Raw genomic sequence first — 205,246 nt, 5'->3', positions numbered from 1 at the left:
TGTAATTTGACATTAAAGTCCAACTGGGTGTGGTATTGAACAGCTTGAAGCCTCTTTTTTTGGAAAAATTGTTCAACATTGGACAACATTCGGTCCACTCTACTTAATTTTCTGGATTAAATTTTTTATATGATAACATATATTAAAATAAATTACAGAACAGATCACCTCACATGTAAAGCAACAGTTTGAAACATACACGCTTGCAGAGAAATGACTTGAAAATATGGATCAATGATGCATGATTTTTACAAAGTTATGAAGAAACCATGCACCTTAAAAGTACAGCTTTTTTATAGTAGTAATAGAATAAGATATTTCCTTATACGCGCCTTTCTAAGCTCTCAACAACACTTGATGATCACAAAACATGCACTCTACCACTGACCTACATCCCCATTTTTGAAGTATACTTGGTTCATTCACAATAATAGTTAGGGAAATTTAGAGACAATTATTCAACTATTCTAGAAAATGCACCAGAATAACCTCTGGATCCAACTTTGGTGTTTATGAGGAGAGATCTTGCTTTAGAAAAGAAATACATTGTGTACCGCTTGAAACTTTGAACTCTATTACCTCGGCCCAGTTATCTTTTAAAATGCATCCAGTTTGTAAATTATTGTGACATGAGAGTATGTTACACAAAAGGTTCGTGAATGATTGGTTAAAAATTGTCTGGGCACTGAAAACATTGACATAATTTGTACTTTGACCCCAGTGACATTCTCATTTCTGCATCAGAAACCCATTGTATAGATTTCAATGGTTCAAGTGTTGGCCTAACCACGTTTTAATTTTCCACTTCCTTTTAAATGTGTGTGTATGTGTCTATATGGAACAAAAACTTTTTTTAAATGAGACAGCAGTTTTAACTATGTTGCTAGTTATATTTTTTGATCGCACGATACGTTGAAAACGATGGTGAAGATACATAACATCTCTGGCAAGTCCAATTGCCCACTGGCAAGTACCTTTTATTTATTTGTTTGTTAACATATCATATGACAATTTTTTAGACATCCAAAAATGTGGGCTTTTGTGAAAAAAGATCAAATGAATCATGATGATTGTGTGGGGTAAACATTCAATTTGTTTGATTACGGAGGGGACGGTGGAGGGGACAATTAGACACAATTATTTTATTCCACATGACCGTACAAACACAACTAATATGTTGCCAAAGACCAAAATAGGGCCTTGGTGTTCACACATGTCAAGTTCTCAGTAACATCTTGTTTGCAATTTTTTTTTGATTGTCCACTTGCAGTACAAGTCAGCAGATGGCTGCATCAGTTCCTGCTGCTTAAAGAATTGCATATTTCTTTCAAGGATTGAGGTAGCACTGGTTCAGTCCAACGTGAGGTCCGTAATGATACATTCGTCGCCTGTACAAAAATACATCACAGCGCAGTTATGGGTCCATTGGACATTCCTGAGTTCAGAAAGTGCCCCCCCCCAAAAAAAAAAAAAAAACAGTTGATCAAATGAGGTAAGTATGGCATTTCTTCTACATAAATGAGTACCAGCAGATATGTTTGAGGCAGAACTAAAATAATTAAATACAGAAAATTAAATACAAATTAAAAACCCCAAACAGCAAATGTTTCTTAAAAATCCTTCTAAATACAAAAGGTCTTGCGGTACCTGAAAGTGTACACATTTCCCTGAAATTGTCATGAGAACTCTACTTGCAATAACCAGCCACCTTTTGGCTTAAATCATATGCACTGGTCACAAAACAGAACTACGACACAGAGCAAAGGCTTTTTTGGTCTTCATTCACTTTGGCAACACCGCTGTTCTATAGGCAGCAGAACAGGATGACAAACTAGTTAAAGAGGTCGCAAAAACAGCTTTGATTCTCTCTCTCAGCACTAAAGACACTTAAACATGTGAACATCACTACGATTCCAAAAAAACCTTACATCAGGAACTAAGATTAGCAAGTTACATTTCGAAGCTTTCCGAGGCCACACGCTTGACAATATGAACGCAATCTAAAAAAAAAACGTATCATAAAAAAAACATCCAAGTGTATCAACACCAATAATAGACTGAAAGCACAAGACATTAATTAGACCTAGTGGCAGACCATTCCTGCCCGACTTTAGAGCTCCTATAATTTATACTGCTCAATAACAAGGGTGAGAATGGAGGGAGAGAAAAAAAAACAATAACTGATCTTTAATTTGGTCCTTTTGAGGAGGTGGACGATGAAGATGAGGGGCTGTGAGAGGAGAAGGCACTAAAACCGCTTGTCCCTGCTGGAGTGACAGCCTGGGAGATCACTGGTGGGCCGGACTTCTGAGCAAACAGGGTTCCTGGTGACAAAGACAAACACAAATGACTCCAGCGTATTGCGGCAACCATCCCGTTTGGAGCCGACGTAGTCCTCCGAGTGGCTTTGAGTAACAGGGCGAATGAATGCAATGGAATGACACCATGTCTACGTCATTGTTTTCGTGACTATTAGCAGTGTTTGAAATAACGTCTGCCCGGAGGGTCGGGGCGGACAACTTTTACGTCGGGCGTACAACTTTCAAAACGTCTCAGCTCGGGTGGTCGACAACATCTTCAAGGAAAAAAAAAGTGTTTTTTTTTTTTTTGTTTTTTTTTTTTCAAATCAAACGTTTGCTTTATTCAATAGAGCAAACACTACAAGCAAACCGCTACAAGCCACGTGAACTCCTCTTTCTAAGCGACTTTCAACACTCTCAAGTACACTTGACAGTCACGGTAAGTCCGAAGCACGAAGCAGGCTTCTGGTTGGCTGCCGTGCCGAGTATGCAAATTGCCAAACGCCTGCTTCGTGCTTCGGACTTTTCCGAGCGTTATAAGATTGTGCATTTGAATGTCATTTTCCAAAGTAGATAGACAGAACCTCAGGCTCAGAAGAAAGCTTCAAAATAAGCTAACAAAATTTATGACGCTACAAAACGTAAACGTACATTGTACCATGGCAGTAAATAGTGTCTGAAACTCATGACAAAAAGTTAGTGGACACGCGGGTAGGCAACTCTGAAAAGTTGCCTGCCCCATTTTTCACAACTTGAAACACAATAAGACGACTAATCGAAAGAAAAAAAACAATGTTGCAAAGTATAAAGGATTTTTTTTAATTAACAAAGTACTTACCACAAATGTTCCCTTGCTTAATTTATGGTAAACATCCCTGGCTGAAGATTTTGCTCCAGTTGTCATCATGGTGCACAATGCAATGTTTGCGTTTCGTTGTCTGCTCAAAGCTACGTGGACTCCTCTTTCTAAGCAGCTTTCAAAACTCAAGTACACTTTTCAGTCAGGGTTTTGTCCGAAGCAGGCTTCTGATTGGCTGCCGGTGCCGAGTATGCAAATTGCAAACGAATGTTCGTTTGGTAATTTCAACAAACGTTTGTTTGGTAATTTGCATACTCTGCACCGGTAGCCAATCAGAAGCCTGTTTTGGACTCCACCCAGACTGAAAAGTGTACTTGAGAGTTTTGAAAGCCGTTAGAAAGTGGAGTCCACATGGCTTGTAGCGGTTTGCTTGTAGCTTTTGCTTTATTGAATTAAACAAATGTATAATTTGAAAATAAAAAAATAAAATCGCTTTTATTTTCTTGAAGCCCGACGTAAAAAGCCCCGGGCCACCGGGCAGACACTATTTCAAACACTGCTGTAAAGTGTACTTGAGAGTTTTGAAAGCCGCTTAGAAAGAGGAGTCCACGTGGGTTTTAGCAGACAATGCAACGCAAACATTGCATTGTGCACCATGACGACAACTGGAGCAAAATCTTCTGCAAGGGATATTTACCATAAATTAAGCAAGGGAGCATTTGTGGTGGGTACTTCCTTAATTTAAAAAATCCTTCATACTTCACAACATTTTTTGCGATTAGTCGTTTTATTGTGCTTCAAGGTGTGAAAAATGGGGCAGGCAACTTTTCAGCGTTGTCTGCCCTGGTGTCCACTAACTTTTTGTCAAGCGTTTCAGACACTGCTATTAGCATGATTAGCTCTTTCGGATCAACCCCAAATCCCACATCTTTGAAACTGACCAGAGTATGAACTATTAGAAGAAATTTGAGAATAGTGTTGTCAATGTTAACTGGAAAATGTAATTTCTTCATTTACAGGATAAGCGCCTTTCAAAACTCTCAACGTCACTTTACATCACAGTTTAACTTTTTCTGTGGATGCCACATGCGCCAGCATTTATTCAACCCGGAAGTAACTCAAATAGATAGAAAGCTAGCTAGCCAGCTCATAGATAGCCAACAGATAGCTAGCTGGATAGCAAGCCAGCTAGATAGCTAATACATAGCTAGCCGGATAGCTAACAGATAGCCAACAGATAGCTAGCTGGGTAGCTAGCCACCTAGATAGCCAGCCACCGAAATAGCTAGATTAGTTAATTATATATAAAAAAGAAAGACTAAATTAGATTATAAATTACAAGTGATGCGCTTTTTTTATTCCAAATGAATTTTTTACATTGTTTTAAAATGAATGTTTTACAAACCGGCTGTTGTTGTTCACAGCACAAATGCAGCAAGGAATGTTCGGTCATGTTAAGAAAATGAACATGAAAGGTTTGATGGTTCGACGCTGATGTGGCATTCGATGTAATACAGAGCATAAGCAACTACATCAACACTGTACACACATTTATAAGTGAGTCCAAATGTGTGCTTTGAGCAATGTGTGCTGCAGAGCCAGTGGAGTGCTGTTTGGGCCATACACACTGGTCTATTTATTTGTAAAATGATTGACAGAGTTGATTTCTTTGTAAAAAGATTGACAGAGTTGATTGTGAATATGTCAAAATTGATATTTTGTGATATTATTGGTCAGTCTCCCCAATGGTCAGGTTTTTTTTTCTTCACAAATTATTGAGCAATTTTGGCTAGCTCTTTTCAACAAGCATGTTGTTTTTTGGCTTTCCTAAAAAAAGTAGTTGCTAAAATTTGCCCAAAGCAGTAATATATTCTTTATCCTTCGCAAAAAATAAAGGCAAATCCAATCAAAAAAAACTCATATTATTGAAGCTTACTGAGTGTGACTTAGTTGTGAAAGTCTTTGTCTCTATTGGATGTCTGCAGTGTTCAGCCCCTTTATGGCCGAGGTGCACAAACCAGAAGTAGCAAAGTGTCAAAGGCGTGTCCATGAACTCATTCGCTGCCATTCCCGAATTTATTCGGGAATTGAAAAGTGTGACGTGGAGCGTCATTTCCGAATTTATTCAGGTTTTGGATTTTCTAGGGAGGTGGAGGGGGTGCAGATAAAGAGCGGGTAAGACCTCTGGCAATGTTTTTACCTTCCACAAGGGGAAAGCATTTGCCTTTTGTTCATGTTAGCGCTTTGTTACAGCTTGAGCTGTTGTTAAAGCGCAATATAACTCAATATGTACGTATTGCATTGTCTTTTGTACAGTCGCCCCCATTTCAAGCTCAGAAAACTCCAGACCCATATAGTTTAGGAATTAACTCTTTTTTTCTGATGAAAGAAGAAAGTCTAAGATTTCTTACACTGCATACTGGATGTTTATGTAGCCCTAAAACTCAATATTCTGTGGGTCCTGCAATTTGAATGAAAATGACAAAAACCCTGGCACTGGAGTGGACACACATTTGCACATTGTCTGGCAGTGAATGAGTTAATTTCACAATGTGTAGGAAACAAAGATTTGCAATGTGTCTGGAGTGGTTCGGGAACAAGCACAAAATGGTTAACTTGAACAACTTACCGGAATACAGCGTGCCATTGACTTCCACAGAAACACTAATACTGGCCGCGCCATTGGTGGAGATGCTGAGGGACAAATCCTGTTTACTCTCTGTGAGAAACAAAGGCAAACATTTCCCTTAAATGGCCGCCTCCCATGAGGTCCATGAATGCTAACGTTGGGGACCACTCACCATGACCATTGTTGAGCTTGAAGTTCATGGGATTGAAGTGGGAGGCCATCGCCAAGAGGTTTTGCTGGAGCGCCTGTTGCATGAGGCGCTGCTGCTCCTCTGCCAAACGCATCATTTTCTTTTCTGTGCCGTCAGCAAGAACGCTGCCGACACCCCTTTCCAGCCTCTCACGTAGATGCTCCAGCGTGGCTGCTTGGGTCAACTGCTGCTGTTGCTGATGATGATGATGTTGTTGTTGTTGCTGCGGCTGCCCGAGTGCCAGTGCCGAGGGCAGTCGGCTGGTTATCACTGGAGTTGAAGCCTCATCTGTGTCGATGTGCAGAGTGTCCATTTAAAAGATGAGTAAAAACGAACCGAGGTAAAAAACAAAAATGTGCTTATCATACCTGGATTTTTCTTCACATTCGGGCTGATTGATTGACTGGAAATGTTATGTCCAGAGGTGGAAGTCTGCATCGTGGGTGATGAGAGGAGATTGTGCGGAGCCGAGTTTGGAGAGGGGGAATAGCGATACAGGCTGTTAGTGTAGCTGGGACGCCGACCTTCTCGACGGTTACTGTCGATGGCAGTCTGGAGCTCCCCTGGAGAACTCAGACCCTTCTTTTCGCACTCAAACGGGTACAGGTACTTCATATACCTAAAAAAAAATCATATTCAATTTAACAATTTTTTTTCATTGATTTGGATTTCTTGACTTAAGGATCCCCCGTAGTTATAAAATATAATTATTATTTTTGTAAAGGCACAGGCCTGCCTCACAATTCTGAGATGATTGCGTTTATGAGCTCCAGAATACCTGTGTGGAGTTTAAACCTAGGATAGGCTTTAGCTAGCTCATGGCCTGATATGAGGACAAGCGCGATAGCCAATGAATGAACGTATCACATCTATCCGTCCATTATATACAAATCTATAGAAGTAAAAAGCATCAACACATCTGGCCCAGTGTACATGAATACTCATTACTGGATTAACAATGCACTGAAGAAAACTACTAAATGTAACTTCCACAGTTTTAGTGACAACACATATCACTTCAGATATGACTTAACGAACAAAAATAACAACAACGGATAATAAGTAATGTCTTGAACTAATTTAAAACTGCCCATTTTTTTCATCATTCCTAAGTTTGCTGTGTTTGTCCTTTGCACTTATAGCGTTCTGACTGTGCTGTTATAACATATAAATGTCCCCCATCATTAGAGAAACTTAGACTGCCAAGGCATAGAAGGGACACCGTGTGCCTTCTCATGAGCAAGTGTACCACCCGGATGGTTTCGAGACCGTTAGGGTAATAATATACTTTAACATTATCCACTGTAATGGTTTCAGACACGTACTGCGTGCGCAGAGTGAAAGCCGCACTGGTAATGGACGTGGGGAGGTTGAGACCTCTGGTGATCTCTCGCCAAATCTTCTTGTTGATGACCTCTACCAAGCCTCCCTTCTCTGTCACAAGCTTATAAAGTTTGTACAGGTCCAACACTTGTTTGGCCATAATGGGGATGCGGTTGACAGGCGTCCCTGAAGGAAGCAAAGCAGCAATTACAACGACATCATTTTTTCCCAGTAGCAGCCATGAGTGATTAAAAAAGGGAGATTAGCTCTTAAAAGACAAGGTCGACATGGACATAGTCTACTTTGCTCACCATCAGGGCAGAGATTAATAGCAACAAAAAAAGGCTGAGCACATGCAATCTCGGTGCATACACTCTTCTAATGAGGTTTATTTCAGATGCATGGAGAGTTGTGGGGGCTGCGGGGTAATTCCACAGCAACTGCTTTGTTTGAGAATTGATTTGAGCAAGCGTGGGGGGTGGCTATGGGAGAGCAGCAGTGGCTGCCAATCACGGGGTTGACACCTAACTCAGCAGAGCCTGAGCCGCCATCGCAAAGCCAGTTAATGAAGAAGGCTAAATACAAGTTGGTGGAATAAGATTAGTTTAGGCTAAGCGTGAACACATGCACAGTCGGCCTGCGGGTGACCTCTTTGGTGGGGCTGATTATTTGTGCTTTATTGGCTAGAACTGTGTATAAAATAGATTGTATAAATATATTGTATGTCCAAGCACGTATTGGTGTGGATACTTTTATCGATAAAACCCTCAAGTAAGATAACTTCAATAATACAATTGAATGAAGGAATTTGGACAATTATATCGCTTGAGAAAATGTGATTTATGTCACAAAAAATATAACGCTTAGAAACATCTTCAACTGTCGTTCCGGATTGACTGGGTGTTAATATTTTAGTTCTCATCTCTTATTCATCAACATTAAGCTTCACCTTTTGCCCTTATCGTTCTTTACAAGTGTTGCTAAGAATTTAGCTAGAAATGAAGTCAAAGTCAACTTATAATAGCCCACAACATTGCTAACTATTAAAACATAACACGGGTTTGGAACAGTTTTTGGAATTCTAAGCAACTTTTTAAAAATGACGTTAGAAAAAGAATGGGAAATGAGAATCTGACCTCGTTTTTGCATGAAGACAAATAGATCATCAAGAAACTCCTTGCGCTGGGGGTCATTGTCCAGTTCGTAAAGCTATATTGTAGATGCAATAGCTCATTAGCATTAGCAATTTCTCGTCAAAACCAGAAAAGGGACCTCAAATGAATTGACTGACCTTTGCAAAGTCCCTGGATGGTTCTGCTCTTCCTCTTCCTCCTTCGTTCTCCTCAGCCCAGATGGGAGCTCTCTATGTACATGAAGAGAGAAAGGAGAAGTTTGGACACGGGCCCGAAAGACACGAGACCTTTTCAAACTTACAATAATGTGCCAGAATTGTGCCGATTTACGGACGATGTAAGACTTTTCAGTAAGTTTGGTAAAAGGGCAAATGAGATGCATGACTGACTAAACTATTCTGTGCGGATTACAACCATCTGCATACTCTCAAATGGCTATTAAGAGGCAGAAAATGTGTGCTGGTTCAATTTAGATACATGTTCACCATGCATTAATACTAATACACCAAGATAGTCTTTTTTAAGGATAGTGTTTAAAAAAAAATAAAGATTACCGAATAATTTGATCATTAAATTTAAAAATCAGAACACATAATACAGCGGGACCTCTACTTATGAAATTAATTGGTTTTGGAAGAAATGTTTAACTGCAAATGTTTGCAAGTTGAGCCGTTTTCCATGTAAATGCCCTAATCTCTTTCAAGCCCCCTGGTCCCTCCAAAAAAATCTGACAAATGTTTTTAAGGCATAAAAACGCATCACAATATGTAATACACAATGTAAAATGCATTTAACCAGCCGGATGATGTGCAAAAAAAATTCCACTCCGGTGCCAGGGTTTTTGTCATTTTCACTCAAATTCCAGGACCCACAGAATATTGAGTTTTAGGACTACATAAACATTCAATGTAGCGTAAGAAACCTTAGACTCTCTTCTTTCATCAGAAAATAAACAGTTAATTCCTAAGTTCAATGGGTCTAGAATTATCTGAGCTTGAAATGGGGGAGGCTATACAAAAGGCAAATGCTGCATATCCAGAGGTCTGACCAGCACTTTATCGGAAGCCCACACCCTGCAAGAAAAACCAAAACCTGAACAAAATCGGCACCGGCGCTCCACGTCATGCTTTTCAATTCCTGAATAAATTCGGGAATAGCAGTGAATGAGTTAAAATGATGATCATTTAAATTTCAACTGCATCATCTTTTTTTGCACCCTTTAATTTGTGTTCTCACTCAGAAGTGGTTTCTGCTTCAATATAATTACTTGTATTTTCATTTTGCCATTTGTTCGTAAGGTACATATTTTGCATTGGACACATAATCAAACAAACTTAAAATTAGTATAGAAATTACAATGAAACACATATCCAATGGAGGGAAAAAGCATTAAATTAATTAGGAGGGCATGAATCATTTGTCATATGTGTGTTTGTATTAACAGTTCCTTGCACACCACCCAAAACAGTGGACTTTACTCCCCCTTGCCACCCCCACCCTCCCCTTCGTCCCCCAACAGAATGGGTGCCTGTATTGCTCGAGTGTGTATACATAATACATCATGTAAAGGGGAGAGTTTGCTCAGCGATGTGGCCGGTGAGAAGGGAGATGAGGGAGAAGGTTCCATTGTCATGAGGTAGTTTAATGTGACATGTTATTGCGCCATGAGCTCCTACTTAATGTGACAGTTAAAGGTTAAAATGTGAGTAAGTGTGCAACCGTGCAGAAAAGCCTGCTGTGATGTTATTGTGCCGCAGACATGCGTGCACAGCAGTGAGATGATAGCACTCTGAAAATGCTCAACAAAGGGGAATTTGTGCCGTGTGCATCCAAAAGTCACCGTTTGACGTCACTAATGTCACCACAACTGTTACCGGTCGGCTTGTCGGCATACGCGGCTCACGATTCAGTTGAATTTGATGTTTTGTCCTAAAACAAGGGTATGTTTTAGACAACACAACATGCGCTTGTACTCGATGTGATCGTCTTGTTCATTGATCACACTTGAGCTGCATCAAAATAATGGAATGTTATGCTCATTGCTCTGATTGTGATTGTAACATCTCTGTTGTTTTTGCTTCATAACCCAAACCATGGTTCAAGGAACAGTCCCATAACAACATTTCACACTCTCAGCTATAAAACACATGGGAACCAAAACAACAAAAAATACCATCAACTACAGCTTCCCTTCTATTTACAGTAAAAACAGCACACACATTTGCCTCTTTTGACTCAATGTGAAATTATTATGTTGATTTTTCAACCTTTTCTTCGATTAAGGTCGCGTTTACATGATAACAGTCTTGACAAAAAAAGTAATGAATCACGTGATAACTCAAACAAATCTGTAGCTTTTCCTCTTCAGCTATTCATTTTTCATGGTAAAAAATGGTATGCAACACGTGGACTGGACTTGTTAAAGTGCAAATCAAGTCAAAAGATTGCCAAGCAAGATGTTCTTTGCCACCCACGAATCTAAATATCACTTTCTGATTCATATTTTGCATTTGTGGAATATGAATGAAAAATTAAAATTCACCCATCTTTATTATTTTGGGGGGCAATTATTTAATAATAATAATAATAATAATAATAATAATAATAATAATAATAATAATAATAATAATAACAATACATTTCATTTACAAACTCTCAAGGACATTTTATAGTCACAGGATAAGTTTTTTCTGCGGGTCAACAGCTGCAGCCAAAAGCTCAATTTTGCCAGTTCCTGTCAATAGAAAATGACATCACAGTTGCTCAGGCCTCACAGGTAACGCCCAATGACAACTCAGTCTTTACATGTCACATGACCAAACTTAGAAAACAGGTTTAGTGTCGTTACCTGAGCCCTGAGCAAGTGTGATGTCATCTTTAGTCGGCAGCAGCAAAGGACAAAATGGCCGTAATATGAATCAGAATATCATGTTTAGACTAGTGGGGCTGCACAGAACAAGAAAATATTTTTACTTTCCTTTTTACACAAAGAAAATTATTTTTACAAAAATTTGTGAGAAAAAAAAAAACGTTTTTTAGACAATATTAAACAATTGAAAGAGGTTAAAATATTGTGGAACAAATACCTCGGTGCTCTTGAACCCAACTCATGTCAGAGAAATGTAAATGTTCTCGTTCTGTGAAAGCTGTGTGACAAAATAATCGGCTTACACTATTGACATTTAACTTGGCTTGTTTTGTAAAGCTAATTCGTTGTACTACTTGGTTGGAAAAGCTATCGAGCTAAGTCTCCACTGCATCTTAAAGGACAACCGCTGTCTCCGGACAAGTTTATAAAATGGCTTCAAATGACTTCCACTGAGTGTATTTTACAAAGATTCCACCGCATATAGCTATATTTTACGTTTTAAGATTCGTGCTGAATATTCCGGAAGTCTTGTTTTTGAGTTGGTGACGAGTCCTCACCCTACGTCACTGAAGGAATGCCCCTGACCGAAAAAAAGGACACATTGTAGCAGTCCTTCCATCACGTCAATGCATTTGGCTGTACTTGGCTAGTCTTAAAACTTCGTGTAGCACCAAAAAAAGAGGCAGAAGAGGGCGACAAAGCTCCATGTAAGGAATTAATCAGCCTGTGGAAACGGGCTGATTAATTCCTTACAGGAGCTTTTTTTGTGCTACAATTCCCGCCCCCAGATACCTCAAAATGGCATGGAATACATTCTTTAATCGATTGCAAACATGTCTATGCTTTCCTCGTGGATTGGATTTGGATTGTTTTGGATTTGCCTTTATTAGTCTCGCAGTGGAGAAATTTACATTTCACAGCAGCAAAGTTATGAAAGAAATGAAAGTAGAAAAGCAAAACACAGGAGCTGCTGGAAAGGCAGCTCTTGAGAACTATTTGAATCCTATTCATAATTGGACAAGTAACAAGAAAGCATATTCTCCGAATCTGAAGCCATTGTTTTGATTCTCCAGCAAGGCAAGACGTATTGGGGTGATGTCACGAACAAGGGGGCGAGACCTTCTGAAACTGGCCACTTCCGGGTTCATTTTTTGTGTGCAGATTTGGACACTTTTAAGTCATTTTTATTGGTGTTTTGCATTTGACTAAAAATATCATACTGCGTGTTTTGGGTATTTTTCTGATGTCAGTCAGGAAACAAACAAGTGATGTCGGTTGTCCTTTAATATATGGGTAGTACACAGGGTTAGTCACCTTATTGTTTTGTTGTTGTGGGTTTTTAAACCTTTTTTATTTAATTTAATTTTACTTTTTTACATTTTCAAGTTATAGACTGTGATTTGAAAACTGGACTCTATTTCATTATTACGTTGATTTGAATTTTATTAATTGTTCAGCCCAATTTAGAGTAACCTACTGAGTCAAATAGATGACAAGAACATGGTTTCATCTGGTTTGACTCAGCGCCCATGCTCACAACAAGCTATCTCTACGAGGTATTCTTTATTAAATGTATTGCTATGTAGCTTCAACAAAATTATTGTTTGTAGCCTCCTCTCACACAAACCTCACCCTGGGGTTGCTTTTGACATATGTAATAGCTGGGCTTAGAATTTCTAATAAAAGGTCCTCCGACTCCCCCGGCGTAGAAACTCTATTGACGTGACGGTAGATAAACATCCCAGTCCTTTCACCATCAAATGGAAATAAAACCCTTCCCCCCTTATTGATGAGCAAGTGAGACCTACTGTGGCTCTATTAACAAAAGAGCTGGCAGTTAATTGCTCACAGAGCTTTCACACAACTAACCCTGGGAATGCTGATAGTATTCAGTATGTAGGTCACCAAAAGGTTTCTTTTGTTAAAAAAAAAACTCTTTACTTTTTACGAGCAATAAGACATCCCTTTTACTATCCACCAGTTGTACTTGTACATCTATATATTGTTCTATGGTATTATTTGAAGCTTCATTTTCCTCCTCCCGCCCTTTGTTTTTAATTGATTCTTTAAGACCTCATTATGAAATCATTCAACAGATCAAAAGTGAAAATACAGCACTTCAATGGCACAGCAGGCGGGTAGTAAAATTTTAATCCAAATCAAATTATTCTGCCTTTAATCCCCCATACAAGTCATGATCATTTATCCGACCCCTTGCTGAGCAAATGGGGGCTCTTACCCCCTCTCAAAGTGCCAATGAAGGCATTTACTGTAGAGAAGCTGCACACAATGGGCGAACAATGAGCGTCCAGCGTGGGGAATCTTTTATTGTGTTGCCAAGACGCTTCTTTTAAAACAATGGCTGAGGGGGCTAAGAAGACAAAAATGAAAGGAAAGCCTGCAGCCATTATTATCAAATCTTTTTTCCCATGAGACTCCTAAGACCAATGGACACAATCATATCTGCATTTAAATCTGGTCGATGACGAGATGGAAAAGTGAATCTAGATCTGAGGATTTTCACTAGCAGGTGACAGCCCGCACCTCACATATAAAGAGGCTGTGAAAAATCACAGTTTGACATGACCCCGAATGGTTCGTGATGCTTCAAGCAACGGGGAAAATTAAACTGGCCCAAAAACATTGAACAATCCCGCGATGCATTTTTAACAGCGCACAGTGTTTAATGCGTGAACTTAAACAGAGAGTGGTGTTTTTAATACAGTGTGAGTGGTGTGCTGAAGAAAACACATCCGTTGTCATTGCCATTATGTATTGATTAGTTGCATGTGAATTACAGTGCCATATAGTGTTGCTCGGAGACAACTAAATTATGCAGGGCTATGTTAGCAACCAGTTGTTTCGAGGGTGTAGACCAGGGATGGGCAAACTACGGCCCGCGGGCCACATACGGCCCGTTAGGCTTTTCAATCCGGCCCGCCGAACTTGCCCAAATTATAGTACAAACAGTGTCTAAAACTCATGACAAAAAGCTAGCGAACAGGGCAGATAACTGAAAAGTTGCCTGGCCCATTTTTCCCAACTTGAAGCAAAATGAGACCAATCCCATTAAGAAACATTGTCACAAAGTATAAAGTTTTTTTTTTAAATCAAGAATGCACCAACTACAAATGCTACCTTGCTTTGAATCTTTCTTCTAGTTTGAGGTTCTGTGCATCTATTTTGGAAAATGACATGCAATTGCACGACTTTGTAACGCTTGCGAAAGTCCGGAAGAAAGAAGCAGGCTTCTGATTGGCTGCCGAGCCGAGTATGCAAATTTCAACTGCAGGTAGTCTATGTTTGTGTGCTCGGCGACGGTACACGTGTTTTGTTAGCGCGCGAAGGCGAGAGCGTCAGTGAGGAGTTTGTTGAGCGCGCGGTCAGGACAAACCATCTATGATTTGGCGGAATTAGTGATGTCGGTTGTCCTTTAATATATGGGTAGTACACAGGGTTAGTCACCTTATTGTTTTGTTGTTGTGGGTTTTTAAACCTTTTTTATTTAATTTAATTTTACTTTTTTACATTTTCAAGTTATAGACTGTGATTTGAAAACTGGACTCTATTTCATTATTACGTTGATTTGAATTTTATTAATTGTTCAGCCCAATTTAGAGTAACCTACTGAGTCAAATAGATGACAAGAACATGGTTTCATCTGGTTTGACTCAGCGCCCATGCTCACAACAAGCTATCTCTACGAGGTATTCTTTATTAAATGTATTGCTATGTAGCTTCAACAAAATTATTGTTTGTAGCCTCCTCTCACACAAACCTCACCCTGGGGTTGCTTTTGACATATGTAATAGCTGGGCTTAGAATTTCTAATAAAAGGTCCTCCGACTCCCCCGGCGTAGAAACTCTATTGACGTGACGGTAGATAAACATCCCAGTCCTTTCACCATCAAATGGAAATAAAACCCTTCCCCCCTTATTGATGAGCAAGTGAGACCTACTGTGGCTCTATTAACAAAAGAGCTGGCAGTTAATTGCTCACAGAGCTTTCACACAACTAACCCTGGGAATGCTGATAGTATTCAGTATGTAGGTCACCAAAAGGTTTCTTTTGTTAAAAAAAAAACTCTTTACTTTTTACGAGCAATAAGACATCCCTTTTACTATCCACCAGTTGTACTTGTACATCTATATATTGTTCTATGGTATTATTTGAAGCTTCATTTTCCTCCTCCCGCCCTTTGTTTTTAATTGATTCTTTAAGACCTCATTATGAAATCATTCAACAGATCAAAAGTGAAAATACAGCACTTCAATGGCACAGCAGGCGGGTAGTAAAATTTTAATCCAAATCAAATTATTCTGCCTTTAATCCCCCATACAAGTCATGATCATTTATCCGACCCCTTGCTGAGCAAATGGGGGCTCTTACCCCCTCTCAAAGTGCCAATGAAGGCATTTACTGTAGAGAAGCTGCACACAATGGGCGAACAATGAGCGTCCAGCGTGGGGAATCTTTTATTGTGTTGCCAAGACGCTTCTTTTAAAACAATGGCTGAGGGGGCTAAGAAGACAAAAATGAAAGGAAAGCCTGCAGCCATTATTATCAAATCTTTTTTCCCATGAGACTCCTAAGACCAATGGACACAATCATATCTGCATTTAAATCTGGTCGATGACGAGATGGAAAAGTGAATCTAGATCTGAGGATTTTCACTAGCAGGTGACAGCCCGCACCTCACATATAAAGAGGCTGTGAAAAATCACAGTTTGACATGACCCCGAATGGTTCGTGATGCTTCAAGCAACGGGGAAAATTAAACTGGCCCAAAAACATTGAACAATCCCGCGATGCATTTTTAACAGCGCACAGTGTTTAATGCGTGAACTTAAACAGAGAGTGGTGTTTTTAATACAGTGTGAGTGGTGTGCTGAAGAAAACACATCCGTTGTCATTCGCCGAACTTGCCCAAATTATAGTACAAACAGTGTCTAAAACTCATGACAAAAAGCTAGCGAACAGGGCAGATAACTGAAAAGTTGCCTGGCCCATTTTTCCCAACTTGAAGCAAAATGAGACCAATCCCATTAAGAAACATTGTCACAAAGTATAAAGTTTTTTTTTTAAATCAAGAATGCACCAACTACAAATGCTACCTTGCTTAATTTACGGCAAATGCGCATGGCTGTAAATTTTGCTACAGTAGTCGATTGTCATTGTGGTGCACAATGCAATGTTTGCATTGATTCCTACGAGCCACTAAGCCCCTTTCATAAGTCTCACGTACACTTTACAGTCACGGTTTAATGTAAATTTACGTTTTGTAGCGTCACATATGTTGTTAGCTTCTTTTGAATCTTTCTTCTAGTTTGAGGTTCTGTGCATCTATTTTGGAAAATGACATGCAATTGCACGACTTTGTAACGCTTGCGAAAGTCCGGAAGAAAGAAGCAGGCTTCTGATTGGCTGCCGAGCCGAGTATGCAAATTTCAACTGCAGGTAGTCTATGTTTGTGTGCTCGGCGACGGTACACGTGTTTTGTTAGCGCGCGAAGGCGAGAGCGTCAGTGAGGAGTTTGTTGAGCGCGCGGTCAGGACAAACCATCTATGATTTGGCGGAATTTAACACAAGTAGGTATTATTGAGCTTGAATATTTCGTTGTGTAATAATATGTTTTGAATGTTGAAAGTGATTCCATTTTTCAATAAATGTTGATTTCTTTGCCCCTTCGATGGAAACTTAAAAACAGACGCAATCTTGATAAATCACAGTGCATATGTTAGGGTGTAGACGGTCATGGATAAAGATATATTTTTAACTCAACAATTAACACAATGGGCTGGTGAATTGGATAGATGAATAACATTAAATAGAAGTTTTTAGAGAGGAGCGTGGCAAAGCACTTGAGCAACACTTCTGCTTCACTGAAGCTGTGCTTCTAGTAAGTAAACTTTACAGTTGCATGCTGTGAGGCATCAGCCTGGTGGCCCCTCTGCTACTGGCTTCATTAGACAGAATGAATTGTATTGACGTGGGGGCCCACGCAAGGGGAAATTAGGCCTTGTTAAATTGGCTTCTGTTAACCACAAAACAATACACACCGGAGGACATTTTTTGCTAATTCATTTTGCAAGAAAGTAATCATCATTTTTTTTAATCTAAATATGAAAAGGGAGGATTGTAGCAGGTTGACTAAGTAAATGTTCTTCCACGAGATAGCAGAAGTGGGGAAGGGGTATTTTGGGGGGGGTTAAGGTCACCAGGTCTTCAAACCACCATTGAGCCCTTGTCAGTGAAAGCACACATATAGCTATGGAGTTACAGTACTGTGGCTTGGATCGGAGCCCAGAGGAATTAGCTGGTGGCATTACATCAAAAGCGCACGAGAGAAGTGAAGTAGACGTTCTCCGCTGTGAAAGGTAATTGAGAACTATTAAACTTTGGGAACTTTGCCAAAACAGCCACATTTCTTCTCTCAGCAGCCAAGAAAGGGGAGCGAGTGGGAGGGGGGCACGGTTTGCAGATGTTCAACTTAAGATAGTGGATGCTTACTTGTTTCAGAGGCTCGTCGTAGGCCCAGTCCGTGAAGCCGTTGGCCGATGTGAAGGCAGGTGCACCAACAGGAGACAACAATTCCTTCTCTTCCTGCTCCTGTTTTATGGCAACAGGAGGCGGAGGAGGAGAAGAAGACTTGCCAGCTGCTGGTTGAAGCCCGGGGCAAGAGTTGAAAGGGGAGCCCATAACCTGCTGTAGTCTGAATTTCTTGGCTTCCTTATGAGGCTCAATGTCCTCTGCATCTGCCCCCATTTCATCCTCATCAGAGTCACCATCATCGTCATCCTCACCATCATCGTCATCATGCTCTTCCCCTGTATTAACTCTGCTTAGATGGCTGTTCATAGCTTGCTGAGTGAGTCCATCTGCTTTGCTGAATAGGTCCGGTCTGGAGCCCGGTTGCGCTCTCACAGCTGCAGCGGCAGCATGTTGGGCAAAAAGCAGCTGAGCTTGAAGGAGGTGTTTCTCTTGAAGGTTCATATCCTGTTTGGCTACTTGTTGTCTCTGGAGGTGCTCCATTAACGCCTCCAGCTTCAGGCCGGCAGGACTGGACTGGGGGCACCTTGTGGAGCTGCCCTCCTCAGATAAACTGGACTGAGACATACACAATATTACGACTTTAATTTGATTTAATTGTACATTAATACAGTTTGGTCACTAAGGGTCAAGTACCAAAATAACTCTTGTCTGGGAGATAGATAAAGAGATGATAGCTATTGAAATAGTAGCATATTCCTGGTGCTATCGGGTCCTTTATCATTTTAAATATCTCAGGTACCTAATTTCTTCTTGTTTTAACCAATTAAATCATGATTTATGTAAAATGTGATCATCGTAGCCAACAAAATCTTAAAAAAAACGAGAGTGAAGCGCGTTTAATTGGAGTCTACGGCTAGCTTTGTACTGTTGTATGAAATTAGCTAGTCAATCATGAAGAAAGGAAACCATTTCGGTATAAAACATTGAAATATATTTTTTAACGTGGAACTGACATCGGGTGGTCTAAAGCACAAGTTACAGAAGCACATTTATGTGTTTGTTCATCTAAATGTCTCCAATATTTTATGGGGGAACTGCAGAGGATAGAAATTGGACTATCGCAAACCTTCGTGTAGGGTGGTCTGAAAAACATCGAAAGCATACACGAAAAGCACACTGAGGAATAAAAAATAAAGACGAAATAAATCCAAATGGACCTTCTTTCTTTTGGTGTGATCATTTTAAACTTAACAGTTCCCACATTGAGGTATCAAATTATAGAATACCACAGGCCTATGCGTTTCTTTAAAAAGCAATTAGTCTACAATATAAAATATAAATGCAGACACAAACGAGACAGGAAACTTTCTAAACGTAAATATGTATATCCTGTCTTGAAAATGGGAAGCGATCTACCGTAGCCAATTCTCGAATTAATCAAACCAGCTAATTAAAGGGAGCATATAAACGATAATGGTTAAAAGAAGTGTGTCGCGGTGGGTTACCGGGTTAAAAACAACCAAGGGTGAGGTAAGCGAGCAGATATGTGGCCTGCAGCGCTTTGTCGGGGATAAGCAAACACGAGTGGTGGGTGAGCCTCGAACTGAGCGGTCGTCGACACTCACCATTTGGCCCTTGGAGTAATCCATCATCTCCGATCGACTTGTTCCTTCTTGGGCCCGGCGCGAACGAATCTCATCGCACGAACTTTTCGGACGGAAAGGTGGCTCGGAACCAGAATGACCAGGTTGCTTGGGGCACTTCTTGTTTTAGGAGAACAAGCAGTGTGAAGCTGAGGAGGAAGAGGAGGAGGAGGAGCGGAGGGGAGGAGGATGAAGAGCAGGAGGTGGGGTCACGAACAGCTGCGTGGTCACAGCGCTTGGAAACTACAAACATCTTGGGTTGACTTTTTTACACCCCCAACTTGTGTAAATAAATGAATGAACGAATGAATGAATGGGGCCCGCCCACCGCAATAAATGCGGATTTCCTTGCATGTTCCACAAGCAATCTAAAGGTGCGGTAATGCTTTAAAGGACAGTTGCCAATGAGGTCTATTGTATTTACACTAACTCTTGCTATGGTCGTTGCCACCAATCCATCGCTGCACTGACCTACATTTACAACCTAAATACTTGTTCAGTGCAAATGTATTAATTTAATCCAAACTGTCCACTCACTTCATTTTGTTGAGTTTCCATTTGGGTGTGAGTGTTTTATTTTCCAATAAATGCTCATAGACTTGTAAATTTGAAGTTGTTTCTGCAATGTCGGCCTGAGGGTGATGAAATGGGGGGGTTCTATTCCGGCTCTCGACCCCCTGTACCGTAGTTCCAAGCTCTCGTTCTGTGTGTGTTTTTTCTCCGTTGTTGTTTGTCGTACGATCGGTTGACAACCAGTTCAACCGCGACCCTTGTGAGGATACACAGATAGGCAGGAAATGGAAAAAAAGTGTTCCTTTAACTAATCAGATTTCAATGTTAACCTTACAGGTTCGAGTTACTCTCAACGATGTTCGCATTTTTCCGTCCTCTGATTGGTTGATGAAAGCAAAACTTGCAGTTACATCCGATTAGCAAAACACACTTCAATACATTTAATAATAAATATCTCTGCCAGGTGGAATATATTTTATGTCAGTATTTTTTTGCTCACGAAATTATATAAATAATTTCAATGATCATGCTTTGGGTCAGGGTTATACATGTACTTACTGTACAGCCGTTTTAGATTTCCATCGTAGTTTAAAATCAGTTCTTCTTTTCCTTTCGGCTTTTCCCTTCAGGGGTCGCCACAGTCAATCAATGTCCTCCATCTATCCCGGTTTTGTGCATCCTCTTCTCTCACACCAGCTACCTTCATGTCCTCTTTGACCACATCCATAAACCTCCTCTTCGGTCTCCTGCCTGGCAGTTCAAGGATCCAGCATCCTTCTGCCAATATAGTCACTGTCTCTCCTCTGGACATGTCCAAACCATCTCAGTCTGGCCTCTCTGACTTTCTCTCCAAAGCCTCTAATATGAGTTGTCCCTCTAATATACTCATTCCTGATCCTATCCAACCTGGTCACTCCCAAAGAAAACCTCAACATCTTCAGCTCTGCTACCTCCAGCTCTGCTTCCTGTCTTTTATTCAGTGGCACTGTCTCCAGTCCAAACATCATGGCTGGTCTCATCAGTTTTATACACTAAAATCAGTTAATAGTTTAAAATCAGTTGACTTTTTAAAATAAGGTTTGTTTTAGTTGTGTCATTTTTATTTTTCTAAAAAATGTTTGGTTTTAGTTGATTTTTAAATTAGTTCTAGCCTTTGTTGGAATATTTTTAAAAACTGAGTAGTGGATTTGTAAAGTGAAAGATTAAAAAAAGGTAACGACGTGTTGCTTATAAAGCAAACCTACCAACCTTCTAGGCTGTACAGCAACACCAAAATAATTTAAGCATTTCAAATGAAGTCTAAAAGCATGTTTTTTTTTACAAAGATGAAAATGTATGTGGTTGCGGTAAAGGTTATAGTTTTAAGAACGTAAAATCTACCTTGTTTTTAAAGCCTTTTCGCTTTTATTTCATGGTCGAGTTTTTTTTTTGTCTTGTTAGTTTAAGTTTTAACAACTTTGTTCCAGATATGGTACTGTTGGGTGTTATGTTGTGTATATATTGAATATTGATATTTTTCTGGCTGCAACTTAATGTGTACTGCCTGCACAACAGCTGTTGGGTGTAGGCAAGCTCAGATTCTGCTTGATGTACTTTTTTTATATTGACAGCGAAGAAGTTAGTACGTACATTTACCGTCAATGATATTTGAAGTTGCAAGCACTGTGTGAGTAACTAGTTTGTAACTCAGCAGTGTACGCAGTCATGAGGAACAAAACAACGCAATTTACTGCATGCTGTGGACCGTGGATTGTGCTGAGAGATGTAACTAATAAACGTCAGGAAAATCCATAAGTACATTTTAGGCTCATTTGGGGTAGATCAAAGTCACTTGAAAAGTTGGGAGGTGTGTGCTCATTCACCCTCCTTTAACATGAGTTCATATTATACTGGATAATTCTGAAAAGTCACATGGCAATTACAAGAGGGTGTGCAACACTTTTGCAGCATCATTTTTTTTAAACTTCGACTCTCCCAAAAATCAACCGAGTCTTAACATTATGGCGGAAAAGGTTTTGATGTGATTAATCTTGGTCTTTTTGTTTAAATCTCACACCATAAAGAAATCATTTGAGTACAGATGTAGTTTTTAAAATTATATCTTCTGTATTTTGTTTAATCAAATTGACTTATATCTTATCATGGAGCAAGTATCGTGTACACAACAATAAAGCAATAAATCTGTCATAAAGATGGTAGAAAGTATCTCAACACAAAGTAGGGCAAAAAAAACCAGGTTGCTGACATGAGTTACATGCCAACTTTGCTTGATCAATAACTCCCATCAATCTATCATATCAGCAGATGACATATTCATGATTTATTTAAGTCGGGTGTTGAATTAACTACGCGGTAAAACCAACGTGGCAATTTGAACATGTTTATTTGTAATGTGCATTGAACATTGTCCCTGAAATGAAAACACCCACGGAAGCATATGAATGGCTCTTTAATCAAGTGAAAATGCTGGCCTCTGGTGGCAACAAGTCAACTTCACATCAGCACTCAAGCACTTTAACCAAATAAGTGCAGACTCCCAAAGCAACCCATAACGAATCTATTGCTTCTCTAAGTACTCAACGTTTTCTGTGACGCACGTTACAGATAAATTGTCCTTTATTAGGTTCATCAATATTTTACAAGCAAAAGAACTCAATAAAGGCAAAATTAAATATCAGACGGATGAGACAAACGTAGAAAGACAAAATTCTGCGTTCTTAGGACTTCCAACTCCACTTGATCTGAAATGCAAACAAACAACTTTGCAGGAGACTGACTGAGTGATAAGAGTCAAGATAATATTGGCTCAGATAACTTACTCAGATTTTGTCAATACCGAGCTCTTCAGGTGTAGAGATACCGAGCTCGTCTAATGTTGGCCTAAGTTCTTGAAGAAGGTATGGGTAGATCTCTTTGTGTGGGCCAGCTTTATCCTTAAGGAGAAAAAAGACAAGAGCTGCTTAATAATCAATCAACTAAAATGAAGATGGTCACTGGCAACATTTTCTTTCACCTTAACCGCTTCGAGAATTCGGATTGCACTGGCCAAGTCGTTTAACCTCCGACAAGCTCGCAGTGCTGCCTCGAGAATCTTTGGCTCAGGTACCAGATCGTAACCAATTAATGTGTTCATCCCTGAAAGGCACATTCAGGATATAAAAATGATTATTGAAATGCAAAGCACATTTTTAGTAATATGACACAAAATGATGAATATATCTAAATTGAACAGGTGAAAGGACAAGCACCATAGAAAATGGATGGCTGATAATCCCTTAAAAGTTTCCTGTAATGTGTCCTTCAAATGCAGCTAATATTGAAGCAGGCTAAATTTGCCACTGGCATGAAAGTGTTTTTTCACAGTGCATAGGTGGGATAGGGGTGGCAAATGGCAACAAATGTTACCTTCGTAAGCTCATGTGCCCTTTCATTCTCTTTTCCCAATATCCATGTTTAGAACAATAATCTCCTTTTTGTCATGCAAAAAATAAGTGTCTCCTTACATCTATCGATGTCCGTCAAAATGAGCTGTTGCTTTGAGGGAAAGTTCAGAAAAATTCCCCAATGCAACTAAGCAATTATTTCAAATAGCCTTCAATTGAGCAATAAATTCATCCATGTCGCCCATTGCGTCTATCTTCAAATATGCATATTAAAAATTATTTTCCTTTCGGCTTTTCCCTTCAGGAGTTGCCACAGTGAATCAGTTTTTTTCATCTCACCCTGTTTTATGCATTCTCTTCTCTCACACCAGCTACCTTCATGTCCTCCTTCACAACATCCATAATCCTTCACTTTGGTCATCCTATTGGCCTCCTGCCTGGCAGTTCAGGACTCAGCATCCTTTTCTCAATATATTCACTCTCTCCTCTGGACATGTCAAAACCATCTCAGTCTAGCCGCACTGATTTTCTCACCAAATACCTCTAATATGAGTTGTCCCTCTGACATATTCAGTCGCAATCCGACCCAACCTGGTTACTCCCAAAGAGAACCTCGACATTACATACCACATTTCTGAACAGGTATCTGAATTGGAGTAGAGGTCCATTTTAAAAGTAACCACCCTAATAAGCCTGGCGACTAGGTTACCTTTTCGCAGCTCCCAGGCATCGATGTCTTTCTTGTTGAAGTAGGTTACCCAGCGTGCATCAAACTCCTCATCTGTCTCCTGTTTCCCGTGTGAGTAGCACCTTGAGGTCAACAAACCTGCCAAAAGACAGAGATAAGAATAATCTCACCTTAATGCAGTGTAAGCAAAACTGAAAGGCACTCTGTACACCTTAAACGAGAGTACTAATAAAACGGAAATAATATAGTGTTGCGTAGTTTTAAAAATACAACCGTTTCGACTTTGGAATAAAGAATGGAATAAACAATCTGCTATTTTTTTATTTATCATTTTACTTATGGTTTTATTGTTGTGTGCTTTGTTTTTATTGTAAAGTGTCCTTGGGTGTTTTGAAAGGCGCTTGAAATTAAATGTATTATTATTATTAATGTCTGACAATGGAAGTCGACGCATTAAAATAACATCTTTATAAAAGTTAAACACTAGTCAAATACGCGTGAAAATAGCACCCGAAGTCGCCATATAAACATTTTTGACAACCAAGTGGCAAAAAGGACTAGAACTGCGTTCGCTCAACGTCTTAGCATTAGCGGCACTACCACTAGGCCCCACGCATGACACTTTCAACTGGGTCACAGCAAGGACACACACCGAACCAAGCTATCCAAACGGGTGTTAACAGGCAAGGTATCCCACAAGTCAAATCGCTGTTGATAGTTTGAGCCCATACACTATCGCACCAAGCATTGACAGGCGTAATTACAATTTTTTAAAAGATCGTTACACGTGTTAGCGTTAGCTAGCATGGGAGCCGCAAGCATACACTGAAGTGTCCGCCACCAGTCACGAAGAAATGCCTCAGCTCTAAACGTAACGACAGCGAGCAAATATTTGTAACAAGTACCTTGGCAACCTGGTTTTGTACGTGTCAAACTCCGAACACCGGAGAAAGACAGGCGGACCGCTGCTCTCAACATGATGCAGGACAGCCAAGCTGCGACCGATCGGTCAGTTTTTACTAGAAGGAAGCTCAGTCAATGCCGCACAGCGAGACTCTGACGTCATGTTCTTAATACGCATGCGCAATATTCAACCTCAAATTTATAGCGCTGATGCCTTTTTATTAGTGATGGGAATTCCGGCTCTTTTCAGAGAGCCGGTTCTTCTGGCTCAACTCACTACAAAGTTCCGGCTGTTATGGCTCCCAAATGCCTCATCAGTTTGTTTGTTTTTGTTGCTTAAATTAACTAACTACCAAAAATCAGGTAAAATAATGTGAAAAATGAATTACTCATGTAAAAAATACACTACATCAAATATTTGTATTTATATGGCTTGATTTATATGTGCACAGAGAGCATCCACTAACTTTCACTTTCCCTGTGGTTACTCTGGTCTGATGATCAGCTGTCACTAATTTGCTTTTCATATTAACAATGCTATCATACCAACTAGTAAAAAATATAATAATTGAATAATAATAACAGCATAATGTGATAATTTGTCCACCTGTCTACCGTAACGCCCCCCCACCTTCTCCTCACTGCTGCGTGTGTCTGTAATTCTCCCCTCCCTCCTCTACCACGGATATCGACCAATCAGGTGCGGCTTTAAACGAAGACTGGGGCCGGGGAATAGAGGACAAAAAAAGTTGGCTCCCATTTCCGGCTCTTTGTTAGGAACCGGCTCTCTTCATTCACTTCATAGATCCAGCTCTCCGAACATCACATCACTACTTATACCTGGTGCGCTGCAGTACAGATATTCCACACCTGTCAACCGGTTGTATTTTGCTTTATTCTGCACGATTTCTGCACATTTTTAGATGAGTACGGCATACAAGAAAGTTTGTACGGGAAACGCAAATATGTGTTAATATCTAATCCTTGATTTATAGCAAAATAATGCGATAACATGCTTCATATCCATATTGAGAAAGTAAGCAGCTTTGCTCACATTAATTTTCAATGTTAGTTAATGTTTCTGGGTTTTAATCTGGTGGCAGACTATTCCAGTGAAATCCCTCCAATTCAAAAAAAGATTATGAGGGACGACATAACTGATTGTAGATAAATCAGATTTTGAAGCTATTGTGCCTGTGTGTGTGTGATATACAAACCGAATACATAAAATGCGGTAGTGAAATTTACATTTTACAGCGGAAAAGTTATGAAAGGAAGAGGAAAGAAAGAAGTAGAAAAATGAAATACAGGAACTGTTGTAAAGGCAGCCACTCTCGCGGCTCCATCTTGAAGTCAAAATAACAAAAAAAAACCCTAAATAACATAATGTGACAACACAAATAGGTCATTCAATCTTAAACACTTTCTGCACCCTCTTTGTTGTATGAAGCAGTTCTAGATGAAAGAAGAGAGGATCAAAGCGTCTTTTTCACCAGTGGATCAGGGACGTCATGGTGAAATGTGCACGTCTGCTACAAGCTGAATGTTGAAAGCAAACACGAAGCTGTAGCATCCATTGACGAAAAGAGATTGTCATGTCTCCTTTCCCACGTAAATCCGCTTCAATTCCACATATAAATGGTGCGCCTCTCATCGCGGGCTCCTTAAGCCATGCATCGATCCAGCCGCAGACTGTCCAACAGCACCGACCTCTCCGCTGAACAAAGCGAACGGTGAAAATGCTGTCCATGACAGGCGCAAAAAAAAAAAAAAAAATCACAATGGCCCCAGAGCTGTCTAGCAATGACAGTCAAATGGCACTGACATTCATCCCAATCAAAAACAGTGCTTGCATATTCGTGCTGCCGAAAAGATCCGCATCCATTCCACACGACGCACAACAACATAAAGTGACAGAAGAACAAACACAAAAACAACAGCAACAAAAAAGCAAGGCTCGTGAGAGCACTTGCTGACAGCTGCCTACTCGGGCGCCATCTTGGACTTCTTGTGACTGCGTGAAATGCTCATTCCTGTTGTTCTAAATTAGAGTAAAAACTTGAAGATAAATCACTTGTTTGGTAATAATCCACACAAAAAAATAAGGACTTAATCTTGTTCTGGTTGTTTTGTTTTTTTTATTACATATTTTGACAAATTAAGTTGCAATATGCTGAACGCATCAATCTATTTGGAGGGAGATGATGGAACACATTTGCTGGGGTCCTCCAGGCAGAATCTCTTGGCTACCAAGGTGCAATGAGGTGGCCAGAGCGTTGCTCCGCATATCCCTGACTCCTCTGTGGGAGTGCTAACTGAATGGGGAGGCTGGTATCCGGGCTCGTGGGGATCAAGAGGGTCTTTGGAGAGCAAAATACAGATGGCAGGGATCGTCCTCTGCATGGTTACATCTGGCACTCCACGTTGTGACGCTTCCCAGACTTCATCCACTGTTTTGTTGTAGAGCTTAGACACCTGGTGGAGTCCTTCTACTTTCCGTTTGAGGATCTCCACGCAGGTGATGGTCTTGGTCACCGCTCTTTCTGAGCCAGTGAAGACAACCTGTCTCGTTAACCGCCCGTGGCTCTCTTTTCCCTCGCCTCGCATGTGAGCTGTCGCAAAGCGCAGCAAATTTCGGATTTTGCTACCTTCTCTCACTCGCATGTGGAGAAAGTCTGTGGCGAGTCCAGGAATGGGATAGGGGCAGCTGTCCTCTGTGCGCCTGAGTCTCCTGAAGTTGCTCAAACCGAGTGTAGGAGGTAAAGATTGAATGGCCGGTTTGAGTGAAGTACCTGAACACCCAATCCGACCCATGGCTTCTGCCATTGTTTAAAAAAAAGGTTAAAAAAAGGCAAATACGTCTTTAAATAACCAGTGCACTTCCTAAAAAAAATTCCTCAGAATCAGTCGTAATCCAAACTCTCATTGTCTGCCAATTCGAGTTTCCTTCATTCTCAGATAACGGCAAAAGAGTCGTAAAAAGGACTTTCTTGGTCGAATCCCTCTGACGTGAAAGAAAAGAGGTCTTTGCTTCATTCAGCAATGAGGGCAGCTGATGCCCACAACCGCACATGAGGCTCCGACAGTGCAGTGGCACAAAAAGCTCTTAAAGGCACATGTAACATTTTGCCTCATTGGATTTTTTCAATGTCATTTATAGGACTGACAAGCAACTTTGGTGAAAGCCCGAAGCTTCAATACGGTTGCTTGAATGAAGAGGATGAATACAAACGATTTTATGAGATGCACTTACGCACTCAAATGATAATTTGATCTTCCTGTTTTATTCAATAAGAGTGAGGGACTGTACATCCTCGATGGCTTTACTTGTCCCTTGCGCCCTTTACAAGTAGCCGCATGGTTTTGAAGACATTTCTTCCTTTGATGACAAATGTCTGTAACTTAATACAGACATTTATCCTCCTTTTTAGTCAGTCTAGTCTCCTGCTGCGGTGACCCAGAAAGCGTAAGACAATTTGGGCCTCTTGTAAATTTTTTTCTCTTTTACTGATCTGTAAAACAAACAAACCCCCACCAACAAACAAACCCCCTACCTACCACAAAAAATAGCTTTGTCCTCAGATGTTAACAATGCTGGCAGGAGAACATTGAGGAGGCAGCTGTGGGGCTCATATGGAAGCACAATAGTGTTATAATGTTGCCATTCTGCCTCACGGGATGGAATGGATCTCCTGTAATTTGATGATATGAACAATGAGCACAGTTTTAGGATTATTTTTGTTGTATTTTATAATAAATAAAAGCAAGCATTATCATTAATATTTGAGCATTTTCAAAGGTGATTATGCAGCCCTCTTATTACAGTAAAGTCTCGTTATATCGATATCGGATATATCGATAGTCCCGGTTATATCGATACTATTTCTATGCACGCACGGAGAAAATTACATGCAAACAGGGTCGGATATATCGATAGTCCCGGTTATATCGATATTTTTTCGGACTCCCTTGAATATCGATATAACGAGACTTTACTGTATTTAGTTTTAGGATTATTTTTGTTGTATTTTATAATAAATTTCCCTCTTGTTCTTGGTTATTTTCATTCCTTTTACGTTCTGATTGCCTTTTTAACTCATTCACTGCCATTCCCAAATATGTTTGGGTTTTGGTTTTTCTTGCAAGGGTGCCGATAAAGCATTGGTCAGACCCCTGGCACTGTTTTTTTCCCATGCACGAGGGGGCAGCGTTTGCCTTTTGTTCATGGTAGCGCTTTGTCACAGCTTCAGCGATTGTTAAAGCTCTATATAAATCAATATTGGATTGGATTGGATTTGCCTTTATTAGTCTCACAGTGGAGAAATTTACATGTCATGGAGAAATATGTATGCATTGAATGGAATTTTGTACAGCCGCCCCAATTTCAAGCTCATATAACTCCAGAACCATAGAACTTAGCAATTAACTCCTTTTTTCTTATGAAATAAAGTCTAAAGTTTCTTACACTGCATTGAATGTTTATGTCGTCCTAAAAACATATCCTGTAAAGTGTCCTAGAGAGTTTTGAAAGGCGCTTATAAATACAATGTATTATTATTATTATTATTATTATTAAAACTCACTATTCTGTGGGTCCTGCAATTTGAATGAAAATGAAACCCTGGCACTGGAGTGGATACATTTTTGCTCATCGTCTGGGGGTGAATGAGTTAAACACAAATACAGAAAGAAAACATTGAAATATCTGTCCTTGGAAAAAGACACATTTGTAACTGAATGGAAATGTAGATTTATTTTTCAAAAACACAAGCGCGCACGCACACACTCACGCACACACGCACGCACCCCCCCCACACACACATCCTCTCTAATTCTAGTTTGAACATTTTTCTCTCTCTCAAAAAAAGACCTCTGTGGAAAAATGTTACAGTACTTTAGAATGTGTCATGACCAAGGTTTATTTCTGTGTTTATGTTTTCGTTTTTTGATTTGTTTGTTTATATATTTATTTATTTTCAGCTAGGCCTGGTTGCAATGACCTCAAAAATTTGACTCTGGATCGCTTCTTCCTGAGTGTTGATGTGGACATCTCCCACACAACCGTTTTCATACCTGAGGCACACAAATACAGTGCAGTGTTGAACAGTTGTCCGTCAATCTGGACACAAGAGTTTGGATTTGATTATTCTTACACAAAGAGGAAACGTGTGCACACGTGGTCGGATATGGGACACACCCAGATGTTCCCATGCTTTTTAAGGTGCGTTGACGTGATGACTGTGAAAAGAAAACCAGGGAAGCAAATTTGTTTTATGAGAAAGTTATGGAAAAGATTTCCAGGTACTGTACTTTCTCATACGTACCTTCACAAAGTGCAACACAGTTCAGGTTCCTGCTTTGAAGAAACCTGCAGGGGAAATCCTACAACAATGAGATAATATGATGTGAAATATCAGGGTGGACATCTTTGAAAATTAAAAATGAATAACGAGGGATTTACTTGTTGGATTCTATTGATCCAATTACATTTCTTTAGGACTTCTTCTTTCGTGGGTATCTGATATTGTCCCTTACCCATATCTGAACAGAAAAGAGGACACCGTAAAGGCATCTAAAGAATGATTACATTTTTTTAATGAACATAAATGAAATCATACCAGAATAGCCAAACGATATGCTTGAGATTGGGCTTAAATAGATCCCTTTGCCATATGCAGCTCCATGCATCTTTTAAAAAGGAATAAGTGTACATGTAACTACCATCAACCCCGAAACATCGTCAGACTTATGAAGCTTATAGAACTCAGAGCTACTTCTTGAGTATTGATTAATGTGAAGTATACAGTACATACATCTGAATTCACCCGATGTTAAGACACTGACCATATTACTGATATATATGTATTAATAAATAATTTAGCATGGCGGGAAACAAATTATTTCTATGCACGTGTTTACATTTGCATATAATACAACAAGATCAACACCATGATGATGACCCTGAGTTTCTGAGGTAAAGTTTAAGAATCGTCATCCACCTTACCTGGAATTTAGTATTAGAAGCATTAACAAGTCCATTTCTTAAAATAGAATGCCAGTTTTCAATGTGGGAACCACTGGGGAAAGCATAACAATAAATTGTGATGAGTAGATGGATCAGAGGCCTATTACAGTATGTTCTATCGATGTGAAAGAATGACCACCGATGTTCTCACTGGAAGGCAAAGGTGCTGCCGTAGAGTTTGCGTGCAGTTTGAAAACGAGCCTCTTTGGTCGGGGGGCTGCTGATGAGCAGGAACTGGTGAGGCGTGTGCATAAATGACAGTTGCTATTGTGCAACGAGGAAAGAAAAGAGAGACACGGTGGAAGCATAACACACTTGAACCATATTGCCACATGTGCATATGTAAGTGAAAGACAGCACTGTCCTACCCTGGCGGCGGGAAGCTTGACAATGTGAGATCTGTTGCTCGATAAAATCCTGATGTCAAAAATATGAACAAAGAGACAAGATTCACTCTGATGGGCCATGTTTGATCCTTGAAGCCATCACAATATTAAGTATACTGACCTTGCACCACGCGGTTGGATTTACAAAGGAAACCTTGCTTGGTTTTAATTGAAACATACGGGATATGAAATCTATAAATACTAATATGAAACTACCATAGATTGTTTTGTGGTGTTGCTTTGCATAATATTTTACTTTCACTCATAGTTATAAAAATGAAATAGAATGTAAATGTAGCAGTCTCACACAAACATCTATCACTAGGTACCTATCTATCTATTAGCTATCTATAAGCTAGATAGCTTTCTATCTATTTCAGTTATTCCGGGTTCAGTGAATGCTGGTGCGTGTGGCTGTCACTGCTCACCCACAGAAAAACTTATCCTGTGACTGTAAAGTGACCTTGAGCGTTTTGAAAGGCGGTTATAAATTAAATGTATTATTATTATTATTAAAAATGACTTTTTGTGGATAATGATTAATATATTTTGGCTATTTCCAAAGTGGCCGCTAGAGGACAGTATAGACGAGTAAGTGGACAATACTTTCACAAAGAAGTGACTCAGTGTCTCTATTATCAATCGTTCTTGGCTGACAATAAAAAAAATGTATGCCAGTGAGCATTATCTGTCTTGAATCAGTGACGTGCGGTGAGGTTCATGGCTGGTGAGGCACTGACGTCATAAATGACGTCACCGCTCGTCTCTACTTAGTATTTGAACGGTAAATTCAGCGATTTTGAAAAAAATCCTAAAACGGTGAAGTTAAATGGACAAGAACTTTAAAGTACAAATCACTAAATACATCTAACTGTTTATTTTTTTTTTTCATTTGATATTTCCATGACAACTTTCCATGATGACAGGTGAGGCACTGCCTCACCTGCCTCCACTGACTGCACGTCACTGTCTTGAATATATATTAAAATAAATCACTATATTGCTGGAACGTTGACAAGAAATCTTCAAGATGACTTTATTTGCAAATTATGTGTAGTTTGTCAGATATATCTATACAATATAATACATCACAATACATATTGATTTATATAGCGCTTTAACAACAGATAATAACTATCTACGGGAGATTGAATGATGTCAATGTTTCTCTAGGCATCCCGTATTTACACATTTCTCACCATTTTATGCCAATTGTATCAAGTATGAATTACACGCATTGTTAAATTGACAAAAGTGAAGTTCATTAAGCTTTGCGTCTTACCATTGCAGTAACGGAAGGGCGAGTGGGTCTATAATGTCCATCTGCTTTTTGATTTCAGAATATGAACCCTGCATGACAATGGTCACAAAGTGAAAACAGAGCGAAACGTGAAATTAATGACAGGAATGTAGGATTGACCTGTGTCATGGTCCTAACCAGCAGGACACTGTCCAGAGCCTTTTCTAGCCTTTCATAGCTCCTTTTCTGTGTTGAAAAAAAAACAAAACATGAGACAAAATTCACTGAATCTTCATATCAAACCGACAATATCATCCAGGTTCTGGTGCTACCTTTGGACTAAAGGCCAGCATTTTGGGGTTCTTTGGATCAACGACAGATGGGTATGGTTCAAATATGATGCATTTCCGTGACGACTGCAGAGCTGACCGACACATCGCCACCAGCAGGTCGACCACCTGTTGAGCAAAAATTCTTTTGAAAACGGATCATCCAGAAATTGACGTGAAAATAACGAAGAGGTGCGTTATTGACCTCTGCACCAGTGGCCACCTCCTCTGTGGCGCCTGACATTGCTCCCATGATGTGAAAGGAAAAGACACACAGTTCCCTGGTGCAAACGGCAGGCTTGCAATTTACAAAATGGAAATTTGATTAGTTTGTTTCAGTGGAGCGCAAAGTTTGCAAAGGCTTACCTTCAACATGGGACCATTCTGTAAAACATGCTTCTCGTCACAAATCACGCAGTAATCGTTCAATGTGGGGATTCTTTGCTCTGCGTACCTCATAACCTGTGTGCACATCAAAGTGGAATCCGATTTGATTTGTATGTGCTACCGTGTGAATTTAACAAGCCCAAGATGTTTACAATTTAATGCGACTGACAATTCAACCAATTAGATTGCAAATTCATTCATTCCAAACATGACCTTCTCACACAATATGACAGAAGCAATTGCAGAGCTCTGTCTCCATATGCTATAAGCCATTCTCCGCCATTCCCAAATTTATTTGGAAATTAAACATATGACATAGAGCGGCATTCACGAATTTGTTCAGGTTGTGGTTTTTCTTGTGGGGGTGTCGATAAAGCGCTGGTCAGACCTCTAAAAATGTTTTCCCCTTGCACAAGGGGGAAGCATTTTCTTTTTTGTCCATGTTAGCACTTTGTTCCAGCTTCAGCTGTTGTTAAAGCGCTATATAAATCAATATGTATGCATTGTATTGTATTTTGTACGGCCGCCTCCATTTCAAACTCAGATAACTCCAGAACTATATAACTTGGGAATTAAATTTTTTTGGATGAAAGAAGAGAGTCTAAGGTTTCTTACGCTACATTGAATGTTTATGTAGTTCTAAAACTCAATGTTAAAGGACAACCGACGTCTCCGGACAAGTTGTGTCCATAATTTGTAAAATGGCTTCAAATGACTTATACTGAGCGTATTTTACAAACATTCCACCGCATATAGCTATATTTTACGTTTTAAGACTCGCGCTGAATGTTCAGGAAGTCTTGTTTTTGAGTTGGTGACGAGTCCGTACTTGACGTCACTGAAGGACCCCCCCCATGACCAACAAAAAGACACATTGTAGCAGTCCTTCATCACGTCAATGTATTTTGGTGTACTGTTTGTCTGAAAACCTTGATGTTGCACCCAAAAGTCGCCAGAAGAGAGCATCCAAGCTCCATGGAAGGAATTTATCAGCCTGTGGAAACGGGCTGATTCATTCCTCACGGGAGCTGGTCGCCATTTTTGGGTGCGACATTCCCCCCGCCCGTTTGCCTCAAAATGACACGGAATAAATTTTTTAATCGATTGCAAACTTGTATGCTTTCCTCTTCAGAACTATTTGAATCATATTCATAACTGGATGTGGAACAAGAAAGCATATTCTCCAAATCTGAAGCCATTGTTTTGATTTTTCAGTAATGCAAGACGTCTTGGCGTGACGTCACGAACTGGGGGCGGGACTTTCTGAAAATGCCCAATTCGCAGCTCAATTTTTTGCAGATTTTGGATACTTTAAGTCATTTTTATTGGTGTTTTGCATTTGAATAAAAATATCATACTGCGTGTTTTGGATATTTTAGATGCTATCAAACGTTTTTCTGATGTCAGTTAGGAAACAAAAAAGTGACGTTGGTTGTCCTTTAAGTGTATACTGGATTTGAAGTGACAATGCAAAAACCCTGGCACTGGAGTGGACACATTTTTGCACATCGTCTGGCAGTGAAGGAGATAATTTGCTTTACCTGCACCAAGAAGCCATGATGCAGAGTCGGGGTGGTCTTACAGTGCCCGATGGCCTGAGAGAAGAACAGCAGCTCTAGCAGCTGTTTGGTGCTGAGATGAGCTGACGACTTCACACCCGACACAGCAACCTTCTGTGGAAGAAGATACCCCCCAAAAATCCAGGTTCAAGTTACAGGAGCATTCACTATTATCTAGCAATTTTACATTTAACAATAAACATACCTGTCAACATTGGCTAATAGCTGCCCTTATAAATGATTACAATTCCCGTATAAAAGTTGTGGTTTGCTAACACAAGCAGAAATGCAGACAGTTTACTGTGCATGTGCGCGTTTTGCTTTTATCAATCTGACCTTATGCAGCAAAAATATAAAGTAAAAATATATACGTATATATGATTGAGGATTGGTTTGCCGCGACAATAGTAGTGATTGGCGGCAGCATTGTCGTTGGCTACCAGCAGTGGAGACGAACTGGATTTGAGCCAAAATGGTTTTTGTAAGATTGGTTCACAATTAAAAAAAGTATTTTTTTCCCATATGAAAGTTTTAGTATAAGACACATTTAAAATGATAAAAAATGTATAAAATACGGGGAAGATACATAAGTTGACAGATATGACAACATAAGAGTGACGTTTGGAAATACAGTAATCCCTCACTACATCGCGGTTCACTTATTGCGGTTTCAGTGTATCTGACATTTTTTTAGGGAAAAAAAAGCATTCAGAATAAAACAAATGCTGAATGACTCAGAGGTTTTGTACATGGCTGTAGTTTGATTGGTTCCTAGCGCTGACGTCACCCAATTACACAGATTTTCATCTATCGCGGGTGGTCATAGACCCCATTAACCGCGAAAAAGGAAGAATTACTATAAATTATTACTATTTCGGGTAAGTCAAAAATGTGGGGCAGTGTTTCTGATTGTGTTTCGGGCCTGCAAGCACATCCTTGAAGGCCTTGACTGCACACCACTGCACTTCAGCCAACATGCTTCTTTAATGTATACACAGGCACACATCACGCAAATGACGTCAACAGTTGGGCCTAACACATTTTTATTGTTTTTTTTTCAACATCTTTGATGACTTCAAGAGGCTGACCTTTCCGCTGGGTGTGTAAGTGAAGAGTTCTCCTGATGGATTCTTGATGTTATAGGACGTTGTGTGATTGGCGAAATGGTTCAGTTTCATGGGGGGCAAAATAATCCTTCCCCTAGGGCTGCGGTCTTGGAGAGTGTTAGATCTAAAGGAGAGAAGTGATCAAAAAATATGGAACATGCAGCAACATCAGATACTGGATACTCTATACCTGGAGAGTGGCAGCCAGATGCTAAGTCTCGCACGGAATTTCTTCATTGTTCCACCAGGTCTAAACCAGCTGTGCCTTTTCCTCTGTCTCACTATCAGGTTCTCACTCGTCAAATGGTTCCACTCCCGGGAGATGAAGACTGCTAAAACGCTGGTCACCAATACTAAAAACTTAGTCTTTTTGACAGAATATGGGAAGATAAAATGATCTTCCCACCTTTGCAGTTGCTTTCCAAAATTGAAATGGTGTCTGTTAGTTGGCTGAAATACTTCAACCGACGGTTCTACGGAGAGAAATGGTGAGCGGTCGTTATCACAGAGAATGCTGATGTCAGATAGATTGTAATAGACGCAGTGCAGAATCTCACCGGGCCCATCGAGATATTGAGACAAAGAGAAGTGCAGGCGGACAATGATGGGTTCTGATGGATTAACTCCCCAGGCCTTAGCCACTTCCTCCTAGGTCCACCACACAAGATGAAGACTACATTTGGTTTTGCGTTAGAAAGAAAATGTGATTATAACTTACATTCAAAATGTTGGCGCTAATGTTGAGATCAACATCCACTTTGTCTATTGATTGATATTCCCTGAAAAGCGTAAATGTAAGACAAAGATTAAAAGGCAAAAATGTTTTGTGGTCTTCCACATGACTGCATTTTTGTTTCAATGTTTACCCGACAGTGACTGAATTGTGTGAATAGAGGCTTCTGACTATCTCAATGTCACTCTCCAGTCGGGGATGGAAGCTCGGTTTGTTGACACAGCAGTCCTGCTGGGGAAAGTAGAAGCGGTCATTTCTATTATTCAAAAGGAGACAGCATTTAGTTATTTCTATGTTAAATCGCTTAAAGGACAACCGACGCCTCCGGACAAGTTGTGTGCATAATTTGTAAAACTTCACTTCAAATGACTTTTACTGAGCGTATTTTACAAAGATTCCACCGCATCTAGCTATATTTTATGTTTTAAGACTCACGCTGTCTTTGAGTTGCTGACGATTCCTGATGTGACGTCACGTCAGGAACGCCCCTGACCGAGAAAGGACACACTGTAGCAGTCCTTTCATCAGCTCAATGCATTTTGCGGTACTTTGTTTGGTCTGAAAACTTCGTGTTGATCCGTGTTGATGGCGAAATTCGAAGAAAAACACATAAATAACGCGATGGTGAATCATTGTGTGTTGCACCGACCAACTATTTGATATTCGCTGACAAAAATTCCCAGGAGGCAAATAAGCCCATTTCCACGGAGCTTTGTCAGCATCTTCTGCCTTTTCTGGGTGCTACATTCCTCTCCAGATGCCTCAAAATGACACGGAATAAATTCTTTAATCGATTGCAAACATGTATGCTTTCCTCTTCAGAACTATTGTAATCATATTTATAACTGGATGAGTAACAAGAAAGCATCTTCTCCGAATCTGAAGCCATTGTTTTGATTCTCGAGCAAGGCAAGACGTCTTGGCGTGGCACCATGAACAAGGGGGCGGGACCTTCTGAAACTGGCCACTTCCGGTTTCAATTTGAAGTAGTTTTTGGACACTCTAAGTCATTGTTATTGGTGTTTTTCCTTTGACTAAAAATATCATCCTGCGTGTTTTGGGTATTTTAGATGTTATAAAACGTGTTTTTGATGTCAGTCAGGAAACAAAAAAAGTGGTGTCGGTTGTCCCATAAGGATAGTCAAAGTGACGTTTACATATGTTGTCTCTTCTTCCTCTGAGGTGATGTCTTCCTCACTTTCACTCCACTGTTGCCACTCAGCCTCCTGAAGAATTGAATAGGAAATTAATTCGGCCATTCGTTCACTTTCTATATTGCTTATACTCTCTGGGTAGGTGACGACCAGTCATATTCACACTTATGGGCAATTGGAAGTCTCTGATTGACTTAAAATGTATCTTTTCGGACTAGAACATTGAAACTGTGAGCTCCTTTTTTGGTTATTGATTCAAAATGACACATTTGGCACATCAAATTATCAGGGGGTAAATCATTCGAACAGCAATCCCCCCCTCCCCCCCCCCCCAAAAAAAAAAAAAAAAACACCAACATTTGCAAACCTATAATTTTTTAATTTATATATAGTAAGTTCTAGTAACTTAGTTAGAAATATTATATATAGTATACTGTATACACTAAATTAGTTATAAAGTTGGTAAATTGGTTCGCAATACAATATCAATCAATAGGGAGCATCATTATAGCTTCAAAAAGGCAGAATCTTGGCTGGAGTTCTTGTATTGGAGCCAAGTAGCTTGTGTCGCGTAGCATAGTAAAATTGAAAATGTGTCCATTACACACCGCTTCTTTTGCATTTGAAATACCTTCGAATAATAATAAAACTCACCATATGCAGCAATTTTGCACGTGTCAATCAACAGCGGACAATCTTTACTGTCCTGCGACTAAGGAAAAGAAAGAAACACTTAAATAGAGACTTTTTTTTAGCATTGTTTGTTGTTCAGAATGGCCTATTTATAATGGCAACGCTTACCTCCTGTCACAGAGAAACAAGGAGTATTCATATTTTTTATATGATGAAATTTTGATTATATCCAGAGATCCAGTTGGGTGGAAAAGGTAGGGGGGCACTGTCCCTGTTTGATGGCAGGAGTGCGACTCTCGATGTCCTCTTGGCGATCTGAACAGCAGGAAGTTACACATGACGTGGACCCGAGAAGCACGATAAGATGCAGGTCATTGATGCCCTCGTGAGATCTCCATTGGGAGAGGCTGACACCTGCAGCATGCTATTTTCTATCCTGTCAAACACAACAAGACTCGTCATATTGTCCAAACTCCACATTTCGGACAAAACCTGTCAATTTTTTAAGTTTTTTTTGTTCCTCGTCTGAATATGTACATATCTAGTCTGACCTTAATCAGCAGTTAACCTTTGTGAGCAGCCACCTGCTGCTCCACAGTCTGGTCAGATTACACACTTGCGAGGCTTTCATACAAACAGAATGTGCACTCTCATTAAGTGCTTTTCACAGTGAACCGTAATCCACTTATGGGTGTTTGGTAGTGGTGTGCTTTTTTTCTACTCATTACTGTGAAAAGTTTATTGATAGAATTGAAATGGATAGAATATGTTATTGAATAAATATGCGAGCCAAATACATTTTTATAATTGCTTCATTTCAAGTAATTGAATAATCTCAAATGTGGGCATTTTGAAATAATATACATGACTATTCAAAAGTTCAATATCACTGAGAATTATTGTCACTTTTTTAATCAAAAATGTTTACCGATGAGAAATGACAATTTCCAGCAATCATTATCGATAATCATGTTAAAACTCAAATAATAGATGACTCGAATCCCTCTTTGCAATTGCACTGTGTTTCGTGTGTAAAAATCGAAACACGTACAGTTTTAGGGGGTTCAAGTTTGGGGCGTTGCAATTTATAATAAATTGTTAAATTAATGTTTTGTTCCCTGCGATTGGCTGGAAACCAGTTCAGAGAGGGTGTACGCTGCCTACTGGCCAAAGTCATGAATATATGGATGGATGGATGGATGGATGGATGGATGGATGGATGGATGGATGGATGGATGGATGGATGGATGGATGGAGTACGGTGAGACGGATGATGCCTGATACTTTACAAAAACTGTTGAACTGTTTGCATGTTTTGATTCTGGGACATGTATCCACCTTCATTGATCCGCCACTAGAGGACACTGTTGTTACAAGAAGGACTTGGATTTTGATTCACTTATTGATAAAGAAAAAGGGGTAAAAATCAATTATTTTAAATCATCTCAAAACGATTGAAGTAATCAAAATGCATCACATTTAGAGTTCTGTAAAAATAAAATTCGATATTTTGTTCTTAATGTAAATAAATGAAACGAATAATCTATTAATAATCTATCTATTTTGGGGAATTTTGCATCAGAATGAAATAGAAATAATAATAATAATAATAATAATAATAATAATAATAATACATTTATTCCGCTGTGCGAGTTTGTTAATACAGTACATCAAATTGGCAACCGTTTGTGTGTGTGCGTGTACATGGTACAGTACATGTACACGCACACACACAAACCATTGCCACTCGGAGCAGCGGAGTGATTCTGACCAAGCAGACCATCAACACCTTAATTCATTCTCTTGGTATCAGGAAAGTAGTTCCGGCCGAGGAACGAGCATAAAAGCAGCCACCGCTGTCAGTTGAGTGGCTGTTTGGTTCCCTGCAAAGTTCATCTCGAAGGTGAGTGCACATACAAATTGTGTGTGTGGATAGGACAAAACGTTCTGCTCACAGTCTCTCCAAAACCCTCTTCTAATTTATCGACACTATAGACCATATTTTTCCTCCTTCATGATACATTTCGATACTCATACAATACATATTGATTTATATAGGGCTTTTACCACAGCTGAAGCAAGTCACCTCTAATTTCATAAACATTTCTGTTTATTATACTGAGATTTGACACCTATATAAATCAATACGTATGCATGTACCGGTAGGTACCACTTCGTTTAAAAGACTATTCCTTTGTTTTTACCTTTGTAAAAAAGAAAGGAAGTTTTCAATTCGTTTCAATATTTTTTTTCTCCAAATGGAGACAATTGAGAAACAAGGTTGCCGTTTCGTTAATCTGAGATACATTTCACTGCATGTATGGGCATTGAAATAAACTACATCGTAGCAATGTGTACATTAATTCAGTAATTCAAATCTGAAAAGTAAAAATGATATTGATTGATCAAACATAATCACTGACGAGTGCCTGTCTAATTTATCTATGAAAAAGTTTGTTTTCAAAACTGCAATTTCTTAATGGTGAATTGTTTTTTTTTTTTTTTGGTAGCTGTAAATTTAAATATAATAAATTGTTAAAACAATGCATTTCGCCTTGCTGAATGCCTTGTTGCAATTAGGAATGAATTATCCAAACTATTCAAATATAATCAGACGCACCTGTGTAACTCTAAGTACATAGTTAAGTGCACACTAAACACCATTCCATCCATTAATATTTACTTGTGATTTGATGTTATATGATCAATAAATCTACCGTAATTGCCTTTCGCACAGTGTACACATACATAAATTACATAAATTCAAAGTAAAGACATCAAAAAACAGTCATAATCTACTGCCCAAAAATACTCCCAAATGGTTATTTTTTGGCCTATCCTGGGAGTGAGAAAGGGGTCCGAGCACGCTTGATGTTTCTAAGCGTACTCGGACTCTATTTAGGTATAAGTAATAGAACAAAAAATAGAGAGCCGTGGACCGATGTCCAGTGGTTCGTGATATTTCAAAATTATGCCAAGAGTTGTGAAGTCTTGCTTCTCAACGGTACAAGGCAGAGTGCTCTTTGTGAGCGTGCTTCAACCTTGTGTCAAGTGACCTGCTCCTCCTCTTCTTCAGCTCTACATGAACTCTCAGTGGAATGTAGAGCGTGCAGCCAGGCAGGCACTTTGCTGTCCTTGTTGCTTTATGCACATGAGTTGTTAAATCAGCTCGCACGAAAATGTCTGTCTCACCGGGCTTTCACCCACGTCGGCCATCTAAATGTTTTGTCTTTTTATTACCATTTTCACATTAGAGTGTAAATATAGACATTGCTGAGATTTTCTACCACATTATTGGCTAGTATCTCTTTGTCAGGAACTGTATTTGGTGACATGTATTCAAAATGAAATCACTCAAATGCACCAGATTTGTCGGCTATGATTTATCGGAGCCAATCAGCCAACAAAAATAAAATAAAATCCTAAAGCACGTGATGCAATCAATGCATACCATTGTTGTCATGGTGATCCCTCGCATCTCTGAAATTATTGCTTGTCAGGGATTATTTTTTTTCTTTGGTTACCACAAACACATTGTTAAAGTGAAAAGTAGTATGGAACAAGAATTTGCTTCCACAGAGATCAATTTTGGATTCTGCAGCCAAAAAACGTGTCAGACCTACTTCAACAAAAGAATTGTCTTCCGGTGAAATTTATAAAAATAACGAATCACACGAGGAGAAAATAGAAAATTGCTCAAATTTATACATACAATACAGGCAGAGGTTTCCACCCAACACCGACAATATCAGATCAAATGGTTTTCGGAGGGTTACCATAGTAAGCAAGTATTTTCATAGGCACTATCAAAGAAGGATTCATTTCAAAATATGTTTGATTGTGGTTGGAGGAAACTTCATCATGCTGTGAATGATGTCCAAGAAAGAAATCCAAGATGGCGCCCGAGTAGGCAGCTGTCAGCAAGTGTTCTCACCAGCCTTGCTTTTTTTTGTTGTTGTTTTTGTCCAGTTTTTGTGTTTTCTTTTGTCACTTTGAGTTGTTGCGCGTCATGTGTAACTGATACGGATTGTTTTTCAGCATTTTGGGCCGCAACATTCATTGAGGAGACTCTGCTGAGAGGTTGCGCCTATTTGGCAGCACGAATATGCCAGCACTGTTTTTGATTTGGGAGGAATGTCGGTGCCATTTGACTGTCATTGCTGGGACGATCATTGCCTTTTTGCGCCTGTAATAGGCAGTATTTTCACAGCCCCGCTTTATTCAGCGGAAAGGTCGGTGCTGTTCGACAGCGTGCAGCTCAATGGATGCATGGCTTGAGGAGTCCGCCATGTGAAGAAAGGAGCGTCTGCGCAGAGCACTGATGCGTATGTGGAACTGTCGCGGCTTGGAATTAAAGCGGATTTACGTGGGCCAGGAGATGTGAGACAATCTCTTTTTGTCAATGGATGCTACAGCTTCATGTTTGTTTTCAACATTTAGCTTGTAGCAGACGTACACATATCACCATGATGTCCCTGATCCACTGGTGAAAAGGATGATTTGATTCTCTCCTCTTTTTTTCCCAAACTGCTTCATATAACAAACAGTACAGAAAGTGCTTTTGTGTTGTCACATTTGTTATTTAGTAATTTTATGTTGTTTTGACTTCAAGATCGCGTCAAGAGAGTGGCTGCTTTTAGAGCGGGTCCTGTATTTTGTTTTTCTACTTTCCTTTCCTCACACTTTCATCACTTTGCTGCAGTAAAATGTAAACTTCTCCACTGTGAGACTAATAAAGGCTAATCCAGTATTAGCAAAATTAGCACTGATCATCTCTATATTTGATTTTACTCTATTATGCGTCATGGAGGTCCCTGTTGTACTTTTGTTACGTGGCCAATTAGATTTGAATGAATGAATGCATGTGATTGTTACCAATGAGAAACCAATCGCTTCCTCTGACCTCTTTCTGCAGCCGTAATCCCGAAGGCACCGATCATGTCCAAGTCTAAGGAGTCCTCCATCATCCACACCCAGCAGCTTCACGCCGCCATGGCCGACACCTTCATCGAGCACATGTGCCTGCTGGACATCGACTCGGAGCCTGCTGTGTCCCGTAACACCGGCATCATCTGCACAATCGGTCAGAAAAACTAGCACATAAGTGAAAGGCCATAAAAGTCAGTTTGAGTGACACCACTTGATGTCTTTGAGATTGATATCGCTTGTAAAATATTCTCGTGCAGGGCCTGCCTCTCGGTCTGTGGCCATGGCCAAGGAGATGATCATGGCCGGGATGAACATTGCAAGGATGAATTTCTCGCATGGCACACATGAAGTGAGTGCATCGGGGTTTTTCCTCGTGGGGGTCTCTGGGTTGGTGACATAATCTGAATGTGTACTTAAATGGGCAGGTGTACTACTAACTTACATTGCACGGTAATAAAGTTATTACACTAAATAGTTGCATTAAAACACTACCAGTCTGTAATTATAAAAGACTAAAATGTAAAACACTAAGTATGTAAGTCATTGAGCCACACTTGTCCCCCATGAGGCAAAATCATTGTTGTACTTATCGTTAGGCAAGCAAAGGTAATTAATTGCCTGGTGATCAAAGATTCTTATATTCAAACAAACTAAATGTTTTCTTCGATGAAAAGAAATGCAATGGATTATGGTCCCATCTTGTTACTGAGCGATGTGCAGACTTGAGTCAGGAAGATGGTAAACTTGTTGGGACGTTGTGTGGATGTTGAAACAACGATCCCGGTGGACAGAAGTTCAAGCTAAGAAGAAAAAAAACATTATTATTATTTTATTATATTTTTTTTAAATCAAAGCTACTGCAAGTTTCCACCTTTGTCACAATGACATCGATTGTGCATAACTCAAAACAGCAAGAGCTGGACGCTTTTGCAGCAGTGTCACATAAGGAAGAAAATGACCCAAGTGATGCTTTTTCACGACAATGTCAGTATTGAACATCATGAAAAGATTGATCAGCCATTTGAATGATAAAATAAAGAAATATTGAAATATTTGGCTGCCGCTGCTCATCCACACAAAAACTTATCCTGTCATGGTAAAGTGACCTTGAGAGTTTTGAAAGGCCCTTATAAATGAAATGTATTATTATTATAAAGACAAAAAAGTCTCGGTCTTTATACTTGTGTGGCAAATAGCAACTTGGCACAAATAATTGTTGCTAGGCAGAATTTGTAGGCCGGGGAACAAAATGTCAGCCTCGTCCGCTAGACTCACTGAACGCTTCAAAAACATGTCGTTGCAATAGAAGCATATTTAAAGAAATACGCTCCATATTTTGGCTCGGGCAGTAGTTGTACTCACCCTATGGGAGTGATTGTCACTTTACCCTTTACAGTCGGTAGAAGTCATGATTGTCATGTGGTCTGTCACTCCCTGTAATGGGATCTGGTTGCTTGTACTCCATCTGTCTGGCAGCCACTGATTTGTCATTGATATTGAGTAGAGGCTAGTGAGTTGGCAAAAGTACCCAGTTGACCCGTCACCTTTTACAAAGGTCATAGTCTTTTGCATTCACGATCGCGCAGTAGGAACTTTCATATGGTATAACTCATTCACTGTCAGACATGTGCAAGAATGTGTCCACTCCAGTGGCACGGTTTTTGTCATTGTCACTTGAATTCCAGGACACACAGAATATTGAGTTTTAATAATAATAATAATAATAATAATACATTGTATTTGTAAGCGCCTTTTAAATACAGGATAGGTTTTTAGGACTACATAAACATTCAATGCAGCGTAAGAAACCTTAGACTTCTTTCATCAGAAAAAAAAGTTCATACGTTATATGGGTCGGGAGTGCTATGAGGTAGAAAAGGCAAATGCTGCCACCTTGTGGAATAGAAAAAAACATTGCCAGAGGTCTGACCTGTGTTTGATCGGCACCCCCCTCCTGGAAAAAAAACCCGAACCAATTCGGGAATGGTGCTCCACGTCATATATTCCATTCCCGAATAAATTCGGGAATGGCAGTGAATGAGTTAAGTTAAACAAAAGGTCATGTGAAAAAATAGTTTGTCCAAGGAATCAATATTTATCATATCGTAGATGAGAGAAGGAACAGGCATGTGGAGAATGACAGCCTAATTAATAAAAACGTTCATGCTTACAACCAGAATGGCTTTGGATAAAATGTATCAATACCCCATACACACGTAACATTGTCTAGCGTCAAAGTGATGATTTAAAGGGCAACCGATGTCACTTTTTTGTTTCTTAACTGCCATCAGAAAAAAACGTTTTATAGCATCTAAAATACCCAAAACACGCAGTATATTTTTATTCAAATGCAAAACACCAATAAAAATGACTTAAAGTGTCCAAAATCTGCAAAAAAATGAGCTGCGAATTGGCCAAGACGTCTTGCATTGCTGGAGAATAAAAACAATGGCTTCAGATTCGGATAATATGCTTTCTTGTTACACATCCAGTTATGAATATGATTCAAATAGTTCTGAAGAGGAAAGCAGACATGTTTGCAATCGATTAAAGAATTTATTCCTTGTCATTTTGTGGCAAACGGGCGGGGGGGGAATGTCTCACCCAAAAAGAGACAAGAAAATGGACACGGAGCTGTGAGGAATGAATCAGCCCGTTTCCACAGGCTGATAACTTCGTTCCATGGAGCTTGGACTCCCTCTGCTGGCAGCTTTTGGATGTCTCATCTCATCTCATTTTCCGTACCGCTTATTCCTCATTAGGGTCGCGGGAGTTGCTGGAGCCTATCTCAGCTGTCTTCGGGCACGAGGCGGGGGACACCCTGAATTGGTTGCCAGCCAATCGCAGGGCACACAAAGACATACAACAGTCACTCTCACACTCACACCTAGGGACAATTTGGAGTGGTCAATCTACCTGCCATGCATGTTTTTGGAGTGTGGGAGGAAACCGGAGGACCCGGAGAAAACCCACGCGGGTCCGGGGAGAACATGCAAACTTCACACAGGGAGGCCGGACCGGGACGCGACCGGCGACCTCTGCACTGTGAAGCCGGTGTGCTAACCACTCGACTACCGGGCCGGGTTTTTGGATGTAACACACCGTTTTAAAAAAAACAGTACAGCACAATACATTGACGTGATGGAAAGACGCTACAATGAGTCTTTTTTACGGTCAGGAGGCGGTCCTTTTCTGACGTCACGTGAGGACTCGTCACCAACTTAAAAACAAGACTTCCTGAATGTTCAGCGCGAGTCTTAAAACGTAAAATATAGCTATATGCGGTGGAATCTTATTAGAATACGCCCAGTAGAAGTCATTTGAAGCCATTTTACAAATTACGGACACAACTTGTCCGGAGATGTCGGTTGCCCTTTAAGATCAGAAATATTTGCAATTGACAGACTATAAAATATATTCTATGAATGCAAATGCATTTGTCTTCCACCAAATGTTGTGGCTTGTTCAAGTACAGTGTAGTAGGAGAAATCTGAAAGCAGAGTGGATGCACAAATTGTCTTGGGAAGGTCAAAATGAAATTGACCTCGCCCTGGTCACTTGTCACCGCAGCTATTAATAGTTTGAGACCCAGAGAGTTTATATGGAGGAATGTGGGGTGTGTGGCCCCACTGAAAGTAACCTTGATGTTCTGTCTTCCCCTTCTCAATATTTTCGATATACCGCACCACCAAGAACACATCGTGCCTTTACACTCCTCAGAGGATAAGTAGTTAACATTAGAATAGCTTCTTTAAACAAGTTGTGCAACTTAACGTTGATGTCCGCTCAGCATCCAATTGTGTGCACACACACGCGCGCGCACACACACACACGCACACACGTTGTAGGAAATATTCTTCTCACGCCTCAAGCAGCTGTTTTGGGACAGTGAACCTGAAGCGCGTCACGAGCTAAAATTGGTGTTGCAGTTGTCGTTCTGGATTTACACCTCTTCGTAGCTTGTAATAAGAAAGCGAAACACTGTCCATGGTTATTGAGATTCTGTTTGTCAAAGTACAGATTTTGACACTAATGTATTCTCATTCTATAGTAAATACAACTTAACAAGTTAATATTTCAAAAACCTCTGAGCAATGGCCTTTTGCTTATTATTAAAATGTTAATGTTCCGCTATTGTGTGGTTTAATTGTATTTTACTGATCATCCTTGACGCAAGTTTCGTTTGATCATTCTAAGGTCGTCATCCTATTTTATTTGCCATCCTTTCAGTGGTGGAATCTGGAATTGGTATGTTAGGCAACGTATACGCTGAAGGGGAGCACCATTTTTATCTGTGCTATGCTTCCTAACAAAATGTATAGCCAAAACATTTCTTACAATCTGGACAAAATACGTGTGCAAAATACATATCTGTATATTTCATTTCAACACGCACGCACACACACATTATTTTTTCATTGCAATTGACACTTGCTTAAAATAAATCATAAAATAAAACATTCAAGAAGGACACAAACCGACTGAACAAGTTCAGCAACATAAAATCCAGGTTGTCATTTTGTCCATGTTTTCACAAAAATCAATAAGGTCAAATTTTTATTATCATATATGTACTGTTTATCATTCCACATCCACCCAAAAATATCAGACCTGCTCACATAGTTTTGGGAAGTGTAAGCCACAGTGTGGGGTCATCTAAAGCGTGTCTGATCTCTAGTGGTAGTTGGTAACATTACAATTTTTAAAACTATAGTTAACTCATTAAAAAAATTATTCTCACAGCATTCTTTCAATAATTTTGGGGGGTTGTAAAGAATAAAAAGGGTTGGGGAACGATTCGGAGTATGGTCCACGAGCCACCAGTCGCCCATTCCTGTGGCATAACCTGCAGAGACAATGGAAAAACTCACCACAACTCAGTTTTATTCACGGAGGACTTTGAAAAGAAAAGGAGCCAAAATAAAGTGATGTACATGGATATAAAACTTGACACAAAACACAGCACAACACAAACTTCCAGCCAAGATGTAACGAAGTTATTGATTTGATTTTGCCAAGTGTAAGAAAACAAATCACCTTTTCCACCTGCCTAAGATGAAAAAAATTGACCTAGCGCACCAACTTGCAGATCCAATTTCAAATCACTATATAATTCCGAGCTCCCAAAAAGAAAGAGTTGATAAGCATTTTTAAAGAGCAGTTTGTGGTATGAAAATGAATTTAGTTTAATTGGTTTTCTTTGTTCCCAACTTGTATCCTAGTACCACGCTGAAACCATCAAGAATGTCCGTGAAGCAACTGAAAGCTTTGGAGCAGGCTCACTCGGCTATAGGCCAGTGGCCATCGCTTTGGACACCAAGGGACCAGAAATCAGGACAGGGCTCATCGAGGGTGTAAGTTCTTGTTCAAGAATCCAAACAGCCTTCATTGACTGTCATTGGATTTGCACAAATGAGACGAGGATGAAGGTCATCAATGTGCGCTTGTTCTTGTTGCACAGAGCGGCACCGCTGAGGTCGAGCTGAAGAAAGGCGACACCATCAAGCTGACTCTTGATGACAGTTACAAGGAGAAATGTGATGAGAAGATACTGTGGCTCGACTACAAAAACATCACCAAGGTCGTTCAGAACGGAAGCAACATCTACGTCGATGATGGGCTGATTTCCCTCAAGGTCAAAGAAATCGGTAAGAGGAGGCTTAGAATAGGTTAAGATTTGCTCATTTTCAATTCACTTTTCAAAGTTGGTTATGTAGTTTTTTTAATGGTTTCTTAGTTTATCTTTGGACAAAATTATTTACTTTTAGATTTTTTATTTACTTTTATATATTTTTTTAGTTTCAGCAGATGTTTTTTTGTATGATTTATTGAGTACGAAATAAAAAAAAAACTAAAATTCCCAAATAACTATTTGGCCTTCCTTCTTCTCTACAGCCATATGTCACGCTTTTCCAGGAGGGAGGAGCAGGGTGTATTTGACAAATTGTATTAAAGTCAGCAGAAACAAAATTTCAAACAGTCATCAGAACAAAAAAAGTCCAAATTAGCAAACAAAACCACGTGTAAAACATGACAAGACAAAACATAGCTGACAGGGTGAAACAGACCCGACCCTGAGTGGCCGTGCCGGCAGTCCTTTTAACTGCCACTGACTAAAACGACCAACATCTGTGCAGCTGCATGTGAGGCCCAACAGTGCCACCTGTTACTCGCAAACCGAAACGTGATCAGAATCATAATCATCTTTATTGCCAAGTATGTAGAACACACAAGGAATTTGTTTCCGGTAGAACACGCTGCACTAGTATCATCGTCAAAAAAACTGCAAAGTGGCACTATACAGTTCCATTTTGGCTACTGTTGAAAGAGTTCAAAGAGTTAATGGCTTGGGGGAAAAGCTGTTTAAATGTCTGCTGGATTTGGTGCGCATGCCATATAAGAATACGGAAATAAAATGTAGAAATTGAATGACGAAAATGAAGTTGATTATAATTATCGTGCGGTACTTCTATAATCATCCATCCATTTTCTAATCTTATATCGAGCAAAAATTGGTTTATGGGACTGACTTTATCTGTACCGGCAGAGGTGAGAAGCAATTAATCTGTAACCTTGTTTCAACTCCTTAATTTGTCAAAATATGTTTTTATCCTTCAAGGAAGACAATATAACATGACACAACAAAAGATGTAAAGCGTGTGAGGTAAATTTACCGAGTGAAATATTTGCATGGAAGGTCACGACTACCTGATGTGCGAGATTGAAAACGGTGGAACGTTGGGCAGCAAGAAAGGCGTCAACCTGCCCGGCGCTGCCGTCGACCTCCCAGCCCTGTCCGGGAAAGACCTTGACGACCTGAAGTTCGGTGTGGAGCAGGGCGTCGACATGGTGTTTGCCTCGTTCATCCGTAAGGCCGCCGACGTTCATGCTGTCAGGAAAGCTCTGGGCGAAAAAGGCAAGGACATCAAGATAATCAGCAAGCTGGAGAACCACGAGGGAGTGCGTAGGTAAGGTGATACAGTAAAGTCTCGTTATATCGATATTCTCGGGATTCGGAAAAAATATCGATATAACCAGACTATCTATATATCCGATCCTGCGGCATGTAAATTTTCTCTTTGCGTTCATAGAAATAGTATCGTAATAAGCAGTACTATCGATATAACGAGACTTTACTGTACTTTGCTTCTATGACACCCGGTACTCAACTGTATGAAACTATTTGTTTCAATGGGTATTTTATCATTGGTCGAAACATTTCGCTGAAATGTAAAAATTAAAAGACAACCGACGCGTCCGAACAAGTTGTGTCCATAATTTGAAAAATCATTTCAAATGACTTCTACTCGGCGTATTTTACAAAGATTCCAGGGCATATAGCTATATTTTACGTTTTAAGACTTGCGCTGAATATTCAGCAAATGTTGTTTTCGAGTTGATGACGATACGTGACGTCACGTCTGGACCGCCCCTGACCGAGAAAGCGACACACAATGCATTTTGGGTACTTTGTTTGGTCTGAAAACTTTGTGTTGATCCGTGTTGATGGCGAAATTAGGAAAACACATAAATAACGCAATGGTGAATCGTTGTTTTGCACCAAGACTGCTATTTGATACTAGTTGACACAAATTCCCAGCAGACAAATTAGGCCATTTCCAACGGAGCTTGGGCGCCATCTTGTGCATTTTCTGGGTCATTGGAGTCCTGACTGCTCGAATTCATCAGGAAGGACTTCTTAAATCAATTGCAAACATTTATGCTTTCATCTTCAGAACTATTTTAATCATATTCATAACTGGATGAGTAACAAGAAAGCACCTTCTCCGAATCTGAAGCCATTGTTTTGATTCTAGAGCAAGACAGGATGTCCTGACGTGACATCACGAACAAGGGGGCGGGACCTTCTGAAACTCGCCATTTCCGGGGTCATTTTGAAGTAGTTTTTGAGACACTAAGTCATTTTTATTAATGTTTTGCATTTGACTAAAAATATCAGACTGTGTGTTTTGGGTATTTTAGATGCTATAAAACGTCTTTCTGATGTCAGTTACGAAAAAAATGGTGTTGGTTGGCTGATGGAGAATAATAATTTATCATGTTTAAAAGTGCCGTGCTTTGCTGACCAACTAAACAATGGGCCTACAGTCAAAGCGCAGATGGCCACAGTAAATCTGAGTGAAACAGACATGGCAAGGTGAACTGTCGTCTCCATCTAGATTCTAGAAGGTCCGGCCTTGCACAGAATTTAGGGCTTTAGATACTCCTTTTTCACCAAAGTTATTTACGGCTTAAACATCCTGCACAAGCGCCAGATTACAAACTTATCAGTTCTTGGAAAAGACAACCAATTAAAATGTCTTATGTTTTACTGCTTGCAGCTGTTGGTGCTCAGAACGCCCAGAGGCGTGGCATTATAATCAAGAAAACTATGTTTACTAATATATCACTGTAATTTACATATACTCTCAAATAGCTTGGCAGAGGGGCGCAGAATTCAGACGTATGTCATCTGATGACTGCGTTTCCTGCCGGCAGTGGGGACAATCTTTCTGGTTCTGAGTCTCTGTCCACGGTGTCTGACTGTCATATCTCTGACATTGGCCTTTATGTTTTGTGCTGACTGTAGTAGCATATTGCTTTCATCAATATAACACTTAGTCATGTAAAAAACAGAACATGTAGTTTTATCCTGACTTTCGATATCAAAACCATTATTGTGGCTCCGAATCTTTTTTTGTCTGGAATAGACCAGTGGTGTCCAAACTTTTTGTCAAGGGGGCATGATTTGCTATGGTAATAATGTAGGTGGAGGGTGGTCAACCTTGGTGGACGTTCTTTACATATAACGGCAATTAATTTAAATAAATCACTTCCCATTGAACTCTCAGTCATTCACTGCCAAACAATGTGAAAAAATCTGTTCATCCCGTGCCAGGGTTTTGGTCATTTTTACTCACATTGCACGACCCACATAATATTGAGTTTTCGGACCACGTAAACATTGAATGCAGCGTAAGAAAACTTGGACTCTCTTCTTTCACCAGAAAAAAAGAGGTACTTCCTAAATTATATGGGTCTGGAGTAGTATGATCTTGAAATTATGGTAGCTGTACAAAAGGCAAATGCCCCCTCATGGAAGGGAAAAAAACATTGCCGGAGGCCGCTTTATTGGCACCCCCCCGCAAGAAAAAACCAAACTTGAACAAATTTGTGAATTGCGCTTTACATCATGCTTTACAGTTCCCAAATGCATTTGGAAATGGCAGTGAATGAGTTAAAAGCAGTCACTGTCTCTTTACCTATGAGGCAGACACAGTCCTTGAATTGTCGGCACTCGCAGTCAACTTTCCTCCTTTTGTTGATTGTCGCCATTTTAGAAAAATGGGGGTGTTCATTCAGTCAATTACTCATACCTGTACATATATGAATTTGCTGTTCCTAATTGAGCCTTCAGATGGAAGCACTTGGCCTAATAAATTTTATAATGCAGCCTGCGGGCTGGATAACAATTGACCACAGGTCACATTTGGCGCCCGGGCCGGACTTTGGACATTTGGGTTAGACATTTGGAATGGCTCTTCCTTGTTCTTATCCATCTGCCTTTCATCCTAGTTTGTAAATCACCCGAAATAATCCGCAGCTTCGCACCAAGACTTTTCAATGTCCTTTCAAATACAGATTTGATGAGATTTTGGAGGCCAGCGACGGCATCATGGTCGCCCGCGGAGATCTAGGTATTGAAATCCCAACAGAAAAGGTGTTCATCGCCCAGAAGATGATGACCGGCAGGTGCAACAGGCTGGGCAAGCCCATTGTCTGCGCCACACAGGTTTGTCAGTGCTGCAGTGAGAGATGTTTCTCTCTTTTTCTTGGGCTCGTGATATGAGACATTGGTGTTGGCCTTCAGATGCTGGAGAGCATGACGAAGAAGCCTCGTCCTACCCGAGCCGAGGCCAGCGATGTCGCCAATGCCGTGCTGGACGGCAACGACTGTATCATGCTGAGCGGGGAAACGGCCAAGGGGGACTACCCCCTCGAGGCTGTACATACTCAGCATCAGGTGAGGGGTCATTGAGGCATCTCAGGGTCGGTACGATGATCCCCAAACAGCGTGAGGCATAGCTCAATATTAGCTTTGATAACCATGAGCAAAAATATCACGATAGTTTAGATGTTTCAAATTGATTGGTTGTAAAAGAAAATGTGTTAAATTTTTGCAACCTTCACCCTCTATGATCAGATCGCCCGTGAAGCCGAGGCCGCCATGTTCCACAGGCAGATTTTTGAAGAGCTGCGTCGTACCTCCCACCTGACCCGCGACCCCACGGAAACCGTCGCCATTGGTACAGTGGAGGCGTCCTTCAAGTGCTGCGCCAGCGCCATTATCGTGCTCACCAAAACCGGCAGGTCAGAATCGTACCACCACCCCCATCCGTGCCTTCCACGGCAAAGCCCCCACCACCACCCCTCAACTCGAGTGGAGTGAGCCATTTCTGACCTTTTGGAAACCGAGGCCTGACATTTTACACGATAATTTTAACTCCCTGGTCATTCCTCGCACGAAGGAGTTCATCCTCGAAAAAGCATGTGATACAGGCAGCTGTTTTTTTCATGTTTGATATAACATCACATATCAGCATTTCTTACTACCATTTACAGTTTCTGGAGAACAAGTTGGGCAGGTACGTCATCTCTAAAATGTTTTGGATATACCTATGCGACCTGACACACGCTTTGTAGTTGACTTTAGCATTAAAACAATACATACAACCATTATTCCGCAAAATAAAGAAGGCGGTCAATTAACTCACACTGCCAGACGATGTGCAAATGTGTCCACTCCAGTGCCAGGGTTTTTGTCATTTTCAGTCAAATTCCAGGACCCACGATATATTGAGTTTTTGGGCTACTACGTGAGAAACCTTTAGACTCTCTTCTTTCATCAGAAAAAAATTCCCAAGTTGTATGGGTCTGGAGTTATCTGAACTTGAAATGGGGGCAGGTGTACAAAAGGCAAATGCTGCCCCCTGTCTAAATAGCGCTGTATCGGCTAATCGAATAATTTCAGGAATGAGTTAACACAAAAATAAATTAAAATTGCTCATTTGTTGAAAGTCTTTTCGACATTTTTTTTCCACCCTCCTCTGCTTCCCCCAACGTCGCCAATATATCCATATGCATTTCAATGTCCCTCATCAACGTGCGCCACTACACATGCAAGATCAGGTTGTGAAGAGTCTCTCGCATTTCCGCAGAGCTTTTTCACTTTTTTATCCTTCATTGTTTTCACTTTGCAAGTTTTCAATTTGATTCAGCCACCCTGCTGTCAGCGTGCCTCGAAAAGCTCCAAATGCCTCCTGTCCACTTTCTGGCCAGTGTTGAAATGCTGACCGACAAATAGCACCTCACTTTTTAGGAGCGTGTAGCGGCGCCAGAGAAAATATTTTGATTACCGGTCAACATGTAAACGCCAGTTAAACCCAGTAAGGGATGTTGAACTACACATTCAGGACAAATGTGAATGAGAAAGTTGGCCAGTTGAAAAAAAAGTCAGACAAATGCAGAACAATGAGTCTGAGTTTTCCTTTTTATCTACCAGCTCAATCAATGTTTACCTTATCCAACTTTAATATACATATACTTTATATGTACAGTAAAGTCTCGTTATATCGATATTCAAGGGAGTCCGAAAAAATATCGATATAACCGGGACTATCGATATATCCGACCCTGTTTGCATGTAATTTTCTCCGTGCGTGCATAGAAATAGTATCGATATAACCGGGACTATCGATATATCCGATATCGATATAACGAGACTTTACTGTATATATACATATACTTTTTTTGTAGCATAGTATAGCATAGCCGAAGTGTTCAAACACAAGCAAAAGCTTTCTTTTTTTGATTTAACTCATTCACTGCCATTCCCAAATTTATTCGGGAATTGAAAATATAAGGTGGAGTGCCATTCTTGTTTGGGTGCCGATAAAGCGATGGCCATGGCCTCCGGCAATGTTTTTCCATTCCACAAGGGGCAGCATTTCCCTTTTTCCATGTTAGCGTTTTGTTCCCGCTCCAGCTGTTGTGAAAGCGCTATATAAACGAATAAGTATCACATTGTATTTTGGACAGCCGCCCTCATTTCACGCTCATATAACTCCAGACCCATATAATTTAGGAATGAAGACGAAAGAAGAGAGTCTAAGGTTTCTTACGCTGTATTGAATGTTTATGTAGTCCTAAAACTCAATATCCTCGGATTCAAATGACAATGGTAAAAACCCTGGCACTGGAGTGGACGCGCTTTTGCACGTCTGGCAGTGAATGAGTTAACATCTTTTTGTAGGCCACTCAAACATTGTTCATTATTTGAACATAAACTCTGTGTGGAAATACAGGAAAATAAAAATCTATTTGAATGACGTTTCAGGTTAAATAGATTTTCATATTAGGGTTCAATAAAAATATGATTGAAGATTGAAAGCAAATGTATGGGATTAGAATAGTAGTTAAATAGTATTCAACTGAATTTAAAGGACAACCGACACCATTTTTGTTTCCTAACTGACATCAGAAAAACGTTCTATAACATCTAAAATACCCAAAACACGTAGGCTGATATTTTTAGTCAAATGCAAAAGAGTTAAAGTGTCCCAAAACTACTTCAAAATGACCTCGGAGATGCAGTTTCTGAAGGTCCCGCCCCCTTGCTTGTGACGTCACGCCAGGACGTCTTGCCTTGCTCGAGAATCAAAACAATGGCTTCAGATTCTGAGAAGATGCTTTCTTGTTACTCATCCAGTTATGAATATGATTCAAATAGTTCTGAAGAGGAAAGCATAAATGTTTGCAATCGATTAAAGAAGTTCTTCCTGATGAATTCGAGCAGTCAGGACTCCAATGTAGTCTCCCAGAAAATGCACAAGATGGCGCCCAAGCTCCGTTGGAAATGGCCTAATTTGTCTGCTGGGAATTTGTGTCAACTAGTACCAAATAGCAGTCTTGGTGCAACACACAACGATTCACCATCACTTTATTTATGTGTTTTCCTTCTAATTTTGACCAAACAAAGAACCCAAAATGCATTGTGTGTCGCTTTCTCGGTCGGGCGTTCCAGACGTGACGTCACGTCAGGCATCGTCACCAACTCGAAAACAAGACTTCCTGAATATTCAGTGCGAGTCTTGAAACGTAAAATATAGCTATATGTGGTGGAATATTTGTAAAATACGCTCAGTAGAAGTCATTTGAAGTGATTTTACAAATTATGGACACAACTTGTCCGGAGGTGTCGGTTGTCCTTTAAGGGGATTATTTTTCCTCCCTTCAAAATGGGCAACAGAGAAAATGTTGCTATATTAATTGCAACATTTGGATCTAGACATGAAAAACAAAACAACCGTGGGCCACAATATTGATTTTTATCCACCTTATGCACTGGAAAATACTGTAATAAAAATATTATTATTTTCATGTGTGTTGCTTCAGTTTTTCCTGTTTTAATAAAAACAATGTAAAAACTCTCTCTGCACATGATTTTCCTAAAATGACGATATGATCTATTCTAGACGATTCAAATTACATTTGAAGATGATGTGATCTTTTTTTTTTTAGTTTTTTTTTTAGTTTTCCTCCCACTGCCACATTTGAAATATTTCTACTGCAGTGAAGCAAAATGGCTCACTTTAAAGTGGTTGCATGAAATAAAATTATCTGGATCTGGTTCCATTTATTTCCCCCTAAAAATCATATCTCGATCTAGATGATTTTCATTTTGTGCAACCACTTGACAAAAAAAAGAAATCAAACAATCCTTTAAAACAAATAGTGGACTGGATTGGGGAAAAAAGTTGTGATATCAAGCACAATTTGAACATTTAATTCTTCGTGGTGATGTACTGTCAAACTTATCACTGCTTCTGCTGAGAAAATGTTAATTGAATTGAGTTATTTAAAGGGTTGGATCTATCCATTTCTTTTAATGAAATAATGTTTACTTCTGACTGCCATAATATTCTTCCAGTCACTCAACACCCGTTTATTGCCACGTCTATGAATAATAATTGCCATAGAGAGGTATATTTCCATATAGAATACTTTCAATGAACTGTTCCTTTTGTAACTACATTTCTCAAAGTGTTCAAATGTTTTTGACAACTCTGTTTGTGCCCTGTGCAGGTCTGCTCACATGTTATCCAGGTACAGGCCCCGCGCACCCATCATTGCCGTGACCCGTTGCGACAAGGCGGCCCGCCAGGCTCACCTTTACCGCGGTATCTACCCCGTGCTCTATACCAAACCCGCCAACGACGTCTGGGCCGAGGACGTCGACATGCGCGTCAACTTTGCCCTGGAAGTTGGTGAGTAGCGAAGGAGCATGGTCGGAACCGAAACATTTGAATGAAATAGAGTCGAGCTTTTTTTGCCCCGTCGACCGGTTTAACATCAGAAAATATTTTCAGGGACAGGCTTTTAATGTGTGATGGATAACAAAATGATATGACCTGCATGAAAAGTGCGCATTACGCAGAGTGGACTTGATGCGTGGGAATCTCCTGTTGAAAAAGTCCACAAAAATCAATAACGTAAGGGTGTCAAACTAATTTTTTTACCACGGGCCACATTGTAGTTATGGTTTCCTCTCGACGGCCGTTATGAATTTAAGGAAGCAATTACAATGTTTCATCCCCTCCACATGTTACATATAGAGCGCATAACAAATTGATGAATGACTAGTTTTCATATCAGAAGTAAAAAATAATGACTTATAGTGGTTTATATATGACAATTTGAAATTTTGGTTCCAACTTTAGCAAGCATCATGGCACCTAACATGCTTGATTTGCTTTAGTGGCCCGAATAAAATTATGTGGTGGACCAGATCTGGCCTGCAGGCCGTAACTTTGACACCTGTGGCTTAGAACCTTTATCTGGCCAAGGAAACACTTTGATAAAACAAATTTAAGTGGGTAAAATAATTTGTGAAGAGTGGGGCGGGAAAAGCAGCTGTAAAACATCCCAAAATCCAGATCTCAGAGAATGACACTGCATTTTAGGTGTCATTTAGAATCTCAGCTCAAGATTTAAACATTTCTCTAGAGCAAGTGTCGGGAATCTATGGCTCGCGAGCTATATATGGCTCTTCTGATAATTGCATCTGGCTCGCCGATAAAACTAAATACATATCCTCGCTTTTTTGTTGTTCATTTCCTGTTTGGGCGGCAGTTCGCATAAAGCGCAATTTTGATTGGATGAGCCGTTGATGTCGAAAAAGGTAAACGTCCCCTTTTAAATAAGCCTGACTAGTAAAGAATTGACGTTAAATGGACGGAAGGATTCGCCTTTGTGGAGAGAAAAGGTTCTGCCGTGATTCTAATTTGAAATGATACAATTGAATATCAGTGGCACTTTGACAAGTTTCATGCTAACGTTAGCATCAATATACTTCTGTGAGAGATGGCAGAAAGCAAGTGTGCAAGCTAATGAGCAGTGTGCAGGCTAGCCAGCAGTAGCTTCGCCTATGGACATGGCAAGTTGACTTTCATTCCGATCGTTTGGCTGGATTTTTTTTTTTTACCAATCATGAGGAACGGAAACCTATTCATATTAATGGTGAGTTTTATCACAAAGTTATTTTAAATAATATATTGTGACATTTTGTTGAAAGTGCATGTGTGCGTGGCTCTCACTGAAAAACATTTCTAAATATTTTACTTTTATGGCTCTCTTAGTCAAAAAGGTTCCTGACCCCTGCTCTAGAGGGAGCCTTTTTAACATCCACGTTTAGACCACTGCAGAGTTCTGATGCTCAAAAACTGTTTTAGACAGTGCTGACTTTCGGAGTCACCAATCTGGATGTTGTCATTTCCTGTGCAGGCAAACACCAGAAGTTCTTCAAGAGTGGTGACGTAGCCCTCGTTGTGACCGGCTGGCGTCCAGGTTCCGGTTACACTAACACCATGAGGGTGGTTCTCGTGCCTTGAGCTCCATCTAAAAACAATGTTGATCTGCTCCCTCATGCCGTGTAACTCCTCACATGCAAACATCTTTTCACTGAGTGCAGTGAAAAGATGCATCCAATGATTTTTTTGGGCCATGTACAAAATTGTCTAAATTGTGCTGTTGACATTCTTCTGTCATGTGTGATGTCTGAAATAAATCGATCGCCCTGAACACAGCATACTTATTAGTACTGGTTTATGGTAATTTATAGTCCTCTTAATGTCCAACTGTTGCAATAAATCTTAGAGGAGTACGATCGAGTCCTTTTTATTTGCCGAAAAAAAAAATCATCGATGGCATAGTGACTGAGAATTATGGCAAGAGCTAATAAAAAACTATTCTTCGATGATTACGGCAGTGTAATTACATGAGCAATTTCATCGCGCCGTGTTAAAATAGATGCTGAGTTGTGCCTTCAGAAACAGCTTTCATCCTATGTGATACAAACATAAAGTCGTTTTTTTCCCTGGAATTCAGAGTTTAATATGGAATATCAAGTCTTGCATACCTGATGTTGCAATAATGTACTTTAAAAGAAACCTCACGGTATCATATTCTGCTTCTGTAAATAAGGCAACAGTAAGGACAAGCATCGTTGAGCAGCTAATCATTTATTGCATTGGATTCCATACCGAAAATAATAAAATAGAGCTTACATCCTAGATGCGCAAAAGAGACGGAATCCTCTGATTTCAAAGGCATTAAAAAAAAACAACAATGTATATTGAATATAGAAATGGATGACTGTCCTTCTGAAGAAAATGCACACCTAGAACTCACAGTAAGCTTCTCGTCAAGCTGCACTCGTGCCTCTGGTGTTGTAGGCTTGGAGGAGAATAGTAATGAGGGATTGATCGAGTCCACCGGCAGAGGCTGCTTAGTGACCCAAAGCGTCACACAGTCGGTCGCAATAAGACTCATCCTCAAGATCCACAAACCAGGCAGCTAATCGACGCTGAGGATACCTGGCTATGACTGACCCTAAGCAACATGGAGTTATGAACACAAAAGAGCATTCGCTCAGTGATGTGATTTGACGAGATAAAATGAAAAGAGGTAAATGTATAGCAATGGTACCCATCGGTGTTTGTTGTTTATCACATTTTTCAAGTAATTCCTTTCAGCCCTTTGACTGGTGCAATCATTCGCATTTGCTGCATCGCTCCGGAAACGCAACCTAACAAGTCCCCTCTGAAAAAGGTTGCAAATAGGACAGCGAAGTGACAACCATGCTGCCTTTTTCACTCCGGATAATCTTCCTGATGATCGACATGGTCTGCACAGGTAGACAAACATTACCTTTGTTCATTTGACAAATATGATCAGATTTATGTGCCTTTTTCTGCTGTGCAGTATTTCAGACACAATTTGGAAGATATACATAAAAATGAGAACAGACATTTATTTCAGTTTCCTTGCAGGGGTAGTAGTCTAAGCAGAGGAGTCCAGACATGTCACGGGTCATCACATTCCCGACCTCCCTTAAAAGGGTCAAAATGGGATTCTTTGCTCACTGTGACTGACGGTCCCGCTAGGACATCGGAGTTCTCTTGTAGGGTCTCCTGCTGGTTGGTCTTGGTGACCACTGGGAGGCATTTCAAGACTCATTTACACAATTGACTTAGTTTTCGCATGAAGGTTGAGCTCAGACACCATCCACATAGATTCTTCCAATTACCTGAGGTCAGGTTGTGGCGGAAAATCCTAAGCAGAGAAGATCATTTGTACCACCTCTTCCAGGACAATCCAGAGATATTCCAATGCCAATCAACAGACAGTCTCTAAAACGGTTTCTGATGGCCGCGGGTCCGGGACCTGCTATCGGCGAGGACTCAGAAGACCTCACCCGCAAGTCGGCAAGGAGGCACAGATAGCAAAGTCTTCTCACCTGGCTCCTCTTGACCCCCTACTCGAAGGCTCTATCTCCAAGAGCGAGCCAAGACACCAATGCGGAGGCCGCTTATGACCATGATCTCCTCTTTTGGTCATAAACCAACGATTGCGAGCTTCACGTCAGCTTCAGTGACAGATGAAAATTCTGACTTGACAGAGCCAACAGAATCACCTCGTCTGCGAAAAGAATTCTGTCCCTAAAGGACAACCGACGTCACTTTTTTGTTTATTAACTGACATCAGAAAAATGTTTTATAGCATCTAAAATACCCAAAACACGCAGTATATTTTTAGTCAAATGCAAAACACCAATAAAAATGACTTAGTGTCCAAAATCTGCAAAAAATTGAGCTGCGAATTGGGCATTTTCAGAAAGTCCCGCTCCTAGTTCATTACGTCACGCCAAGACGTCTTGCATTGCTAGTGAATCAAAACAATGGCTTCAGATTCGGAGAATATGCTTTCTTGTTACACCTCCAGTTATGAATATGATTCAAATAGTTCTGAAGAGGAAAGCATACATGTTTGCAATCGATTAAAGAATTATATGTGCCATTTTGAGGCAACATTGGGGTAAAATCTCTCACCCAAAAAAGAGGCAAAAAATGGCAACCTCCAGTGGCCACCTCCGCTTCCGCAGGCTGATAAATTCCTTATATGGAGCTTGGATGCCCTCTTCTGGCGGCTTTTGGGTGCAACATGGTTCTCAGACCAAACATGTACAGCAAAATACATTGACGTGATGGAAGGATTGCTACAATGTGTCTTTTGTCAGTCAGGGGGCGGTCCTTTCATGACGTCACGTACGGACTCGTCACCAACTCAAAAACAACAATTCCTGAATAGTCAGAGCGAGTCTTAAAACGTAAAATATAGCTATATGCGGCAGGATCTTATTAAAATATGCCCAGTAGAAGTCATTTGAAGCCATTTTACAAATTATGGACACAACTTGTCCGTAGACGTCGGTTGTCCTTTAAATGTCATGAATCAAATCAATGACAAAGGACAGCGTTTCCAATACTGACTGTAAATCCAGTTTACTGCCAGCAATGCTGACCAAACTCTGATATTGGTCCTACAGGAACCAAAGAGTCCATATTATGGGTTTCTGGACCCCATACTCCCACAGCATACTGCTCTACAGAAGATGGGTGAAACCTTACAGATGTCCACAAGTAGACTACTTGGAATAAGTGCCACAACCCTGCATTTGTAACTGCACTTTTTTCCCCCTTTCAGTCGCGACTTAAATCTTATCAGCAGCGGTGAAAGGGGAAATGTAATTTACGAGTTTCACCCTTGGACTTATATCTCTAATGAGCAGCGGATTTTAGGATTTATTTGCCATCTTTCATTACAGGACTTTGAGGTCCTCCATCCGAGGTAAGACTTCTCACCTTACCCGCACTGGGTAATCCAATCTTTTCGACGAACCAAGACTTCTCGTTTGGGTGTACATTTTCCTCATTGGTTACAAATTTCCCTCCAAAGCTCCAAATGTCAAATATAATCCACAAACAGAAATCAGAGATAAGATTATCTGGTCACCTACCTGAAAAGTGTATACCCCACATATGTGCTAAGAATTCCATACAGCATGAGCATTTCCTTGTCAAAGTCCAGCATCCACCATGAGCAAATTTGACTGGCAATGCAAATGCCACACAGTGTCTGAAAATGGTCAAAGACCACCAGTGCCCCTTGAGTTGTCTTTGGACTCACTTTGCATGCATGGGTCAGAAGAAAGGACTTTTTTTAAGGACAATATTTTTTTTTTGGGGGGGGGGTCATCAAACTAGACAAAGCTGTAAATAAGTGAAGATAAAAGGGATACAAAATTGGAAGAGCCACATTTTGTGTATACACTTGATAAAGTGATAAATTGCTATTTTCATAAGGTGCTATTGCCCCACAAAATGGGGTATATGACTCGAAGGAGAAATATGCTATAGAAACAGTTCATTCTTACCCGTCAGTAATCCATACATTCTGTGGTAGAAAGCTACAATCAGATAAGAATCACACACCCTCCTATAAAAGAGTAAAGTGGGGACTAAAAAAGGATCCTGGAGCAGAGAGTCTTGAGTTATGTTGATGAAAGGAGGGCGTATACTAGTCTCACAAGCTTGAGGGAAGTTTCGACTGGTTGTGGCTCTCTAACATTTTGGAATTTACAGCTGGAAACTGATTCTGAGGTTCAAGTCCTGAATATGTCCAGGTGACAGTGGTGGTGTGACCCGTGATCGTGACCTGGGGTTTAGTGGAAGCATCAGGGGAGGAGAAAGGGCTTGTTGCCCCACCTGAGGTGATTGCCAAAAGTCTGTCTTGTGGGTGGTGTAAGGAACTGTAAGAGCCGGAGATGGTGCTGATTTCCTGCATAGAGAGCTTGGCTGGTGAGTCACTGCTCTCCCTGATGGGAAATGCCATCTTGGCTGGGGACGAGGTCTGAACGGTAGGGTTGTGAGAGTTCTTAGGCCTTGGTGGCTTGCTTTGGTAAACTGTTCTTTCCTTGACAGGGCTCTGTAAAATGGGACTGTGGAGAGGTGTGTAGCAAGGCGAAGCTTCTGCTGAGCCGTACTGCGTCAGCGAAGCTAGGGCAGATTGCTCGGGAAGAACCTGCGGCAGGAAGACCGAGTGGAGTCCCGCCAGGCTGTGCTGTGCCAGAGACGCTGCGGTCCCGCCGCCGCACGCAGATGTCCCAACGACGGACTCTGTGGTGGTGATGATGGGAAAATGTGGGAAGTGCAGACCGCTGGCGATCCTCCCTGCACTGCCATGACATGACCCCATCTGTTGTGTGATGGCATGAGAGCTCTGCTGCAGCTGGCTTAGAATTGGGCTGACAGAGCTGGAGATCAGAGGACTTGTGGAGCAAGAGGAGGGCGCCGGAAATTTCCCCGCAAGACCTACCATCTCCTCCTGCTGGAGCAAACCGATTGGATGGGGTCGGGTGGTCATGGCTCCGCGGAAGGGCTGCGGGTGAAGCTGAGCAGTGCAAGTGTAGGAGACGGCGGCTTGGCTGATGGGGAAGACCGAGGCCAAGCCCGAGTGGGGAAGATGGTGGGTCGCCTGAGCCGGTTGGGGCAGGGGCTGTAGACTGCTGGTGAATATAGGCCGGGAGGACAAAGTAGGCGAGGGACCTGTGGAGAGATGCGGTGCTGCGATGGGGACCAGAGTGGGAGTCTCAACCTCTGTGCAGAATTTAGTCGAACCCACAGGAGAATTGGACACTGAGCCACAGACGCTAGATGGCAGTGCACCAGGGTGGGCTCTTTTTGGATGACTGATAGGGTCATTTAGGGGGCCAGGGATGAGAGGATGATGAAAGAGGATGTGAGGTAGCTGGGAATGGTGAGCAAAAGCCAGTGCCAATGGCGTAGTGGCGGCAGCGGCCTGGAGCGGACCCTGAACCAGAGGGGCCCAGATGACCGGGGTGGGGGACGAGGGTGTGGGTGGGATGTTTAAGATCTGTGCGTTACTGGTCTGGTTCAGTCGCATGCACTGTGCCATGTCGCGGTCGTGCTGGACTATTCTTTGGATGATTTCGCTCTCTTGGAGGTTTAACGTTCCCGAACTTTGGTGATGTTGGACTTTGTGCTGAAGAACGGAGTTTCTCTTCCCTGTTGTTAAAAGAGGAAGAACAATGAGAAATGCATGGCTAGAGATGGCCGTGATTCCTTTCAAACGGGCTTCCTCTAATTTCTTTTATTATGGTTTTTATATTGATATGTAACACCTCAGTGTGATTTTTTTTTTTTTTTTTTTTAACGTATGCAACACACTGTGGTGTTGTGGGGACAGGAGGGAACATTGAAGTCATTGCTCCCTTTCTTCCTCACACTTTGCTAAACTGGCGGCGTGTCTGAAGCTTATTCGTACCACCCATTTTTGGGCTTGCAACACAAATCCAAAAAATATATATACAGTAAAGTCTCGTTATATCGATATTCAGGGAGTCCGAAAAAATATCGATATAACCGGGACTATCGATATATCCGACCCTGTTTGCATGTAATTTTCTCAGTGCGTGCATAGAAGTAGTATCGATATAACCGGGACTATCGATATATCCAATATCGATATAACGAGACTTTACTGTATTATAAAACTTGTATCTCTCATTATAGGGAGAGAGAGACGGAGAGACGGAGAGACAGCGAGACTCATGAAATAGAAAAAATACACTGAAAATGATACAGTGAGATGAAATATTGCTCATGATCACTATAAAGACTATGCGGCAGCCTCTAAATTACTCATCAGGCTCAATTGCAATTGCTGCAAATTTCCCCATTGTGGGACGAATAAAGGTATTCTGATTCTGAATTGTTAGCCCCAAAGTTCTCACCGATGCGGTCCAGCCGGTCGAGGGCCACCATCTCGAAGGCTCTCCTCATCATCGGATACTCTTCCAGTGCCTCGTTGAAGTTGTCCACCGACAGAGAGTACAGGCGACAGTAGTTCTCTGCTCGCACACTAGCGGTCCTTCTGCCTCGGGTCAACAGGCAAATCTCTGCAATATATTATTGATCTAACTTAAAATATACAATATGTTATATGATGCGCTTGCCATCTTGTGTAGTTGTATTTTGCATTCAAGTTTGAGCTCCATGGTTGTTAGCCTTGGTTTCTGGCAAATACATTGTCCCCCGAGCGAGGGTTCACGAGGGTTCACTGTAGTCCTAAAACTCAATATTCTTTGAGTTCTGGAATTCAAGTGACAATGACAAAAACCCCGGCACTGGAGTGGACACATTTTAGCTAGCTATTAGCGGTCTAGCTGGCTGCTGACTAGCTAGATAGCTATTAGCAGTCTAGCTGGCTGGCTAGCTATTTAGCTCGGTATATACTGTGATAGCTATCTATCTGCTTCATGTCACATAGAGGGTACAGAAAGTGCTAAAGAATAAATGACTCTGTGTCGTTGTGTTGTCTTATTATTTGTTATTATTCTTATTATTATTTTACTTTATGTTACTTCCGGGTTGAGTGAACGCTGGCGCGTGTGGCTGCCGCTGCTCACCCACAGAAAAAATATCCTGTGACTGTAAAGTGTCCTTGAAGGTTTTGAAAGGTGCTTAAAAATGAAATGTATTATTATTATTTTTATTTTTTTATTTTTGTACATGGCTGGCAGTGAATGAGTTAGAAAATGATAGAAATACAAAAAGAGAAAATATTTTATGCTCATTCCAGAAACAAAATCAAATAAATTTGGCAAAAGGGTTTCAGTAAAAGGCCACTGATGAAACGAAGAGCGCCACCTCTGAACTCCACAGATGGAGCACTTAATGCAATTTCTGCAGCTTACAGTTTGCCCTGACCTAATCTGTCATGCCAGATCAGAAAAATTAAATAAAGCGCCATTTGGAAAAGAAAAAAAAATGACATTTTTAAGGGTAGACAGACATATTGGGAATATAGACACAAACGCACAGTCTCTTATGCTCTCAATTTGATGTCATGTTTGATATAGTATATTGTAGGAACATATGTGATTGATCGTCCGCGTATTTATCTCAATATTTTTTCACTTGCAATTTGACCACCAGTGACATGGATTCACTTTGAAAGGCTGAATTTAGACTTATTAGGTTATGTTAAATTGTACCTGACTGATAAAATAGCAAACCTGTCATTTATACAGTATGTCCCTCAAAAATATATGTAAACATATAGAATTTAGCAAATAAATAGTGTATTTTTTTAAATGGGGAAACCCCACAGATGGAAGCAGAGATCAAAACAATATCTGCCGTTCTTAGTCTTTTAAGGAGATGATGTGGACATTTTTTTCCTAGCCGCAAATAGTGCTGGAAGTTAATCTGCTGAGAGCCTGAGCAAAATAAATCAGAACAAGGCAGACTATTACCACTTCTTCACATCAGCGAACCGCTGCCAGCCAGGGGGTTGTATTAGTATGCATTAAACGGCCCGTTGTGTGGGGGATATTACCTCCGAAATAAGAGCCATCTGACAGCTTGGTGTCTTGGCTGTTTTTGGTCAGGACGCTGACAACCCCATGCTGGATGAAATACATTTTCTTGCCGATGGTTCCCTCTCTGATGATGTAGTCGGCTGGCTGGAAGACCTCAAAGCGCAGTTTGGTCAGCATGGAGGTGACAAAGTTGGGATCGGCGTTGGCAAACAGGGGCATGGAGGCCACCAGTTTACGGCAGTTAAAGTTGATGATCTCCTGCAGTAGTGGTGGAAAGTAAAGCGCAACAAATTTTAACTACGAGTAAGAATACAGTCGATTTCCATCATCATCATCATCATCATCATAATAATAATCATAAGAATCCATTTAATTTCTAAGCACCTTTCAAAACTTTCAAGGACACTTAACAGTCAAAGGATGAAGTTTTTCTATGGGTGAGCAGCGGCAGCCACACGCGCCAGCGTTCACTCAACCCGGAAGTAACATAAAGTAAAAAAGTCATCTGTTGAGAAAACACTGCTCATAAAATGCTATAGACAGTACAGGCCGTATAATTCTGATTCATCGTAATTTTACTGTAAAAAGTAACTCAAATAAATAAAAAGCTAGCTAATATATAGCTAATACTGTAGCTAGCCAGCTAGATCGCCAGCCAGATAAATAGCTAATCGCTATCTAGATAACTAATAGCTAGCTAGATAGCTAATAGCTAGGTAGCTAGTTAAATACCAAATAGTAAATAATTCGGTAATTGAAAATGTGACGTAGAACGCCATTCTTGAATTTGTTCGGGTTTTGTTTTTTTCTTGTTTTAGTGCCGATGAGGCGCTGGCCATGGCCTCTGGCATTGTTTTTTCCCTTCCACAAGGGGGCTGCATTTCCCTTTTTTCCATGTTAGCGCTTTGTTCCAGCTTCAGCTGTTGTTAAAGCGCTATATAAACCAATATGTATGCATTGCATTGTATTTTGGACAGCTGCTCTCATTTCAAACTCAGATAACTACAGATCCATATAATTTAGAAATTAATTATTTTTTTCCGAAAGAAGAGAGTCTAAGGTTTCTTATGCTGCATTGAATGTTTATATAGTCCTAAAAGTCAGTATTCTGTGTGTGAGTGGACACATTTTTGCATGTTTGTCAGTGAATGAGTTAATTTATCGAAAAGCCACAGGTGTCAAAGTCAAGGCCCAGGGGCCATATCTGGCCCGCCACATCATTTTATTCGGCCCGCAAAAGCAAATCAAACTTGTGAAATTCAATGATGCTTGCTAAAGTCCGAACCAAAATTCCAAATTGTCCCATGTAACCACTATATCAGTGATTATTTTTTACTTCAATATGGAAAACTCATTGGAAAATTCATTATTTTTGTTGTGCGCTCTTTTTGTGATATGTGGAGGGAATTAAACATTCGTATGGGTTCCCCAAATTCATAACGAGAGGAAATCGTAATTACAATGTGGCCTGCGGCAAAAAATAACTTTGACACCCTTGGTCTATACTTTTAGATTTTACATGGACACTTGCATTATTCAAATTAATATACTATCACACCAAATCATGTTAAAATGTAGCCCAGTCGGCATCCATTGGAGCTTAATAGTCCTAGAATGCCTGTCATGGTGAAAGCTGCGTGATTAGTAGCATTCACTTCATTAGGGCACTTGTGCAGTCTCTTGGATCTACTAATGAGATGACATGACTGTGAACATTATGGTGAAAAGATTAGAGCGAGATTATGTGCAGGTCATTTAGATCCACCGGGCTTTATCTGTTCAGGTGCATGAAGTCAAAATAATTAAATCATAAATCCATCCATCCATTTTCCGATCCCCGTATCCTCTCAAATGTCATGGGGATTGTGCAGCCTATCCCAGCCATCTTTGGGCAGTAGACTGGTCACACCCTATACCGGTTGCCAGCCAATTGCACGACACATATAGACAAACAACCATCCGTGCTCACAGTCACACCGAGGGACAATTTAGAGCACAGGAGTCAAAGTCAAGGCCCGGGGTACAAATCAGGCCAGCCACATGATTTTATTCGGCCCGCAAAAGAAAATCAAGCATATCAAGTGTCAGGATGCTTTCTAAAGTCCAAACTAAAATTTCAAATTGTCCCATGTAAATCACAATAACTCATTATTCTTGACTTCAAATGTGAAAATTAGTTATTCATTAATTTGTATGTAATATGTGGAGGGGATTAAACATTTTAAGGACTCCAAATTCATAACAGCTGCTGAGAGGAAACCGTAACTACAATGTGGCCTGCAGCAAAAAATGAACTTGACTTCGATGATTTAGAGCACAGGTGTCAAAGTCAAGGCCCGCGGGCCAAATCCGGCCCGGCACATCATTTTTTTCGGCCCGCGAAAGCAAATCAAACTTGACTTCAGATTTGAAAACGAGTTATTCATTAATTTGCTGTGTGCTCTATATGTAATATTTGAAGGGATTTAAACATTCTAATGGGTTCCCCAAATTCATAACAGCCCTCGAGAGGAAACCATAACTACAATGTGGCCCGCGGCAAAAAATAACTTTGACACCCCTGATTTAGAGTGTTCAATCAGTCTGTCATGCGTTTTTTTTTTTTTTTTTTTTTTTTTTTTTTTGGGAATGTGGGAGGAAGAAAATACCCGGAGAAACCCCACGCAGCACAGGGGAGAACATGCAAACTCCACACAGGGAGGCCGGAGGTGCAAATGAACACTATGAGGTTGACGTGCGAACCACTGGACCACCAGGCCGCTAAGTCATGAAAATGATCTTTTTATCTTGTTTATTGGAATATTTTTATATATTGTATGTTAAACGACAACCGACACCTCTGGACAAGTTGTGTCCATAATTTGTATAATCACTTCAAATGACTTGTACTGAGCGTATTTTACAAAGATTCCACGTCATATAGCTAGATTTTACGTTTTAAGACTCGCGCTGAATATTCGGGAAGTCTTGTTCTCGAGTTGATGACGATGCCTGACGTGACGTCACGTCTGGAACGCCCCTGACTGAGAAAGCAACACACAAAGCATTTTGGATACTTTGTTTGGTCTGAAAACTTCGTGTTGATAAGTGTTGATGGCGAAATTAGAAGGAAAACACATAAATAACGCAATGGGGAATCGTTGTGTGTCGCACCAAGACTACTATTTGATACTAGTTGACACAAATTGCCAGCACACAAATCAGCCCATTTCCAACGGAGCTTGGGCGCCATCACGTGCATTTTCTGGGATGCTACATTGGAGTCCTGATGGCTCGAATTGATACGGGAGGACTTCTTTAATCGATTGCAAACATTTATGCTTTTCTCTTCAGAAGTATTTGAAATATATTCATAACTGGATGAGTAGCAAGAACGCATCTTCTCCGAATCTGAAGCCATTGTTTTGATTCTAGAGCAAGGCAAGACATCCTGGCGTGACGTCACGAACAAGGGGGCGGAACCTTCTGAAACTGCATCTCCGAGGTCATTTTGAAGTAGTTTTGGGACACTTTAACTCTTTTGCATTTGACTAAAAATATCAGCCTGTGTGTTTTGGGTATTTTAGATGCAATAAAACGTTTTTCTGATGTAAGTTAGGAAACAAAAAAATGGTGTCGGTTGTCCTTTGAAGGACATATTAACACAGCCCATATGGTGATACCGGCAGTGAAAGTGAACATTAACCTTCAACCCTCAGCTTTCCATTTGATTTGATGACATTTCCAATGCAATCAACATACTGTGTTTAGGACCCAGTAGCAGTTATACAGGAGGTGAAAATCCCCAAAGCAGATTACTTCTGACCTCTCGCAGCGGTTCATTCAGCTCCTCCAAAATGCTCTCTTCGTCAAACATCTTGCCCTGGTAGCGATGCTCGTAGTAGTCATGGATTCTCTGACGCATGTCTGCGGGGAGTTTATGGAAGGACATGTACTGCTCCACCTGTTTGTACTGCAACCACAATGGAAATACCATGGCATAAATATGAAGACAGGAAGCAATTATAATCCAAAAGCGAAACGCAAAGTCATGACAAATTAATCTGTTTGATGCGTTGGCAGGAACGCTCAAGCCATCTGTGAAACCTTGTCCAGGGTGTACGTTTGGGCCTCTGCCCCATCTGACAAATACAAGTGCTCTGCAGGCTGTGGCTAATGTTATTAACTACTGTGTCCTTCAGCCATGTACTCTTGCTGCAAAACACGACCTACGTTTGTTTTTGTTCCGCTGTAGATCTACCTTTCACAATATGCGTTGAAATATGAGTGACCACTTTTTCTTTTTTTCAATATGTAACTTTTCAATTACGATCTGGCAGATAGTGGAAAAAAATAGGCTCTAAGATGGTTATTGCCACTCCCAGAGGAAGATTACTGGCAGACAACAGCAAAAGGGTAAGAGAAGCATGTGGTGTATCAAAAACAACCAAGTTTGTATTTAAATCTGTTGATGCTAACGTAGTGGGAAGTATTATAGCCAATAAATAGTAAACAATAACACATTTCATTTATAAGCGCCTTTCAAAACTCTCAAGGTCACTTTACAGTCACAGGATAAGCTTCTCTGTAGGTGAGCAGCGGCATCCACACGCGGCAGCGTTCACTCCACCCGAAATAACTCAAATAGATAGAAAGCTAGCTAGCTAGATAATACATAGCTAATAGCTAGCTAGCTAGACAGCTAATAGTTAGCTAGCTTGATAGCTAGCTAGCCAGCTAGATAGGTAATAGATAGCAAATATATAGCATAGCTAGCTAGATAGCTAATAGATAGCAAATAGATAGCTAGCTAGCATACATGTTAAGTTTCAGAAATCATTGGCAGATTTTCATACTCGCGACTGCGGTGCGTGTTAAATAATGTGAGCGTTACAAAAGTGTAAATTAGAAGTGAATAAAACACAAAAATGCTTTCATTGTTTATACATTCAATTAGTATAAAACTGTATTTTATTTTTTACATTTTCTTTTGTTTCACCTGACAAATGAACTGTCTGTATTGTGTCAATAGTTTTATAAAGTGAGTATTGTGAGTTTTATCGTCAAAATCGGGAGTCTCCCGACCAAATCCAGAGACTTAACTTGTATAAACTAGGTAGCCAGCTAGCTAGCTAGCTAAATAGATATATCAAAGGCATACAGTACATTATTTATCCTCTGCAAAGAATGACTCAACTCAACTGTATTTATAGTCCATCCACATACCCACCACCACGGTATCGCATCCCATCCTTAATATTTCCTCCTATTGACCCAAAAAGTCATTGCAGTGCATTGATGACTATTGGCCTCCTACCTTTTCTTGGTACTGCCTCCTGGAGGAGTCCAGTGACTGAATGAGGGCAGTGGCGTGCCCCACAAACATGGCAAAGCAGGTCGCGCCCACAATCATGCTGAGGATGGTGAGCCACACGTCGCCCATTCCTATGGGCGGGTACAGCCCGTAACCGATGCACAGCATGTGGCTCATGGCTTTGAAGAGGGCGTAAGAATATTGCTGACCCCATGTGTCATTCTGGAAGGAGGATGGGGGAGAGGGGTGTTCATAGATGTCTAGCTCGATTGAAGTCGCAGGCAGTGGTGGACAACAAGGCCAAATTTGCCATCAGAAAAATGGACTTTCATTCACAATCGTAAGTTAAAGGGCAACCGACACCATTTTTTTGTTTCCTAAGTGACATCAGAACAACGTTTTATAGCATCTAAAATACCAAAAACACGCAGGCTGATATTTTTAGTCAAATGAAAAACACCAATAAAAATGACTTAAAGTGTCCCAAAACTACTTCAAAATGACCTTGCTTCAGAAGGTCCCGCCCCCTTGTTCGTGATGTCACGCCAAGACGTCTTGCATTGCTGCAGAATCAAAACAATGGCTTCGGATTCGGAGAAAATGCTTTCTTGTTACTCATTCAGTTATGAATATGATTAAAATAGTTCTGAAGAGGAAAGCATAAATGTTTGCAATTGATTAAAGAAGTCCTTCTGTGTCATTTTGAGGTGTCTAGACTGCAATATAGCGTCCCAGAAAATGCACAAGATGGCGCCCAAGCTCCTTTGGAAATGGGCTGATTTGTCTGCTGGCAATTTGTGTCAACTAGTATGAAATAGTAGTCTTGGTGCAACACACAACGATTCACCATCGCATCATTTATGTGTTTTCCTTCTAATTTCACATGGATCAACACAAAGTTTTCAGACCAAACAAAGTACCCAAAATGCATTGTGTGTCGCTTTCTCGGTCAGTAACGATACCTACCGTGATGTCACGGTAGGTATTGTCACCAACTCAAAAACAAGACTTCCTGAATACTCAGCGCGAGTCTTAAAACGTAAAATATAGCTATATGCGGTGGAATCTTTGTAAAATACGCTCAGTAGAAGTCATTTGAAGTGATTTTACAAATTATGGACACAACTTGTCCGGAGGCGTCGGTTGTCCTTTAAATATAAATGATGTAAAATTGTTTTTCGATACTCTCAATAATGACTTCCGAGACATGTATGTCGCGTTTTTTTTTTTTTTAATTTAGATTTCAGATTCTTAGATAAATGTTGTCAGCACAGGGCGCGCAGAATCCAAAGTGCTGGCCATAATAAGTCACACTATATTTGGAATGGGACTGCTTCATGCACCAATCAGAATTTAAGTCATTCATTTGTCAGACGATGTATAAAAATGTGTCAACTCCAGTGCCAGGGTTTTTGTCATTTTCACTCAAATTCCAGGACCCACAGAATATTGAGTTTTAGGACTACATAAACATTCGATACAGTGTTAGAAACCTTAGACTCATCAGATAAAAAGAGTTAATTCCTAAATTGTATGGGTCTGGAGTAATATGAGGTGCTGGACAAAAGGCAAATGCTGCCCCCTTGTGGGAGGGAAAAACATTGCCAGAGGTCTGACCAGCGCTTTATCGGTATCCCTGGCAAGAAAAAAACCAGAACAAATTCGGGAATGACGCTCCACGTCATATTTTCAAGTGCCGAACAAATCCAGGAACAGCAGAGAATGAGTTAAATTCCTCCGCACTTGCACTTGATGACGTCAGCATTTTGCATCCTCGGGGTTGTTGGTCAGAGCAAAACTTAGCTATGTGTTACATAACAAAAAATCAGGAAAATCACAACATGTATGCATCACGATGCTTTTTTGTCTGTTAAAGTGGTCGGGCCTTGAATAAAAATAACAAACCTACCACCATCTTATTTCGAGTGACCCAACAATCTGGAGGAAAGTCCTGAAGCATGGGGACCAGAAATTGCAGACAGCCGTCCCAGTGACACAGCAGCAGCATCATACCAATCAGGTTCATGATACGCACCATGGCGCTGGCCAGGTCATAGGTCATATGGAAAACCTGACACACGCACACGCACACACACACACACACACACACACACACACACACACACACACACACACACACACACACACACACACACACACACACACACACACACACACACACACACACACACACACACACACACACACACACACACACACACACACACACACACACATACATAGATTATCCTCATTAATGGACGTGAAACAATGTGATGAAGCTCTCTTAGTGAATAAATCTATGAAATTGGAATTCTCACTCATGCAATGAGAGGATTTGCAAAATGGAGTGTGTTCTGTTCCTGGTATGCTGATGGGGACAGTTGTACTACAGCAGGCCATCGTGGTCTTAATCTTCTGCAGAGAACAAAAGGCTATACCAAAGTTGCATAATAAACTGCCACCCATATTATTGTCCCCTGGGAACTGCAGCCTGACGTTAAGTATAATAATAATAATAATAATAATAATAATAATAATAATAATAATAATAATAATAATAATAATAATAATAAATTAAATTTCAAGCGCCTTTCAGAACACGCAAGGACACTACAATAAAAAAAAACAATACACAAAACAATAAAACCAAAAATTAAATGATAAATCATGTATTTTGATGAGCTCATGTATTTTGTTTTTCTACTTTCATTCCTTTCATCACTTTGCTGCTGTGAAATGTAAATTTCTCCACTGCGAGACTATTAAATAATAAATAATAATCCAAATAATAAAATAGCTGATTGAACTTGACCGTGAATGCTGGGTTTTGAGGTGGGATTTGAAAGTAGGGAGGGAGTCAATATTACGGATATTGCGTGAAAGTGAATTCCAGAGTTTGGGAGCAGAGCGGCTGAAAGCTCTGCACCCCATTGTGGTGAGACGGGCAGAAGGCACATAGAGGATTTGAAGCGGGTCAGACAGATAGGGGGCGAGAGGTTATGGATGGCTTTGAATGTAAACAGAAGTATTTTGAATTCAATCCGAAGTTTGACAGGCAGCCAATGGAGCTGCTGGAGGACAAGGGGGTGATGTGGTGAAAGGAGGGGGTTTTAGTGATGATCCCGGCTGAGGAATTTAGCACTAGTTGGAGTTTATGGAGACATTTTTGATTGACACCGAAAAGAAATGAGTTACAATAATCGATACGGGAGGTGACGAGACTCTGGATAAGGATAGCAGCGGTGTGAGGGGTGAGAGAGGGACAGAGACAATTGATATTACGGAGGTGGAAATATGCAGACCGAGTTATGTTATTAATATGTGAATGGAAAGATAGTGCGCTATCGAGGATGACACCCAGGCTCTTGACCTGAAGGGAGGGGGACACGGTTGAACTGTCAATGGTGAGAGAGAAACTGTTTGCTTTGTGTAGGGTGGATTTGGTACCGACAAGGAGAAGTTCAGTTTTGTTGCTGTTTAGCTTGAGAAAGTGATGGGAAAACAAGGGTTTAATTTCTGAGAGGCAAAGTGAATGGGATGAAGGTGGAAGAGAGGCGTCGGGTTTGCTGGAGTCTCAGGAGAGTACGAGAGATACAATACTGACCTGTTAATATTTATTTATGGTAAAGAATTTCTGAAATTTAACTCTGGAAATCACAAATTTGTTCCATCTTTTAAATACATATATGAAGAAAAGTGCACTGCTGCACTTACAAGGACAATTGTAAGCAACCCGTGCACCAAGCAACAACTATTGCGCCCCCTTGAAATGGCAATGGGTGTTTTTGTCATAACTTTAGTGCTCGCTTCATTTTACTGCGAATATCTGTTGATCCAGGGGAACAAAATGGGTTTTAGGACAAAAACTGCTGATAAAGATTTGGTTTGTGGAAGTCATTTTATCTACACGCACACATACTTGTGATTCGTGACTGTATAGTTTTATCTCTTGTTCTTATTTATAATTTCATCTGTGGTTTTATTTATGTCACTGTTTTGTGACTGTAAAGTGTCATTGAGACCTTTGAAAGGAGCTTATGAATAAAATGTATTATTATTATTATTATTATTATTATTATTATTATTATTATTATTATTATTATTATTATTATTTATTTTTATTATTGTGTTAAAATAAAAAGACTGAATCTTCCTCATTTCAGTTCGGACCACTGTGATTTTATACCACATGTAGGACATTTTTGACAAGTGAGGACTTTTTGGTAGGTCCTCACAAGAAGGGTGGTCCTCACTCCTTATCTGTAGTTTCCCGGACCTCACAAAAACTTTGAAACAGGAATGCGTGTGTGTGTGTGTGTGTTTGTGCGTGTGTGTGTTCCATTGAAGAGAATGTCAGCATTTTATGATAACATTGTGGACCTTCACGTGATGATTCAACTCGCAAGCTGACTGTCTATTGTTTAGCCATTTTTTTTCAGATTTCAGATTTTTAATCTTTAATCATAATTTCATTATGTCAGATGCGATACCGCAAATTTGACACCATATAGTGAGGCTCACTGTATCATATCAAAAATGACATCATACTGTATGTATATATTGACTGTGCCCCTATCCTGTCACATATCGTATACCCAATAAAATAATTTACATTAAATAAAAAAAAAGGAACATGAAAGAAACCGATTTTAAGAGACTTATTAAGGTACTGACGTGCAAAAATGTTTGGCCACTTACAATAAAATGCTGGTGATTGATTCTTTTCTCACACTTGGAGACGACTGTAATTCTGATGTGGACACCTATGGCACTTCCGTGTGATATTATCATCAGTCTCAAACTGATGGAAACATTTTTTTAGGTGGGGGAGGGGATCTCATTGTTGTGCGGGTGAAACACGGCGGTGTAGCGAGGGACTCGAAGCTAAAGAAAATCTCAGTCTGGACTCTACTTTTGGCTCCGTGATGGCACCGCTAATTGGTAGGTGCTGGAACGGGGGAGGGGTAATTTAATTTATCATTCATTACAGACAATGTGTGTTCAGTGTACCTCCTCCCACTGGTGAATATAGCGGATGAGTCTGGAGAGGCGTAGTAGGCGAAGCAAACTGAGGATTTTGGTAAAGCGAACTATCCTCAGCGCTCGTGCAGTCTTGTAAAAATCCGAGTCGATGCGAGTTTCCACGATGAGAAAGATGTAGTCCACGGGTATGGAGGAGATAAAATCCACCACAAACCAGCTTTTCAAATACTTGATCTTGATCTTTTGCGGGTCCAGGATGATCTCCGTGTTGTCCTCTTTGACGATGCCCGTGCGAAAGTTGAGGACCAGGTCCATTAGGAAAAAAGTATCCGAGACCACGTTGAAGACAATCCAGGGCGGCGTGTGCTCGTCTTTAAAGAAGGTGATGCCCACGGGGATTATGATGAGGTTTCCCACCATCAAAAGCAGCATGGTCAGATCCCAGTAGAATCTAAAACATACGGAAACAATTACAGCCCACGAATATTTGTAATTTGAGTTAGAAATCTATTTTTTTCTGACGCATTCCTGATGCTATCGCACAAAAATGAACCAATAAGATAATTTGTTACAAATATTTTTGGACCAATGAAGTAAAATTGGCTCATTTTGCACGGCTTAACTTCTCTCGCTAATGCTAATGCTACATGGCACAGTGGTTCGGGAATCGTTCTTTACAATTAACTCATTCCCTGCCATTCACAAATTTATTCTGGAATTGAGCGCCATTCCTGAATTTGTTTCTGGTTTTGTGTTTTCTTCTTTGGGTGCCAATAAAGCGCTGACCGTGGCCTCTGGACACATTTTTCCCTTCCACAAGGGGGCAGATTTTCCCTTTTTTCCATGTTCGCGCTTTGTTCCAGCTTCAGCTGTTGCTAAAGCGCTATATAAATCAATATGTATGCATTGTATTGTATTTTGGACAGCCACCCTCATTTCAAGCTCATATAACTCCAGACCCATAAAATTTTGGAATTCATTAAAAGACAACCGACGCCTCTGGACAAGTTGTGTCCATAATTTGTAAAATCACTTCAAATGACTTATACTGAGCGTATTTTACAAAGATTCCAAGGCATATAGCTATATTTTATGTTTTAAGACTCGCGCTGAATATTCAGGAAGTCTTGTTTTCAAGTTGATGACGAGGCCTGACGTGACGTCATGCCTGGAACGCCCCTGACCGAGAAAGCGACACACGATGCATTTTGGGTACTTTGTTTGGTCTGAAAACTTCGTGTTGATCCGTGATGATGGCGAAATTAGAAGGAAAAAAACATAAATAATCCGATGGTGAATCGTCGTGTGTCGCACCAAGACTACCACCAAGTCTACCAAGGCTCGGGACGACAAGCACCTGTGCAGGTGCAGGCGGGGCCGACAGCGTCACCCGTTGGTCGCCAACCAGATCATGACTGACTGACAGACAGACAGACAGACAGACAGACAGACAGACAGACAGACAGACAGATAGACAGATAGATAGATAGATAGATAGATAGATAGATAGATAGATAGATAGATAGATAGATAGATAGATAGATAGATAGATAGATAGATAGATAGATAGATAGATAGATAGATAGATAGATTTTTTTGCTGATGATACTAGTGCAGCGTGTTCGACCGGAAACAAATTCCTTGTGTGTTCTACATACTTGGCAATAAAGATGATACTGATTCTGATAACAAATAGAAAACTAGCTAGGTAGCTAGCCAGGTGGCTAGCTAAATAGATAGATAACTGGATAGCTAAATAAATAAAAATAATTGAAGAGAGGAAAAAACAAATAAGAATAAAGTCAAAAGAAAAGACACAAAAAGCTACATGGGACGAAATAAAGTTGAGCCAAAGATAGTGACTGAGGGCACCAGGTAGCAAGCACCTCCATCTACAACATGAGTAGCCTGTTCTAAAAATACCACAAGTGACTGGACACCATCAATGTCAACAGCAGTTTGACTAAATGTGTGAACAATCTTGATTTGTTCTCAATTTCCCTTGAAGAACCTCCAAATACTGACATTGTTCTACTTGGATTGGATTGGTCTTTCTTTGTCTCGTGGTGGAGAAATTTACATTTCACAGCAGCAAAGTTATGAAAGGAATGAAAGCAGAAAAACACAATATTATATATATATATATATATATATATATATATATATATATATATATATATATATATATATATATATATATATATATATATATATATATATATATATCAGTGACGTGCAGTCAGTGGAGGCAGGGGAGGCAGTGCCTCACGTGTCATCATGGAAAGCTGTCATGGAAATATCAAATGAAAAAATAAATTAAACAGTCATGTATTTAGTGATTTGTACTTTAAAGTTCTTGTCCATTTAACTTCACCGTTTTAGGATTTTTTTCTAAATCGCTGAATTTTCACATTTACCGTTCAAATACTAAGTAGAGACGAGCGGTGAGGCAGCAGCCGGCTGAGCCTCACCATGGATTGCGCAATCACTATGCTTACTGTGCTGGCTTGCTCTGCAGTGAGACCGCATTGCTGTCCTTCTGCATATCGCTGTTAAAGCGTTCAAACACGTTTAGTATATGAACTAAATTTCTACAGTTTAGCTGGTGCATATAATGTAGTCATTGTACATTATAAACACTGTACTCCAGTGTTTATTTTGTTTTATTTTTATCAAAACACTGTGCGTAGGTGAGGCACACAGTTCTCCCGCCTCATGACAGGCAGGGGGTGCTTGTGATTCCAGAGATACTTCTTACTCCACGTCTGCAGAATAATAGAATTAGAGACAGAAAGCTACAGTAAACAGTTAGCAAGTAAAGTGCAACCCTGCAGTCATTTTTTCGTGTTGCTTGGCCTCACTTTCAGAATGGAGGATTATGTATCTAAATTGAAAGAATTTTCTAAACTAGACTTTCAATCGAAGCAGGAGGTAATAATTAAAGGAAGACCAACACCGGAGCTAAAAGGTTTGCTTCAGACAACGGGACACAATAATCGCTCTTTTCAGGCGGACTGGTACACACGAAAAGGCTGGCTGTGTGGATGTCCAGCAAGAAACCGCCTTTTCTGCTTTTCCTGCCTTCTGTTCTCAACTTGTGACAATGTCTGGACTCAAATGGGATATTGCGACCTGAAAATTTTACAACGGAGCCTCATCAAAAATGAGCGAAGACTCAACATCAGCATCCACAATGCTAAGGTAAAGGAGAACCGGGAGATTTTAAAAGATCTCATCAATGCCACCTGCTTCCTTGCCAAACAACAGCTGGTATTTCGTGGAAATGATGAAAGTAAAGGCTCTACTCATCGTGGCAACTATGTTGAACTATTACATGCTTTCGCTCAGAAAGATGACAGGCTAGCGAGTCATTTTGGGACATCCACTATATTTTCTAGCCTGTGAAACAGAATACAGAACGATTTAATTGAAGCAGTTGGTGATGTCATTAGAAATGACATTAAAAAGGAGATCGGTGCAGCCCCATTTGTTGCTGGAGAAGTAGACGAGATTGTCATTCTCAGCACTGAAAACATACAGTGGGAACAGGACTGATCAAGGACGACTTTCTTCACAAGCAGTGATCTCCATTGAGACAGAGAGACTTTTAAAACTGAAGAAAGATAAGGAAGGCTTCTACAAAGAAGTTATCGATGCCTTTCTTCAGAAGGAGCGGCGCATGGACTAAAGGTAACACGATAAAAACGTTTTTTTTTTAATTATTTTTTTCTATGCTACAGTTTGTATATATAAAAAATGCTGACATGAAATTTTAAACAAAATACGTTAACTGTTGCCAATCAAATGGTGAATAAACTACTCTGTAGAGTTCATATGTTTGTAAATCTGACGATGATGACGTCAGTGCCTCACCAGCCATGAACCTCACCGCACGTCACTGATATATATATATATATATATATATATATATATATATATATATATATATATATATATATATATATATATATATATATATATATATATATATATATATATATTATTTCATCTATGCTTTCATCTATGCGCAAGATGATGACATTGCTCCTCTTTCCGTGACTTCCTTGAGTTATCTGTTAAACAAAGTGATCCCATCATCTGCCCGATGTGCACTGCAGTGACACTGTGGTTCTAATTGCTCATCCCCTTCTCTGCTGGCTAAATCCACCGTTATCTCCTGGGAATCCATGTTAACTCCAGAAGTCAGCTCCCATCAGCCAGATGTTGAGTAGTTAGCATTACAGCTCTGCGGAACATCGGAACATCTGGACCAACCACAAAAAGAAATAAATAAATGCAGGGGATAGTGCATTATTGTCCTTTATGGACCCTCCTCTTGGCTCATCAGTCAGCTGATGTGCATTGGAGCCATAGAGATCAGGCAACTAGCTAGTGCAATCCTGCCACGTGGCTCAAAATAAAGCTGAGAGTCGCAGGGATGGCACACCTCTGCAGAGAGGAATCTTGCACGATTTGGGTCAGAGTGCAACTCGGTTAAAAAGCAAAGAGAGATGAGAAAGAGAGAGTAGTTAGAGGCAAAGTGAACACAAAAAAAGGTTTTAAAACAACGGTGAAATGAGCTTAGATCAATCAGGGACAGCTGGAAAAAAAGGGATATTTGTACCGGAGATGCTTATCTGTTGATTGCCAGACCGCAGCTAAAGCGCAACAGCCTGCATCAGCTCGCTGGCTTAACACACACCTGTACTGACTCAGGCTTAAGCCCACCGCCATCGTAGCACCACGCGAGCGATTCCAGAGCGTCTGCTGCAATTTCCACTGCAGTCATCATAAAAGTCAACAGCCATTCATGACACGGCGGTTGAAAAAGGACACAGCCATCGAGATAATAATAATAATACATTTCATTTATAAGCGCCTTTCAAAACTCGCAGGTTACTTTACAGTCACAGTATAGCTTTTTCTGTGGGTGAGCAGCGGCAGCCACATGCGCCAGCTTTCACTCAACCCGGAATAACGTATAGATAGAAAGTTAGCTAGCTAACAGATAGCTAATAGCTAACTAGCTAGCTAGACAGCTGATGATAGCTAGCTAAATAGCTAGATAGCTACATAGCTAGCTAGATCGATATATCAAAGGCATACATTCTTTATCCTCTGAAAAGAATGACTCTCAACTCAACTGTATTTATAGAGTCCACTGTATTTATTGAGTGTGGGTGAGCAGCGGCAGACAAAACGCGCCAGCGTTCACTCAAACCGAGAAAAAAATCAAAACAGTAGCTCACTAGCTAATAGATAGGGACTGCTACATTTGGATATGAAGTCATATTAGCAAAATGGCGAGTTTAGTCAAATCCATTCACCGATTAGATAATTGTCATGCTTTTGATTGATTTTTTTTTTTCCCCCGGGTGCTTTGATTTCTATATTGACAGCAGTGACATCAACATTCAGTGTTCGCTTATAAATGTGTGTGTGTGTGTGTGTGTGTGTGTGTGTGTGTGTGTGTGTGTGTGTGTGTGTGTGTGTGTGTTTGTATGACTAGTCTTGTGAGGACCACTAACATTTTATACCATACGTAGTGAGGACATTTTTGACAAGTGACAACATTTTGGCCCATCCTCACAAGTTTTTCATTCTAAAGGCTTCGTGAGGGGTCTATACATGCATCTGTTTCAGAGAGGTCCTCACAAATTCACCATGATTTTTTGGTGTGTATTTTCATTTCACTTGGATACACACATTTTTACTCGCTGTGTGTGTTTATATGTGTGTATGCATGGTCAATGAGAGGAAAATGTTCATACCACAAGAAGTAAAAAGATATTTTTAACAAATTCACCATAGGGATGAGGAATTTGAATGGACCCATTCAGAAACCTCGCTCCTGCTGTTATTTCAGTTTCAAGTCCACTTTTTATTTATTTGTTTTTAAAGAAGTTGAAGTGGGGAAATGGGATGACACTTAGTCTTAAAAACACCAGTTCTTCTCTAAACTTATCAGCAACGATGGTCCTCACTCCTTATCTGGAGTTCCTTATCCGGACCTCACAAAACCGTTGAAACAGCAGGAATGTGTGTGTGTGTGTTTTTGTGCGTGTGTGTAGCATATCCTAATGTACACTACTGTTCTAGCATGATGGTACACCAAGCACAAAGCACCGAGCAAACAGCTGGGTGTCTTGATTCCATTCCAATCTCTCTCTATCTGTCCGTCTAATGTCAGCGCGTTGGGGCAGCGGGTCGTACCGACCGGGCCGTTTCCACATCTCCACTCCATTAAACTAATTGTGTTGTAATAATCCTGCCTGATGTGTGTTTCTAATATCTGGAATGGTCATGTTACCCTATTTTGATTACCCCATTTCCAAGCCCCTGCTGCATTTCCTTTAATCTAATGCACTGGTCTCACTAAATTCTATATACTGTATATATATTTTTAAAAAGTGTGATTCAAATGAATAGAGCAAAAACATCAGTGACACACATTTGTGTCCAACCAAGTAGGATGGCCGAGTTTCCCGATTGTCAAAAGAGAATCATGATGATGACGTGCCGGAATCTATCAAGTGTGTAAAACTGCCTCAGAAACAACTGGAAAAACAATTGTAATTTTGATGTTTGGGGCAAACATTTTATTTGGGGAGTGGGGCATTTGTAGGGATCAAACAGGATAACTTTTCCCGCGTAGACAGAGTTTATCAAATGCGATTGTTATTTTCTGATGTTTTGCATTCTATTACGCTCATTGGCACCGACCGACCCACTCTCGAGGACTTGCACACTGCAAGAAGGAAGACAAGAACACAAAAAAAAAATCCTACTGGACCCTCTGCACCATGCCCACCACCTTTTCCAGGAATCCCCTCAGGCAGGCGCACCAATTCCAGCTGACATTCACCAATTTATTTTGGAATTGAAAATATGACGTAGAGTGCCGTTCCCGTATTTTTTTTTTTTTCTTGTTTAAGTGCCGATAAAGCGCTGGCCTTGGCCTCTGGCAATGTTTTTTTTTTCCTTTCCACAAGGGGGCAGCATTTACTTTATTTCAATTTTAGAGACTCCTTCCAGCTTCAGCTGTTGTTAAAGCGCTGTATAAACCAATATGTAAGTATTGCATTGTATTTTGGACAGCCACCCTCATTTCAAGCTCATATAACTCCAGACCCATGTAATTTGGGAATTAACACTTTTTTCTGATTAAATAAGTGAGTCTAAGGTTTCTTACGCTGCATTGAATGTTTATGTAGTCCTAAAACTCAATATTCTCTAGGGCCTGGAATTTGAGTGACAATGACAAAAACACTGGCACGGGAGTGGACACATTTTTGCACGTCTGGCGGTGAATGAGTTAAAATGTTAATAATGGCATGAATGCCTGCCGTGTGGAACTCATTGCCTGATCTGTTTCATAGTGGTTTGGGGAATTATGCTGGGCTCTGTCTAAAATGTTGTTCAGCTTCATTCAAGTTTGAAATAGTGCAGCTCTAGAGCCACCAGCACAAAAACATGATCTGTCTTCATATTTCAACCAATGTGAATCATTGTTTTTATAGCAATGCATTAATTTCAATACCCTTCTTGAACTTTCTAGAATGTAACAACGGGTACATTTGTAATTCTAGTGAATTTGTAAAAGTGTCAAGGACTGCGCGTGAATTACCTAAAATCACTGTATGGGTGTATAATCCAGAATCCCGCAGATTTGACACGTTCCCTTTCGTGCTCCACGGCCCTCTCACTGCCCAACATCCGCAGAGAGAACTTGTTAACTCCCGGTTGGAGCATCGCCCCGAACTGCCGATGCATGAATCCGGCTTGGTAGAGGCGCTCATCCTCGGGGATAATTTGTTCGGTGCCTTCCAACTTGATGAAACTCGTCTGGTCAAACAGCGACGATTGGCCGGCCGCCGCATCGCCAACACCCCCCGTTGCCGGGCCAGGCTCTCCGGGGGAGCCGTCCCCGACACACGCGTCCGCTTCCGGGATGAGGCAGCGCTGCTCGGCCGCATTTGACCCGGTAAGACGCCCGCCGATAGACGAGACGCGGCCCCTGAAACGGCGACAGTCCCCGTTCAAGTTGGTCTTCCCGGCGGCATTCGTGCCGCCCTCTTCGATGCTCTTGCAACTGCTTGCGTGAGGCAGAGAGGACAAGTGTCTCAGCAGGATACTTTTCCTCTTGGTGTCCTTGCCGCCGTCTCCTTCGTCCACCGTAAACGGTATTTGCCCGATGTTTTGCGGCAGGCTGTAGAGCCGCTTGCGCATGGAACACTGGAACCTTTCCATTTGTTTACGGGAGCGCAGCACAGCGAGGAGGAACAGGGGGGTGAATCATAAAGATGTCATGGATTTGGAGTGCCACCGAAAGCAAAACACGGAGGAGGCGCATCGGCAGGGAAGATCTGTACTTGACACTTGGGACGTGCCTTTTCGCTTTGCCACGCCACGCCAACAATCAAAGTCCGGCGTAGCTGTGGAAGGCAGGGAGAGAGCGTCGACTGCATCGGGATGTAACGTGCTGAGCATCGGAAGTGCAGGAGGACTGAAAGATTGTAACAACTGCTACCGCTGAGCTCCTCAATGACAAAGCATGCATGGTCTCCACCTCCCTACGGGATAAATGCGCGGTGTCAGCACAAAGGTGGTTGCACGCACATGGCACTTGGCACTTGCTTCCCGACGCCCCTGATCCATGAAACCCCATACGACACGAGGCGTATTAACTGTTTCTTGACCTTTATTGAACAAAGGCACATATTATTTACAAAAAAAGTATAGGATAGTAAAACTAAATTACTTTCTCTCATCAAACGATGTCAAAATTTTCGTATTAACTAACGAATCGATTTTCCAATTAAACAATGAATATTTTAGTCGTCGTTTAGAGCCATTGTTTAACTTAAAACTGTCCCACCGATCTGACTCTAGCCCTCCAACAGTAGTTATTCACCAACAGAAAAACTGATCCTGCACTGTAAAGTGACCTCGAGAGTTTTGAAAGGCGCGTGTAGATGAAATGTATTAATATTATTATTATTATTATTATTATTATTATTATTATTAGTAGTAGTAGTAGTAGTAGTAGTAGTATCTGTCATCATTCATTCAAGCACATTTACAAAAGACATGCTTTTATTTTGGAAGGCAACAACCAATTGAATCTTTTTTCAAAACTTTATAAACAATAAAATAAAAACAATAAAAAATACAACATAAGCAACAATAACATTTAAAAAAAATCAGGGGAAGTGATTTTGAAATACACAGATTCTAAATAATTTGGATATGGATTTTGGATTTACCTTTATTAGTCTCACAGTGGAGAAATGAACATTTCACAGCATGCAGCAAAGAATTAGAAAAACAAAATGAATGACATGCAATAACTTTCCAAATTAAAATGTATTTAAAAAAACATTGAAGAGTAACAGCCCTTGATATAATCTGGGCCTATTTGACGAACACACAGCTGGAATGATTAATTCTTCATTTCAAGTGAAACCACTTATATGTTCGACCTCCCCAACACACAAAGATAACTAAAACAAAAACTATATACAAATAGTGAGATATATTAGGTAAAATCGTATCGTATTTAATTTGAACAAACATACGTGCTTTGTGCACTTTCGTGTCAAAATTGCAGTTAACTCAGTTTTGCGGATTTTTTTGGGAGTACGAGTGGGTTTATACTTGGATGAGCTGTCACGATAAAATTTTCTATAAAGTTTGACTTTGTTCCCATTATTTTAATTTTTTCACGACAAATAATAGTTTTAAAATGTGAAGAAATCTGGCGAATCAGCACCACATTCGTTCACGGTGGTCTTTCGCGTTCCACTGTATTCTTAAAAAGATTGCTCCTCCCCTTTAATTCTGACATCAAGTTGTACGAGTTGAATCATTCAGCAGTTGGCAAAAAGTGAAAACCGATCTCAACGTCTGTGTGTGATTACATTTGGAGAATTGGAATCCTATTTATTTCCTTTATTTTGGATTTCAAAATACTGTACCGGACAAGATTAAGTTGGTCATCGTGCAGCTTTTAGGCATGTGCCACTTAATGGGCCGGAAATACTCCGAACAAGTTACGATCCCCATGTGACGTCACGTTTGGACCGCCCTGACCGAGAAAGCGACATACAATGCATTTTGGGTACTTTGTTTAGTCTGAAAACTTCGTGTTAATCCGTGTTGATGGCGAAATTAGAAGGAAAACACATAAATAACGCCATGGTGAATCGTTGTGTGTTGCACCAAGACAACTATTTGATATTCGCTGACACAAATTCCCAGCTGACAAATCAGCCCATTTCCAACGGAGCTTGGGCGCAATCTTCTGCTTTTTCTGGGTGCTACATTGCTGTCATTGACGGCTCGAATTGATATGGGAGGACTCCTAGAATCAATTGCAAACATTTATGCTTTCCTCTTCAGAAGAACAAGAACAAGAAAACATCTTCTCCGAATCTGAAGCCATTGTTTTGATTCTCGAGCAACCTTCTGAAACTGGCCATTTCCGGATTCATTTTGAAGTCATTTTTATTGGTGTTTTTCATTTAACTAAAAATATCAGCCTGCCTGATTTGGGTATTTTAGATGCTATAAAACGTTTTTCTGATGTCAGTGGGAAACAAAAACAAAAAATGGTGCCGGTTGTCCTTTAAATGTAGTATGTACAAACCTCATAGCACAGTAAAAACACTACAACCCAATTTATTAACTGTCTTTCAAATGTGAAAAATATCCCTGATCAGTTAATAAATTTGTCTCAAGGAATATGCAAGATATGGCATTTACAAACTATTTCGCAGATACTTGGAGGAGGAAATGGAAATAGATTAAAATAACATATGCACTGTGATTTATCAAGATTGCGTCTGTTTTTAAGTTTCCATCGAAGGGGCAAAGAAATCAACATTTATTGAAAAATGGAATCACTTTCAACATTCAAAACATATTATTACACAACGAAATATTCAAGCTCAATAATACCTACTTGTGTTAAATTCCGCCAAATCATAGATGGTTTGTCCTGACCGCGCGCTCAACAAACTCCTCACTGACGCTCTCGCCTTCACGCGCTAACAAAACACGTGTACCGTCGCCGAGCACACAAACATAGACTACCTGCAGTTGAAATTTGCATACTCGGCTCGGCAGCCAATCAGAAGCCTGCTTCTTTCTTCCGGACTTTCGCAAGCGTTACAAAGTCGTGCAATTGCATGTCATTTTCCAAAATAGATGCACAGAACCTCAAACTAGAAGAAAGATTCAAAAGAAGCTAACGACATATGTGACGCTACAAAACGTAAATTTACATTAAACCGTGACTGTAACGTGTACGTGAGACTTATGAAAGGGGCTTAGTGGCTCGTAGGAATCAATGCAAACGTTGCATTGTGCACCACAATGACAATCGACTACCGTAGCAAAATTTACAGCCATGCGCATTTGCCGTAAAGTAAGCAAGGTAGCATTTGTAGTTGGTGCATTCTTGATTTAAAAAAAAACTTTATACTTTGCGACAATGTTTCTTAATGGGATTGGTCTCATTTTGCTTCAAGTTGGGAAAAATGGCGCAGGCAACTTTTCAGTTATCTGCCCTGTTGTTCGCTAGCTTTTTGTCATGAGTTTTAGACACTGTTTGTACTATAATTTGGGCAAGTTCGGCGGGCCGGATTGAAAAGCCTAACGGGCCGTATGTGGCCCGCGGGCCGTAGTTTGCCCATGCCTGGGATAGAGTCTCTTACAAACTGCCAACAAATCCTCCATATTTAAGCAGATCACTCGATCTTTAATCATCTAATTCAGTGCCATGTGTGACTGGTGGACAGCTGTTTGTCAGAATGCATGCTGAAAACGTGAGAAACAGAGCGATGCATGCGCTGATCGGTCTGGGAAAAATACACACCGTCAATAACAAACATTAAACAATATTTTCCCGAGCTTTATGTTGACAAAGCCAATAAAGTGAAATAGTGTTTTTCTTTGCATACTTTCCCGTTCTTCAAGTTGAAGAATCTTTCCCCCGTTTAACCATACATTGAATGGAGGTTCCAGAATAAAATAAAATGTATATGCAGTGCATATACATTTTTTTTTTTTCTTCCGGTATGTGCATATTATGCACCTACCGAGTAGTAAGTAGGTGCATAATATGCACTTACTGTAATCAACCGTCATTCCCTTTAAAAGTTTAAATATTTTGCCTGCGTAACGTACGGTGTATTTTTTAAAATTTATTATGACGACGTTATTTAGATCTCGTTGCGAACAGAAAGAGCTCAAAGTTGGAATGAGGTCTATCGCACAAGTGCACACGTGTGCCTAAGCGAGGCTGACTACCTGTATGCATGCTCACCACTCTTAAAATGGATGTTTGACTTTTCACCTCCTTTTATCCATAATCCCAAAGGGATAATACATCTTGTTCCCCGGACTTTTGTCCAAGGGGCTTTTTCATCGTCACCTCTTCAAACTGTCCGCATCTAATTTAGGGCTTTAAAAAAAGAAAAGAAAACAATAGAGGGAACTTCTGTGGACAGTTGAGGACTTCTGCTAAAAAGGAATAAAAATAATAAATACATTGTGATTAAATAGACTCCATCAGGATAACCAAAAGGGAAAGTGGCAGTTGTTGTTTGGATTAGGTAATTCAAATAAGAACATAGTATTTTCATATGAAAACACAACTAAGTATATTAGTTAAATTACAGCAGGCAGGCCTAACATTTTTTTTTATTTTACTCACACAATTTTGCTCTTCCTCGATAACAGGAATCATTGACTTTCACTGACCCATTACAACCACGAGAGGGCGCTGAAATACAAAACAAATCCTGTTGGGCATTGCAAGATGCCAAAGAAACCAGATCAAAGTCAGTGTTGTGTTTTTTCTTTCAAAATTTTATTGTTAAAAATGACTCGAGAATTTGTGTAGCAGGCTGTCCAATCTCGTCCGCTGTACATAAAACCATGCAGCAGTGTACGATAACGTCTATGCCCGATAGATGATCCGACTTTACTTTAAAGCTTTGTCACACAAAAAAAGCTGCAATGTCTTGTATGGATATTAGTTGCATAGGAGAAAAGCCATGCTGTACAATACACACTGTCATGACAAAACAATGTTCAAATGAGTTACAGATTTCATAAAATAGGTTTATACAGGTTCCCATTATTGTCAACGTTTAAGTGCATCATACTACGTATTTATCATCAGTACATAGCTCTAGTGACTCGTACATACATGAATGGAATCTTAAGAGGGACGTTGCAAAGCCCTTCATATGTAGTGTTATTATGATGAACCTTCAGTACTTGATATGCATTCACATGATAAAACTATACAAAACTGCCATTTGTGATGATGGCGTCAATTTCTACATTGCTGAAAAGATGTCATTTTTGCTCCAGAAATGTATACATTATCTTATTTAATCCTCTCTGAGAAGAAAAAAAATGTAAATAAGAAAAAGCTGTTTCGAGGCGCGGGGAAACATCTTGCATGCAGTTATTTTCTACGTAGTAAAAGTAGCGAAGGTGAAGGGGAACGCAACGAAATCACACACGCCACCGTTTGCATGCAGTAACAATGGTTGATGGGAACAATCGCGTCATGATATGAATGAATAAGAGCATCTCGCACCTAACACCAGAAAAGGAAAAAAAATCATAAGGCATGCCTCATTCAACCACACTTTGAATGGCATAAATATTCTCGCAACAACTGGCGTTGATTCCATTGTTGTTTACCTTCATGTGGTCAATACATGTGAAATGTAACCTGCAAATGAAATGAAAACACATCTCAGGGTAAGACTGCCACACGTCATGTTTTAGTGCTAACTTCACACATTGGGTTGATTGTGTAATGTGTCCCTATGGGCTTGTAATACATATTTATCATCAGGCGGACGGTTTGGTCCTTTTAATAATTGACTACTCACTCTGTAGACAGGCGGCTCAATTTGTATTCCTCTGGCGTAGGGTCTTGTCTTTGTGGTTGTTGGTCGAATTGGTTTTCCTTTGGAAAGGAGTAAATGACCATCAGATCACAGTTGATACAATGCCGTGCATTCAAACGCCAATATATGTCTTATATTTCATATAATCTTTGTGATATTAATATATTCTGTTCATCTTCAAAAAGAGATTTGTGGAGTTTTTGTGGAAAAACACAATGATCATCACATTACCCTCTGTCATATCACATAGCCCTTTTGTGGTAAAACCGGTACAATACATGCATGTTTCTGGATCAATTGACACCATACAGCAATGTTGAGACTTGCCCGCTTCACACCCAAAACTTAACTTCATCTTAGTCTCGCAGTCTAGCAAATATTCAGTTTTGAACCAGCAATGCCTCTGGGGAAAAAAAGGGCCAGTCGAGAAACAAAAGGCCAGTCGGCCCCCTTATGTCTGAAAAGGGGGCCACATTTTAAAATTGAAGGGACCTGATTTAACTAGATTGCCGAAGTATACTAAACTATTGAAATAAACCAAAATACTTTCATTGGCGAATGATATTTCTAAATTGCAAAAGAAAAACCATTATTTCAGTAACATTGTTTTTTTTGAATACATATTTTCCATTTTCTTTAGTTACTACACAGTCTGTATTATTTTGATATTCTACTGTATTACAGAGAAGACAAAGAGAACAGACTCAGCACAATATTTCTTACTAGCTTCTACTTAAACAAATGTCTTTGCTTTGTGCTATCCAATGTGCTGCAACAGCTCTGAAAGCATTCCCATTATCCACGAAATGTGAATCTTTAACAGCAGTTTGCTGCAACAAATTGTCACTACCCCCCGCAGACTTATTCGATTGTTTCTTACAAAACGAGAATAGGTTTGTTTGCTGCCTGTTTTTAATGTCTTAAAGTTTTACTCCTGCTCTCACGCTCCATATTGCAACCATCGGCCATGTTTGATGTAAAAACTGCAATGCACCACGGGCACATGAATATTCGAGTTGGCAAGTTGGCAGACGACGAAAGTTAAAACCTCTGAAGGGAAACAAACACTTTTCAATAGCTGTTTAACTAAATTTCTTTCTTTAGCTATTTTCACACACGTATGTCATATGTAGCGCAGATCATGTAGCAATATGTACTAATCTTAATAGACTTTTACCGGTCATGCACTTGCACCTCATCCCCTTTCAAATTGCTGCTGTGGACTGCAAATTTCCCCATTGTGGGACAAATCAAGGTTTTCTGATCTGATCTGTTGCAGTGGAGTTACAAAGTGGCTGTCAAAATGGCTAAATGTCACAAGGGCACGGCCCAGATGTATCCCTGTTGAACTTTTCAGAAAATAATGCGATAGGGAGAAGTAAAAATGGTCATACTTACACTGGTCCTGCCGGGTCATCATCTGAAGCAGCGAGGGGAAATATGAAGACCAAAAATGAGATGTGCAAATAGAGGGAAATGATTTTTTTCTTTCATGTCCGCAGCCTAAATGTATTTAGGCCGGTAAATCATATTATCAAGTTTTCATTTCACATTTCATTTATAACAAATAAAACACAATTAAAAAGCAGCCAAGTAATGATACAATTATAATGCGGCACAATATCAAATTTCACATACAAATGAAATGCGGGGTAAACTTGCAACGATACAATTTTCATGCATTGACAAGTAATGTTGCTAAAAGGTATCAGCAATACTTGCCCTCAGTAATTACTGAGGGAATGTAAAAAAATGACAGTAAAATGGATACGTAATGTGCAAGAAGGGATGAGTCCGATGCGTCCAAATCAAGTCACCGCATCATTTGAAAACAAAAGTTCTTCAAATTCTATCCTGTGAAGTGAGAGAAGATGAGGCTGAAGCATGCAGTCTCACACTTACCACATTACAGCGTTAGGTTGGGCAATTGGAGAAAGGAAGATAACGATAACAATGAAATATTCAGCAGATAAAGTTGGCCTAATTTAAGGCAATGCAGTTACAATATTAATGAAGAACAACTGATGCGGAAATTCGGATCCCTGCCTCAGATGAGCGGTGTTCATTGGATATGTCTGAAGTGAATACTTAAAGACAATATTTTAACTTTTCAAATGAACGTGTAGGTGCTGCAAGTGACAAAGAAATGATTCCAGAATACTGTATGGCAATATCAAAATTCCAGTTTAAAAGTACAGTGGGGCCTCGGTTTACGAACACCTTGCCTTACGAACTTTTCAGCTTACGAACGTTAAATTCATGAAAATTAAACCTTGGATTAAGCACTACTTTTCGCGATACACACCCACCACGGCTGGCGGAGTAATCTTCGGCGGAAGAACGCCAACAAAGCACACGACCGAACAGCGCCCCAGCCGGCCTACCTTACCACACCCCCTTTATCTGAATGCACACGTCGATCGTCTTTATGGATTTTTTTACAGATACTTTTGCTGTTATGGGACCGAAAAAGAGCCCACCACAGGCTCTTTGACCGATTTCATGCGGCTCTGCAAGGGCTTTCGCTCGACAAGCGTCAAAAATGTTTGGTGCTGGCGCTTCCGTTTGTCACAGGGGGCAGGGCCGCGCCTCCCTGCTTTCACACTTACGGTCAATCACCTCATCGACAGACACTGTGTATTTGTACGGGTCGCGGTCATCTCGCTAGTGCCGGATTATTGATGTTCACCTCGTATCTCGCCCGTATCCTATCTTTCTCAGCTTTGGTGCGTGTGTTGATCCAGTCCGAGTTTTTTCCCCGCCGCGTCCCGTAAATGTCTGCCTTCTTTCGGGATTGTGCCTATTTTTGCACCACCGCCGGTTAGTTTATTTCTTCCGATTCCGCTGGTTCACCTGTTTTTGGACCAGCGCCATATGTTACGTTAATAAACACCCTGCAATGATCTTCTGTCTCTGTTGCCTGCTCGGGGATCCAAACATTCCACTTCGTTTCGACGAGTCGGTTACTTTCTGCCTCATACGGAACGTGACACCATTCATTCACTACATACCCGGTACATAGTGAATGACCATAGGGCGCGTTGCACATTTTGGAGGACATTTAAGACTTACAGTCGTGAAAATACGGTAGCAAGCTCTGCTGCTCGTCGTGCATGCAATGTTCGTGTGTGCATGGTCGTGTATGTGTGTGTGTTCATGTCTGCGCATGCATGTGTGTGTGCGTCCGCGCATTGTGAGTGTGTGTATGTATGTGTGCGTACGCGTGCGTGCGCATGCACGTGTGTGCATGGTCGTGTATGTGTGTATGTTTGTGTCTGCGCATGCATGTGTGTGTGCGTCCGCGCATTGTGAGTGTGTGTATGTATGTATGTATGTATGTATGTATGTATGTATGTATGTATGTATGTATGTTAAGTGCGCGTGCGTGCGTGTGGCTCTTTGCTGTAACATAATAAAAAATGGCTCCTCATCTCTGACTGGTTGGCCACCCCTGGTCTGGGGCAAGAGGTTGATTCTGTCTGAAGTCTGAACCCCATTCCATGGCCATCACAAAGGTAAATAAAACAACTGTTATACAGTGCAGTTTATTTCTTTCATTACAATACAATAGCACATTTATTATACATAGAATAAGGTATATTGTTTGTAGTTTTAAGGCTTATTTAGTTGAAAATTATATTTTATGGAGACGTGGGAACGGATTATTCTCATTTTAATGGTTTCCTATGGGAAATTAATTTTTGGGATACACACTTTTCGCCTTACACACTCTGTCTGGGAACCTATTAAATTCGTAAGCCAAGGCCCCACTGTACTGTAAAAGGTTGACAAAATACCATGGATGCATACTTTAGGATAGACTGAAGTGCTCGGTAGGATGTGAAAATCCCATGTCGGTATTTGCAGAATTTAACTCTGACTGTATGTCAGATATATTTGCTCGGCCAGTTTGAACAAAGGCTCAAACACAGGAAGATTGTCCTTTACTGCCGACTGGAGGCGCAGTTTTCATTAAGCCACTCTGTGCGCTTCTCAACTGACACCTAACCTCTGCAGCCCCTGACATGCTTTTCATTGATATGACATGCAAATTAAAGTGATACATTAGTCAAACACAGTCTCCGTTATTTGAATACCACGCCTCTGGACATCCCATTGACATCCCCTCCACGTCATTCCCTGTTACAAGCACCAACATCCATAACCAACAGAACGTAGACAGTTTAATGGGTGGTATTTCCATTCACCTATTGATTTGTAATATGGCTAATGATATATTTTTGTACAGGACTGTATCAAATACTCCCGTCTGCCCTGGTTTGGATAGATCTGTGACTCAAGGATGACAATTTAACAGGTTGTGTCTCTTCGCCTCAAATTGACCCCAGATTCTCTGTACTCCATTGTGTACTGGCCTTGTGGTCACACCTGTTAGCCAACCAAGCATACAGCAAATAAAACTTTTAAACATGATAACTTCTAGTCTGTATATCCTCTATCATTGTATCTTTTGCTTGTGCATACAGCAGTTTGCCGAGTGAAAAGACCCCGAGACACGATTAATCATTGACAACGTCCATCTCCCGTGACAACGCAGTCTCCCATTTCTCATGAATATTACATGCGCGAAATTGTCCAGACAAGGTGCAACCGCCGACGACAGTGCGCGCCTTTCAATACAACTGTGTGACACTGAATCATTGAATGCTGGGCCGACATGTTAAGTGACCACGTCGGTCTCTACACTGAAGGAATATCCCAAGAAAATGTTGGGAGCTTGTACTGAGTGCAGAGGCTATATTGGCCTCTCTTGCCTCTACAAGGGTGTGCGTGTGTGTGATGGGAAGCATCCCACTTTCTTGCATAACCGTGCGGCACGCAAACAGCTCTGCGGCAGAGACACTGCAGCGACATCCTGTACATTTTTACCCTCAGCAGGGAAAGGTCAGTATACTCACACACAGTCGGACTTTTAATGGATTTTATGTTTATTTCTCCCAAAATAATTGGGACTTTATGATGTTTTTTTTCTATAATTCCATGACAATTCTAGTACAGTGATACCTCGGTTTACGAACCCCTTGGCTTACGAACTTGTCGGTTTACGAACGTTAAATTTCTGAACATTTTACCTTGGCATATGAACTATTTTTCGGGATACCTACAGAGCTGTCACAATGAGTGTCGTTCGCGAACGAGCCTGTTCTCCTAAAAGAAAATGGCAGCCGGCTTGTTTTGGTCCTCTCCCTAGTCGTCGGTTAAAGCCACGTGATTGGTCAAGAACGTAGCAGTGAGGGCCGGGGGTTTACAGTCAGAGAGAGAGTGAAGCCAATCTCCAAAAAAGAAAATGGCTTCCGACATTTTTTTTGTCCTATTTTCCCCGCCCCCAGTCTTCGGGTAAAGCCACGTGATTGGTCAAGAACGCAGCAGTGAGGGAAGGTGGTTTAAACATGAAAGAAACAGGCAGACAACAGAGAGAGAGAGTGAGAAAATGGATAGAAAACAGTGAAATTTTGACTCGTTTCAACTTTGATAGTTCAAAGGCAGAGTGTAGACCTCAAGGTTAAAACTCCCATCAATCAGGCTCCACAAATAACCCGCACCAGCCATCTGTACACTGGATGCAAAAAGCTATCAACCCAGCTAAACAGAACACAATTGATGAGGAACTAGGTAAAATGATTGCAGAGAAAGCACCTCCAATGGATCAATCCTCGAGATGGTGAAAGAAGAAGGCTACGTTCTTCATCAAGTGTTTCATGCTGATGAAACCGGCCACTCCATTCCATCAAGCCATCAACGACCATCACAAAGGGAAATAAAACAACTTTATTATACAGTGCAATTTATTTCTTTACTTATAATACCATAGCACATTTATTATACATAGAATAAGGTATATTTTATGTAGTTTTAAGGCTTAGAAAATTAGAAAGTATGATGTTTCTTGATACTTGCGCTCTGTACAGTTTTTTTATGAAACGGGTTTGCACATTTACAGTATACAGTTGACACTTTTACTTTACTCTGCTTAGAATATCCTGTTTTTCTATCCTTTCACCCCCCTCCATCCCATCCCCTTTCAAATTGCTGCCGTGGACCGCAAATTTCCCTATTGTGGGACGAATAAAGGTTTTCTGATTCTGATGGGGAACTGGGAACGAATTATTCTCATTTTCATGGTTTCCTATGAGAAATTAATTTTGGGGATACACACTTTTCACCTTACACACTCAATCAATTAAGTTCGTAAGCCAAGGTATCACTGTATTGAAAACGTCAGCAGAATAAATAGGATTAAAATAGCAAACAGACCTCGAAAGGGTTGGTGACTCACCGTCTTGTAAATCCTCAGGCTTCTTACGCTTTTCATAAACAACGATGATGACGATAAGGATGATGATCTCAGCCAACACCCCCAAAAGAGGCCATAAGGGGGCCAAATGGCTACGGACTCTCAGCACGGACGTCTCGTCACTGCTGCCAATCAAATTGGTGGCGTTGCACTGGTATTCGCCTGGGTCCAAATTAATGTCCAGATTGGTGATGCTGAGCTCTGTGTAATTTTCTTTGCTGCTGATGGAGAAGCGTCCGGATGAGTTGTCGATTTCCTATCAAATCAAAATCGACATGGTCACGTATGCTGTAATACGTCTACGCAGTAGCGCAAGATTGATTTTTTAAAAAATGCATACAGAGTTTTCGATCTGTCCAAATTGTTCACAGATGATTGAACTATGAAGCCCAGGTGTCAAAGTCAAGGCCCAAGGGCCAAATGTGGCCCTCCACATCATTTTATTCGGCCCGCGAAAGAAAATCAAGCATGTCAAGTGCCATGATGCTTGCTAAAGTCCGAACCAAAATTTCTAATTGTCCCATGTAAATTACAAAAACAGCCATTATTCTTCACTTCAGATTTAAAAACGAGTTCTTCATTAATTTGTTGTACATTCTGTATGTAATATATGGAGGGGGTGAAACATTCTAATGGTTTTTAGCCAAATTCATAACCCCCCCCCCATAGGAAACCATCACGACAATGTGGCCTGTGGCAAAAAATGAGTTTGACACCCTCGACAAACCTTGTTTTTTACAGGTTTGTCGTTAAAAAATAGCTAATTGTAACCTGTGAATCTAGCTGCAATTCTTTTGAAAAGCTAAACGTAATATTCTGATATTTTTTTCTGCGACTTTGCAAAACAATAAAAAAAAATAAACAAGTGTCGCTCTAATACCTGTAATCAAACGTGCTAAAAAGCCACCTTCAGATTCTTTTGTGAAAATGCAATAATTTCTTTTTTGGAAATATGGTAGGACAGCATAATATAATAATAACAATAACACATTTCATTCATAAGCACATTTCAAAACTCTCAAGGTCACTTTACAGCCACGGGATACGTTTTTCTGTGGGTGAGCAGCGGTAGTCAACCCGGAATAACTGAAATAGCTAGCTAGCTAGCCAGATAGCTAATACATAGCTATGCGGATGCGTGTGTGGCTGCCGCGGCTCACCCACAGAAAAACGTATCCTGTGACTGTAAAGTGACCTTGAGAGTTTTGAAAGGCGCTTATAAATGAATTGTATTATTATTATTATTATTGTTATGTTTTGAATATGTAAATAGAAAAAAAGCTCACACTACAGGGGGTACTTACATAAAACTATCATAAAGTCTGGGAAAATTTGTTGCTGATCAAGCACTAAAAATAATAACTGAATCTGACTAGTTATAAACAGAAAATATTTCATGCTACTGAAATAAAAACATACTATGTACAGAGAGTCACACAGACAAACATCGTACCCTATAAATGCCGTTTTCAAGTTTACGCCAGGTCCAGATAGGATTAGGGTAGCCCACAGACTTACAATAGAGCAAAGCACGCTGGCCCTCATTCTTATTTTCACTACGCTTGTGGCCCGTAATTTCAGGAGCAGCTAAAAGAAAAATAGATCATAGGAGATAAGAAAGAGCACAATGAGATCTGTTTTCACAAAATATATACACATCCACAGCAGCATTGTGACTGTCTTGTTACAATGCTGATATTTAATTGAAGAGATGAAATATAGAACATTCTGCAACACATCCTCAGGGATGCATCTGGGAAATTAAAAAAGGAGGCCAGTTGGCCCCTTTGTGTCTGAAAAGGGGGCCAAATTCTAAAATTGATGGGGCCCGATTTAACTAGATTGCCTTAGTATACTAAACTGATTGAAATAAACCAAAATACTTGAATTCAAGTATGATATTTCTAAATTACAAAATAAAACCCATTATTTGAGTCACATTTATTTTTCTAATATATCAACAAAAAATTAATTCAAGTCAAATAATTTATTCATACAAAAAGTAAACATTTTCAATTTTCTTTAGACAACACAATCCTGTGCTGCTTTGAAATTATACTGCATTACAGAGAAGACAAAAAGAAAAGACGTAGCACAATATTTCTTACTAGTCTCCTCTGCAAACTAAATTGATTGTTTCTTAAAAAAACGAGAATATGTTTGTTTGCTGCCTGTTTTTAAATGTATTTTAGAGTTTTACTCCTGTTCTCAATTTTATATATCATATTGCAACTATCCACGATGTTTGATGTAAATAGTGCAATGCACCATGGGTAAATAATGAATATTGGATTAGCCCCATCGGCAGTTTCTGGCAGATCACAAAAAAAAATCACGACGACTTTGGAATGCACAGAAACAAATGCAAGGCCATTATGGCTCGATATCGGTAAGGCAAGGTGTCAAACAATGAAAGTAATATAACAGTTTTCAATTGATGCTTAATTAAATGTGTTTCTTTAGCAATTGTAACAGAAATATGTCATATGTGGCGCAGATCATTTAGGAATATGCGCTAATCGTAATAGACTTGTGGCGCAGTGGAGTTACAAAGTTGCGCCAGTGGCTGTCAAAATGCATAATTGGCGCAAGGGCGCAGATGCATCCCTGAATATGTGGACCATTCCCATATACAGTAACACCACAGTATTTTTCTCATCTGATGCTAATTTCCCTCCATCGGATTGTGTGCAATTAGATTCTGCTGTTTGGACATAATCCCTGTGTATCACACAAACAAGACACCATCTGCTGCCACTGAGCTGGCCACTGTTTGGATGGAGGTGTCAAGGGCTGCGGATTCCTGTGTGCAAATCGCAGGTCCTTCCCCTTGCCTGACAAGCCGGCTCGTTCTTGAGGCTGCCTTATGCCAGTTTCAAAGGACAACCGACAACATTTTTTTGGTTCCTAACTGACATCAGAAAAACGTTTTATAGCATCTAAAATACCCAAAACACGCAGGCAGATATTTTTAGTCAAATGCAAAACACTAATAAAAATGAGTTAAAGTGTCCCAAAACTACTTCAAAATGACCTCGGAAATGGCGAGTTTGAGAAGGTCCCGCCCCATTGTTCGTGACGTCACACCAGGATGTCTTTGCCTTGCTCTAGAATCAAAACAATGGCTTCAGATTCGGAGAAGATGCTTTCTTGTTACTCATCCAGTTATGAATATGATTCAAATAGTTCTGAAGAGGAAAGCATAAATGTTTGCAATCGATTAAAAAAGTACTTCCGTATCATTTCGAGCCGTCAGGACTCCAATGTAGCGTCCTAGAAAATGCACAAGATGGCGCTCAAGCTCCGTTGGAAATGGGCTGATTTGTCTGCTGGGAATTTGTGTCAACTAGTATCAAATAGTAGTCTTGGTGTAACATACAACGATTCCCCATTGCGTTATTTATGTGTTTTCCTTCTAATTTCGTCATCAACACAGATCAACATGAAGTTTTCAGACCAAACAAAGTACTCAAAATGCATTGTGTGTCGCTTTCTCGGTCAAGGGCGTTCCAGACGTGACGTCACGTCAGGCATCGTCACCAACTCGAAAACAAGACTTCCTGAATATTCAGCGCGAGTCTTAAAACGTAAAATATAGCTATATGCGGTGGAATCTTTGTAAAATACGCTCAGTAGAAGTCATTTTACAAATTATGGACAAAATTTGTCCAGAGACGTCGGTTGTCCTTTAAGGGTATAACCAACATGGCCTTTGGGGTAAAAAAAAAATAAAAAATCAGCACAGACCTTTCACTTCAATCGTAGTGTTGGCAGCGGGAGACATCCCAAAAGTGAAGACGCACATGTACACACCAGCGTCATCTCCTCTCGGTTTATTCAGCCTGCAAGTGAACTCAAATTATGTCAATAAACCTCTCGTGCATCATACGTGCATACTTAAGTTGAGGAGATGCTTACTTGTACTCAGTGTTCCTATTGCCACTGCGTGTTTCTGGGATCTCGTCTCCATTTTTCATCCAGTAGCTCTCAAGGACGGCATAGTCGTTGCTGGTCAAGTTGCACTGCAGAGCGAAAGGTGGACTGTGGCCTTCCACGGGAAGGGACGTGTGCTCAGAGGCAGCGATTGACGGCTCTGGAAGAAAGACAGCCATTAGCCCAGACCGACGTATAGCCCACTCTCAATGTGAATTATGATGGCGACTATAAAATGTAAAATGAAATTGCAGAATAATACAATATAATAAAATATATTGTATGTTAATATATATAATATAATGTGTAGTATTTTCTCAATTTTTATGAGCTCATAAATATTTGGGTTTTTTTTTCAGAATTTATCACAATCTTCTTTACTTTCGGCTTTCCCTTCAGGGGTAAAAAAACAGTATATGCTCTATTTTTTAATCATTGTGCCAAAAATGGAAAATTACCGTATTTTCCAGTGTATAAGGCACACCCAAAAGATAACCCTGCGCCTTATACTCAGGTGCGCCTTAAATGTGAAGTTATATTGAGCCACAACAGGTCTCGCAACTGCTTCAGCAGCCACCGACTCCATTTCTCCCTGTTGAAGAAGTAGTGCGTAACCCCAGCGTCTACTGTAGCGCCTTATAATGTTGTGTGCCTTATACTTGGAACACTTTTGGATATTTATATATTATATTTGGGGGCGGCCCGGTAGTCGAGTGGTTAGCACGCTGGCTTCACAGTGCAGAGGTTGCCGGTTCGCGTCCCGCTGTGGCCTTCCTGTGTGGAGTTTGCATGTTCTCCCCAGGCCCGCGTGGGTTTTCTCCAGGTCCTCCGGTTTCCTCCCACATTCCAAAAACATGCATGGCACGCTGATTGAACACTCCAAATTGTCCCGAGTTGTGATTGTGAGAGTGACTGTTGTATGTCTTTGTGTGCCCTGCGTTTGGCTGGCAACCAATTCAGAGTGTACCCCGCCTTGTGCCCGAATATGGCTGGGATAGGCTCCAGCACCCCCCGCGACCATAAGCGGTACGGAAAATGGATGGATGGATATATTATATTGGGATTAATTCAAGGACAACCGACGTCTACGGACAGGTTGTGTCCATAATTTGTAAAATGACTTCTACTGAGCGTATTTTACAAAGATTCCACCGCATATAGCTATATTTTACGTTTTATGACTCGCACTGAATATTCCGGAAGTCTTGTTTTTGAGTTGGTGATGAGTCCATACGTGACTTCACTGAAGGAACGCCCCTGACCGAAAAAAAGGACACATTGTAGCAGTCCTTCCATCACGTCAATGCATTTTGCTGTGCTTGTTTGGTCTGAAAACGTCATGTTGCACCAAAAAGAGCCAGAAGAGGGCGACCAAGCTCGATACCATATAAGGAATTTATCAGCCTGTGGAAACGGGCTGATTAATTCCTCACAGGGAGCTTGGTCGCCATTTTTCTCTTTTCTGGCACGCCACATTGCAGTCCAGATGCCTCAAAATGACACGGAAGGACTTCTTTAATCAATTGCAAACATGTATGCTTTCCTCTTCAGAACTATTTGAATCATATTCATAACTGGATGTGTCACAAGAAAGCATATTCTCCGAATCTGAAGCCATTGTTTTGATTCTCCAGCAATGCAAGATGTCTTGGCATGACGTCACAAAATGGGGGCGGGACTTTCTGAAACTGCCCAATTCGCAGCTCAATTTTTTGCAGATTTTGGACACTTTAAGTCATTTTTTATTGGTGTTTGGCATTTGAATAAAAATATCACACTGCGTGTTTTGGGTATTTTAGATGCAATAAAACGTTTTTCTGATGTCAGTTAGGAAACAAAAAAGTGACGTCGGTTGTCCTTTAAAGCTGTGCCGTATACTCCGGTGCACCTTATACACCGGAAAATACAGTATAGCGAAATCGAGAAAAAAATCTGTGTGTCAAAGTAATTTGAACAGATTACCAAAATGAAACGCTGTTTTATATATCCTAAATTGGACCGCACACTACTTCTACGGGGGGAAACGGAGTCGGTGGCTGCTGACAGTAGTTGCGAGACCTATTGTGTCTCAATATTACTTCACATATTGGGTGCAACGGCGTATAAGGCGCAGGGTCATCTTTTGAAGAAAATGAACGCTTTTGGGTGGGCCTGGTAGTGCGGAAAATACACTACTTAAAATTCCATTCAAATTCTATATGCTATGAGTAAATGCCACAATTCTGCTTGGGGAGGTTTTGCATTCAAAAGCAAGCAGAATCTTAATTTGGCCGTTTGTATTCAAACTTTGTTGTCGTCAAATCTTGTTTGTACATTGGCACACTGGTGAACCTCTCTTAATGTGCATTTAAATATAATATCCAGAATGAAATTGTTGAAGAGACAAATGTTTGAGATTCTTGTACACTCAATTAAATTGTGAAACGTTTGAGGCTGTTATTTTTCTCACCTTGTCTGACTTAGTTTGGATTAGCTATCCCACAGAATTCAAAAGCCATTTTTTGTGCAACATCCAACCATTTCAAAGAGGGGTCTACAAATTGGGAAACCATGAAAATGAACAAAGTATGTGAAGGATAAAGGGTTTGTTCTATGGGTGCTTTGCATACATGGACAGGTGATATATCTGCTTGAAAGAACATCAACACAAATGGCGGTGCGTTATTTTTACAGCGCTATGAGGACGCTACGGAGATGGCACCTACGAAGGGAGTTTGTGATCCTCTGAAAACTATGGAAGGGAGGCTGAATCACACAGGAGCTGTTAAATCTAGTTTCTCTCGGGGGAGGGGGGGTGTTTCCACCACACTGACCACTCACTCTGCAACACTGTTATCGTAGCCTGTGCGCGGACCCAGGTGGTGGCGGGATTAATGTGCAGATCGTTGCGTCTCGGATCGTTGCTGGCTCTGCACTCGTACGTCCCGATGTCGTCTAGCGTGAGATACGATACTCCCAGCACACTAACTGCATCGACACCATAGACGGTGCTGATGGATACCCGCCGCTTGCGGGCCCCATCCCATAGCTGCCTGAAGGAATCGGCTCGATTGATCTCAGAGTACCACCACTGGATTTCAGGAGTGGGGTTTCCCACTACGTCACAGAAAAGCTCAAAGGTGTCGCCCGTGAGCTTCGTTTCAGACAGAGGTGATTTTACAAAGCCCGCTGGCAGTGGCGGTTTAGAAGGAGCATGCAGGGATGAGAAAAAAAATACAGTTGTGGGGAGTAAATTGGGGGCGGAAATAAAAGAAATAAAACAAGTACAGTGATACCTCAGCTTACGAACGCTTTAGCTCACGAACTTTTCGCCTCACGAACATTAAATTCGCGAGCATATAGTCTTGGCTGACGAACTAGTTTTCGGCGGACAAACCAAACCACACAGTGCCATGGTAGCTGGCGGACTAGTCTTCGGCGGATGAACACCAAACCACGCGGGCGAACAGCGCCACGGCGGCTGGCGGACGAGTTTTCCACACACTCTCTGTTTGAGTGCAGACGTGGTTTGTTATCGTGTGGAGTACTTTTGCTATTCTGGGACCGAAAAAGACCCAACCGTAGGCTAATGTTCAGCCGAAGAGGACACAAAACAAAATTATGGTCGAGCAAAAGAAGGAGATGATCGAAAAACACGAACGAGGTGTGCGTTTCTGTGACTTGGCGTCCCTGTACCAGTATGCCAAGTCGACCATTGCTCTGTGTGGCTAAGGGTGTTTCTGTGTTGTCTAAGCAACGGTCTCAGGCAATAGAAAAGGTTGAACAATGTCTGTTGATTTGGATTAACGAAAAGCAGCTAGCAGGGAACAGTGTGATTGAGGGTATTATCGCAGAGAAAGGACAGAAACTTCGCTGGGATAACATCAAGAGGCAATTCCATCAACGACCATCACAAAGGTAAATAAAATGGCTTTATTATATAGTAGTCTCATCTCATCTCATCTCGCTTTATTATATAGTAGTTTATTTCGTTAATTACAATACAATAGCACTTTTATTATACAAAAAATAAGGTACATTTTGTGTAGTTTTAAGGCTTATTTAGTAGAATGATATGTTTTATGGGCACCTGGGAACGGATTATTCTCATTTTAATGGTTTCTTCAGAGAAATAAATGTTTGGAAGACAAACTTTTCGCCTCACACACACACTTTCTGGGAACCAATTAAGTTCGTGAGCTGAAGTATCACTGTGTGTTGAAACAAACAACAAAATATCTCCATTAATAGCATGAATTAACACAGCCGTAACAAGCACTATTCCCGGGAAGTTCATTTTTAACTCATTCACTGCCATTCACAAATGTATTCAGAAATTGAAAATATGACGTAGAGCGCCATTCCCGAATGTGTTCATTGTTTGTTTTTTTCTTGTTTGGGTCCCGATAAAGCACTGGCCATGGCCTCTGGCAATGTTTTTCCCTTCCACAAGGGGAAGCATTTTTTACATGTTAGCGCTTTGTTCCAGCTTCAGCTGTTGTTAAAGCGCGATATAAACCAATATGTATGTATTGCATTGTATTTTGGACAGTCACCCTCATTTTAAGCTCATATAACTCCGGACCCATATAATTTAGGAATTAACTCTTTTTCTGATGAAAGAAGAGAGTCTAAGGTTTCTTACGCTGTATTGAATGTTTTGATGTAGTCCTAAAACTCAATATTCTGTGGGCCCTAGAATTCAAGTGACAATGACAAAAACCCTGGCACTGGAGGGGACACATTTTTGCACGTCTGGCAGTGAATGCGTTAACTAAGTTGTTAGGTTCCCACAAGGCTGGTCTCACTTAGTCGTGTTCAATTACTCATGTCACATATACACATTTATGGTAGAACTCATATTCAAACGCCCTCAGAGTGTCCTTGTCATTTTCCAACGTCCCATGTGATGAAAATAACATGACGGTTTGGAAACGTTGGTGTAAAATGATCATTCGTTCAATGCCACCACTGAGCACAAAAATGTGTCATCACTGAAACGCCTGTGAGCTAAATTTAATAATTGTGAAACAAGTGATGGAGTCCACACACTAAGTGGAGGAGGAGCATTCATTGGAGTGCTCTATAGGCATACATGAGAGGGAGAGGAGATTTATAGAAGCTGATTCTCCAAGTCTGCGGGGAATGTAGGCGAGCAAGGCAATAGACCCCCGCGCCCCTCCCCAACCTCTTGTTTCCATAGGAGCGTTCCACAGCAACACTATAAGAAGATGGACAGTCATGAAATCTTGCTTCTCCTTGGAACTCATCATTTTTCTAAAACATTATTTTAGACACAACACTGTCCCTTGTTCAATGTTACATTTCTCTTTTTTTTCTTTAAAGTCACTTTTTTTTGGGGGGAAGACAAAACTCATTTACTAGGAGGACACAGTTTTGGTCCCTGGCTCAAAGCTGCCACCTCAGATGTGTCAAACGTGGCACGAGAGTCGCACGGTCACTGCACGCCAATTATGATGTTCCTATAGTATCTAAATAATGTTTTATGTGTGTTGCATAAAATAGAGTTTGCAAATGAAAGTTTTGAAAAACAAGCCATCTTTTGTTGAGTTTTTTTTGGCTTTGATTTGTGGGCATAAATTCAAGATAGGGGCACTGTATGGTGGCAGTTAACATAAAGTAAGACTAAATAGAGATTTCCATTTTTTTGTCCATTTTAAATATGCATACTGTCATTATCAGATGTAGATTATGCAACATTTAGCTTGTAGCAGACATGCACATTCCACCATGATGTCCCTGATCTACTGGTGAAAAGGACGGTTTGATCCTCTCCGCTTTCATCTCGAAATGCTTCATGTCACAAAGAGGGTACAGAAAGTGCTTAAGAATGAATGACTCTCTGTGTCTTTGTGTTGTCATATTATTTGTTGTTTATTTTTGTTCTTTTGACTTCAAGGTGGCGCCGCCAGAATGGCTGCCTTTCCAGCAGATCCTGCATTTTGTTTTTTGATTTCTTTCTTTCCTTTCCTCTTCCTCTCATAACTATGCTGCTGTGTAATGTAAAATTCTCCACTGCGAGATGAATAAAGGGAAATCCAATCCAATCTAGTCACTGATAGAGGCAGCCATTTTAAGGTCTGTTTTGTTTTATCGGACTGTGAATTTGCAAGAATATGACATGTCCCACGCATTCCTGCTTGAACCAGAGCTGATAAATATTCAGGAACAACAAACTACACATGGGTCAGATTCACTTATCGATATCTTGACAGCTAATGACAGAAACACAAGTTGACAAACTCAAAATGACTGTTCTTGTTGCAGTCAGGTCAGCGTCCTTACAGGGAGGGCCACACAATATGAATTAATCTACTCAGAGGTATGCATAGAAAGCACACTATACCCTGACAAACCTTAAAAAAACATGAAATCACTGTCTTACGCAATAATATGGGTCATGTGCTGAATTTTCCCTCAACCCCATGCAAACACACACACTCCTACCAACAATCCCTACACTCAAGCTTTCCAAATGGTGGTGGTGGGATGACACCTGATTTATGAGCATGGGGTCATCCGGACAAGTACGCCTGAACGAGGAAAATCAATGAGCTTCTGCAGTACATCTCAGCAAAGGGTTAACAGATTCATTGTACTGAGAGAACATTAAAGACATGGATCCCAGTGCAGCATCAATGCACTAAAAATAGAAGCATGCAGCAAAATGGACTGATGCTATTTACAGAGCTTCACTTCTAAGGTCCATACATCGATGGTGCGTGTGGATAAAAACTTCAATGTGGCAGAACCCCCCCCCCCCCCCCCCCCCCCCCACACACACACACACACACACACACCACTTCTCCTGAAAGCTCCTGAACAGCACTTGTCCTTAACTTACGATTCTGTATTCTGCTCCACACTATGAAAGGACAATCGGGGGGAGGGGGGGGCATCAAACAGGCTATTGTGTGGCCCACTTCAGCCTCCACAGATTGGACTTTATAAATCTTTTATCGACCTGTCGTTTCAGGCGCTCTGCATGCAAAACAGCCGCCTCCATTTGAAAAAAAAATGCCGTATCTATCCGTTCATCTCCGTGGCAGCCCCAAAAAAACCATAGTGGGGATTTGACACGGCCACGTTGTACATACATCAAATTAAATGCCTGACAAGAAGGCGACGTCGCTCGCTGAAAAGCTGCCACATTAGCACGAAGTTAATCATACACCAGGGTAGCTCATTTCTTACCGTTTTGCGAGGAGACGGTATGCACCATCAGGACTCCGAATATCAGGGCCGGGAGGGACATGGTATCGGCTCGGCGGCGTTTTTCAGGTATCATCTTTGGGGAAGGAAAATGCCGATGCGTGAGCGCTAAGGTGACCCGCGCGATATGTGATGGCGCGAGGAGGAATCACCAAGGAGGCTCGCACCTGCACACGCTCAAGTGAGAAGAGGGAAGTGACGCCGGATGGTTCGACTAGTGAGAGCCTTTGGTATTACCGCTGACGAACCGCTCCGCCGCGTCGACCTCCTTCTGCAGCAAAGAAACACCTTGCAGCTACATCTTCAGCAGAAAATCTCGCGAGATCTCAAATGTTTGGGATTCAATATAGCTCGACAATGTTTTAGCTAATTAACCGGCCAGCTAATTTCACAAAATCAGAATCAGATAATTTCATTCATTCAAATAATCATTAATAAAATAACATTTATACGAGGTGCTAGACAGTTGTATGCACTGTTACAGGTGCCATTTGTTATGCCAATCAAAGCTTTTGCTGATTTTGCAGTTTTGAGACAGTATAAATAATTAATCTTTTTCAAGATAATAGTCAGTCAATCCGACATCTTCTCCCTTCATTGCAGAAGACAGACGAAATTAAGGGTGGAAAAAACGTATAAAAACTTACTACTCACCTTTAATATAATACATCTTTTATATTTATATTGCACTTTCACAACAACTAGCTGTAACAAAGAGCCTTTGAAAATATTGAAGATAAAATAATAATATAGCAACATACTTATTAAAGACAAATTATAGTTGTTGTTTTTTGGTAACAACACAGTAAATTTTGCAGCATCACTCTTTCAATGAAAAGGTTTCTTCAGCCGTCATTTGTACTTCTTTGAAAATATCGGACGTTTCACTCCTCATCCGAAGAGCTTCGTCAGCGAACTTAAGTTGTGCTGGTAACTCTGGCCCTGTATATATACATCCCTAATGGACAGAGGTGGCGGTGCCAGACCTCTGCTCAGATAGGTGCCTGCTCTAAGGTTGGGGGAGCAGTGGACTACTCCCTGAAGCTAATCTGCTTACTTATTTTACTCTTTTGTATTACTTCTTTTGTAATGACTGTGGCAGAAACTGTTTATGGCAGTGCACAATTTAAGCAAGTACAGTTAAAGGACAACCGACGCCTCAGAACAAGTTGTGTCCATAATTTGTAAAATCACTTCAAATGACTTCTACTGAGCATATTTTACAAAGATTCCACGGGATATATCTATATTTTACATTTTAAGACTCGCGCTGAATATTCAGGAAGTCTTGTTTTCAAGTTGATGACGATGCCTGACCTGATGTCATGTCTGGAACGCCCCTGACCAAGAAAGCGACACAATGCATTTTGGGTACTTTGTTTGGTCTGAAAACTTCGTGTTGATCCGTGTTGATGGCGAAATTAGAAGGCAAACACATAAATAATGCGATGGTGAATCGTTGTGTGTTGCACCAAGACTACTATTTGATACTAGTTGACACAAAATCCCAGCAGACAAATCAGCCCATTTCCAACTGAGCTTGGGCGGTATCTCGTGCATTTTTTGGGACGCTACATTGGAGTCCTGACGGATCAAATTGATCCGGAAGTACTTCTTTAATCGATTGCAAACATTTATGCTTTCCTCTTCAGAACTATTTGAATCCTATTCATAACTGGATGAGTAACAAGAAAGCATCTTCTCCGAATTTGAAGCCATTGTTTTGATTCTAGAGCAAAGCAAGGACGTCTTGCTTTGCAAGACGTCATGAACAAGGGGGCGCGACCTTCTGAAACTCGCCATTTCCGGGGTCATTTTGAAGTAGTTTTGGGACACTTTAATTCATTTTTATTGGTGTTTTGCATTTCACTAAAAATATCAGCCTGCGTGTTTTGGGTGTATTAGATGCTATAAAACACGTTTCTGATGTCAGTTAGGTGTTAAAAATGGTGTCGGTTGTCCTTTATGTTGTCCCTCTAATTGAAGCACTGCCAATGCCATTTGTAAAGATGTCTGTTTTAATTACTGTGCTTTGGGTCAACTTCTCAGGCTAACTAAGCTTCAACAGCGCCAGTATCTTAAGTAGAGGTTTAATCCTATTTCCCTCGGAACAGATATCAAGTGCCCCGTAGACTGCATGAAGTGTGGCCAGAGCTCCTAGGGAAAATGAACTTATTGCATATCATAATCATTGTTTTTTTGTAATGGACAACAGTGGAGAATGTCATGACTGAGTCCAAAGTCACAGCTAAATGCTGTGTCAAAAATTAATCTTTGAAGATGCAATGACAAAGCTATAAAATTAATCACATTGTCTTGTATGCAGTTTTCAAACTCAGGCCATAATCCAATCTGGAGTGGTCGGTAACCTCCAATTTGTTCTTACGATAGTAAAATGGTGGAAATAGAAATGATCCAAATTATGCGTTTGAGAGTTAAAAATGTTGCGATCATGAACTCTTTATTACCTATTGAGACAATTTAATGAGTCTAATAGCATGGCTGCTGAAATAAAATGCAAGCATTTTCAAAAGATCAAGAAAAAAACATATTTTTAGCAAGAATACTACTATGGTTAATGATTTGGTGAAGAAAAGTAAAAAAATAACTTGGTATTTAACGAGAAACGTTTTCCTGAAACACAATGCATTTGGCTGAGATATTACTCAAAAATAGAGAATTAAAAATGTGAGTACAGAGAATTACGGGATAAATAGTGTATAATTTTTAAGTTAACTCATTCACTGCCATTCACAGATTTATTGGGGAATTGAAAATATGACGTGGAGCGCCATTCCCTAATTTGTTTGGGTTTTGTTCTTTTCTTGATTCGGTACCGATGAAGCGCTGGCCATGGCCTTATGCAATGTTTTTCCCTTCCACAAGGGGGATGTGTTTCCCTTTTTTCCATGTTAGTGCTTTGTTCCGGCTTCAGCCGTTGTTAAAGCGCTATATAAACCAATATGTATGTATTGCATTGTATTTTGGACAGCTGCCATTCAAGCTCATACAACACCAGACTCATATAATTTAGGAAGTAACGCTTTTTTCTGATAAAAGAAGAGAGTCTAAGGTTGCTTACGCTGCATTGAATGTTTATGTAGTCCTAAAACTCAATATTCTGTGGGTCCTGGCATTCGAGTGACAATGACAACCACCCTGACACTGGAGTGGACACATTTTTTCATATATCTGGCAGTGAATGAGTTAATATCTTAAAAAATGAATGTCATTGATAATTTTTCAATTTTGCTCTTTTCTCAATTTGGAAACACTATTTTTCATAAAGGCAATTTTCAAAAAAGAATTAAAGTAACTTCAAGATTTCAAGCAATCGGCTGGAGAAAGTCAGAGTTTTTAAGTGTAATGCGCCATTATATGAAAGTGTTCATTTCCATAGCTGAAGAAAAAAAAACGATTATTTGCGTTTCCTTTTTTTCTCATTACCGGGAAAACATATTCTCCACGTAAATCTTAAAACAAAAAAGCAGGTGAGCATGACAACCAAAACTGCTGTTAGCAAAACTACAATGACGTCAATCGAGTGGTAAACAACGGACGACATTTTGTTGGACTGTGCCTTCAAATGTTCTGCTCCTTTATGCCTGATAACATATTCAATCCAAAACACGGCCTGTTCCATAGGTGTGATTGGTTGATCCCTTTGCAGCCTTGAGAGCCTTTGCATGTTTTCCCTGTAGGATGAGTTATGAAGAACCGTCACAAGTGCGTCTACAAAGATGTGCCTGTCCACCGTGGCGATATCCACATTTACTGCTGCTCCCCTTCCTCGGATCCTATTGAGATTATCGTGTTGATCAAAAAATAATGGAAGCCCTACGATTGGAATGCCGTAGTAAATTGCTTCTTGAATGCCGTTATTGCCGCCGTGCGTGACAAATACTCTTGTTTTAGGATGAGCCAAGAGGTCATTCTGTGGTATCCAGTCAACGAGTAAAGTGTTGTTGCCCAGGTTGGCCGGCTTTTCTCCAACATACCGCCAGATGACTTTCTGTGGTAGTTGTGCAAAAGCTGCAGCAATTTCTTCAGTGACATCTTGCGGTAGCTTTGCGACAAGAGTGCCCAAGGTCATTATCACGACGCCGTGATCTCCAGAACTCTGGACAAACTTCTCGAGATCCTCGGGGAGCGGCTTCGGGGGCTTACACTGAAATCCGCCCATGTAAACAATATTCGGCATTGTGGGTCGGGGAAATTCAAAGACAAAATCGTTTCTCAGAAGCCACATATCAGCGTCCACAAAAAATGTGGTATAACCCACATCAGGACCGAAGTAGCGTCTCACAATCGGTTCGTAGTGAGGTTCTGAAATGTACAACCTTGACAAGCTACCCATCATGTAGGTTATAACATTCAAGATTCTTTGAGGGAAAGTCATTTTATCTGACAACACGGCTGAGATATAGGGAGTATACGACAGAGGGGATGGGGCAATGAGGTCATGAGCTTCACCTAGGAAAGTCCATCTGGCGTTGTATATGAGGGGAATGTGGAGATGGCGTGCAAGCAGTGCCCCTCCACATATCCCGGGATCAGTCAACACGACGTCGTACTTGTCGTTACGAAATGACTGCATCTGAGTTTCATTTTCAAACATCTGAACTACTGTCTGAGAATGCATCTTGTGGAATAAAGAAAATTGCTTTATAGAGCGGATCCAAGTCTGAATGTTATTCCAAATGCGAGGCAGACGAGATAGAGACCTCCCCCGAAGCCTCATTTCCAGTAGTTGAAACACAAATGATTCAAAATGATCCTGAAAGCCATCTTTGCCAGTTAGGGTGACAGAGTTGTAATGAGGAGACTTTTCTGGAATGTACCAGCTATCGGATGGCCGCACCACCGTGATCTCGTGGCCTTTTCGGTGAAGTTCCTCGATGACTCCATTCATGTTCAACCAATGGCTGCCATCTAACGGGTACACTAATATTTTGCCTCCAAATACACACGGCAGTTGAATCAACAGCAGAGTAAAGGTGATCATGTCTGATGTTGTCATTGTGATGCCCATGAGAGACCTTGAAAATAGATGAAGATAAAGAAACTGTTAGTCTGGTTGGTATATTCCTGGTTGGTACATTCTTGCAACAATATTGATTTTAGTTTGGATATTACATAAGAATGTTTATGTCTGAAATTCATCTATGTCTCTGTCAGGGATGGCACCGCATGGGTCTATCACACTCACCAGAAATCTGTGTATCCAAAGTAAAGTTTCTCCAGGATTTTATCTGATATTCTAAAATTTATTTTCTGTGCCCTCCTATGTTTCTGTAAATTGTTGCTGAATTATAGACATAAAAAAATAATGGTTAACTTATTATGAAATCAGAGGTCAAGGATAATTGTTCAAAGGATTGTACAAATAAGTTTGGTAACAAAATCTGTGCTTTCAATATCTCAACACTGTTTAAATGATGAGCTATGACAATTTGAATGTTTGGTAGCGATTTTAGCAAGAATCATGAAGGCGGTCTGTCGAAACTGGCACCCGAGCCTTTCGTTTGAAATCTGTAGTTTAAAGCAAGTGTACAATGCATCAGTTTTTAGTTTATAAATGTACGTACTGAAATAGAAGTTTTCTCCTATTTTTATTTTCGTCGAGAAACGTTTACAAATGCATAGCATACAATTTACGTTGTATTTTCAATTAAAAAGAAAAAAAGACTTACCCACGGTCAGGGAGGTCAGATGGTAAAACTTGGAAGCAGCCTTCGATAATTTGGATTTGTAAAGACAGGTGTTTTTGTTTGCAAAAGCAAAGTAGCTGGGACAGGCTCAGCAGCAGGAAGCGTGCAAGGCGTTTGCTGACTGAACTATGCCCGGGCTGAGGGAAAAGGCGCACACTCGTCAAAAGGAACCTGGGGGGGAGCAGGGACTTTGTTTTGCTCTCAGCCTGGCCTCTGACTTGATAATTAATCGTTCATTTATATATTCCGCCATCTAGAGGCAACACACGGGGCACGCAACCTTCGGCGGTCTACAACCTGAATTGATTGATCGTCCTACTTCCGGGTTGAGTGAACGCTACCGCATCTAGCTGCCGCTGCCCACCCGCAGAAAAAAATAATCATCCCGTAACTGTAAAGCAGGGGTGCTCACACTTTTTCAGCATGGGAGCTACTTGTGAAATGACCGAAATATCGAGAAATATACTGTATTGAGGATTCTTGCAATTTATGTTGATGTTTAACTGCATATGTTGCACAATACAACATAATTATGTCAATTTTACCATTCCATTACCTGAGTTCACTCTGATAACTGGCAGACGAGACAAACGCACTTTGAAAATGTCGTGAAAACAAATGTCCTCCAGTCATTCCGTATGAAAGTTAGGTTTTTTTCTACTTACTTGGTCCAGCTACCCACTCATTTTTTACCCTATCTTACGTTTAAAAGGGAAAAAAACGAGTGAAAAATTAGGATGTAATTCACGACTAACTTCTGAACTTTGCAACGCTCAGGGGCGCTGTTTGAGATGTCATCTGATTGGTTGTCCAGTGTATCAATCAAGTGAAGGGATGGCTGATAGGCTGACGTCAAGATTTTTTTTTTCAAAACAATTCCACTTTATTTGTATAGCGCCATTTTTATTACAATGTCACAATGTCAGGGGATCTACCAATAATACCTTGGAGCACCCCTGCTGTAAAGTGTCTTTGAGAGTTTTGTAAGCCTTGAGAGTTTTGTATTATTATTATTATTATTATTATTATTATTATTATTATTATTATTATTATTATTATTATTATTATTATTATTATTATCAAACCTCTAAAGATGGAGGACACTGATTTGCTGTGGCGACCCCTTGAAGGGAAAAGCCAAAAGGAAAAGAAGATTATTATTATTATTATTATTATTATTATTACACTTGAGTCATTGATCTCTTCCGCCATCTTGCGGCAAGACGCAAGACATACCGCACAGAGTGTGCTCACTGGATGTGTCATAACACTTCCATTCATCCATTTCTAATGTGTTCCCTCGCCAAGGTCGCGAAAGTGCAGGAGCCTGTTCCAGATGACTCTGGTTAATACTCGATCACATTTGTCTGTTGAAGATTATGTTTAACGTGAATATAGAATGACATTTCATCATTTCGTACCACAGTATTAACCACAAAAAAACATTAATGATTGCATATGTGAGCCAGAAAATACCTCATTTTGGTGTTTTGATTCATGTTCGTATTTCGAAGTAAGATTGAGTGGGGGGGAATCGATCATATAAAATATTCGCCACCGCGGTGCACACAATTTTTTTACGTGAACCAGTTTGGATGAAGAGATTCAAAGTTTCAGGTTTTATCTGCCCATCACTTGTGCCAGCTAGGTGTGTGTTGACCACGACTTGTGTTTGCGTGTGCTATCTTATTTGTGTACACGGCCATATCTCTTTTAACAAGGTGTGTGCACTTGTGGAACCGTTTTCTCAGAGAGAGAGAGAGAGAGAGAGAGAGAGAGAGAGAGAGAGAGAGAGAGAGAGAGAGAGAGAGAGAGAGAGAGAGAGAGAGAGAGAGAGAGAGAGAGAGAGAGAGAGAGAGAGAGAGAGAGAGAGAGAGAGAGAGAGAGAGAGAGAGAGAGAGAGAGAGAGAGAGAGAGAATCCCAAATCCAAAATAAACCCATTTATCTTGATAGTATGAATAAATTGGGCGATTGATGCCCTTTGTGGGTGAGCTTTATTCAGCACATGTCCCCTTACAAGATTTGTGCACCTGCCGGCATTTCAGTTACTACTTAGAAAAGTACTTTTTTACTTTAAAGTTCAGAAGTAATATTTTTGCTTTTTTACGCCAGTATATTTACTGACTACTCAAGTACAATGTGACTATGTTTCCCACATCTTGATAAACAAGAATGAAACTGAAAATTTAACTTCCAAATTCGTGGTAAAAAAATCTAATGCATGCGGGTATTTTTTTGTTGGGACTACATGATAGATCAGATTTATTTGTATCACTCCTTGATGCATTGTTGATGTATATTGTTGAGAACGTTGTCATCTTTTATCTTGGGACTCGACGTACACCCGCAGCCCTTTTGTTGTTGTTCTCACGCTAACATGCGAGATCCGCAGAGCCGACTCGACTGCATTCCGCCCAGACTTCCCCTCCGCCAGCGGCCTGCTTGCTTTGAGATGAGTACAAGATGTCGGTGTCGGGGCTGAAGGCCGAATTGAAGTTTCTTGAGTCAATCTTTGACCCAAATCACGAAAGATTTCGAATCATAGACTGGAAACCTGACGAACTCAGTTGCCAGTTTAACGTAACAGGAGAGAAGCTGCTGATCATTCACTGCAACATCACGGTGGGTCCTCGGGGCCAGCTCTGCCTGCGTATGAAGCTAGCCCAACACAAGACTTGTCACTCAGCACACACTTTGGGTTCGTGCACCGGGTTCCGCGAGCTCAACCCGACCTTGTGGACTGTTTTCTGCTGTTCGGACCTCGGCGACCGTGTTCCCTTTAACCACAATAAGGCTCTTTAGTCATGAAATGAACTTTCAGGAAATGTCCAATGAAGCGACGTTGCAGTAGCTTTTTGCTAACTCGCTCCGAGTGACAGTAACGTGAAGGCTAGCTTTCCTTGTTAGCTCAAATATTCGTTTTCCTCTTGCCACCACTTTAGACCACAAAGCCTCATAGTTAACTTTATCACAACGTCGTCCTTTAAACCACCGCGCAATCTGGTTAATTTGCGCGACATCACAGATGTGTACCTATAGTAACAGTCAACTCTGTCCCCAAGCATAGGCGTTATATTTCATATTTACACCTATTAAGCTTATTTAGGGTCTTTCAGCTATTATATGGACTGTCCAGGTCAATGCATTTTTTTCTGTAAAGCAGACTGTTGGCTGTCCCTCTCTGGCACTTAAACATTCACAATATATTCAGAATAAGATGATATGTACCTGATATCATGTCATTATATCCCCGAACAATATCAGTGAAGGGATTCGATGAGTAGATGACAGTTGTTGAATTTCTATTAGTCTTAGTGAACAGTGAACCTGGAGACCTCATCCCAGATTCCAATAGTTTCAGTTCGGTCACATTATTGGTGGCCACCAGGAATAAGTTGTCACAGAGGCAGGAAAGAATCCATACACTAGAATACAATGGGGAAAAGGACGAATGGATGGAAAAACTTTTATAGAGTCAAGATCACCATGAATTGTGTTTCAGACTTCCATGCGTCACTTAAAATGTTTGCCATTGATCTTTTTATTGTGAACATCTTTTGTCTGTTCTAAATATTTTATAACTTAATGCTCGCTTTTAAGTATATTTTGCGTTTCTGAGACACTTTTAAGTCAAGTGTCTTAACTGTTAAGCGTGACAACCCCCATCTTCACAAATAATATTAAAAAACGAATGTTTAATAAGCAGTGATTCACTCTCAGCCGTAATAAAAAAAAACAAATAGTATAGACAGCGATTTCAAGAACACACCCAAAATGTTCAAAATGATCTTGACATTAGACCAAACATGACCAAAATGACACGTTTTATCACATCACTTGTTTTGACAATTTTAAGTGGAACACGCTTTCAAACAATTCATCAATATTAAAATTCGGAATTAATTTGATAGTCTCTTTATTGTCCATTAATTGATCAATTGTTGCATCTCTAATCCCATTGCATGTTTGAGTGTTGAAGCAGCAGAAACCAATAATTGTCACATTCCCATATCATGATAACCTCCCTCGTCAAAACCATACGAACAACATTAAAATTCTTTGAATATGCATATTTAAAATTTGAACGTGGCATGCTACCTCTCAATCATGTGTGTTGTACATTCGATTCCTTTAATGTGTTTGAGTCAGAGATTTTCGCACTAACCACATCATGGAACAAGATGATGGGGCCTTGCATTCCTTAATACAGGATTAAAAAAGTGTCATAATAGGGAAAAAACGGTCATGATCTGTTATCTTATCAGCTGTTTAAAAGCATGTGCTTCTTTTGTTGCAGGAGTCATACCCCTCAACATCCCCAATATGGTTTGTGGACTCCGATGATCCAAGTCTGGCAGAAGTGCTGGAGCGCTTGGAGGATGTGAGAAAAGGAAGCACATTGGTAAATCTGCTCATTTCTTGACCTGCTCAAATTATTGCTCATGAGTGGGGAAAATTGTTAACCTAAAGTTTCTTTTCTCTGCAGCTTCTTCAGCAGTTGAAGCGTCTAATTTGTGACCTGTGTCGACTTTATAACCTGCCTCAACATCCCGATGTTGAAATGCTTGACCAGCCTCTGCCTGCTGGCCCAATTCTCCAGGAGAGAAAGGTAAGGACTAAATTTGACATATTTCATTGTGCTGAAACAATCCCTGCTCTTGTAATGCACAATGTTGCTCTAAATTACAGCACGGACCTTCTGATGAGGTGACGTCGGAGGAGGATGAGGAGGAAGAAATGGGAGAGGTGCATTCAGGGAAATTGTCAACGTTTCTAGTTTGATATACCCTTTGAGCTAAACACCACTGATCCACTCTGACAGCAGGACATTGACCTGGACCAAGACTTGGACCATTACGACATGAAAGAAGAAGAGCCGGTGGATGGCAAAAAGTCAGAAGATGACGGAATTGAAAAAGAACACTTGGCTATTTTGGAGAAGATCCGTAAAAATCAGAGACAAGACCACTTGAATGTAAGTGTTCATATTTTTGTTTGCATTTTCTAATTTGCATAATCCCCACCACTGTTTCCCTATAGAAGGACATGATGCATTTTGGCCAACACGCAAAAATGATGATTACTGAGTGTCTAAATGACTAATTGCATTTGTATTTCAATTGCAAACATCGTCAAATGTTATTTAATCTAACGCATACATCATTTAACTCATTCACTGCCAGACTTGTGCAAAAATGTGTCCACTCCTGTGTCAGGGTTTTTGTCATTGTCACTTGAATTCCAGGACCCACAGAATCTTAAGTTTTAGGACTACATAAACATTCTATACAGTGTTAGAAACCTTTTTTTTTCATCAGAAAAAAAGAGTTAATTTCTAAATTATATGGGTCTGGAGTTATATGAGCTTGAAATGAGGACAACTTTCCAACTACAATGCAATACATACATATTGGTTTATATAGTGCTTTAACAACAGCTGAAGCTGGCACAAAGCGCTAACATGGAAAAAAAGAAATGCTGCCCCCTCATGGAAAAGAAAAAAACATTGCCAGAGGCCATGGCCAACGCTTTATCGGCACCCTAGCATGAAAAAACAAAACCTGAACACATTTGGGAATGGCGCTCAATGTCATATTTTCAATTCCCAAATAAATTTGTGAATGGCAGTAAATGAGTTAAATATACAACGATTATGCAATACTCCATCATTGCATTCCGCCATTACGGCATGAACGGATGCATGAACTCACAACAAGGCACCGGCCAAGTAGCAAATTGCTGTTTGTGTTGTGCCTCGGCTTCATGTCAGATAAATAAAGGTCGTATCGCTTTCAAAGCGGCAATCAAATAAAAAGGGCCTATCCTTAACTGAAACTAAACAGCAAAGAGGCAACAATATGTTGTCGTTAACAATATGGTGGCTCAAACGATTTCATAAATTCTCTCACTATCCTGTTTTGACAACACAGAGAATATCATGGTAGAAAATGTTCAAAGTCTGAGTTTTTGCCACCCAATGACATTAAAAGGTAAGATCATCATTTGTCTCTATGGTACAAATGGTATATAACCTGCCCTTCGATTTTTTTGTTGGTCATTATTACTAAAATCTAATCTACTTTGAGATAAATCCCAGGATATGTCTGGTGAAATTCACCTGGTCATCTCCCATTATATATGTAATTGGTTGATTTTGTTTTTATTTCCCATATTTTTACCATTTGTGTTACACACCAGACACAGGGTTGCGTCTGGGCCCTTGCACCATTGACGCATTTAGGCAGCCACTGGCGCAACTTTGTAACTCCACTGCACCAGCACCGGGGAATGTCTATTACGATTAGCGCATATTGCTGCATGATCTGTGCCACATATGACATACTTCTGTTAAAATAGCTAAAGAAACACTTTTAGTTAAACAGCAATTAAAAAGTGTTTGTTTTCCATCAGAGGTTTTAACTTTTGTCATTTGTCATCATGCCTTACCGATACCAAGCCATAATCACCTTGCATGTGTTTCGGTGCATTCCAAATTTATGGTAGCGGAAATCTTGGGCTCTTCCGTGATCTGGCGGAAACTGCCGAACGAGATAATCGAATATTCATTTTCTCACGGTGCATTGCATTATTTACTTCAAACATGGCGGATGTTTGCAATATGAAGTAAAACTCTAAAATACATTAAAACAGGCAGCAAACAAACATCGAATAAGTTTGCGGAGGTTAGTGATAATTTGTTGCCACTGCTGTTGTTGAATGGGAATTATGTCAGAGCTGTTGCGGCACATTGGAAATCTTTAAAGGTAAGACATTTGTTTCAGTAGACACTAGTAAGAAATATTGTGCTCTTTTTCTGTAATACTGTAGAATATGAAAATAACACAGGATTGATTGTGAAGTAACTAAAGACATTTGAAAATTGTTATTTTTTGGATGAATAAATTATTTCACTTGAATTAAAATTGTTGATACATACAGTAAAGTCTCGTTATATCGATATTCAAGGGAGTCCGAAAAAATATCGATATAGCCGGGACTATCGATATATCCGACCCTGTTTGCATGTAATTTTCTCCGTGCGTGCATAGAAATAGTATCGATATAACCGGGACTATCGATATATCCGATATCGATATAACGAGACTTTACTGTATATGAGAAACATAAAGGCTTGGCCAAAACAAACATGCGGCTCAAACCTCTAAAGATGGAGGACACTGATTTGCTGTGGCGACCCCTTGAAGGGAAAAGCCGAAAGGAAAAGAAGAAGAGATCGATTTTACTCAAATCATGTTTTTAATTTGCAATTTAAAAATATCATGCTTCAATGAATGTATTTTGGTTTATTTCAATCAGTTTACTATACTTAGCCAATCTAGTTAAATCAGGCCCCATCCAGTTTAAAATTTGGCCCCCTTTTCAGACACAAGGGGGCCAACTGGACCCCTTTTTTACTTTCCCAGATGCATCCCTGCAGATCACAAATGAAGACGTCTGCGTGAAAGAGTCGTGCACCATTCACAATCGTGGTCGGTGGGAGAAGAAATCAGAGTAGCATCATATAAGTTGCCCATTTTCCTGTACACAGTGGGACGCCACCCACATCCCTCTAGTTCCATAGGCTGACTACTTGATGAGCAACTGCTCAATGATTTATTTATTTTTATGACGGGGATTAAAGAAGATAGTACTAAATGTACAGATACATATAAAACTATGCCTGTCATGATCAACACTGATGTAACCCACTTGTATATTTTTCAGGGTGCAGTCTCTGGCTCTGTGCAGGCTTCAGACCGCCTCATGAAGGAACTCAGGGAGATCTACAGATCACAGAGTTACAAGACAGGTGACAAATTTTTCCCTGGCTTTGGCTATACCACAAATCTTTACCAGAAACGTCTCAGGGTAAATCCACTAGAGATCCGATGTTCAGCGCTTGTTGAATCACTTAAAGGACAACCGACGCCTCCGGACAAGTTGTGTCCATAATTTTTAAAATCACTTCAAATGACTTTTACTAAGCGTATTTTACAAAGATTCCACCGCATATAGCTATATTTTACGTTTTAAGACTTGCGCTGAATATTCAGGAAGTCTTGTTTTGCAGTTGATGACTGACGTGACGTGACGTGACTGGGAATTTGTGTCAACTAGTATCAAATAGTAGTCTTTGTGCAACACACAACGATTCACCATCGTGTTATTTATGTGTTTTCCTTCTAATTTCGCCATCAATACAAAGTTTTCAGACCAAACAAAGTACCCAAAATGCATTGTGTGTCATTTTCTCAGACAGGGGCGTTCCAGACGTGACGTCACGGTAGGTATCGTTACCAACTCAAAAACAAGACTTCCTGAATATTCAGTGCGAGTCTTGAAACGTAAAATACAGCTATATGCGGTGGAATCTTTGTAAAATACGCTCAGTAAAAGTCATTTGAAGTGATTTTACAAATTATGGACACAACTTGTCCAGAGGTGTCGGTTGTCCTTTAAATGTTTATTTTTCCGTACAAACCAGATTACTTATACAAACATCCATTCCATACAAAATATAGCACTGAACCAACTCACAAACGAATTCACATTACGAACGACCACTTGGAATATACAGTAAAGTCTCGTTATATCGATATTCAAGGGAGTCCGAAAAAATATCGATATAACCGGGACTATCGATATATCCGACCCTGTTTGCATGTAATTTTCTCCGTGCGTGCATAGAAATAGTATCGATATAACCGGGACTATCGATATATCCGATATCGATATAACGGGACTTTACTGTATCTCGTTCGTAAGGAAGCATCTGTATGAGTGTTTACACAATGTTCAAGGCGTACTTCCCCAACAATTTGCCTCCCATTACTAGTTATGTCATGTACACACTTCTCAAATTTATGCATTTGTCATTCTTTAGGTATTTATTCAGTGGAACTAGTCAATGACAGCCTTTATGACTGGCACGTCAAGTTAAGGACGTAAGTAGAGAAGACTCCTCACTTTATGTTCCGCGTATGTGTGTTTGGAGTATTTGATTGTTTTTTTTTGTCTTAATTGCAGGGTAGATCCAGATAGTCAACTGCACAGTGATTTACAGGTCTTAAAAGAAAAGGAAGGAATTGACTACGTTTTGCTCAATTTCTCTTATAAAGTAAGTTGTCATCAGATGTCTCCAAAAAACATTTCATGATTAAAAACAAAAGTTGCGTCAAAACATTTTTTCCGCACTTGATACAACAGGATAATTTTCCTTTTGACCCACCTTTTGTGCGGGTTGTCGCCCCTGTACTCTCCGGAGGGTGAGTGTGTGCTTGATCCACTCCTGTCCGATCCACATTCAAATTGATTATTCAGAAACTATTCCCTGAACTATTTGTTATTGTTATGATTCTAGTTATGTTCTGGGAGGAGGAGCCTTGTGTATGGAACTTCTCACAAAGCAGGTGTGTAAATGATTTGGTCTCATGACACGACAAGGATTTCCCAGAGATGAACAACATTAGTTTTTGTCCCCCCCTAACCTCTTCCCCTGTATTTATGTCGCAGGGCTGGAGCAGTGCCTATTCCATAGAATCTGTTATCATGCAGATAAATGCAACGTTAGTCAAAGGAAAAGCCAGAGTTCAGTTTGGGGCGAATAAGGTGACCCAGTTTTGCATACTCAATTAATGCTTTTAACTCATTCAACCGCCAGACGATGTGGAAAAATGTGTCCACTCCAGTGCCAGGGTTTTTGTCATTGTCACTTGAATTCCAGGACCCACGGAATATTGAGTTTTAGGACTACACACACATTCAATACAGCGTTAAACGTTAGACTCTCTTCTTCCATCAGGAAAAAAACGAGTTAATTCCTAAATTATATGACTCTGGAGTTATATAAGCTTGAAATGAGGGTGGCTGTCCAAAATATAATGCAATGCATACATATTGGTTTATATAGCGCTTTAACAACAGCTGAGGAAAAGAAGAAAAAAAAAGGCCATGGCCAGTGCCTTATCGGCACCCTAGCATGAAGGAACAAAATCCGAACAAATTCGGGAATGGCACTCTACGTCATATTTTCAATTCCCGAATAACTTTCTGAATGACAGTGATTGAGTTAATGTTCAAGAATCTTTGGTCATGCTTGCAGGTTCCCATCAACGCATTTAGGATGTTCAGGAACTGAAAAGGACGTAGAGCGCCATTCCCAAGTTTGTTTGGGTTTTGTTTTTTCTTACTTGGGTGCCGATAAGGTGCTGGCCAGACCTCTGGCAATGTTTTTCTCGTCCATGAGGGGGCAGAATTTCCCTTTTTTTCCATGTTAGCGCTTAATTACAGCTTCAGATGTTGTTAAAGCGCTATATAAATCAATATGGATGCATTGCATTGTATTTAGGACAGCCACCCTCATTTCAAGCTCATATAACTCCAGACGCATATAATTTAGGAATTAACTATTTGTTTTCTGATGCAAGAAGAGAATCTAAGGTTTCTTCCATTGCATTGAATTTTTATGTAGTCCTAAAACTTAATATTCTGTGGGTCCTGGAATTGGAGTGACAATGACAAAAACCCTGGCACTGGAGTGGACACATTATTGCACATCTGGCAATGAATGAGTTAAGTCTGAAGTGTTGGAAATGGAAGACAATAAAACATTCCTGAGTTACAGAAATCCATCAATCCGGTCACTTTTGGCAAGTTAGCCACCACATCAAATTTCAATAAAAACCTGCCAAATGTTATGTTTTTGTCTTATAGAACCAGTACAATCTTGCCAGAGCACAGCAGTCATACAAATCGCTTGTGCAAATTCATGAAAAGAACGGTACGTAGATGTTGATTAGTTCTCACGCATATATTCGGATACACTCTTGAGGTGTTTGTATGTTTATTTGTCTTCCCAGGTTGGTACACACCCCCAAAAGAGGATGGATAAGCAACGGCAATCACAATGCACTCAGAACCTGGGTCAAAGTGTCTGATTTTCTTTGGAATATCCCCCCACCCCATCTGACTTTACTGGGAGTGCATCACGTTTCTTGCAGATCCATCTGTTGGTTCATCTGACAAGTATTCCTTCGTATGATGTGAGGCCATCTCCTGCCCTGTTCGTATCTCTTCGATTGTCTTTTCTCCAGTTCAAATGTGTGCGTGTGTGTGTATGCGTGCATGCGTGCGTGCGTGTATGTGTGTGCGGAGGGGGGGGGGCGGTTCCCATAGCTGCTTTTGACAAAGTGGGCTTTAAATAAGAGTTTTAAAAGTCTGTCTGAAGCCCTTGGAGTGGCATGTCAACTCACTTGTTTTTCTTGATTTTTCACGATCAGGTACACAGTTATTGTTTTTCAAACTGTCTAGCAAATGTTTATTTTATATGAGCATCCCAGACAATAAATGAGCCAGTTGTCATCGTTTGGATGGTTAACTTTAAATTGAAATGACCTGCCACTCTTTTCTTTTAAAAGTATGTTATGGATCCAAAAGACGCAAAAGGAAATGGATTATCGTCTGAATTAGTGGAAAAAAAGACTTTAAAATGTGCTCATTATTGAAAAACCTGATGCTTTTTCAGAAATATCATGTGTTCCAGCAGAAATACGAACATCGAGAAGGTCTTTTTTGCCTTATACCTGTCATCCCACACATCATCCCGACCAGACTTCTAATAGTTACAGCGGCGGGGTTGATGTGGTTTACGGTTTGCAGTGTGACACTCTGTTGTGGCTGTAAATATATTTTTTTCTCACACCATTTCACGAGAGTCGCACTGTAATCTGTAAGAGTGAACAAAGGTTGTTGGGTTAGTCATAGTGCAATTTCTTTGTCCTGACATAGCTTGATTGTAGTGGTTTGCACCTTCCCACTTGAGTTCCCAACCACAACCCTGTTACATGACAGTTGGGTATACCCGCAGTGGGGCTCGGGGGGTGTAACACTGGCTGTCTTTGCTATGATATGCAGATGTGCTTGTGAACTGCTCTCGGCATGAGAAATAAGGATTGCTGGTAGTGTAAAAATGCAATATTTGGCTTAACTCAGGCCGTCATCACGGCAACAAATGAAACTTTAAAGGACAACCGACGCCTACGGACAAGTTGTGTTTGTAAAATCACTTCAAATGACTTCTACTGAACGTATTTTACAAAGATTCCACGGCATATAGCTATATTTTACGTTTAAGACTCGCGCTGAATATATGTTTTCGAGTTGATGACGATGCCTGACCGAGAAAGTGACACACAATGCATTTTGGGTACTTTGTTTAGTCTGAAAACTTTGTGTTGTTCCGTGTTGATGGCGAAATTAGAATGAAAAAAAACATAACGCGATGGCGAATCGTTGTGTGTTGCACCAAGACTACTATTTGATACTAGTTGACACAAATTCCCAGCAGACAACAGAGCTTGGGCGCCATCTTGGCATTTTCTGGCCGCTACATTGGAGTCCAGACGCCTCAAAATGCGATGGAAGGACTTCTTTAATCGATTGCAAACATTTATGCTTTCCTCTTCAGAACTATTTGAATCATATACATAACTGCATGACTAACAAGAAAGCATCTTCTCCGAATCTGAAGCCATTGTTTTGATTCTAGAGCAAGGCAAGACATCCTAGCGTGACATCACGAACAAAGGGGGCGGGACCTTCTGAAACTTTCTGAGGTCATTTTGAAGTAGTTTTGGGACACTGAGTCATTTTTATTGGTGTTTTGCATTTGACAAAAAATATCAGCCTGCGTGTTTTGAGTATATTAGATGCTATAAAACGTTTTTCTGATGTCAGTTAGGAAACAAAAAAAATGGTGTCGGTTGTCCTTTAAGTGACCTGCACATGTTTTAAATTGGATACTGACTAATCTGGTTACATTTCCAAAACAATTTACATGTTTCTAGAGTATGACAAAGAATGGTTATTCACCATCAGACCCAGTGTAATTTCACTGCAAATGATTCATACATGTCGACTGGAGTGCTTCCTCTCAAAGCACCGCAATGCAGCTTGAGTCTGGTGGCATTGTTTCTTTGTCTTTTATCATGTCACATCCACACAAGTGTCCAGGTGTGTCACCTCAGAGGATCGTGATCCGCTGGTGCGGTGGCTGACCGGCGGATGCCAAAATTCTGCTCCAAAGGGTGAAATGAGAGATAATTTAAGATTGAAAGTCTTGCAGTGTTGAATGGACTTGCACATTACTGGACTGAGTCAAAAAGTTCAATCTTTTTAAATCAACAAACAGAAGATTTTGGCATCTGGCATGAATTGCTTGCTTTTTTGTTCATTTTAAGACATTTTGACCATGTACAGTAATTTGTAAACTTGTATCAAGTTTATGAATAAATAATTTTACGATTATGACTGTGTTGCTTATTTTTAATATTCAAGAACTCAAGATTTAGTGGTGAGCTACCATTCCCTATTAACACTAGGCTAAGACAACCAAACATTCTTAAATACAATAGTTTTCTGTTTCTACTGTATCAATTTAAATTGATTCGACAATTGTGGTAAATTTAAAAATAATGTTTCGGAGAACATTCACGTACGTTTATTATTTTTTTTCCCCAATTTCCTGATACGTAAACCCAAAGGATACAAAGTTGCACGTAAGAAAAACAAAAGTCATTGGGATGACTTTTTTTTTTTGTCAAGCGATTGCAAAAAAATTAAGATCATATGTGAGATATCTGAAATGTTAGCTATCTTAGTGACCATTATGCTTTTTTCTTGATGAATTCACAAAGTCTCCAATATTTTCAAACATGCAATTTAATCAACAGGGCACGAACATTGGAAGATAGTTGAATTTATGTGCATAGAAAACAGGTACTCCAAATGAAAATTGCAGAAATCACTTTAATATTATTTTAGGACCGAATAATATAAAAGTAATCCACAAATATATTTTGGGCCTGTCTATCATGGAGACACAACCCGCTCAAATCCACCTCAAATGAATATTTCTTTATCCATGATGTTTTTTTATGCACTTGCACGAGTTATTTTATATTCACACTGTAGCTATAGTACATGATTATACATATCAAACAGCAAATGTTACACATGGGAACAATGGAGCAAATGGCTTTTTTTGGAAGCTTGAAAACAGACACGGTGAGGTGGAGTTTGTAGGCCAGTGTGCGCTACGAGCTCACACTTGACTTTTTACACTCTTATTGTGCAATTGGGAAGAGCTAAGCTACTCTCTGAGTCATAAATTAGCTAGTGGTCATTTAAACACTGAAATTATATTAGTGGTTTTCATTTTGAGAGCAGTATCATTCTCCATAAAAAGTCAAAACACAGGAGCAACTAATTGTACAGCATTCAGCTATCGCTCTCAAACTGCTTGTCACTCTCTGTTTTCACAGAGCACCAAAATTCATGTTAAAAAATTGAGGGGAAACATACACTAATTGAAAATCATTTAAACAGCAACAAATACACATAAAATAACAGAAAGGTTAAACAAATTGCATATTGAATACCACATCATCACAATCAGACAAGACAGGTAACATTTTGGAAATTACAAGCAGTCAGTTACATTTTTTTTTCATACATTTCCTTCAATTCTTAAAACGGTGTCACCGATAATAACCAACGAGTTAATGCACAAGACATTTCGATTTAGGACCTCCACGTTCACCTCATTGAGATTCATATTGTATTTTTGTATTTTCTTCATGAGAAACATCACAGTACATACACTTACTCATGGAAAAACACAGACAGCCACAGAATGACGATTCTGACACCCAGAATTTGGAGAGCGATTTACAGGAAGAAACAGAATTTGTCAGAGAGGGGGGAAATTGATCACACACTTCTATTACCACCGACTACATCGACTATTCACATTGTATGGTCAACTTTCAGATTTGGAATGTTTATCCAATCAGCTGCAACTCCTTTTTTACACTAAGACCCTTGAGAAGCAAAGCAAGAGATAATTAAGAATTGTACCATATGTTAAATCCAAAAGTCTCATGTAAAGAAATTTAATGGGCCCTTCCATCCAATAAATAGTTTGTGCTTTTACACAATCTGTCTGGACCACAAAGATTTCATTATGATTGGTGGAAAGGAAACTACAACCTGATACTGTGTAACGACACAATGAATAGAAATCAAACTGGCCTCTGAAAAAAGGAAAGACCGGTGCAAATGATTTCATCTCACATACCAAGTTTAAGATACTAAAATGTATATTTGACTTAAGGATAAGAGACTTTTAAGTGTTTATATTATAAAGTTGATTGTTGTTCTTATTTCAATTGTGCCCAGAGACTTTTAAGTGTTTATATTATAAAGTTGATTGTTGTTCTTATTTCAATTGTGCCCCAACCTACCCAAATGTACCCAAACGGCACATGAACTCACTGGTGTCCCTGGTCTCAGTCTTGTGATACTACTAAATAAAATAAACCGCGTTCTCAATATACTGGCACTTGTTCAGCTACTTGGAAATTAAATAAAGTAAAAAAAGGAAAGACACAAGATGTTCCACTTTTCAGTTACCGTATTTTCCTGAGTATAAGGTGCACATAAAAGCCTTGATTTTTTTTCAAAACGTGACCCTGCGCCTGAAACGCAGGTGCGCCTGATGAAGTCATGGTGAGCCGCAACAGGTCCCGCTACTACCATCAGGAGCCACCAACTCCATTTTTGAAAAATTTGAAAATTTTGAAATGTATTATTATTATTATTCCCCCTGTAGAAGAAGTAATAATAATAATAATACATTTAATTTATAAGCGCCTTTCAAAACTCTCAAGGTCACTTTAGTCACAGGATAAGTTTTTATGTGGGTGAGCAGCAGCAGCCACACGCGCCAGCGTTCACTCAACCCTGAAATAACTCAAATAGATAGAAAGCTAGCTAGCTAGCTAATAGATAGCTAGTCAGATAGCTAGCCAGAGAGCTATCTATATAGCTACACAGCTAATAAATAGCTAGCTAGATGGTTCCACTAATAAATAGCTAGCTAGATAGCCATATAGCTAATAGCCAGCCAGCTAGATAGCAAATAGGTAGCTTAAATTTAAGATAACTTTTGATATATTTGGATAAATGTATGGAAATGAAGGCTCGTAAACAACAGCGATGTAATTTCATCTCACATTTTATGGGTTTTGCTCATCTGTCCATGCAACTGCATGACATGAACAGGAAGGGATTGGCTCAACCCTACGTGCTACTGGATTGGATTTGGATTGGATTTGCCTTTATTAGTTTCGTAGTGGACAATTTTACATTTCACAGCAGCAAAGTGATGAAAGGAATGAAAGTAGAAAAACAAAATACATGAGCTGCTGGAAAGGCAGCCACTGTCGCGGCGCCGTCTTGAAGTCAGAGTTGAATGCGTAACCCCAGCCTCTACTGTAGCGCCTTATGACTTATTATTTGGAAAACTTTTATATGTATTTACATATTATATTTGGAAAACTTTATTGAAGGTGCGCCATATACTCAGGTGTGCCTTATTTATGGAAAACGTTTGAAAATACCCCATTCATTTGGGGTGCGATTTATAATCTGGTGCGCCTTATACACCGGATAATACGGTAAAGTATATTAAATGCCAGCGCTGATGCCGTGAGGACGTAAAACAGGGAGAGATCGAATCCCTCTTCACTGATAGAAAAAAAATGGAACTTATTCACATTAATGTTCAATAAATGTACAGTACATTTGCACCAAACACTCGCACCCTACATTATTCTCCACAGCTTTGTGATATCGAACAAAAGGGCCCTAATTATGAGCTGTGTTCTTAATTCATCCCTTTTTGTATCTCTTCTACAGAAGAAAACCCCCAGACTTGTCCTACATGGGGTCATCATAGTTATAGGTGGGCGCTGCAGAGTACTGGTTCTGTTGCATGGCTCCCTGGGCTGCCCCCATTGCAGCCTGCTGAGCTGCCTGCTGGACGTGGGGGTTCTTCCAGGCACCGGTGGCCCACTCCTCCTGGGCTTTCCCCAGACTGCCACCACTGCCGCGGTAGAAGTTATGCACCTGAACAATATAGCATGTCAAACCAAAAACCGAGGAGGGATTCTGAGCCGTGTGTGTGTGCGTGGATTTGTATGACTAGTCGTGTGAGGACCACAAACATTTTATACCATACGTAGTGAGGACATTTTTTACAATTGAGGACCGGCCAAAAGGTCCTCAAGTTTTTCATTCTAAAGGCTTCTAGAGGGTCTATATATGCATCTGTTAAAGTTTCATAAAGGTCCTCACAAATTCACCCACAATGATTTTTGGTGTGTATTTTAATTTCACTTGGATACACACACTTTTTACTCACTCTGTGTGTGTGTGTTTGTGTGTGCGTGCGTGCGTGTGTGAATGGTTAATGAGAGGAAAAAGTTCATACCACAAAAAGTAAAACGATATTTTAACCAAATTCACAATAGGGATGAGGACTTTGAATGTACCCATTCATAAACCTCACCCCTGCTGTTATTTCAGTTTCAACTCCAGTTTTTATTTCTTTCTGAAGTGTTCAAATGTAACACTAGTTCTTCTCTAAACTTTTCAGCAACGGCGGTCCTCACTCCTTATCTGGAGTTATCCGGACCTCACAAAAGCATTGAATCAGGAATGTGTGTGTGTGTGTGTGTGTGTGTGTGTGTGTGTGTGTGTGTGTGTGTGTGTGTGTGTGTGTGTGTGTGTGTGTGTGTGTGTGTGTGTGTGTGTGTGTGTGTGTGTGTGTGTGTGTGTGTGTGTGTGTAAAACCTTTGAGAGGGCGATGAAGGAGAGCACCGCTACTGCCGTAAACATTATAGTTGGGATCAACATGACCACAGCTGAGCCGATGTTGGTGCTGAAGAACGTGATGGTCGCCAGCCAGCCACTGACAGACATAACAAAAGAGGTCATGCGTTTGACATACAGTATCGTATTTTCAGGTGTATAAATCATACCGGAGGATAAGGTGCACTCCGAATGAATGGGGGGTTTCCAAACTTTTTCCATATATAAGGCGCACCGGAGTATAAGGCGCATCTTCAATGAATGAAAAACAATTTCAAAATACAAAAAAAATATATATACAAGTTTTCCGAATGTAAAGTACACCACGTTATAAGGTGCTACAGTAGAGGCTGGGGTTACGCACTACTTCTACAGGGGTAATCCATCCATCATTTTCCAGACCACTTTAGAACGATGGCGCGTGTGGTTGCCGCTGCTCACCCGCAGAAAAAATATCCTGTGACTGTAAAATGTCCTTGAGAGTTTTGAAAGGCGCTTGTAAATGAAATGTATTATTATTATTATATTTTAGGGTCGCGAGGGATGCTGGTGCCAATCCCAGGTGTCTTCGGGCACTAGGCAGAGGACACCCTAAATTGGTTGCCAGCTAGGCACACAAACCATTTGCTCGCACACTCACACCTAGGGACAATTTAGAGTGTTCAATCAGCCCATCATGCGTGTTTTTGGGATGTGGGAGGAAACCGTAGGACCCAGAGAAAATCCATGTGGGCCGGGGGAGAACATTCAAACTCCACACAGAAAAGCCAGAGCAGAGATCAAAATTTAGGTGCCACCATAACATTAGAGACTATGAATTGTAATGAACCTCAAAATGATATTGAGGACCATAGAAAAATCATCAGTCTGATGAGTTTGTTTTGAATGGCCACTTGACTACAAAGCAACAAATTGAGCTTTTGTATGATAAAAAATGAATATATTTGTGTGCTATAACCTAGATCTGATCCCCCCCCAAAAAACGACTTGGGGAAAGACTTCTTTGTTTGGCTAACAAGTTTCAGTCAACATTACCCACCAGTAAACTCGGATAGGCCGAAATTCTAATGTGTTCTCAAAATAGCCGTTCAATTTCAAACTTTTTCAGTTATTCAAAGAACTCCACTTAATTAGGACAAATGAAGCATGTGAAGAATAGCTTGGGCAGCAAAATAGGTCATGTATTTGAGTATCCTCACTACTGCCTGAAAACAGGTGGGATAGACCCCAGCATCTCCCACAACCCTAGTGAGGAATAAGCGGTTCAGAAGATTAATGAGTACAATACAATAAATATTGATTCATATAGCTCTTAACATGGACAACTATCCATGCATCCATTTTCCGTATGAATATAAATACTGTATATGAATGAATGAATGAACATTTTGGCTATCCCCGCATTATATCGTGCAACTTTATCAGTACACTCCAAATAATTGTCTGGCTAGTGTTTTTGTAATACAATACAACCTCTTAGACAGATCAATCGACCTGGAAAACTTACCATACTCCCCAACCCGGAATGCCTACAGTCTGAATAATACTGATCACAACCTGGGCCATGAAGACGAAAAAGAATGCCATGAAGTTGAATGAGCTGTCCGTCCTGAGGGGAGGAAACATTTGCCCATTAGAAACAAGCGCTTTTTAAAGTCTGTGTCTGGGTGTTTTATGTATTTATTTGTTAATGATGTCATGCATTTAAGACAAGTGGAAGCGCCTTACTTGAAAGCCTTGTAGATGGGCCTGAACCAACACACATATGAGCAAGGAGTGAAGAGGATGAGCCATAGGAAAGCCATTCCGAAATTAGTGGCCCCGCCTCCGCCACACATCCATGCCAGGCAGCCAATCAGATTCACAGCCAGGGTGGCACTATTCACTGCCACAGTAAGAATGATCGTCAAGTTTAGAATTGTTTTTTCTCATTAAATCTCCCTGGCACCACAATTCCATCCAGCCATTACCTGAACTGCTTATCCCCCCATGAGGGTTGCAGTTATGATTCTATCTATCTATCTATCTATCTATCTATCTATCTATCTATCTATCTATCTATCTATCTATCCATCCATCCATCCATGCCTCGGCTAGCTAGCTAGCTATATAGATGGCTCGCTAGCTATCTGGCTGGCTGGCTAGCTTTCTGGCTGGCTGGAAAGCTATCTATCTGTATATATATATATATATTAGCCATGTAGCTGGTTAGCTTTCTAGCTAGCTAGGTCACCGAGTCTACTTGACGTTTGGACTAAAAGTTAGCTAGCTATTTGCTATCTATTAGCTGGCTAGTTAGCTATATAGCTGGCTCGCTAGCTATCTAGGTGGCTATCTGGCTGGCTAGCAAGCTATCTATCTGTATATCTGTTAGCTATATAGCGAGCTACTTTTCTGGCTAGCTAGCTGGCTTTCTATCTATTTGAGTAAGTTCCGGGGTGAGTGAACGCTGGCGCGTGTGGCTGCCGCTGCTCACCCACAGAAAAACTGATCCTGTGACTGTAAAGCGACCTTGAGAATTTTGAAAGGCGCTTAGAAATGAAATGTATTATTATTATCTATCTATCTTAGGGTCATTATTAAGCGAATTGCCTTAACAATCTATCTTTTTTTACATAGCTAGCTACCTAACTAGCTAACTAGCTATCTGTCTATCTAACCAACCAACTAATATTTCAATCAATATTTGTCTGAAATAGCAATAGCAGAGCCGTCACTCTGGTCTTGGACAATGTTTTGGGGTAAACAGGTGTTTCAGTAGAATATCTTATGACACACATAACACAAACGTCAAGTAGGAATACTTACAAATCCACAAATAGTAGAGCCGCTTGCACATGGTGCGACGCTGGTCGGGGATCTCATTGAAATCTTGATAAAAGCACGGCTTTAGGGGGATGAATCGAGGCAGTGGGGGGAAGTTGTTCTCTAGGATTGCAAAACTATACTTGAGTGGAGCAGTCTACGTTGCATAAAGGCTGTTCTATGATCACATTATAATCCTGATGCTTTAATTCTGACAATGGTAAAGGTGGCTTAGCATACCTGCCATTGTGAGTGATGTATATTTTCCTCCGCTTGCAAAGAATAGATTTTAGACCAGCTGGCTTAGATGCAAAGGGACTAAAAAGGAGACATAGAGGGAGAAAATATGACATGCACAGGCCTTCTTGTGACAGATTTTCCACCCCCATAGAAATACATGAGACGCTCTATCAGTCATACCAGTGCATCCACCCATACTAAAGTGTCTTTTCGTGTTATTTGTGCAGCAGAATGAATGAAAATTGAGCCGATGGGAAAGCTGTGTAACATTGATAACGTGGCCTTGTGGACTGAAAAGGGAAGAATGGTGATACAGACCAACCCGATTCACGTATTGCACAATACTCGTACATAACAAATAACGCTACATGTTGAAGGGTTAGAGAGGACATGGTGGTGCACAGCATCGTGTATGCCACGAAGGGCATCTTTATGTCGCCGAATATTGAAGGCGTTGATGGATACATTGTAGCCCGGAATACCTTCGAACATTTTAGGTAAGATGACGGGGACAACGATACCGCAGTGGGACACCGTGCATCTCGATGACGGGCGATGCAAAACCGCTGTCCTTCACCCTGTGCGTCACGTCACGAGTGCATCCGCGCTTCTTTCCCCCGGATAGCAAGGCTACGGAATCCGGTTGGATTTCAACCCTTTTCAACGGCGCGTTTGAATGGATATGTGTGCATAAATCGACTTACCCGGCGTTTAGTGGGTTGCTAGAATTACACGTTTTTGTTTGTAAAGCATCTTACGGATGAATCTTCGTCCAAATGGGCGTTGAAACGGACAGATCCGCCAAAGAAATGTATCGTTGGGCTTTGAATGATGGTTTGGGAGGAGGCGGTGATCACGTGATGTAGGGGTCTCTCTTTTTTTTACTCACTCATCATGATTTCTTTGCCAGCCTGGGCAAACACCGGACTTGCTGCTGGACCGATTCGGCCAATCACGAAAGCAAGGCTGTTGAATCAGCAGCACTATCTTTTGATGATGATTACACAATCAAATCCAACTGGCTACTTGTCAGTGACGTCACACAATGCCCACGTAAATAAATAAATAAATAAATAAATAAAGAAAGAAAACAAGGAAGCGGATTTTTCTATGAATTGAAGGTTGCCAAACGATTCCAGACAAAAATATGAATTTTGTTTCATATGCTTCGCAAAGATGCCTCAAAGTATCTGTGATTTAAAAATACGTATATGTAGAATGTGCAATAACGTGCAGTCAGGGGAGGCAGGGGAGGCCGTGCCTCATCTGTCATCATGGAAATATCAAATGAAAAAATAAATTAAACAGTTATATTTATTTAGTGATTTGTGCTTTAAAGTTCTTTTCCATTTAACTTCACAATTTTTTGATTTTTTTTTTCTTTTCAAAATCGCAGAATTTTCACATTTACCCTTCAAATACTGAGTAGAGACTAGCGGCGAGGCAGCAGCCGGCTGAGCCTCACCATTGATTGTGCAATGACTATGCTAGCTGTGCTGGCTTGCTCTGCAGTGAGACCACATTGCTGTCCCTCTGCATATCGCTATTAAAGTGTTCAAGCACTTTTAGTATCTGAACTAAATTTCTACAGTTTAGCTGGTGTATGTAATGTAGAGTCATTGTACATTATAAACACTGTACTACAGTGTTTATTTTATTTTATTTTTATCAAAACTCATGGCAGGGGGCGCTGGTGACTCCAGAGATTCTTCTTGCGACTCCTCGGTTGCAGAATAATAGAATTAGTGACAGCAAGCTACAGTAAACAGTTAGCAAGTTAAGTGCAACCATCCAGTCATTTTTTTTCGTGTTGCTTGGCCTTATTTTCAGAATGGAGGATTACATATCTAAATTGAAAGAACTTTCTAAACTGGACTTTCAATCAAAGCAGGAGATAATAATTAAAGGAAGACCAACACCGAACTGTATAGCTCACAAACGGTGAGGGATGGATGGAAATCTCCTGGACAGCTTCTCTGCTTTTTGGCCCAGAAGGATCTCATTGAAACTATTCCTGAGGCGACAAAGTTGCTCCACCTCGTGCTCACTTTTCCAGCTACTACAGCATCAGTGGAGCGGTCATTCTCAGCCCTGAAAAGACTGAAAACATACAGTCGGAACAGGACTGATCAAGGACGACTTTCTTCACTGGCAGTGATCTCCATTGAGACAGATCGACTTTTAAAACTGAAGAAAGATAAGGAAGGCTTCTTCTACAAAGAAGTTATCAATGCCTTTCTTCAGAGGGAGCGGCGCATGGACTTCATTTAGAAGTAAAGGTAACACGATAATAACGTTTTTTATTTATTCTTTTTTTCTATGCTACAGTTTGTGTATATAAAGAATGCTGACATGACATCTTAAACAAAACACGTTAACTGTTGCCAATCAAATGGTGAAACTACACTGTAGAGTTCACATGTTTGTAAATCTGACTGTGATGATGTCAGTGCCTCACCAGCCATGAACCTCATCGCATGTCACTGGGAAAGGGCATGTGTTGTCGTGGGCTCATTGGGGCCCACTCACCGGTTTCTGTTGCCCCAAATCCTCCATTTGGTCGTTGAATTCGGGATGAGTTGTGAGGCGAAATCAAAGGCTGGAGAAGGAGAAGTTCTTGCAAGAGGTTTTACTGAATATTCAGGCCACAAGTGGAGTCACAAACAATCATTTTTGTCAAGCCTCAAACGGCACGGAAGCACCACTGCTGCGCCGCAATGTCTCTACGCAAGTCTTATATATCATGAGTGAGGCGAATAGTGCAGACTCGAACTGGGCTCCACGATCGGTGGTGATGGTATTCGGCGACCCAAAGCGGGTGACCCAGTGTTGGAGGAAGGCACCAACAACAGCTTTGGACCCGCAGTCGGGCAAGGGAAGGATTCACACCATTGGGTGAAGCGGTCAATGCAAATCAACAAGTACCGGAAGCCACAGGAGGGGGGAAGGGGTCTGACGAGATCGATATGGACGTGACGTGACTGAAGCGGGTGTCCGGCGTGTCAAAAGTTTCCATGGGTGACTTTGTATGCTTCGCAGGGTCCGCATTTCGTTGGTTGGCAGCTTGCAGGGACACTCCAGCGTCGGGGTTCTGGCGCTTTGCAGGAGAAGGGGGAAGAACGCTAATGTCAGCAGCCGAGTCGACCATGAAGCGTCTTTTCGATGGCTGGTCGTGGACATAAATAATGCGGCTGGTTGCGGAGTCACCAGGCGAGTGGGAAGCTGTGTTCACTCCCTGGCGGGGCTAAAGAGTTTGATGTTTCTCTTTAATCGTAAGTAGGTTCGTTGTCAGATCTCCCAGGCAAGTATCCCAGAGCTTGATCGTGGCATGGAGTCGAGAAAGTCGTGCTGTGAAGTCTGTCTGACCCTGTGCGGGTCTCTGCGAGTCAGAGTCCGAGTGGTTCTGCCCCGTGATTCCCCCGCTCTCTGTCCCGCACTGGCTACTTGTATACCATTTGCATGCGTGGGAATGCGTCAAGACCTCAAAGGGCATGAAAGACATCAAAGGGGTGAAAGGCGCACTTCAAAGGCGTCCACACGTCAGCGTCTCGGTGCGCACGTGTGACGCCACAGGGCCGTTTCCTGCCTTCTTGCACGGCTTGCGGCATCGTTTGGCCCGGTCGCCCCAATTTTGGTGGTACCAGCACAGGTCGGGGTCCGCGGTGGATGGGTTCCGGTTGCGGCTTGGGCTGTGCTCTTGAATGGGGCCGCGTCCGTGATTACGGCGGCGTTCCAGACTGCGGGTGTGTTCCCGGATTTCGGTTCGCAGGGCACGCATTTCATCCACGAGCAGTTGGAGAGCATCAGTCGAGTGACCTGGCGTCAGAGGACGCTGCCTGGCAGAAACGGTGGGCTGCTCCGCATACGCCTCCACAACTTTGTCGGCGAGGGCGGCCAATTCATGCAAGGAGGAGTCCGAGGGTGTGGTCGCCAGGACTGCTTGGACCATCGGGGGCAGCTTCTCTATGAAGACGTGCCGCAGGAAGCCCTGGTCCTTGATACTGTTGCCCGCCACCGCCTCGAGGCGTTGCAGGAGCTGAGAGGGCCGGCTGTCACCCAGCTCGACGTCATGCCTCAAGGCTGCGTACCTCTGGCGTTCTGTGAGGGAGTTAACCACTTGGAACCAGTGCTCCATGTCGTCGTGCCAGGGGGGGAGAAGTTTGAAGGAGACGGCGGAAATCTTGTCTCTTTCCATTACGAGAGTTGATTGGGCTGAGGAGGAGAAGAAAAAAATCTTACTGGCTGGCTCGCCAATAAAGAGTTTAATATTTCTCTTTATTTATACTTGGTTAGATGTCAGATCTCACAGGCAAGTGACACACAGATGAAAATGTGTCCTAGAGCTTGATCGTGGCGTGGAGTCGAGCTAGTCGTTTTGCTTTGCTGCAATCTCCGTCCGACGCCCGGCGTGAGCCTCGTCTTCGGCGTGTCCGTACTTGTCTGTGCTTGACCGGGTGTGCCTGTGCGGGTCTCTGCGAGTCTCTGAGAGTCTGTTCCTCTGTCGGCGGAAGGGCGCAACTCATCCAACACTTTCGCGTCAGGGCATATGCATTTGCATGTGTGGGAATGAGTCAGATTTACGCACTTGAAAGACTTGAAAGGAATGGGGCACTTGAAATGCTCGCTTGAAAGGCATATTCACGTCAGCGCCGCGACGCGCACGTGTGACGCCACACTCCCATCCTTTTCCTTATAATGGTCGGTAAAAGTTTTTCCAAAAGTGGTCATGACCTTTACTTCTCCCCCTTGTACGTCTACCTGTCCTCCCCGGCTCCTTTCTCTGCATCGTTGTCCTAAATTGTCAACGATCAAAGAAAAGATGGTCAGTAGATGTATTTGCCAAAGTGTCTGGCCTCATGTCTACAGGTGTTCACGTATTTTCTACTTTCGAAAGTTCATGTCAAGTTATCCTTCCTCGCGAGGGTTCAAGTGGCGGTCACGTCTGTAGTCTGTTTGTCCAAAACGCATTTAATGCGATAAAGAATTGCTTCCGAGAGATGAGGATGCACATCACCGGGTTAGCTGGAGGACACTGATTTGCTGTGGCGATCCTGAAGGGAAAAGCCGAAAGGAAAAGAAGAGAGAAGAAAGCATTGCTTCCGTTCTAAAAGCTTCACTTTGACATCAATCAATAGAATTACCCAAACACGGCTTTGTACACACACCCACACATACACACACACACACACACACACACACACACACACACACACACACACACACACACACACACACACACACACACACACACACAATCAACAACATACATATACATGTTGTATATTATGTATAATGTATATTATACATTTTCAAATAGAAAAAGAAGTTATATTAATGGGGATTCTTAATTTTATCTATTCAGAAATCGCGAGGGGGTGGTTTTAGTGAGATTCTTTCGAGGCTGGTTTGGATATGCTTTTTCCGATGAGTCTTTGAACGCAACAGTCACATTGGCTAATGTCAGTTTTTCTTCGTCTTGGACGACCTGTTCGGAGTTGAGCGAACTTGAGGTAAGGCCACTTCAACTTTCGTATTTCAGGGGAAGTCAATCTAGGACAACCCAGATACACCAAATCACATACATCTTCTGCAGTGAGTCGATAGTATTGTTTACATCGCAAGTGTATTTGCATATTGATACTTTTGTGATAGCGACCGTTAGCTGTTAGCATTAAAAGCTAAAGCCAACATTCACATGTTTAACCTCATGACAGCGATTTCATGCAATTGTGTAAGCATATCCACAGACAGTGCTTCGTACTTGTGATCCCCGATACGAAATGAATACCGTTTAATGTAAAACAGCGATGTTGTGTCTGTTGTGTTGCAGTCCGGAACAGTCCACTAAATAGTTTTCAAATTAAATGTGTTGAAAGGAACGAAAGATAAATATTGGTCGGACAAATAAATTCAGGGACCCTTTAAAATGCTTTGTTTTTTTCGTGGATTAACGGTCGATTTGGGGTTTTTCAGTTCACAATAAGTTGTTTTAAATTAAAAAAAAGTTTACAGACGACCAATTAAATTGAACAGTGTTGAGATCTTCAGCGCTTTCGCGATGCATTTGGGAGAATAAAGAGTCGAGATGGTCCTCTTGTTTAGATCATACAAGTAGGATATTTATTTGCCAGCGAGCAACCGCTGCGCTCATCGTCGCACGAGAAGTCAAACACATACATAAACTGGCTTTTATCGCTGTCAAGTCACGTGAGTGGCTGGGTTGCCAGATCAGCTCAGTATTACTGCATTACACAAAATGAAGATACAATGTAACTTACTTCACAAACAGGATAGATACTTGTGCGTTTTTGGTTAAATTGGAACTTTCATCCGAAATCCCAATATCCTCCAGATAGAAAGAATGGTTCCGTTTTCACTTCAAATCTCCTCATTTTATGCTCCACTTTGACAACATCCCTCTGTGGCTATATTGAGCTCCTCCTACCACCTATCCATACCACCAGATTCTGTTCAACAGCACCTACATCTCATCTCTATCTCATTTTGCCATTCTGTTAACACCTAATTGGGTTGCCTCTCCACAGTGCCGGGAATGCAGCCGCCACTGCCGCCAGAGGTAGTCCGAGAGTTGGTCTGCTCCTGTCTTCACAGAGATCCTGTGGCAGCCGATCTTCGCTGCAGCCTGTTTTTTGCTGCTGCCCAAAACTACAAGAAGGATTCTTTGCTTCGCCCTTTTCCTCCTCGATATATACACAAGGACAGTAAAGATTTTGATGCACTGGTAAAGTTAACATGATTTGGTTTGGAGGGTGGAGAAAGGGCACACGTTGTAGTGGGCTCAGCGAGGCCCACTCACCAGTTTCTGTTCCCCCAAGTCCACCGCATGTTCATTGAATTCGGGCTAAGTTTGAGGCGAAATCAGAGGCTGGAGAATGAGAAGTTCTTGTAAGAGGTTTACTGAATATTCAGGGCACAAGTGGAGTCACAAACAATCGTTCTGGTCACGGAAACACCACCACATTGCGCGCCACGATGTCTCTGCGCAGATCATATATACCCTAAGTGAGGCGCTGTGTCAGTGCTTTCGTCCTTTATTTTTCCCTCTCAGCAGCTCCTCCAAAAATGGTCATGACCTCTGCCTCCACTCCTCCGGCACTTTTCTCTGCATCATAATTATAAGTTGCTCTACAACAATTAACAATGTATGTAATAGCTTCAGCTTCCTATCGCATCTCCAAAACAAGTTTACAGTTGAGAGCGATCCGAAATTATAAATTGTATTGCAGTCCGCATGTTTCTGACTGTTACATATGAAACGTGAAAAAGCAGAGGAGACAAAATCACAGATTTGTTTGTGCATTTGTTATGATAGTATATTTACGCTGCACTTGTTTGTTAAAATTTTGTGACGTTAATGTATTGCTTGTGTTTGTTAAAAAAATAGATTTAAAAAAATAATCACATTAAATTGCAATCAGAATTATTTTTGTTACAATTGATCATCCCTAGGGGATATCCATCCATCCATGTTTTTTTGCCAGTGTATTCTCATTTTAGTGATCTGCATAAAAGCGAAAGCAAATTGCGTGTGTCTAGTTGGCAGATGTCAACTCCTTCCCTGGTGTGAGAGAGTTGGTACGGCTGCGACAAGGAGAGGGAGAGCACCACCTGGCTCTTGCGCATTGGATCCTCTCTTCCAAGAACTTTGCTGTCAAGACCCTTCAGAAGGATGAGGTACAACCCATTTCCGGCAAATGCACGCACGACAGCTTTTTTCCCCCCACTAACTCGGTTTTATTCATCCTCCCACTCTACCAGTACGGCAAACTTTGTACCTTGACGCAAAGCGACTGCGTTTCTGCTCCTGCGCCGGACTTCCTGTTCGAGCTGCAATACTGCGACCAACTGAACGTGCGCTTTGAGCGGGTGAGAGAGGACCGGGGTGTCTTCTATGCCTTCCACGGAAGTCGCCTGGAGAATTTTCACTCTATCATTCACAACGGACTACATTGTCACCTCAACAAGGTCAGTGTGGGATTCGGCTCTCAACTTGTATTTGAGTCGCTGTGAGTCATCTGTGAGTTTTGACTTCGACTTGTCACACTTTCAACTTTTGAAAAAAGATTTCATTCATTGGTTGGAAAGGCATTTTAAAGTGAAACATAACAGTGAAAGTTCTTTTTCATTTCTAAAATAGGCATCTCTCCCTAAATTAAATCACAAACAGAACTTCAAAGTCCTTCAAGATGCTACAGAGAAGATAGATAGCTAAATAGCTAGATAACTAGATAACTAAATAGCGAGATAGCGAAAGAGAAAGACAGATAAATAGATAGGTAGATAGCTAAATAGATAGCTAGAGAGTGTGCAGTAGACAATAAGGTCGCTAATTTTTTGGATTGGATTTGCCTTTATTAGTATCACAGTGGAGAAATTTACATCTCACAGCAGCAAAGTGACGAAGAGAATGAAATTTGTCAGTAAAGGGAAAAATGCTTGTCATATAACAAAATATCCATCTCTCTGGTCTGGGGAGTTTAGCTTTAGTTTAGGTTGCTAACGATCAATTTATTCTTGGAATCATCAATCAGCTCGACCTGTCATATTTTGGCCATTGTCTGGTTATGTCTTTACACCAAAGAGGAAAGCCAAGTGAGTCTAATATGTCCATCCATTCGTCCATGCAGCTTCTAAAATAGCAAACTCAAGTCAAAATGTGCCAACAAACTACTGTCAGCCTGAGACTTTAGGACAGAATAGTAATGATTTATTTGTTCTAAAATTATTAATTAGCATCGCTTTTCTGGTTCCTTTGATACTGAGATGCACAAAGTACACTGACACTCTTCATTAACTGCAAAACATTAAAATGTAGTTAAAACAGCTGTCTGAGCCCCATTACGTTTTTGGGAAGCCATTTGTACCCATAAAAAACCCAACTGAGGTCATCCTTACCAATTAAGTTAGATGTTAGCATTAGAGGCACCCATAAAAAATGCCAATACAGATATATTGGCCAACAATGAATTGATTACAATACAATACATATTGATTTATATAGCGCCTGGCTGATATATGAAATAACGTTGTCTCATAGCAAAAATATGATTCAAGAAAAAGAAGCAGAACCCTTCGAAATTAACCTAAGCTTTAATTTACAACATTGTGAATATGAGGACTATAACTTGGATTGAATTGAATTAGCCTTTTTGAGTCTCACAGTGGAGAAATGTACATTTCACAGCAGCAAAGTGATGAAAGTAAGAGGAAAGGAAAGGAAGAAGTATAAAAACAAAATACAGGAGATGGTGTATAGGCAGCTCCTCTCGCGGCGGCATCTTGAAGTCAAAACAACAAAAAAACTAAACAAATACTGTGACACAACACAAAAGACACAGAAAGAGGAGAGGATCAAAGTGTCCCTTTCATCAGTGGATCAAGGACGTCATGGTGCACGTGCACGTCTATCCATCCATCCATCCATTTTTCCGTACCGCTTATTCCTCATTAGGGTCGCGGGGGGTGCTGGAGCCTATCTCAGCTGTCTTCGGGCACGAGGCGGGCAACACCCTGAATTGTTTGCCAGCCAATCGCAGGGCACACAAAGACGTACAACACTCACTCTCACACTCTCACCTAGGGACAATTCGGACTGGTCAATCTGCCTGCCATGCATGTTTTTGGAGTGTGGGAGGAAGCCGGAGGACCCGGAGAAAACCCACGCGGGCCCGTCTACTACAAACTAAATGTTAAAAGCAAACACCAAGCTCTAGCATCCACTTTTAAAGGACAACCGACATCACTTTTTGTTTCCTAACTGACATCAGAAAAACGTTTTATAGCATCTAAAATACCCAAAACACGCAGGCTGATATTTTTTGTCAAAGCACAAAATCTGCAAAAAAATTGAGCTGCGAATTGGGCATTTTCAGAAAGTGATGTCACCCCAAGACGTCTTGCCTTGCTCGAGAATCAAAACAATGGCTTCAGATTCGGAGAATATACTTTCTTGTTACACATCCAGTTATGAATATGATTCAAATAGTTCTGAAGAGGAAAGTATAAATGTTTGCAATCGATTAAAGAAGGTCTTCAGGGTCAGTTTGAGTGATCAAGACTGAGGTGTAGTGTCACAGAAAATGCGGAAGATGGTGGCAGAGCTCCGTTGGAAATAGTTTTATTCTTCACTTTGGAATTTTTGTCAACGAATATCACAGAGTTGTCTTGGTGTAACATACAACGATTCCCCATTGCGTTATTTATGTGTTTTCCTTCTAATTTCGGCATCAACACAGATCAACGCAAAGTTTTCAGACCAAACAAAGTACCGCAAAATGCATTGAGGTGATGCAAGGCATGTCCTTTCTCGGTGAGGGGCGTTCCTTCAGTGACGTAGGGTGAGGACTCGTCACCAATTCAAAAACAAGACTTCCGGAATGTTCAGCGCGAGTCTTAAAACGTAAAATATAGCTATATGCGGTGGAATCCTTGTAAAATACACTCAGTAGAAGTCATTTGAAGCCATTTTACAAATTATGGACACAACTTGTCCGGCGACGTCGGTTGTCCTTTAAGGATGGTCGCAATGGTCGACCTAGTGTACTGGTACTGGGACGCTAAGTCACACAAACACAAACCTAGTTCGTGTTTTTCAATGATCTTCTGCTCAACCATAATTTTCTTTTGTGTCCTCTTCGGCTTAGCACGTAAGTACTCCACTTGACAACAAACCACACCTGCACTCAAAGAAAGGTGGTGATGAAAACTAGTCCGCCAGCCACCATGTGGTTTGAATCGTCTGCCGAAAACTAGTTTGTCAGCCGAGACTCTATGCTCGCAGATTTAATGTTCGTGAGCTGAAGCGTTCGTATGCGGAAGTATCACTGTATCTGTATTTTATCCACCTGTCAGTGAGGTGCTGAAGAAGTTTAGAAATTGATCATCTTCAACCGTCAACTCCAGCTAAAGCTTGTCCGTCGCACGCAGAACTCCGTGTTTGGAGAAGGGACCTACCTTACCAGTGACCTCAGCTTGGCTGTGCTCTACAGCCCCCACAGCAGCGGTTGGCAGGAAAGCCTGTTGGGCTCGCTGCTCAGCTGCGTCGCCTTGTGCGAAGTCATCGATCACCCGGACGTCAAGTGCCAAGTGAAGCGAAAAGGTGCGTCAGCATTGTGAAATCTGCGTTGTAAAGTCCAGCGGGAAGCTTTGTAACCTTGTCTTACTTGTGTCAGACTCCGAAATTGTCGACCGTCAGCGCTCGAGGGCCAAAAACAGTGAAGGAGGGGACGTGCCGGAAAAGTACTTTGTGGTCACAAATAATCAGCTTTTACGTGTCAAGTACCTGCTGGTTTACTCCCAGAGAAGACACACAGGCAGGTAAGAAGTACTGTACATGACATAAAAAGTATACGTTCAAAGTGTATTGCAATATTACTTGCACTACTTATTAAGTCATTAAGAATTGAAAATATAACGTAGCGCGCCATTCCCGAATTTGTTCGGGTTTTGTTTTTTCATGCTTGGGTGCTGGTAAAGCGCTGCCCATGGCCTCTGGCCATGTTTTTTTCTTTTACTTACGGAGGCAGCATTTCCCATTTTTTCCATATTAGCACTTAGTTCCAGCATCAGCTGTAGTTAAAATGCAATATAAATCAATATGTATGTATTGTATTTTGTACATGTGCCCTTATTTCAAGCTCATATAACTCGAGAGTCCAGACCCATATAAGTTAGGAATCAACTCTTTTTTTCGGATGAAACAAGAGAGTCAAAGGTTTCTTAAGCTGCATTGAATGTTTATATATAGTCCTAAAGGTGAATATTCTGTGTGTGAGTGGACACATTTTTGTGTCCACTTCTTCTTTGTGTCAAAGTCGAGGGCCCGGGGCCAAATCTGGCCCGCCACATCATTTTATTCGGCCCGCAACAGCAAATCAAACTTCTGAAATTCCATGATGCTTGCTAAAGTTCGAACCAAAGTTTCAAATTGTCCCATGTAAACCACAATAACAATCATTATTTTTTACTTCAAATTTGAATTTGAAGTAAAAAATTATTTTGTTGTGCGCTCTATATGTGATTTGTGGACGGAATTAAACATTTGAATGGTTTTCCCAAATTTATAACGAGAGGAAACTGTGACTACAATGTGGCCTGATGAAATAAGAGCGTCTAAGGTTTCTTACGCCGCAATGAATGTTTACGTTGTCCTAAAACTCAGTATTCTGTCGGTCCTGGAATTTGAATGACAATGACAAAAACCCTGGCACTGGAATGGACACATTTTTATGACTGTGGTACATAATTGCCACAAAATGTTCCAATATTTCGAATCGTGTTTATTTCAGTGTGATGTATGATCACTCTGATCCGCAGACGTTCCCGCAACACCTCATGGTTCCTCAGACACCATTTTGCCGTCATGATAAGTCTCTACCTTCTGCTGCTCATATTTATCGGCACGTTCAACTCCAACACGTTCACGTCCTTTTGGAACAGGCGTTTCAGTTGACCGACCGCACCAATACTGACTGGCTCTTCTTCCACTGTGCCTTCATCACTGTGACCGGAGGCTTCAGCACCTTAACTGCACATTTTGATAAGAGATATCATCAACAAAAAAAGTAGGAAGTTGTGTTCCTACACAAGTTTAAAAAAAAGGAAATTAACTCATTCACTGCCATTCCTGAATTTATTCGGGAATTGAAAAGCATGACATGTAGCGCCATTCCTGATTTTTTTCGGGTTTTGATTTTTCTTGCTTGCCGATAAAGCGCTGGTCAGACCTTTGGCAAAGCTTTTCCCTGCCACGAGGGGGGCAGTGTTTGCCTTTTGTGCAGCTGCCTCCATTTCAAGCTCAGATAACTCCAAACCCATATAATTTAGATTTTTTTTACTGATGAAGGAAGAAAGTGTAATGCGGCATTGGATGGTCATGTAGTCCTACAACTAAATATTCTGTGGGTCCTGCAATTTGAGTCACAATGACAAAAACTGGAGTCGACACATTTTTGCACATCGTCTGGCAATGAATGAGTTAAAGGACAACCGACGTCACTTTTTTGTTTCCTAACTGACATCAGAAAAACGTTTTATAGCATCTAAAATACCCAAAACATGCAGTATGATATTTTTAGTCAAATGCAAAACAAAAATAAAAATGACTTAAAGTGTCCGGTATCTGCAAAATGTTGAGCTGCGAATTGGGCATTTTCAGAAAGTCCCGCCCCCAGTTCGTGACATCACGCCAAGACGTCTTGCATCGCTGGAGAATCAAAACAATGGCTTCAGATTCGGGGAATATGCTTTCTTGTGACACATCCAGTTATGAATATGATTCAAATAGTTCTGAAGAAGAAAGCATACATGTTTGCAATCGATTAAAGCATTTATTCCGTGCCATTTTGAGGCAACATTGGGGGGAAATGGCGTCCAAGCTCCTGTGATGAATTAATCAGCCCGTTTCCACAGGCTGATAAATTCCTTCCATGGAGCTTGGTCGCCCTCTTCTGGCGGCTTTTTGGTGCAATACGAGGTTTTCAGACCAAACAAGTACAGCAAAATACATTGACGTGATGGAAGGACTGCTACAATGTGTCTTTTTTTCAGTCAGGAGCATTTCTTTAGTGACGTCACATACGGACTCGTCACCAACTCAAAAACAAGACTCCCTGAATATTAAGCGTGAGTCTTAAAACGTAAAATATAGCTATATACAGTGGAATCTTTGTAAAATACGCTCAATAGAAGTCATTTGAAGTGATTTTACAAATTATGGACGCAACTTGTCTCGAGGCGTCGGTTGTCCTTTAAAATGGGAACGTGTGTCATCCTTATTTAATCTATCTATTTTAATCTATCTATTTAATTAATCTAATCTTAATCGGTCAAATTCCCCCGCGGTAGCGAGCGACATATTCTGGAAAAATATCTGCAGCGTAAGTCACAAGAGCAAGTTAAGTGTTGGCGGACACGATTTGTGCATTTTTATATTTTTAATGCAGTGTATAACTTTGTGCTTGTACGAGAGGTAAGGATGTTAAAATGCAACTTTACTTTGTACTGTATGAAAGTTTGATGTTGGAATCCATGGCCATTTTCTGTTAGTTCCTATTGGGAAAAAGTGTTTCAGAATCTGAACAAACCACAAGATTGTGTTCGACCTTATCTTTCATATTGTCGTTAATGTTCCCTGAACTCTGGCAATGTTGCTTCTGTTCTTTTTTCTGTGCCTTGATAGTCTTTAAACATTGTTACAACTGCAATGGCTGTCTTGACTAATTATGTACTGATAAATATTGGCAATTGGAGTAAGTAAAAGTTTACTAGGCAAAAAAATAAAACACAGCAGTAACGTACAGATAGCTGATAAAACGTCAACTGTGCAAATTGCCCCATTCAAGGCTTTTTTATTATTGTTATGACAGCATTAAATACGTATGCTAATAATTAAGTAATTTATGAACAAAAAAATAGTACAAAGGTGTCACATTTGTATTTCTTTAGTCATCCTCGCAGGAAAAAGTTTGTACACCTTTGTTATAGAGTGAAATGTTAAAGTGTATCCGATCAAAAGTGGAGGTACAAACTCAAAAAGTTATCGCTGCCTGCAACTTTGAATCATTTTCCATGTGTTTTCAATGTTTTTTATTTTACTGCGGCTTTTGTATTCCACTGTTAATCAAAGATGTGGATTGACTGTAACCGTTGGTTGGTGAATGCAGAAGAGCTTTTTGATTAGTCAGCTTGCAAGGATACCTATATTATGTAGTTATTAACCGACTTGTACTGTCAGGCAGAGGCTGTTGTAATCAAATCATTAAGTACACATGGAATATGTCATGAAAATAAAATGTATTCAGCTCATTGTGGCTGTTTTAGAGTGCCTCATTCGCATACCTGTCATCCTGCGAGACACTGACCTTACTAACGGCTCAATTTTTTCTGACTGAGAAAAAAACAAATATGTGTAATATTTCTTTGTGCAATTTTATTAACAAAATTTCACATGTAAACAATACTTTTAACAGGTTACAAGATATTTCTAGCAATAATCAAGTGTGTTCTTTGTTGTAGAACATTGTTGCTTTTTTTGTTGTGGACATACTGAATTTGTCCACAACAAAAGAATTTTAATTGTGTTCTTACGATGTACGTTTATAAAAAATATGAATATTACAGCGGGAAAAAAACACGGTTAAATGTTTAATTTAACTGATTTCATTCAAAATAAAATTCCACTTAACCGAAACTTGTCTTCTCTGAACTTTTGTTTCGCCTCGAGACTTTTCGCATGGACTTGTTTTCTCGGTGGTCGACTTTGCTTTTTACGAGTTGCAATATTTGTGATAATTAACATTACTGCTAATATTTAATGATGAAAACTGAATCGAAAATATCTCAAAATTATATTTAACAATTTTTGCATTTCCTGTACAAACTTTCTTGTATGCCGTACACATCTAAAAATGCGCAAAAACCGGCTGATTGACAGGTGTCATTGGGACAACCCTGGAGACAACAACCTGCTGGGTTATATTCCAGCCAACATAAACTTGAAGTGGGTGTATTTTCACAGCTCAAATGTAGAGGGAGAAGAAACAATTTTTGAGTGACATTTGGAAGTCATGTGGGTTTAGCAAATTCAGCTGATGTTTGAATCTGGAACTGCAGAACCGTGAGGTTGTATTCTACCTGTACACATATGCAGGAACAGAGTCCTAGAAAAACATTTATTTTCATGGAAAAAAAATGAAACACTGAATACAACAGGATTGATCATTCAAGAGTCAATAAAACTTGTTTGTAACGCCAACGTCTGAAACATGTCCCAGAAAACAGGAATCCAAAGCAATGGCTGGTGTTAAGTCTTTCTTCTCCCCCCCAAACTGAGGCGTTCGTACACCTGTTTAAAAATCTGGTGGTTGTGGAATCAGCTTACAAATGGGCTGGATGTCAAAGCCCTTTGTCAAACAAGGTGCCAAATAGAAATCTCCAAAATGAGGGCACGGCCATTATGGCTTTGTATTCATTTAAGAGTTTACTCTATCTTACATTACAGAATCTTAAAACATTAAGAACTTTTTTTTAAACTGCACCGTTTAAACAGACAACTGCATTTAAAGGAGTAAAGCATCACAGAAGTAAAGCAGGCATACGGCAAATATAATACACTCCTATAATCCTTTTCTTAAAAAAAAAGAAGGTATCCATACTTAAATCTCAACATAAGACGTAAAAACCTTTAAGAGAAAAACAACCAATCTGTACATGTATATACAAGAAAATAGGAACTATAATACAAGTCTGACGGGCCGAACACAAACACATTCAGTTTTGTCGATCCAAAGTGGCAGACAAAACACCTCCATAAAAGCTAGCCCGCTGCAGCAAGCATTTCAGTCACAATATTAGTGTCTCTGCATAAAAACATCAATTTCACTCTTTTGTTTTTGCATCCTTTTTTTTTTTTTTTTTTTTTTTAGAAAAATCAATAATGTCAATATGGAGTTTATCAAGAAATCCATTGAATAGACCCTTCCTTGTGAAGAGAAGGCGACAGGGTCTCCGTTGTAGAGGACGTCCGCTGCTCAGTCTGAAGGCAGGAGGTCGTGCAAGCGAAAGCGCTCTCTGATGTGCGGTCGGACGTCATCGTTCTGCAACGAAAACAACAATGCATCATTGGCAGGGAAAGCGGGAGGGGTGGAATCAGGTCTAGTCAACCCCCACTATCAGTGGAACCGAGTTCAGTTGCCAAACTCCAAAATGACACCCTCGCACAACAATTTAGAATTCCTTTATGTGCCACATGAGGGCGGCAAGGAACTACTTTTGTCTGCCTGATCACCCTTCAAAGTGTTGCCACCACAGGATGCCCCCAAATGACCCCCAAAGCAGCACCAAATTCCCAGTAAAAAGCAGGGTTCACTGGATGTAATGTTAAAACTCTTACCAGTTCCACCAACTTCTCCAGGAAAGGAACCAACTTGAGAAGCTCGCTGTCATTTCTATCCACGAACCAGCTCTCGATTGGGATCCCGTTGGAGAGCTGATGACCCAAAAAATAAGAATAATGTTCAGAAAATTTCAAAATTGCTCATTGTGGGACTATTAAAGGCTTTGTGATTCTAAAAACAATACCCTTGAGAAGCATTTATTTCACTTTACAGTGACTTTAAAGGACAACCGACGCCTCCGGACAAGTTGTGTCCATAATTCGTAAAATCATTTCACATGACTTCGACTGAGTGCGTTTTACAAAGATTCCACCGCATATAGCTATATTTTACGTTTTAAGACTCGCACTGAATATTCAGGAAGTCTTGTTTTCGAGTTGTGACGAGTCCGTACGTGGCGTCACGTCAGGAACGCCCCTGACCAAGAAAGTGACCCACAATGCATTTTGGTTACTTTGCTCTCAAAACATCATGTTGATGCCAAAATTAGAAGCAAAACACATAAATAATGCGATGGTGAATCGTTATGTGTTGCACCAAAACTACTATTTGATACTAGTTGACACAAATTCCCAGCTGACAAATCAGCCCATTTCAAACGGAGCTTGGGCGCCATCTTGTGCATTTTCTGGGAAAGCTACATTGGAGTCCTGACGGCTCGAATTGATACAGGAGGACTTCTTTCATCGATTGCAAACATGTATGCTTTCCTCTTCAGAACTATTTGAATCATATTCATAACTGGATGAGTAACAAGAAAGCATCTTCTCCGAATCTGAAGCCATAGTTTTGAGTCTTGAGCAATGCAAGACGTCCTGGTGTGACGTCACGAACAAGGGGGCGGGACCTTCTGAAACTCGCCATTTCTGAGGTCCGAAGTAGTTTTGGGACACTTTAACTCATTTTTATTGGTGTTTTGCATTTGACTAAAAATATCAGCCTGCGTGTTTTGGGTATTTTAGATGCTGTAAAACATTTTTCTGATGTCAGTTAGGAAACAAAAAAATGGTGTTGGTTGTCCTTTAAACATATTTACTACATAACATGTTTCTATAAAAATAAAAAATGGTGGTTCAATCATTTTCTATCACAATCGAAATCTGATGGGATTATTTGTGGAGTTTTCATTGGTCATTTTCATTTCATTTTAACTTTTGCTGACACTGATTTTATACTTTGCTTTAGAACGAATAACACTTTCACTGACGTACAATTGAGGACTACGGGTTGTTACCTGATAGGCGAAGGCTTGAGGTGAGTTGTCGATTATTATCGTCTTGGACAGATCTCGTCCCAAAATGTTGAGGTCTTTTATGTAATTTCCTTGGACGCACACACAGTGTTCACGAAACAGACGGTGTCTAAAAACATAAATACATGTTCGCCATTGAGGAAAAAAACACAGGGAAGACACACCCCTTTTGAGTCATTTGTACCCACACGCACCCTAAATTAAACATTTTTTTTTTTTTACTTCTCAATAATTTTACCCACAAAAATTTCAGGGAGAAATTATTCTTCACTGACCTGACCAGCTGCTTTTTGGGATCAAGGATGTTAAGCAACTTGTCGGCGTACACTTTCTTGGACGCCGTGAAGAGAATAATCTGAAATCATGTGAGAATTCAAACAAGAGCATCTTGAGTTAAGCAAGTATCATGCTATGCAGTGTGGCGGGGGCAAAAACCCTACCTCATACATTTGAGACATGCGCTCGAGAAACTCCCGGAAAAATGGCCGTAATCGCACATACACCTGTGTTGAATTTTTTTTAATGATTACAAACAATAATAGAATATCCACACATGACCAGTGTACAGTTCTTACCTGGTATATTACATCCTGAAAAAGCACAGGGAACGTCAGCGCGGCATCTTCCAGTTCATTCAAACTGCAGTGAACTAAAGTTTCATCCTGAAAAACAAAAAAGTACACCGTGAAAACCTGAGCAAAAAAACACATCCACTCGCCTTCCAAGAGGACCCACAGAGCAAACAAAAAAGCTCTTGAGTATTTACCAAATCCAGGACGAGCGAAAACTCTGGCGTGCTGCGTGTCTTCAACGGTAGTGCTGGTTTGCGTGTCAGCTGCTCTTCTGTCAATGGTGGCACGTGCTTGATGAAAAAGTACCTGCAAAGCAGAATGTATACATGTAGCAGCTACTACTAGCGATAGATAGCCAGTGTAGTCTTGTCTACTTTGGTGCTGACGTGTACTTGAGTAAAATAATTAGGTAACAAATTCATTTCAATCTTAAAAGACAACCGACACCTACGGACAAGTTGCGTCCATAATTAGTAAAATGGCTTCAAATGACTTCTACTGGGCGTATTTTAATAAGATCCTGCCGCATATAGCTATATTTTACGTTTAAAGACTCGCGCTGAACATTCAGGAAGTCTTGTTTTTGAGTTGGTGACGAGCCCTCACGTGACATCAGAAAAGGACCGCCTCCCGACCGTAAAAAAGACGCATTGTAGCGTCTTTCCATCACGTCAATGTATTTTGCTGTACTGTTTTTTTGAAACCCTTGTGTTACATCCAAAAGCCGCCAGCAGAGGGAGTCAACCTCCATGGAAGGTGATTTATCAGCCTGTGGAAACGGGCTGATTCATTCCTCACAGCTCGGTGGCCATTTTCTTGCCTCTTTTTGGGTGATACATTTCCCCCCAATGTTGCCTCAAAATGGCACGGAATACATTCTTTAATTGACTGCAAACATTTATGCTTTCCTCTTCATAACTATTTGAATCATATTCATAACTGGATGAGTAGCAAGAAAGCACCTTCTCCAAATCTGAACTCTCTGAAGCCATTGTTTTGATTCTGGAGCAAGGTAGTGTGTGACCAATAGTGACGTCACGAACTTAAAGTGTCCCAAAACTACTTCAAAATGACCCCGGAAGTGGCGAGTTTCAGAAGGTCCCGCCACCTTCTGAAACTCGCCACTTCCGGGGTCATTTTGAAGTAGTTTTGGGACACTTTAAGTCATTTTTATTGGTGTTTTGCATTTGACTAAATATCAGCCTGCATGTTTTGGGTATTTTAGATGCTGTAAAACGTTTTTCTGATGTCAGTTAGGAAACAAAAAAATGGTGTCGGTTGTCCTTTAACTCATTCGCTGCCATTCCCAAATTTATTTGCAAATTGAATGACGTGGAGTGCCATTCCCAAATTTGTTCGGGTTTTGGTTTGTCTTGCAAGGTTGCCGATAAAGCGCTGATCAGACCTCTGGCAATGTTTTTCCCTTCCACGACAGGGCAGCATTTTTCTTTTGTCCATGTTAGCGCTTTGTTCCAGCTTAAGCTGTTCTTAAAGCGCTATATAAACCAATATGTATGTATTGTATTTTGTACAGCCACCCTCATTTCAAGCTCAGATAACTCCAGGCCCAAATCTTTTTATTTAGTCCTAAATTAAAATTGGTTCCTGCAATTTGAGTGAAAATGACAAAAACCCTGACACTGGACTGGACACATTTTTGCACATTGTCTGGCAGAGAATGAGTTAACATATACTCTGGAAATTGGTTTTACCGCCATCTTGTGGTTGGTATGTTATTTTATCTATTGATATATATATATATATATATATATATATATATATATATATATATATATATATATATGTGTGTGTGTGTGTGTGTGTGTGTGTGTGTGTGTGTGTGTGTGTGTGTGTGTGTGTGTGTGTGTGTGTGTGTGTGTGTTTAATGCAGCCACAATTCTCCCCTCACGTGATTGACGAGTAAAACATATATCCACTTGGCCCAAGGAGCTCCATTCTGATATTTATCTGCTATTTTTCTCAACGGCTCATTAACTCATTCGCTGCCAGCCATATGCAAAATGTGTCCACTTCAGTGCCAGGGTTTTTGTCATTGTCACATGAATTCCAGGACCCACAGAATATTGAGTTTTAGGATTACATAAACATTCAATGCAATGTAAGAAATATTAGACTCTATTCTTTCATCAGAAAAAAGAGTTAATTAAATTTATTTTTAAATTAAATTTTTTAAATTAAAAAATTACTCCTAAATTAAATGGGTCTGGAGTTATATGAGCTTGAAATGAGGGCAGTTGTCCAAAATACAATGCAATGCATCAAGATTGGTTTATATAGCGCCTTAACAACGGCTGAAGCTGGAACAAAGCGCTAATATGGAAAAAAGGGAAATACTGCCCGCTTGTGGAAGGGGAAAACATTGCCAGAGTTCTGGCCCGCGCTATATTGTCACCGAAACGAGAAAAAAAACGAAACCAGAATTAATTCAGGAATCTCGCTCTACATCATATTTTCAATTCCCAAATAAATTCATGAATGGCAGTGAATGAGTTAAATGAGCACGTGCCGGTGTGCGCGTGCGGCACTCACGGGTCAAACACCTCCCAGTCTTCATCGTAAGATGGCTCTGCTGGGGCGGAGGGGATCGTGTGTAGATAGCTGCCATCTGGCAAACAACCGGGAGGAGCTGTTGGAGACAGAAAAGATGGACTTTATGTCGTGTTATGAGATGTGTATGAAGATGACGTGTAAAGGTGAAGTGGTTTAAATATACAAGAGATTATCAAAATGTTTCAGGGAGGTGGAATGTTTAAATGGCTTATGTTGCAGTGTTACATTTATTTAACTCCCACCCTCATTCCCAGCCTATTTTTGTCATTTTTTAAAGAATATTAGCAGATTAAAGTATGCATCCAGGTAATTGGTTGTCAAAGCAAATAAACATTTTGCGTTCACCTGGAGGACTGACAAATTCTTCACCCTTGTGCACAGTTAGCGAGCAGTGAATGACATGCCTTGACGTGAGAGTGCCTCAGTGAGTCCGAGTTGGGAGTACCTGTTAACGGGGGCATGTCGATTTCAGTCACAATTTCGCCATCCTCCACAGTGGAGTTGGCGCTCATTTGGAGCCTCTGAGGCAACGGGGGGCTGCCGTGACAAGCGGTGATGCCTTCGGAGGACGTGAGCGTGCTACTGGGCATTTCCTTAGCCTGCTCGATGTCAAGCTGCTTCATGATCTCTTCTGCCTCCATGGCTTGGCCTGGAGAGTCTGAACCAGGCGTGGCTGAAGAAAAGATACAGAAATGTTTCAGACCTTTGCAAAAAATGCACTTTTTGTTGTTTCCTTACAAACAGTGCCCGCTCAAAGTGAAAAAAAAACAACAAAAAAAACAGATACTGACGCTCCCCGACTTACGAACATTCGAGTTACGAACAATGGTACATGCAAACATTTTGTTTACGCGATGGATGTTTATGCGACGGACACCAAGGCTGACCAATCCGCGCCTGCCTATGCTGGTGTTGCCAATGAGTTCAGGCCGCGATCCGCCGAGCTTGCTTCCGATTGGCTGCATAGAGTATGTGGGCGGGGAGTAAATCCCTCTTCCCAGTGGACGCTCCAGGAGGACACGATGCATAACAAAAAGTTGGTGGCAGTAATGACGTGCTAGCAGCTTCAGTAATGGCTTAGTGAAGACCCAAGGATATTTGTCGTCATACTACTACAGTCGGTGTGAATTTATTTGACGACTGTTAGAGCGTCTATGTTTTATACGTCGTCGTTCAGTGTTTGACTTAAACATACATTCCATATAAAATATAGCACTGAAGCACCTTACGAACAAATTCACCTTACGAACGACCGCTCGGAACGTATCTCGTTGGTAAGGTGGGGAGCGTCTGTACAAGCAGGTCATTGAAGGACAATGTGGTGTGTGATTTTTACCAATTTTGGTCGCTGGTGAGAAAAAGTTGAAAACAGGAGAAAGGATAGTTCCCAGGAGGGTGGTGTGGGGAGGACTGCTCGCCGCCTCAACTGAAGCTTCTAGTTTTCCATTTGGTTTTAAGGGTTTGTCGCTGCATGTTATTGAATCTAAACCAAGAAATCAAATTATTCCACAAGGGGAAGAGAGTTGCTTCATGGCAGAAGTCATGTTGTTAACATGTTGTTGTACCTTTACTTGGACTTTTTCGGCAAACTCGAGAGACGGTTTTGTTGGCAAGGCCTCGTGTTTGTGGTGCTGAGGTGATGAGATCGCTTTTATCGCTGCCATCAATCCGACTCCTCTTGGCGGGAATATCTGGCTCCACCTACCAAGTATTAAAAAATGACAAAAAAAAAAACGTTTTTCGATTCATTGATTCATTCAAGTTAAGGTTTGGACAGCACTTTAGAGCTGTTACATTTTGGAAACAAAAAAATCGGAACCTGGGGTTATAAATTCAATTTGTTGACACCAGAAATACGTGTAAACTGAAGTAATATAACTGTGAAATGTAAATTTCTCCACTGTGAGACTAATAAAGGCATATCCAATCCAATCCAATATTTACTATTGGAATGAATGGAAATGTCATCAATTCATTCCAGCCCAAAAACTACTTTACAATGACCTTTTATTAATTCATACGTGACTAAAATGAAATTACAAATCAGCTGTGTGTATCGTCAAGCCTACCTTGACTGGATCACCCCGGATAAACTTCTTGATGGTGGACAAGAGGCCCGTTTCATTCTTTGGCATTCTGCCTCGGGCTCTCAGTGGGTGTGCCTCCACTGCACAGCGTTTCCTTTTCACCTGGGACGTTGGGGCTCGGCGGCCTGCGGTGGGCTGCTGAGGAGCTTTACGCGCTCTCAGCCGCATCATGCTCCAGCATCACATAGAAGGATCTGACAAGAGGTGGCAAACTAACAGTTAGTGCCATTCAAGATTGTACTGTTTTGATGAACAATTTCATGTATGTATTCATTTCACAAAGTTTACTCTTGTGTTTGAAGTTTAAATTGTCGTTGTGGTGCACAAACAAAAACCATGTTATTTTGCATGCTTATGACTGTTGTTGGGTTATTTCAAGTTATTTTTTTGCAACACTAAGCATACCCATGGACATGGAGCACCCTCACCCAAAAAAATAGAAACAACTATATATTTTATGCAAGTAAAAACTCATCTAAAAATCAGTTTTGTATCCCAGTTGTTTTCGATGGAAACATGTTCGTCTTATTTCTAATATTTAACTCATTCACTGCCATTCACAAATTTATTCGGGAGTTGAAAATATGACAAATGTGAAATGTGACATTCCCGAATTAATTTGTGTTTTGTTTTTTTCTTGCTCGTGCTCTGATAAAGCACTGGCCAGGGCCTCTGACAATGACCATTTCCCTTTTGTTCCATGTTAGCGCTTTGTTACAGCTTCAGCTGTTGTTAAAGCGCGATATAAACTATGTATGTATGTATGTATGTATGTATGTATGTATGTATGTATGTATGTATGTATGTATGTATGTATGTATGTATGTATGTATGTATGTATGTATGTATGTATGTATGTATGTATGTATGTATGTATGTATGTATGTATGTATGTATGTATGTATGTATGTATGTATGTATGTATGTATGTATGTATGTATGTATGTATGTATGTATGTATGTATGTATGTATGTATGTATGTATGTATGTATGTATGTATGTATGTATGTATGTATGTATGTATGTATGTATGTATGTATGTATGTATGTATGTATGTATGTATGTATGTATGTATGTATGTATGTATGTATGTATGTATGTATGTATGTATGTATGTATGTATGTATGTATGTATGTATGTATGTATGTATGTATGTATGTATGTATGTATGTATGTATGTATGTATGTATGTATGTATGTATGTATGTATGTATGTATGTATGTATGTATGTATGTATGTATGTATGTATGTATGTATGTATGTATGTATGTATGTATGTATGTATGTATGTATGTATGTATGTATGTATGTATGTATGTATGTATGTATGTATGTATGTATGTATGTATGTATGTATGTATGTATGTATGTATGTATGTATGTATGTATGTATGTATGTATGTATGTATGTATGTATGTATGTATGTATGTATGTATGTATGTATGTATGTATGTATGTATGTATGTATGTATGTATGTATGTATGTATGTATGTATGTATGTATGTATGTATGTATGTATGTATGTATGTATGTATGTATGTATGTATGTATGTATGTATGTATGTATGTATGTATGTATGTATGTATGTATGTATGTATGTATGTATGTATGTATGTATGTATGTATGTATGTATGTATGTATGTATGTATGTATGTATGTATGTATGTATGTATGTATGTATGTATGTATGTATGTATGTATGTATGTATGTATGTATGTATGTATGTATGTATGTATGTATGTATGTATGTATGTATGTATGTATGTATGTATGTATGTATGTATGTATGTATGTATGTATGTATGTATGTATGTATGTATGTATGTATGTATGTATGTATGTATGTATGTATGTATGTATGTATGTATGTATGTATGTATGTATGTATGTATGTATGTATGTATGTATGTATGTATGTATGTATGTATGTATGTATGTATGTATGTATGTATGTATGTATGTATGTATGTATGTATGTATGTATGTATGTATTGCATTGTATTGTATTTTGGACTGCTGCAGTCATTTCAAGCTCATATAACTCCAGACCCATATGGTTTAGGAATTAACTATTTTTTCCTGATGAAAGAAGAGAGTCTAAGGTTTCTTATGCTGCATTGAATGTCTGTGTAAGCTCTCAGTCGTACAGGAGTGGTCCATCGATGACAAGGTTTCTTCAGCCGTCATCTGTACTTTTTTGAAGGTGTCGGACGTTTCGCCTCCTATCCAAGAGGCTTCGTCAGCGAACTAAAGTCTTACTGGTCGTATCGGTCCTATTTATATATCCCTAATGTCCAGACATGGCGGCGCCGGACACAGCTATGATAGGTCCCTACTCTCAGGTTGGGGGGAGCAGAGGACCACTCCCTGTGGCCCCGTTGATTGTTCCTACATTCCTGACTAACGACTAGCTTGTTTGCCCCACTCCCTCCGGTACCACCTCATCAGCATTACGACCGACACGACCAGTAAGACTTTAGTTCGCTGACGAAGCCTCTTGAATAGGAGGCGAAACGTCCGACGCCTTCAAAAAAGTACAGATGACGACTGAAGAAACCTTCTCATCACTGCATTGAATGTTTATGTAGTCCTAAAAGTCGATATTCTGTGGATCCTGGAATTCGAGTGACAATGACAAAACCCTGGCACTGGAGTGGGCACATTTTTGCACGTCTGGCAGTAAATTACTAAACGAATTATTAGTTACATTCTGAAAATAACACTTGGGACAGAATGGTTTTAGTGTTGTCTTCGCATCACTGAGGACAACTTGTCTGCTTCCATTGCGACGCAGCCGATGTCAACACTGCTTCACGCTGCTCACTCGTGTCTACACCGCCACACATGGATGATCAATTCGGTTAATCGATGTGCGTATCTCGAGTTATGTGTGGTCACTTTAAATTGCGACCACTTGGCCTAATGTCTTCTTAAATGTGCTTTTATAAGCAACGTCGAATGCCCATAGCGTAAAACATACGAACACCAGAAACGTCAACGACGGTTTGCGTCAGCCCCGCCACTGTCTAAACTTGACGCGTACAATCTACGCCAGTGGAGGATGGACGGGATCGTGACAATACCAGACACTGTTTCAGTGTTCCCTCCGTCAATATTTCAACATTGTCAGGTACCTTCCGGTCATTTCCGTCGCTAACGTTTAGCCACGGTTAGCTTCGAGGCTAACAACCCGAGAGGCAAACGATGACATTTTGAATAACCAACCACTTTCGGCCGTACTTTTTGCGAGCTCATTGAATTGGCAGTCAAATAAGCAAGATTTCTCAACGCAATGCGTTGGCGTTGTTTTGTTTCTTCCGCGACTATTTTCAGCCATTAGACTACGCCCCCTTTTCTGGCTAGCAGTTTGCTAGCACACAAGCTAAGCGGGAGGTACAAACACTTCTCCGCTTACACATGTTGACGCCGTCCTTGTACTCACAGAAAATGGACGAAGCTCTTCCAAAACGTCTCGCTGCGTTTTCAGCTCTGCGGCAGAGAATTTGCCAGACAGCCCCTGTCTGAAGTTGTAGTGCTTACTCTCGCCCAGTGGCGTCTGTCGCTGTCGGTAGTTTGTAGTCACAGATCGGCCATGTCTGCAGACGCCATTTCCCGCCTCCTCCTCATCACAAACATGCGCGAGTACGCGCGAGAATGCGACAGTCGCGCGCGCGCGAACGAAACAACGTGGCGTGAGTCGACAGGGAAGATGTTTTGGACAGCACTGTTGACACGGCTCCTACCTGTGTACGCTTAAACAGCAGTTACAAAAAAACACTAGGAGAAATCGAAACGAAGAAATGCCATCAAAATGAAAGACGAATCTGAACGAAACGGGGAACACTGGCACACGCAGATTCACTTTTCGACTGATTCCGCCCGCATTTTTTCATATTTCTTTTGTTGGGGCAGGGGAGGCCAAATAAAAATTGTCGTGGAAGACATACTGTACATTTTCGGAATTTATTTTGTATTACACGGGGGATGCTCCCATCTATTTCAATTAAGCGGATCTTCGCTTTTCCCGTGACGACCCAGTCCCTCTACCGGGACTACTAAAGGGGGCCCACTGTCCACTTACAGGAGAACACCAATATTATTTAAGACCAAACACACGTTTTCACTGTCCTTTGGTTGTTTCAATTTTCTTTAATTGTTTATCATATATTGTACAGTAATCCCGTTTATAGAGGGTAATGCGGAGCAGAACCAGCCGCAATGTGTGAAAGTTCGCGAAGTGGGGTCACACAACCACACCCCTCCCCGATGAATTCGTGTGCAATCGTTTGTGAGTTCCAACCTGATTAAAATATGTAAACAGTATTTATACTTCATATATTTGAGACAAAGACTATAGCAGTACACACAATTACTTAAATGTTTAATTAAAAAACATTATCGAGTCATTAGCATTCATCAGCATTGTCTGTTGTGCAACTGTGACAGTGTAGTCTGCATTAGCCTCCAGGCTGCTTTGCTCTTGTCATAGTCAATGTGCTTATGTTTAGACAATTAAGTAGGCGCCGAAACATGTGCTGCTTTGCTGGTTTCTTTCAGAGACACGCTGCTTTTCTCTCTTCTCCATCTTTTGTAGGATTTGTGGTTGTCAACTCCACTTTCCTCTCCATGTCACAGTCACCTCACAAAGTTCACATTGGCACAGAATGCTCTTGTTTTGGTTCTGAATATGGAGATAGTACTTGATTTTTGCTTTTGCACCAGGCTTTTAAAAACAACAATCAATGTGATGTATACAATAAGAAAACATTTTAATATTTTATTTTATCTATTATAATCTCTCAAAGGAAAATACAATTATCAGACTGCTCTCAACATGTATTTCAAAGCTAACAAAGAATCAAATCACACACATGTAGGGGTGCAGAGAAGGATTTTACAGTGAAAAGAATGCACAAAGATTGGTGTGATCGTTGAGTTGAGTCACCTTGCTTAACAGCACTCCCAAAGAGGACAGGAAGTCTTGTATCACTTCAACAAGTTGCCATTCTGCATTTGTCCACTGAGACCTCAACTGTAATCCTCCAGTTCCAAGGACAGAGTCCTTCCAAAATAGCTCCTCATGAAGTTTACAGAGATAAATAATTATCATGACGTTTACATAGGTGGAAAAATAATAATGGGGTGGGGGGCAGTGAACAAAACTAATTGTCACATTTATAGCAAGAAATTGAAAGAAACTTGAAATGCATTGTATGTCACTTGATTCTTGCTACAACCATGTCCGATGAGGAATAATTCAACAATGTCATTTACTATTGTATTCCTTAATTACTGAATCGACCCCTATATAAATCACATTTATTACCCTATTGAAGTACTTAATGCCGTGATATGCAAGTCCTCTCGCCATTTTTTTTTGTTTTGAATATAAACGAAGCAGCCGATGCTTAGCAAGTGAAGTCCTTTAGTGAGCGAATTCTTTTCTTTACTTAGCCTCCCACTCTCTCTTCAAGAGAAGCTGAACACAAACAAGAAATCCCCTTTTATTCTTTGTTCATATAAAAGCTAAAACGTACATATCTGCAGTTCAAGAAAAGTGTCTTTCCAAATATGCCCACTGATGATTCATTGTCAGCAATCATTTCATGCCAAGATGCAGGAGTTTCCTGAATGGTTCTGGTCCGCCCCATAAACCCCTGAATGGGACACATCACAGATATATAATTGGAAGCAGCTCAAGTTATCTGGTGATTGTAGAACATACCTGAGGAGCCCATGCCAATAGAGATGTGGCATGACATCAGCTTTCATGTGGTACATGATTCTCCTTTCCTTGGCTTGGTTGAAGGGGAATGTTTCCAGTGGTTGACTATTGTAGTCAAATTCGGCCAGAACGACCGTGTTGTAGCTTGTGACCAGTGGGCATGACGTGTAGCCATCGTACTATACAGAGAGCAAGGTGAATACATGGCGCATATGTTGAAAACAACATTTATTTTTATGCTAACTTTCGTTGGACAAAGTCCATCCACATCTTCAAATGATGTAATCACATGGAGCAAATTGTTACCTTTTTATCTGGTTTTTCGTTTTTCAATATCTTTTTGATGGTTCTGTTCAGAACTGCAGACTGGGCGGCTGAAAATAGAAAAATGATGTTGACTTCCATTTGTGGCATGTCAAGGGAAGATCGATGAAAAGGTTTCTTCAGCCGTCATCTGTACTTCTTTGAAGGTGTTGGACATTTCACTCCTCATCCCAAGAGCTTCGTCAGCAAACTAAAGTTGTGCTGGTACCTCTGGCGCTATATATATATATAATGATAATAATAATATAATAATAATAATAATAATCATACATTTTATTTCAAGCGCCTTTCAAAACACCCAAGGACACTTTACAATAAAAACAATAAAACAAAGCACATAACAATAAAACCATAAGTAAAAGGATACATAATAAAATAGCAGATAGAACTATACATTGAAAGCAATTTTAAACAAGTGGCTTTTGAGGTGAGCCTTGAAAATAGGGAGGGAGTCAATATTGCGGATGTTGGGTGGAAGAGAATTCCAGAGTTTGGGAGCAGAGCGGCTGAAAGCTCTGCAACCCATCGTGGTGAGACAGGCAGAGGGAACATAGAGGTGAAGGGAGGATGAAGATCTGAGGGACCGAGAGGGAACAGAGATTTGAAGCAGGTCAGAAAGATAGGGAGGGGCAAGGTTATGGATGGCTTTGAATGTAAACAGAAGTATTTTGATTTCGATACGATGTTTAACAGGTAGCCAGTGGAGTTGCTGGAGGACAGGGGTGATGTGGTGAAAGGAGGGGGTTCGAGTGATGATCCGGGCTGAAGAATTTTGGACGAGTTGGAGTTTATGGAGAAATTTCTGGTTGATACCGAAGAGAAGTGCGTTGATACCGATATGGATTAGAGATATATATATCCCTAATGGACAGAGGTTGTGGTGCAGGGACCTATCAGAGCAGAGGTCTGGCACCCCCCCCCCCCCCCCCCCCCCCCCCCCCCCCCCGTCCATTAGGGATATATATACAGTAAAGTCTCGTTATATCGATATCGGATATATCGATAGTCCCGGTTATATCGATACTATTTCTATGCAGGCACGGAGAAAATTACATGCAAACAGGGTCGGATATATCGATAGTCCCGGTTATATCGATATTTTTTCGGACTCCCTTGAATATCGCTATAACGAGACTTTACTGTATATATAGGGCAAGCGGTACCAGCACAACTTTAGTTTACTGGCGAAGCTTTTCGGATGAGGAGCGAAAAATCCGATACCTTCAAAGGAGTACAGATGATGGCTGAAGAAACCTTTTCATCGATAGACCACTCTTGTATGACTGAGAGCCTACACATACATGTCAATGGAAATATCACAGTTAAGCCATATCTTAAATGCACAAAAACAGGAAGCTATGAGAAAGCCTGCATTGAGTAATTGGTGCGGAGTCAAGCTCAGTTGTCTAGTGTGAACTCTGTTTTACAGGACAACCGACGTCACTTTTTTGTTTCCTAACTGACATCAGAAAAACGTTTTATAGCATCTAAAACACCCAAAACACGCAGTATGAAATTTTTATTCAAATGCAAAACACCAATAAAAATGACTTATAGTGTCCAAAATCTGCAAAAAATTGAGCTGCGAATTGGGCATTTTCAGAAAGTCCCGCCCCCAGTTCGTGACGTCACGCCAAGACGTCTTGCATTGCTGGAGAATCAAAACAATGGCTTCAGATTCCGAGAATATGCTTTTTTGTTACACATCCAGTTATAAATATGATTCAAATAGTTCTGAAGAGGAAAGCATACATGTTTGCAATCGATTAAAGAATTTATTCCGTGCCATTTTGAGGCAACATTGGGGGGAAATGGATCACCAAAAAAGAGGCAGACATTGGCGACCGAGCTCCGGTGAGGAATTAATCAGCCCGTTTCCACAGGCTGATAAATTCCTTATATGGAGCTTGGTCGCCCTCTTCTGGCTCTTTTTGGTGCAACATGACGTTTTCAGACCAAACAAGCACAGCAAAATGCATTGACGTGATGGAAGGACTGCTTTTTTCGGTCAGGGGCGTTCCTTCAGTGACATCACGTACGGACTCGTCACCAACTCAAAAACAAGACTTCCGGAATATTAAGCGAGAGTCTTAAAACGTAAAATATAGCTATATGCGGTGGAATCTTTGTAAAATACGCTCAGTAGAAGTTATTTGAAGCCATTTTACAAATTATGGAAACAACTTGTCCGGAGACGTCGGTTGTCCTTTAACACCATTTGAACAAATTATGCGATCATCACTATTTCCATAAATCAGTAAATCAAACCTGACTCTGAGCCAGCAACGCAGCGCTGGCATATATCACACCAAATGTTGACTTACCGACAGCAGCAGCTGTTTTTGAAGTCGGTAGGTTTGTACAGTCTCCAATCCCGAATACGTTTGGGTACCTCTTGTGTTGAAGGGTTTCCTTGTCGACATCCAACCAACCAGCTTCATCAGCCACCAGGCTGCCTTTTATCACAGAGTTGGGTCCCATGGGTGGAGTGACATGAAGCATATCGTACTAAAATAAAACAAAAAATTAAAAGTGACACATTGTTACTCAGGTACTGCCGTTTTGCTTGAAACGACTCTTCTTAATGTTTTTCTGAAGTAGCATTCCACTTTAGAACTTTAAATTACAACTGTCAAACCAAAAGGGTGGACAAGCAAAGACAAGATATCCTCAAAGGCGCTGGTTAAGGGAATAATTTACACTAGAAGTTGCCAAAACGTATCTGTCGTCATGAGTTAACAAGGAGAAGATAGTGTTTGGTGCCAAACTCCTTTAAAGTTGTGTTAAGATGAGTATTTTTTATTACGAGGGTTAACTACATTTTAATGTTAGGGTTGCATGAAAATTGAACGATTGAAAAGTGAACCCCAGAACTGTGAGGGAAACGTTATAAATGCCACACTGCCTCCATGGCATTTAAGTTTTAAAATGAATACACTTTACTTACAACTGTAAACAAATATGAAACGTGGCACCGTTGCATTGAAAAGAGTTACCTGAAAGACTGTAATCTCGCCCGCTTTGTCAAGATTCTCAAACACAGCTTCTTGTTTGTCTGCGCGTACTTCAATCAGGTTCTGCCTCAGGTTGACTTTAATATCACGTTGCTTCACAATGTCCCAAAGTGAGTCAGCATATTTCTTAACCCCAAAAATTACAGGAAGTGATGTGTTGTAAACAATATTGGCCTTTGCCCTCTTTCCTGTCTTAAAAACACACACACAGGAAATATTAATCACAAAACTATTTTTTGGAATATGGAAAATTCCCATACTTTTCTGAGGAAAGCATCTGCAAGGTACATTATCTTCTGTGGCGCTCCAGCACATTTAATTGGAGTGTTTGGGAAGGAGAACACGGCGTTGCCTTCTTTAAAGGCCTGTAAAGCTGCCCAAGTTTTCTCGACAGTTTCAACAGAATAGTTGGAGCCAATGTTTGGATGCTTAAATCCCTCAGGAAGCCCTTTAATCTAGAGGAACAAAAAAGTGGGTGATGTGCTGCCTAATGCTAAAGAAATCAAGCACATCCTCACCTTCTCAAAGTGAAGCTGCAAACCAAGAGCCACAATCAGATAATCATATGACATCTGGAATTGAGAGTAAAGGTCATATCATTCAATATTACAGTTGTAAGGAACAACTTTATAGCCTAAAGCATATGGTCAAGTTGAAGAAGGCAAATATACAGTACCTCAATTCCATCGTCAGTGCGGACAGTATTTGCATCTGGGTTTATTTCTTCAACTTTAGATTTCACCAATCTGACACCAGATGGCATGACACTTGATGTGGGCCTTCCCGATGAAGCAACAGTTTTCGCACCAGCACCAACCAGAGTCCACAAAGGCTGATAGTAGTGCATCTGAAGATGCAAATAGCATTTTGATCATGGTGTACAACTATGAAGAATGAATGTTTTACGTCATGATGTGTGCTTGCCTCACTGGGCTCCACAACAGCCACGTTCTCAGCTCCCAGCATCCTCTTCATGCGTGCACTCATTGCAATTCCTCCACTTCCTCCACCAAGCACCAACATTTTGTAATGCTGTTTGGCAGAGGAACGACTGGTTGTGTGTAGATGAGAGATGCAAAAACCCACAGAACGACACGAAGCAGCCATTCTATGCCAAGGAAGACGGGCAAAATGTCACTTCGGATGAACCTTACTCACAGCGTCTCGGTCTTCAAAATGCAGCTACTCGTTGTTTCTACTAGTAATTAGTCACGGGACAAGGACTGTCAAAAGCGCGGGTTTCAGTGTCACCCAAGACCCAGCATTAAAAAACTATTACATTTTAGCTTAAGTCAAGTGTTTGGTCCCTCCTGTTGTTTACGTCAATATCGGGTTAAAGCGAAGTCGCACTCATAACGCCAAACACGCAGTGTAAATTTTCACACATGGAGGTCTTTAAAAAAGCGTTATCATACTTACATTGACATTTACGATAGGTCAGTTGGTGGAAAACATGTACAAAGATCTTATCTTGCCGAGGTAAAGAAGAGTGAGTTTCGAAATGAACTTTCGACACACTCTACTGATTGACAGAAGGCCGGGTCACGCCCCTTGAAGCTGTTGACCAATGAGATGCGACGTCAGCACATCAACGGTGGGAAATGCCGACAGACCTTATGTTACAATGCAAATACAGTACTGTACATGTAATAATCGATCACACAAAAATTACAATCTGTCGTCTTGTATGTGATAGCAGAATGTCAAATGGTACAAATTGTTTCAACGCAGGCAACATTTTTTTCTCGTTTTCTTTCAGATTAGCCATTTAAATGCACCCTCAATAGTGCTTTTTGTCAATAAACAGGTATGTTTGTCTCAATATTGCTGCTGTCAATGACAATTTCGTTTCCGCTGAAGGAATGGAAAATGTATTGTTTTTATCCATTAATAATATTGTTTAGTAAACCTTGTCTGAACACAGGGTTTTGATACAGCAGAGTCAAATCACAAATCATGTCAATCATGTTGTATCGTGTTTATTACAGGTGCTCTTATCCCTTCACTGGATATATTTCACATAAAAAAACGTGTGTAAAAAAAAGAATGGTCATTGCAAAAAAAGCAACGTGAACAGCACACAACACACTTGAGAGGAAGTCGGGACAAGTCCTGGCATGTTGTGATCTCAAATGCTTCCTTTTCCTTTATGCGTTCCGGGTACATCTAAATGTAGGTGTGATATCATTCACAGAACAGGTCGAGGCTGTTGGGTGAGCAGAAGTCCGAACCGTTTCTTCAGGGTCACACGGTGTCGTGAGAACTTGTCGTCTGGAGAGAAGCGGGCTGGATGGGCCGAGCTAGTGGGCTTCCCATTTGGTGCCACTTTCTGTCAATCGGGAATGGGATCAAGGTTAATATAGACACACAACAAATCCATATTCTTACTGGATTTCATTTGACCACAAGTTCAACGCCCCTGATTCCGACCATTAAAAATTCTACCAAACGAAAAGAAATGGGGATTATTTGAAACAATTTCATTGAGCAAATATTAGCATTTAAACTTTAAGCTCATAAAACACGTTTGTTTTTCTGCTTAATGTGACTCCACAGATCATCCAATTATCACTGCTTTAAGACTTTGGCTAATTGGTCATCATCGTAATTGTAGTTTACAGAACTGTTATGCTGTAACGAATCATATTGAGACGTTGCTTAGGTTTAACTTCAATGTGATTGAGGTAACCAAAATATTTCACAAAGCTCTTTTGATTTAGCACAACTAATGCTAACGTTAGCAGAGGTTTGACTGGAAAATGCTACCACGCTAATAATATGACGTAAAAACAGCTCTACCTTCAAAGTGTAGACTCTGTCTCCATTCTCGTCTTGGTAATACTGCAAGAACATGTCGACAGTCAGGAAAAGACACACACACACAAAAAAAACCTCAACAACAAACTGCAACTATTTTGTCAGTGAGTTGCGCAGCACACCACGTTCATGAAACAAACTGGATAAAAAGGCGGATATTCGGTTGGAAGCCCGGATACCGCTTAGCATTGTGGGAACGATATTGTTTTTACAACCTGGCATCACTTCCGCCCCTGTGAGGAATTTTCAATGTTTTAAGGTTTTCATTGTTGTACAAGATTGTTTTACACTGAATAGACAAAGCCCACAACCCCCTTTTCAAATTCATTTTACGTAATGACTTTTACATGCTAAAAATTGAGCGCATGCTAAACCACGAGAAACGCTCTTTTTAATACCGTGTATAACTCGATTGAAAATAAGAATGAGAATAAGAATACTTTTAATTTCTAAGCGCCTTTCAACACTCTCAAGGACACTTCACAGTCACGGGATAATAACTTTTTTGTGTGCGGTGTTTTCAGAATGCATTTTAAACATCGGAAATAATGTGTTTGAATAAGAATGCATATACTTTTATAACTGGACATATGGCTGTATTGAAATGTAAGCATACATTCGAATTGACAACTCAATAATAATAATAATAATAATAATACATTTAATTTATAAGTGCCTTTCAAAACTCTCAAGGGCACTTTACAGTCACAGGATACTTTTTCTGCGGGTGAGCAGCGGCAGCCATGCGCGCCAGCGTTCATTCAACCCAGAAGTAACAAGGTTAAAAAAAAAACAAAAAAATAAATACATATGACAACACAAAGACACAGAGAGTCATTTATTCTTCAGTACTTTCTATACCCTCTTTGTGACATGAAGCAGTTCTAGATGAAAGAGGATAGGATCAAAGTGTCCTTTTCTGCAGTGGATCAGGGACCTCATGGTGGAATGTGCACGTCTACTACAAGCTAAATGTTGAAAGCAAACGCACAGCTGTAGCATCTATTGACGAAAAGAGATTGTCTCACATCTCCTGTCCCACATAAATCCGCTTCAATTCCATGCCGCGACAGTTGCACATACGCATCGGCGCTCTGCGCTGACGCTCCTTTCTTCTTATCGCGGGCTCCTCAAGCCATGCATTCATCCAGCCGCAGACTGTCCAACAGCGCCGACCGGTAATAAATGACAATATTCAAAAATGTACAATACATTTAATTTTCTGATTAAAATAAACAATATTACATTCATTTTTAAATTAACTTGTCTGGGAGACAATTAATCTATGGTGCAAAGGACCTTGCCTGCGAGCCCAAATATTTACCCGCCAAAGAATACACCACAGTGTACTTTAATTAAGAATAACAGGGTATAATTGAAAATATGTATTCCTATTTGCTGGATGTTTGTGTTGCTGCTCTTGTATATTGTCTCCAGTATGCAAAATGTAGCTTGATTCTGAATAAATTGATCTGGGACCACTACATGCTGGTGATCGATCCATCTTGGTCTTGGAGCACTAGCCTAATATTTAGGTGGCGAGAGGTCACATAACAACAGCAAAAATACATAATGAAGTTCGAACCATTTTTTTAATCTTCAAAACAAATGAGAATAGAGTGAACTGAGGGAAAAAAATTAATATTACAAAGGTAGTGATACACACATTATCCTATTATTGCTGCTGTGAAATGTAAATTTCTCCACCTTGAGACTAATAAAGGTAAATCAATCCAATCCATTGCAAAAATATATGAGCACAAAATGATTCCCTTGATTTCCCTAAATTCAATTTTTTCTCTTAAATTTGCCAACCTTTGAGTTTTCATCTTTTTTTTATCCCAGTGAAAACTGTATTTGACATAGATTTATGACAAAAACAATCATTCGTCTACATAAATTGCAGCACCACCTCCAGGTTTTGATACAAACAAACTTTGTTTTTCTATTGCTGCTCTTCGTGGATCATGAAGATAGTAGGCTTCCCTCACTGCTTGTAAGAATGAATCAACTTGATCACCGGGAACCATAGACACAGCGCAACCGCCCCAACCTGCTCCGGTCAGACGGGAGCCAGCAGCACCCGATTTCCTGTCAGTAAGGGAAAGAAAGATCTTTAATCCGTGCTAATTTTATAATGTTAGAGGTGATACACTGGTCTGTGGCTGATGCTTCATTTGTTGCGCAACAGCATGATCGAAGAAGATCCGATACAAAAAAAATGCATGAAACAATCTGTCTTTAAAATAAATAAATGAATCGTAAGTCACTGATACTATGTATATTTCCTGCTAACATTTTGTCACTCACAGCTCAATTGTATTTTAAAGTTGAGTCCGAATTTTTGGGACAAAGTGAAATTTTATACTCACAGGCAAATGTCCACCAGTTGGTCTAGTTCAGGGCAGCTGCACTCATAAAGATCTCTGCAGCTTGCATGGCTCTGGTTCATCAGGTCACCCAGCAACTGGATGGACTTGGTAGGCGCACACTCACATACGTTTTTGAAGCGTAGCACACGTGCAGCTTCGCTGTATACATGCTTAGCTCGCTGGTGCAGCTTGAAATGCGTTACTGGGAGCACCCTCCCCCCAAAAATAAATTAAAATCACATCTTCACTTCTCATTGTTTGTGTTCCTGCTGTTTATTTGCTCACCGTGTTGAGTATTTGCACTGAGCAACTCTGTGGAGAGCTGCTGGGAGGTGATACCCAGAACCTCGCAGATCTCTTCTCGGCTATACGGTTCAGGATGTAGCACTTTCTCCACGAGAGCCAGCATGTCCTCCAGAGATGCATTCATCTCCTTTTGCACCTGGGCCAACTTTAGAAGCCCTTTCTGGTTCAACCCTTTGGCTTGGGCCAGCATCTGTGTTCACAACATTATAGACGATTTTACATTCATCCACCCTTAAATTTGTATATGTGAAAAATTGCATTTATCTGGGAGGTTTTTCAGATTCTAGATAAATAAATTACACATTGGATTCTTCTTTGACTTGATACCTTTGTCGCGATCCGACACTCCACCACACGGATGTTGAAATGTGAAGATGCCGCTTTATTCATTTCCACACAGGAGTTGGAAATCACAAACACAACACCATCAGGGAGTTGGACATTTGTGGCACTCAAAGGCTCAAAATCAATCAATTTGGCCTATTGAAGGGAATATCACACACAATAAATTCAGTATACTGTGTAGTAGGCCTGCTATGTTTTATGCATAACAGTAAATATTTGACCTATTTTTACACTTGCATGAATAAGAATGTTAAAATGTTACTTTAAAAACATGTTACATACGGTTCCTTTCTCTGCCAGGAAGGAGATGGATTGATCCATGCCTCCTCCCTCGGTGCCGATGTAGCGCTCAGATTTGGCACATATTTCTGCAAGAGCTACCTGAAATGCAGAGTGAGATAAGGACTTAGTTCTGATGGTTATCATTATAATTTTGGAATTATTCGATTTAGGATTACCTTGGAGAGGGACTTCTGATTCGCCTCCATTGTTACAAGTCCAGCACAACAAACCATGGCACTGGAGCTGGACAGGCCCGAGCTTGGTGGAACATTACCATCGATGACACACACCATTCCCGGTAAACGTGTGATCCCAAACTTCTCCTGTTGTGAACAGAAAAGGTTTAATAATGTATGTACCATTGGTTTTGTAAATGGGACAGTCTGATCACAAAGATTCATGTCCTACCTGAATGCCTTTCACTCCACATAAGAAATAATAATACCACTTGGGGTTATCTCTGTCAATCACTATTTCCTCTGAACAGGACAAGGTGATTTTGCTGCAGAATAAAAACATGCACACCGTGTATACTGCATAAAAATACATCCACATACTGTAAATGAATCCATATATAAGATGCTAATACATTCATGTACACATCACATATGGAAAAAAAATAAGGGCTTACTTGTAGAGAGGATTTATATTGGCCAGTTGGATTGATCCAGAATTATTGACTGAGACAGCGGCATAGATATTATGTTCGATAGCCATTGGAAGCACAGAGAAGCCGCAATAATCAATGTGCTCTCCTATTGCATTGAAGAAAACGAGGCAAACCAAGAAAATGGACACAAGGTAGAAATGAACATAATGGATATTTTTACTCAATTACACACAAATATGCATGTAGGAAATACAACATCGAGTGACAATCCCCACTCTCCCTTTTATTATATACAATATCCCAATTGGCACGTTCGCCATTGAAGTTACTGTCTGTATCCAATAGCGAATATACATTGAGTTACCTATGAGATTGACTCTTCCGGGTGCACATGCATAGAAGTCAGCCGATCCCCCATACTGTTTTTCAAAAGTGTTCTTCAAATTTTGCACTCTACAGGAAGAAAGAATACACACAGAAGCTAACAGCTAAATAACTTCCTTAATGCATTCACACCTCGGTGTACCTGCAGAAACTCACCTTTCGTAATCAATGTCCGAAACTTTTAACTTGGGAGGATGAGTGTCCATTTTTAGACTAAATCACAATGAATGGAGCCTTCTGTCATGCATAAGAGCCGAGTCCTTCCTGTCATCCTGGTAGCGATCAGCTGACAGGATGCTGATTCAACCGGACCAGGGTCAGCAGTAAGACGTGAGTTTAACGCCGGCGCATTGGAACAGACATTAAAAGTGACCCTGGAACTCAGTTTGGGCGATACAAATACGGAAACGCCAATGGTGACGCAGTCGGGACTGCCCAATTGTACTGAGCAAGAATTGGTCGAAAGTCGGACTACATTACCCATAATTCAAGACTCGAGTTACCGTGGGGATGTCAGCGCCCCAGTTTAATCTATCTAGGGGGTGGCTGTTATTATGAATCTTATTAATGTGTTTTTTAAAGGAATTAGATTTCCAAGTAATTCAACAACGCACTGTAACAAGAAGTTGTTTCCATATGCGCACGTTGACCCACATCAAGCATGTTCCAAACTTGGTTTCATTGGCGGGAGAGTGCGCGCGACTTTTCAAAGTGGGCGAGGACGAGCGAGCAACCGGTTAGCCACTGCTAACTTTTATAGATTACGGCCAAATGACAACAAAGGTGGCGTGAAACTAAAAGAGGCTCAATTAATAATCACGTAGTAAGTAAGATATGCGTGGATTTTTGAAACAAGACCCGTTCGTATTTTAAGTCTTGGTCTGTAATCCTAATGGAAGTTGATGTGGCTATGTTGAGGTTGGTTCGCTAGCCTTGCTGCACTGTAAACAGCAGCGTGGCGAGCATTTCACCTCCGCAACGTAACTTTTTTGGTGGAGATAACCACATTAAATTTTGTCTACGACGTATGACTAAAGGTAAGCAACTTGTCTTTTTGTTGTACATCGGCACATGCTACGATACTCAAACTTTTACCAAACTATTAGAATTGAAGGCGATTCCGAATTATTTATTGTACTTTTATCAACAATAAATACAGGGGTCGTCATGTCTATGGATTTTGACAGTGATGCCATCCAAACCCAGGACGATGAAGAAGAATGCGACAAAGACGTCTATGCAAGAGAACAAGAGGTAGAACACAATGGTTACATTATTTGTGTGATTTAATGGAACATTCACTTTCAAGCGTGTGTCTTTTCAAGAACGACCCCCATCCGATGATGAGAAGGACGTTCATTTATTGTGTTCGTCGCACAAACATAGTCATTCCATTCCACAGTATTACAATTCGTTATTGACTTCAAATGGGTGTCCTTGTTTGGGAACTATGTGAGCAAGAGCAAAATACTTCATAGTTTAGCTGGTATGCAGGGTTGTTGTTATGACTCATCCCCACAATACGTTGCTTTGTATTGCTATTGGCCCGATTGGCTTCTTCCTGGTGTGTCACTGAAGTAGTCGACGTTAACCTACTTTCTTACTCTTGCTTGTTCGGGTCACAATGCCTCTTGTTCTTAAGAGTAAGCACAAATAATTATATTTACATGGGATGCAACAACAAGACTAAGTGGACTTTGGGAATCTCTTAATCATCTATTATTCACATTGAACAATGGAGTTTTATAGACCATCTTTTCAATGGGAAAATGTTTCCTGTTACTAAGTGGAATGTTTCTGCTCCATTTGGCTTTGCTATATGTTTTGTCCAAACAACTGAGTGCGTTGGAATCAAAACAATTGTGCAGTGAGTCAACAGCATGCAGTGGACTCTGGATGTTTTGAAAAATCTCTCTTTTGGGGAAATTTGTTAGGACATAATGAATTGGATTGACTCTGGAAGTGGACATGTTCTTTTGCTAAATGTGTAAACGTGAAAATAATATGGGTCCTTTGGTTGAGGACACAGTGGAGGATTTAAAAACCATTCATCGATCCTTATGGGAAGTAAGTTCAGTTGTTGTTTTCAATAAACTAAGCATGTTGATGTTCAGAGTGTTTGTGACAGAAATATATACTTGTATTGTATATACTTTCTGTATTACTGAGGGCAAAGATCTGATTGATATAAAGATTATACAATTACATTGTTTATTTTCAGACCCAAAGCATACTACTGCAAATGTTATATTCTGATGTGAATAGGCAAATACATTTCTATCTCTGTTTGAAGCCATTTATTAAAAACTGAGTCATTTTAAAATGGAGGATTTAAATAATTGTGTAAATGGTGGACAGGTTCTACAAAATTATACTTCTCAAATTTGTCATTTGCAGGTTTTTAAACTTGTTAAATGGCGACTGTGCGATAACAATGCATTGAATTTGACGTTGCATTTTTTTACTTTATCACCCTTGGTTTTGGTTACTCGTTGCCTTGCCTTTTGTATAGCTCCACAAGCTCATCGCAGACCTTCCAGATGACATGCTGGAGGATAGCAGAGACTCCTCCATAGATCTCGAATCCTCCACCTGCAGTCAGAAAAATCCTGGAACCAGGTAATATGCTGAAATTTGATGTTCTATGCCAAATCCTGGTGTCCCTCCTATTTGTGATGAGCATAGTCCCTGGTGGAGTTGATTATTCCGGAAGCAATTGAGGCAAAATGAAGTGCATTTACCTGTAACCATCATAGGTGCTATTGATTAAGGATCAAGCAGGTTTGTGGTCATTGGCATTGTTTTCTTATTTACAAAAAATCAGACAGCAAAGCACCAAACAGAAATGCTCGGGGGGTAATGATCTTGTGTCACTTCACTCACAAATTGTCTCACATTGTGAAATCTTAAATTGAAGATGGGTGGGTGGATAAAATGTAAAAGATGAAATTGAGTGAAATGTTTAATATGTAGATTGGCATTGTTATGCTTCTTTGATGTCTCTCCAGGTCACCTTCCAAATGGACGACTCGTCAGCGTTCAGATCATTCCAGGCCAACATCTGAAGAGCATGTACATATATTTTTTTGTTTTTTGTTTTTTTGCTGTCTGACATAGTTTTGTCTGTTCAATTCAATCGAAATTTAACAACCCTATGCTTGATGTCTCTTAATAAAAGTGCTACGATGCAGACTACGATCAGCAACCCCATGGTTTTACATATATGAATGGAGGCGTTCAGACTAATGGTCATCAGCATCATGCCCAAACTCAACCTCCAGCTCCCACGTGGAACCATCATTCAGAAGATTCACACTTCACCCAGGAAGACCACACATTCAACACCAAAGGAACACAACAATCTTCAGAGGCCAATGATTTTTCCATAAATGATCCATATGAGCAACACCCTTGTGCTAACATTGTAGACTACAATGAAGCTAGGGACAAATGTGACTACAGTGACTGCAATAATCCCAGAGGGCTTTTTAAGGTATAGTTGATTCTGTCTTTATTGTGCAAGACGTGTAGATCACCAGACAAGTGATCATACTTGTATATTAATATTGACACAGATTAAATATACGGTTTCCGGTATTTGCTACTTTTGCATCTTTTAAGTCTGGAGCTGTGGAGCGACGTGGGGATGATTACACGGTCAGCTACAATCCTCACCATCCTCCACCCCAGACGCTGAGCTCCCAGGGTACGCATCAAGATAACCCTTTTGATCAGCTACAAAGAGAATTCCTTGACTCAACACAACGTACGTTTCATGAATGTGGACTAAACATGTCTTTTACTCAAGTGTGAAAATGAAGATAGTTCAACTCTCTTAGGTTGTGTGGTTTGCAGGCTTTCCACACTGTTAAGATTCACTAACTGACTTTCCTATCTGCTGTCTTGTAGGCACTGCGGAGAAAGAACAGCTTGTCCAACTGCAGATCTTAAACAAAGCTCATCATAGGCAAATCGAGGATTTAGAACAAAAACTGGAGGATTCAAAACGCAACATGAGATATCTTGAGCACCAGTTGGCAATGTTGAAAGGTATTTTTTCCCCTTTGCAGTCTTTAGTTTGAAAAGGAGGGGTTGAATTTATTGTAAATTAGGATTTTTCTTCATCATTTGAATGCTTTATGTTTTGTTATTGAGAGGAAAGAACGTAACATTTGTTGCATGCCCCTCCAAAATATATATATATATATACACACACACACACTGGACAAAAATATGGTTTGATGCAATACAGCTACAAATATCAATATGCTCTTTATACTTGCACTATGTACATTTTTTTTATGAAATGGTTTTGCACATTTACAGTATACAGTTGACATTTTTATTTTGCTATGCTTAGAATATCTTGTTCTCTATCCTTTCACCCCCCCCCCACCCCATCCCCTTTCAAATTGCTGCTGTGGACTGCAAATTTCCCCATTGTGGGACAAATAAAGGTTTTCTGATTCTGATATATATAAATAAAATCAGAATCATCTTTATTGGCCAAGTATGTATAACACACTTGGACTTTGTCTCCGGTAGAACACACTGCATTAGTATCGGTAAAGCCTGCCTGAGGGGAGTAGCTGGAAACTGTGGTGGGCAGGATGACTGTCTGCATATTATAAAAGGGTGCATATCAACCATTGCTTCTTGATTTATTTATGCTTAGACGAGAAAGACAGCTTTGCTGCGAGTCTCAAGGAGTCGAGTCGACTCCTCGACGAGGCCAAAGAGCGGGAGGGTAAAATGCAGAGCAAAGTGAAGGTGATGGAGCATCAAATGCGTACCCTAAATGATAGAGACCAAGAGGTAAGCCGTATGAGCTGTCAATAGAGCATTTCTGTCCACTGTATTGTTAAATTGAAGAAAAACTAAAAATAATTAAAAAAAAACTACAACCACGAACAATATCTTGGTTTTAATTTGTATACTGTAGTTCGGTCAGTGTAGTGGTGTAGTTATCTGCTCAGATTCTCACAGATTTTTGACACGAACTTATAATAATGGTTTCAGAACACAAAGAAGCAGAAGGTGGCCGAGGCCGCTGTTGACAGCATGAAGCAGCAAATGTTGGAGCTGAGTCGCTCCGACACTCTGTCCAAAACACGTATGCAGCACGACAGGGATGTTACCGTCATCAAGCAGCAACATGAGGCCGCACTGTTGGGTTTACAGCAGCAACTTGACGCTGGGTCTCAAGCTTTGCAAGAACAGGTTTGGGATTTTTCTTTTAATTCATTTGCTTACCTTTGTCAGAATGTGAGAATGGAGGAGAATATAGAGCTGAATGAAGGGATGTCTTCCGGGAAGACCTTCGCTGTTGTTTATTTGCAAAAACATTTTTGAGAACAGCTAAGACATTTCTAAGTGAGTCTGAATATATATATATATATATATATATATATATATATATATATATATATATATATATATATATATATATATATATATATATATATATATATATATATATATATATATATATATATATATACAGTAAAGTCTCGTTATATCGATATTCAAGGGAGTCCGAAAAAATATCGATATAACCGGGACTATCGATATATCCGATCCTGCGCCGAACTGCATTAAACAAAAGCCGCCAAAAGAGGGCAGCCAAGCGCCATATAAGAAACGGAGCTGGCCATTAGCTCCCTTTTTTTTGGGGAGATGTTCCCCTAATGTTGCCTCAAAATGGCACATATAATTCTTTAATGATTGTAAACATGTATGCTTTAATCTTCAGAACTACAGTGTATTTGAAACATATTCATAACTGGATGTGTAACAAGAAAGCATATTATCCGAATCTGAAGCCATTGTTTGGATTCACAAGCAATGCAAGACGTCTTGGCGTGAAGTCATTTTTATTTGCATTTGAATAAAACGTGACATCGGCTGTCCTTTAATACACAGTATGGAATGTTAATAATTTTCAAAATCATCGCGCTTCAGCAGACAAAACAAGAAACATTGTTGCAAAAAACGATTGCATTCATATACAGTACAGTGGGCATGTACATAACACAACAGGGAAACTGCAATGCTTACATCTTACTGTATTATGTATATAATTTAAAAAAGTCATCAATCTTCTTCTGCTTCCCATTTTTACCTTTTAACACAAACACTTCAATCTCGTCTGCTACACACGAGCTAGCGTCTGAAAATGAAAATGGCTCTGCTACACGGGTTCTGGGCACGTAACCAAGTCACCTGACCAAGTCGACCAATGGCGCGACTGATGGCGTGACACGTAACCAAGACACGTGACCAAGTGGACCAATGGCGCGACCGATGGCGTGTCACGTGACAAAGTCACACGGCCAAGTCGACCAATAGCGCGACCGATGGCGGCTCATGTGACCAAGTCGACCAATGGCGCGACCGATGGCGGCTCACGTAACAAGACACGTGACCAAGTTGACCAATGGCGCGACGGATATATCGATATAAACAACAAAAATGGCCGGCGGGTGATGAAAAGGAGCACCGTAATAACCGGATTATCGTAAGAACCGGGTATCGTACTAAACGGTACTAATTATACATAAAAAGACTATCGTAATAAGCGGTACTATCAATATAACCGATATCGATATAACGAGACTTTACTGCATATATATATATATATATATATATATATATATATATATATATATATATATATATATATATATATATATATATGAGGGCGGTCCGGTAGTCGAGTGGTTAGCACACCGACTTCACAGTGCAGAGGTTGCCGGTTCGCGTCCCGGTCCGGCCTCCCTGTGTGGAGTTTGCATGTTCTCCCCGATATATATATATATATATATATATATATATATATATATATATATATATATATATATATATATATATATATATATATATATATATATATATATGTGTGTGTGTGTGTGTGTGTGTGTGTGTGTGTGTGTTTATCTTCTTTTCCTTTCGGCTTTTCCCTTCAAGGGGTCGCCACAGCGAATCAGTAACCTCCATCATATGTGTGTATATATATATATATATATAGTGGTGGGCCGTCAGGGCCAGCAAGGCCTTCTCTGCTGGCCTAACATAATCAGACATCATTATCATAATTATAATAAAAGTCAATTTCATTAAAAAGTATTTTTTCTAAATATATATATAATTATTCTACATACTGTTTTCTTGATGTTATATTATATCCATGCCATGTCTTAGTACCTGAGAGCTGGCGTGATCAATCTGTTTTGGGAGACTCTAATCCATTCAGTCCTCGGCTCTCCAGTGATGTGCCTGCTTTTGGATTGGATTGGATTTGCCTTTATTAGTCTCGCAGTGGAGAGATTTACATTACTTTTTTCATCATGGCGTTTTCAGGTGGATACTAGTGAGAGGTTCCGTGAGCAGGTGAAACAGTTGGAGCGGCAAAGAGAAGAAGAGCTACTTGAGCGAGCCAGAGTGGTCAGTGCTCTCAATCAAAGACTGGAGGAGAGTCAGCAGCAATGCGCCAAACTGTTGCAGACTAGTGAGACAAAGTTGCCATACAAGTGGATACCTATAACGTACCGCGCTTTACCCTGATTTCTATTTATCTCTCAGGTTCTGTGCAGGAAATGCATCAAATCCAGATCAAACTCCAGAAGGCCCAAGCAGCTATGGTTTTAAGCGAGGATATGAACAAAGTCTTACAGGTTTTTCATGCAATTTTGTGTTGAAAAGAAGCATTTAATCTTTGTCTCCCCATTGTTCATTTTATTTAATTATTTATTTTTTAACCTCGAAGGAAGATCTTGCCGACTTGAAGGAGCAGATTACGCTATACGAATCTGCTTTAAATCTTGGTGTTATTGCATTGGATCACAACACCTCCCAGAACCAACTTTCAGAATCCTGTTTGGCGTTAGGTTTGAAGAAAACCACCTTCAGAAATGGTTTGCCCCACAGGTACATGTTCAAACAGTTTATGTTAGCATTGGTCCTCATCCTTGTCCTCATCCAGACATGTGCAAAAATGTGTCCACTCCAGAGACAGGGTCTTTGTCATTGTCACGTGTATTCCAGGACCCACAGAATATTGAGTTTTAGATCTACATAAACATTCAATGCAGCGTAGGAAACCTTAAACCCTCTTCTTTGATCAGAAAACAGAGTTAAATCCCAAATTATATGAATCTGGAGTTATATGAGCTTGAAATAAGAGTGGCTGTCCAAAATACAATGTATTACATACATATTGTTTTATATAGCGCTATAACAATAGCTGAAGCTGGAACAAAACACTAACAAGGAAAAAGGGGGAAATGCTGCCACCTTGTGGAAAAAAAAACATTGCCAGAGGTCTGGCCAGAGCTTTATTGGCTCCCAAAGAAGAAAAACCAAAACCTACATAAATTAGCAATGGTGCTCTACGTCATATTTTCAATTCCCGAATACATTTGTGAATGGCAGCGAATAAGTCAAGTTTTTCATGACGCGTGAGTCTCAAATTATTTTCTTCGCCTGCTTGAACAGTATGGACCTAGCCACCCTGTCAGGCTCAAAGTTGCCCCAGGATGAGGCTTTGCGGCTGCTGCGAGTGGAAATGCAGCGCTGTTTGGGGGGTTTAAAGGCAAAACGGCAGAAGGTCAGTCACCTGCAGGAGGAACTGCAACACAGTCGGACCCGAGTAAACGATCTGCAGAGTCAATTAGATGAAGCCAAGCTCAGCTCCTTGGTATGCATCGTGATTAAAGAGATCATCATTGAAATGAACAATCAAACTGTCAACTAAGGTTGCTCGTCCATAGGTTAGACAGTCCAGCCAGATAAAATCAAACTTGAATGGAGAGGACCAGAATGAGTTAGTGAAACTCCAGGAAGACAAACAACGCTTGCAGGATCAAGTGGAGGTTTGTCACCAAATAAGTTTAAACATCTCTTTGTTGTATTGATTCTATCAAAATAATTCAGATGATTGCCATTGTTATTATTCACAATTCTAGGTGCTAGAAAAGAAAATTCTTGAGCTGCAGCAGATTGAGGAGAAGCTCCGGTGTTCCAACTCGCAGCTCTGCGTCAAGATGAGAGAGATGATCCAGGAATTGGACCAAGAGAAGCTGGAGTCTGCTAAACGGTAAGACGTAAAGGAGGAAATAAAATGTTGACTCTTTGAATCGCCCCATTGATGGTGTCCATCTCTTCATTAAGATCCGACAGGATCAATCAGCAGCACAGGGATGACGTGGTGAACCGGGTCAGGACGGAGCTCATGCTGAAACACGAGGCTCAGGTTGAACATCTCACGGCACAACACGAGCAACACATCCAACGCCTTAAGTATGTACCCTTTGGGTCACTCCAATGATTGAACTATGTTGAAACACACAACTCACTGAGCATTCTTTCTCAACCCAGCACACAGCTGTCTGAGGCCAGTGACAAGGTTTTGGCCTTGCAAGAGTATTACGTTTCTGTCTGCAAAGAAAAGGAAATCCTGGAGGAACGCATACAAAATGATGCACTGCGTAAAGAAAAGGAGGTATACCCAGTGAGTTGTCTTCAGTATCAAAATCAAAAAAAATCTGCTGCTTCTTTGAAATGGGTGTAATGGGAAAATATTTGGTTGTACTCTGATGTCTTTGGTACGCCTAGACGATTTCCTTGGACGACTAACTTCTGATTGTTTAGTCATTTGATAAGCAAATAATGGTCTAGTCCAGTGATTTTCAACCACTGTGCTGCGGCACACTAGTATACCGTGAGAGATATTAGGTGTGCCGTGAGAAATTATCCAATGTCACTTTTTTTTTTTTTTTTTTTATAAAAAATGTATTCCTCACTTTCTGCAAATGTTATTGTCTGGTGTCTGTGCTGTACACACTGGGAGGGTAACTTAATATTTGTCCGTGTGGCAACACATACCTGATTGCCTCTTTCCTCCGAGATTCTTAGTGTTTTCCAATGTAAAAAAAGGTGCCGTGGCTCAAAAAATGTTGAAAAACACTGGTCTAGCCAATTTAAAATTAACATATACCAGTTGAGCGTGGTACCAAACATGACATTGTTTGAAATACTGTTTCAATGTTGTTTTCAATAATGACACGTGGGACTATAAAATAAAGATAATGTGCCAAACTAACAAATGAAACTGAATTAATGTGCAATGGGCGCGTGTGGCTGCCGCTGTTCACCTGCAGAAAAAATATTCTGTGCCTGTAAAGTGTGCTTGAGAGTTTTGAAAGGCGCTTATAAATGAAATGTATTATTATTATTATTATTATTATTATTATTATTATTCAGTGTTTGAAATAACGTCTGCCCGGAGGGGCGTACAACTTTCAAAATGTCTCGGTCCGGGTGGCCGACAACTTCTTCAAGAAAAAAAATACAATAATTCTTTTTCAAATCAAACGTTTGTTTTATTCAATAAAGCAAAAAAAAAAAAAAAAATATATATATATATATATATATATATATATATATATATATATATATATATATATATATATATATATATATATATATATATATATATATATATACAGTAAAGTCTCGTTATATCGATATTCAAGGGAGTCCGAAAAAATATCGATATAACCGGGACTATCGATATATCCGATATCGATATAACGAGACTTTACTGTATATATATATATATATATATATATAAAAGGCACTGTACTGACACTAATTAATCCACAGTCTACCTGAAATCCACTTCACTAAACAAATGAACAATGCATAACATTTTAGACCGTAAGTAGATATCTTACATTTCTCTCATATACTTGCTTAGCAAAAGAAAAACGAAGAGAGCAGCACAGATGTGGAGAAACTAAAGACTGAGCTTGAGGCGCAACATCAGGCTTCCATAGCCCAGCTCAAGGCTCTCTGGTCAAAGGACCAAGAAACAGAGATCCAGCGACAGGTGAACTCTCAGGTTGCCTCAGCTAAGGTGGCTTGGGATGAAGCGCACCGTCAGGTATGACTATGGATCTTTGTCTGCACTGCAATAGCTACAAGTACACAGCCATTTTGTTTAATTCTGATTCCGTGCAGATGGAGAAGACTTGGACCCTGAGGCTGGAGGAAGTCAGGCGAGAAAAACACTCGGAGACCTCTGATGCAACCTGTCAGGTGGAGAAGGCGGAAGCAAACACTTTGATGATCACCGTTGAGGAGTTGGACTCCAGGCTCTGTGCCCAGAGACAGCAGCTGCAAGTGGAAGCTGACAAAGTCCAACGGCAAGCAGTGGAAGAAGCCAGGAAACAAGTCCAGCAGGAAACTCAGGACAAACATCTCCAGGACCTGGCCTATAAGGTGAATACTGTCATTTTACAATCCGTCTTCGTGAAGTTTGCGAAAGCAATTCATGAATGTGTGACCATGTATGTTTTGCAAGTGAACAGAAGTGTGCTTTTTAAAGGTGGAAGGGGCAGTGACCAGGGCCTATAACCGCTGGATTGAGGATTTGACTTCATTGCCAGAATACCAAGCCTCTCTCCAAAGAGAGAAAGAGAACTGGAAAGAGCTGCAAAAACAATACGTGGAACAACAGGTGCAGGACACTTTCATCTTTGAGGCCATGCAAATTGCAAAACAAATAACTAAACAAACACAAAAGGTAATCGCAAACACAAATAGAAAACATCAAAGCAAAACACAAAAGCAGATCAAAAATCACAACAAAGGGGAATTGGGAACATAAATAAAATAAAAGTGAAGCAAAAGGGCAAATCAAAAATCTTAAATACACATTAACTCATTTACTGCCATTCGCGAATTTATTCGGGCATTGAAAAGCATGATGCGCCATTTACAAATTCATTCGGTTTTGTTTGTTTTGTTTTTTTTTTTGGCGGGGGGTGCAGATAAAGAGCTGGTCAGACCTCTGGCTATGCTTTTTCCCTTCCACGAGGGGGCAGCATTTGCCTTTTGTACAGCTGCCCCTTTTTCAAGCTCAGATAACTCCAGACCCATATAACTTAGTGTCAGAGATGTTTGTTCGGACACTGGCTCGAACAAAGGAAGGAAGGAACACAGGAAGATTGTCTTTTACTGCCGACAGGGGGCGTAGTTTTCAGGAAGCCACTTCGTGTGTGGGCTTCTTCGACCGACGCCCAACCTCTGCAGACCTCTGCCAAGCTATTTATTGAGAGTATATGCAAATTTAAGTGATACATTAGTAAAACAGTCTTCTTGATTTGAATACCAAACCCCTGGATGTGCCATGGTGCAAGCACCAACATCCATAAACCAACAGAACATAGACATTTTAATGGGTTGTCTTCCCATGAATTGATAGATTTGTAATCTGTCAAATGAGCTCTTCCAGTGAAGTAGTTTACCAAGTCTTAAATTCCGCCCAAGGCCAGATCTCCTACCTAAGGATGGCAGTTTAACAGGCTGTGGCTGTCCACCTCAGATTGACGGCAGACTTTCTGTGCTTCCGTTGTGGCCATATAAGCATACCGCAGCATAAAATTTTAAACTTTTCATTTATTTGTGTAAAAAATATAACTATAAAAAAGACAGTAGGCCGCCTTATAATCCACAGGGCTCACAACTACTGTCAGCAGCCGCCAATTCCATTTAATCCCCGTCGAAGAAGTAGTGCACTATGCAGGCTGGGATATATAAAACGAAATTTGATTTTGGTAAACTGTTAAAATTACACTGCCAGGCCAATTTTTTTTCTTGATTTTGCCATAATTTTCAGTTTTTGACACAATGATTAGAAATTGAGAATTAGGCGGGGTTTTTTTTTGCTTGATTATGTATTTAATGTCTCAAGAAAAACTACATTTGTTTATTTCCCAAAATTTCAAGGCCAAAATATTCCACGAAAACGCTGAGTGAACATGAATTTTAAAGAAAGATTTGGAATCTCTGAAAATTATACAGTATTTATTATTGTATTGTTATAAACTGATAAAACCCTCCACTGAGACTAATAAAGGCAAATCCAATCCAATCCAATATTTTTAAGATAATAAAAATGCATAATGTGGTGTGCCCTATATATGGGAAATGTCTTAAAATATGTAATTCATTTAAGGTGCACCTCATAATACCTTACACCTTTTGTGCGGGAAAAGTTTTAAAATACACCGTTCATATAAGGTGCACTATATAGTGCGGAAAATACAATAATAATAAATAAAATAACTTTCACGACTTGTTGCAAATATTCCAGGTATCACAGTCTCTGAGGACAGCAGAGAAGCAGTGGCACAAGCAGCAAGAAGGACATCCAAAAGGTCAAAGCTGTGGGACGACCGAGGAGCTGCAAGAGAAGGTGGTGAGTCTCCAGGGTCAGCTGGAGCAGTTAAGAAGGGAGCAAGCCACCCTCTTGAAGGCTGAACTCGCCGCAGCCAGAGCAGCCTGGAAGAGAGACAAACAACAAGAGATCTCCGCCATCCAAACTCGCAGCGAGCAAATGTACCAAACGAAACTACAGGAGCAGCATAACAAGCAGGAGTTGACTTTGCTGCAAGCCAGAGAAGAGGCTGACCTCCAAAAAAAGGAATTGCTCCTACAGATGGAGACCAAGCTTCAGCAGCTTGTGAGAGCCCGAGAGGATGAATGGACGTGTCGGCAGGCTGAAAAGGAACAAGCCCAGAGACGACAGATAAGAGACAACTTCATCGCAGAACTTCAGACTGCTCTGGCAGAGGTCCAGGCGCAGCTTCTTGGGAGTTCCAGGACTGACCAGCAGAGCGTCAAGGAGAGTGTGACAGGCCGTATTTCGGAGGACACCCTAACACACGCAATTCAAGCTTTCTGCATAGACATTGTTGACAGAGCTGTGTGCCAGGCCAAGAAGGACTGGAAGAAAGTAAGTTTTTATCATTCACTCTTGCATTTCCAGCTTATGGTTATCCTGAAGAAGGACCTCAGTTGCTTTAAAGTTTCAGATATGTACTTTTTTCCTTTCCTATAGATAAGTGAGGCTCAGTTGAGCTGCGTGTTACGAGAAACACAACAGCAGCACGAAAAAGAAATCAGCAAAATGCAAAGTATGACATTCATCATGGCTTTCAGCATTCAGGCAACCATTTTGTCAAGAATTAATGTGATGTTATGATTCTGCTCTTCAGACCAGATTGGAGGACAGGCTTGCAGCAGGAAGGATTGCGCAGACACCGCCAGTAAACTACAGAAGAAGAACCAGGAGCTTCAGAAACACTTGGAGAAAGCTTGCCGTCAGTTCCAGCACAGTGTCAGAGAACACAAAATGAACACGCAGAAACTCCAAGGTAATGTTAAACCCAGTGTCGTTTCACCATTTCACACCCTTCCTTGTATTAATCCGTCTTGTTTATTGTAGACGAGCATGTGGGCAGATTACAAAAGGCAAATGAGGAACATCGGCTCCAACTGGAGGAAATGAAGCGAAGCAAAGAAGCTGCAGGGTTAGTGATGGCTTTTAAAACTGGTTATTACGGTAAATATTATAAAACGTACCATTTAGAGGATACCAAATGTTGATTCTTTTTGTTTTTATATTTAGACTTCAACCTTTACTAGATTCAAGACATAATATGTCAACAACAGCTGAATCTCTAACAAAGCGCTTAACATGGACAACTATCATATAGAGGAAATAAAGCAGTCACAAAGATAGTAGAAAGCACCAGGGAGTAAAATCCTATGTTTGCATGTTATGTTGACTTTAGAGAGATGATAAATGCACTCGACAGAATTGATTTGTTTTCACTCGTGTATTTTGAATTACCAGTATTTATTTATTTTTGGGTGGAAAGAAGTGTGACGTTGATCATTTTCAGCAGTAACCATCAACAAAATCTTCAAGAGGGCCTGGAAGAAATGAAGCAGCAATACTTGACGACTGTCGAAAAAATAAGAGGTTGGTGAATTCAAAATTGATCCTCTGTGATACAGCCGCTACTTTGTGTGGACATTTGCAGGGTCTGATCACTTCTGGTAGGTTCACGGCCCACCCCAAAATCCTAAAAATTTTTCAGAAAGTCCCGCCTCCAATTCGTGACGTCACGCCAAGACGTCTTGCATTGCTGGAGAATCCAAACAATGGCTTCAGATTCGTAGAAGATGCTTTCTTGTTACTCATCCAGCTATGAACATGATTCAAATAGTTCTGAAGATACATGTTTGCAATCAATTAAAGAATTAAAAGGGGGAAATGTCTCACCCAGAATTAGAAGGCGGAAATGTCTCACCCAAAAGGAGGTGAATCAGCCCGTTTCCACAGGCTGATAAATTCCTTACATGGAGCTTGGACTCCCTCTTCTTGCTCTTTCTGGTGCAACACGAGGTTTTCAGACCAAACAAGCATTGACGTGATGGAAGGACTGCTACAATGTGTCCTTTTTTTGGTCAGGGGCGTTCCTTCAGTGACGTCACGTACGGACTCGTCACCAACTCAAAAACAAGACTTCCAGAATATTCAACACGAGTCTTAAAACGTAAAATATAGCTATATGCGGTGGAATCTTTGTAAATACGCCCAGTAGAAGTCATTTGAAGCCATTTTACAAATTATGACAATAACTTGTCCGGAGACGTCGGATGTCCTTTAAGGCTTTTGGCTGTGCCTCATACACCGGAAAATACAGTATTTTTCTTTTCATCTTTAATCGAACATGTTGATGAAGCAACTTTTCCAAATACAGTAAAGTCTCGTTATATCGATATCGGATATATCGATAGTCCCGGTTATATCGATACTATTTCTATGCACGCACGGAGAAAATTACATGCGAACAGGGTCGGATATATCGATAGTCCCGGTTATATCGATATTTTTTCGGACTCCCTTGAATATCGATATAACGAGACTTTACTGTACCATATTTTCTGGACTGTAAGGCACACCTCCAATGAATGACATATTTTTTATCTTTTTCATACATAAGATGCACCGCATTATAAGGGGCACCTTTAATAAAAGAAAATTTTAAACATTTTCTACATATAAGGCGTACTGGATTATAAGGTGCATGGTCAGCTTTTGAAACAATTGAAGGCTTTTAGGTGCGCCTTTATAGTGCAGAAAATACAGTAACTAGACACTGATATAAACAGAAGGTGCCTTGTCCGATGTATAGTGAAAGTCAGCTGGTATGGGCTCCAGCTCCAGGCTGGGGCCATAGAAAATGAATGGATTGATGATAAGAAGCAGCATTAACTAGAAGTTTTGTCATTTTACAGGAGACATGCTGCGTTACCTCCAGGAGAGCCGTGAGCGAGCAGCTGAGATGATCCGCGCAGAAGTACAACGGGAGAGGCAGGACACCGCTCGCAAAATGCGACGCTATTACCTGACCTGTCTGCAGGAATTGTTAGAGGATGGTGGGAAGACTACAGGGTAATATGCCATTTTTGTCAAATAATTGTCTTTCTGCGTACTTAAGAAGTTGACAAAAAATCAAAGGGAGAAATGCTGAAGTAAATACTAATGGTACACACTTTGAAATGTACACAGTGTGGATTGGATTGGATTTGCCTTTATTAGTCTCTCAGTTTATTAGTCTCTCAGTGGAGACTAATAAAGGCAGACTGAGATGGTTTGGACATGTCCAGAGGAGAGACAGGGACTATATCGGGAGAAGAATGCTGAGCCTTGAACTGCCAGGCAGGAGACCGAGAGGAAGACTGAAGAGGAGGTTTATGGATGTGGTCAAAGAGGACATGAAGGTAGCGGGTGTGAGAGAAGAGGATGCACAAAACCGGGATAGATGGAGGACATTGATTCGCTGTGGCGAGCCCTGAGGGGAAAAGCCGAAAGGAAAAGAAGAGGAGGAGTCTCTCAGTGGAGAAATTTACATTTCCCAGCAGCAAAATTATGAAAGAAATGAAAGTAGAAAAGCAAAATACAGGAGTTGCTGGAAAGGCAGCCACTCTCGCGGCACCGTCTTGAAGTAAAAAAAAAAAAAAAACTAACAAATAACATGACAATACAAAGACACAGAGAGCCATCCATTCTTAAGCACTTTCTGTCCCCTCTTTGTTACATAAAGCAGTTCCAGATGAAAGAGGAGAGGATCAAAGTGTCTCTTCACCAGTGGATCAAGGACATCATGGTGGAATGTGCATGTCGACTACAAGCTAAATGTTGAAAGCAAACACGCAGCTGTAGCATCCATTGATGATAAGAGATTGCCTCACATCTCCTGTCCCTCATAAATCCACTGCAATTCCAAACTGCAACAGTTTTGATTCAGCTTGTGTTAAAACGCTATATAAACCAATGTATGTATTGCATTGTATTTTGTACAGCCGCCCTCATTTCAAGCTCAGAACTCCAGACCCATATAATTTAGGAACAAACTCTTTTTTTTAATGAAAGAAGAGAGTTTAAGCTTTCTTACACTGCATTGAATTTTTATGTAGTCCTAAAACTCAACATTCCGTGGGTCCTGGAATTTGAGTGGCAAGACAACCCTGGCACTGGAGTGGACACATTTTTGCACATGGCTGGCAGTGAATGAGTTGAAAATAACAAGTCATCAGAAAAAATACTTAGCGTTAATAGCACTAAAAATAATCTACTTAACATAGTAACAAAGTATTTTGCCACAGTTACTCCAAACGACCAAATTTAATTGTGTGATCGTGACACCTCCTGCAGGGCAGAAAAGAAAATCATGAATGCTGCAAGCAAATTGGCAGCCATGGCTAAAGTGCTGGAAACACCTGTGAAAAATAAAGCTGCAAAGACTCACATCTTATCTGGTGAGTATTCTGCTCCACTTTACTTTTTTTTTTTTTTTTGGCTTCTCTGAATTTGAGACCATTTTGTGTTTCCAGCTTGCACAATGGGTGTGTCCACCACTGGTCCCTCCCCAGCAAGTAACAAAGATGTTTTGAAGAATCCTTCAATTTTAAAGGAAGACAGAACCCACGGGGAGAAGATGTCTGATTCGGAACAAAAAACAACTCTGGCGCGGATTAAATGTGTGAGCAAGCACGACGTTGGCACACATGTGTCCTCGACAGAAGCGCAAGTCTACCCTCACAAAGTGGCCTCTTCGTCCCTTGCTCCCTTGAGGAGCAAGAGCAGGGAGGCGTACCTGCAAGGAGGACAACCAGAGTATCATGCGGATCGGTCAAACAACCCTTCTCTGGCGCAGGAGCTTCCACTCAGAGATGATCGATGCACTAACTGGAGTTTGACCAGCAGTGACTCAGACAGCCTGTACATCCCTCGATTGTCCTTCCCGGGAAGGAAAGTGGAATCGGTGAAGCCATTTTCCGTGTCCATCACTGACTTTAGCAAGTTTGATCTTCTCATTCCGGATACGTCCGACCTGACGGTTTATAATGACATCGCCCAGGAAACTCGGACACAAACATCTGCCCCCAAAAGTAAGATTATCACGCACAGAGAGCCAACGCCGGGCTCAGAAGGAGAAAAGCAGAGTGGGATGCATTCCGGGCCATTGTTTTCTGAATTGAGACGTCAGCAGGACAGCGGCTTTGACAGCCCGTTGAACCAACCAAAATGACAATGCCGAGTTGTAATTGGTTTCAGAAATGCGTGCGAAAGACTGTTGGGATTCTTCATTTCAATTCAAATTAAGAAAGAGGGTGTCCATCCTCAAATGTTTACATATTTAACTTTTAGTTCCCTTTGTTTTCACAGGTGGTCAAAATTTGCAGGACAAGTTACAATTATGTATGTATCGAATGCAATCTGAGAATTTTGGCATTTTGCTGTTCCAGTGTATATTTTTTGTAAGATATTGAGTTAATATTTGCTTTTTTTACAGTCTTGGTTTAATTTTAATAAATGAATTAATCATATTACACCAAGCAAAGGAGGCTTTTCAGTCACAATTATCTTGATTAAAAAAAATTAAAAGCCGCCTTTAAAAAAATTGCAACAACAATTGCAATGAAATCAAAGCAGTGCTGTTTTCGTCAACGATGATGAAATAATTTCGGTAATTCCCCTTTTTTCATGACAATAACGAAATGACGTGACGTCTGTGACACTGGCGAATGATGGTCTGTCAAGGAAGGGAAGCTCACTTTCAGCCTACATCATAAAATATTCAGTTTATTTGTACGTGAATTCTACTCTGTTCCTTTTCAAGTAAATGATCTGTGACCCGGTCATACCAACAAGGTGTCTTTTCCAGGGACTTAACTAACGTCCTCTCATTGGCCAGCAGAGCTAGACCACTTAAACGGCCTTTACCCATCGTGTTGCGGGTATAAGACTTGAGCCGCTTTAAACAGAAGAAGCCTCTCTCTGCTCCTGCAGATGTAACTCCAATTGTAAACACTAATAACAGCTGTTTGCTGAGCTGAGGAATTGCACTGTCTAACAATAATGTATAGGTGTCAAACTCCAGTCCTCGAGGGTTACTGTCCTACATGTTTTCCAAGTCTCCTTGTTGCAACACAGCCTGTTCCCTTGAATCAGGTGCGTTGCAACAGGGATACTTGGAAAACGTGTAAGATAGTGGCCCTCGAGGACCGGAGTTTGACACCCGTGGAACTCCATGTCTTTCAGAAACAAGTCAAGCAGCTTTCTCGGTTATGAAGGAACCTGAAGGATCCTGGCAACACAAGCAACTACAATAACACCCATCACATATAAAATATTTTTTTGTTGTCTCTCATCGTTTTCAATAACGCGAGTGTCGCGAAGATGATTAGAAGTCTCCACATCAAGTCAGAACAGAATGATAATTGAAAAATACTCCCACAGATGACAACACAAAGATCGGGGATTGGCTCATTTCGCTGTCAATCGCTGTGCGTCCGTTGGGCAGGACAAAACCAGCATTGATCCAATGACTCGTCATGTATTGAAACCGAAACATTCATACACACGTATTTCATTTATAAGCACCTTTCAAAACTCTCAAGGACCCTTTACATTCTGTATACCTAAATGCGGTCTGTGGTCAATTTTCATCTGGACCATAGCCTCAGTCATAAAATCTAAAAAGTCTGGCCTTCATGTAGAATGAATACAGTACTGTACATTGGACTGTTACCACCGTGTGCTCCTTGCTGCCGTCTAAAGGCTCAATTAGGAACAGCAAATTAGTATGAGTACTGTACTGTAATTGACTGAACGAGCCACCCCCCCCCCCCAAATTTCTAAAATGGCGACAATCAACAAAAAGAGGAAACCTGACTGTTAAGGATGGGTGAAAATTGGACTATTTCTTCTCTGAAATATGTAACAACTGTGTCTGCCTCATTTGTAAAGAGACAGTGGGGTTTTTAAATAGGTCAATGTGAAGCGACATTAACAAAGAAAACATCCTGGCGTATATGACAAGACCACAGGTAATGAACGCAGCAAGACACTGAAACTTCTTGACACTAGTTTACTCTCACTGCAGCAATATTTTTTGTTTTAAATGTAATTTGCACCCAACTGTACAATTACGTATGTGTTTCCGTTGCAGTCTTCAGAGCCTCTGGTTTATGATTACTTGTTGATAAAACGAGACTGGACGAAATGGTTAGCGTGTGGTGTGTCAGACGTTCTCAATGCACGATGAAGTTGCAACTAATTCTGTTAACATATCAAACTGTTGCTGAAATTCGAGGGTAGTTTATGGTCAAATTTATTCCAGGATTAAAGCGCGAATGTCAATTTCTGAATTTATGTAGATTATATGTAGATTAAGGCATATATAGTAATTTTACATAAATAGTGTATGGACTATTTACGCTACTTGTTTGGGATGAAATGTCATTTCTTTCCTTTCCTCTTCCTTTCATAACTTTGCTGTGTTACTTCCGGGCAGAGTGAACCCTGGCGTGACTGTAAAGTGTCCTTTAGAGTTGTGAAAAGCGCTTAAAAATTAAATGTATTATTATTTATTTTATATCACATAGGTGTATTATTCTGAGCTGCAGTGGGAGGAATACGTGTGTGAAGTCATCGGTCAGATCTGTGGATGAAATACATTTTACATCGTAGCCGCAACATTAAATCTATATTATTAAAACATTGTTGTTTTTATCTTGTCTTTTGATTTTGCCTTCGATGACATGCTTGTTTCATTTTTTTTAGTATTCGTCATCCATTGCTCATGTTTTGGGCCTGTTTGATGCAGGTTGCTTCATGGAAAAATGACCGAAAGAAAACGTTTTGGTTCTTGTTTTATTTAGGAGAAATGAACATTGACTCCAGTCTTACAAAAAAATAATAAACATCTGCCAAAAACGACACTGGATTAAAGTGATCAAAATAAAGTTATCTCAATGAAATTTTAAAGAATCATGCATACGATGGCTGTAAATGCATAGATTATGCATAAACAAATATGTATAATATTTAACACTGGGTTGATTGCACTTGGAAAAATATGTACAATATTCGGGTCAGAGGTTCTTATTGCGAAAGTTGTGCGTCAATGTACTGAATGCTTTCAACAGGCAGTCATTTAAAAGCCAAACGAGGACCACAGTTTTAAACTGAGTTTAATGAGCAAGCTTGACGTTATGTAAAACATTACATGAAGGATTACATTTACTCTGATGTTTTTTTTTCAGTAATCATTGACTCGGGTGGGCGCTGATGAAATCAGAAGTTCATTTGTGACCACAACCTGGGCCTCATTTTGCTCCACCCTCCACTGCAAACTGAGTCAACCTGCCCATGCGATGCGACAACAATAGTTTGGATACATTTTGCTCCTGAGGTTCATACAGATTGTCTTCCTCAAAGGGACAGTGATTGGTTTTAAACATGATTTGGTGGCTGATCCTCGCAGCTTTTACAGTTTGCATTTTTTTCTACTTCCCTTACTTATACCAGGATGTCAAATACATTGTGAGAAATCTGCGACTAAGACGCAAAGTCTCCCAATACACGCAGACCAATTACACCATCCTGGACAGCTTTTTGGAGAGGGCCAAAAAGCAGCCGGACAAGCCGCTCCTCCTTTTCAAAGATGAGACGTTCACGTACCAGGACGCCGATCGACTGAGCAACCAGGCCGCGCGGGTTCTTCTGCAAAGCGGCTTGGTGAAACAAGGCGACACGGTGACTTTGTTTATGACCAACGAGCCCATGTTCGTGTGGCTCTGGTTGGCTCTGTTCAAGATTGGGTGTTCGGCGGCTCTTCTCAACACGAACATCAGGTCCAAGTCTCTACTGCACTGCTTCAATTGCAGCGACGCACAAGTTCTGCTCGTATCCGAAGGTGAAACGTCAACCAAAACAAAAACTGTTCATGTGGATTAATTTGTCCAAGGATAGACAATCCTAATAATCCTCATATCATAATAAACATCTAATAATCCTAATAATCATCAAACAATCCTCATAGCCATCAACGAGGCGCCACGCCAGCGGCGCAATGCCGAGGAAGACGCATTTTTGGTTGTAGGCTGAGAAAGTTAGCTCATCACATTATGCATTTAACCTAAACAAAAATCGCTAATCAAACAAATGCGTTCAAGTTTTTATCTCATTAGGGAGCTGCGACTCCTAATGTCAAAGTCGAGGCCCGGGGGCCAAATCTGGCCGGCTACATCATTTTATTCGGCCCGTGAATGCTAATCAAACTTGTGAAATTCCATGATGCTAGCTAAAGTCCGAACCAAAATGTCAAATTGTCCCATCTAAACCACAATAACAGCAGTAGCGGGCCGTGCATGTCGCTCCTCGGCCTTCAGTAGCGCTACGCCTAAATCAATCAGCAGCGAGTGTGGTGTGATATTACTACACGTCCACTAGAGGGTGTAGTTGGCCAGGAAATAGCTTGTGACTTGAAGAAATTAAACTGTTCAAATTTTTACTGTGAACGTGTGGATTCATGATAACTTCATAAAATCTCAATATTATTTGCTATTTTTGCTAGCTTCAGAGCTGTCCAAACTTAATGATGTCAATCTATTTGTGAAAAGTCCGTCTTGAAAATGGCTTGAACAGTATATCTGCAAACAAATTCATTTCTTCTCCTTCAGCCATTGTGGTTTCAATAAAACCGCAATTAAATCAACACAACAATATATTTGCTTATGCAGCTCACTACAGATACAGTGTGCTGGCTCTGGCCAGTATGCTCTGATCACTAGCGGCTAGTGGTACTATGATTGGCTTGTGACTAACCATGTGACAAGCCAGTCAGAACTGATTGTGAAGGCATCCACATAGATTTCTGACCGTGGTAACATGATGGCTGAAATGTGATTGGTTAAATGCTAAAAATACGAAAACACACACCTGGGAGTAGCACAACAGGGGGAAAGCGATGAAAGAAAGCCCAAAGCCAATTTGGAATTATTTAATAAGAATTCATAAACAAAATAAAATTCACATTAGTCTGTGATTCAGATATTTTTAGGCCCGCAGTGAAGGTCTTGCAGGCCCTGACGGCGTACTACTGAATAACAGCCATTATTTTTTACTTCAACTTTGAAAAGTGGTTATTAATTAATTAGTTTTGTGCTCTATATGTTATGTGTGGAGGGGATTAAACATTTTAATGACTTCTCTAAATTCATAATGGATCCTGAGAGGAAACCGATACTACAATGTGGCCCCCGGTAAAAAAAATCCTTGTCCTAATCGGACCAAACGGTGTTCTAGGAAAATTAAAAATGCTGAAATTGGGAAAATATTTGCAGAGGTTAATTTAAACACATATTAATTTATAATCAAAAATCCTATGATTTGTTGTCAGGGATGCATAATCACTTTTCTTGTAAAAGTGCTACTGTTTGTATAGGCAAACTTCGTATTTTTGTAAATAGACGCTCTTATACAAATGTTGACTGTTTTGACAATTTGAGGTTACGACTGGCGTTCACAAGGTTCATAAGCAAAAGTTCACAAGGGAGCATGTCGTGCAATATTTCATTCCAATTAGCAGGATCATCTGATTGGTTGGTGGCCCGGTAGTTGAGTGGTTAGCACGCTGGCTTCACGGTGCAGAGTTTTCCTGTGTGGAGTTTACATGTTCTCCCCGGGCCCGCGTGGGTTTTCTCCGGGTCCTCCGGTTTCCTCCCACATTCTAAAAAACATGCATGGCGGGCAGATTTAACACTCCAAATTGTCCCTCGGTGTGAGTGTGAGAGTGACTGTTGTATGTCTTTGTGTGCCTTGTGATTGGCTGGCAACCAATTCAGGGTGTCCCCTGCCTAGTGCCCGAAGACGCCTGGGATAGGCTCCAGCGCCCCCCGCGACCCTAATGAGGAATAAGTGGGACAGAAAATGGATGGAAAATGGATGAATGGATCTGATTGGTTGATTTCATAATCAGATTAATCTGGAACAAGGAAGGATATTCTTGTCCAGAACACACTCTGAACATACAGACCAGAATGAGAAGGTTTCTTCAGCCGTCATCTGTACAAATGTGAAGGTTTCGGACGTTTCGCCTCCTATCCAAGAGGCTTCGTCAGCGAACTAAAGTCTTACCGGTCGTATCGGCCCTATTTATATATCCCTAATGTCCAGACATGGCGGCGCCGGACACAGCTATGACAGGTCCCTACTCTCAGGTTGGGGGGAGCGGAGGACCACTCCCTGTGGCCCCACTGATTGTTCCTACATTCCTGACTAACGACTGGCCCATTTTCCCCACTCCCACCGGTATCACCTCATCAGCATTACGAATGTTGCCTAACCTGTGTTGCCTAAGCAGGCTATTGTATGAACGATCCAAATTGAACCTCACCCCACCAGACCGGTTTAATGAAGGATTTTGTTGTTTTATGAGAATCGCTTATTTTACCCCCCTTTCAAACCATCTATGTTCTTTCGCTAAGATTTTAACCTCATTGTCGTCAAATGAGTGGTTGCAAATGTACTGCCGATTGAGGCCCACTAGTATTATCCCTGCGATGTTGATAAAGTCTTTTTTTGAGAATTTGTTGAGTCTCCCCAATGTACGGCTCTTTACAATTTTCATTCTTACAATGTATCGAATAAACTATATGACTTTGTTTTTCATTTGGCAGCCTATCTTTTGGATGCACTAATTTTTGCCTTAACGTGTTTAAAAATTCCTACTTATTTCAAACCGATAAACACGTTAAGGCAAAAATTAGTACATCCAAAAGATAGGCTGCCAAATGAAAAACAAAGTCATATCTCTGACAACTATCTTCTTTCATCAGAAAAAAATAGTTACATCCCAAATGATATGGGTCTGGAGTTGTATGAGCTTGAAATGAGGGCAGCTGTCCCAAATACGTACAACGCAATACATTCATATCGGTTTATATAGCACTTGAACAACAGCTGAATCTGGAACAAAGCACAAACATGGAAAAAAGGGAAAGGCTGCCCCCTTATGGGAGGGAGAAAAACAATGCCACAGGCCATGGCCAGCGCCTTATCGGCACCCAAACAAGAAAAAAAAAACAAAACCCGAACAAATTCGGGAATGGTGTGCTACATCATATTTTCAATTCCGGAATACATTTGTGAATCGCAGTGAATGAGTTAATAAGCCGTCTCTGATGAAGATTTGTCACTTAGCAGTGTTATCAGTATGGATGTGTGGTGGGCTACATTCTCAATGATTTATTTATTTATTTTTAATTTCCAGACTTGGAGGATGCGGTGGATGAGGTGCTTCCAGAGCTTCTCGAGAGGCAGGTGACTGTGTTCTTCATGGGGAGCAAACAAAGAAGTTCAGGCATGTTCGACTTCATTGACAAGATGCGAAATATGTCCTCTGAACCTCTGGCCAAAGATTTTAGATCACATTTGAACACGCACAGTCTTGCCTTCTACGTGTACACATCGGGGACAACAGGTGAGCCAAATCAGATCGGTGATGTTCCAAGAGAGAGGAAACGGCTTTGTCATTTCCTCTAACTGCTTCTTCTCTTGAACAGGTCTCCCGAAGGCAGCTGTGGTATCTCATACCAAACTGTGGCGATTGATTATGATTCTCTGCTCCTGCGGATTGAAATCGGACGATGTGCTCTATGTGAGCCTCCCTCTCTATCATAGCTCGGGACTTGTTGGATTGACAGGAGCCATTGAGTTAGGTACGCGTCATCCATTCATTTACATTTCAATGATAGGACTTGACTCTGGGGGTATAGTGTAAGTTAAAGGACAACCGACGCCTGCGGACAAGTTGTGTCCATAATTTGTAAAATCACCTCAAATGACTTCTACTGAGCGTATTTTACAAAGATTCCACCGCATATAGCTATATTTTACGTTTTAAGACTCACGCTGAATATTCAGGAAGTCTTGTTTTTGAGTTGGTGACGATTCCTGACGTGACATCACGTCAGGAACACCCCTGACCGAGAAAGCGACACACAATGCATTTTGGGTACTTTGTTTGGTCTGAAAACATCGTGTTGATGGCGAAATTAGAAGGAAAACATAAATAACGCGATGGTGAATCGTTGTGTGTTACGCCAAGACTACTACTTGATACTAGTTGACACAAATTCCCAGCAGACAAATCAGCCCATTTCCAATGGAGCTTTGGCGTCATCTTGTGCATTTTCTGGGCGCTACATTGTCCAGACGCCTCAAAATGAGACGGAAGGACTTCTTTAATCAATTGCAAACATTTATGCTTTCCTCTTCAGAACTATTTGAATCATATTCATAACTGGATGAGTAACAGGAAAGCATCTTCTCCGAATCTGAAGCCATTGTTTTGATTCTTGAGCAAGGGGGCGTCACTTGACGTCACGAACAAGGGGGCGGGACCTTCTGAAACTCGCCATCTCCAAGGTCATTTACAACTAGTTTTGGTACACTTTAACTCTTTTTGTATTGGTGTTTTTCATTTTACTAAAAATATCAGGTATTTTAGATGCTATAAAACGTTTTTCTGATGTCAGTTAGGAAACAAAAAAATTATGTCGGTTGTCCTTTAACTGACAAGCGCAACATGAGGCGTAAAATCAACATTGGTGCATATTAGTCTGGGTCTTGGTAAAAAAAAGTATGCGAAATTATGTGCCCACTCATGTGCCCAAATACAATTGCCCCAAAATCAAGCAAGTTCTACTTTTAAATTAATTTTGCCTTTTTGTGGTTGTTTCAAGCAATGAACAAATATTCACTTGTGCATTTTATTGGTTTATTTCTTGACTTTGTGCAAATCTATTAACAGTGTTTGAAATAAAGTCTGCCCGGAGGCCCGGGGCGTACAACTTTTACGTCGGGCGTACAACTTTCAAAACGTCTCGGCCTCGGTGGCCAACAATTTCTTCAAGAAAAAAAAAGAAAATATTTTTTTCAAATCAAACGTTTGTTTTATTCAATAAAGCAAAAGCTACAAGCAAACTGTTACAAGCCACGTGGACTCCTCTTTCTAAGCGCCTCCTCTTTCTAACGAACGTTCGGCACGGCAGCCAATCAGAAGCCTGTTTCGTGCTTCAGTCTATACCATGACTGAAAAGTGTACTTGAGATTTTTGAAAGGCGCTTAGAAAGCGGAGTCCACGTGGCTTTTAGCAGACAAGGCAACGCAAACATTGCATTGTGCACCATGACGACAAACGACAACTGGAGCAAAATCTTCAGCAAAGGGATATTTACCATAAATTAAGCAAGGGAGCATTTGTGGTAGGTACTTCTTTAATTTAAAGACATCCTTTATACTTCGCAACAATGTTTTTTTTTGTGATTAGTCGTCTTATTGTGTTTCAAGTTGTGAAAAATGGGGCAGGCAACTTTTCAGAGTTGTCTGCCCTGGTGTCCGCTAACTTTTTGTCATGAGTTTCAGACACTGCTATTATCATTCAACTCATTCACTTCCAGACGATGTGCAAAATTGTCTCCAATCCAGTGCCAGGGTTTTTGTCATTTTCACTCAAATTGCAAGACCCACAAAGTATTTAGTTTTAGGCCTACATTATTATTCAATGCAGCGTAAGAAAGAAGAAAGAAGCAGGCTTCTGATTGGCTGCCGAGCCGAGTATGCAAATTTCAACTGCAGGTAGTCTATGTTTGTGTGCTCGGCGACGGTACACGTGTTTTGTTAGCGCGTGAAGGCGAGAGCGTCAGTGAGGAGTTTGTTGAGCGCGCGGTCAGGACAAACCATCTATGATTTGGCGGAATTTAACACAAGTAGGTATTATTGAGCTTGAATATTTCGTTGTGTAATAATATGTTTTGAATGTTGAAAGTGATTCCATTTTTCAATAAATGTTGATTTCTTTGCCCCTTCGATGGAAACTTAAAAACAGACGCAATCTTGATAAATCACAGTGCATATGTTATTTTAATCTATTTCCATTTCCTCCTCCAAGTATCTGCGAAATAGTTTGTAAATGCCATATCTTGCATATTCCTTGAGACAAATTTATTAACTGATCAGGGATATTTTTCACATTTGAAAGACAGTTAATAAATTGGGTTGTAGTGTTTTTACTGTGCTATGAGGTTTGTACATACTACATTTAAAGGACAACCGGCACCATTTTTTGTTTTTGTTTCCCACTGACATCAGAAAAACGTTTTATAGCATCTAAAATACCCAAATCAGGCAGGCTGATATTTTTAGTTAAATGAAAAACACCAATAAAAATGACTTCAAAATGAATCCGGAAATGGCCAGTTTCAGAAGGTTGCTCGAGAATCAAAACAATGGCTTCAGATTCGGAGAAGATGTTTTCTTGTTCTTGTTCTTCTGAAGAGGAAAGCATAAATGTTTGCAATTGATTCTAGGAGTCCTCCCATATCAATTCGAGCCGTCAATGACAGCAATGTAGCACCCAGAAAAAGCAGAAGATTGCGCCCAAGCTCCGTTGGAAATGGGCTGATTTGTCAGCTGGGAATTTGTGTCAGCGAATATCAAATAGTTGTCTTGGTGCAACACACAACGATTCACCATGGCGTTATTTATGTGTTTTCCTTCTAATTTCGCCATCAACACGGCTCTAGACTCTCTTCTTTCATCAGAATGAAAAGGTTTATGTCGATCTTATTTGATTATCTGCAGCGAAAGTGGGGGTGGCTGTACAAAAGGCAAATGCTGCCCCCTCGTGGGAGGGAAAAAACATTGCCTGAGGTCTGACCAGCACCCCTCTGCAAGAAAAACCAAAACCAGAACAAATTTGGGAATGGTGCACCACGTCGTGCTTTTCAATTTGTGAATCCATTCAGGAATGGCAGTGAATGAGTGAGACAAAACCAGTGTTAAGGTATTCAACTTAAGGTCTTTTTTGTGGCATTTGTATCCAGGTATTACAGTTGTCCTAAAGAGTAAATTCTCCTCATCTCAGTTCTGGGATGACTGCAGGAAATACAACGTGACTGCCATACAGTACATTGGTGAAATAATGCGTTTTCTCTGTAACACACCAAAGGTAGGCACACTACTCTTCATTCCATCCAACCATATATTTTCCATACATACTTTACCTTCTTATGGGTCGGACGGGGGGCAGCGGGGGGATTGCTGGGGCCAGTCGCAGCTGTCTTTGGGCACTGAGCCCTGAACCGGTTGTCGGCCAATCACAGGTCACACTTTGACTAACAACCACCCCCCCACTCCCCCGATACCTACACCGTGGGACAAATTGGAGTGTTCAATTAGCCTGCAATGCATGTTTTTGGAATGTGGGAGTACACCAAAGCACCCAGAGAAAACCCACATAGTCATGAGGAAAACATGCAAATTCCACAGAAAAAAGGTCATAGCCATAATAGAACCCATGGCCTCTGAACTGACCTTTCCGCTGAACAAAGCGACCTGTGAAAATGCTGCCCATTACAGGCACCAAAAAGCACAATCGCCCCAGAGGTGTCCAGCGATGACAATCAAATGGCACCAATATTCCTCCCATTTAAAAACAGTACTGGCATATTCGTACCAAAATTCACAATTCTCATAGGTAATACATATTTTCTTGTTATCAAACCCCTCATTTCGGTAACCTAAACAATAGTTGAATAAACCATTATTAGACTTTTTTTAAATACAGTTTCATTCATAATGGCCCTCCAAGGGAAACGGTGACTAAAATCTGACCCATGACAAAAAAAAAAAAGTTTGACACCCTTGCACTAAGCAGTCGACCAGCGTCCCTCCTCTTCATCCCTCACTTTAATTTAATGTGATTTTTTTTTCATTTTTCAAGTGCATAAAATTGGGTTAAACGTCAATAATATATTTTGGAAAGAACAAAGTAATATGACCGGGGTTTTAAAGATTAGGCAAGCACAAAGGAGTCCCAACGCTATCTTTATTTTCCTGATGAGAAACCCAACGACCAAAGCCACAATGTAAGAATCGCCATCGGCAACGGCATCAGAAGCAACGTTTGGAGAGATTTCGTAAACCGCTTCGGAAACGTTCAAATTATGGAGCTATACGGAGCAACGGAGGGTAACATCATTTTCATGAATTACTGCGGAAAAATAGGAGCAGTGGGACGAGACAACTTCTTGCATCGAGTGAGTCTTGACTTCATTCCATGCTTTTTTGATGTTTAGCTTGACTTCTTAATCCGTT

General features: G+C 40.5%; 16 protein-coding genes and 1 pseudogene across 29 annotated transcripts in view; 5 read left to right on the top strand and 12 right to left on the bottom strand.

The window, feature by feature from the left end:
- Nucleotides 1-733: 733 nt before the first annotated feature.
- LOC148897934 (AT-rich interactive domain-containing protein 3B-like) lies at nt 734-19,588 on the bottom strand. Its single transcript, XM_088996860.1, has 9 exons — nt 19,362-19,588; nt 17,755-18,351; nt 8,533-8,604; nt 8,378-8,450; nt 7,244-7,427; nt 6,287-6,537; nt 5,901-6,206; nt 5,729-5,818; nt 734-2,324 (listed from the first exon to the last, which is right to left on the bottom strand). The coding sequence occupies exons 1-9, from the start codon at nt 19,386-19,388 to the stop codon at nt 2,188-2,190; spliced, it is 1,737 nt and encodes a 578-aa protein (XP_088852986.1). The 5' UTR covers nt 19,389-19,588; the 3' UTR covers nt 734-2,187.
- A 2,670-nt stretch (nt 19,589-22,258) lies between these two features.
- cox5aa (cytochrome c oxidase subunit 5Aa) lies at nt 22,259-25,027 on the bottom strand. The gene is made up of 5 exons (XM_088996101.1): nt 24,869-25,027; nt 23,985-24,101; nt 22,906-23,027; nt 22,712-22,825; nt 22,259-22,633 (listed from the first exon to the last, which is right to left on the bottom strand). The coding sequence occupies exons 1-4, from the start codon at nt 24,939-24,941 to the stop codon at nt 22,712-22,714; spliced, it is 426 nt and encodes a 141-aa protein (XP_088852227.1). The 5' UTR covers nt 24,942-25,027; the 3' UTR covers nt 22,259-22,633.
- A 1,845-nt stretch (nt 25,028-26,872) lies between these two features.
- Nucleotides 26,873-27,701, bottom strand: LOC148897932 (ribonuclease P protein subunit p25-like protein). The gene has a single exon (XM_088996835.1). The coding sequence runs from the start codon at nt 27,690-27,692 to the stop codon at nt 27,054-27,056; it is 639 nt and encodes a 212-aa protein (XP_088852961.1). The 5' UTR covers nt 27,693-27,701; the 3' UTR covers nt 26,873-27,053.
- Nucleotides 27,702-28,358: 657 nt separating this feature from the next.
- Nucleotides 28,359-38,973, bottom strand: LOC148897931 (protein mono-ADP-ribosyltransferase PARP6-like). Of its 5 annotated transcripts, none has more exons than XM_088996831.1 (24): nt 38,587-38,973; nt 38,440-38,497; nt 37,789-37,857; nt 36,765-36,862; nt 36,617-36,677; nt 36,456-36,546; nt 36,305-36,371; nt 36,089-36,238; nt 35,881-36,022; nt 34,775-34,906; nt 33,213-33,308; nt 33,052-33,144; nt 32,850-32,975; nt 32,698-32,763; nt 32,560-32,627; nt 31,260-31,308; nt 31,043-31,155; nt 30,871-30,943; nt 30,485-30,554; nt 30,328-30,407; nt 30,191-30,248; nt 30,064-30,104; nt 29,940-29,985; nt 28,359-28,558 (listed from the first exon to the last, which is right to left on the bottom strand). In XM_088996831.1, the coding sequence occupies exons 2-24, from the start codon at nt 38,440-38,442 to the stop codon at nt 28,452-28,454; spliced, it is 1,899 nt and encodes a 632-aa protein (XP_088852957.1). In that variant the 5' UTR covers nt 38,443-38,497; nt 38,587-38,973; the 3' UTR covers nt 28,359-28,451. The 5 variants fall into 5 exon arrangements, 4 of the variants coding, with proteins under 4 accessions (XP_088852957.1, XP_088852960.1, XP_088852958.1 ...); XM_088996834.1 differs by lacking the exon at nt 29,940-29,985 and adding an exon at nt 29,867-29,939 and having other exon boundaries at nt 28,412-28,558; nt 30,020-30,104; XM_088996832.1 differs by lacking the exons at nt 28,359-28,558; nt 29,940-29,985 and adding an exon at nt 28,573-29,939 and having other exon boundaries at nt 30,020-30,104.
- Nucleotides 38,974-40,179: 1,206 nt separating this feature from the next.
- LOC148897930 (pyruvate kinase PKM-like) lies at nt 40,180-59,492 on the top strand. Of its 2 annotated transcripts, none has more exons than XM_088996517.1 (11): nt 40,180-40,321; nt 43,334-43,501; nt 43,605-43,696; nt 48,570-48,701; nt 48,809-48,995; nt 50,045-50,315; nt 52,990-53,140; nt 53,219-53,371; nt 53,552-53,718; nt 57,493-57,674; nt 59,191-59,492. In XM_088996517.1, exons 2-11 carry the CDS (start codon nt 43,357-43,359, stop codon nt 59,295-59,297), a joined length of 1,587 nt encoding a protein of 528 aa, XP_088852643.1. In that variant the 5' UTR covers nt 40,180-40,321; nt 43,334-43,356; the 3' UTR covers nt 59,298-59,492. The 2 variants fall into 2 exon arrangements, with proteins under 2 accessions (XP_088852643.1, XP_088852644.1); XM_088996518.1 differs by lacking the exon at nt 40,180-40,321 and adding an exon at nt 42,637-42,798.
- Nucleotides 59,493-59,928: 436 nt separating this feature from the next.
- On the bottom strand, nt 59,929-86,028 carry LOC148897929 (potassium/sodium hyperpolarization-activated cyclic nucleotide-gated channel 3-like). The gene is made up of 8 exons (XM_088996703.1): nt 85,057-86,028; nt 77,457-77,880; nt 74,353-74,514; nt 72,447-72,665; nt 70,956-71,102; nt 67,168-67,408; nt 65,561-65,725; nt 59,929-64,832 (listed from the first exon to the last, which is right to left on the bottom strand). The coding sequence occupies exons 1-8, from the start codon at nt 85,677-85,679 to the stop codon at nt 63,331-63,333; spliced, it is 3,483 nt and encodes a 1,160-aa protein (XP_088852829.1). The 5' UTR covers nt 85,680-86,028; the 3' UTR covers nt 59,929-63,330.
- A 4,238-nt stretch (nt 86,029-90,266) lies between these two features.
- On the bottom strand, nt 90,267-109,102 carry LOC148897928 (neuroplastin-like). 2 transcript variants are annotated; one of them, XM_088996509.1, is made up of 9 exons: nt 108,807-109,102; nt 104,433-104,780; nt 101,598-101,772; nt 101,427-101,521; nt 99,133-99,266; nt 97,662-97,935; nt 92,762-92,783; nt 91,346-91,422; nt 90,267-91,182 (listed from the first exon to the last, which is right to left on the bottom strand). In XM_088996509.1, exons 1-8 carry the CDS (start codon nt 108,898-108,900, stop codon nt 91,362-91,364), a joined length of 1,203 nt encoding a protein of 400 aa, XP_088852635.1. In that variant the 5' UTR covers nt 108,901-109,102; the 3' UTR covers nt 90,267-91,182; nt 91,346-91,361. The 2 variants fall into 2 exon arrangements, with proteins under 2 accessions (XP_088852635.1, XP_088852634.1); XM_088996508.1 differs by lacking the exon at nt 104,433-104,780 and having other exon boundaries at nt 90,269-91,182; nt 108,807-109,098.
- A 1,858-nt stretch (nt 109,103-110,960) lies between these two features.
- Nucleotides 110,961-114,695, bottom strand: LOC148897927 (UDP-glucuronosyltransferase 2C1 pseudogene; annotated as a pseudogene). Its single transcript, XR_016114987.1, has 2 exons — nt 114,518-114,695; nt 110,961-113,863 (listed from the first exon to the last, which is right to left on the bottom strand). The product of XR_016114987.1 is annotated as a UDP-glucuronosyltransferase 2C1 pseudogene (transcript).
- A 2,106-nt stretch (nt 114,696-116,801) lies between these two features.
- On the top strand, nt 116,802-127,841 carry LOC148897926 (ubiquitin-conjugating enzyme E2 Q2-like). Of its 2 annotated transcripts, none has more exons than XM_088996785.1 (13): nt 116,802-117,158; nt 118,834-118,938; nt 119,023-119,145; nt 119,226-119,282; nt 119,362-119,511; nt 122,262-122,346; nt 123,421-123,481; nt 123,564-123,654; nt 123,744-123,802; nt 123,898-123,946; nt 124,050-124,145; nt 125,250-125,316; nt 125,396-127,841. In XM_088996785.1, exons 1-13 carry the CDS (start codon nt 117,000-117,002, stop codon nt 125,425-125,427), a joined length of 1,134 nt encoding a protein of 377 aa, XP_088852911.1. In that variant the 5' UTR covers nt 116,802-116,999; the 3' UTR covers nt 125,428-127,841. The 2 variants fall into 2 exon arrangements, with proteins under 2 accessions (XP_088852911.1, XP_088852910.1); XM_088996784.1 differs by having other exon boundaries at nt 116,807-117,158; nt 119,359-119,511.
- Nucleotides 127,842-128,322: 481 nt separating this feature from the next.
- Nucleotides 128,323-136,264, bottom strand: scamp5a (secretory carrier membrane protein 5a). Of its 2 annotated transcripts, none has more exons than XM_088996871.1 (7): nt 135,998-136,264; nt 135,294-135,371; nt 135,057-135,176; nt 133,977-134,133; nt 133,756-133,857; nt 132,231-132,348; nt 128,323-131,504 (listed from the first exon to the last, which is right to left on the bottom strand). In XM_088996871.1, exons 2-7 carry the CDS (start codon nt 135,298-135,300, stop codon nt 131,316-131,318), a joined length of 693 nt encoding a protein of 230 aa, XP_088852997.1. In that variant the 5' UTR covers nt 135,301-135,371; nt 135,998-136,264; the 3' UTR covers nt 128,323-131,315. The 2 variants fall into 2 exon arrangements, with proteins under 2 accessions (XP_088852997.1, XP_088852998.1); XM_088996872.1 differs by lacking the exon at nt 135,998-136,264 and adding an exon at nt 135,776-135,950.
- A 4,399-nt stretch (nt 136,265-140,663) lies between these two features.
- On the top strand, nt 140,664-150,820 carry parp16 (poly (ADP-ribose) polymerase family, member 16). 2 transcript variants are annotated; one of them, XM_088996507.1, is made up of 7 exons: nt 140,664-140,803; nt 141,839-142,035; nt 142,851-142,988; nt 143,073-143,279; nt 146,241-146,412; nt 146,486-146,630; nt 147,630-150,820. In XM_088996507.1, exons 2-7 carry the CDS (start codon nt 141,847-141,849, stop codon nt 147,763-147,765), a joined length of 987 nt encoding a protein of 328 aa, XP_088852633.1. In that variant the 5' UTR covers nt 140,664-140,803; nt 141,839-141,846; the 3' UTR covers nt 147,766-150,820. The 2 variants fall into 2 exon arrangements, with proteins under 2 accessions (XP_088852633.1, XP_088852632.1); XM_088996506.1 differs by lacking the exon at nt 140,664-140,803 and having other exon boundaries at nt 141,893-142,456.
- A 146-nt stretch (nt 150,821-150,966) lies between these two features.
- Nucleotides 150,967-162,393, bottom strand: ctdspl2a (CTD (carboxy-terminal domain, RNA polymerase II, polypeptide A) small phosphatase like 2a). Its single transcript, XM_088996505.1, has 13 exons — nt 162,143-162,393; nt 158,674-158,885; nt 158,170-158,305; nt 157,941-158,087; nt 157,050-157,277; nt 156,584-156,680; nt 154,228-154,339; nt 154,037-154,123; nt 153,902-153,964; nt 153,737-153,816; nt 153,444-153,570; nt 152,206-152,301; nt 150,967-151,909 (listed from the first exon to the last, which is right to left on the bottom strand). Exons 2-13 carry the CDS (start codon nt 158,860-158,862, stop codon nt 151,844-151,846), a joined length of 1,428 nt encoding a protein of 475 aa, XP_088852631.1. The 5' UTR covers nt 158,863-158,885; nt 162,143-162,393; the 3' UTR covers nt 150,967-151,843.
- Nucleotides 162,394-163,060: 667 nt separating this feature from the next.
- sqor (sulfide quinone oxidoreductase) lies at nt 163,061-169,321 on the bottom strand. 2 transcript variants are annotated; one of them, XM_088996499.1, is made up of 10 exons: nt 169,183-169,321; nt 168,688-168,871; nt 168,440-168,610; nt 168,282-168,335; nt 168,024-168,218; nt 167,746-167,955; nt 167,074-167,257; nt 164,732-164,799; nt 164,426-164,604; nt 163,061-164,357 (listed from the first exon to the last, which is right to left on the bottom strand). In XM_088996499.1, the coding sequence occupies exons 1-10, from the start codon at nt 169,188-169,190 to the stop codon at nt 164,300-164,302; spliced, it is 1,311 nt and encodes a 436-aa protein (XP_088852625.1). In that variant the 5' UTR covers nt 169,191-169,321; the 3' UTR covers nt 163,061-164,299. The 2 variants fall into 2 exon arrangements, with proteins under 2 accessions (XP_088852625.1, XP_088852626.1); XM_088996500.1 differs by lacking the exon at nt 168,024-168,218.
- A 405-nt stretch (nt 169,322-169,726) lies between these two features.
- Nucleotides 169,727-170,736, bottom strand: nop10 (NOP10 ribonucleoprotein homolog (yeast)). Its single transcript, XM_088996502.1, has 2 exons — nt 170,563-170,736; nt 169,727-170,092 (listed from the first exon to the last, which is right to left on the bottom strand). The coding sequence occupies exons 1-2, from the start codon at nt 170,614-170,616 to the stop codon at nt 169,952-169,954; spliced, it is 195 nt and encodes a 64-aa protein (XP_088852628.1). The 5' UTR covers nt 170,617-170,736; the 3' UTR covers nt 169,727-169,951.
- Nucleotides 170,737-171,774: 1,038 nt separating this feature from the next.
- galk2 (galactokinase 2) lies at nt 171,775-175,278 on the bottom strand. The gene is made up of 10 exons (XM_088996498.1): nt 175,036-175,278; nt 174,860-174,948; nt 174,517-174,640; nt 174,294-174,387; nt 174,062-174,208; nt 173,886-173,984; nt 173,586-173,738; nt 173,238-173,448; nt 172,953-173,154; nt 171,775-172,671 (listed from the first exon to the last, which is right to left on the bottom strand). The coding sequence occupies exons 1-10, from the start codon at nt 175,083-175,085 to the stop codon at nt 172,464-172,466; spliced, it is 1,377 nt and encodes a 458-aa protein (XP_088852624.1). The 5' UTR covers nt 175,086-175,278; the 3' UTR covers nt 171,775-172,463.
- A 183-nt stretch (nt 175,279-175,461) lies between these two features.
- On the top strand, nt 175,462-194,810 carry cep152 (centrosomal protein 152). Of its 3 annotated transcripts, XM_088996492.1 has the most exons (29): nt 175,462-175,702; nt 175,798-175,916; nt 176,039-176,133; nt 177,392-177,498; nt 177,888-177,951; nt 178,058-178,372; nt 178,501-178,645; nt 178,789-178,929; nt 179,555-179,694; nt 179,899-180,099; nt 182,239-182,386; nt 182,461-182,552; nt 182,645-182,805; nt 183,373-183,574; nt 183,648-183,749; nt 183,843-183,973; nt 184,048-184,176; nt 184,255-184,387; nt 185,636-185,821; nt 185,899-186,159; nt 186,266-186,397; nt 188,036-188,677; nt 188,783-188,858; nt 188,940-189,098; nt 189,170-189,254; nt 189,630-189,709; nt 191,032-191,188; nt 192,452-192,555; nt 192,631-194,810. In XM_088996492.1, the coding sequence occupies exons 2-29, from the start codon at nt 175,907-175,909 to the stop codon at nt 193,326-193,328; spliced, it is 4,896 nt and encodes a 1,631-aa protein (XP_088852618.1). In that variant the 5' UTR covers nt 175,462-175,702; nt 175,798-175,906; the 3' UTR covers nt 193,329-194,810. The 3 variants fall into 3 exon arrangements, with proteins under 3 accessions (XP_088852618.1, XP_088852619.1, XP_088852620.1); XM_088996493.1 differs by having other exon boundaries at nt 175,463-175,916; nt 184,255-184,378; XM_088996494.1 differs by lacking the exons at nt 175,462-175,702; nt 175,798-175,916; nt 176,039-176,133 and adding an exon at nt 176,769-176,946.
- A 1,679-nt stretch (nt 194,811-196,489) lies between these two features.
- LOC148897918 (long-chain fatty acid transport protein 2-like) overlaps nt 196,490-205,246 on the top strand; it is an 11,013-nt gene continuing 2,256 nt past the window's right edge. The window contains exons 1-5 of the mRNA XM_088996496.1: nt 196,490-197,000; nt 200,358-200,567; nt 200,650-200,805; nt 203,974-204,098; nt 204,994-205,188. Coding sequence (XP_088852622.1) covers nt 196,544-197,000; nt 200,358-200,567; nt 200,650-200,805; nt 203,974-204,098; nt 204,994-205,188 — 1,143 coding nt within the window. The 5' untranslated portion in view covers nt 196,490-196,543. The remainder of the gene's footprint in view (nt 197,001-200,357; nt 200,568-200,649; nt 200,806-203,973; nt 204,099-204,993; nt 205,189-205,246) is intronic.

This window comes from Hippocampus bargibanti, linkage group LG05, assembly GCF_051943395.1.
Source record: "Hippocampus bargibanti isolate YZ-2025 linkage group LG05, ASM5194339v1, whole genome shotgun sequence".
Lineage (NCBI taxonomy): Eukaryota > Metazoa > Chordata > Actinopteri > Syngnathiformes > Syngnathidae > Hippocampus > Hippocampus bargibanti.
The sequence above is the reverse complement of the archived record's forward strand: the minus strand, read 5'-3'. Positions and strand labels throughout refer to the sequence as shown.

Coding starts and splice junctions, on each gene's coding strand:
- LOC148897934 (XM_088996860.1), bottom strand. CDS start 19,388: ATGATGGATTACTCCAAGGGCCAAATG. Junction 6,207..6,286: donor GAATGTGAAGAAAAATCCAG/GTATGATAAGCA, acceptor ACATCGACACAG/ATGAGGCTTCAACTCCAGTG. Junction 2,325..5,728: donor CAATGGCACGCTGTATTCCG/GTAAGTTGTTCA, acceptor CTTTGTCACCAG/GAACCCTGTTTGCTCAGAAG.
- cox5aa (XM_088996101.1), bottom strand. CDS start 24,941: ATGTTGAGAGCAGCGGTCCGCCTGTCTTTCTCCGGTGTTCGGAGTTTG. Junction 24,102..24,868: donor TACAAAACCAGGTTGCCAAG/GTACTTGTTACA, acceptor GTCTTTTGGCAG/GTTTGTTGACCTCAAGGTGC. Junction 23,028..23,984: donor TGCCTGGGAGCTGCGAAAAG/GTAACCTAGTCG, acceptor TGTGCCTTTCAG/GGATGAACACATTAATTGGT.
- LOC148897932 (XM_088996835.1), bottom strand. CDS start 27,692: ATGGCAGAAGCCATGGGTCGGATTGGGTGTTCAGGTACTTCACTCAAA.
- LOC148897931 (XM_088996831.1), bottom strand. Junction 36,372..36,455: donor TCAATATCTCGATGGGCCCG/GTGAGATTCTGC, acceptor TTCTCTCCGTAG/AACCGTCGGTTGAAGTATTT. Junction 30,408..30,484: donor CATATCGTTTGGCTATTCTG/GTATGATTTCAT, acceptor TTTTCTGTTCAG/ATATGGGTAAGGGACAATAT.
- LOC148897930 (XM_088996517.1), top strand. CDS start 43,357: ATGTCCAAGTCTAAGGAGTCCTCCATCATCCACACCCAGCAGCTTCAC. Junction 48,702..48,808: donor GGACAGGGCTCATCGAGGGT/GTAAGTTCTTGT, acceptor CTTGTTGCACAG/AGCGGCACCGCTGAGGTCGA. Junction 48,996..50,044: donor CCTCAAGGTCAAAGAAATCG/GTAAGAGGAGGC, acceptor TTTGCATGGAAG/GTCACGACTACCTGATGTGC.
- LOC148897929 (XM_088996703.1), bottom strand. CDS start 85,679: ATGGAAAGGTTCCAGTGTTCCATGCGCAAGCGGCTCTACAGCCTGCCG. Junction 72,666..74,352: donor TCACTCGAAATAAGATGGTG/GTAGGTTTGTTA, acceptor TCCTCCTTCCAG/AATGACACATGGGGTCAGCA. Junction 64,833..65,560: donor CGACCGGCTGGACCGCATCG/GTGAGAACTTTG, acceptor TTTTAACAACAG/GGAAGAGAAACTCCGTTCTT.
- LOC148897928 (XM_088996509.1), bottom strand. CDS start 108,900: ATGATACCTGAAAAACGCCGCCGAGCCGATACCATGTCCCTCCCGGCC. Junction 104,781..108,806: donor TACCGTCTCCTCGCAAAACG/GTAAGAAATGAG, acceptor CGCCACTGCCAG/CGGGCTTTGTAAAATCACCT. Junction 97,936..99,132: donor TTGAAAACGGCATTTATAGG/GTACGATGTTTG, acceptor TTGATTTGATAG/GAAATCGACAACTCATCCGG.
- LOC148897926 (XM_088996784.1), top strand. CDS start 117,000: ATGTCGGTGTCGGGGCTGAAGGCCGAATTGAAGTTTCTTGAGTCAATC. Junction 117,159..118,833: donor TCATTCACTGCAACATCACG/GTGGGTCCTCGG, acceptor CTTTTGTTGCAG/GAGTCATACCCCTCAACATC. Junction 123,803..123,897: donor GCCCCTGTACTCTCCGGAGG/GTGAGTGTGTGC, acceptor TTATGATTCTAG/TTATGTTCTGGGAGGAGGAG.
- scamp5a (XM_088996871.1), bottom strand. Junction 132,349..133,755: donor ATTCCGGGTTGGGGAGTATG/GTAAGTTTTCCA, acceptor TATGTCTGTCAG/TGGCTGGCTGGCGACCATCA. Junction 131,505..132,230: donor CCTTCATCGCCCTCTCAAAG/GTTTTACACACA, acceptor TATATTGTTCAG/GTGCATAACTTCTACCGCGG.
- parp16 (XM_088996506.1), top strand. CDS start 142,187: ATGAGAAGTTCTTGTAAGAGGTTTACTGAATATTCAGGGCACAAGTGG. Junction 143,280..146,240: donor TACATTGTCACCTCAACAAG/GTCAGTGTGGGA, acceptor CGTCGCACGCAG/AACTCCGTGTTTGGAGAAGG. Junction 146,631..147,629: donor CAGAGAAGACACACAGGCAG/GTAAGAAGTACT, acceptor TCTGATCCGCAG/ACGTTCCCGCAACACCTCAT.
- ctdspl2a (XM_088996505.1), bottom strand. CDS start 158,862: ATGATGCGGCTGAGAGCGCGTAAAGCTCCTCAGCAGCCCACCGCAGGC. Junction 158,088..158,169: donor CCGAAAAAGTCCAAGTAAAG/GTACAACAACAT, acceptor TTCTTGGTTTAG/ATTCAATAACATGCAGCGAC. Junction 153,817..153,901: donor GCATGTCTCAAATGTATGAG/GTAGGGTTTTTG, acceptor ACATGATTTCAG/ATTATTCTCTTCACGGCGTC.
- sqor (XM_088996499.1), bottom strand. Junction 167,956..168,023: donor CAGATGCTTTCCTCAGAAAA/GTATGGGAATTT, acceptor TGTGTTTTTAAG/ACAGGAAAGAGGGCAAAGGC. Junction 167,258..167,745: donor GCGAGATTACAGTCTTTCAG/GTAACTCTTTTC, acceptor GTTTTATTTTAG/TACGATATGCTTCATGTCAC.
- nop10 (XM_088996502.1), bottom strand. CDS start 170,616: ATGTTCTTGCAGTATTACCAAGACGAGAATGGAGACAGAGTCTACACT. Junction 170,093..170,562: donor ACAGAGTCTACACTTTGAAG/GTAGAGCTGTTT, acceptor CCCGATTGACAG/AAAGTGGCACCAAATGGGAA.
- galk2 (XM_088996498.1), bottom strand. CDS start 175,085: ATGGACACTCATCCTCCCAAGTTAAAAGTTTCGGACATTGATTACGAA. Junction 174,949..175,035: donor TCGGACATTGATTACGAAAG/GTGAGTTTCTGC, acceptor TTCTTCCTGTAG/AGTGCAAAATTTGAAGAACA. Junction 174,209..174,293: donor GTGGAGTGAAAGGCATTCAG/GTAGGACATGAA, acceptor TGTTCACAACAG/GAGAAGTTTGGGATCACACG.
- cep152 (XM_088996492.1), top strand. Junction 182,806..183,372: donor AGAAATGGTTTGCCCCACAG/GTACATGTTCAA, acceptor CTGCTTGAACAG/TATGGACCTAGCCACCCTGT. Junction 183,750..183,842: donor GCTTGCAGGATCAAGTGGAG/GTTTGTCACCAA, acceptor TCACAATTCTAG/GTGCTAGAAAAGAAAATTCT.